The sequence below is a fragment of the Zea mays genome, chromosome 6 (assembly GCF_902167145.1).
Source record: "Zea mays cultivar B73 chromosome 6, Zm-B73-REFERENCE-NAM-5.0, whole genome shotgun sequence".
Taxonomy (NCBI): domain Eukaryota; kingdom Viridiplantae; phylum Streptophyta; class Magnoliopsida; order Poales; family Poaceae; genus Zea; species Zea mays.
Window position 1 is genome coordinate 59,523,725 of NC_050101.1, and position 288,358 is coordinate 59,812,082.

At 48.0% G+C, this 288,358-nt stretch overlaps 1 long non-coding RNA gene and 1 pseudogene across 1 annotated transcript in view; one reads left to right on the top strand and one right to left on the bottom strand.

The window, feature by feature from the left end:
• Positions 1-3,974, bottom strand: part of LOC103629334 (uncharacterized) — a 5,469-nt gene extending 1,495 nt beyond the window's left edge. The window contains exons 1-8 of the long non-coding RNA XR_554303.4: positions 3,744-3,974; positions 2,158-2,319; positions 1,582-2,003; positions 1,417-1,496; positions 860-1,116; positions 293-689; positions 119-220; positions 1-18 (exon numbers count right to left, since the gene is read on the bottom strand). The exon at positions 1-18 is cut by the window's left edge and continues 389 nt beyond it. This is a non-coding gene — a long non-coding RNA (uncharacterized lncRNA). The remainder of the gene's footprint in view (positions 19-118; positions 221-292; positions 690-859; positions 1,117-1,416; positions 1,497-1,581; positions 2,004-2,157; positions 2,320-3,743) is intronic.
• Positions 3,975-28,489: 24,515 nt separating this feature from the next.
• On the top strand, positions 28,490-30,280 carry LOC109940328 (uncharacterized; annotated as a pseudogene).
• The last annotated feature ends 258,078 nt before the right edge of the window (positions 30,281-288,358 follow it).

Genomic DNA, 288,358 nt, shown 5'->3' on the forward strand with positions numbered 1-288,358 from the left:
TTTCTTAGTTGTCTTCTCCTGAAATGAACAATGTAGTTCAAGTTTACTCAATTCAAATAATAATTTCTACACAATATTTTTAAGTATGTTTAAGTACTAAACTTTGTGATTCACTTACATAAATACCACGTGAAGCCTCTTCCGACCATTCACCATTTTTACAATGAGTACTCATCCAAAGGGTTAGATCAGTTGGTTCTATACCAGTTTCTGGGTCTCTCTATGATGTGAAGAATGCATTATACAAGTTTGTCATTAATCATGGAAAATAATGTAGTGGTCATATCATTACCTGATCAAAGCTTATGGGAAAAAGTTCTAGAACCCATTATATGCTTTGTTCTTCGTTTCTGACGGTTTTCTGAGTTCCGACTACTTATTTTCTACAAAATAATAACAGTTGTAAATGAATTAATAAATAAAATGCTAGAATCATCGATATTATGCAAGTGTGAATCATTGTAAAGGAAATGCTATCGAACGTGGAATTTCTCAGATCCAAAATACAGCATAAGGTAATGCCACTCGACGATGTCTACATCTTTAGGCTTGTTTTTCATCCTTTCAGCATAATTGTTGTATGCCTTGTATGTTGAGCTTAATGCTGATCGCCATCCTTTGTACCTCTCCTTGGCAATAGACCATATCTTTTCACGCGCGTCCTCATTTCTTGGAAACTCCCACCTTCTCTGTTTCAGTTTTGATACAAAGAGATGGTTAATTGTCTAGTAATTTGTGAACAGTTGACCATATCTCAGTAGATCATACCAAACAAAATTTGAGATGGCTTAATCTCGGATGAAGTAGCGGTGCCATAGCATGCTAGGCAACTAATAGTTACTAAATAAATTGCACATACCAATACGTGAGATGCTATAGAAGATCTAACATTGAGCTCTATATCTTTCCACTTTTTCACTCCAATGAGTGGTGCCTTTTTCTTTGTAAACAATACGATTTCATCCACAAACGTGCGAGTGTTTGGTCCTACAGGACCTCCAAGCTTAGATGAAAATTCAATCTTAAGTTTGTGATCGCCGTTCTTGATTCGCTTGGTAGCTGCTACTATACCCTTAAGGGTACCACGCCCCTCCTTTTTGAAGACTCCATCGTTATCTACATATATACCAATAACATATGAATGGGTAGAAATATCCAAAGTAGAAGATTGCACCATTTGAATAAAAAACACTCTAAGTAAAATATATCAGGATCTCTTTTTCTATGACGTCTAGCATGAGATGGCCAATCAGCCGTAGGTTTGTTGCTGCCATGAATTTCTTCATCATTTAATCTTTGGTCATCATTGCTTCGTCATTCATACAATACTAAGGATAGCATAGGCATCAGTTATGTCTCTAACAATTTGTGAAAATATACACTATATGTCAGTACGCTGTGAATAAAAGAAATTACAGATATCTGGAAGATCGCCTTGATGCCTTAACCATTCTTATATGTTTTGATCGTATCCTCCCTAAAGTCATCCATTAAATCTGCACTTTAACAATATGTAAGTTTAACAGTGGATACTATAACATATCATGTATTTAATGTAATGAGTTTGACATCTTAACTTACCCGTTTCTGGATTATCATGTTGTAGTATTGCAAGCCACTCCTTATATGCATCAATTAACACTTCTATATTTTCTTCATCAACATTTGTCTGCTGCCTTGGACGCTTGATGGGAGTTATGCTTACCTCTAGATCACTGGGTGGATCTTTTGTGAGCACAAAACTTATTTTTCTCTCGTCCACATTATCAGATATCATGGCCTCTTCTTGGTGGATGTAATCAAGTGCCACTAGCCTAGATCGATCAATGCCACATCGTTTCTTGTAAAACAAGAAATCCCTTTCAGAATATCCAAGTTTTGATTTTATGTACACCACGTTGTAAAAGGCAACATAAGCTTTATCAATATTTAATGTGACAATCTCTTTTCTAGGTTGTGCTCCCATGCAATGGAATTTCAAGGTCCATATCTCACCAGTCAACCTGCCACACAAATATATTTTAAGCAAACAATGACTAAAATAGTGCTGTAAAATATTTCTTGCAAAAATTAAGAGGTATGAAAACAATATACACTAATTATGATCTGCGCCAAGGACAAAGCAGTAGAAAACAATATGTGTAGATAGATTTTTACTTGTCAGGAAGATCAAAGAAGACGTTCTTCCCAGCCATAATCTCGTCCACAATCCGAGTACCAAGTTGGCTACCATTGTCATTGGTGCACAGATTAGCTTCATTGCTTGTCGGTGGCAATCCTCCTTGAGTCGTCATCATAGGTCAGGAAAATAGATGTTGACTGGATAGGGAATGAAAAAAATCATGTAAGAGGACATGCCCTGCTTATATCACAGGTTACACAAAAAAGGTTAACGAGATGCTTCTAGCAAAAAGGTTAATGATGAGTACATCCTCCACTATTACTCGTTAGCAAAGACGTAATTGGCCTAGTTGGCCCAATTGTAGTCGGATGGTGACCGTGTGAGCCTCAGAATTATCCCACCTCGCTTAACTTGGGAAGAGGAAGCCACTTTAAAAGGGAGAGTCACCCTTCCCCCAAAAGACTAGTCCAATGGGGGAAGGGTGACTCTCCCTTTTAAAGTGGCTTCCTCTTCCCAAGTTAAGCGAGGTGGGATAATTATGAGGCTCACACGGTCACCGTCCGACTACAATTGAGCCAACTAGGCCAATTGTGTCTTTGCCAATGGGGATGTTTCATTTTAAATATAAATTAGGATTTCGATTTGCGCATTTATAAATCAACATCAGCGTGGTTATCCTTAACTGAATTTGATGAGTACATCCTCCACTATTACCCGTTGGCAAAGACGCAATTGGCCTAGTTGGCCTAATTGTAGTCGGACGGTGACCGTGTGAGCCTCAGAATTATCCCACCTCGCTTAACTTGGGAAGAGGAAGCCACTTTAAAAGGGAGTCACCCTTCCCTCATTGGACTAGTCTTTTGGGGTGATTGGGCCTTTCCCTGAGTTAAGTGTGCTTAATGAACTGTTGGGCTCCGGACAACCCTAATTTGTTGGGCCTCTGCCAACCCCACCTGGGCTGGGTGTATCAGTTAATGAGATGCTTATATCACTGATTGAAATTGAAAGAAGATGATTAATTGCTGACTACATGCTAACCCTCGGATGAAATTGAAAGAAAATGAGCGTCATTGCTATTTTGCACTAAAAGAGAGCGTCACTTCTATTATAGAAAAAATGAGCGTCATTAATAATTTAATGGCAATATAAGTAAACAACAATAGAATCGGTAAACAATCAAAGAACCCATAATAAATAATCAAAACAACTTCCAAGCAAATATTCAGGGTGAGAATATACCATGTTGGATTTAAAAAGAGAGGAAGGTGAGAATCTATGTACACTGCGACTGCTGCAGAAATTTCAAAGAATTAAAAGTAAAAGTACTCAGTTGTACAACCTCACAACTTTTCAAAAAACAGATGCAACTTTATTTTTCTAAGACTCCAAAAGTTTTTTTTCATCAAGGAGAGAATAATAAAGTAAGCATTGTCTTTCATTTTGCTTGTCAGGCAATAGTTTCTCAAGCCACTCATGTGCACCATCATGCACTTTTTGATGAAAATCAATTGACTTTGCAGTACTAAGTTCATTAGCATTACCAGTACTGATCCATAAGATTCAGTATGTTGGCTCCTGAGTTTCTACACTAAATTCCATTGCAGTACAAGAGAACAACTACCTGTAGGCCATCGTCCAGCCAAAGCAGACACCAAATGCCTGCTATTCCTTAAAGCTGACAAACTTGGAGAAGGAGAATATGAGATCGTGATCACTTGATAGCCACCTCACATACTCCTGTAGTACCGTGCGGGGCGAGGATGGAGGACGCGAGGGGCACCTGGTGGAGTGGTGGCGGCTAGGGCAAGATTACTCCGTCGAATACTGAAGAGTAGTGACGTCTGGTGGCAGCTAGTGGAGTGGTGTCGCATGGCCTTTTCATCACGGCTGGGCTGGGCTGGCATGTAGCAGGTGGGCCTCGGTAGGAGTAGGATTAGGTGCCGTAATAGGCTCTTTTTTTTCCTAAATTCAGCACATTATTACCATTGCTAATTACATAAGTATTTGTTTAAATTAGGACAAATAGTTAGAGATATATATTAAGTACGACTATATATATTCAAAATGTTGAGTTTATTTACATTTAAAAGGATAAAGAGAGACATTTTGGTCTTCATTGCAAGATATCAATTTAAAAATATGAAAAAGAAATATTGAATGCCGCTATGCTGAAAGCTGGGAACACGCAACTTCAATAGATCTCTAGAAAAAAAACTATCTAAACTTTTGTTTGGTAAGTTGCGAAATAGCTATTGGGAGTAAAAAATAGTTTTGTCTCCAATAGCTCCTCATATTTAGACAATAGTTTAATTTTGAGTTCCTCATTTAGACGATAGGGTCGAGGGTAGTGAACATCGAGGGCAGAGGTTAAGATCGATCGATGCGACCTGTTAGGAAGCGACAGTCCGGCGATGTGACCTGTGGGTAAGCGGTGGTCGACTGATGGTGGACCCTGACTACCTTTGTGCGAAAAAGGAATCGACGACAGATGTGTTTAGGGAGTTGCTATCGAGTTGGCGAATCTAGAGAGTAAATGGGATGGATAGCAAATAACTAAATATTGGGGCGAAGGCGCAACGCCCCCTCGCTCGATCGACTACATGGCAAAAAGCAGAACATGTTGGAAGGGATTCAAGCGAAGACTAAAGAGTGCGATACTGAAGAGTGAGCTCCACTAACGGAGGGAGCGCACAGAGCGGGCGAAGGCCTGGGTGCTCCCTCCGTCTCGACGGGTTAGCGAGATCCAACACTAAATTTAGCAAGTGCATTTGAAAAACTATTGAAAAACTTCTTAAATCTAAGATTTTAGGCAGTTGTTTAGTGAACTATTGAAGTTTCTCTTAGAACTTTAATTGAATTCGATATCTCTACAAACCACAGTTCATGAGTCTATAAGAAGAAAAAGGACAAAATGGGCACCCAAATGATCTTTGCAAACCACTAACAAACGATGATCGGGTATAGGTGGAGGGTACGTGTTGCGAACAGCCTTAGGCCAGCTCCAACAAGACCCTCTAAAGGGTCCTCTACCCTAAATATAGGGGATCAAACGATCCTCTATGCTCTCCAGCAGCGTCCTCTAAACGGTCCTCTAAATTTAGAGAACGTTGCTGGATTCTCTATATATAGAGTTTCTCTAAACGGTCATCTATCTATTTGAATACTTTAAATAACCGGTTTAGCAAAACTAAAATATGTAATATATTCGAGAGTATGACAAATACGTAGTACAAAAAATAAAAATAAAAAATGTCTCTAATATAGGCATTTAAGTATAGAAGACGTGATTTAGAGGATGTTGTTGGAGAGAAAGTAGATATAGATGATAGAATCTTTTAAAGGAGACTGTAAAGGACGGATATAGAGGATTGATATAAATGACGTTGCTGGAGACAGCCTTAGAAGCCTCACGTGAATAATTGTTCATAGTACAGGAGGTTTGCCATAACGTGAATAATTGTTCATAGTACAAAAGAAGGTTTGCCATAATGTGAATAATTGTTCATAGTACAAAAGGAGGTTTGCCATAACGTCCATGCCTTAGAAGCCTTAATTAGAAGCCTCACGTGAATAATTGTTCATGGTACATGTTCAAGTGAATAATTGTTCATGGTACATGTTCAAATACTATATGGCATTTGTTCAGAAAAATTAAACGATGGGAACGAGAGAGTATGTGTATACGTGCAACAATACTGATGTTTCTATGTCTCGATGTGTGAGTATGAGGCTATCTGTCTGTGAGTCATCTCTGAGCCGTTCAACACATCTGTGGGCATCTACCAGAGATTCCTTACTAGGGATACAGAGCCGCCCCCATTCTTCCCTCCTCATCTGCTCGCTCCGTCTCCCGATTCATGCCATCCCCATACGACCACTAGCTCCTATATTCCACATATGCGTTTCCGTAGCAATTCCTTGCCTGGTGGGAAACTTAGGGCAGATTTGAAGACTGCCGTCAAAGATCCAGCGAGGAGGTAGCGTATCCATCCCAAAATCGCAACATCTGGACTAAGGGAAGGAGCTGAATAAGCGCACATCACCCTCGTCGTCCTCGCCGCCAATGCCTCCGCGGCCGAGGCGCCACTCGTCATCGCGCACAAGAATGCTTCGCTCTACTGCCAGATCCGCGTGCGTGAGTATCGCTGGTCCCCCATAGCCGAGATGTGGTTTGTTACTTGTGTAGTCTGCTGATCCGGCTCTTCTTTTTTTTGGAGATTTGAAGGCGCCTTCAGTTGATAGTTTTGCCGAGATAGTGGACAAAGAAAAATACCAGTCCGCGAACCCTATCCATCCGTCGTCCTCGACGAGCAGGTCCACCAGATGCTTCACAACTCGCGTGCCGAGCTCGACGTCCCATCAACAGCTTCCTCTCTCCAGGGTCTAGGCAAGTCCCCGAACCCTATCCCTCTGCCCGTCCCACTGTTCCTGTAACACCCCAGGTGTTACCATGGCCATGGCACATTTATGCACTAATGACTGTGATCACATGTGGAAGAGAATTGAGAAGAAGAGCATAAAACCTTGGAAACATGGGTTAACTAATAAAAGTGAATGGCAAGGGTTTCAACCACACAAGTGGAACAATGGTCATTTGGAGCCAAGAAGATTAAACCCTAAAAAGGGCACCTAAGAGCACTAGACTTCCAAGCCAGGGATTAGTGGTTAAGTCAATGTTGGGGCGAAGGCGAAGAAGCCACCCTTCGCTCGAGGCCTTCGCCGTACTCGTTGCACCAACGGTGACAAGACAACGGGCAGACTTACCCTTCGTCTCATACGTCGCCGGACGAAGACCTGTGACGAGGTCGTCTCATCATGCGACCTCGTCCAAAATGGAGGCCCGCGTGGGATCCGGCCCATTGTAACAGGCCCTGCGTGGCCGTTGCGCGTTACGGGCCTAATTTGTAAAGGCCTCCCTGTAATTACGGTCTGTAACCCCTCTTTATGGGAATATTCCGGGGATAACCTAGGTGTCTGAGGGCACATGCGTCCTTAACACGGGACGCTAGGCACCCGGATACCTATAAATACCCCCGCACAGTGCCCTTGAGAGGCTAGATTAACAGAGCTATTGCCATCTCGTGCGAAAACCCTGTTTACGTTGCTACACCCCCCCGTTGGATCAACTTGCACCAGTGAGCAAGTTCCAACATTTGGCGCCCACCGTTCGTGCTACGAAAAAACCACCCGCGATGGCACCCAAGAAAGCTAGCTCGAAGGCGGACGAGGCTGCGAAGGCAGCACTGTTGGCCGCAAAAAAGGGCAAGGCCCTCGCCCTCACCCACTCCACCCACCAAGAGGCTATTGAAGACGACGTTCTCCGCACCTGCGAAGACGACGCTCTCCGCACCTGCGGCCCTGAAGGACAACCGCAACCTCCCCAAGGCTTCGCCCCACCGGAGGGCGCGGACCTCACCGAAGACGGCGAAGTCCTCGGTGTCTCAGCGGAAGAACAGCTACAGCTGCGCGCCTTGCGCATCAAGAACCGCAATCTCCAGAGGCAAAAAGAGATACTGGAGGCCAAGCGCCAACGTGTGTCCGCACTAGCCAAGGTGCGGCAAATGATACGCGACGAAGAGCAGAAGGCCCAGGACCTCGAGCAGGAGATCGCACTGATGCAGCGCGAAGGCCACCTCGGCCTGCAGCATGGGTCACCCCTGCAACAGCGCGCGCAAATGGAAGACCCACAACTATGACTTGAGTGTTAGAAACTTGCGGTAATACTCCCGCAGAGTCTCTTTTTTCAGCCACTGCATCAGAGATCCGCCCAAGAACCTCCAGGAATTATATCAGCTATTTGAAAAATACGCCAAATCCGAAGAACTCCACCAGCGCAAGGTTGAGTCTCAGAGGAAACCCAAAGATGCTCCACAGTCCAGCCGCACGTGGACGAGAACTCCGCAACCAGACTCCGGTCGAGACGGCCGCAGTCAGCAGCAGGTGCACAACATCGCCAACCAGCACCCCGCTGGTGACGCCCCTCGCCGCTAGGAATATCCCCTAGGGCCGCGGAAATGGAACTCGCGGTAGGGGTCGGGGACGTGCGCAGCCGCCGCGCCGATTCTACTGTCTTTTTCATGGCGAAGACTGCGCCCACCAAACCAGAGACTGCCCAGAGACGAAGGCCACCAAAGACAGGATGGCACGGGCGCAGCCAGCCGACAACCCTAGAGTTGTCGCGCACACTTATCAGCAACCCCCTCCACTCCACCATACATCCACGCCCCCACCCCGCACCCACCGCACCACGCATACCAACACCACCAGGAAGTACAAATCGTACCTCCCCCACCCCCACCTCCACACCAGCAACAACAAAACATCCCCCACCCCCACGCCCCAAAGCAAGAAGACTTCGCCGATCAGCCGTATCGCGGAGTCATTCATATGATCACTGGGGGTCCAGCACCGACTTCGACACAAAGCGGCAGAAGCGGGACCACTACCGCAGTATCAACCACGTCGCCATCACCGGTCCAGTCATGCAGACGAAGTGGTCCCATATACCGCTAACCTTCGACGCCCGAGACGTCGACCTGCGCAGTGCCCCCCACGTCGACGCCATGGTTATCAACTGCAGCGTGGCAGGCTGGGACCTGCACAAAGTCCTAGTCGACAATGGCAGTCAAGCAGACATCATTTTCCTCCATGCCTTCGACCGCATGGGCATAAGCCACAACCTGCTCTAGCCTTCAGACAACCCGTTGTATGGCTTCGGCGACAAGGGCACTTTTCCTGTCGGCAAAATAGAGTTGCCTCTCTCCTTCGGTGTAGCACCCAATGCCCGAAGTGAGCAAATAACCTTTGATATCGTCGATATGGTGTATCCGTACAACGCCATCATGGGCTGGGGCTCCATCAACAAGTTTGAGGCGGCCATTCACGGACTGTACCTGTGCATGAAGATACCAGGTCCGTTGGGCGCCATCATGGTCTACGGCAATCAGCAGACTGCGCGCAACATAGAGCGGGACTTCGTCCTCAGGCAAAGAAATGTGCACTGCCTCACGGCCCAGCGCGAGGTCCCTGCGTCCGCCAGCCCAACCGACAAAGAACACGACAAGGCACAACTGCAGAGCAACGACGGGACCAAGACTGTTCCCCTCGACCAGGCCATGCCCAAGCAGACAGTCACCATCAGCGAAGACCTCACTTCGCATGACGTGGAGAAACTCCTATGATGCTTGTCCAAGAACAAAGACGTCTTCGCCTGGTCCGCCCTCGACCTGGTCGGGGTCAGCCGATCCATAATTGAGCACAACTTGGGAATCGACCCTTCGGTAAGACCGAAAAAACAACGGCTCCGCAAAATGTCCGACGAGAAGACAGAAGCCGCTAAAGCCGAGGTACATCGCCTCCTGGAAGCCAAATTTATCGAGCCAGTGGCGTACCCCACGTGGCTCTCCAACGTTGTGATGGTGCAGAAAAAGAGCGGCAAGTGGCGAATGTGCATCGACTTCACCAGTCTCAACAAGGCCTGCCCAAAGGACAACTTCCCGCTGCCTCGGATCGACTAAATAGTCGATAGCGCCGCCGGGTGCGAAGTCATGTCACTCCTCGACTGCTTCTCCGGTTACCATCAAATATATATGAAGGAGGAAGACAAGGCCAACACCAGCTTCATAACACCCTTCGGCACATATTGCTTCGTCAGAATGCCGGAGGGACTCAAGAACGCCGGGTCCACCTTCTCCCGGCTTACCAAAACAGTGCTCGAGGGGCAAGTCGGCAGGAATATATTCACATATGTGGACGACATCGTCGTCGCCAGCAGGAGCAAGGAGGACCATCTTGCTGACCTCGCCGAGACATTCGCGAACATGCGGGACGCACGACTTCGCCTGAACCCCGAAAAGTGCGTCTTCGGCGTTCGCCAGGGGAAAATATTGGGCTACCTGGTATCACACCGCGGCATCGAGGCCAACCCAACCAAAATTCAGGCCATCATCAACATGACGCCCCCGTAGTCAGCCAGAGACGTCCAGCGCCTGACGGGCAGATTGGCCGCCCTCAACAGATTCATCTCCAAGTCCGCTGAGCGAAGTCTCCCCTTTCTCAAAACTCTCCGTGGCGCAAAAGACTTCGCTTGGGGACCAGAGCAGGCAGCGACCTTCGCCTCATTAAAACAGTACCTGTCGGAGTTGGCAGTCCTTACAAGCCCCGACTCTTCGCTACCCCTGTTGCTCTATGTTGCGGCTTCGCCGCATGCGGTCAGCGCGGCACTGATGCAGGAGCAGACAGTTGAGGGCATGATCAGGCAGTGCGCAGTTTATTACGTCTCCGAAGTGCTAACACCATCCAAATGTAACATGACGGAACTGGAGAAGATTGCCTATGCTGTTGTTATGTCTTCGCGCAAATTGCGCCATTATTTTGAAGCATTCAAGGTCCGAGTCACCTCAGATAGGGGACTAGGTGAATTGTTCAGAAACCCGGAGGCATCGATCAGGATTGCCAAGTGGGCTGCCGAACTCTCCGGCTACCACATCAATTTCGAGCCCAGGACAGCCATCAAGTCACAAGTTCTGGCAGACTTCGTCGTCGACTGGACTGGGCCAATAACACAGCTGGACCCGTCCGCAGAGAAGGTTTGGACGATCCACTGCGACGGCGCATGGTGCCATGCGGGGGCAGGCGCCGTTGCAGTCATCACCTCACCCGCCGGGGTCAAGCACAGATACGCGGCACGCCTCAGCTTCACTCTGGAATCTGATAGATGCACAAACAACATAGCAGAATACGAAGCCGTCATCCTCGGCCTCCGCAAGCTGAGGGCCCAAGGTGTCACCACCTGCATTGTTAGAACAGACTCCATGGTAGTCGCCGGCCAAGTCGAGAAAGACTATGCAGCAAAGGACCCCGCACTTATGCAATACCTCGCGGCCATCCGAAGTCTCGAGAGACAATTCAAGGGATTCACCTTACAGCATGTGGACCGGGCCAAGAATGAAGAAGCCGACGCATTGGCCAAGGCTGCTGCCAGAGGCGAGTCCCTACCCTCCGACGTGTTCTACCATGTCATCGGCACACCAGCCGTCCGGAGCCCCGAAGGGCTCCAAATAACCAATGACAGCGAGGGCCACCGCATAGTCAACCTTATTATGACCGAAGACTGGCGGGCACCAATAACCCTGTTCCTACAGGGGTACTACCACCCAACCGACATCAACGAGGCCAAGCGCCTCAAACATCGAAGCCGGGTGTTGGGGACTTGTTCTCAAATGCTATGAATTAAGAACAAGACAACACAGAAAATATTAATTGATAAAGTCCTTCGTCCTTCGAAGCATTATTTCCCTTAGGATATAATGGTTTTTGGACGAAGGTTATGAAGGACGTACCTTCATAAACATAGCATATGATGACGAAGAACGAATCATAAAGAATACGAAGGATTACATAGGTAATTATATCTTATTATCAATTTATTATTACTGCAGAGAAATAGAAATAATATCGAATTACAAATGTACCTTCAACTTGGAAGGGAATGAAAATACAAGTGTGACGCAAAAGTAAATGCCAAATCAGCGTGAACAGTACGGGGGGTACTGTTCACCTATTTATAGGCACGGGACACAGCCCATACAAAATTACATTCATGCCCTTTACATTTGATAATAATTCTATAGTAATCCACCGAGGTCTAAATAGCCTTTTCATCTTTAAGTCGGTTTCATTTTCTGCTACCACGCCGAAGCTTTCCCGCTCACATCTTCGGTGCTGTATCAACCTTCGTATTGTTTTGGGCTTCTCCTACTGTGATACCGACTCGAGTCCGAAGATACCTGTTCACACATTATACTCTAGAAATACTGTTAAATCCTGTTTTTGAGGACCTTCGTAAGCCGAAGGTCCCCAACACCGGGACTTCGCACTGATTGAGGGCCAACTCTACAAGAAGGGGGTCAGTCAGCCAATGCTTAAATGTGTCACAGACCGAAGGCGTCCAAATCCTGCGCGAAGTCCACAGTGGTACTTGCGGCTCTCACGCAGGGCCAAGGGCCCTAGCCGCAAAGGTGATCCGCCAAGGTTTCTACTAGCCCGCAATGATCTGCGCCGCAAATCGGGTCACAAGGTCCTGCGAAGCCTGCCATAAGTTTTCTCCTCGATCAGGCAGCCCCTCGGAATTCACAAAACTGATCGCCCACACGCCTCTCCAGCGCTGGGGCCTGGACATCGTCGGGCCCCTGCCCACGGCTCAGGGGAACCTCAAGTTCACCTTCGTCGCTGTCGAGTACTTTACCAAATGGATCGAGGCGAGGGTTGTTTCCACAATAACATCAAAGACTGCATAGAAATTCTTTTGGCAAAACAATGTTTGCCGCTTCGGAGTACCGTCCGAACTCACAGTTGACAACGACAAGCTGTTTGACAGCCAAGACTTCAAGGATTTCTGCTTCTCCATTGGCACCAAGCTTGCCTTCGCCTCAGTATATCACCCGCAGTCCAACGAAGTTGTGGAACGTGCCAATGGAAAAAATTTCACAGCTGTCAAGAAGATGCTCCTCGACGAAGAAAAGGGCAGGTGGGCCGACTTGTTACCTGAAGCGGTCTGGGCGCTAAACACGACCGAGTGCAGGGCGACTGGGTTCACCCCTTTTCGCCTTCTATATGGATCGAAGGCCATGACCCCACAAGAAATAAAGCATGGATCCCCGCAAACAGTTGCGTCAGCTGTCCCCGACGTGGACGAACCCACTTCGAAGGATCTTATCGATGGAGACCGCGTCTTCGCTCTACAGGCTCTAAATAAATACCAAGCCCAGACAAAAGCATGGCGCGATCTCGCATTCATCCCGTGGGAATTTAGTGAAGGGGACCTCGTACTCGTCCGAACAGCTCGGACAGAGTCCAGGGGCAAGCTGGAGCCCAAGTGGGAGGGCCCTTTCATTGTCAAGACGAAGGCCTCCCCCAGCGCATACAGGCTCGCAACGCCAAACGACGAAGACTTGGAGCATTCCTGGAACATCGATAATTTCCGCAAATTTTTTGTTTGACTCATCAGGGCCAGCTCGCCCTTGTAATTCGCAAAAACAATTTTATTCTGGCCCGCACTCTTTTCCTCCCGGGGGTTGAGGTTTTTAACGAGGCGGAGTCATGTAATATACAAGTGAAAAATCCCCCGCAAAAATCTACGTCGAAAAAGACCGCGCCGACGGTCTCCGACATTCGACCAATACAAAGTCACCGCGAGGCCAAGCGCTAGCTACCCTCGCGTGCGACACTCCGCGCAAAAGTCGCCTAAGGGTGCAGCCGGACTAGCACAACAAGTGCGAAAAATCGAAGTCTTCCGCGAAGACTATCCGTGCAAAAGTCGCCTAAGGGTGCAGCCGGACTAGCACAACAAGTGCGAAAAATCGAAGTCTTCCGCGAAGACTATCCATGCAAAAGTCGCCTAAGGGTGCAGCCGGACTAGCACAACAAGTGCAAAAAATCGAAGTCTTCCGCGAAGACTATCCGTGCAAAAGTCGCCTAAGGGTGCAGCCGGACTAGCACAACAAGTGCGAAAAATCAAAGTCTTCCGCGAAGACTATCCGTGCGAAAGTCACCTAAGGGTGCAGCCGGACTAGCACAACAAGTGCGAAAAATCGAAGTCTTCCGCGAAGACTATCCGTGCAAAAGTCGCCTAAGGGTGCAGCCGGACCAAGCACAACAAGTGCGAAAAAGACTACACCAAACTGTCAGCGCAAAGACCGACTACATACGCGCCAGACCGACATAACAAATACACCAGACCAAGTGCGCAACACCTTCGTGAGCATAGCCGAAGGTGCGAAGGCACACAACCTCATCATACAAGCCATTATATATGTACAAGCGAGGGCATCACACTTTACATCGGCTCAACCTTCGGAATAATTCCCATCTCCCTATAGCTAAATAGCATTATCCTCAGCTCCTCACCCGCAAAAAGACTCCGCAGCTCCCCCTCACCTGCACTCGCAACGGCCGGCAAGGACAACAGCTCCTGCCTGCCAACCCTGCCCACACGAAGCCGTCCGTCGTCCGCCTCACTCACTCTACGCTTCGCAACCGCCCTTCGCCGCCTGCGCCCAGCACTTGGACCAGGCACAACTTCAGCATCCACAGCACGCGGCGAAGCCTCCGCCGCTGCCACATCCAAGGCCGCAAAGTAATCCAAGTCCTCATCCGACGACTCTTCAGTCCATTCAACCGAAGTCCCAGAATCACCAAAATCAGAAAACTTAGATGCAGACTCATCCGATTCATTCTCATCCACGGTCGAAGCAGCCAAAAAATTAGCAGTAGCGGTTGCGTGCGCAGGCCCAAAATCTTGAACCTGCGCAGCAACCAAGGTTCAGCAACATATGCAAAATTCCCTAACTACCCACACCCACTAAGCCACCTGCGAAGACCCAGCCGTCGCGGGATCCTCCGCTGCCGGCTCCGCCGCCATCTTCACAGGATCCTCAGCCCTCGACGCAGCAGTTGGCGACGAGCCACCGCCGGCCGCAGTGGCTGCGGGGGCATCAGGAGCGCCTTCGACGGTTTCTGGGGGCGGCGCCGGGGCGACCTCGGATGCAGCCGCCACCGAGTTCGACTCCGAGTCAGGCTGCGCGCTGTTCAAAGTGGCGGAACTGCCTGAATTATTCCAACTTAAGTGCCTAAGCCCCGCCTTAGAGGCTAGACCACACTTAAATGGGAATAACCCGTCAATCCCTCGGATCTAGTCCGACACGACCACTGACAGGATCAAGTACCACAATCTCACTCGATGGTGAGTCACAGAGCAAATACAATAAAGCATAAAACCATACATGTCAGAGTATTAAATTATTACATCATCATCATCATCGGAGTTTTTTTTTTGCAAAAGTAACCATCATTGTTCGAAGTGCAGCGGAAATAAACTAACGGTAAATAAATAGAGAGATGGGGAAGCCTGTCCCATCACTCCTCATGCTCCTCCTCAGCCGAGGCAGGGTCCCACTCGACAGTCCAACCCGGTGGCAAGATGGACGGCCAAGTCACTCCAGCAACCATTTCCTCCAGAGAACCTGTAAAAATTATGCCACAAGCAAGGCTGAGTATACTAATACTCAGCTAGACTTACCCGGTGTGAGGAGTCTACTCCTCTACCTCTAGACATGCAGCTGTTTGGCTGTGGGGTTTGGTTGCCAAAAGCACTAGCTAAGTTTCTAAGTCAAGATTTTAATTTGGTCAAAATTAAGTGTGACTCTCTTAAGGCTAAAAGTGTACTATCTACTCATACATAGTAGCAAGCATTATTAGCAATCAACATCTTATATCAATTCATCATATTTCCACTTGTTACTCAATGCAGTACAATGGATCAAGCAGTCTCATTAGCTGCGAGAAGCAGACGATTCGAATCGAGTTTTTATCCTTGCAAGGTAAACCTAAACACACGACATGTAGGGGCACTCCGTCCCCACACACATCAACCATCCCCATCGATTCCCTGGCAACAGATCAGGGCTCACCGCCTTGGCGTACAATGCCCCACTGACCCCGACTGGCCGTCGTGCAGTGACCGCACTTGTACCCACCATAACCGGAATGGGAGACCTCGTCTCAGGTTGCGTGAGGGGATATGTCTGCGGGCAGGTTCACTCAGGTACTAGGCTTACCGATTTACCATATTTCTCGGTATGTGTTTAGTACGTTCAAACGCTTGACACAGGTATCCGCACGTTAATCCTTATTCCATTTTCCATCTCGTAAACAACCAATCCCCATGGATTGTTGTCCACCAACTAGTATCATGATAGTGTGAAAGTGGGTACAATCAATTTCCTGATCTCGCGCGAGTGCTAGAAAAATCACTCGTCTTCTACCGAGATCCTAATTAAATAAAGCAACTACTCGTCCTATCATACTAGTATTCATCTCAAAAGGATTCCTGAGATCATGCAACTAGGGTTTCAATCAACTCCTACACTTAAGTGCACAGTACAATCCTACAAACATTAAGTGCAGTAAAATAGCATATAGAACAGGTTATGCATAGAACCGGGGCTTGCCTTCCAAAGCAGTGGTAGACAGGTCCTCTGGTGCAGGCTCGGGTGCTGGATCCGGGGCTACCTCCTGAGCAGCTCCTTGCTCCGGCACGAGGATGTACTCTCCGTCAGCAAGGTTACAGTCTATCGAAATGCAATGAACATGTATGTCATGATTATGCAGGATTTAATAATATTATGCTAAAGAGAACTAAGTTAAGAAGTAACTTAGGGTTTCTTAGTCATGCGGGGCTTCCAGTGGGTTAGGCTTATTACTCTTTAGGCTTGGGTTTTCAGTGAAGATAACATAGTGGATTGGTATTGCCTTGATACATTTTAGTGGACAGATTACAAAGGTTTTAGGATGACATTGATTTGCATTATTCATTTTCCTTGCTTTAATTTCCATTTAGGGTTTCTAGTGTAGGTTTGAACTACGACAGTGTTTTAATAATTCCCAAAAATTCTGTAAAAATTACAGTGGGTTGTCATTTGCTATTCTAGCTTGGTTTAAGAAATTGAGGCTCAAAGTACAAAGGCTAGGCTTTAAACAAAAATAACAAGAGTTATGCAAAATGGCCACTTTACACTACATCTCTTAGTTAGGGGTGGGTTTTGTCCTAAAGGTTATTTTTGCTGGCATCCAATAGTAACAATAGGATTCTGTGCTAAAAATCACAGAAAACTAAGGGGTGGTTATTTAGTTATGATTTTCTTAAGCTTAATGTCAAAAGGCACTTTCTACTACAGTATTATTTGAAAAATGTCAAACAGCAGATTTCATATTTCTACTAAGTTCTCATTAATAAAACATTAGTTATCCCAAGGGTGGGGGTGTTTTTACCTTGGGGTTATTTTTGTAGAGTTTTTCTAAGTTTCACTTGTTTTATTAAATAAAAAATATCCTACCTATTTTATACTAAACCAGGGTATGATATATTTTTCCAGTGAATTACATTAAATAAGTATCCTAACAAAAATAGAGGTACTCTCTGGTTCATTATTTAAATTACATTTTCTATTTTTCTTATCCTTAAGCATATTATACAATAAGGGGTAAAAACTAACTTAATGGAGTGGACAGAAAGGTTTAACATTTTTATCTGGGTTAGTAGGTAGATACAAACTTCTCAAAATTTTTCTAACCCCAGTCAAATAGTGCAACTAATTTTGGCCCCATTATTAAGCTTTTGGTCAAAACTATAATTAAATCAGAGCTTTAAAGTTTTCTATAGTACATAGGGGGTTTTATATTTTTCTTAAGTAGGTTACATTATTTAGAGCCTGACAAAATTGGTTTGACCAAATTTGGATGAATTAAACAGAAGTTATGAATTTTCAAAGTTTCTGTTCAATTTAAAAACAGATTTAATAAAGGTTTTCTGGAAAAACAGTTTACGCCGAGGTCCCTGGGTTTAAACTAAATCAACCTTCGCAAATCTACCCTCGCGCCACTATTCCCCTGTGTCTCTGACATTTCACAAAACCCCCTGACCTTCTCTCCCTCTCACCCGCAGTCCTTCCCCTTATGCAAACAGTAACCGCGGGAAAGAAAAGGGTGGCGCGGCTTACCGGCGGCGAGGGAGGTCCGGCGAAGGGTGGGGTTGGCTCGGGGAGACTCTGGCGGTCACGTCGAGGTACGGCTTGACGTCGCAGATGGCCGAAATCGCCCGGTCCACGCGCGCAGGCGGGTGTCCTCATCGGCGGCGAGTGTACCGGCCAAACCACGGCGAACTGGTTCAATCCGAGGGAACGGTGAGCTTCACGGGGTAACGTAGCGACCGTGTGCACAAGGAATCGAAGGATGGTTGAGCGGATTACCCGGTCCACGTACTCCGGCGGGGTTGAGAGCTCCGGCGAGCGTGGACTGGCCTCTCCGGCGAAGCAAACTCCGATTCCTTGCTCGGGGAGCTTCACGGAGGTGTGCACAGTCTTCTCCGAGGGCTCGATGGGGTTGGGAATGGCTCTACGGGCCGGTCTACGGTGGCAGAGGGATTGGGCGGCCGCGGACACGCTGCGCACGGGCAAACGGCGGCGAGCTAGACTCCGGTGAGGTTTGAGGGTGCGCGGAAGGGTACAATCAAAGTTTGGGAGGGTTTTATAGGCGCGGGCGCAGGCCATGGCGCTGGCTTGGCTCGGGCGCGGCGCTGGGCATGCGGGGGCGCTCACGAGCGTGCTCTGGCGCGGGCAGGAAGCGTCGAACACGTGGAGGTGTGTTTCTTCCATTGTTCAAACGTCTCCAGAGATCGCAAACGTGCGAATCTTGCCATGAATCCGGCGCAGGCCTCTTCCTGGCACCTAGGGCTATATCACATGTGTGAGTTCCAATGGAGGATACGCCCTAGATCAGGAGATAGACGGGCGCCAAATCTGGCTTGTCTCACTGCCCACACCGCGACAAAACTGATGCCAAATCCTGTCAAACGTCCAAGTCTCGGTCTCCACTTTTTCCAGGGGGTGCCTTAGGTGGTATACCACATTTTTGGTATAGAACCTAAGTGGTTTTGGCGCCATCTTTAAGGTGAACACGGCTGGTCTTTGGATTAGGGTTAGAATTTGACTTAGAGGGAAATGGAGAGCTCTAGCTCTCTCTCCACTTGGAGATTTGAATTGGGGTTTCTCCAGGGGTCTTTTTGCAATATTTCCCTCCCCTAATTGATGGTTACAAGGTTAGTTAAGGTTTGGGTAAAAATTACTCATGCTTTGCACACTTGTTCACTCTCTTTCCCCTCTTACCTAGGGTTTTGGGAGATAGGGTTTAAGAGAGGTCTAGGGTTCTTCTCCCCTCTCATCCAAGGTAGTAAGTGTGCAAGGATTAGAGTAATGCTTTTGGTTACTCAAAATCCTTGGTTAACATCTAGCTTTCCAAGGCCCTCATGCTTTTGTCCCTTAAGTTCTTCCACATGTGATTATAGCCTTTAGTATTAAGGTGGGTTCTAGCCAAGGTAACACCTGGGGTGTTACAGCCCTCCCCCCTTAAAGGAATCTCGTCCCGAGATTTAGGTAGAGTCCCTTGGAGGGTGCTTGAAGGTGTGCCGGTGTTGTTTTCCCTTTATACTTAAGTTTCTCTTATTAACTGCTCTTCGAATGTCATCCTCTTTGCAACTTCAGAAGGAAGCCCTTCTTAAGTTAAATCCACAACTTAGACTATCCTTGTTATCTAAGTTTTTCTTATAATTGAATTCAAAGGGCAGGTGGGGGTGGGGTTTTGGGGTTACGTACCGACTCCTTTGGGCAAAAAGTCGGGGAAGCGAGAGCGTAAAAAAATCCTCAGTCTCCCATGTAGCTTCTTCTGCTGAATGGTGACTCCACTGAACTTTATACATTCTGACCGACCTTGCCCGAGTTGATCTTTCCTTTTGATCTAATACCTTGACGGGGTACTCTTGGTAGGACAAGTCTGGTTCTATCTCAATGTCTGGTTCCGGTAGCACTTCAGTGGGTAGGCGAACACATTTCCGCAGCTGAGATACATGGAACACATTGTGAACTGCTGACATGTGGGGTGGCAATTCCAATTGGTAAGCTACGGGTCCACAACTTGCCTTGATCTCATAGGGTCCAATGTAGCGAGGAGCTAACTTGCCCTTGATCCCGAATCTCTGGACACCCTTGGTGGGTGATATCTTAAGATAGACATGATCTCCCACCTCAAACTGTAGAGGCTTCCGCCTCTTATCATGATAGCTCCTTTGCCTGGCCTGAGCAGCTTCCAAGTTCTTGGTAATAACCCTGACCTTTGCCTCTGCCTCGAGTACCAAGTCTGGCCCAAAAATTTCCCTTTCTCCTGCTTGAGACCAATTTAGTGGGGTCCTACACCTTCTCCCATATAATGCCTCAAAAGGTGCCATCTTCAGACTAGACTGATAGCTGTTATTGTAAGAAAACTCTGCCAAAGACAGACACTTATCCCAATCCTTCCCATAGTGTAGTGCACATGCTCGCAACATGTCTTCCAAAATCTGATTCACCCTTTCTGTCTGGCCATCTGTTTGAGGGTGATATGCTGAGCTTCGGATTACTTGGGTCCCAAGTGATTCTTGCAGTTTCTCCCAAAAGCGTGCCACAAACAGTGCTCCTCTGTCAGATACAATGGTCTTTGGAATACCATGCAATCTTACTATCTGATCAACATAAATTTCTGCGTACTTCTCTGTCTTGTGGGTGGTGTGTACCGGCAAGAAATGAGCAGTCTTGGTCAACCTGTCCACAATAACCCAAATAGAATCATGGTGCCTGGAGGTATTGGGTAATCCCACTATGAAGTCCATGCAAATGTCCTCCCATTTCCAAGATGGTATGGGAAGGGGTTGCAGAGGGCCTGCTGCTTTCAAATGACTAGCTTTGATCCTCTGGCAGGTGTCACACTCGGATATGTACTTGGCAATTTCCCTTTTCATTCTAGTCCACCAATATAGAGATATGAGATCATGGTACATCTTGTTGCTACCAGGGTGCATGGAGAATTTGGAGAGGTGAGCTTCATCCAGTATCTTCTTTTTGAGCTCAGGGTCCTTGGGAACAACCAATCGATCTCCAAACCATAGAATTCCCTTGCTGTCCTGTCGGAAACACTTGTATTTTTCTGCCTTTTGCTTGATCATATCTTTGATAACCTAAACACCCTTATCCTCAACCTGTGCCCTGACTATCTGTTCTTGCAATGTGGGCTCCACCGAGATATAGCTTAGGTCACCCGAAGAAACAACTTCCAGGTTCAGCTTGCACAACTCGTCACACAGGGTGGTAACTCCCACATCCATGCTCATACAATTGCACTGGGCCTTTCTGCTCAAGGCATCTGCCACAACATTGGCCTTACCAGGGTGGTAATGCACCTCCAAATCATAGTCCTTGATTAACTCCAACCATCTCCTCTGCCTCATGTTCAGATCTGCCTGAGTGAAAATGTACTTGAGACTCTTGTGATCAGTGTAGATGTTACAGTGGGCTCCCATCAAGTAGTGTCTCCATATCTTTAGAGCATGAACCACAGCTGCCAATTCTAGATCATGCGTAGGGTAGTTCTGCTCATGGGGCCTGAGTGCTCTGGAAGCATAAGCAATGACTCTGTTTTCTTGCATCAAGACACATCCCAATCCAGTACCAGAAGCATCACAATAAACTTCAAATGGCTTGGTGTTGTCAGGTTGGGCCAGCACTGGGGCTGTTGTCAAATGCTGCCTCAAGGTATGAAAGGCATCTTCACACTTTTGGCTCCACTCAAATTTGACTCCCTTCTTCAACAGTTCAGTCATTGGTTTGGCAATTCTGGAGAAATCCGGAATAAATCGTCGATAATACCCTGCCAATCCCAGAAAACTCCGAATTTGCTTCACTGTAGTCGGGGGTTTCCAATCCATTACCTCTTGTACCTTCTCAGGATCAACTGATATCCCATCCTGAGAAATTGTGTGACCCAAGAATTTAATTTCCTTCAGCCAGAATTTACACTTAGACAACTTAGCATACAACTGATGGTCACGCAGTCTCTGAAGTACAATATGCAAATGTTTGGTGTGCTCGGCTTCATTCTTGGAATAAACTAGAATATCATCAATGAAAACGACCACGAACTTATCCAACTCTGGCATGAACACTGAGTTCATCAGGTACATAAAATAGGCCGGGGCATTGGTCAGCCCAAAAGACATCACCAGAAACTCATACAGTCCATATCTGGTAGAGAAAGCCGTCTTGGGAATATCGCTGGTACGGATCTTGATTTGATGGTATCCTGAGCGAAGATCTATCTTGGAGAATGGAGAACACTTTGGCTCCTACCAACTGATCGAACAGAACATCAATGCAGGGCAGTGGGTATTTGTTCTTGATAGTCACCGCATTGAGAGGGCGGTAGTCAACACACATCCTCAAACTTTCATCCTTTTTCTTCACAAATAAAGCTGGACATCCCCATGGTGAAGTACTTGGACGAATAAACCCCTTGTCCAACAACTCTTGCAATTGCTTTTTCAATTCCGCCAATTTCGTGGGAGGCATCCTATAGGGTCTCTTGGAGATAGGAGCGGTCCCGGGTTGCAATTCGATGGCGAACTCAATATTTCGGTCAGGTGGCATCCCTGGCAATTCCTCCGGAAAAACATCCGGATAGTCACGGACCACTGGGATCTTTTCCACTGGGGAATTTTATCATGACGAAAGCACAAGAACGGGTACAACCCTGGTCAGGCAGATATAGTGTAGTTTCACCACAAATTGGTGAGTGCACCTCAATGGCCCTAGCTGCAATATCAATCACAGCCTGATGTTTGGTTAACCAGTCAGTTCCCAATATGATATCCACTCTATCCAACCCCAAAATGAGGAGGTTGGTTTTAATTATCAGACTACCAAACTTTATAGGCACATTCTTGTTAATTTGGTAGGTGGCAACCCTGCCTCCGGGGGTGGAAATTGTGATACCTCCATTGGTGTGGTGAAAAGGTAACTGGCACTTGGCACTAAACTTGGCACTGATAAAACTATGCGATGCACCAGAATCAAAAAGAATAATAGCAGGATAATTCAAAATTGTAAAGATACCAGTCATGACGGGTGCTCCCTCTGGAATATCAGCCATGGTGGTGAAGTTTAGCCTGCCCTGCCTCACTTGCACCTTCTGCCTCTTGACTTGGTTCTGATTAGCATTCTGCCCCTGCCTCTGCTGATTCCTGGGGCAATTTTTGGCATAGTGCCCGGTGTTGCCACATGTGAAGCACCTATTGTCATTTGCCTGGCGGTACTGCTGCTTCTGCTGACTGTTCCTCTGAGCTGGAAACTGGGTGCGGTTGGGTGCCTGCTGCTGCTGCTGTGGTCGGATCACCCATCTTCCTTGCTGCTGCTGGGGTCCCCTGTTCAGAGTGTCGGACACAATCCTGAAGCGTTGTGGCTGAGCTGAGGGTCCTGCCACAGGGGTCTTCCTCTTCTTCTCTGCCTGCCTAGCTGTAATGCAGTCCTCTTGGGAGATAGCCATGTTGACCAACTCATTGTAACTGTTGGCCCTGACGGTGTTGAGACGGTCACGGAGCTTAGTGCCGAGCCCCCTCCTGAACCTGTCTCTCTTCTTCTCATCTGTATCTGCATGATACCCAGCATACTGGCACAAGTCATTAAAGGCCTGGGCATACTGCAACACTGTCCTGTTGCCCTGAGTGAGTGCCAAAAACTCATTGAGCTTCCGGTCCATGATCCCGGCTGGTATATGGTGTCCTCTGAAAGCTGCCTTGAACTCCCTCCACTCCACCTCTCGGTCCTCTGGCTGCATAGCAAGAAAATGATCCCACCAAGTCCTTGCGGGTCCGCGAAGCTGCTGGGTGGCAAACCTGACTTTGGTGACCTCTGAGCAAGCTCCATGGAGCAGTGGGAATTTGGATTCCACCACTCGCAGCCACACATCTGCATCAAGCGGGTCCTCTGCCCTTGTGAACAATGGAGGCTGGGTGCTGAGGAACTCCTGATAGGTAGCCGTCGCGGGGTGACGCTGATGGTCTCCACCACCATAGTGCTGAGGTGGTGGCTGACGCTGAGCCAGTTGTCTCAAGATCTCATTCTGCTGAGCCATGAGCTCCTGCAGAGTGGGAGGCGGTGGCGGTGGAGGAACGTGCTCATTCTGGCCACGACGCTGCCTCCCGGCCATCTGAAAAACCACATACTTAACACCTTATTTCCAAGTTCAAGATTTTATCGCGGAGAAAAAGTTAAAAACAACATGATAGACTCCGACTTCAACAAAAGGATTTTAAAAGGCACAAATTCTTCCTTCCAAATTTAAACTGATGACAGCATCCATCAAACAAGCTCCCAAGAGAGTTTAGCACGATTACATCAATTTGTCCCAAAATGACTCAACTCTATCTAGCCTAGTACCCCAAGGGTGCAAAAGCTAAGCTATCTGCGAGGAGTCTGACCATTCCACTTCTAACCCTATCCCGAACACCTAGTGAGCGAACGAAGCAACACTCGACTCGAGGGAAGGTGGTCTTCCCTAGCCAGCAGTGTCCACACTGGAGGCAGGCTCATCTCCTCCCTCGATGTCGACGTCCTCGTTGGCCTCCTGGTCCTGGATCTCCTGGTGATGCATGTCCAGGTGCTCGTTAGCCTCAGCGAGCTGCTGCTGAGTGTTAATGAGCTGATCCTCTAGAACCTCGATGGTGTTCTCCCTGGTGCCCACTAGCTCCTCCAATTCTTGGATATCCGTGGATAGCTGCTCCACCTGCAAGTCCTTCTCCACCATTTCTTGGGACAAATCAACCACGAGCTCCTCTCTGTTGTCCAACATAATCTTTGTTGCCTCCAGCAGTGCCATCAGATGGGACATCGCCTCACCTACAGACGGTACAGAGCATTCATGCACCGTACGGTCAAGTGCGCAGTCTGCCCTGGGTAGATGGCCCATATATCCTTGGCATGCTCCACCCGATCCTTCCACATTGGGTCGTCCTCCCTCTCGGCGGGGAACAAGCCAATGGGGTGGGTAGCCAGCTCTAAAGGATGGAATCCGCAGAAAGTAGTCAATCCATGCAGAGCGATCGCCTCGATCGTGTCCTCTGCTCGGTATCCGAAAGACTCGGAGTCCAAAGAGCGCCAGCCTGGCTGCAGGGGATGAGGCTCCAAAGTCATCCTCACTCTACAGCGAGGCACTCGGTGCTTCTCGAACTGCTGCACCGCGTACTGAGGGGGTGTCGTGTATCCGGCCCCCTGAAGTACCTCCCACAAAATGCGGGGAAAGCCCTCTCGTGCAAGTCCGTCAGTGTGGGTCAGTGCATTTCCGTCATCGGAGGATCCGTGGGAAGTCATCTGTGTACGGTTAAGCGTAAGTAGAAGAAAAAGAATTATAAAAAAGAACAAGGAAAAATAAACTCAGCCTTTCTCTAGTTAAGTAAAAAGGCACGGGGACCTGGTTGGTTGTTATCTTATTTTTAAGTCCTTTACTCAGTTATCCATTTGCTTAATTAAGAATGCATGCATGCTCGTCCTGAACGACCTCACAAGATAAAAGGAATCAGGAAGGACTCCCATCCTGTAAAAGCGGCCTGTAGGGCCTAGTTACTTAGCCACCTAGCTACCCTTCTATTACCCTAAGGCTTCACGTCCTAGGTCTATCCTGCTCGTCCTACTATCTATCCAACATTGTTTCTATCAAGTTTTACCTTGGAAAAGGATGGTATTCATGTTTTATTGATTCCTCTGTGGTGGTACAAGCTCCGATACCAGCTGTGGCGGAACTGCCCAAATTATTCCAACTTAAGTGCCTAAGCCCCGCCTTAGAGGCTAGACCACACTTAAATGGGAATAACCCGTCAATCCCTCGGATCTAGTCCGACACGGCCACTGACAGGATCAAGTACCACAATCTCACTCGATGGTGAGTCACAGAGCAAATACAATAAAGCATAAAACCATACATGTCAGAGTATTAAATTATTACATCATCATCATCATCGGAGTTTTTTTTTGCAAAAGTAACCATCATTGTTCGAAGTGCAGCGGAAATAAACTAACGATAAATAAATAGAGAGATGGGGAAGCCTGTCCCATCACTCCTCATGCTCCTCCTCAGTCGAGGCAGGGTCCCACTCGACAGTCCAACCCGATGGCAAGATGGACGGCCAAGTCACTCCAGCAACCATTTCCTCCAGAGAACCTGTAAAAATTATGCCACAAGCAAGGCTGAGTATACTAATACTCAGCTAGACTTACCCGGTGTGAGGAGTCTACTCCTCTACCTCTAGACATGCAGCTGTTTGGCTGTGGGGTTTGGTTGCCAAAAGCACTAGCTGAGTTTCTAAGTCAAGATTTTAATTTGGTCAAAATTAAGTGTGACTCTCTTAAGGCTAAAAGTGTACTATCTACTCATACATAGTAGCAAGCATTATTAGCAATCAACATCTTATATCAATTCATCATATTTCCACTTGTTACTCAATGCAGTACAATGGATCAAGCAGTCTCATTAGCTGCGAGAAGCAGACGATTCGAATCGAGTTTTTATCCTTGCAAGGTAAACCTAAACACACGACATGTAGGGGCACTCCGTCCCCACACACATCAACCGTCCCCATCGATTCCCTGGCAACAGATCAGGGCTCACCGCCTTGGCGTACAATGCCCCACTGACCCCGACTGGCCGTCGTGCAGTGACCGCACTTGTACCCACCATAACCGGAATGGGAGACCTCGTCTCAGGTCGCGTGAGGGGATATGTCTGCGGGCAGGTTCACTCAGGTACTAGGCTTACCGATTTACCATATTTCTCGGTATGTGTTTAGTACGTTCAAACGCTTGACACAGGTATCCGCACGTTAATCCTTATTTCATTTTCCATCTCGTAAACAACCAATCCCCATGGATTGTTGTCCACCAACTAGTATCATGATAGTGTGAAAGTGGGTACAATCAATTTCCTGATCTCGCGCGAGTGCTAGAAAAATCACTCGTCTTCTACCGAGATCCTAATTAAATAAAGCAACTACTCGTCCTATCATACTAGTATTCATCTCAAAAGGATTCCTGAGATCATGCAACTAGGGTTTCAATCAACTCCTACACTTAAGTGCACAGTACAATCCTACAAACATTAAGTGCAGTAAAATAGCATATAGAACAGGTTATGCATAGAACCGGGGCTTGCCTTCCAAAGCAGTGGCAGACAGGTCCTCTGGTGCAGGCTCGGGTGCTGGATCCGGGGCTACCTCCTGAGCAGCTCCTTGCTCCGGCACGAGGATGTACTCTCCGTCAGCAAGGTTACAGTCTATCGAAATGCAATGAACATGTATGTCATGATTATGCAGGATTTAATAATATTATGCTAAAGAGAACTAAGTTAAGAAGTAACTTAGGGTTTCTTAGTCATGCGGGGCTTCCAGTGGGTTAGGCTTATTACTCTTTAGGCTTGGGTTTTCAGTGAAGATAACATAGTGGATTGGTATTGCCTTGATACATTTTAGTGGACAGATTACAAAGGTTTTAGGATGACATTGATTTGCATTATTCATTTTCCTTGCTTTAATTTCCATTTAGGGTTTCTAGTGTAGGTTTGAACTACGACAGTGTTTTAATAATTCCCAAAAATTCTGTAAAAATTACAGTGGGTTGTCATTTGCTATTCTAGCTTGTTTTAAGAAATTGAGGCTCAAAGTACAAAGGCTAGGCTTTAACCAAAAATAACAAGAGTTATGCAAAATGGGCCACTTTACACTACATCTCTTAGTTAGGGGTGGGTTTTGTCCTAAAGGTTATTTTTGCTGGCATCCAATAGTAGCAATAGGCTTCTGTGCTAAAAATCACAGAAAACTAAGGGGTGGTTATTTAGTTATGATTTTCTTAAGCTTAATGTCAAAAAGGCACTTTCTACTACAGTATTATTTGAAAAATGTCAAACAGCAGATTTCATATTTCTCCTAAGTTCTCATTAATAAAACATTAGTTATCTCAAGGGTGGGGGTGTTTTTACCTTGGGGTTATTTTTGTAGAGTTTTTCTAAGTTTCACTTGTTTTATTAAATAAAAGGTATCCTACCTATTTTATACTAAACCAGGGTATGATATATTTTTCCAGTGAACTACATTAAATAAGTATCCTAACAAAAATAGAGGTACTCTCTGGTTCATTATTTAAATTACATTTTCTATTTTTCTTATCCTTAAGCATATTATACAATAAGGGGTAAAAACTAACTTAATGGAGTGGACAGAGAGGTTTAACATTTTTATCTGGGTTAGTAGGTAGATACAAACTTCTCAAAATTTTTCTAACCCCAGTCAAATAGTGCAACTAATTTTGGCCCTATTATTAAGCTTTTGGTCAAAACTATAATTAAATCAGAGCTTTAAAGTTTTCTATAGTACATAGGGGGTTTTATATTTTTCTTAAGTAGGATACATTATTTAGAGCATGACAAAATTGGTTTGACCAAATTTGGATGAATTAAACAGAAGTTATGAATTTTCAAAGTTTCTGTTCAATTTAAAAACAGATTTAATAAAGGTTTTCTGGAAAAATAGTTTACGCCGAGGTCCCTGGGTTTAAACTAAATCAACCTTCGCAAATCTACCCTCGCGCCACTATTCCCCTGTGTCTCTGACATTTCACAAAACCCCCTGACCTTCTCTCCCTCTCACCCGCAGTCCTTCCCCTTATGCAAACAGTAACCGCGGGAAAGAAAAAGGTGGCGCGGCTTACCGGCGGTGAGGGAGGTCCGGCGAAGGGTGGGGTTGGCTCGGGGAGACTCTGGCGGTCACGTCGAGGTACGGCTTGACGTCTGGGATGGCCGAAATCGCCCGGTCCACGCGCGCAGGCGGGTGTCCTCGTCGGCGGCCCTCCTGCTTAGATTTTCTTCTCAGCGGCATTATCCTTTCATGCGCGCTCCTTATCCTCTTCTCCCACAGGCGCGCTCAGATTTTCTTCATCCCGTGCCCAACCTTCATCTTCCAGCCGCCGCCCGACGAGCACTTCTCCATCTCCCTCCGCGCCCTGGCTCCTCTGCTGGCCGCTGGACGCGCGTGTGCCAGGGAGCGCTCCCTCCTCCCTTGTTTCCCTGGCGCATGGACTTCTCTTTACCCCAGTTCCTTGCCATGGCACACCCGAAGCTCCCTTCTGCTTCCTGCTCGGCGTCCTGCTCCAGCGATGCAGCTCGCCTAGCCGAGCTCCCTCAGCTCGCCCTATCCATGGCCGCGGTGCCCCTCTGCCTGCTGGAACTTCCTTGTCCGCGAGCCCTCCCTCGTCCAAGCGCCCGACCGCCCCAGCTCGCGCCCAAACTCCCTGCTTGGATTTCGTCCAGATCGAGCTGCTCCCATGGCGATTTCCCCTCGGATTCCTCCCTGTTCGCGCCCCTCTCTCTCTCTCTCTCTCGAGTCTCTGTGCCGCGCCCTGGCTCGGATTCTGCTCGACGCCCCTGCTTCCCTCAACTCCGGTATGCGTTGCGTTCTGTCGTGCTCCTCCCTCGTCGGAGCTCGCCGTCTGGCCATGGTGGTGGCACTGTTGTGCCTTTGCTCCCAGGTTGACGCACGCCCCGGCACTACTCTTCACTGGATTCGCCTTGCTCCATCCCCTGGCCGTGGATGTCGTCGTCCTCCAGCCCCGTGGATGCGCGCTCCTCTACCCCAACATCGGTAGCATCCCTGTGCTTGTGTTCGTCGACCTTCACTCCTCTCACCATGGTTGGCCAACCTCGCCGATGCTACTCTTTGGGGTCGCCTCTAGGCCTGATCGATGATTTCCCTCAGCCCAAGCCTTGCCTGCGCGGCTAGACCTCCTTGACGCCCTCACCTTGTTTGGGTGCTCGTCGCTGGAAATGCGGGAGATGAGCCACGTCTCCCTCCAATTGTTGTCGTGGCGGGCGACCTTGTTGTATCAAGCCGGTCATCGTCCTTGCCTACGGCTACTTCCGCTGGCCCCTCACGTCGCTGCCGCTCAATACATGTGCTACGCCATTGGATGCTGGTCAAACCAGGGACATGCTTCCTTCCTTGTCATCGCAATAGCAGCCCCCTTGCTCCTCACCGTCGTGCTCCCTTTGCCGCCGGGCCGTGCATTGTCACGTTCACTTCATTGTGTCGTCGTGGATTTGTCGACGTACTGATGTGGTACCTGGATCACGCTCGCCTCAACCCGAACGAGTCGTACTTCCATCCTCTTCATCAGATAGAAATCGTCACGCTGGCACATTGAGATCGTTGATCGCTATCCTCGTCTACGCCAAGCCCCAAGCTATGAAGACGCTCTTGTGCTGGCCCGCGTCATCATCATTCTTATCGTGGATTACCGACGTCAGTCGCCTCGACAACAACCACATCCACGACTCTGCCGTTCCAATAATTTTGCCGTACCGCCCTTCAAATCTAAGTCCTCGTCCGTTGGATCGTCGTCGTTGACCTTGCAACTTCAGCTCGAGTTAAATATGGTGAGTTGATTCGCTATTTCTATTATTAGTTTGATGATTGGATTAGCTAGATTTAATAGTCGTGATGATTCTTGTGTTTAGTAGGCATGCTGTGGGATGAGCTCCATATTCTTACTATTTTAGGTATGCTGCTCTGTGACGTCGTTCCTAAATAAATTGGAAGTGAGTAGCGCTAGCGAACCAATTTCAGTCGAAATACGAGAAACCCCAAGATAAAGCCAATGATTTTATCTAGTAGTTATCGTATTCTATATTTAGTAATAGACTGAGTGTCATGGATGAATGTTGATTGCTACTAGAATAATTTAAATGAATAGTAGCGACAAGTCTGTTTCAGTTAAAATATGAGAATTTCATGATAAAGGGTCTACAATAATGTTTTAAGTCATTAAGCCTTAAAATTATGGTCTTATAAAGATCTACAGTCTTTGATAATACTCTACTTACGAGACTATGGAATAGTAATTTTAAAGCTAATTGTAAAGCTACTAATTGTTATTCTAAGTCCAAGGTATACTAGATTAATTAACCTAAGTATTGTTAGTCTTTGATATTAGGTGTTAGCTAAGAAAAATATAAAATTCATGCTTATTGTGTCGTTCGTGATGTTTGAGTTCGATTTGGTTAAGCTAGGAAGGCACGACTATTGCACTTATTTATATGTCAATAACTAGTGTTTCCGTATGAAATAGTACAACGCCTCGCTGCTAGGTGTTTAATTTGCGGACATGTAGTAATATTTAGTCTCGCACTATTCTTGTTTATCTGCATTCATGTGCATTATGCAAATCATTTAGGTACGTTCGTTGATCATGTGATGCGGAAGACGACCCCAGGATAATGCAGTGAGTGAACATCTCCGCAAGACGTCGTCGTCAATCAGACGAACCTGAAGATGGATAATCTGACAAATGTCAAGACAAAAGATGGTCATCAAGCGGACGTCGTCTAACAAACACTAACATAGTGTTTATTCCAGGCAATCCCCGGTGCATGCAACCCCTTCCTTGTGTTTTTAAATTATTTTTACACACTTTAAGTCTAGCGAAATGTGCATTAGGTTTATAGGAGTTGCTTGGAAATCCCTTGATGCATTGCCTACCTTGATATCCATACCTTGATCCAAACCACGGCGAACTGGTTCAATCCGAGGGCACAGTGAGCTTCACGGGGTAACGTAGCGACCGTGTGCACAAGGAATCGAAGGATGGTTGAGCGGATTACCCGGTCCACGTACTCCGGCGGGGTTGAGAGCTCCGGCGAGCGTGGACTGGCCTCTCCGGCGAAGCAAACTCTGATTCCTTGCTCGGGGAGCTTCACGGAGGTGTGCACAGTCTTCTCCGAGAGCTGGATGGGGTTGGGAATGGCTCTACGGGCCGGTCTACGGTGGCAGAGGGATTGGGCGGCCGCGGACACGCTGTGCACGGGCAAACGGCGGCGAGCTAGACTCCGGTGAGGTTTGAGGGTGCGCGGAAGGGTACAATCGAAGTCTGGGAGGGTTTTATAGGCGCGGGCGCGGGCCATGGCGCTGGCTTGGCTCGGGCGCGGCGCTGGCCATGCGGGGGCGCGCGCGAGCGTGCTCTGGCGCGGGCAGGAAGCGTCGAACACGTGGAGGTGTGTTTCTTCCATTGTTCAAACGTCTCCAGAGATCGCAAACGTGCGAATCTTGCCATGAATCCGGCGCAGGCCTCTTCCTGGCACCTAGGGCTATCTCACATGTGTGAGTTCCAATGGAGGATACGCCCTAGATCAGGAGATAGACGGGCGCCAAATCTTGCTTGTCTCACTGCCCACACCGCGACAAAACTGATGCCAAATCCTGTCAAACGTCCAAGTCTCGGTCTCCACTTTTTCCAGGGGGTGCCTTAGGTGGTATACCACATTTTTGGTATAGAACCTAAGTGGTTTTGGCGCCATCTTTAAGGTGAACACGGCTGGTCTTTGGATTAGGGTTAGAATTTGACTTAGAGGGAAATGGAGAGCTCTAGCTCTCTCTCCACTTGGAGATTTGAATTGGGGTTTCTCCAGGGGTCTTTTTGCAATATTTCCCTCCCCTAATTGATGGTTACAAGGTTAGTTAAGGTTTGGGTAAAAATTACTCATGCTTTGCACACTTGTTCACTCTCTTTCCCCTCTTACCTAGGGTTTTGGGAGATAGGGTTTAAGAGAGGTCTAGGGTTCTTCTCCCCTCTCATCCAAGGTAGTAAGTGTGCAAGGATTAGAGTAATGCTTTTGGTTACTCAAAATCCTTGGTTAACATCTAGCTTTCCAAGGCCCTCATGCTTTTGTCCCTTAAGTTCTTCCACATGTGATTATAGCCTTTAGTATCAAGGTGGGTTCTAGCCAAGGTAACACCTGGGGTGTTACAGTTCAAAGCCCCGAGGTCCTCCACCTTCTCGTTACACGCCGCCTGAAACACAGCACACAGATTCAGCAAACCCACATATAACCCACATTCAACAACACCGAATAAAAGTCAAACATTACCTGACCCCTCGCCGTCTCGGACCGCTCCCTGACCACCTCCCGACCGTGAGGGCCCCACATCCGGTCGAAGAGGGCTCCCGTGGATTCCTTCACCTCAGGGTCCTCAACCTTGTAAATATCGCGCTCAAAATCCTCATCAGCTTGGTCGAAGACCTCATAGTGCTGGCACCCTTCGCGGGACAACGCGTTCATCGCCCCTTCGCAGGTGACCAGGGAGGTATAGGACATAAACCCCTCCACGATGGCGGGGAGCGCCAGCAACTCCTCCTGCAGCCACTCGAGGCAGCGAAGTCCAGGCTCTCGGTCTGGCACTTCGAAGTCAGCGGTCTGCGCGCCCAGCTCGTGGTATGAGTCCATAAGCTGTTTGCGTGTTCGCTCGGCCTCCGAGCGCGTCGAAGCCTCGGCCCTCTCCACACGGGTCTACTGAGCGTTGAATCGCTCCTCTAATTCCTCGGCGCGCTGTCTGGCAAGACTGCCCTCCGCCCGTGCCAAATTGGCCTCTGCCTGCGTAGACTGCGCCTTGGCGAGGGCCTCATTAGCCTCCTTCCTCTCCTCCACCAGTTGGCGTCGGAGGTCAGTCCTCTCAACCTCCAGCGCGGCCACCTTATCCGCCAACTTGCGGCACTTGCTGTCGGTGGCCGACTTTTCCTGGACGGCGTCAGCATGTTGCGCCCGAAGTCTCTCGACTTCGGTAGACACAACTGCCGTAAGGGCCCCCGACGCCGCGCGGTCCGCGAAGTCAGCCGCCTACAAGACACACATAAGACCACAGCCCCAACGAAGCTGGTAAAAACAGAAGTCTAGCTCAACTTACCTGACTTAATGCCTCCTTCAGCCGGCGGGACACAGCGCCCGCCTCGTCCCTGACGGCAGTGAGTGCCGGAATCTCACCACCGGCACTAAGAGCACTACCCTTCGCCCTAGGCACCACGGCAGCCGCCGCGGTCGCCACGGCGGGCTGAACAACAACAAGTTGGCCTTCGCCCGACCCTGCAACGTATAAACAGATAAAAAAACACATAAACGAGCTAACGACTTACCAACAAAATAATCATCCACGCTAATATCGGTGGCGAAGTCGGCGACGCGCTTGCCCGGTGGAGGCAACTCTCGGGCCTTCACGGCTCCCGCCGGGACAGACTTGGTACCGCCGGTGGCGGCCGCCTTCGCAGCCTCCGGCACCCTGCTGGACCCAGGGGCGGCCGACTTCGCCGCCAGCGTCGGCTGGCTTCCGCCGGGGGCAGCAGCCTTCGCAATCCCACGCGACCTCTTCGGCCTGGCCTCAGGCAGCCTGACGACCGCCTGGCGCTTCTGCGTAGCTCCCTGACGGTCCTTGTCCATCACTACCGACACAACAGCAACAATATTCCGCCCATAAGGAAACACTCTCCAATCACGAACCATACGAGATGTAAAAAAGTCTTCGCCGGCCACACGGGGGATAGGAACATTCTTAGGCCACCAACCCTCGGTAACCCTCAGCATCCGTGCCGAAGACTCTCGGAGCTCGGGCGAAGACATTCTTCCCCCGGGGGCCGCGCATGTCCTCATCAATTCCCTAGCAAAACCATCGGAAACCCCCAGTCCCCCCCGTAGCAGTACCTAGCTTCCTCTTCTTAGAGAATGGGGCGGCCGCCGGCGCGGGGTCGTCTCCAGTCTCTACCGCCGGCTTCTTCCTGCGACGATCCACATCGTCTTGCCCGGGATAACCGCCATACGGCAGACGGTTCAACTCGAAGACCCTGTTCAAGCAATCGTTGGACCCGCGTATATCCCAGCTATGCTGGCCCTCCGTCTTCGGCACATACCGACCAACAATCCGCACCGCCCCATCCCCCGCTTCACGCACGAACGCGGCGGGATCGCGGCTATGCAAATCTAGTGCGAAGGCGGGACTTCGCACCAGCATCCCACTACGGGAAGACATCTGGCGAGGGCATACTTCGCCCAACACCCAGCCATGCGCCAAGGGCCACACCCCATACGCCACAAACTCCTCAACCAAATCGTGCCTGCTGCTCAGGCCGGCCGCGCACCGAAGGGCCCCTTCGTTTGTGTCCTCCTCCGCCACTTCAAACTGCGGGTATGCTGAGTAATAATGCAAGCACATCTCGGCCACGGGGAGCCCCGGATGGTCTTCGACCGTGCCCTCCGCAACATAGAACCAGAACTCATGCCAGTTGCCCCATTTATTGCGGGCGCAAGGAACCAACTCAACTACCTCCATCGAGGTCTTGCCGGTCTTCGGCGTAAATGTACAGGACCCAAACTGAGCAACCTTATTTCCGATCATCCTTTTCTGCCAGTGCAGGCAATAGTACTTCGCGAAGACTTCGACCGATGGCTATCCGCCGTACGAAGTCGTCGCCCAGACATATTTCGACAAAGCCACCACGACATTCGGAGTCAGCTAGTGGATCTGGACGTTAAATCTGCGCAGGACTACTCCCACGAATCGGTGCGCAGGCAGGCGAAGACCAGCGGCAAAGAACGCCTCGAAGACAACCAACTCGCCTTCTAGCTCGGGGACCTCCTCCGTCCCCGGGACACGAGCGACTCCGCCGCCAAAGTAACCAAGCTGCTGCATATCTTGCACGCGGACCGAGGACATCCGTGACACACCGAAATCCACCGTGTCGCCGACACGCAACTCCTCCGCCGCCACAGTGCTCAGCGTCTCCTCAGACGACACGTCGGCCGGCGGCGCAGCGGCAGCAGAAGAAGAAGAGGTCGGCATCGCTACGTACCGCCGGCGGCGGCGGGCGGTCTGCTTCACACGGGCCAGATCTCCGGCGAACAAGAGCAAGGAGGACAGACGAGCAGCAAGAGGTTTGAGAAGGCGGTTAGGGTTTTCGCGGAGCGCGGAAAGATAAAGTTCAAAACACGCCGCCCCCCGTCCCCTTTTATACACAGGGCGGGGCGCTTCGGGAAACCCGCAATCCAATAGTACGACGTCAATCAACGGTCATGTCAAAAACCCCCGCGGAACCATTTCGAGCGAGGGCAGCGTCCCCGCCATCTAGCGACGTCTTCGGCACCAGGTGACTTAGTCGAACTGGTCCCTCGGAGGGCAAATGTTGGGGCGAAGGCGAAGACGCCACCCTTCGCTCGAGGCCTTCGCCGTACTCGTTCACCAACGGTGACAAGACAACGGGCAGACTTACCCTTCGTCTCATACGCCGCCGGACAAAGACCTGTGACGAGGTCGTCTCATCCTGCGACCTCGTCCAGAATGGAGGCCCGCGTGGGATCCGGCCATTTGTAACAGGCCCTGCGTGGCCGTTGCGCGTTACGAGCTTAATTTGTAAAGGCCTCCCTGTAATTACGGTATGTAACCCCACTTTATGGGAATATTCCGGGGATAACCTAGGTGTCTGAGGGCACATGCGTCCTTAACACGGGACGCTGGGCACCCGGATACCTATAAATACCCCCGCACAGTGCCCTTGAGAGGCTAGATTAAAAGAGCTATTGCCATCTCGTGCGAAAACCTTGTTTACGTTGCTACCCCCCCCCCCCCCCCCCCCCCGTTGGATCAACTTGCACCAGTGAGCAAGTTCCAACAGTCAACCAAATTGCCAAAGCATGATCTTAGTTCTTAAACAACTTTTAGTAACCTTGTAACCTAGCAAATGCAGGGTGGGAACATTGCAAAAAGGCCCCTTGAAGACCCCAAATTTCCCCCTTAAGGAGAGAGCACACTAGAGCTCTCTAATTCTTTCTAAGTTAAATTTTGAACCTAATCTAAAGATCCATCGTGTTCACTTAGTAAATGGCACCAAAACCACTTGAGTTGTATACCAAAAATGTGTCATACCACCTAAGGCACCCACTGGAAAAGTTTGAAACCGAGCCCAAGAAGTTTGACAAGATTTGGCATGGTTTTTGTCGTGAGGTGGACAGAGGGACAAGCCAGATTTGGCGTCCGCAAATCTCCCTACCTAGGGCATATCTGCCATGGGAACTCACATACAAGAGACAACCCTAGGTGCTAGGAGGAGGCCTGCGCCGGATTTTTGCCAAGATTCGCACGCTTGCGATCTCGGCGAGCTGTTGAACGAGGGCAGAAAAACACTTCCACGTGTTCGACGTGCTCTGAGCGTGCCAGAGCACGCCCAGCGCCCGACCCCGCGCGCCCCGCGTCGCGCCGAGCCACGCCCGTGTCTCCTGCTCGCGCCCGCTGTCGGTGTTTTGGGTCCGACCGCACACCCGGGGTTGCCCCTCAAGGTGTTTTTAGGAGTAGGACGGTGTCGACAACTGTAGCAAAATGGTTCGTGCCGATTGCACGAGGGACAGTGGACAAGGTTTACAGGTTCGGGCCGCTTAGAGATGCATAACACCCTACGTCCTGGTGAGTATGCTCGGTGGACAAGGTTACAAGAGAGCTCTCTGAGTGCAGAGAGTTGACGCGGGTGGCTAAGTAATAGGGTCGATCGTTCTGAAGGGGTGCCCCCTAGGCCTTATATACTCGACCGTGGGGCAATACATGTGGATATGATAACAACGAGTAGCTAAAAGATAGTGAACTTCTTGAGTTTATCTCCATGTAACCCTGCCGACTTATCCTCGCATGGCTCCGTTGCATGGGGGCTCCAGCGTGGGAAAGTCGGATCTCTGTTGTGGTCACTCGCTCGACGTTGTGGGTCGTCCGGGTTTACATCAATCCGGCCTCATGTCGATCTGCTCTGCTGGTTGTCTCTCCCCAGGCCCACGAAAGAATGGCCTTATGATTTATTAGGCCCTTGGGCCTTTCGTGAGGTCTTTTACTCTTTAGTGGACCCGGGGGATATCTATCCCCCACAAGCCCCCGATCTTTGGGTTAATTTAGAGGTAATCAGCCCAAGGATCCCAGGTCCAGCTTGCAGGTGATTTGAAGAAAATGACTTCCTGTTGTCTTCTCCTGCTTCGATCACTCGTTGACCGAAGCTTAGTTTCGTGCTTGTGCCTTAGAGATCGGCATTTCAATTTGTAGGATTCTGAACTTCATTGGGTGCACCGAAGGTGCACCCAATGGGTGTAGCCCCCGAGCTTCGAGTAGATTTTTAGAAAATAATCAGCTCGAAGGTCTTCCCCAGAAATTATTTCCATTTGTGCTCCTGCGTTTTGGTTGAGGGTTGGCCTTTTAATCTTGTCCCACGCCTTAGAAGTCGGCACTATCTTGGCTTGGAATGATAATCCATGGGGTGCACCGGAGGTGCACCCAATGGGTGTAGCCCCCGACCTTCAAATGGATTTTTGAGGATAATCCATTCGAAGGTCTTCCTTTCGTGTCTCTTTGCTGAAAATTATCCTTTCTGTTTGTAGAAATTGGCATGAAGCTATTCGCATTATGCTTTGGAGGTCAGCATTATGTCATCAATATTTTGCTTCAGAGGTCAGCATATATTTTGTCTTTAGTAGCCGAGTTCGCAATCCATCCATATCTTGCTAGGTAGTGCAATTTATTTGCTCTGCGACTGATTGGACGTTTGATGGACGTTCTCTGTCTAGTCTTCACGTCGCTTCTGTCGGCCATATTTTGTACTTCGTTGGCTATATTTGGCTTTCCTCCGATCCTTACTGATATCTCACTTTTGTCTTGAGGTATTCACTGCGTGCCCTGCACAGATGTGACCGTTTTGAAAAATATACTGATAATTCCTGGGCGCCCCCCCAATGGGTGTGGGCAAGGGACGGCTTGGTACGCTGAGTGTTTTAGCTGGCTGCTTCTGAGTAGTAATGTGATGTGACGGCGAGTGTAATCATATCCTCCACGCTGTTGACTAGAGTCCCAATGGGTGTAGTGTTGCGTGAAACGGCGTCAGTCGCCTGACGTGTCTTCAGACGGGTTGAAGTGCTTATTAAATGCTTTGCGACTGTTCAGTGACCGCGGTTGGAGGTGAGCGGTTGCCTTCTTCTATAAATAACGCCGTTGTCTCTCTGGCTTTTTCACATCTCTCGCTGTTCTCTGTTGCTTCCCTTTCTTCTCTCCCGTCTGCTTCCACCATGGGCAAGAACAACAAGCGCAAGCGTGAGCCAACTCCTCCATCGGAGGAGTTTGGTGACTCGGAGTACTCAGAGGAGGAGTTCTCCTCTGAGTCTGAGGGGTCTCCGGCTCCCATCCCCCTGCATGAGTCGTCTGACGACTCAGACGACTCCCAGGGGCTTGCGGCGGAGGTCTGGACGTACATCCGGGCCGTCGAGCGTTCCGGGCTCGAGGGCTCGGATGAGTCGGAGTACTCCTCGGATGAGGAGGACTCGGACGGTTGCGGCGAGGACGAGGACGATGACGACGACGACGACGACGACGACGGTGGCGATGGTGACGGCGACGGCAGCGGCAGGGATGGCGGCGGCGGCAGCAAGGACGATGACGGCGGCGGCAGCAGGGGCAGCAACCGGGGCGGCAGCAGCAGGGGCAGCACCAGAGGCGGCAGCGGCGGCGGCAGCAACAGGGCCAGTGGCTAGATGCCACTGGTCTTTTAGATATTAGTATAGTATAGTTAGAATAATGTAGTAGTAATTTAGAGTAGTATAGCGTAGTGTAGTAGTAGTAGCAGTAATGTAATGTAGTAGTAGTAGTAGGGAAGTATCGACTCATAAAGAGTTGATTTGTAAGTTTGTTATCTTCCCTTTTAATGAAAGAATGACGTTGGCTTCTCCTTGATAACTTGTCTTGCTTGTTTGTGAAGCTGATTCCTTTGAGACAGTAGATGAATAACTTGGGGATCAAACTGATGCTTTCAGAAATAGCTGCCGAGTAACTTGTAGACGGTGTCGGCGCTTTAGAGGTAACACCGAGCAACTGAAGACTGTATCAGTGTTTAGAAGCAACGCCGAGTGATTGGGAAGCGACGTCGGCATTTTAGAGGTAATGCCGAGCGACTTGAGACAATGTCAGAGGGCGACGTCAGCGTTTTAGAGGTAACACCGAGCGACTGAAAGGCGACGTCGGCGTTTTAGAGGCAACGCCGAGCGACTGAACGCTATATCAGCGTTTTAGAGGCAACGCCGAGTGATTGGAAAGCGATGTCAGCATTTTTTAGAGGTAATGCCGAGTGACTTGAGACGATGCCAGAGGGCGACTTCAGCGTTTTAGAGGTAACACCGAGCGACTGAAAGGCGACGTCGGCGTTTTAGAGGCAACGCCGAGCGATTGAACGCTATATCAGCGTTTTAGAGGCAACGCCGAGTGATTGGAAAGCGACGTCAGCATTTTTTAGAGGTAATGCCGAGCGACTTGAGACGATGCCAGAGGGCGACTTCAGCGTTTTAGAGGTAACACCGAGCGACTGAAAGGCGACGTCGGCGTTTTAGAGGCAACGCCGAGCGACTGAACACTGTATTAGCGTTTTAGAGGCAACGCCGAGTGATTGGAAAGCGACGTCAGCATTTTAGAGGTAATGCCGAGCGACTGAACGCGATATCAGCGTTGTAGAGGCAACGCCGAGTGATAGCAGGCCGCGCGAGCCACTTTGAGGATGATAGCCGAGCGATGAGGTGGCGCATCGGTTTTTTTGGAAATAACTGCGGGATGACCACGTGGTACGCTGGGTGCTGACTGGGCACTTTTTGAAATAGTATCTGGCTCGAGAATATCCCATAAGAGCTGCGCTTTTAGCCGCCTTTGCTTTCCGTGCCCTAGTTCTTGCTTTCCCGCTTCCGAATCCTCTCTGCCATTCGCCTCCCACTCTGCTCGCTGGTAGAATCGTGATGGCACCCAAGAGGAAGACCTCGAGCTCGTCTGCTGTGGTGATTCCTCCAATCGACCCCAACAGCCAGTTGCCTTTCGCAGGTAACCACATGTCCATCATTTCTGAAACTGAACTTCTCCACCTCGTATCTATCGGGGTTCTTCCTCCGCGAGAACTCTGTTCTTGGCGGATTTGCCATGGGTTTACTGTTCCGACAGAGGATACCCATGAGTCCGTTGTTTACGCCCCTTTCCTTCTCCGCGGCCTTGGCCTTCCCATCTCTCCCTTTTTCCGCGGCATCCTTGATTTCTACCATATTAACTTGACCCATTTGATCCCCAATTCAATTCTGCAAATCTCCATTTTCGTTCATTTATGCGAGGCCTTTCTTGGCGTGCTGCCACATTTCGGTTTGTGGAAATACTTGTATCATTGTCGCCCTGGGATGGCCGGGGGACAACATCAGTTGGTCGGGGGTGCCAGCTTGGAGATGCACCGCGGGAGGAAAACTGAATATCTCGAGATCCCCCTCAAGGACAGTATTAAGGGATGGCGCCTAGAGTGGTTCATAGTTGAGAATTATGGGAATTCTCTCCCCTCCCGGTCGGGAAGACAGCCGGACGTTCGCACCCCAAGCTGGACCGAGTCTCCCACAGATCAGGAGGTAGTTGAGGCGGGTGTGTTGCTAGCTGAAGTTGGACTGCTGAAAGAGAGGGGTCTGACTGCTGAAGCTGTGGTTACTGATTTTGTTTTCAAGAATATTCAGCCACTGAAAGACAGGGCCTATCCAGCTTATCTGTATCGAGGGATAGCCGACTCAACTCGGGTTACCAACAGGAGAATTCCTTCTGCAGACTTGGTGAGCCGACTTGAAATGATCCTCAGGGGCAAAGTGTCAAATGCTGGTGCTCCAGTGGCGTACTCGGCCTGGAACTTGCCTCCTCCCAAAGCCTTCACCCTTTTCGTGTCGAATCCACCCATTACTGATGGCAATTTGGGCCTTAGAGTGCGACCCTCTGCTGAAGAAGTTAGTGCTTTGGTTGCCTCGCTTGGGGAGATTCCTGATGACGAACGGCAGGTTCATTTTGAGGTTCCCCTGAACCCTAGTGACGCAGAGATAAGTGCTATGCTTGATTTGCTAGCTGAGGATTCATCCGACGCTGCTCCTGCTGGGACGTTGGTAGTGGCGCCCCTCCCAGAGGCTGATACGACTTTGGATGTTCAGAAGCCTGTCAGTACTCGCCCGAGGCGCCCTTGCCGAACCAATCAGCCTGATCCTTCTGCTGATGAGCAGAAGAAAAAAAGAAGACGCCTTCGGCGAGTATCCAGTTTTGATCAGGACGCTGGTACCTCAGTTCCTACTACTGAAGAAGTGCCTGCGACTGGATTTACCGACGCTGACCCCAATGGGTGTACCCAATCCGTTGTTGATCCCAATGTGGGTGCCCCATCTGTTGCCGATCCCAATGTGGGTGCTGCTTGTGTTGCCAATGTGGATGATGAGGAGGAAGAAAATGAGATTCCTTTGACTCGGAAAAACAGTCAGCAGTTCATCGCCAGTGGTGAAAGTAGTGGAGTTCCCTCTCCTGCTTTGTCTGCCCTCATTGGTCTGCAAGAACTGTCTCTGGTCAACTTTGATCAGACTCTGGAGGATATGGTCCCAGAGGACTTGTTATCGAAGCCAGTGGATGATGGTGCAATGGAGGCTTGCGCTGACGTGCCCGATGCTGGGTTGAGGTCATCCCGTGCCTCGTCGACCTTAGAGCACGATCTCGAGGGTCGGGAGACTGACTTGGATCGTCCTGGGCCTATGGAAGTAGCTGAGGGCCCGTCAACCTTAGAGGTGGTTACTGCAGAGAGCTTGGACCTCAAGAATGGTGCTGACACATGCCCAGACCCCGAGGGTGTCGCCGGGGATGACTTAGCTTGGGTGAAGAGTGTAAGCCACTGCCCAGCCCCCGAGGGTGCTCCCGGGGATGATCCGGCTCAAGTGGGCAGTGCAAACTATGACCCAGCCCCCGAGGGTGCCCAAGCAGGGTCTCCTTCCTGTACTTCCATGGACGTTCATGCGGGATCTCCTCCACACTCTGGCTGTATGGTGGTAGCTCAAACCTTGGACCAGGGAGTCGCTTTAGAGGGCAGCGTCCCCGCTGATCGAGTGTTTGGCTCTGTTGAAGGCACCGAGCTGATTCCTACTGGTTCCTTGCAAGCTGCTTCGGGTGATGGCCTTACGCCTGGTTATCAACTGATCTCTCCTGATTTGGGGATCCCTTCGTTCTTTTCCAACCTCCAGGTACAGTGATGTATTTTAGCTTGATTTTCACATTGTATGAACTGCTGTCATTACACTCGTCTGTTTTCCTCATCAGGCTTTGGTGGATGGGATGGCTAGCTAGCTGAGGCTACAGGGTGCTTCTGTCCCAGAAGTAGCTTCGTCTCTTGCATGTTGGAATCCAGTGTCACTTCAACATCGCGTCTCTGAATTGGAGGCAACCAACGCTGGTTAGTGCCTTTTTGCTTCTCTTTGCCTTCGCTGTGGACTGCTTTACCTTCTGACCCCGTTTTGTTTGATTATCTCTTGCTAGGAATGACTCGGCAGATTTCAATTCTTGAGGAAAAACATTCCCGAGATCAGGCTGAATTGGTCCAGCGGTGTGCTGACTTCGAGGAGAAGTACTCTCAGAGCCAAACTGAACTGGGTCAAGTCTCTGCTGCCTTGGATGACGCCAATGCACTGAGTTCTTCTCTTCATGCTCAGCTCGATTCTGAAAAGGTAATTTACAAAACTGTGCTTTGCCTTGCCGTGTTCCTATTACTTGCTTGGTTTTTGAAGGAGTTGATTTTTGCTCGCAGGAAGAAAAGCGTATCCTCGCTGCCTCTCGTGACAGTCTTGACAGATTGTATCGCGATTCTAGCAACTCGCTGACCATCTTGGAGAGGAGTCACCGCTTTACAATGGAGGAATTGGACAATCAACGCTGTAAGTTGCAAGAATCCGCGGACGAAGTGACCCGCCTCAAGCAGTTGATATCAACAAAGGATGCTACCATCAAAGAACTCCGATCTTCCAAAAAATCTATTGTCCAGGAGTTAGAAACTGCTCGACTGGCTGCTAAGGCTGCCGAAGAAACTTCTGTTACTCTCAGAGCCCAGCGCGACAGAGCCATGGACAAGGCTATTCGGGCGGGGCGAATCTTGATGAGGAGACCCGGTGTGGTTGTTCCTGAAGACATAAGGGCTGATGTGAATGCTGCCCCTGATTCCTCGAGTCGCCCTTCTTCGTCGGTCGCTCCTGAGAAAGACATTGTGAAATAGAGAAACATTTTGCGTGCTTTGAGCGCGCGGTTAGCATGATCGAGTATTTGTTAGAGGACATCAGTTCAGCATTCGAATGATATAATTACTCTCTTATTGTTTCAGAATTCATCAGTTCGTAAATTTGCAGTAGTGTAATGACGCACGATGATTATGGAATTTGTTTGCGGGATTTAGAAGTCATCTCTGTATGAGTAATCATAATTACGTCAGATCGCCTTAAGTCGCTTGCTGACTTAAGTGGATTATTTTTGTTAATAGGGCGTAGTGGTCACCCTAAATTGCATAGACATGAGCATGTCGCACCGGCTTAAGTTGCCACTGACTTTAGCCGATTGCTCCATTAGTAGGGCATAGTGGTCACCCTGAGTTAAGTAAGCGTGAGCATGTTGCACCGCCTTAAGTCGTTGCCGACTTAAGTCGATTGCTCTATTAGTAGGGCATAGTGGTCACCCCGAATTAAGTAAGCGTGAGCATGTTGCACCGCCTTAAGTCGTTGCCGACTTAAGTCGATTGCTCCGTTAGTAGGGCATAGTGGTCACCCCGAATTAAGTAAGCGTGAGCATGTTGCACCGCCTTAAGTCGTTGCCGACTTAAGTCGATTGCTCCGTTAGTAGGGCATTGTGGTCACCCTGAGTTAAGTAAGCGTGAGCATGTTGCACCGCCTTAAGTCGTTGCCGACTTAAGTCGATTGCTCCGTTAGTAGGGCATAGTGGTCACCCCGAGTTAAGTAAGCGTGAGTATGTCAATCGTAAACAAACTGAGTATCTTTGAAACCTCTGTTTTATTGATGACATATTTCCACTTTACAGAGTACATCGTCGTCCCAGCAGTTTTTGAAACACAGTTAGGGATAAAACTTTCTGAGGTGTTCTATGTTCCAGGAGTTCCCAACTTCTGTGCCATCCATCTGAGTGAGACGATACGATCCGGGCCGAGTGACTTCCGCTACCATGAAGGGTCCTTCCCATAAGGGCGATAACTTGTGCCGTCCCTCCCCCGTTAGAATTCGGCGGAGGACGAGATCTCCTACTGAGAAGGATCGTTGTTGCATAGCCTTGTCGTGATAGCGCCTTAGAGTCTGCTGGTACCGTGCTGATTGGATTACCGCGTTTAGCCGTTCTTCTTCAAGTACATCAATGTCCTCCAGCCTGGTGGCCTCAGCTTCTGCTATGCTTTCGAAGATCAACCTTGGCGCCCCAAACTTGAGATCGGCGGGTAGCACTGCCTCCGACCCATAGACCATGAAGAAAGGAGTGTTTCCATGCAGGGCTCGGCTAGGTTGGGTTCTTAGGCTCCAAACGACATAGGGCAATTCCCTTATCCACTTTCCTGCGAATTTTTCATTCTTATCGAAGACCTTTTTCCTGAGTGCCTCCAATATCATCCCGTTGGCTCGCTTAACCTACCCGTTGGCTCTTGGATGTGCTACAGATGCATACTTGATCTGAATGCTCTTTTGCTCGCAGAAGTCGAAGAATTCTGAACTTGTGAAGTTGGATCCTAAGTCAGTTATGATGCTGTTTGGTATCCCAAATCTGAATATTATGTCTTGTATGAATTCCACAGCCTTAGCAGAGGTTAAAGAAGCAATGGGCTTGAACTCTATCCATTTAGTGAATTTGTCGATCGCCACCAATACATGAGTGTATCCCCCTTGAGCTTTCTTGAAAGGTCCAATCATATCCAGTCCTCAGCATGTGAAAGGCCAAGTTACTGGTATGGTCTGCAGTTGCTGTGCTGGCATGTGTTGTTTCTTTGACAAGTATTGGCAAGCTTCGCACCTCTGAACTAACTCGGCTGCATCGTTCTTCGCTGTTGGCCAATAGAATCCTGACCTGAAGACCTTCCCGACTAGTGTTCTGGAGGCTGCATGTATTCCACATTGCCCAACATGGACCTCCTCCAGAAGTTGCTTCCCAGTGGACGGGAGAATGCACTTCATGAGGACGCCTGATGCACCCCTTCTGTATAATGTCTCCCCAATGAGTGTATAGTGAGCCGACTGTCTGGCAATGCGCTCTTCCGAATTCTTGTCGTCTGGTTCTTCTTCATTCTTTATATACTTAATGACCGGCCTTCTCCAGTCATCAGAGTCTGACTCGGGTTGATCTATGATGTTGCACTCTTCTGTTTGATCCATTGAGATACTCGGCTGTAGAATTTCTTGCACAAAGACTCCGGGTGGGACCTGAGTTCGACTGGATCCTAGCTTGGACAGTACATCGGCTGCTGTGTTCCGATCTCTTTCTACATGATGAAATTCCAGACCCTCGAATTTATCTTCCAGCTTTCGGACGGCAGCGTAGTATTTTCCCATTGAATCGCTTGAACAATCCCACTCCTTGTTTATCTGGCTGATGACTACCAGAGAGTCTCCGTATACCATCAATCTCTTGACGCCCAATGATATGGCGATGTTCAATCCATGGATCAGAGCTTCATACTCGGCTGCATTGTTGGAGGCCGGAAATAGCAACTAGAGGGCGTACTTGAGGTGTTCGCCTCCAGGTGCGGTGAAGAGAATCCCTGCTCCTGCTCCCTGCAGCTTCAGCGAGCCATCAAAATACATTCGCCATACTTCTGCAGTCTCTGGGTTATCTGGTACTTGCTGTTCAGTCCACTCTGATACGAAATCAACCAGTGCTTGAGTTTTGATGGCATTGCGAGGTCGGAACTCGATGTCATGAGATCCCAGCTCGCAAGCCCACTTGGCTATTCGGCCAATGGCTTCCTTGTTGTGAAGAATATCCCCTATTGGAAAACTAGTGACTACTATGACTTTGTGGTCATCAAAGTAGTGACGCAGCTTGCGGGCAGTTAGAAGTACTGCGTATAATAGCTTCTGAACTTGAGGATACTTTTTCTTTGAGGGGCCTAGAACTTTACTGATGAAGTAAACAGGATGTTGTACTGGATAGGCGTGTCCTTCTTCTACTCGCTCGACTATCAACGCGGTGCTTACCACGTGAGTCGTGCAAGAGATATACAGTAGCAAATCTTCAGCTGGTTGAGTTGACGTAGCTCGCCGGGGTGGCTTCAGTACTGGTGGTGTTGTCAAGAATTTTTTCAGTGCATCTAGAGCTTCTTGTGCTTCTGAAGTCCATTGAAACTTATCCACCTTCTTGAGTAGCTTGTAAAATGGCAAACCTTTTTCCCCCAGCCTGGATATAAATCTGCTCAGAGCTGCCATACATCCAGTAAGTCGCTGAACCTTCTTTTGTGATCGAGGAGCTTCCATCTTCATGATAGCTTCAATTTTATCTGGATTAGCCTCAATTCCTCGGTGGCTGACGATAAACCCGAGCAACTTTCCTGCTGGTACCCCGAAAACACATTTTTCGGGATTAAGCTTCCATCTATATCGTCTGAGGCTGTTGAAAACCAGCTGTAAGTCTTCGATGAAGTTTTCCGAATTCTCCATTTTGATTACCACATCATCTACGTAGGCCTCCACACGCTTGCCCCAGTGATCGGCTAAGCATGTTTGAATGGCTCTCTGATAAGTCGCTCCAGCGTTTTTGAGGCCGAACGACATGGAGGTATAACAGAAAGCACCAAACGGAGTGATGAACGCCGTTTTTTCCTCGTCTTCCTTCGCCAAACTAATCTGATGATACCCGGAATAGCAATCTAAGAAAGACAGCACAGAACATTCAGCGTTGGAGTCCACCACCTGATCTATCCTTGGGAGCCCGAAGGGATCCTTCGGACAGTGTTTGTTGAGATCAGTATAGTCGACGCACATGCGCCAATCCACTTTATTCTTTTTTAGTACAAGAACAGGGTTGGCTAACCACTCGGGGTGTAATACTTCTCTAATAAATCCAGCCGCGACCAAGCGAGCTAACTCGGCGCGAATGGCCTCTCTCTTGTCGGGCGTGAAACGATGTAGCTTTTGCCGAATCGGCCTCGCCTGGGGATAGACCTTCAGTTTGTGCTCGGCCAGTTCTCTTGGGACTCCCGGCATATCAGCAGGTTGCCATGCGAATACATCTCGGTTATCTTGCAGAAACTGGACGAGCGCGCTTTCCTATTTGTCGTCCAAGCTGGAGCTGATGATGGCAGTCTTGCGCTCATCAGCGAACCCCAGGTTGATTCTCTTGGTTTCTTCAATCGGCCGCATAGAGGTCACGGCCTGAGCTTCGTTTGCCGGTGCTGCAAGGTCCTCCTCAGGCTTAGAATTCGCCAGTGTCGAAGAAACCGCCGATGGCTTGGTGGTGAGGGCTGCTTGGATGGCCACTCGGAAACACTCTGCGGTGCCTTGGAAGTCGACGCGCACAGTTATGATTCCTTGCGGCCCTGGCATCTTCAGTATCATATATGTGTAATGAGGGATGGCCATGAATTTGGCCAGTCCCGGCCTCCCGATGATGGCGTTGTACCCGCAGTCGAAGTTCGCCACTTCGAACCTCAGGAACTCGGTTCTGTAGTTCTCTGGAGTTCCGAAGGTGACTGGCATGTAGATGTGGCCCAGCGGGTATTCCCCTTCCGTCGGCACGATGCCGAAGAAAGGAGTGTCCGACTCGTGGAGCTCTTTGAGGTGAACTCCCAAGCCTTGGAGTGTCCGGGGGAAGGTGACGTTGATGCTGCTCCCCCCGTCCACTAGCACCTTCTTTACCCGGCTCTCTCGGATCACCTGGTCGACGAGGAGCGGGTATTTGCCTGGATGGTCGAAGTTGAGCCATTGATCCTCCCGAGTGAAAGTGATCGGGTGTTCCGACCACCGGTATGGGGCGGGAGGACCGGTGGTCGCCACCAGTATCTGGCGGTCGTTGAGCTTTTGTTGTCTTTTGTTCTCCTCCGACCCATGTCCGCCAAAGATGACGTTGACCTCCCTATCGACGCGTGGGAAAGCTCCTCCTCCTCCCTCCTCCTGCTGATGGGGTTGTCGTGGTTCATCTAGTCCTCCCCTCGGCGGAGGAGGAGGTAAAGGTTGGAAGGGTCGGTCGTGTCCGACGGAATGCTTGAAGTCCCGGCAGTTACGAAGAGTGTGGCGCATGTCCTTGTGGTACGGGCACTGGGCGTCGAGGATGTCGTCCAGCGTGCGTTCGCCTCCACGAGGTCCTCCTCGGGCGCGAGAGGCAGGTGGTCCGGCGGCGTGTACTTCTTCACGAGGCCTCTTCTCCCATCGTTTGTCGGGTTGCTGGATCGCGTCGCGTCGTGGTGCTGCCGGTGCGGGCTTTGTTCCTCCGATGAGGTCCTGGGCCCGCTCGTCGGCGGTGATGTAGAGGTCGGCTTCCCGGAACAGCTCCTCGGAGGTAGTCGGTGCCTTCTGTAGTATGGCTCGGACGAAAGCCGAGTCATTGGATCCTCTGTAGAAGTCCTCGATCACGGCCGCCTCCGTGACCTCGGGGATACGATTTCTCATGGTCTGGATCCTTTTGAGGTACGACCGAAGAGTCTCGTCCCCCCGGCGCTTAATGGATTTGAGGTCCCACGGTTGCGCCGGCTTGTCGGAGAGGGACTGGAAGTTGGCGGTGAAACGTCGACTGAAGTCGCCCCAGTCGTCAATGCAGTGTCGGGGTAGATATCGCAGCCATTGCAGCGCGTCTTGCCCAAGGACAATGGGTAAGTACGCGGTCATCACATCTTCGGACGCCCCGGCAGCTCGAGCAGCGGTGGTGTAGACGGCTAGCCAACCCCCTGGATCCTGCTTAGGTTCATATTTGTCGACATTGGATACCCTGAAGTTGGGAGGCCACTGGATGGCCCTAAGGCGCGGAGTAAGAGCAGATACTCCGCACGTGTCCTCCTGTCGTCGGGGATGATGTCTGTCCCGGGGAGGGGAGTTGTGGTTGTGGTTCCTCGACCGTCCCCGGGTGGTACCGCCAGTTGAGGCCGTTGCCGACTCAGTTCTGGTGGCCTGGCTCTAAGCCGGGATGCCATGATCCCTGTCATTCTCCTCCCGGCGGCGAATCTCGTTCTCATGCCGTCGTTCGCGCGAAGCATTGATGGAGCTTCGCGTGTCTCGGCGACTGTTGATGGCGTGTCGTAGATCGTTCGGCGGGTGAGCAAGCGGTAGAAGATGGTTGGCCGCCTGGGTGAACAGTCGTCGGTAGCCCTCAGCGTCGGGAGTCCGAGGAAGTCCATCTGCTATCCGAGCTAGTACCCCCCCGACTTCGCTGGGCGTGTTCATAGCTCGGGCGAAGTCAGGATTCAGGTTGCGCCCGAAGAATGGATTCTCCCGGCGTTGCCTTGCATCTTGCTCGACTTGTTCCTGAGCCCGTCGGCGATCACGTCATCAGGAGTTCCTTCGTTCTCTGAAGACGCGTTCTTCCGGAGTCTCTCCTATCTCCGAGACCTCGTCTCGCGAGACAGGTTGCTCCGGATCCCGTTCTCCGGCCGCGTGATGTCGTCGAATGTTCCTGCGCCGGTTCCTCCGTCGGCTTGATTCTCGTTGAGGCGGTTCTTCTCCAGGTGCGGTCGGCTCGTCGTCGGAGACGGTAGGCGACTCCACTCTCCCGATGAAGAGGACGTCGGGGTAGAATGGTGCTGCTGTCGTGGCGACCTTCTTTCCGTTCTCCTTTGAGGGTGGAGGAACGGAAAGAACAACTTGCTTCTCCCTGGTCTCCTTCTTCCTCGCGATCTGTGTCCATTCTTTTGTCGGAGAAGTAGACAGTGGAGTTCTCCGGGTCAGCGAGCCCTCGGCCCCCGACTTTCCGGAGACGATCTTTTTCCGGAGAGCTGGAGGTTGCGCTTCTCCGACATTTTCGGAGTTTGTTGGAGGAGACTTCTTTTCCGGCGGATCCGCAATGCGGTGTAGAGTTCCCTCTTCATCTGCTACGGATGAGATTGTTCCGAAGCAGAATACGGATCCGGGACGCAGGGTGATCTTGCTGTAGAAGGTGACGGCCATTGAGCTAGCTTGGATCGTCGACACACCCCCTACCTGGCGCACCAGCTGTCGGTGTTTTGGGTCCGACCGCACACCCGGGGTTGCCCCTCAAGGTGTTTTTAGGAGTAGGACGGTGTCGACAACTGTAGCAAAATGGTTCGTGCCGATTGCACGAGGGACAGTGGACAAGGTTTACAGGTTCGGGCCGCTTAGAGATGCGTAACACCCTACGTCCTGGTGAGTATGCTCGGTGGACAAGGTTACAAGAGAGCTCTCTAAGTGCAGAGAGTTGACACGGGTGGCTAAGTAATAGGGTCGATCGTTCTGAAGGGGTGCCCCCTAGGCCTTATATACTCGACCGTGGGGCAATACATGTGGATATGATAACAACGAGTAGCTAAAAGATAGTGAACTTCTTGAGTTTATCTCCATGTAACCCTGCCAACTTATCCTCGCATGGCTCCGTTGCATGGGGGCTCCAGCGCGGGAAAGTCGGATCTCTGTTGTGGTCACTCGCTTGACGTTGTGGGTCATCCGGGTTTACATCAATCCGGCCTCATGTCGATCTGCTCTGCTGGTTGTCTCTCCCTAGGCCCACGAAAGAATGGCCTTATGATTTATTGGGCCCTTGGGCCTTTCATGAGGTCTTTTACTCTTTAGTGGACCCGGGGGATATCTATCCCCCACACCCGCGCCTATAAAGCCCACCGAAGCTTCAACCGTACTCCCCCGCGTGCTCTCCACCTCACCGGAGCCAGAGATCACCGGCGTTTGCCCTGCAGACAGCGTGCCCGCGGCCACCCGATCCCCCGCCACCGTAGACCGACCAACAGAGCCTTTCCCAGCCGCGCCCGACACTCGGAGTGGACCGTGCATGCCTCGGTGAAGCTCCCCGAGCAAGGAATCGGACTTTGCCTCGCCGGAGAAGCCAGTCCACGATCGCCGGACTTCACCCGATCGCTTGTGAACATAGACCGGGTAAGTCTCTGCACCATTTTTCGATTCCTTGTGAACATAGCCTCTATGTCATCCCGTGGAGCTCATCGTGCCGTTTAATTGAACTAGATCGTCGTGGTTAAGCCGGAGCACCCGTCGCCGACGAGTTCACCCGCCCGCGCACGTGGACCGGCCGATTCCGGCCACCACCGCCGTCGAGCCGTACCTCGCTGTGACCGCCAGGACCTCCCGAAGCCAACCCCGCCCCTCGCCGAACCTCTCTCGCCGCCGGTAAGCCGCGCCGCCCTTTTCCTTTCCGCGGCTACTGTTTACATAAGGGGAGGGACCTCGGGGAAGAAGAAGGAAAGGCCAGGGGGTTTTGTGCGCTGTTAGTGACTCAGGAGAAGAGTAGCACAGGGGTAGAAATGAATGGATTGATTTAGAAAGAACCCAGGGTCTTTGGTGCAAAGTAGTTTTCCAGGAAACCTTTTAAAATATTCTGATTTAAATCCAAACAGAGCTTGAAAAATTCATAACTTTAGTTTGGTTTACCAAAATTGAGTCAAACCAATTTTGCCAGATCCTAAATAATGTAAACTACTTAGGAATAATATAAAACCTCTAAGTGTTACAGAAAACTTTAAAGTTTTGATTGAAATGATTAACTGGTCAAAAGCTAAAAGAAATAAGGAAAAATAGCTACACTATTTGACTGGGGTCAAGAAAATTTAGAGAGGTACTTAATCATTTCCTTACCAGTTTAAAAATAATAAACCCCTCGTACACCCCATTAAGATAGAATTTGCCATTTAAAACACTTTTTGCTTAAAGTTAGAGAAAATATTAAAGGTAGTTTAAAATAAGAACCAGGGAACACCCACATTTTTGTTAGTTTACTTATTCAGTATAGTTCATGAGAAAAATTTATTATACCCTTGTTTAGTACAGAATAAATGAGATACCTTTTATTTTAGGAAAACAAGGAAAACTTAGAAAAACCCTAGAAAAATAACCCCAAGGATAAAACACCCCAAACCTTGGGATAACTAATGTTTTGTTATTATAAACATAGGAAAAATATGAAATCTGTTCTTTGATATTTTTCATATAACAAGTTAGCTATAAGCACCTTTTTGGCATAAAACTTTAGAAATTCACAACTAAATATCCAGTAGGCCTTTTTTCTGTGATTTTTAACACAGAGGCCTAATATCACCTATGTATCTGGACACAAATACAATTTGGTACAGAAACCTCAAATAAATCACAGCTATAGTGTAAAATGTCTTTTTAAAACTTATTTTTGTTAATTTTGCACAAGTAGTATCTGAATCAGTATCCACCTCAAATTTATAGGACAGCCTGCAGTGACAAGTAGTAACCCTCTGTAATTTTTATAGAATTTTTGGAAAAAGTTAAACCACTGTTGTAGTTCAAACCCACAATAGAATTCATAAATAGAAAATGAAAAAGGGGAATTAATAGTGGAGATTAATGTCACCCTAACCCAACCAGCAAAACCCCTTAAATGCCTACTAAAACATCTAAGGGAAATCCAAGTTTCAATCCACTATGCTTATCCCTAGGCAAAACCCAAACCTAAAGTTGATAAGCATAAACCACTAAGAGCCACGTATAACCAGGAAACCCTAAGTTACTAACTAACTTAGTTTTTCTTCACTTAGCATAATGATTATTAAATCCTGCATAATCATAGCATACATACTCTTATTCATTGCATTCGATATATTGCAACCTTGCTGACGGAGAGTACGTCCTCGTGCCGGAGCAAGGAGTTGCTCAGGAGGTAGCCCCGGATCCAGCACCAGAGCTTGCCCCAGAGGATCTGCCTACCCCAGCTTTGGAAGGCAACCCCTGGTTTTATGCATAACCTGTTCTATATGATATTTTACTACACTTAATGTTTGTAGGCTTGTATTGTGCACTTAAGTGTAGGAGTTGATTGAAACCCTAGTTGCATGAACTCAGGAAATCATTGTTGAAATGGATACTAGTACGCTAGGTCGAGTAGCTGCCTTGCTAATTAGGGATCTCGGTAGAAGTCGAGTGATTTTTCTAGCACTCGCGCGAGGTCAGGAATTGGTTGTACCCACTTTCATATCATATTTATGATTGGTCAGTGGACACGGATCCATGGGGATGCGTGGTCTACGAGATGAAATTGGAATAAGGATTAACGTGCGGATACCTGTGTCAAGCGTTTGAACGTACTAAGCACATGCCGAGAAATATGGTAAATCGGTAAGCCTAGTACCTGATTGAACCTGGCAGTAGACTTTTCCCCTCACGCGACCTGAGACGTGGTCTCCCATTCCGGTTATGGTGGGTACAAGTGCGGTCACTGCACGTCGACAGTCGGGGTCAGTGAGGCATTGTACGCCAAGGCGGTGAGCCCTGATCTGCTGACGGGGAATCGATGGGGATGGTTGATGTGTGTGGGGACGGAGTGCCTCACCACGTCGTGTGTTTAGGTTTACCTTGCAAGGATAAAAACTCGATTCGAATCGTCTGCTTCTCGCAGCTAATGAGACTGCTTGATCTATTGTACTACATTGAGTAACAAGTGGAAATGTGATGATGTGGCAAAAGATGTTGATTGCTAAATTTGCTTGATACCATGAATGAGTAGATAGTACACATCTAGTCTTAAGAGAGTCACACTAAAACTTGACAAAGCTAAAACTTGATTTATAAACTCATGTTGTGCTTTTGGCAACCAAACCCCACAGCCAAATAGCTGCATGTCTAGAGGTTGAGGAGTAGACTCCTCACACCGGGTAAGTCTAGCTGAGTATTAGTATACTCAGCCTTGCTTGTGGCATAATTCTACAGGTTCTCTGGAGGACATGGTTGCTGGAGTGACTTGGCCGTCCATCTTGCCACCGGGTTGGATAGTCGAGTGGGATCCTGCCTCGGCTGAGGAGGAGCATGAGGAGTGATGGGACATGCTTCCCCATCTCTCTGTTCATTTATCGTTAGTTTATTCCGCTGCACTTCGAACAATGATGCCTACTTTTGCTAAAACTCCGATGATGATGTAATAAATTTAATACTCCTTAATGTATGGTTTTATGCTTTATTGTATTTGCTCTGTGACTCACCATCCAATGAGAATGTGGTACTTGATCCTGTCAGTGGCCTAGTCGGACTAGATCCGAGGGATTGACGTGTTATTCCCATTTAAGTGTGGTCTAGCCTCTAAGGCGGAACTTAGGCTCTTAAGTTGGAATAATTCGGGCAGTTCCGCCACAGCTGGTATCGGAGCTCGTACCACCACAGAGGAATCAATAAACTATAAATACCATACTTTTTCAAAGTAAAACTGGTTAGAAACAAATGTTGGATAGATTGTCAGGGCGATAAGGATAGACCTAGGACATGAAGCCTTAGGATGATAGAGGGGTAGCTAGGTGGCTAATTAAGTAAGCCCTACAGGCTACTATAAAGGATGGGAGTTCCTTCCTATTCCCTCTAAGTTGATGTGAGGTCGTTTAGGATGAGCATGCATGCATTCTTGATTAAACTAGTTAATAATCAGGTAAGAACTTAAATATACAATGATGACAAATTAAGTACCCCGTACCATTGTCGTAGTTATGAAGAGGCTGAGTTGCGATCTCTTTTCATTTTATACTTCTTTTTCTTTTACTTACGCTTAACCGTACACAGATGACTTCTCACGGATCCTCGGACGAAGGGAATGCACAGTCCCGCACTGACGGACTTGCACGAGAGGGTTTCCCCGTATTTTGTGGGAGGTACTTCTGGGAGCTGGTTACACGACGCCTCCCTAGTACACGGCGCAGTTGTTCGAGAAGCACCGAGTGCCCCGCTGTAGGGTGAGGATGACCCTGGAGCCTCATCCCCTACAGCCGGGCTGGCGTTTGCTGGACTCTGAGTCTTTTGGATACAGAGCTGAGGATACTATCGAGGCGATTGCTCTTCACGGACTGACCACCTTCTGTGGATTCCACCCCTTGGAGCTGTCCACTCACCCCATTGGCTTGTTCCCCGCGGAGAAGGAGGATGACCCAATGTGGAAGGACTGAGGGGAGCATGCCAAGGATATCTGGGCTATCTACCCAGGTCAGACTGCTCACTTGATGGTGCGATGCATGAATGCCCTGTATCGTCTGCAAGTGATGCGTGGAGAGGCAATGTCCCATCTAATGGCATTGTTGGAGGCAACCAAGATCACTTTGGATAACAGAGAGGAACTTGTGGTTGACTTGTCCACTGAGATGGTGGAAAAAGACCTACAGGTGGAACAATTGTCAAATGAGATCCAAGAGCTTGAGGAGCTAGTGGGAACGAGGGAGAACACCATCTAGGTTCTCGAGGACCAGCTTATCAACACTCAGCAGCAACTTGCGGAGGCTAACCAGCATCTGGATATGCATCACCAGGAGATCCAGGACATGGAGGCCAACGAGGATGTCGATATCGAGGGAGGAGAGGAGCCTGCCTCCAGCTTGGACACTACTGGCTCAGGGAGACCACCTTCCCCCGAGTCGAGCGTTGCCTCGTTTGCTCACTAGGTCGCAGGGATAGAGTTAGAAGTCTGTGATGGTAGAACTCCTCGAAGCTAGCTTAGCTTTTGCACCCTTGGGGTACTAGGCTAGATAGAGTTGAGTCTTTTGGGTCATTGATGTAATCACGACAAACTCTTTTGGGAGCGTGGTTGATGAATGGTGTCAGTCTTAATTTAAGAAGAAAAGTTTATGCCATGTGAAATCTTTTATAGCATGCAAGAATATGTGGGTTTTACCCTTTTTGACTCTTTCACCACAATTGAACCTTGAACCTCAAAAATGTGATATTGAGAATATATATGATTTTTCAGATGGCAGGAAGAGCGCATCGTGGTCAGAATGAGCGCGTTCCTCCACCACCGCCACCGCCTCCTACTCTGCAAGAGTTGATGGCTCAACAGAACGAGATCTTGCGACAGCTAGCTCAGCGTCAGCCGCCACCTTAGCACTATGGTGGTGGTGACCATCAGCGTCACCCGGCCGCAGCCACTTACCAGGAGTTCCTCAGTACTCAGCCACCGTTGTTCACCAGGGCAGAGGACCCACTTGATGCTGATGTATGGCTGAGGGTAGTGGAATCCAAATTCCCGCTACTCCATGGAGTTTGTTCAGAGATGAATAAGGTCAGGTTCGCCACCCAGCAGCTTCGCGGACTCGCGCGAACATGGTGGGACCACTATCTTGCTATGCATCCAGCTGACCATGAGGTGGAATGGAGAGAGTTCAAGGCAACTTTCAGGGGGCACCATATATGAGCAGGCATTATGGACCACAATCTCAACGAGTTTCTGGCACTCACTCAGGGAAACCGGACAGTGTTACAGTATGCTCAGGCCTTTAATGACCTGTGCTAGTATGCCGGATATCATGCAGACACTAACGAGAAGAAGAGGGACAAGTTCAGGAGGGGGCTCAACACTAAGCTCCGTGACTGTCTCAACACAGTCAGGGCCAACAACTATAATGAGTTAGTCAACATGGCCATTTCTCAGAAGGACTGTATCACAGCTCGTCAGGCAGAGAAGAAGAGGAAGACCCCTGTGGCAGGACCATCAGCTCAGCCACAGCGCTTCAGGATCGTGTCTGACACTCAGAATAGAGGACCTCAACACCAGCAAGGACGTTGGGTGATCCGACCACAGCAGCAGCAGCAGGCACCCAACCGCACCCAGTTTCCAGTGCAGAGGAACAATCAACAGCAGCAGCAGTTCCGCCAGGCCAATGCCAACAAGTGTTTCACTTGTGGTAACACTGGCATTATGCCAAGAATTGCCACAGAAACTAGCAGAGGCAGGGACAGAATGCCAACCAGAATCAAGGCAAGAGACAGAAGGTGCAAGTGAGGCAGGGCAGGCTGAACTTCACCACCATGGCTGATATTCCAGAGGGAGCACCCGTCTTGACTGGTATCTTTTCAGTTTTGAATTACCCCGCAATTATTCTTTTTGATTCTAGTGCATCACACAGTTTTATCATTACCAAATTTAGTGCCAAGTGTCAGTTACCTTTTCTCCACACCAATGGGGGTATCACAATTTCTACACCCGGAGGCAGGGTTGCCACCTATAAGATCAATAGACACGTACTAATTAAGTTGGGTAGTTTCATATTTAAAACCACTATCTTGATAATGGGATTGGATAGTGTGGATATCATCCTGGGGCCTGATTGGTTATCGCGACACCACGCGGTGATTGATGTCACAGCCAGAGCCATAGAAATCCACTCCCCACTGGATGGCGTGATCACCTTGTACCCACCCGATCAGGGTTGTACCCGTTCTTGTGCATTCACCATGATGGAGTCCCCAGTTGAGAGAATCCCTGTGGTCTGTGACTACCCAGATGTTTTTCCAGATGAATTGTCAGGGATGCCACCTGATAGAGATATAGAGTTCGCGATTGAATTGCAGCCTGGGACTGCTCCCATATCCAAGAGGCCTTATAGGATGCCTCCAGCGGAATCAGCAGAATTGAAAAAGCAACTACAAGAGTTGTTGGACAAGGGGTTCATTCGCCCAAGTACTTCACCATGGGGATGTCCAGCCCTATTTGTGAAGAAAAAGGATGAGAGTTTGAGAATGTGTGTTGATTACCGCCCTCTCAATGCGGTAACCATCAAGAACAAATACCCACTGCCCCACATTGATGTTTTGTTTGATCAGTTGGTGGGAGCTAAAGTGTTCTCCAAGATAGACCTTCGCTCGGGCTACCATCAAATCAAGATCCGTGCCAGTGATATTCCGAAGACGGCTTTCTCTACCAGATATGGGCTCTATGAGTTTTTGGTGATGTCTTTTGGGCTAACCAATGCCCCGCCTTATTTCATGTACTTAATGAACTTAGTATTCATCCCAGAGCTGGACAAATTTGTGGTGGTTTTCATTGATGATATTATGGTCTATTCCAAGAGTGAAGACGAGCATACTGAGCATCTGCACATCGTGCTTCAGCGACTGCGGGATCATCGTCTATATGCTAAGTTGTCTAAATGTGATTTCTGGCTAAGAGAAATTAAATTTTTGGGTCACACCATTTCTCAGGATGGGATATCAGTTGATCTTGAGAAGGTACAAGAAGTGATGGATTGGAAACCTCCTACCACAGTGAGACAGATTCGGAGTTTTCTGGGATTGGCAGGGTATTATCGACGATTCATTCCGGATTTCTCCAGAATTGCCAAGCCAATGACTGAATTGTTGAAGAAAGGAGTCAAGTATGATTGGAGCCAGAAGTGTGAGGATGCCTTTCATACACTAAGGCAGCATTTGACAACAGCGCCAGTGCTAGCTCAATCGGACAACACCAAGCCCTTTGAAGTTTATTGCGATGCTTCCGGTACTGGATTGGGATGTGTCTTAATGCAAGACAACAGAGTCATTGCTTATGCCTCCCGAGCACTCAGACCCCATGAGCAGAACTACCCCACACATGATCTGGAGTTAGCAGCTGTGGTTCATGCTCTCAAGATATGGAGACATTACTTAATGGGAGCTCACTGTAACATTTACACTGATCATAAGAGTCTCAAATACATTTTCAGTCAGGCGGATCTTAATATGAGGCAGAGAAGATGGTTAGAGTTAATCAAGGACTATGATTTGGAGGTGCATTACCATCCTGGCAAAGCCAATGTTGTGGCAGATGCCTTAAGCAGGAAAGCCCAGTGCAATTGTATGAACATGGATGCAAGAGTCACCACCCTATGTGATGAGTTGTGCAAACTAAACCTAGAAGTTGTTTCCTCAGGTGCTTTAAATTATATTTCAGTGGAGCCCACATTACAAGAGCAAATCGTCATGGCACAGAGTGGAGACAAGGGTGTCCAGGTAATTAAGGAAATGATCAAGCAGAAGGCAGAGAAATACAAATGCTTCCATCAGGATAGCAAAGGAATCCTACGGTTTGGAGATCGATTGGTTGTTCCCAAGAACCCTGAGCTCAGGAAGAAGATATTGGATGAAGCTCACCTTTCAAAATTCAACATGCACCCGGGCAGCAATAAGATGTATCATGATCTCAGATCCTTATACTGGTGGACCAGAATGAAGAGGGAAATTGCTAAGTATATATCTGAATGTGACACCTGCCAGAGAATCAAGGCCAGTCATTTGAAGGTAGCAGGCCCTTTGCAACCCCTTCCCATACCATCTTGGAAATGGGAGGACATTTGCATGGATTTTATCGTGGGATTGCCAAATACCTCCCGGCACCATGATTCTATTTGGGTCATTGTGGATAGGTTGACCAAGACTGCTCATTTCTTGCCAGTGCATACCACCCACAAGACAGAGAAGTATGCAGAAATCTATATTGATCAAATAGTACGTTTGCATGGCATTCTGAAGACCATTGTATCTGACAGAGGAGCACTTTTTGTGGCACGCTTTTGGGAGCAGCTCCAAGAATCACTTGGGACCCATGCAATAAGAAGCTCAGCATACCATCCACAGACAGATGGCCAGACAGAAAGAGTGAATCAAATCCTCGAAGACATGTTGCGAGCCTGTGTGCTACATTATGGTAAAAATTGGGACAAGTGTCTTTCCTTGGCAGAGTTCTCTTATAATAACAGCTACCAGTCCAGTCTAAAGATGGCACCTTTTGAAGTCTTGTATGGGAGAAGATGTAGAACCCCGTTGAATTGGTCACAAGCTGGAGAGAGGGAAATTTTTGGACCAGACTTGGTACTTGAAGCAGAGGAAAAGGTTAGAGTTATTACGAAGAACCTAGAAGCTGCTCAGGCTAGGCAAAAGAGCTATCATGACAAGAGAAGGAAGCCTCTACAGTTTGATGTGGGAGATCATGTGTATCTTAAGGTGTCACCCACCAAAGGTGTCCAGAGATTTGGAATCAAGGGCAAGTTAGCTCCTCGCTATATTGGACCCTATGAGATCAAAGCCACTTGTGGACCCGTAGCCTATCAGTTGGACTTGCCACCCCACATGTCAGCAGTTCACAGTGTGTTCCATGTATCTCAGCTACGGAAATGTGTCCGCTTACCCACTGAAGTATTACCTGAACCAGAAACTGAGATAGAACAGACTTGTCTTATCAAGAGCACCCCATCAAGGTATTGGACCAAAAGGAGAGATAAACGCGGGCAAAGTCAATCAAAATGTATAAGGTTCAGTGGAGTCACCATTCAGTAGAAGAAGCTATGTGGGAGACTGAGGATTTTCTACACTCTCGCTTCCCCGACTTTCTGCCCAACGGAGTCGGTACGCAACCCAAAACCCCACCCCACCTGCCCTTTGAATTCAAATATGAGAAAAACTTAGATGTTAAGGGTAGTGTAAGTTTTGGAAATGACTCAAAAATGACTTCCTTCTGAAGTCGCAAAGAGAATGACATTCGAAGAGCAGTTAACTAGAGAACTTGGATAAAAGAAGGAGCAACACACCAACACACCTTCATGTCACCCCTCCAAAGGACTCTACCTAAAATCTTGGGATGAGATTCCTTTAAGGGGGGAGGGCTGTAACACCCCAGGTGTTACCATGGCCATGGCACATTTATGCACTAATAACTGTGATCACATGTGGAAGAGAATTGAGAAGAAGAGCATAAAACCTTGGAAACATGGGTTAACTAATAAAAGTGAATGGCAAGGGTTTCAACCACACAAGTGGAACATTGGTCATTTGGAGCCAAGAAGATTAAACCCTAGAAAGGGCACCTAAGAGCACTAGACTTCCAGGCCAGTGATTAGTGGTTAAGTCAACCAAATTGCCAAAGCATGATCTTAGTTCTTAAACAACTTTTAGTAACCTTGTAACCTAGCAAATGAAGGGTGGGAACATTGCAAAAAGGCCCCTTGAAGACCCCAAATTTCCCCCTTAAGGAGAGAGCACACTAGAGCTCTCTAATTCTTTCTAAGTTAAATTTTGAACCTAATCTAAAGATCCACCGTGTTCACTTAGTAAATGGCACCAAAACCACTTGAGTTGTATACCAAAAATGTGTCATACCACCTAAGGCACCCACTGGAAAAGTTTGAAACCGAGCCCAAGATGTTTGACAAGATTTGGCATGGTTTTTGTCGCGAGGTGGACAGAGGGACAAGCCAGATTTAGCGTCCGCAAATCTCCCTACCTAGGGCATATCTGCCATGGGGACTCACATACAAGAGACAACCCTAGGTGCTAGGAGGAGGCCTGTGCCGGATTTTTGCCAAAATTCGCACGCTTGCGATCTCGGCGAGCTGTTGAACGAGGGCAGAAGAACACTTCCACGTGTTCGACGCGCTCTGAGCGCGCCAGAGCACGCCCAGCGCCCGACCCCGCGCGCCCCGCGTCGCGCCCGTGTCTCCTGCTCGCGTCCGCGCCTATAAAGCCCACCATAGCTTTAACCGTACTCCCCCGCGTGCTCTCCACCTCACCGGAGCCAGAGATCACCGGCGTTTGCCCTGCAGACAGCGTGCCCGCGGCCACCCGATCCCCCGCCACCGTAGACCGACCAACAGAGCCTTTCCCAGCCGCGCCCGACCCTCGGAGTGGACCGTGCATGCCTCGGTGAAGCTCCCCGAGCAAGGAATCGGACTTTGCCTCGCCGGAGAAGCCAGTCCACGGTCGCCGGACTTCACCCGATCGCCGGTGAACGTAGACCGGGTAAGTCTCTGCACCATTTTTCGATTCCTTGCGCACATAGCCTCTACGTCATCCCGTGGAGCTCATCGTGCCGTTTAATTGAACTAAATCGCCGTGGTTAAGCCGGAGCACCCACCGCCGATGAGTTCACCCGCCTGCGCACGTGGACCGGTCGATTCCGGCCACCATCGCCGTCGAGCCGTACCTCGCTGTGACCGCCAGGACCTCCCGAAGCCAACCCCACCCCTCGCCGGACCTCTCTCGCCGCCGGTAAGCCGCACCGCCCTTTTCCTTTCCGCGGCTACTGTTTACATAAGGGGAGGGACCTCGGGGAAGAAGAAGGAAAGGCCAGGGGGTTTTGTGCGCTGTCAGTGACTCAGGGGAATAGTAGCGCAGGGGTAGAAATGAATGGATTGATTTAGAAAGAACCCAGGGTCCTCGGTGCAAAGTAGTTTTCCAGGAAACCTTTTAAAATATTTTGATTTAAAACCAAACAGAACTTGAAAAATTCATAACTTCAGTTTGATTTACCCAAATCGAGTCAAACCAATTTTGCCAGATCCTAAATAATGTAAACACTTTTTGCTTAAAAGTTAGAGAAAATATTAAAGGTAGTTTACAATAAGAACCAGGGAACACCCACATTTTTGTTAGTTTACTTATTCAGTATAGTTCACTAGAAAAATTTATTATACCCTTGTTTAGTACAGAATAAATGAGATACCTTTTATTTTAGGAAAACAAGGAAAACTTAGAAAAACCCTAGAAAAATAACCCCAAGGAGAAAACACCCCAAACCTTGGGATAACTAATGTTTTGTTATTATAAACATAGGAAAAAATATGAAATCTGTTGTTTGATATTTTTCAAATAACAAGTTAGTTATAAGCACCTTTTTGGCATAAAACTTTAGAAATTCACAACTAAATATCTAGTAGGCCTTTTTTCTGTGATTTTTAACACAGAGGCCTAATATCATCTATGTATCTGGACAAAAATACAATTTGGTACAGAAACCTCAATTAAATCACAGCTATAGTGTAAAATGCCCTTTTAAAACTTATTTTTGTTAATTTTGCACAAGTAGTATCTGAATCGGTATCCACCTCAAATTTATAGGACAGCCTGCAGTGACAAATAGTAACCCACTGTAATTTTTATAGAATTTTTGGAAAAAGTTAAACCACTGTTGTAGTTCAAACCCACACTAGAATTCATAAATAGTAAATGAAAAAGGGGAATTAATAGTGGAGATTAATGTCATCCTAACCCAACCAGCAAAACCCCTTAAATGCCTACTAAAACATCTAAGGGAAATCTAAGTTTCAATCCACTATGCTTATCCCTAGGCAAAACCCAAACCTAAAGTTGATAAGCATAAACCACTAAGAGCCACGTATAACCAAGAAACCCTAAGTTACTAACTAACTTAGTTTTTCTTCACTTAGCATAATGATTATTAAATGCTGCATAATCATAGCATACATATTCTTATTCATTGCATTCGATAGATTGCAACCTCGCTGATGGAGAGTACGTCCTCGTGCCGGAGCAAGGAGTTGCTCAGGAGGTAGCCCCGGATCCAGCACCAGAGCCTGCCCCAGAGGATCTGCCTGCCCCAGCTTTGGAAGGCAAGCCCCGGTTTTATGCATAACCTGTTCTATATGATATTTTACTACACTTAATGTTTGTAGGCTTGTATTGTGCACTTAAGTGTAGGAGTTGATTGAAACCCTAGTTGCATGAACTCAGGAAATCCTTGTTGAAATGGATACTAGTATGCTAGGTCGAGCAGCTGCCTTGCTAATTAGGGATCTCGGTAGAAGTCGAGTGATTTTTCTAGCACTCGCGCGAGGTCAGGAATTGGTTGTACCCACTTTCATATCATATTGATGATTGGTCTGTGGACACGGATCCATGGGGATGCGTGGTCTACGAGATGAAATTGGAATAAGGATTAACGTGCAGATACCTGTGTCAAGCGTTTGAACATACTAAGCACATGCCGAGAAATATGGTAAATCAGTAAGACTAGTACCTGATTGAACCTGGCAGTAGACTTTGCCCCTCACACGACCTGAGACGTGGTCTCCCATTCCGGTTATGGTGGGTACAAGTGCGGTCACTGCACGACGGCAGTCGGGGTCAGTGAGGCATTGTACGCTAAGGCGGTGAGCCCTGATCTACTGACGGGGAATCGATGGGGACAGTTGATGTGTGTGGGGACGGAGTGCCTCGCCCCGTCGTGTGTTTAGGTTTACCTTGCAAGGATAAAAACTCGATTCGAATCGTCTGCTTCTCGCAGCTAATGAGACTGCTTGATCCATTGTACTGCATTGAGTAACAAGTGGAAATGTGATGATGTGGCAAAAGATGTTGATTGCTAAATTTGCTTGATACCATGAATGAGTAGATAGTACACATCTAGTCTTAAGAGAGTCACACTAAAACTTGACAAAGCTAAAACTTGATTTATAAACTCAGCTAGTGCTTTTGGCAACCAAACCCCACAGCCAAACAGCTGCATGTCTAGAGGTAGAGGAGTAGACTCCTCACACCGGGTAAGTCTAGATGAGTATTAGTATACTCAGCCTTGCTTGTGGCATAATTTTACAGGTTCTCTCGAGGACATGGTTGCTGGAGTGACTTGGCCGTCCATCTTGCCACCGGGTTGGACAGTCGAGTGGGATCCTGCCTCGGCTGAGGAGGAGCATGAGGAGTGATGGGACAGGCTTCCCCATCTCTCTGTTTATTTATTGTTAGTTTTATTCCGCTGCACTTCGAACAATGATGCCTACTTTTGCTAAAACTCCGATGATGATGTAATAAATTTAATACTCCTTAATGTATGGTTTTATGCTTTATTGTATTTGCTCTGTGACTCACCATCCAGTGAGAATGTGGTACTTGATCCTGTCAGTGGCATTGTCGGACTAGATTCGAGGGATTGACGTGTTATTCCCATTTAAGTGTGGTCTAGCCTCTAAGGCGGGACTTAGGCACTTAAGTTGGAATAATTCGGGCAGTTCCGCCACAGTTCCCCATTTCTAGCCTAATTTATGTATGTGCATGAATAATCAGTTTATAGGTTATGCGCCATAGCTTTTATGTCTAAAAGAATTGTGACAATTGTGCTTGGTTTTACCTTTTTAGTTTCAGGTCTGAAAATACTTGTACATAAGGTGTAATTGTGACAGTTCTGAAAATGTATGTGTTCAGCAATGGCTTCTTATTCCCATTTCTTTTCTATGTGTTCTAGAAATCATCATCGTTTGGAAATGTATGTGTTGTTATTTTTTTCTATGTGTAATGGCTTCTTGTTCCCATTTCTTTTTCTAGCAGCTAATTGTTCCTCTTTCATTTCCAATGCTTTCAGCCATTTGCCTCTTAATGAGGTTTCAACTTCAGAATTGGTGGTGCCATTTTCTCATGGACACCCCAAAGCAGCCAGGCGCCTATGGTGGGCCTCAGGTAACTAAACTCTATGGTGATGTTGCTGTCGGTCTGGTAAACCATAGTTGTCTCAATTTTTCAAATCCTTAGTGTATTTGGGATGCTTAGCAGAATAAAAAGATTACATCCAAGTATGTGTCAGCTGGCGCATACATATAGATCAGTTGGTGCATACATTATTAAGAATATAAAAATAAGAGGTACGTGATTGTAAGATCATTACAAATGAAATATATAATAGTTACACGATTGTACGTGTTTGCCTCAATTCAGTGTGTGCCAATAGTCTGTGACTTTTCTTTTAAACAAAAAAATCATCATCATTTGAGTCTCGTGATGAGTCCACAGGTGCTACATATCCATCATCAATGTATGTGCTGTCTTCTTCATCCTCCTCATCTTCTAACCCAATATCATACATTTCTTCTATAAATTCATCAAGCGCTTTCTCAATGACACAAGCATCACCGGTTACACCTTCCATGTCAGACCTTCTCCACTTCACCAATACTTCATCACTACTTGAATCACTCATGCCTTCCAATCCCACATCTATTGAATCAAGATCAATTTCTGAATTTTCAGATTCTAGCATGGCGAACAGATTTCGGGGTTTCATTCTTACAACAGTGCACCAATCTTTTTTCTTTGTACCATTGACATAAAATACCTGCTCAGCTTGTGAACCAAGAATATAAGGCTCATCTAAATAGCACAACCGAGTTTTATCAATATCAATAATTCCATACTGATCCCTTTGGTAGCCTCTTCCTTTGTTCTTGGCGGTAGGAACATGGAACCAGTTGCACTGAAAGAGGACAACTTCCTTTCCTTGAGGAAAATCTAGTGCACTGAAAGAGGACAACACCACTATTTTGTGTGCATAGGTTCTACTCTATTTTTTCTATACGAAAAAGAAATCCATTGATGAAGCATCTGTTGAAAACACGAGCCCGATGGTCTGGTCCTTGTGAAAGTGTGTAGAGCAGGTCACTTGTCTTCCATTGTTGATTTAGTTTGCTGATCTGCAGCCAACGAAATATGTTTAAGTTATTTGCAAATATAATATGGAGCAGCAGTTAGTGGATGAGATTACAAATAAAACAAATTGCTCACAACCCACCTTTTGCTCGAACCAACCTACAAATTGTTCCTTGTGCCTTTGATCAACATCCTGTGTACTTAATTTTTTTAGTTTGTCCATATGCTCGCTACAATATTTTAAAAGAGGGCTTCAGGTAATTCAAATTTTATGAAACATGCCAATGCATAGTATCAAAATATAGATTTTGAAATAAGATCTTACTTTATCCATGGAGTAGCCTCATCACAATTTTGTAGTATGTAGTGCCTCATCCGCTGCAGCTCACTCCTAGAAAGTGACTTGACAGTGAATCCTTTCTTAGTGTAGTCAATGTTGGCAAATATGCTTAGGCCAGATGGTGGTTCATTCACAACAGCAGCTTCATGACGGTCTGCATGATTAAGCTTGGTTTCCACGTCTTGCAAGAAGCGACTGCAAAATGTCATGCACTCCTCTAATATATATCCCTCAGCTATTGAGCCTTCAGGGTGCGCTTTGTTCCGTACATAGGCTTTAAGAGTACGTAGATATCTCTCAATTGGATACATCCATCTATAGCACACTGGTCCACCAAGTTTAGCCTCTTCAGCTAGATGAATCAGCAAATGGATCATTATATCAAAAAAGGCTGGTGGGAAAATCATCTCAAGCCGACAAAGGGTTTCAGGAATCAAGGTGCTCAACTGCTCTAAATCTTCAGCACTCAGCTCCTTTGAACATATTGCATTAAAGTACCTACTAAGCTGAATCAATGGAAGAGCAACATTTTCTAGCAAAACATTGCGAACTGCAATGGGTAATAGTTTCTGAAAAATAACATGACAATCATGAGTTTTTAGACCAGATACCTTACACTTGTTCACATCCACACTCCTTTTAATGTTAGAGGCATAACCATCATGCATCTTCACACCTTCTAGGAATTGGCATAACCATGTCATCTCATCCTTACCCAATGTGTAAAGTGCTATTGGCAAGGTGTATTTTCCATTCCCGAGCACAATGTGTTGATCCTTCCTGATGTCTAAATGCTCCATGTCAAGTCAAGCCTTCTCGATATCCTTAGATTTCCCTTCCATACCTAGCAAAGTCCCCAATATGCTGTCACAAATGTTTTTCTCAATGTGCATCACATCCAAATTATGCCTTACGAGCAATTTTTTCTAGTATTGTAGTTCAAAAAAATACTCTTTTTCCTCCAGTTGTGCCATCTAGTTTCTTCCTCACGCTGCTTCCTTTTCCTTGGAGACTTCCCAAAAGTGATTTGCTCAAAACTTTCATAATGTTGCAGAACCCCTTCACCACTCAATGGCACTAGAGGCTCCCTTGTTTCCACATTATTGTTGAAACTGGCCTTGTTCTTGCGCCACTTATGATCCATAGGCAGAAACCGACGATGTCCCATGTAGCAATGCTTGGATCCACATTTCAACCATAAGAAGTCGGTATCCTTGTGGCAGTATGGACATGCAAACTTGCCTTTTGTTCTCCAGCCAGATAACATCCCATATGCGGGGAAGTCATTAATTGTCCAGAGAAGAATTGCTCTCAAATTAAAATTCTTCTTCTCCTTGGCATCCCATGTCTCAACACCTTTTCCCCAAAGGTCTTTGAGCTCATCAATCAGAGGCTGCAAATATACATCAATATTGTTTCCTAGAGAGTTTTTACCGGGTATCAACATTGACAACATCCAGAAAGGTTGTTTCAAACACAACCAAGGTGGCAAGTTGTAAGGGATTAAAATGACTAGCCATATAGTGTACGCAACATTGACCATCCCAAATGGATTGAAGCCATCAGATGCAAGACCCAACCGAATGTTACGAGGATCAGAAGTAAAATCTTTGTATATGTTATCTACATGCTTCCATGCCTTAGAGTCAGCAGGGTGCCTCATTTTGTTATCTTGGACTAAGCCCTCCTTGTGCCAACGCATATATTCAGATGTGGTTGAATTCATATACAACCTTTGCAATCGAGGAATAATAGGGAAATATCTTAGGATTTTCTGCGGGGCACGCTTGTTGGTTGCCTCCTCATGTTCCCAGAAACCGTTGGTTGCCATCTAGACTCACCACATGTTGGACATGTATCCATGGCTGCATATTCTTTCCGAAACAACAAACAATCATTGACACATGCATGTATCTTTTGGTAGTCAAGGCCAAGATCATGAATAACCTTTTGTACTTTATCCAATGTGTCCGGAACACAGTGGCTTTCTGGGAGAACAAGCCGGAACAACTGAAGTATAGCCGCTAATGCACTTTTACTAAGACCAAACATGTATTTAATCTGAAAGAGCCTTACTATAAAAGATACCTTAGTGACCTCCTTGCAACCTGGATACAATTCCTTCTTTGCCTCTGTTAATAGATTAAAGAATGCCTTTGCTTTTGCATTTGGCTCTTCATTAATATTTCCTATGATGTCTTCATATATAGCTCCACTGATTAGCATTGAAACTAGTTCGGCCACAGAACCACTGTCACCTGTTTCATCATCATTGACAACTGTTGCAGCATTGCCCTCATCTGAATCATTTGCTTGGTTTCCTTCTTCGATGAAGCTCTCATCAAACCCTCTAATAACCAAGTGACTCTGAACCTGAGATTGTGTTCTGTAGGACATGCATCGACATCTTGAACATGAACATGGTGCAGTTTCTCCTCTAGCAGTGCCACCAAATGTAGTTTGTATGAACTTTCTGAAATTTGTTTGCCATTCATTTGTTGTGAAGTGCATGCGCATCCAACTCCTATTATTCTAAGACATGACTTTCTAGTCAAATATTCAAATCACCAGTCGAGCCCTGTAACAAAACAAATCAAAGTTAAATAGATTTTCAATCATAATCAGTATTGATCTTTAAATTTTAATGATAAGTTACTAATTCATGCAATATGCTTGGCTCTTTTGTGCTGCTTTCTTAGCCATACTAATAAAACTGGAATGTGCACAACCATTTGTTTGAAGTAATGTGTGCTGAATTGCATTGAGAGAAAATAATTAAGTGTGTTGTGCATAGGCATTTGTTTGAAGCAATGTGCACATCTCAACAATTCTTGCTATCAGTCACACTTGAAAACATTTTGGTGCCGACATGCCTAGAATTATTTTGGTGCCGACGCTAATAGCAATTTCAGAATTTTCCCTTTGCAGAATCATAGTTTAAGAATCACAGTTTCACATCCATTTTAAAAAAAAGATCGTTAATACTAATATCTTTGTGCAGTGTAGTTCATCAGTTCAAAAGGCAGTTTGCACATCTTGAGGAGCATCATAGTGAGAAGGAGAAAGAGGTTCTACACTGCAAAGAGAGCATGCTTCTTTACCAAGGTACATGATTCATGAGTGCAATGTACCTTTGATGTGTGGTCACACACAATAATAAATACCTAGAAATAAATTGTAAAACATGTTCGACATAATTCTGGACAGATGAACTAACATAGATTACTAGTATTAGCAATAGTGTATGACTAATATTTAACAAAGTGTCCTAGAAGTTGTACGATTGAATAAGATCATTGTTTGAAGACAATTGTAGTGTGCTGGCCCTTGCGAACTTACTACACAATAGGTTAGGGTTCTTTTATAGGAGGAAGAAAAATGTGGCATTACTAGTTACTACCAACGCGTATCATTGAATTGATAGAAGAATAGTCATACACAACAATTTTTGGGTATTACTAGTTACTACCAGCGCCTATGCGATGCTTACTAGGCCCTGTTGGGGGCCTTCGGCTTACGAAGGTCCTCAAAAACAGGATTTAACAGTATTTCTGGAGTTTAATGTGTGAACAGGTATCTTCGGACTCGAATCGGTATCACAGCAGACCAGAATAATACGAAGGTTGATACAGCGCCGAAGGTGTGAGCAGGAAAGCTTCGGCATGATAGCAACAAAATGAAACCGACTTAAAGATGAAAAGGCTATTCAGACCTCGATAGATTACAATAGAATTATTATCAAATGTAAAGGGCATGAATGTAATTTTGCATAGGCTGTGACCTGTGCCTATAAATAGGTGAACAGTACCCCCGTACTGGGGGGGCTGATTGGGCATTCACTTTTGCGTCACGCTTGTACTTTCATCTCCTTCAAGTTGAAGGTACATTTGTAATCCAATGATTATTCCTGTTTATACATGATAATAAGACATAATTGTTTATGTTGTTCATTATATTTCTTATAATTCATCCTTCGTTATTATATAATATATTTATGAAGGTATGCCCTTCATAACCTTCGTCCGAAAACCATTATATCCTGAGAGGAATAATGCTTCGAAGGACGAAGGACTTTACCGATTAACATTTTCTATGTTGCCTTGTTCTTGACTCATAGCATTTGAGAACAAGTCCCCAACATTGGCACCCACCTCCGGTGAACTCACTTCCACTCTTTGAGTTTTTTGAACACCTTCGGCGATCATAAACCTTCGTTATGGCGCCGAAGAAAGCTTCAGCAACTGCGGCCGCAGCTCTGCAACCGCTGGACCACAATCAGGAGACAGTCTCCCTTCGGGAGGCCCGAAGCCAGAAAAGGAAGGTTGTTAGCCCGACACCACCAGAGGACGAGATAGATCAAGAAATCAGAAATATGGAGATGCTTCATCAACAAGTACAGAGGAAGAAAGAAAAGATGGCCAGGCTAGCTTTACTGCAGAGGCAGATAGACGAAGCCTCTGAAGAAGTTCGTCATCTTGCTCAGGATGAGCAACACCGAAGGCCTCAGCACCAAGACCTTCATCAGGAGGGTTTTCCCAACGAAGATGACTGGTATGACAATTTCCATCATGGGAATTTTGTTTTTGACGATGCTTCTCCTCTGTCCGCTGAGCTGCAGGCTACACCTTGGCCTCCGTCCTACAAGCCGCCTTAGCTTCCCGTATTCGATGGCCACTCAGACCCGAAGCAGTTTTTGATGAGCTACGAAGCAACAGTATCTTCGTATGGTGGCAATGCTGCAGTCATGGCCAAATCTTTTGTTATGGCTGTCAGGAGTGTCGCTCAAACCTGGTATTCCTCCCTTCGACCAGGAACGATCACTTCATGGCAGAAGCTGAAGGACTTGTTGTTAACTAGCTTCCAAGGGTTTCAGACGAAGCCGGTTACTGCTCAAGCTCTGTTCCAGTGCACCCAGGATCACGAAGAATACCTTCAGGCGTATGTCCGAAGGTTCTTGCGTTTAAGGGCACAGACACCAACAGTGCCTAATGAAATTGTCATTGAGGCCATGATCAAGGGGCTTCGGCCAGGTCCGTCAGCTCAGTACTTCGCTAGGAAGCCTCCTCAAACTTTGGAGAAGCTGCTCCAGAAGATGGACGAGTACATTCGGGCCGATAATGATTTTCGCCAAAGAAGGGAGGAGGCTTTCAGGTTTTCTGAAATGACCAGGGGCTTCGGAGGGAGGTTCTACCCGAGGCATGTTAGATCAATTCATAACTCTACACAAAATGATGATAGAGGGAGCCAACAGCAAAGGCCACAATGTTCCTCACAGGCTTCGGGGCAACAGCAAGGCTCCTTCCGACCACCAGCTCCAAGAGGCAGAGGCGCCAGGGGCTTCGGAGGAAGATTTGGCGATCAACCGAGAAGAATCTTTTGCTTATTCTGTGGTGAGAACAAAGGTCATACCACCAGGATGTGCCATGTTACCATCCAGAAGCAAAAAGAAATAGCCGAAGCGGCAGCACAACAGGCTCAGCCGAAGCAGGTCATGCACACTGCTTCGTATCATTCGCCCTACATCCCAGAGTATGTAGGCAATCACCCTACAGTTTCTGTTGCTTCGGCGAGTCAACCTCAGGCTTCCTGGCAACAACCTCCGCCTCCACCACCGCTGCAACAAGGTCAGCAGCCAGAAGGGAGCCAATATGCTCCACATCAAAGGGATTTCAGAGAACAGTCCGAAGCTCGCACAGTCAACAGCACTGTGCCAGAGTCAAAGCACATCTATTGACAAATATCCTACCTTAATAGCAATCTTTTTCATTCAGTTTTATTTTCTGTAAAAAAGAACATTGTTCAGGTTTCATGTAAATAGTTTCGTTGATTCCCACAAGGAAAATATATTTTCTTCACAGGATTAAATTGTTGAAAGACTTGTGATAACAAAGAGGACCTTCGAACTATCGAAAATTCTTCGAAGCAACAAAAAGTCGTTCTAAAGAACACAAAGTAAGTATGCCGAAGTCACAAAAAAGTCGTTCCAAAGGGAGCGCAGTGTAAGTTTTCTGCTCCAAAGTCGTTCCAAAGGGAATGCAGAGCATACAGCGAAAAGTCAACGCTGATACCGCCTAAGTAAAAGGCGAAGCGCGAAAAGTCAACGCGAATACCACTGAAAGTAAAAGGCGAAGAAGCTCCTAAGGGAGGCTTACAGCGAAAAATAAATGCTGATTCCGCCGAAGTAAAAGGCGAAGAAGCTCCTAAGGGAGGCTTATAGTAAAAAGACAATGCTGGTTCAAAAGATTGTGTTTTGTCGCAGGAATGTGTGTATCTTCGGAATAAACACCATCTTACACAGCATAACATCATCGCATCATTTCGCATAGCATAAGCATCATACATCATGTTGCATATGGCACAAGAGGTGGACATCATGTTAATCTATAGAAGAACGTTTTGAAAAAAGGGAAAAATCATAATGTCACAAGGAGATACATTATTGATCTTCGGACGTATAGCTTCGGAAAGTATCTTCACGAAGCCTGGATATTATTTATTAGAACATTGGATATTGTTGTGACAAAGAAAAATTCCTCTTCACGAAGCATGAAAAGAAGGGAAGGTGTTTTTTCGTCAAAGACTCAAAAGCGGTACGTCTAAAGTTTCATGCATCATAAAGAGTTGAGCAATAAAAACGGGTATATTACATTCAGGATTACAAAATGTTACAATATATTACATTTCAGAGGTTTAATTTACAATAGTATTTAATCTTCTCTCAGAACAACTTCTGCAGCCTCATTCAGGAGCCGATTGACGACTTCGTCCATAATGGCTTCAGCCATCTTTTTAATTTCGTCGTCTCCTTTCGGCTGGGGGCCCGGAGACGCTTCAGCAGGATCTGAAGAAGGACAGGATACGGCTACATTGCTATTAGAAATGGCAAACGAAGCTTAAAACCAAAAATTACAACACAATAAAAACTATTAGTTACTACCTAATTGACCTTCGGGCTCTGCGCTCTTTTCAGCAGCCTCAGCCACTTCTCTAGCATCGTGAATGCCCTTTTCACTTTTTTGAATAATTTCTCCGGCCATTTCTCGGCCACCATTATCCCAGATATCGGTGAAAAATTTTCCACCGATCATACTAGCTTCGGCCGAAGGATCTCTTGCATCTTCAAAGGACAAAGCAGCTTCGGATTGTGCTAAAATTTTTACATGTCCGCAGCCCTTCTTCTCTAAAATGGTGGCAATTCCTCTGGCACCAGAGAAAGCACATATATCTCCACGGCTATTTAAAATTTCTTCGAAGGCCTCAGCTTCGTGGTCGATCCATTCGATGGGACCTTCGGGATTACCTCTCGTAAAGTTTTCTTCGCTTGAGAAGGCGCCGACCCTGGCGAAGCTAGCTTTTAACTTCTTAACACACTCTATAGATTTGTTGTAGCATCTTTTCTTGGACGAACGAAGCTCTTCAACAGTTACTTCTAGGTGATCTGCCCATTGGTCGCTGAGTTCTCGCCTTGTTTCTTCAAGTATGCGTTCTTCCTTGGCTCTGGCCAGTTGTTTCCGAAGATCTTCAATTTCGCGCTTCTGAGCTTCAGCTTGACCCTTAAAAGAAGCTTCGTCTTCCTTTATTTTATTTATCAATGAGTGTAATATTTTATCTTTTTCGAGGCCTTCGTTCCTCAGTTCAATTACTTCGGAACGAAGGTTGCTCAGGGCTATAGCACACCCTTCGTCTTCAGCATCTTTCTGTGCCCTGAGGGCATTGCTAAGTATCAGACCCTGCAAAGCGAAATATGTGTCTGTCAATAAATTTAAACAAACGAAAAATTTTGGTCTCAACAAAAAATACAAGGATTCTATTTGTCGCACCTTTAAGCTATTATAGGCCAGGCTGTCGGCCAGATCGTTCTTCGACAGCACCGAGAGCCCGTCTTCTAAAGTTGGGAATCCGAAGCTCTTGCTCATCTCCCGGCAGACAGAAATCTCCTTGCTGTCAGGGAGACAATACAAAAAGTCTTCTTCTCCACTACCATTGAATATTAACGCCCCCTTTGGATACTTCAGTTTTTGGGCGTAGCGCTGGGCCTCTTGCTCTTCTTTTTCTGATGGTTTTTTCCCCGAAGCATGACGAACAATATAATCACGAATTTTGGAGGATGCTTCGGGGGCAACGACACCGACTTCTTCAACAAAATTTGGCTTTGTTATTTTTTCTTCCTCAGTTTCCAAGGATTTTATCTTTACAGGCTCTGAGGCCCCAGCTTCGGCTTTAGTTTCTTGCTCTGGAGCTTTTGTATCAGAAATTTCAGCTGTTGTTTCAGGAGTGGCAGCAGCCTTCTTCGGAGGTGTGCTTGAAGATTTGATTGTTTCCAGTACATCTAGCACATTAGCCATTCTCTTTCTTTTCGGAGTCACTGCTGGCACTTTTTGATTTTTTACTGTCTCAACATTTGCTGCAGGACTCACAACTTCTGATGCTTTTTCTTCAGATGGTTTTTTCACTTCTTCCATTTTTTCTGTGGATGGCGCTTCGGCCATTTTTTCGGTTTCTGGTAGCAAAATCTTCGGTTCTTCCAATTCTATCCTTTTTGGTGTTTCGGCCATTTCTGTAACTACTGGCAGCAAGGTTGGTTCGGTTGGCCTTTCAGCCTCGGCGGCCGAAGGAGTTTTCCCGGTAAACTCAGGCACCGAAGCTGGTTCAATATAGCGCGGCCGATGTGTGAGGACCTTTATCTTCTTTCTTTTCGGTTCTGGCCCGCTAGGAGCAGTTTCAGCTTCTTCTATTGCAGAGGTTGTGTTTTTTCTCTTCTGCCTTCGAATGGGATAGCAATAGTCAGGGTAGACAAACCCAATTGCATCGAATACCCGATTCAGCCTCTTCTTTTTTCGGCCTCCGAAGGCTGCTGACATCGCAGTATCTTCGGCCTTCGAATAAGCCCCAAGCAGCTCATCACTTAAATTTTCAATGCTTTTTAACCAGTCATCATCTGGCTCAACAAATTTATCTCCGAACTTGAAGGTGTACTTCAGTCTGACAAGTCCACCTTCGTCGGCCTTTTTTATGATTTCTTGCGGCATTTCCCATTTCTCCGCGAGCGGCCATACCCGGAAGGCAATATGCTCTTGTACTAAATCTCTCGTTCCAATAAAAGAACAGATAACGCCGAAGGCCCTCTGGCATTCTTCGGCAGCTTCATTCATTTCAACCTTTGGCCTCCGAAGGCCGAAGCTTTGCCAAATAGGGCGCATAATTATACCTTTGATATCTTCTCGTTCTGACAGGTCATTCTTCACATAAAACCATTCTGTCGTCCAGTCGCCGGGCCATCTCTTCCGAAAGGTTGGCACGGGACAGCTTGACCCGGAGCGAGAAACGAAACTGTAGCAGCCAAAATTATTATGATACTGTTCCTTACCCCAAGGTTTTGTTTCGTAGGATAATTCGTGTATATTGCAGAAGCTTTTTGCATCAGGCTTCAGACCTTGGCTTCTCACGGCCCACACGAAGATATTCAGCCTTATAATTGCCTCGGGGGTAAGTTGGTGAAGATAGACTTCGAAGATTTTCAACACCTCCACGACGAAGTTGCTCAAGGGAAATCGCAGCCCAGCTTTCAAAAAGCTTCGGTACACTACGACTTCATTCTCTTCAGGGTGTGGACAAGTCTTCTCCCCTTCGTCGGCCCTCACAATGGACAAATTCCGGAAATACCTCCCTCTCATGTTGACAAGATGATTCTCTTTGATAGTTGATTTACCATAAACTGAGTGGCTTGGTCGCCAGGGACGATCTTCGGAGTCTTCACCACCGCTGTCCACATCATAACTGTCGCTGTCACCAGTATCCTCAGACAAACCTTCTAGAATCTCCTTGGTGATTTTTTCCGTGTTGGTCTTCGACATCGCTATAAGAAACCCCAAGTTTTTCTCTTCGTCAAGACTCAGCTTCGTCTCAGCAGCAGCCTTCTTATCTCCAGACATCTTCGGAAACACTAAAAAACTATTTTCAAAGCCGAAGCTTCAAAACTAAAAGCTCAGAAATTCTTAGTGCACAAAAGCTAAAAATCGAGTGAGCGAGAGCAGATGACAAGAGAGCGTGCCAAATGAGTTTGTGGTATGACCGTATTTATACGCCCAGTGCGCTGAAAATTGAAAGACCCCGCTTGTCAGTGAATGTTGCTATTCTAGCAAAGGGAAGGTGTTTTTTCGGACCTTCGGCGTAAAGCCTTCGTCCATATCACAATTTAAATTTATTGTTTTAAACAAATTAATATTGCGAGGGGCTACTGTTGGGGGCCTTCGGCTTACGAAGGTCCTCAAAAACAGGATTTAACAGTATTTCTGGAGTTTAATGTGTGAACAGGTATCTTCGGACTCAAATCGGTATCACAGCAGACCAGAATAATACGAAGGTTGATACAGCGCCGAAGGTGTGAGCAGGAAAGCTTCGGCATGATAGCAACAAAATGAAACCGACTTAAAGATGAAAAGGCTATTCAGACCTCGATAGATTACAATAGAATTATTATCAAATGTAAAGGGCATGAATGTAATTTTGCATAGGCTGTGACCTGTGCCTATAAATAGGTGAACAGTACCCCCGTACTGGGGGGCTGATTGGGCATTCACTTTTGCGTCACGCTTGTACTTTCATCTCCTTCAAGTTGAAGGTACATTTGTAATCCAATGATTATTCCTGTTTATACATGATAATAAGACATAATTGTTTATGTTGTTCATTATATTTCTTATAATTCATCCTTCGTTATTATATAATATATTTATGAAGGTATGCCCTTCATAACCTTCGTCCGAAAACCATTATATCCTGAGAGGAATAATGCTTCGAAGGACGAAGGACTTTACCGATTAACATTTTCTATGTTGCCTTGTTCTTGACTCATAGCATTTGAGAACAAGTCCCCAACAGGCCCCAAATCTTTGGGTATTCTATATTATATACTTGACAAGATTCACATTTCTTCTTAGAAGACTAGGCTTTAATATTGTACCGCTTTAGATTTTACATCCTCAATTTTTGTGTCTCCTGTTGGTCTCATATGTAGGCTGTAGCCAACCCAACTAGCTTGGGAATGGAAGGCTTTCTTGTTGCTGATAAAAATTACAATGTTCATCTTATAGCCTACTTATATTTCTTTCGTATAATTCTTACTACACATTCAGCGATCAATGAACATTTAAGAAAGTTCCTTGTGATGTTTTGGGGAAATTTGGTGACCCCATATGATCTCTTCTTTACTTAGATTCTGCGAAAACAACACTAAGTCTTGTAATGCTCGATAGGAACTCCATCTGATTTTGTCAAGTGAGTTGAAATATAGACCCTTTTGTGTTTGAACCTACACACGATGTGTATTTTTTTTGTAGGTACAACAACCATAAAACTGAATATTATTTGGCCAGAACCTGAAATGGCGGAAACTCTCAGGAATCATGGTGCAACCGTGCATGGATCACTTGTCTAAACTAGTTACATCATTGTGATTAAGAATAAGGATCACCTGATGGTTGTCTCCTATTTTCTGTTGTAGTGCAAACCATCTAAAGCTGACTGTTGGATGGGGTTGGCGAAGGTGTGCTTGAATAAGGATCACCTGAAGGCGTGGAGTCCCTGGCCGCTGGTTGTTGTGTATCCTAGCGGGCGGCAGTTTCAGTCCCCTGCAGGCACTGGCGGCTGTAATATGCACTAGTATAGGCATGCAGACAACAATTGGAAATTGTATGATTCATGTGATCATTTTCCTTGTATTCTTTTCTATTGTTGGTTATATATCAGATTTTAGAAGATTCTTGTGATCCTTTTCCTTGTATTCTTTTCTATTGTTGGTTATATATCATATTTTAGAAGATTCTTGTGATCTTTTTCCTTGTATTTTATTCACCTGCGTGTTTTATTGATGTGTGTCTGAGAGAACAGAAACTTCTAGATTGTTCTTTGTATTTTTCTTGTAACGTATCAATAAATTGAATATATTATATGTGTGTATGTACATGCAATAGATTGTTCCTATTTTGGCATGTGCTATGATGTCTCCAGATGGGGATATTGTCTTATTACCCTCTTTGTGTGTTGTTGGGGGCCTTCGTCTTCCGAAGGTCCTCAAAAACATGACTTAACAATGTTTTCCAAGAGTAACATGTGAACAGGTACCTTCGGACTCGGGTTAAAACCATATACGACGTGAAAAGCATGGTCGAGACGAAGGCTGATGTTGCTCCGAAGCTACACGCAAGGGAGCTTCGGCGCAAGGGCAGAAAAAGGAACCGTCTTAAAGAGGAAAAGGCTATCTAGTCCCCATTGGGTTGTCCATAAGTCAATAGTAAAAATGAAGGGCATGAATGTAAATTTACACAGGCTACGCCCTGTGCCTATAAATAGATGAACAGTACCCCCATACTGTTCACGCTGACTTGTATTCATTTTGTGCATCACGCTTGGACTTTTACCTTCTGTCAAGCCAAAGGTACAAATGTAATTCAATATTGTTTCTGTTTATCCATGTTAATCGGAAGAAGATATATTAATAATGTCATGATTATTCAAGTTCTATTATATTTCATATGCTTGTTCTTTCATTAATATATTTTGCAATGATGAAGGTAAGTCCTTCATGACCTTCGTCTGAAGATCATTATATCCTAAAGGAAAATGCTTCGAAGGACGAAGTGCCTTTAACCATTAACATTTGTGTTGCCTTGTTCTTATCTCATAACATTTGAGCTCCCAACATTGGCGCCCACCTCCGGTGTACCTACTTCCACAACCTTCGGCAAAGCCCTGACCTTCGTCATGCCGCCGAAGAAGATAACAACGCCAGGGGCTGCTGCACTGCAGCCACTGGACACAAACCAGGAGAATCTCTCTCTCCGAGAGGCTCGAAGCCAGAAGAGAAAGGCCACCAGTCCAACATTCCAGGAGGAAGAGTTGGATCAAGAGATCAGGGACATGGAAATCATCCATTAGCAAGTACAAAGGAAAAAGGAGAAGATGGCTCGACTGGCCGATCTTCAAAGAAAAATCGATGAAGCTACTGAGGAAGTGCGTCAGCTTGCTCAAGATGACCAAGACCGAAGGCCCCAACACAGGGAGCTTCGTCAAGAGGGCCTATTCAACGAAGATGGATGGTATGATGATTTTAGTCATGATACCTTTACTTTTGATTATGCTTCTCCCTTGGCAGCAGAACTGCAAGCTACCCCATGGCCCCCATCATACAAGCCACCTCAGCTCCCCATGTATGATGGGCACTCAGATCCAAAGCAGTTTCTGATGAGCTACAAAGCAACTATATCTTCGTACGGGGGCAATACCACAGTCATGGCAAAGTCCTTCGTCATGGTAGTCCGGAACGTAGCCCAGACACGGTATTCTTCTCTTCGGCCAGGGACAATCATGTCGTGGCAGAAGCTCAAGGACAAGCTAGTTACCAGTTTCCAAGGCTTTCAAACGAAGCCAGTCACAGCTCAGGCCCTATTCCAGTGCACGCAAGATCATGAGGAATACCTTCAGGCGTATGTCCGAAGGTTCTTGCGACTGAGGGCAAAGCGCCCACAATGCCTAATGAAATTGTCATTGAGGCCATGATCAAGGGTCTTCGGCCATGACCTATGGCTCAATACTTCGCCAGAAAGCCCCCACAGACTCTAGAGAAGCTGCTTCAGAAGATGGATGAGTACATTTGGGCTGACAATGACTTCCACCAAAGAAGGGAGGAAGCTTATAGATTCTCTGAGATGACCAGGGGCTTCGGAGGAAGAATCCACCCGAGGCATGTCAAGTCGATCCACAGATCCAATCAGAACGACGACAAAGGAGGCCAGCCTCAAAGGTCAGAATTCACCTCACAATCTTTGGGGCAACAACAAAGCTCTTTCAGGCCGCCAGCTCCAAGAGGCAGAGGCGCCAGGGGCTTCGAGGAAGATATGGGGATCAGCCAAGGAAGATCTATTGTTTGTTCTGTGGTGAGGACAAGGGCCATACTACAAGAATGTGCCAAATCACCATTCAGAAGCAAAAGGAGATCGCAGAAGCCAAAGCCCGACAAAATCAGCCGAAGCAGGTCTTGCACACTGCTTCGTGCCATTCTCCCTACATACCAGAATATGTGGGCAATCATCCTGCAACTTATGTTGCTTCGGCTATTCATTCATAGGCTTCCTGGCCACAGCTCCCACCCCCACCACCACTACAACCGACCTATTCTCGAAGTCAGTAGCCAGAAGGGCGCAAGCACTCCCAACAGCAATATGAATTCAGGGAGGAATCCGAAGCTCGCACAGTCAACAGTACTGTGCCAGAATCAAAGCACATTTATTGAGTGATATCCTACCTCTGAAATACTTTTATGTTTTATATCATTTTGTTTTTCAATAAGAAACAAGCAATGCAAATCTAGTTTTAAATTCTTGCAATAATTTTGTTTCTATTGAGATGGAATATATCTTCTTCACAGACTTACGAAGCTCAAAAATCGCTGAAGCTCAAAAGTCGTTCCTAAGGGAGCGCATCGTAAGTTTTGCCGAAACTACAAAAAAGTCATTCCTAAGGGAGCGCAGTGTAAGTTTTCTGCTCAAAAGTCGTTCCAAAAGGAATGCAGAGCCAAATACCGCCAAAATATAAGGCGAAGAAGTTCAAAAGACGTTCCTAAGGGGATGCAGAACTTATACCGCCAAAATAGAAGGCGAAGAAGTTCAAAAGACGTTCCTAAGGGGATGCAGAACTTACACCAAAAAATAAACGGTGAAGCCAAAAAATAAACAGCAAAGAGATTCCAGGCGTTCCTAAGGGGACGCAGAGATTGTTTGCTTCAGTGTGGGCGTGTGGGTGTGTGTCTTCGACATATCATTAGCATCATTTTTTGCATCATATCATCACATCATCCCGCATAGCATCACATTATACATCATATCACACCAATGACACGAATTGAATACGAAGTCGATCTTCAGAGAATGCTTTGTAAAAATGAAAATTTGCTAAGGCACAAAGTGAGCTAAGAAGTACAGTTTCATTAGCCCTGTTATAAAAGAAGGGATCCCTTGTTTACGAAGCATGGACGTTTTTACGAAGCTTGGATATTTTCACGAAGCATGGATCTTTTTCTTTACGAAGCATGAAAAGAAGGGAAGGTGTTTTTTCGCCGAAGGCTCAAAAACGTTATGTATAGTTTCATGCATCGTAAAGAAGTGAATTACAAATAATTTACATATTAGATTCAAAAATATACATATCAAATATTACAGTCTTGTTACAATAGAGCTACATTGACCATTTAAAAATGTTTTTACAATAAGTTCTAGTCTTCTTTCAGGACTTTCTCCACAACTTCATTTAGCAGTTTATTGACGACCTCGTCAACAATAGATTCAGCCATATTAATGATCTCCAGTGCTTCCTTCGTTTCTGGATCGGCCAGGGGATCGAGCGGTTCCGACGTCGGAGATAACTCAGCTGAAATAGGAAAAAGTTAATCAGTCCGAAGCCATAAAAACCAATGCCAAAGCTAAAATCCAAGAAACAATACCTATACGTTTTTCTCGCTCTGCAGCTTCTTCAGCTTGTTTCGCTTCTATCCGGGCGTCATGGGTGTCTTTTTCACTTTTCTTTATAATTTCATGAGCCATTTCTTGGCCACCATTCACCCAGACATCATTATATAATTTTCCGCCCATCAAGGTTGCTTCAGCTGAAGGATCCTTTGTGTCGTCTGCAGAGAAGGCAGCTTCGGTCTGGGCCACGGTTTTGATGCGATCGCATCCCGCTTTCTCCAAAATAGCTGAAATTCCCCATGCACCGGAAAATGCACAGATATCCCCGCGATCACTTAAGATTTCTTCGAAGCTCTCGGCCACCCCACTTATCCATTCGATAACACCTTCAGGGTCGCCTCGTATGAAGTTCTCTTCGGTAGAATAAGCGCCCACGTTGGCGAAACTAGCTTTTATTTTCTCCACGCAGCCCAAGGATTTTTCAAAGCATCTTTCCTTGGATGCGCAAAGTTCTTCAACATTTTTCTCTAAATAATTTTCCAATATTCGCTGATCTCTCGGTTAGCTTCTGCAAGTGCACATTTTTCTTTTGCTTCTGCCAACTGTTTCCGTAGGTCTTCAATTTCATTCTTTTGGATTTCGGCCTAAGCCTTGAAACTAGCTTCGTCTTCTTTCACTTTGTTTACCAATGAAATCAAGATTTTGTCTTTTTCAAGACCTTCGTTTCTTAATTCGATTACCTCTGAACGAAGGTTGTTCAGAGCCATCGTATAGCCTTCATCTTCAATATTTTTCTGAGCCCTAAGCGCATTGCTAAGAATTAAGCCCTGCAAGAGGAGGGTAGAATTGAGTATAATAAATAAAATATTTCATTTTCAAATACAAAATTAACTTTTATACCTTTATGCTATTGTATGCTAGGCTATCAGCAAGTTCGTCCTTCGACAAAATCGAAAGACCGTCTTCCAGCTTCGGGAATCCGATGCTTCTACCTATCTCTCGACAAACGGATATTTCTTTGTTATCCGGGAGACAGTACAAAAAATCTTCTTCGCCACTGCCATTGAACACTAGCGCCCCCTTCGGATATTTCAATTTTTGGGCATAATGTTGCGCTTCCAACATCTCTTCTTGGGATAGTACCTTCCCCGAAGCATGACAAATGATGTAGTCTATTCTTTTGTTCGACGCTTCGGGACCAGGAGCTTCGATTTTTTCAGTTGCAATCCGCTATGTTGATTTTTCCTTAGGATCAACAAGCTCCATCTCGGTGGGCGCTGAAGGCCCAGCTTCGGTTTCAGCTTGAATTTTTGTAGCTTCGATTTCTGCCTGCTTAGAATCAGCTTCGGGTTGCGCCTTGGAAGCTTCGACAACTTTTCTTGTAGGAGCAGGACTTAAGGTTTTTGTTGTTTCTAATACAACATCCAACACATTCGCCATCCTTCTCCTCTTAGGAGTTGTGGCAGAAACCTTTTGTACCTTCGGCGTTGTTGCCTCCGTTGGAGGGCTCAAAATATCTGGCATTTTGGTTATTTCTCCAATTTTTGGCCTTTCAGCCTTACCAGCCTTCGTCTTAACTAGCTTGACTGAAAGTAACTTCGGCATTACAGCCGGCTCTTCAGTGCTCTGCATAGACGGAACAATTTCTTTTGTCTCGGCAGCTGAAGAAGCCCCTTCGCCAAATTCAGGTATCACGACCGGTTCAATGTAACGCGGCTGGTAAGTCAGAACCTTCATCTTCTTGCCCTTCGGCTCAGTTGTGATGGCCGAAGCAACAAGTTTTCCAGAAGAAGCAATCTTTCTTTTTACCCCTTGCCCGCGCAGAGGGTAGCAATAATTAGGATATACGAAGCCAATGGCATCAAATACCATGTTCAACCTTTTCTTATTCCGACCCCCGAAGGCTGCCGACAAGGCATTGTCTTCGATCTTGGAATAAGCCCCAAGTAGCTCGTCGCTAGTATCTTTGATACACTTCAGCCAACCATCATTTGGTTCATCAAACTTATCCCCAAACCTGAAGGTATACTTCAGCCGAACCAAGCCACCTTCGCTAGAGTCAATGATGGTCTCCTTCGGCATTTCCCAACTTTCCACAAGCAGCCATACCCTGAAGGCTATATGTTCTTGAATTAAATCTCTTGTCCCAATAAAGGAACAAACAGTGCTGAAGGCCCTCTGACACGCTTCGACTGTCTCATCAATCTCTACCTTCGATCTTTGGAGGCTGAAGCGGGACCAGATAGGGCGCATAATGACTTCTTTAATATCTTTCCTTGCTTTTAAATCATTCTTCACATAAAACCATTCTTCCATCCAAGCTTCGGGCCATCTCTTCCGAAACGTTAGCACCGGATGGCTCGCGTTGGGGCGAGCGATAAATCCATAACAACCAAGGTTGTTGTGGTACTGTTCTTTACCCATGACCTTTGTCTCATATAGAAGTTCGTGCATACTGCAGAAGCATTTCGTGCTTGGCTCTAGCCCTTGACTCCTTACTGCCCAAACAAAAATCTCCATCCTTATTATAGCTTCAGGGGTAAGCTGATGGAGGAAGATTTGGAAGATTTTCAACACTTCAACTACGAATTTGCTCAATGGGAACCGAAGTCCAGCCTTGAAAAAGCTTCGGAAAATTACAACTTCATTTTCCTCAGGGGCAGGTGCAGCGTTGTCTCCACCAACTCTCACAATAGATATATCTCGAAAGTACCTTCCTCTCATGTTGTCAAGATGACTCTATTTAATTTTTGATTTTCCAAAGATTGTATGGCTTGGCCGCCAGGGTCGATCTTCAGAATCTTCGCCTCCACTTTCCACATCATAGCTGTCGCTGTCACCAGTATCTTCAGATAAACCTTCCAGTATCTCTTTAGTAATCTTCTCTGTGTTGGTCTTTGCCATTGATTCAACAAATCCAGCAATATAAGGCTCTACAGCCTTCTTCTCCTTGAACAGCTTCGTCTCTTCAGTCTGTTTCGTCTCCACAACAACCTTCTTTTCCTGGGATATCTTTTCACTAGACATGGAGAAAAACGCGTTTTCTCTAAACCGAAGCTCAGAGAGCTTGAAAATTTAGCAAAGCGTTAGTGAGCAAGAGCTAAAAGATTGAGAAAAATAATGCAAATGGCAGAAACAACGTATCAAATGCAGCTGGTGTGAGTTCCTATTTATACGCCCAGTGCGCTGCAAATTGGAGGGCCCCGTCTATCATTGATTGTTGCTATTCTAGCAAAGGGAAGGTGTTTTTTCGGACCTTCGGCTTAAGGCCTTCGTCCATGTCGCAGTCTGAATTTGTTGTCTTAACAAATTAATACTGCGAGGGGCTACTGTTGGGGGCCTTCGTCTTCCGAAGGTCCTCAAAAACATGATTTAAAAATGTTTTCCAAGAGTAACATGTGAACAGGTACCTTCGGACTCGGGTTAAAACCATATACGACGTGAAAAGCATGGTCGAGACGAAGGCTGATGTTGCTCCGAAGCTACGCGCAAGGGTGCTTCAGCGCATGGGCGGAAAAAGGAACCGACTTAAAGAGGAAAAGGCTATCTAGTCCCCATTGGGTTGTCCATAAGTCAATAGTAAAAATGAAGGGTATGAATGTAAATTTACACAGGCTGCGCCCTATGCCTATAAATAGATGAACAGTACCCCCGTACTGTTCACGCTGACTTGTATTCATTTTGTGCATCACATTTGGACTTTTACCTTCTTTCAAGCTGAAGGTACAAATGTAATTCAATATTGTTTTTGTTTATCCATGTTAATCGGAAGAAGATATATTAATAATGTCATGATTATTCAAGTTCTCTTATATTTCATATGCTTCTTCTTTCATTAATATATTTTGCGATGATGAAGGTAAGTCCTTCATGACCTTCGTTTGAAGATCATTATATCCTAAAGGAAATAATGCTTCGAAGGACGAAGGGCCTTTAACCATTAACATTTGTGTTGCCTTGTTCTTATCTCATAGCATTTGAGAATGTCACACCCGGCTTTAAGGAACAAAGCCAGGTGCATCTCATACATGCGCCAAGAAGACAACATATATAATAACAGAGTGTATAGAGATAAATGTCACAATAATCAGAGTATTTATTACATAGCGGAAGACTTACAAAAATAAAAGATAAATATAACACGAACTAAGGATCGTTGGCGCCAATGTCAACTGAGAAACGCCACCTAGATCAGATCATACTCCTCGCCTTGTGGCTCCTCCTGAACCACCTGCTCTTCTCCTGTGGGGGGGGTGTGAGACAGCAAGGGTGAGCTCACACATGATCATCGCTCAACAAGTTGTGGGGAATAATGTGACATGAACTCACCAAAGGTGGGAGTTCATGGAGTGTAAGGCTGATCAATGAAATAAAGGCTGAAGCTAAGCATTGCTTTTATAAGTTGGTCAAAATTTTATTAGCAATTACTAAGTGTAAGTAAATACCAAACCATAATAAAAGTAATAGAACAAAATTAATAACAATCCCATGCAATGCAAATGACCAAATTGAATTCAAGTTCCATAATTTAAACATCAGAGAGTCCTGAGCTGCTCATGACCGTGAGCTCGGCTAGTATACCAGTTTTACACTCTGCAGAGGTTGTACCCTTTACCCACAAGTCATGCTACCCATCTGCCAAGGGGTCGCGAATCCCGTACACCTCTACCTAGGAAGCGCGGCAGGGCAACACTACGAGGCCTTTACAAAGTTCCACTAGCTTCCGAAAACCCGCTACAATTTATAGGAAGTTCCAATGCAGGGTTCCTGGCTGACCGCCATCGCAGCAAAATCAACCAGGGACCTCCCTACACTGACCACTCCCCTACTGCCCTTGCCCCTTTCGGGTAAGGTAGTCTTCCACTAGCTTTCCTAATTAGTCAGCCAAGGGCGTCCCATTAAACCCTTGTGGTGGCACGTGGTTCTCAAGTTAAGCTCTATGTTCCAATTAACATTAATGAACTTGACATGAACATAAACAGAATAACAAGAATAATTGGAACATAGATATAATAAATGATTATCCCAAAACCATATAAAGCAATAGCAAACTACCCAAGTGATTCAGGGGTAAACAAGGTAATAAGATAAACAATCTAGGGTGACCTATTGGGTCCCATCAAAATTAACCTATGCATGAATAAGTGATATTAAAGAACATTATTGGGTAAAAAGTGGTCAAGGGCACAACTTGCCTGGCACTTGAGATTCCAGTTACCAGGGTGATTCTTCAAATCCTCGTGATCTCACTGCTAGTCGTAGCAATACAAACAAGCACAATATATAGAGAAAATTAACATCACACCAAACATGTAAACAAAATACACAGTAATAAACTACACATTAAAATGAAATCCTAGGAACAGGAATCATAATTTTTGGAGTTATAGAATTTAAGTTATGCATTTTCAAAGGTTTTATGTGCTTTAAATAGGATTAAGTGATAAATAAATTTCTTACTGTTTTCATGACAAAACAGAGACTCTAGATGATAGATATTAATATTACAAAATTTTAGGAACTGGAATGGAGTGATTTGGAGTTCATATGCATTTTCTATGAATTTTATAAGTTCTAGACATTATTTATACATTAAAAATCAATTTGAAATTTAAATTCTCGGGTTAAAAACTATTCTGGACTGGGCCACAAAATCTGAGAACAGCAGGGGCCCAGGCGCAAAAGATCCTGAGACTCAGAACACTATGCAGTAGGACGGCGGGTTGATTTCTCAGAAGCCTAGGGTTTCTTTAGCATATAAGCCAAGGCAAAAGGGTATCTGATGATGTGGGCCGCACGATCTAAAGTCTATGGCCTAGATTAGATCGCTTAAAACCGAACCGTTATGCAGCCATAGTCCTCGGATCTGAATCCGACGGTCTCGGTTTAATGAACCCGCGATCGGATCTCTACCGTACATTGCGAGATCTACGGTCCGGGTTCTTCCTAACCGAAGGGGTAGCTACCTTCTATTCTTGGCCGCCCATCATCAGATCAACGGCCAGTGCCCATCTTCCATCTTCCGCACGCAGCCACGGCGGTGCTCAAGCATGGTCACAATTTCACATCGGCGAGCCCCCCTGACCGAGGATTCTATGGTCTACTACCCAAACCGACAAATCCTAGAGTAAGCGGCGGCCAACGCGAATCAAGGGGAAGTATCCATACCTCGAGTCATGCGCCCAATGTCCCTGGCCACGGGACACAGCAGCCCTACGGCGGCAAAATAGCGACGGCGAGAAATTCTTTGGTCCAGGGCGACGCTTACGCCAGATAGCAAGCTCGCGCACGATCCTCGGTCACTGGTTATCGCCTCCGACCACCACCCGGAAGCCCGACGCCATCACACGTGCTCCCATCGCGGCAGCACTCTCGCCTTCCCTGCTTTCTCACTCTCTCTGTTTCTGCTATGACGCGGGTACTTGCACTCGGCACAAGGGGAGGAGTTGGAGTCCATCAACGGCAAGGGCCGCCAGTTGCGGCCAAAGGCGGATGGGGAGGTGATGTAGGACCGAGCAGGTAAGAAGCACGGAACGACGAGCACGAGGCGGAAGAATCGAGCACGGAGGCGACGGCTCGAGATGGCGGATAAAAAAAAATAAAAAGGAAAGTCTAGTTCTGTATTTAAGCACCAGCACTGGGAGGTCCAGCCGGTTCCGATGCGGCCGGCCGAAGGGAATTGTTGAACTCCCGCAGAAGTTTGTTGCCAGGATCCGATTTAATGGCCAGAAGCTCTGCACGAGCCGCAGATCTAGGACGACCCGGGTATCGCGGTGCTTCAGCCAAGTCCCAGCCGGTCCTAGTGGATGACGATCGAGTCAGGCGCGGAAAACCTGGGCTAAGGGCGCGAGATGCGCGACGGTGAAGCTGCGCAGAAAGCGAAGGTCGCGGACTGCCATCCAGTGCCTGGCTTCAGGATGAGGGTGAACCCGACAGGTGGGGTCCACATGATCAGTGACCCACGCAAAAAGGAATGGAGAGGGGACTGATGGGCCGCGCGCCCGTGATTTAGGCCCACTCAGGTATGGTTCACCCTTTTTCTTTATTTATTTCTGTATTCATTTTCTTTTATATTTGTTTTGTTTTCAGTTTTTTTTTTCAAATCCACATAAAAATCCAAATTTCAAATTTATGTTCCAATCCAACAATCCAAAATATTTCCATAAGGCAAAATATATATATTTTTATATATTTATATTAATTATTTTATTCCTATGTTTACGCGATTTCTTAGTATTACTTCATATGAAATACATAGAAGAAATACCTGATCTCTTAACTCATTATTTTTAGGGTTTACAAATCCTACCCCCCTTACAAAGAATCTCGTCCTCGAGATTTAGGAAGGACTAGGGAAAAGATGGGGAGAATTTATGCGAAGCTCTTCTTCTTTCTCCCAAGTAGCTTCATCCTCTCTTTGATGGTTCCATTGCACCTTGCACCTCTTTATCACCATATTTCTTGTAACTCGAGTCAATGTATCAAGAATCTTGATCGGGTACTCTGTGTAAGTCAAATCACCTTGAACACTGAGCTCTTCCATTGGTAACTGTTTCTCGGGAACACGGAGACACTTCTTTAGTTGAGATACGTGAAACACGTTATGCACATCTGATAGGCTAGCAGGTAACTCGAGTTGGTATGCCATCTCCCCAACTCTTCTAAAGATCAGGAATGGTCCAATATAGTGAGGGGACAATTTGCCCTTAACTTTGAATCTCCTCATTCCACGAAGTGGTGACACCTTGAGGTACACATAATCTCCTTCTTCAAATTCCAGTGGCCTTCTTCTATTATCAGCGTAGCTCTTTTGCCTGGTTTGAGCCACCCTCAAATTCTCCCGAATTATACGGACTTGTTCTTCTGCTTCTTGAATCAATTCAGGCCCAAAGAACTGTCTCTCTCCAGTCTGATCCCAATATAAAGGAGTCCTGCACTTCCTCCCATATAAAGCTTCAAAAGGTGACATCTTCAGACTGGCCTGGTAACTATTATTATACGAGAACTCAGCATAAGGCAGACTCTTATCCCAACTTCCTCCATGCTGAAGGGCACATGCTCTCAACATATCTTCCAATACTTGATTAGTCCTTTCAGTCTGTCCATCAGTCTGAGGGTGATAAGCCGTACTAAAATTCAGCTTTGTACTCATGTTCTCATGAAAGCTTCTCCAAAATCTTGAGGTAAACTGCGAACCTCGATCAGACACGATCTTCTTTGGCACTCCATGCAAACACACAATCCGAGCCATATATAACTCTGCTAGCTGAGAACCTTTATAAGTAGTCTTCACAGGAATAAAGTGAGCCACTTTAGTTAATCTATCCACAATCACCCATATAGCATCATATCCTTTCTGGGTGCGAGGCAATCCAGTAATAAAATTCATACCAATCTCTTCCCACTTCCACTCGGGTACCTTAAGTGGGTGCAATAGTCCAGCTGGCCTCTGGTGTTCAGCCTTAACTCTTTGACATACATCGCACATGGCCACATGCGCAGCTACATCTCTTTTCAATCCATACCACCAATACTTCCGCTTCAAATCCTGATACATCTTAGTACTACCAGGATGAATAGAATAATCCGAGTCATGGGCCTCTTTCAATGTAGTCTCTCGAAGGCTTTTAATGTCAGGAACACACATCCTGTCCTTGAACCATATAGTGCCTTGCTCATCTTCCGTAAATTCTGGTACTCGACCTTCAGTAATCAGATCCTTAATCTCTTTTATTTTTGCATCACCAATTTGTCCTTTGCGGATCTCTTGCTCCAAAGTAGGTTCCACATCAATAGTAACTCCTTCAGTATGAGTAACTATCCCCAGGTTAAGTCTCCTGAAATCCTCAACAATCTCATCGGGTAGCTGGGCAACAATAGCTGAATGAACATGCTCCTTGCGACTCAAGGCATCTGCAACCAAATTTGCCTTGCCCGGGTGATAGTGAATCTCCAAATCATAATCCTTAATAAGCTCCAACCAACGGCGTTGCCTAAGGTTGAGATCCTTCTGAGTGAATATATACTTCAGACTCTTATGATCCGTATATACTTGGCACTTGGTCCCCATAATGTAGTGTCTCCAAATCTAAAGTGCATGCACAACTGCTGCTAGTTCCAAGTCATGAGTGGGGTAGTTCAGTTCATGCTTCCGCAACTGACGAGATGCATAGGCAATCACATGTCCTTCTTGCATGAGCACACATCCTAAGCCCTTGGCCACATGCATCACAATAAATGTCAAATCCCTTCTGTAGGTCTGGCATAACCAATACCGGTGGCGACATCAACCTCTTCTTCAATAGATCAAAGCTGTTTTGACACTTCTCGTCCCACTTAAATTCTTTTCCTTTCTCCAAAAGTGAAGTCATAGGCTTAGCAATCTTAGAAAATCCTTCAATAAATCTCCGATAATATCCTGTTAATCCCAAGAAACTCCGAATCTCAGTAACCGTAGTGGGTACTCTCCACTCCATTATCTCCTTGACTTTAGCAGGATCCACTGAAATTCCTCCATTAGAAATAATACGACCAAGAAATGGCACCTTGCCAATCCAAAACTCGCATTTACTGTACTTGGCGTAGAGTTGATTATCTTGTAGCTTCTATAGCACCAATCTCAGATGTTCCTCATGATCACTATCACTCTTGGAATAAATAAAAATATCGTCGATCAAAACCACGACGAATCTGACCAGATCATGAAAACCTTATCCTTCAGATCCATAAAATAGCTGGTGCATTAGTTAGTCCAAATGACATAACGATGAACTCATATAATCCATATCGGGTCGAGAAAGCCGTCTTGGGGATATCCGATGGTCTAATCCTCATCTGATGGTATCCCGATCGGAGATCAATCTTCGAAAATACTCTTGCACCTCTCATCTGATCAAATAAATCCTCAATACGGGGCAACGGATACTTGTTCTTCACCGTAACATCATTAAGAGATCTATAATCCACACACATTCTTTGTGATCCATCCTTCTTCTGTACAAACAGAACCGGTGCTCCCCAAGGTGAGGAACTCGGACGAATGTACCCAGCCTCTTGTAACTCAGTTAACTGCTTCTTAAGTTCCTTCAACTCCTCTACGGACATCCTATATGGCCGTTTAGAAATAGGGGAGGTTCCAGGTAAGAGATCAATAACAAACTCAACTTCTCTATCAGGTGGCATCCCTGGTAACTCCTCTGGAAAGACATCCGGAAAATCTCTAACCACCCGGATGTTGTCACCAACAAACTCCTCCGGTATAAAGAACATTGCACGCATGGGTGAGGAGGTTACTGCAATATTAACTTGAAACCTTTCTCCCTTAGTAGTAGTGAGTTCTACGGTACCTCTACCACATGCTATAACGGCCTTTGCCTTTCTTAACCATGACATACCAAGGATCACGTCTATAGTGCTCTCTTCTAACACTATAGGGGTAGCCCATCTGGGTTAGAAACACAGGGTAAGAAGCAAGGATGGTAGACAAGGCGAGTAATTACGAAGGATGTTACTACGGGGGATTTATTAGCTAAGTAGATTTGTGTGTCATCTACTAAAGCTAATACATTACCTTATGGTGGTACATGCTAAGATGCCCAACTATAATGTTTCAATCAATCAAAGAAGCAAATCAAGCATTTATCATCAGAACAATCAACCAACATTTTTTTTAAAATAGAGAAAATAGTTTTAGTTTTGTCTTAGGTCTCCTATCTCTTAAAAAGATCACAAATGTAGGATTCCCAGGTGTGAAATCCATCTTGTCTCAGAGTAGAAAAGGTAAGAATAATCAGAGTTAGACAGCAAAAGGTGAGACAGGATGAAGGTAAGATAAGTATAGAATGAATTAGAGTAAGGTAAGTATAGAATGAATCAGAATAAGAAAAGTAGGTAAGGGTTTATCCATTTCTATCTAGGTTTCGTCCTACAGTCAACATTTCCTCTGATACCACTTCTGTCACACCCGGCTTTAAGGAACAAAGCCAGGTGCATCTCATACATGCGCCAAGAAGACAACATATATAATAACAGAGTGTATAGAGATAAATGTCACAATAATCAGAGTATTTATTACATAGCGGAAGACTTACAAAAATAAAAGATAAATATAACACGAACTAAGGATCGTTGGCGCCAATGTCAACTGAGAAACGCCACCTAGATCAGATCATACTCCTCGCCTTGTGGCTCCTCCTGAACCACCTGCTCTTCTCCTGTGGGGGGGGGTGTGAGACAGCAAGGGTGAGCTCACACATGATCATCGCTCAACAAGTTGTGGGGAATAATGTGACATGAACTCACCAAAGGTGGGAGTTCATGGAGTGTAAGGCTGATCAATGAAATAAAGGCTGAAGCTAAGCATTGCTTTTATAAGTTGGTCAAAATTTTATTAGCAATTACTAAGTGTAAGTAAATACCAAACCATAATAAAAGTAATAGAACAAAATTAATAACAATCCCATGCAATGCAAATGACCAAATTGAATTCAAGTTCCATAATTTAAACATCAGAGAGTCCTGAGCTGCTCATGACCGTGAGCTCGGCTAGTATACCAGTTTTACACTCTGCAGAGGTTGTACCCTTTACCCACAAGTCATGCTACCCATCTGCCAAGGGGTCGCGAATCCCGTACACCTCTACCTAGGAAGCGCGGCAGGGCAACACTACGAGGCCTTTACAAAGTTCCACTAGCTTCCGAAAACCCGCTACACAGTTTATAGGAAGTTCCAATGCAGGGTTCCTGGCTGACCGCCATCGCAGCAAAATCAACCAGGGACCTCCCTACACTGACCACTCCCCTACTGCCCTTGCCCCTTTCGGGTAAGGTAGTCTTCCACTAGCTTTCCTAATTAGTCAGCCAAGGGCGTCCCATTAAACCCTTGTGGTGGCACGTGGTTCTCAAGTTAAGCTCTATGTTCCAATTAACATTAATGAACTTGACATGAACATAAACAGAATAACAAGAATAATTGGAACATAGATATAATAAATGATTATCCCAAAACCATATAAAGCAATAGCAAACTACCCAAGTGATTCAGGGGTAAACAAGGTAATAAGATAAACAATCTAGGGTGACCTATTGGGTCCCATCAAAATTAACCTATGCATGAATAAGTGATATTAAAGAACATTATTGGGTAAAAAGTGGTCAAGGGCACAACTTGCCTGGCACTTGAGATTCCAGTTACCAGGGTGATTCTTCAAATCCTCGTGATCTCACTGCTAGTCGTAGCAATACAAACAAGCACAATATATAGAGAAAATTAACATCACACCAAACATGTAAACAAAATACACAGTAATAAACTACACATTAAAATGAAATCCTAGGAACAGGAATCATAATTTTTGGAGTTATAGAATTTAAGTTATGCATTTTCAAAGGTTTTATGTGCTTTAAATAGGATTAAGTGATAAATAAATTTCTTACTGTTTTCATGACAAAACAGAGACTCTAGATGATAGATATTAATATTACAAAATTTTAGGAACTGGAATGGAGTGATTTGGAGTTCATATGCATTTTCTATGAATTTTATAAGTTCTAGACATTATTTATACATTAAAAATCAATTTGAAATTTAAATTCTCGGGTTAAAAACTATTCTGGACTGGGCCACAAAATCTGAGAACAGCAGGGGCCCAGGCGCAAAAGATCCTGAGACTCAGAACACTATGCAGTAGGACGGCGGGTTGATTTCTCAGAAGCCTAGGGTTTCTTTAGCATATAAGCCAAGGCAAAAGGGTATCTGATGATGTGGGCCGCACGATCTAAAGTCTATGGCCTAGATTAGATCGCTTAAAACCGAACCGTTATGCAGCCATAGTCCTCGGATCTGAATCCGACGGTCTCGGTTTAATGAACCCGCGATCGGATCTCTACCGTACATTGCGAGATCTACGGTCCGGGTTCTTCCTAACCGAAGGGGTAGCTACCTTCTATTCTTGGCCGCCCATCATCAGATCAACGGCCAGTGCCCATCTTCCATCTTCCGCACGCAGCCACGGCGGTGCTCAAGCATGGTCACAATTTCACATCGGCGAGCCCCCCTGACCGAGGATTCTATGGTCTACTACCCAAACCGACAAATCCTAGAGTAAGCGGCGGCCAACGCGAATCAAGGGGAAGTATCCATACCTCGAGTCATGCGCCCAATGTCCCTGGCCACGGGACACAGCAGCCCTACGGCGGCAAAATAGCGACGGCGAGAAATTCTTTGGTCCAGGGCGACGCTTACGCCAGATAGCAAGCTCGCGCACGATCCTCGGTCACTGGTTATCGCCTCCGACCACCACCCGGAAGCCCGACGCCATCACACGTGCTCCCATCGCGGCAGCACTCTCGCCTTCCCTGCTTTCTCACTCTCTCTGTTTCTGCTATGACGCGGGTACTTGCACTCGGCACAAGGGGAGGAGTTGGAGTCCATCAACGGCAAGGGCCGCCAGTTGCGGCCAAAGGCGGATGGGGAGGTGATGTAGGACCGAGCAGGTAAGAAGCACGGAACGACGAGCACGAGGCGGAAGAATCGAGCACGGAGGCGACGGCTCGAGATGGCGGATAAAAAAAAATAAAAAGGAAAGTCTAGTTCTGTATTTAAGCACCAGCACTGGGAGGTCCAGCCGGTTCCGATGCGGCCGGCCGAAGGGAATTGTTGAACTCCCGCAGAAGTTTGTTGCCAGGATCCGATTTAATGGCCAGAAGCTCTGCACGAGCCGCAGATCTAGGACGACCCGGGTATCGCGGTGCTTCAGCCAAGTCCCAGCCGGTCCTAGTGGATGACGATCGAGTCAGGCGCGGAAAACCTGGGCTAAGGGCGCGAGATGCGCGACGGTGAAGCTGCGCAGAAAGCGAAGGTCGCGGACTGCCATCCAGTGCCTGGCTTCAGGATGAGGGTGAACCCGACAGGTGGGGTCCACATGATCAGTGACCCACGCAAAAAGGAATGGAGAGGGGACTGATGGGCCGCGCGCCCGTGATTTAGGCCCACTCAGGTATGGTTCACCCTTTTTCTTTATTTATTTCTGTATTCATTTTCTTTTATATTTGTTTTGTTTTCAGTTTTTTTTTCAAATCCACATAAAATCCAAATTTCAAATTTATGTTCCAATCCAACAATCCAAAATATTTCCATAAGGCAAAATATATATATTTTTATATATTTATATTAATTATTTTATTCCTATGTTTACGCGATTTCTTAGTATTACTTCATATGAAATACATAGAAGAAATACCTGATCTCTTAACTCATTATTTTTAGGGTTTACAGAGAACAAGCTCCCAACATGTGTTATCCAACATCTCGACATATATATCTTGACATATATATCTCCCTCCAATAGTCCCAGGACGGACGACAGAACTTGGGCTACATGTTGCCGCCGTCCCCTGTAATTCTTTGGATGCTCCCCCCATCACGATCCAGACACAGAACGCACAGTTGGATCACGACTTAGACATGTCGCTCACGGTAGGTCCGTATATACTATGATTCCCTTGGCCTTGCGTAGACATGAGAGTATATGACACAGGGTGGCCTCACCCTCCCTGCACGCCCGGTCGGTTTGGAAGAAAAAAGGAATTCTGCGCACATGCCGCGTCTTGCTCTACACTGCTACTAATGCTACCACTTTACTGATGTTGTAATATCCAGTGAGCCACTAGGGACATTTTGCAACAACTGTTCTAGTGACAGCAATAACATCTTTCTATTACAACGAAAGTCATGATTATTGCAACGCACAAATAAAGTGGCAAAAAGGTGCATATATTGCAACCACTTTTAAAGGTTCTAGCAATAACTAACACGTAATGCTACAACTTTACTGATGTTGTATTATCTGGTGAGCCACTAGGGACATTTTACAACAACTATTCTAGTGGTAGCAATAACATCTTTCTCTTGCTACGAAGTCATGATTATTGCAACGCACAAGTAAAGTGGCAAAAAGGTGCATAAATTGCAACCACCGTTAAAGACTTTGGCAATAACTAACACCTAATGCTACAACTTTATTGTTGTTGCAATATCCAGTGTGACACTAGAGTAATTTTGCAACAACTGTTCTAGTGGTCGCAATAACACCTTTCTCTTGCAACGAAAGTCATGGTTATCGCAATGCACAAAAAAGTGGCAAAACGGTCCATATATTGCAACCACTTTTAAAGGTCGTGGCAATAAATAACATCTAATGCAACAAAAATATTGTTGTTGCAATATCTGTTGTGCCATTAGGGTGATTTTGCAACAAATGTTCTAGTGGTCGCAATAACACCTTTCTCTTGCAACAAAAGTCATGGTTATCGCAATGCACAAAAAAGTGGCAAAATTGTCCATATATTGCAACCACTTTTAAAGGTCGTGGCAATAAATAACATCTAATGCAACAAAAATATTCTTGTTGCAATATCTGTCGTGGCATTAGGGTGATTTTTTAGTAGTGGGCTACTGCCCTGTTTCCAATGCCCGTGGTGTAGCGACGGTGCTTGAGGAGCCGGAAACCGAGGGCGGTCGTCGTGCCCCGAACCAGGTAAGCTGTCGAACCATGAATATAGTTTTCCTATGCATGAGGCTTTTTTCCTGACATCTTGTCTTGCTTCAACACTAAGCGCCAAGCCCACGAATTGTCCTTTACTGCTACCAAGGTGGTGAAGCGTGGTGTTGGAACATCGGTCGGGGCCATGTCTTGTCCCCACACCGCACAGGAGACCACTTGGGAGGGCGTTGAGGCAGCCTAGCTCACCATTGGAGTGACGGCCAGGCCTGATGCTACTGTGGCCGAGGCAGTTGTCGTGGGCCCGGCACCATTGACTGAGGCCATCCCCGTCTCCTCCATGGAGGATACGGGGGCGAGAGACGCCGCACCTACCGTGGCGTCGTCCACTATCTCAGACCTTCTGCGAGCCATCCCCGACACCCTCGACGCCACGTGGGCCTGTGGGGCGGGGGTTGTCGAGGAGGTCGGTCCCTTGGAGCGACCTAGGAAACCGGTCGAGGAGTACATCATCCTGCCTCCTATCGTTGGGGTAGGCGGCGACCTCGTTCGCGCTAGGCCAGACTTCTCGACATGGGGAGGGCCGACTCTGACATGGATGGCCACCGACGGCGACCCCTACTTTGTCCTCGACAATACAAAGAGGGAGATGTGGGTGGAGTTTGTAACGGAACCTCCCAAGTAATTAGGCCCACCTACAGTTGTCCTTGTCTAACAGACATCAGACAACCCTGTAGGTGCCCCTGACTACTTGACAAGTTCGGTATCTTTCCTTACCTCACCAGGAACGTTTCACCCGTCTTGCAGACATTACAGAACATCGGAGATATAGAAGTGCGGAAGCAATTACATAAACTTACATTTATTTAGAAAGTAAGATCAAGTTACTTATTACAGACCAGAGCTATAAACGAGTGCTGAGTACACATATCAAGGGAGGCAAAAACTCCTCCCAATAATTATCAAACAAAAAGATCCTATGTGGAGGACCAAGTCCTCTCGTATCTTCATTCTTGTTTTTCTTCATTAGATACCACCTTGGAGCAAAAGCAACAAAACTTTGTCGCTTCCTCACCTAAAAACAACAAAGGGATAAACCCTGAGTATGGAATACTCAGCAAGTCTTACCCGACTAAGGGAAAGACTCTCAAGGGTATGCTGGATAAATAGGAGTCAAGGAGAGGCTTTAGCAAAAATCAACTTATACTTTTGCAGAAGTAGCTTACTAAAGTGAGTCCTTACTTTCAATCTTTTAACGCCATGTTAAGTATTAATAGACTCCATTTGCATTTAGTCTAATTTCACATCACATCAAGACAACATCATTCTTATCCATTGTGTTCACATCTTGACTCTAGGTTGCAGGGCAGTGACCAAGTCTTCATAACCGCGAAGGTACGGCGATCCGAATCGATTATACTCAGCTGAGGATCTCCAATCACACGACATATGTAGCACTTAACCCTTGCATATGTCAACCCGCCACCGGGGTTCTTAAGACCGGATCAGGTTCACGCAAACCGAGAGCACAGATACACCACCGTCCAGCCTCTTGCCACGGAGGGTACACGCTACTCTCGCCACCGCTCCACGCCCATTTCGTGTTATCTTATTCCGGCCTTAGTCTGCCCGAGGCAAGGCTTACCCATGACGAGGCATGTGACCAGTTAAAGGGTCCTCGATCATCAAGCCTACATACGCGTTAATCCTTAATCAACCTGGGTAGAACATCACCTGTTCCTAACCCAAGTCTCGATTTACATACTTCCATCCTTAGGATTGTTTCTGTTCCCAAGGATGAAAAGAGCATCACAGGGAGCTTTGCAGTAAGATCCCACCATTGCTCCAAATGAAAATATTCTTGCAGGTAGAAGCCATCCTTTCTCGAGTTAAATTAAGGACAACCTCTAACCACAAGATCTAAGCAAGGCTAAGCATTTTTGTAAATCATATTTTGATACTTCACAGAAGTATCTATAAAGGTATGGATATCAAGGAAAGCAATGCATCAAAGGGTTTCAAGCAATTCCTATGAACCTAATGCACATTTCACTAGACTTAAGTGTGCGAAAAGTATTTAAAAACACAAGGAAAGGGGTTGCATGCACCGGGGCTTGCCTTCGTTAGTAGGTGAGTCAGGCTCGGACTCGCAGATGTCGAAGTAGAGCCAAGTCCTTGCCCGAGATTCCAAAGGTGGTGGTGGTGGTGTCTTCTCTTCAATCACTTCACTCTCTTCTCCGTTTTCTAAATATAACCATATAGGTATATATATAAGAATGAATGCCATGTAATGCTCATGAGAATGCAAAGATAATATAAACTTATTATTTATGTCTTGAGTACAACTTTCCTTCACGGAGTTCCGGGAACTTAGGGTTTCCGGAGTCGGTAAAGGAGTTCATCGGGCAGGGGGGGTGTTTTGGGGTTTGGTGATCAAACAAGGTCCAAATCACACCAAACTCTACCCATAGCTTCTAAATAATATGAAAAGCTCACATAAAAAGTTTGGGCAATTTTGGGATTATTATCTATTTTCTAAAAATCCAGAACCAGTAGTTTAGGCTATTTTAAATACTCTAGAATTCCCTATTTGATCTAAAAATCATGAATTTATTTTTATTAAATACTACAGGAAATTAGGGTTCTAAGAAAATTGGTCTCATATTTTTAGGATTTTTCTGTAATTTTCTACATCTTTTCAAAGTTCTGCTGAAAAAGAAAAAGAAAAAGATTAAGAGGAACTGGGCCGGATTCAGCCCAGCGGCCCAAGACCAGGGAGGAAAGCGCCCGCGCGCACTGGCATTTTTGCAGAAGGGTCCTCTGGTTTTTAGCTAACCATAACTGGGTTCTATCACTATTTCACTGAGTCTCTGACATACTATAGAAAACCCCTCCAAGTTCTAATCCTTCACTGTGCTGAGTCCACGACGGCGTCGAGCGCGGCCGAAGTCCGGCGAGCTCCTAGACCGGCGGGATAGGGCAACGACTAGGGTTCCCGAGCGACGGACACGGAATTGGACTCATCCCAAACCTTTCCCCCAACTTAATTTCACTAATGATCAACAGGGTTGTGCTGGCCACGGTGACCGTGAAGGTTGCGGATGGATGGGGATGTTCCTGGCGATGGGTGGGCTTCTAGTGTAATTGGACGGTTTGGTGAGCATCAAGGGCACATGAGGACGCTAGAACAAGAAACAGAGGGACACGAGCTAACCGGAATTGAGCTGGCCGCAGCGAGCTGTTCTTCACGGCGGCGGGAACTAATTTGGGGCGAATTCAAAATTCGCGGATTCTAGCGAATGGATGCGGCTGATTCGTGGTGGCTGGATAGTTTACTGCCCTACGGAGATTGTGGCGCACTCAATTTATAGATCCCATCGACGGTGGTGTCCAATTTCGCAAGGTCGTGCTGGCGGCCGGAGATGAGGAAGGACTCTGGCGCCACGGTTTCGTGTCCACTGCCGTGGCGGGCTCACCGGCATCGGTGAGATAGCAGCGGGGAAACACGATGACACGACAGAGGTGCCCGGATACGTGGCGTAGGGTCGGACGATGGCTATGACCGGCGTTCTTATCGTCTCCCACCGCGGTGACGTAGTATGGTGGCCGGAATTTTTAATGGCTGGAGCTTATCCACGGCGGCGTAGCGTACACCGGGTGTTACCCACCCACCCAGAGCACAACGTGGACCGGCGACGGCACAATTCGTCGTGTAGTTGGTCGTCGGCGGTGGGTCAGTTGCGCTGGCGGTCTGATCCTATCAGTCGTGACACTGTACCATGGTGAATGGAGTTCAGTCATCCTGACAGACCGTTTTTGAGCTCAAATTTTTCCCAATTTGGTGCAGTGACGGAGCAAGCTTTCTGTACCAAAGTTATAGCCCCATGTTCCAGCTACAACTTTGTTATGGGAATCATACCCAAACTTGCACTGGATCTTGTTTAAATCCGGGTTCAAAGATTGACCCACCCCACTGTCAGACCAAGTTTCAGTCATCAGTCAGCCTGACAGTCTGATTTTAAGTGGGATTATCTCCAAATATTCCTTAACAACTATGCTCACAACCTTAAGCAAAGTTGTTCTCCATTAATTGGTCTACAAACTTGTTGTGGTCACTTTGGACAAAATCCCTATATTTTAAAAGATACAGGGCTCCAAAGTTGAAGAAAACACACTAATTTCAGACTTAGGCTCTATGGTGCTTAAGAGGTGATTCTTGCAAATAAGCCCAAAACTTAGGGTTTAACTTGCAAATTCACATATTTGTGAACCAAATGACTTTATATGTTTAAACATAATAGTTTTTACACTTTAGTCCGAAGGTTCACCACTTTTGCACATAAATCCCTAGGGTTTGGTTTTAGGGTTTTCCAGGGTTCCAATTAGGGTTTCTGGTATCCCAGGGGTATAAAAGTGATTCAAGTTTATTCTTGGGGTCATTTTATGACTTTTATCCTAAAGCTTTTAGGTTTTCTCAACTTGGGTTAAGTTTTACCCCTTTAATCCTTATTTAAGGTTAAATTCCCTATCCAGGGTCCTATTTGCAAAACACTTAAACAATACAACTTGTTTGAAATTTTTGCCTAGTGAATGCATCTAGGTGTATCAAACATATGCAATGCCAATGCTTATGATGCCATGCTCAAGTTTTAGTTACCGTAACACTAGGGGTGTTACATCCTTCCCCCCATAAAAGAATCTCGTCCCGAGATTAAAATCCTAGGGTAGGTAATGGTAAAGAAAACACATCACATTTTTATTTCCTTGTTTCTAGTACAAGACAGGGGTGATGTGGGGGTCACTTCTTTATAACACAGCTATACAGACTTTACAGTTTACAAGAGGCTAAAAAAAAGCCTGGGAAATTCTTATCTAAAAAGTCTTGGGTTTCCCATGTAGCCTCATCTTCAGAATGCTGGTTCCACTGTATCTTGTAGAACTTGAGAGTCTTTCTTCGGATAACCCTGTCCTTTTGATCCAGAACTCGAATGGGATGTTTCGAGTATGTTAAATCTGGTTCCAGGACAACATCAGTCACTTCAACGGTTCGATCAGGAACCCGAAGACACTTCTTCAATTGTGACACGTGGAACACATTATGCACAGCAGACAATGTTTCGGGTAGTTGAAGTCGATATGCCACTGGTCCACATTGCTCAATCACCAGGAATGGACCAATGTACCTGGGTGCAAGCTTTCCCTTTAACCCCGAAACGCGATACACCCTTCATTGGTGAAACTTTTAAGTAGACATAGTCGTCTACCAGAAAGCATAAGGGTTGTCGTCATCGGTCTGCATAACTCTTTTGTCGAGTCTGAGCTTTCTTCATATTATGAATAATTCTCTGAACCTTTTCTTTGACCTCTTTCACCATATCAGGCCTAAAGAATTATTTTTTTCCAGGTTCAGACCAATTTAGCGGAGTACGACATCGTCGTCCATATAAAGCTTCAAAAGGTGTCATCTTGATACTTTCTTGCTAGCTATTATTATATGAGAATTCCGCTAAGGGCAAACTTTCACCTCATTTCTGTGGGAATTCCAGAACACATGCCCGTAGCATATCTTCCAGTATTTGGTTTACCCTCTCAGTCTGTCCACAGGTTTGAAGATGATAGGCCGAACTGTGGAGTAGTTTAGTACCCAGGGATTTATGAAGTTCTTCCCAGAATTTGGATACGAATTGCGATCCACGATCCGGCACTATGGTTTTCGGAACACCGTGCAGACTAAGAATACGAGCAATGTACAATTGGGCATAGACAGTAACTGGGTAATCGGTCTTGACTGGCAGAAAATGAGAAATTTTCGTAAGCCGATCAACAATAACCCAGATAGAGTCATACCCTTTTGTAGTCCTGGGTAATCCCATTATAAAGTCCATACAATATCTTCCCCTTTCCATGTTGGGATAGGTAAGGATTGTAATGGACCATCAGTCTTCATGTATATGGCCTTGACACGTTTACAAGTGTCACGTCTAGTCACATAGTGTGCAATTTCAATTTGCATCTTTGCCCACCAAAAGAACACATAAGGTTCCAGGTGTGCAACTTGCTTCTTCGGATGACACTGTACTATCTGAGTCTGTTGGGTGGCAATTATGCAACTTTACCCAAATAGAATCAGATGCACCATCTTGGGTAAAACACACAAAAAGAGGTTTACCAACAAGTGGTTACAGTAAGTTCATAGCACACGAGACGGGTGTGATTGTCGAGTAACATCACGGTCAACTCGTGTTAGCCAGGGAATCCAAATTCACGAAAGGTGATATTGATTCAAGAAAAATCACCAGTGGAGGGATCTAAAAATGTGGACTTTGCAACCAGTCTATTTTATCCAGCACTAGTAATGGCTCGGCACGATCACACATGCAGGAAAAACACAAGTGAGATGGTCGAGGCACGACTAGAGCGATGATTAGGTGGCTACTGGCTGACTTAATCTCATTTTGGTAAGTACTTTCTTTAGGGTGGGTTGAACCAAAGTGAGTTTAGACAACTCGATAAAACGATCTCTAAACTCAGTATTCGTTCAACGGGCAGTTACAAGTTAGTCAAAACCAACTTGTTGAACTACTTTTGACATTGAGCAAATCCTCTCAGTACCATTGGTAAGCCAAGGGTTGAGAGTTCAATTTGCAAGCAAAAGGTCATGCATTTGGGTAAAAATCCATTTGGTCAGGTTGTTCATCTGTTTCTTCAAGCGAGATGAATTATCCACTTGGTTAGGGAATACACAGATTAATTAGGAAAGCGAATGAACAAACTCCTGCATTTCAGCAGCAGGGAAAACCAGTCTCCATTTTGGGAGCTAATCAGTTGTTATTCAACACTAAAAAGATCCAAGGCTTCACCTTTACACAAAGAATGCAAAGGAAACTTGTGTAAGTAGTTACTACCAAGATCAAAAGAAATAAGACCACACATGAAAGTGGTATGGCCTTTTGATCCAATGGAAATGACAGATGTTGCTTGATCTCTTAACAAACAACAAGAAACTGTTTTAAGGAAGGAGTCCACAGAAGATCACACATCAGTGTAGTTTCACAATGGATCATGACCAGAGACCTCGATACCAACATGCGCCAAGCAGCAGAATCCTGTGTGTACATTCACAGGAGGCTCTCAGTTTCGCCGTGGTACCATAAGTCCTTAACCATGACACCATTACAAAACTGGCACCAATAATGGATCTCACGTGATAAGAACAATTTGCGTAGAGATAACATATTGATATAATCTCATAATGGATTATGACTACTAACTGTGATACAAGCGTGCATCGAGCAGCACAACCTTGTGTGTATACCCACAAGAGGCCCTCGGTTTTGGCGCAGCATCATCAATTTTAGTCATAACACCAATACCAGACATAACCAATAAGAAATCTCATGCGGCATCAATAGATTGAGCAAGGGTGACTACACAACGAGATACTCCACTAGTAAAGATGGTTACAAGTAGAGCGCCAAATAGATCATGGCCCAAGGCATGGCCATAACCTAAACTTGATGGAAGAAGTATGATGGGAGACTGTTAATTCAGCCATAAGCATATTTCTATGCACATCGTGGAAAGCACAAGGTCAAGGATTAAGTTGGTATGCCTTCGATAGATATGAAGAAACCAAAGGCATCAAATTCAAGGAAAATGGTCGGACATGTCTTTTCTAGGTTGGGTTAATAGAGCAACACGACGATCCGCAAGGAGAGGCCAAATACACTAGAGACTTCAACCTGCATCAGCTGATCAAGAGAATGGCTCTAAAAGGAGGCACGACTTGAGATCCTTGTTTGAAGTCTAGGTATACTCAAGGTCCGACAAAGAAATTATCTAGACATTGATTTGTACGGGTTTGGTCATGAAGTGATAACGGAAAATTCGTCTTTGGGTCGGGTCATGGTTCACTAAAGCCTAATTCTTGGGTTTAGGCAACCAAGTCATCAACTCTCTATTGGTCATAACTCAACCTGATGATTCTCAGATCAGGGTTGAGAATTGTTTTTTACTGGACTAATCAGTTCATGCCCAAGATGACATCTATGTCTTGGCTTTTCAGAACAACCATATTAGCGGGAAAGTCCCGTCCGGCCAATGTTAAGGGCACTTGGTAAGCCACTTCTTTTTACTTTTGGTAGCTTTACTGTCGGGCGAGGAAGACCATTCGTCAACCAACTTCATAGAGGGAGGGGGCCTGAAAAGGTCCAGTTCACCATCAAGTGCTTCTCCTACTACATAAGAAGGTCTGGCTTCTGTCCCGACAAGATCCGCAGGGACGTTCGGGTGTAGTTGTGAATACAACACATGAACTTCTTCATGTAGTGTATTATAATAGACCTGCAAGTTATCCATGGCTAAGCTAAGCTCCTCCACATGGGCTTGAGCTTTGGCTTCCGTAGCCCAGGCGAGTAAACGAGAGTTAATTGCCCACTCGAGCGCTAGATCTCGTTTTGCGAGTTGGTCTTGCAAGTAGCGGATGGCTGCATCCGCGACCCATAGATCATTCCTGTGACGGAGTTCTGATTGAAGCAGTTCGACTTGTGCTTCCAGATCCCCGATAGGATCGTGGTTACTACTACTACTTTCTTCATGTCTTGGGGCAAATTAATGGCGGGATATGCCAATGGGTCTAGTAGATTTGCGCGCGGTCTTTCTGGTGCGCGACAACATTTCTCTAAGGGGGAAAATGTTATTAGTATGATTCTTAGCATGATGCATGTATAATTACAGAATCAACCTTAGTCGATTCAACCTTCTATACATTGCACTCTTCCTATCTGGTCTTTAAGATAGACTCTTCAGAATACTTAGGTAAGAAGAGAAAAGAATTTTTAGGTAAGACTTTTGAAAATCCTTTTGAAGATGCCTCATCATATCTGCAAAGAAGGGCTACGCTCCGATACCAGCTGTGACGGAACCTCCCAAGTAATTAGGCCCACCTATAGTTGTCCTTGTCTAACAGACATCAGACAACCCTGTAGGTGCCCCTGACTACTTGACAAGTTCGGTATCTTTCCTTACCTCACCAGGAACGTTTCACCCGTCTTGCAGACATTACAGAACATCGGAGATATAGAAGTGTGGAAGCAATTACATAAACTTACATTTATTTAGAAAGTAAGATCAAGTTACTTATTACAGACCAGAGCTATAAACGAGTGCTGAGTACACATATCAAGGGAGGCAAAAACTCCTCCCAATAATTATCAAACAAAAAGATCCTATGTGGAGGACCAAGTCCTCCCGTATCTTCATTCTTGTTTTTCTTCATTAGATACCACCTTGGAGCAAAAGCAACAAAACTTTGTCGCTTCCTCACCTAAAAACAACAAAGGGATAAACCCTGAGTATGGAATACTCAGCAAGTCTTACCCGACTAAGGGAAAGACTCTCAAGGGTATGCTGGATAAATAGGAGTCAAGGAGAGGCTTTAGCAAAAATCAACTTATACTTTTGCAGAAGTAGCTTACTAAAGTGAGTCCTTACTTTCAATCTTTTAACGCCATGTTAAGTATTAATAGACTCCATTTGCATTTAGTCTAATTTCACATCACATCAAGACAACATCATTCTTATCCATTGTGTTCACATCTTGACTCTAGGTTGCAGGGCAGTGACCAAGTCTTCATAACCGCGAAGGTACGGCGATCCGAATCGATTATACTCTGCTGAGGATCTCCAATCACACGACATATGTAGCACTTAACCCTTGCATATGTCAACCCGCCACCGGGGTTCTTAAGACCGGATCAGGTTCACGCAAACCGAGAGCACAGATACACCACCGTCCAGCCTCTTGCCACGGAGGGTACACGCTACTCTCGCCACCGCTCCACGCCCATTTCGTGTTATCTTATTCCGGCCTTAGTCTGCCCGAGGCAAGGCTTACCCATGACGAGGCATGTGACCAGTTAAAGGGTCCTCGATCATCAAGCCTACATACGCGTTAATCCTTAATCAACCTGGGTAGAACATCACCTGTTCCTAACCCAAGTCTCGATTTACATACTTCCATCCTTAGGATTGTTTCTGTTCCCAAGGATGAAAAGAGCATCACAGGGAGCTTTGCAGTAAGATCCCACCATTGCTCCAAATGAAAATATTCTTGCAGGTAGAAGCCATCCTTTCTCGAGTTAAATTAAGGACAACCTCTAACCACAAGATCTAAGCAAGGCTAAGCATTTTTGTAAATCATATTTTGATACTTCACAGAAGTATCTATAAAGGTATGGATATCAAGGAAACCAATGCATCAAAGGGTTTCAAGCAATTCCTATGAACCTAATGCACATTTCACTAGACTTAAGTGTGCGAAAAGTATTTAAAAACACAAGGAAAGGGGTTGCATGCACCGGGGCTTGCCTTCGTTAGTAGGTGAGTCAGGCTCGGACTCGCAGATGTCGAAGTAGAGCCAAGTCCTTGCCCGAGATTCCAAAGGTGGTGGTGGTGGTGTCTTCTCTTCAATCACTTCACTCTCTTCTCCGTTTTCTAAATATAACCATATAGGTATATATATAAGAATGAATGCCATGTAATGCTCATGAGAATGCAAAGATAATATAAACTTATTATTTATGTCTTGAGTACAACTTTCCTTCACGGAGTTCCGGGAACTTAGGGTTTCCGGAGTCGGTAAAGGAGTTCATCGGGCAGGGGGGGTGTTTTGGGGTTTGGTGATCAAACAAGGTCCAAATCACACCAAACTCTACCCATAGCTTCTAAATAATATGAAAAGCTCACATAAAAAGTTTGGGCAATTTTGGGATTATTATCTATTTTCTAAAAATCCAGAACCAGTAGTTTAGGCTATTTTAAATACTCTAGAATTCCCTATTTGATCTAAAAATCATGAATTTATTTTTATTAAATACTACAGGAAATTAGGGTTCTAAGAAAATTGGTCTCATATTTTTAGGATTTTTCTGTAATTTTCTACATCTTTTCAAAGTTCTGCTGAAAAAGAAAAAGAAAAAGATTAAGAGGAACTGGGCCGGATTCAGCCCAGCGGGCCAAGACCAGGGAGGAAAGCGCCCGCGCGCACTGGCATTTTTGCAGAAGGGTCCTCTGGTTTTTAGCTAACCATAACTGGGTTCTATCACTATTTCACTGAGTCTCTGACATACTACAGAAAACCCCTCCAAGTTCTAATCCTTCACTGTGCTGAGTCCACGACGGCGTCGAGCGCGGCCGAAGTCCGGCGAGCTCCTAGACCGGCGGGATAGGGCAACGACTAGGGTTCCCGAGCGACGGACACGGAATTGGACTCATCCCAAACCTTTCCCCCAACTTAATTTCACTAATGATCAACAGGGTTGTGCTGGCCACGGTGACCGTGAAGGTTGCGGATGGATGGGGATGTTCCTGGCGATGGGTGGGCTTCTAGTGTAATTGGACGGTTTGGTGAGCATCAAGGGCACATGAGGACGCTAGAACAAGAAACAGAGGGACGCGAGCTAACCGGAATTGAGCTGGCCGCAGCGAGCTGTTCTTCACGGCGGCGGGAACTAATTTGGGGCGAATTCAAAATTCGCGGATTCTAGCGAATGGATGCGGTTGATTCGTGGTGGCTGGATAGTTTACTGCCCTACGGAGATTGTGGCGCACTCAATTTATAGATCCCATCGACGGTGGTGTCCAATTTCGCAAGGTCGTGCTGGCGGCCGGAGATGAGGAAGGACTCTGGCGCCACGGTTTCGTGTCCACTGCCGTGGCGGGCTCACCGGCATCGGTGAGATAGCAGCGGGGAAACACGATGACACGACAGAGGTGCCCGGATACGTGGCGTAGGGTCGGACGACGGCTATGACCGGCGTTCTTATCGTCTCCCACCGCGGTGACGTAGTATGGTGGCCGGAATTTTTAATGGCTGGAGCTTATCCACGGCGGCGTAGCGTACACCGGGTGTTACCCACCCACCCAGAGCACAACGTGGACCGGCGACGGCACAATTCGCCGTGTAGTTGGTCGTCGGCGGTGGGTCAGTTGCGCTGGCGGTCTGATCCTATCAGTCGTGACACTGTACCATGGTGAATGGAGTTCAGTCATCCTGACAGACCGTTTTTGAGCTCAAATTTTTCCCAATTTGGTGCAGTGACGGAGCAAGCTTTCTGTACCAAAGTTATAGCCCCATGTTCCAGCTACAACTTTGTTATGGGAATCATACCCAAACTTGCACTGGATCTTGTTTAAATCTGGGTTCAAAGATTGACCCACCCCACTGTCAGACCAAGTTTCAGTCATCAGTCAGCCTGACAGTCTGATTTTAAGTGGGATTATCTCCAAATATTCCTTAACAACTATGCTCACAACCTTAAGCAAAGTTGTTCTCCATTAATTGGTCTACAAACTTGTTGTGGTCACTTTGGACAAAATCCCTATATTTTAAAAGATACAGGGCTCCAAAGTTGAAGAAAACACACTAATTTCAGACTTAGGCTCTATGGTGCTTAAGAGGTGATTCTTGCAAATAAGCCCAAAACTTAGGGTTTAACTTGCAAATTCACATATTTGTGAACCAAATGACTTTATATGTTTAAACATAATAGTTTTTACACTTTAGTCCGAAGGTTCACCACTTTTGCACATAAATCCCTAGGGTTTGGTTTTAGGGTTTTCCAGGGTTCCAATTAGGGTTTCTGGTATCCCAGGGGTATAAAAGTGATTCAAGTTTATTCTTGGGGTCATTTTATGACTTTTATCCTAAAGCTTTTAGGTTTTCTCAACTTGGGTTAAGTTTTACCCCCTTTAATCCTTATTTAAGGTTAAATTCCCTATCCAGGGTCCTATTTGCAAAACACTTAAACAATACAACTTGTTTGAAATTTTTGCCTAGTGAATGCATCTAGGTGTATCAAACATATGCAATGCCAATGCTTATGATGCCATGCTCAAGTTTTAGTTACAGTAACACTAGGGGTGTTACATCTCAAGCAATGACTCGAGTAAGGGAGCCGCTTCTTCGTGTTAGGGATCCCTTGTTCTCCGCATTGTGGTGATGTGACTTCTTTAGTTCTTAGGCGCTTATGGTGAACTCTGTGGCCAAGTTGCTCTTTGTTCGCCGTGAATGCGATGTTTGGGCCATCCTGCAACGCCATCAGGCCAAGCATCATGTTAACGAACAGTTGGCGCTGAAGAGTGCCGAGGTGGCAGACCTATTGTCGCTATGCACCGAGCTAAAAGATGATGTTGCGACTGAGCGAGGGAAGGTGCCCCCGCTGGAGGAGGAGGTGCGACGTTTGAGGGCAAGGGTGGCCCCGCTGCAGGAGGAGGTTTGGCTATTGAATGGAAACCTTCCGGCGGTGGCCGGAGAGCAAGACGAGTCTCGGCGTCAGGTCACCGAGGCCTCCCTCCGCGTCGACTCCCTTACGAGGGAATTGGAGGTCGAGCGGTCTGAGGGCCAAGCCCTAAGGGCCTGGATGGGGGGTAATTTTTGAAGTCTCCTTTTATCTGTTTTAACTTTTTCTGGTCATGGCTTAATGTTTCTATATTTTTCTAGAGCTCGAGAAGGATCTAGAGACTATCGCTCAGACCTCTCTGACGCTCTCCGTAACCCCTGGATGGCTTCCCCGAGAGGCGGTGAAGCTTTCCCAAGCATGAGCTGAGGCATTGCCTCACCGGAGAAGCGAGCGCGACCTCATCGGAATTTGGCCGACCGCCACCGCGCGTAGACCAGGTGACACGGTGAGCCACTCTCCAATTCCTTGCACCCACATCATCGCTGACCTCACCTGAAGCTCCCCGAGCACTTTAATTTGACTCTACCACCGTGAGCAGGCCGGAGCACGCCCCGCCGGTGAGCCCGATCGCCTGCGCACGCGGCCAGCCCATCTCCGACCACCACTGCTGTAACACCCTAAATTTAGGGGTATAAAATTTCTTTCTAATGACCACCCAAATTCATGTGTTACTCTTCTCTCTCTCACCCTAGGTTCTATCTCTCTCTAGATTCTCTCTCCCTTTTTCCTTTTAAGTAGAATTAGCTTAAGTTAGCAGAGATTAATTATTTATTTTTGCCAAAACACTATGGGTCATGACATGTTGCATCATGCTGAGCTTAAATATTCTTTGAATTGTTACACATGTTTGAATTAGTTTGAATTTGAAACTTGAATTGAATTTGGATTGAAAACCCTAGAGAAAAGAAATGGAAAAGCAATTAGGAAATTCAGGAAAAAGGAAAAAGTCATTCTGGCCCAAACCAGCCCACCAGGCCCATCCGCGCCCGCGCCCGCGCGCCTGTCGTTCCTGACAGGTAGACCCCGCCTGTCAGCACCAGACTGCCCCGCGCTCTCCTTTCTCTCCTGCTCACTACCCAGTGGGGCCGAGCCGTCGGCGCCGGTTCCCTTCGCCCCCGCACCCCTCTTCCCTCTCTGCCTCACGGGCCTAGTTCACCAGTCACCGAGCCGTTACCCCTCGCACGCCCGTTCTCTCTCTCTCTCTATGCCGTGGGCCTGCGCTAACAGCTCCGCCCTCCCCGCGCCTACCATGGACCAGCGCGCGCGCACTCGCGCACGTCACCGGGATCCTCGGCCACGACGCTCGCCCACGCGCCTCCCTAACCATCTAGCTCGCTGGAGACCGCGCTAAGCCACCTCGAGCTCCGCCCCGATGTGAGACACTTGTGCCCATGCTCAGTTTCCCCAATTTCGCTTAATTGTCGGCCAATTTCGGCTTCGTCGAAGTTCGGCCGTGGCGGTCCGACGCGCCCGCGCGGTGACTGGCCAATTTAGTCCGGCCTAGCGCCCCCGCGTCTGTCCTTGAGTTTCCCTTCGCCCTGCTGAAACTATCCTAGGCCTTAGCGTGTCTCAAGCCCTCTCCCCGTGGCCAGAATCCCTCACCGGAGTTCCTCCAGTCCGCCCGAGGCCTTTTCCCCGCCATTTCCCTCCTCTGACCTCGGACTCGTGGCCACAACCCCGCCATCGAGTTCGCGGAGTCGTTCTCCCCCTCTCTGCCCAACTCCGGTGACCACGGAACCACCCTAGCACACGCCCGCCCCAACTCCGGCGACTTCACCGTCGCGGGAAGGAGCGGCGCCGCCCACATCCATTCACCCCCGGTCTGATCTCCCCCGTCCGATCTTGATCGCACGGCCCAAATCGCGAGATACCGCTTCGCAAAATGTTCATAGGAATAATCTCTGTTTAAATAAATTAGTTCCATTTACAATCTATACATTCCAATTTTATGGTTAACTATGGATTAGTATACGTGTAGATTTGTTTATTTGATAAAATAAATAAAAGGAAAACCCTAGGGATTAAAGTATATTTAGTTTTGTGAGATTAATAACATGTATCACATGAATTTATCTCTGGTCTAACTTTTAGGTCAAAGGAAAATAAATAAAACTAGGTTGTGTAATTATGGACAACACTTAAAGAATAATCTATTTCTAAATGGGATTAGTTTATGCTATAGTGTCACACTCGTTTCCAAAGGCAGAGCCGGGTGCATCGCATATGTGTGCCAGGATCTATTTCCACACATATGTTGACTTCACAAGTGTAATATATCAAAAGAACAATGCATAAAAGCGTAAATAACGATTATATTAACATATTACACTTCGAACAAACATAATGTCTTAACCTTTATTCATCAAAGTACAGCGAAACAAGGACATGCATCCACAAGAAGATGACCGGGGGTATCACTAGACTAGCATCCATGGAGCTCAGCATCATAACTTCATCTGCAAACTTCTGATCAAAATTTAAGCAAGGGTAAGCTCACTTATGGTCGGGGCTCAACAAGTGCGGGGAAAATTAATGCAAGTTTAACAATGTGAGGCTAAGGTTGTGCAGTAAGTATTTTAGTTGGTCAACATTTTATTAGCAACACATGTCTTACTAATAAGTGTGAATCACAAGTATTCCCATTAAACAAAGGTATAAGAGTATATCAAAAACACTTAAGTGAAACCACTTAAGCAAACAATTGGCAGATCATCAGATCTCGATTTATTTCCATCTTCAAGTTCAATTATCATGTGACGAGTCAAGGCTGCTCATAACCGTGAGCATGGCTAATATATCAATTTTACACTCTGCAGAGGTGGCACATCTTTACCCATGAGTCGCGATTCCCTTCTAGCCCGGGTTAGCTAGACCCGTATTCACTTCCGAGGTGAATGGCTAGGGTCTCACTACGAGGCTTCTCCCTAGAGTCCTCATTACGCAAATGATGGAAATGGTCAACTGCATAAGGTACACCTACCGTAACCAACTTATAGTCCAGACTACAAGGTAAAGCTTTGGGAACTATGCCCGTATCCAATCTGCCTGAGCCGGAACTATAAGCGCTTGCCAGATGCCCCCATTCCGGTCGACCACGACTAGCACCCAACATAAGAATTCCCTAGTTATTTAGCCAAGACCAGAGCCATGATAGTTCTCATGGTATGTAACACCCGGTTTTAAAGGACAAAGCCGGGTGCATCTCATACATGCGCCAAGAAGACAACATATATAATAACAGAGTGTATAGAGATAATGTCATAATACATCAGAGTATTTATTACATAGCGGAAGTCTTATTACAAAATAAAGATAAATATAAAACGAACTAAGGATCGTCGGCGCCAATGTCAACTGAGAAACGCCACCTAGATCAAGTCGAATGCCTCAGTGTTAGGCAGCTCCTCTTCGACCACCTGTTCTTCTCCTGTGGGGGGGTGTGAGACAGCAAGAGTGAGCTCACATACGTTCATAGCTCAACAAGTCGTGGGGAATAATGTGGCATGAACTCACCAAAGGTGGGAGTTTATGAAGTGTAAGGCTGATCAATGAAATGAAGGCTGAGGCTGAGCATTGCTTTTATAAGTTGGTCAAATTTTTATTAGCAATTACTAGGTGTAAGTAAATACCAAACCTTAATAATAAATAAAAGTAATATTAAAATAATCCCAAATGCGATGCAAATGTCAAATTGAATTTAAGTTCCATAATTAATCATGTGAGGGTCCGAGCCGCTCATGACCGTGAGCACGGCTAGTATATTAGTTTTACACTCTGCAGAGGTTGCGCATCTTTACCCACAAGTCATGTTACCCATCTGCCAAGAGATGGCCAATCCCATACACCTCTACCGAGGAGGCGAGGCAGGGTAACACTACGAGGCCTTTACAAAGTTCCACTAGCTTCAGAAATCCCGCTACAGTTTATAGGAAGCTCCAGTGCAGGGTTCTTGTCTGACCGCCATCGCAGCAAAATCAACCAAGGACCTCCCTACACTGACCACTCCCCTACTGCCCTTGCCCCTTTCGGGTAAGGAAGACCTCCACTAGCTTTCCTAGTTAATCAGCCAAGGGCGTCCCATTATACCCTTGTGGTAGCACTGTTTTCTCGGGTGGTCGCTCCATGTTCCCATTAACATAATGATCTTAACATGAACAGTAATAATAAAAGAGAATAAAAGAGTAATTATGAATAAAGTATCTTCATACCCAAATCCACATAAAGCAATAGCAGGTACTACCCAAAGAAATATTTCAGTGGTAAACAAGGTATAAAGATAGCCAAAACTAGGGTAACCTGTTAGGTCCCATCAAAATTAACCTATGCAGATCATTATAATTAATAAGAACATGGCTGGGAAAAGTAAGTGATCAAGGGCACAACTTGCCTTCAATGAGCTCCTGCTCAGCTATCTCTACTTGCTGAACCTCAGTTTCCACAGTGGCTTGCTCGTCTATTCGCATCAACACAATACATACATAGTATAGCCAAAATCAACATCACACCAAACAGATGAATAAAATATACAGTAAAAATCTACACATTAAAATGAAATCATAGGAACTGGAATCACTAAATTTGGGGTTATAGATTTCAAGTTATGAATTTTCTAAGGTTTAATGTGATTAAAATAGGATTAGATGATAAATTAATTTTCTAACTGAGTTCATGTCAAAACAGTGATACTAAATGATAGAGAATATTATTACAAAATTTTAGAAATTGGAATGGTTCAATTTGGACTAAAAATGGATTTTCTATGATTTATGCAAGTTCTAGGGTTTATTTTCATATTAAAAATCCAATTTCTAATTCATTTAATCAATTTAAAACAGTTCTGGATCGGGCCTCATTTACTGGTAAGTTCAGGGGCTTCCTTATAAGTTTCCTGAGACTCAGTCAATAGTGTCTATGGACTGCGGGTTGGTTCCTAAATTCCAGGAGGGCTCATGTGCAAAACTAGCCCGCGAAGGGGTATGAAGGTCTCTGGGCCATCCGATCGTGGGTGGACGGACCAGATCAAAGCACACGCTTATGAACCGGTATCGAACCGTGGTCGCCCGATCGCGATCCAACGGTTCAAAGCCAATCCCGCGAAGGGGGGGCACACGATCTAATCTCGCGCGTACGTGACAGGATCAACGGCCAGAAACCCGTCCCCTTCCTCCAGCCCTGGACCACGGCGGCGCTGCTCGGAGCGCGGCGACCCACGGCCGGAGTTCTCTAACTCGCGCAGCAGAGCACCAATTTCCAATCGAATACGTTCTATGCGATGCTTAAAGAAGAGCGAACAACATAGGGTAGCTCACCAGGTCTTTGCTGCGCAGACGACCCACGGCCACGTGATGCGGCCCCGGTTGAAATCCGGTGAGGAATTGCCGGTGTACCGAGCTTCGATTGCGCCCACCAAGGCCGTGCGCACACACCGGAGGCCGAGTAGAAGCGTCCGAGTTAGCAGTTCCGACCACCACGGTGTCGAAGTCGCGTATCGACAGTAGCGGAGACTTCACTCGCGCGGAGAGCCGCTCTCTCTCCCTTTCTCTCTACTTCTCGGTTCGGGCCCTAACTCTATCGCGAAACAGAAACCCCAGGTGCGGCGCAAGCGCTTATATGCGGGGAAAGGGGCTGGGTCCGCGGTGCACGAGCGACGGATGCGGGGAGGCCGTTGCGGACGGAATCGGCTGAAGCGCCCGAGCATCGCGGTAACGACGAGTCCGACAACCCGGTCCCACACGACAGTCAGTATGCGGGCGCGGAGTGGAAAGACCTGGGTGGCTGGCGACCGGGACCCGCATGGAAGTCACCAGGCGCGCGCAGGGGGATGGAATACGGGCCGCGCAAATGGCATTCGGGAGTGGGCCGAATATGAGATACGAGGCCCATTAGCTGGGTTTTGTTTTATCTTTTTTCATTCCTTTTTCACCATTTTCTAATCCAAATTTTAATTCAAGTTTCAAATCAAACTTAGGCCGAATTTATTCCCAAATCATATGGTGAAGTTAAAATACCAGTTTTTAGAGATATAATTATATTATTTATATTTTTTTTATATATCATTTCTCTTCTTCTCATTTTCAAAAACCCTAGGTTTAATTTAGGGTTTGATTTAACTTCTAGTATTTATTCTCTTATTATCCTTATTATTATTATTATTATTATTTTATTTAATGCACAAACATAAAAACTCCATATGATGCATTTTTTTATCATTTGTTTGAATTAAACTCTAAATTTCAGGTATGCTCTTTTTATGATGCAAATGAGACACACAAAATTGAGGAGATCTCTCTAATATTCTTGGTATACAATTTTGAGTATTACATGGTAGCACTGTTTTCCTGGGTGGTCACTCCATGTTCTAATTAATATGCAATAATCTTGTTTAACCATCGGGTTAACAACAATAAAGTAAACTTACCATTTAGAACATTAATATCATAAACAGGAGTGACTGCATAAATTTAAAGTTGTAGCAATAGCATAGCTACTTGATTATATCATAATCCTAGGTTAAACAAGGAGTAAGGTTGGAAAGGTTAGGGGTATCTAAATAGGTAACCCATCAAATTATGCATATATATATATATATATCGAAGAATAAACTTTATTAAATGTATTGTTTTGGATCAAAAAGAGTATGCAGAGGGAGAAGTCCACTTGCCTTGCTTATTGAAAACTTGAGGTTCTTCCACGGATAGGAATAGATCTTGATTCTTAACTACTAGATCAACCACTGAATATCACACAAACAAATAAGAAGAACAAATACCACTCAATAACATACACCATTTACCATACTTAAAGCTAAAAGAAAGCCTAACGAAACGAGCGTTTGCTTTTCAAAAACGTTGCAAGTAATGGTTATAATAAGAGGGTATTCTTTTTAAAAATGTGTGATCTATACTTTATAAAACAAGACATGAGCTTATAAATATCTTGATTAAAATATACAAATATTAGGTTCACTAAATTAATCTTTTATAAAATGTCATATGCGATACGTCTAAGATAAAGGGTTTATAAGATGATAAAACATGTTATAACAATATTAAACCTTTTTAACCTTTTAGAGAAGATATATGTTATATATCTAAGGTTAATGCGTTATGAAATACATTATTAATTTTAGAAGCGTCATGGAACGTATTATAATTATTGTTAACCAATCACAATTAAGATATCAGTCTAAATAGGTTTTATGTGAAAAGATTATTAATATTAAACACCTATTTATGGAAATTTATGATATATACCTTAAATGAACTTTTATGTAAGAGACAATGAACAAACAACTATATTTTATTTTTATTAGAAAGTACATGTCCTATATTCTTTGTTAAGAAAGCTATATACAAAACAAATATGTAAACTAACATTTTAATTATAAAAAAGGACATGAACACTAATTTTCTTTATTTTATCCTTTAGGGACCACTAAATGATATATATAAATAATATGGATTCAATTTGATGAACGGATTAATCACGCATACATTACTAGTTATGGACAAATTGAAATGTAAGTCTAATTATTAAATTGTGAGAAAATATAAATAATCTATTGATTATATTTAGTTTCAATTTAGGAACATATGACCTAAATCATTTGAAAGGAAAAAGTAAAAACTATCATTTTAGTTTATAAAAGCAATGACTCTTATTATCTTTTAATTAAGAAAATATAAATAATCTATTAATTGGACATATATTTATCTTCTATTTTTATAAGAAACATATGGTCAACATATTCTTTTAAGTTTCTATTTAACACGGTTATACTTAAACATCTATAACAAACCTTGTTAAATATGATATCTATTAAAAATGTCATTTTAAATGAGAAACAAGTTATCTAATTCTTTAGTAAGAAACCTATGTTTATCAACATACTATTATTTTCTTTATTAGGAAAGTATAAGCGCTTAATTAAGTCATTTTAACATTATTATAAATTCTTTCCTTTCTTTTCTAAATATAATTTATACGTATACTAAAAATTGTTTATTTATAATTCTTCTGACATTAATATACTAAGAATTACTTGTAAATTACTAAATTGAACTTTAATAACATATTCATGGTTATTATGATATAAATAAATATCTTACTAATTCTAAGTAATTAGTACTATACTTATGAATACATTTATCATGAATAGTAAAATATATATTTTCATAACACTAATTATACTTATATCAATACTAACCAATTATCGCTCTACACACTAAAGCGAAATTAATTATAAACATTTCTAGTATGAAAATCACTGAAGTAGTGAATAGTGACCGTGATCATTTTTAAAATTATAAAATCATACGCATATTCAAAGTAGTGTCACGGGGTTCGATTTTGTCTACATCTATACATCGCAATCTAAAATCATACACGTTAATCGCCGAATCGCATCAATATTACAACAATAATTCACAAGATCCATTAATTCAAAACATGAATTAGAAAATAAATTAACACTTTGGGGGTTGTCTTCATGATAAACCCAACGGGTAGAAGGGTGCCCGATCTTTCGATGAGAGATGATGGAGGTGGAAAACTTGTTGGAGAACGACGTTGGCTGCCCGACTACCACAACCAAGATGGTGTGGCGCCTTGAGCGACAGGTACACCGTCTCCTGATAACTACGATTTGGGGTGGAGGTCGACGTTGTGCTATCCGACTACAACAACCACAAGGGTGCTGCGCCTTAGCGATAGTTACACCGGCTCCTGTTGTTGCCGCTCTTGCCGTGCCAAGAACAGCCTTGAACCTGCAAGCAATCGAGAACAAGCAAGAACAAGATAAAAAGCAGACGCTCACGGATCTGATAGAGTTGGGGTTCTGTTTCAAGTATCCGGGTGGTCTAGCCGACACACGCGTTTACAAGGAAGTAGCAAAGGCTAAACTTACATCAAACAAAAACCCAAGTTCTTTGGTGGCTGCTAGTTGCTTAAATAGAGAAATAGAAAGGAGTTCTAATGGAGAACGAAACTCTCTCGGCAGTTTCTGGACGCCTCGTTTGGTTTCTGTCATTGATTCTTGATGCACCTGAAAGTAGACGAAGAGAGCTTTCTAACAAGTAGTTATTTGCACTAAACAACCTTGGGAGTGGAAAGTTATGCTCTATTTAATTTGGTGCATGCTGCAGTTACGAAATTGACTTGGGTAGAGCAGGAGTTCACTCGGCAGTTTCTGGACGCTTAGTGTTGGATCTCTCATTGATTCTTGATCCACTAGAAAGTAGACGAAGAGACCTTTCCAACAAGTGCTTATTTGCTTTAAACAACCTTGGGAGTTGAAAGATATGCTCCATTTAATTTAGTTCTTGCAGTTACGAAATCACTCGGGCTGGTGGAGTCATGAAGTTGTCTCGGCCGTTCCTGGACGCCTTGGATGCGTTCTCTCCTTGACTCTTGATCTACTAGAAATTAGACAAAGATACCTTTCCAACAAGTTCTTATTTGCATTAAACAACCTTGGGAGCTGAAAGATATGCCCTCTTAGACTTGCACTTGTTGTAGTTTCGAAATCCCCTCAAGTGGAGCAGCTTTTATTGCCTTGTTGCCTTCTCAAATTCTAGATGGTTCACCTCCCAAACACCTTAGCATAATAAAGTAATCACAAGGTATTAGTACCTCATTTAAGGAATGATTAGCTTCAACAACAAGGAACGAGTTCACCTGATAATTAAATTTACTGCACGGACTCGTTTCACTCGTCCATGATTAAATGGTGAAGGGGGTCGCTGGTGTGGTGTATTGATGGCAGTGATGTCCTCATCATCCTCCCCTTCTTGTAATAGAGTCGTCCTCGACTCTAGTGTATGCTCCTCACCCAAGTATATCTTTAAATTTGATGATGTGCTTGCTTTGTTGGAAATGTTGGAAATATCATTACTTGGTCCCCAATCAACTTCTTTGTTCCTAAATGTCGTCTTTGTAGCAGGAGCCATTAACATGGTCATATCTGTGCGGGTTATGTTCTCATCATTCCCCCCTTCTTGACAACAAACCGTCCTCGGTTTTGCATCATGATTGATGTTGATGACTAAGCTTTTATTAATGTCTTTCAAATATAAACCTGAAACTTCTACTAAAGTACATGGAAACAAGAGATTATTTTCTTCTTGAGAACATACCAATATCTTATTTGCACAAAGTGAAGAAACAACATATCTTGATGAAATAGAAATTCTATGCACAAGAAATTGTCCTATGTTGTTGTACTTGCCAGCAATATAAAATATAACATGAGAAGGACAAGGTATAGTTGATCTAGCAAATAAAATATTTTCCAAATTACCGAGCTCAAAAAGATCATGAAACTCAATATAGCCCAAGTATTTAAAGAAGAGAGCAAATTTATTTCTTCAGTTTCGTTTGCAATACAAATTACATGTTCCTTCTTAGCCAAAATGTTTGGTTCAATAACAGATGTAACATCTTCATTTACTAGTTGTTGCCTTAGTACATGTGAATCATTATCCCACAAATCTTCACTATCACAAGTGTCAGCAATCAATTCTTCTTGTGATGATGGATAAACAACAGCTGGTTTCATTATTTTGTGTTCTTGATCAGCATGTAGAGCAGATGCAGAAGAGGAACTATGGCTCACATGTTCAGTGCTTATGTAATTGTATAATAGAATCTCATTTTCAGCTTTACATGCAAGCAAAAACAAGTGAGAAATGTGTTTGTATGCTTCATGCATGACTATAGTCTGAATTTTAGAATTGAGTCCTTTCATGAACCTAGTCATTACATCTTCCATGCATTCATCTAAACGAGCAAACATGGTACAAATTTTAAAATCATAATAATAATCTTTCATAGTCATAGCACCCTGCTTTAAGGTGTCTAATTTAGAAAGCAAATGATCAGCATAGTATGCAGGAATGAATGCATCTCTAAAATGAAGTTTGAAGTCTTCCCAAGATTGTGGAACTTTGTTGTGCCTACAAATGTATTTCCATTCCATCAATGCGTGCTTAGTTAACAAATTAGAGGCAATATAAATCTTTTGTTTTTGAGATAGATCATGCTTATCAAATTCCTTATCTACCTTTAGCTCCCAATCAATGTATGCATGAGGATCGAATTTACCGGTATATGAAGGCACGTGTCGAATGATGCCTTGAATATAATGTTCGGTTGGCTCAAAAATCTCCATATCACCTGCCATGTTTAGTAAAGACAAGAAAACAATAAAAATATCTTTGCTCTTGTAAATTACTAGGAATCATTGTTGTAATCTCTCATTCTCAAACTGGTTAAGCAAGTTCTTACAAATTCTCACCACGCAATACAGGAGGTGCCGGCAAACAGCAAGAACAACAACAACGATGGCAGCTAGCACAACCTGGTGGTGTTGTAGAAAATTTTGTGGATTTATAGGTAGCTGCAATTTCAATAGTTCCAAGGAATAGCTAGTACCACGTTAGCCACAACAAGTTGAATAAACATTCTACAATGGTGTTGTGCTGGTCCTAGTCCAAACCATAATAGAGACGCGAGCCGTTACACAAATAGTATCACCAAAAGCTCAGAACAGCAATCGGATTTCTGAAACTATAAAAAGAAGGCACACAAACTGCCTTTTGTTTTGTCGCACTTACAAATTTTTTCTACCAAAATTCATAACTGGGTTTTCTCTCTCTCTCTCTCTCTTTTTTTTGCACGTGTCTTTTTTTTGTTTTGCTGATTAGTACGGCTTTTTTTATGCACTCGCCTTTTGCTTTCTCTTCTTTTTTGGTTGAATTGCAGCAAGAGGTCTAAACAGGTGATTGAAAACAAGGTGGCACGAACTCAAAACTCTAGCAGTAAGAAAACTTTAGACCAGCAACTCGACCCAAATGCAGCAACCGTGAATTCAACAAGTCGAAAACTAAGTAGTAAAGCAAAGGCTCAAACTGTTTTAGGTGAATTTCTGCTCTAAATATATCTTTGGGCAAAAGTGGACTGTAGGTAAATAAAACAAGGAAGATTGAGATCTCTCACCGAGCAACCTGAAATTTGATACCACTTGATAAACCCAATGGGTAGAAGGGTGCCCGATCTTTCGATGAGAGATGATGGAGGTGGAAAACTTGTTGGAGAACGACGTTGGCTGCCCGACTACCACAACCAAGATGGTGTGGCGCCTTGAGCGATAGGTACACCGTCTCCTGATAACTACGATTTGGGGTGGAGGTCGACGTTGTGCTATCCGACTACAACAACCACAAGGGTGTTGCGCCTTAGCGATAGTTACATCGTCTCCTGTTGTTGCCGCTCTTGCCGTGCTAAGAACAGCCTTGAACCTGCAAGCAATCTAGAACAAGCAAGAACAAGATAAAAAGCAGACGCTCACGGATCTGATAGAGTTGGGGTTCTGTTTCAAGTATCCAGGTGGTCTAGCCGACACACGCGTTTACAAGGAAGTAGCAAAGGCTAAACTTACATCAAACAAAAACCCAAGTTCATTGGTGGCTGCTAGTTGCTTAAATAGAGGAATAGAAAGGAGTTCTAATTGAGAACGAAACTCTCTCGGCAGTTTCTGGACGCCTCGTTTGGTTTCTGTCATTGATTCTTGATGCACCTAAAGTAGACGAAGAGAGCTTTCCAACAAGTAGTTATTTGCACTAAACAACCTTGGGAGTGGAAAGTTATGCTCCATTTAATTTGGTGCATGCTGCAGTTACGAAATTGACTTGGGTAGAGCAGGGGTTCACTCGGCAGTTTCTGGACGCTTAGTGTCTGATCTCTCTTTGATTCTTGATCCACTAGAAAGTAGACGAAGAGACCTTTCCAACAAGTGCTTATTTGCTTTAAACAACCTTGGGAGTTGAAAGATATGCTCCATTTAATTTAGTGCTTGCAGTTACGAAATCACTCAGGCTGGTGGAGTCATGAAGTTGTCTCGGCCGTTCCTGGACGACTTGGATGCGTTCTCTCTTTGACTCTTGATCTACTAGAAAGTAGACAAAGAGACCTTTCCAACAAGTTCTTATTTGCATTAAACAACCTTGGGAGCTGAAAGATATGCCCTCTTAAACTTGCACTTGTTGTAGTTTCGAAATCCCCTCAAGTGGAGCAGCTTTTATTGCCTTGTTGCCTTCTCAAATTCTAGATGGTTCACCTCCCAAACACCTTAGCATAATAAAGTAATCACAAGGTATTAGTACCTCATTTAAGGAATGATTAGCTTCAACAATAAGGAACGAGTTCACCTGATAATTAAATTTACTGCACGTACTCATTTCACTGGTCCATGATTAAATGGTGTCACACCCGGATTTCGGGGCACCAAGACCCGGGCGCGAACATAATCACCAGGTGTGCTGGGAACAAGTCTCACACATATGATGAATCATGGCACAGGATCGAATGTCACATCTTTACTATATAACATGAGTTCTATACAAAATAAATAAATAATTATATTATAAGGAGACAACGGTCCTGTAACCCAAAGTTGACTGGGAGACGACGGCCTAGACCTCTCACGAACCCATCGCAGCATCCTCCATGCGCCTCATCCTGTGGTACCTGATCTTGACCTGTGGGGGGGTGTGAGACAGCAAGAGTGAGCTCACATACGTTCATCGCTCAACAAGTTGTGGGGAATAATGTGTATGAACTCGCCAAAGGTGGGAGCTCATGTGAAGTGTACGGCTTACCAAAGAGGATGGCTGAAGCTGAGCATTGCTTTTAAAGTTGGTCAAAATTTTATTAGCCATTACTAAGTATAAGTAAATACCAACCCAATTAAATAGTAGAACAGAAGTAACAACATCACATGCGATGCAATGCTTATGACAAATTGAATTTAAGTTCCATAGATTAATCATGTGAGGGTCCGAGCTGCTCATGACCGTGAGCACGGCTAGTATACCAGTTTTACACTCTGTAGAGGTTGCACATCTTTACCCACAAGTCATGTTACCCATCTGCCAAGGGATCGCGACTTCCCATACACCTCTACCGAGGAGGCGAGGCAGGGTAACACTACGAGGCCTTTACAAAGTTCCACTAGCTTCAGAAAACCCGCTACAGTTTATAGGAAGCTCCAATGCAGGGTTCTTGCCTGACCGCCATCGCAGCAAAATCAACCAAGGACCTCCCTACACTGACCACTCCCCTACTGCCCTTGCCCCTTTCGGGTAAGGTAGTCTTCCACTAGCTTTCCTAATTAGTTAGCCAAGGGCGTCCCATTATACCCTGTGGTAGCACTGTTTTCCCGGGTGGTCGCTCCATGTTCCAATTAACATAATGATCTTATCATGAACGATAAATAACAACGGATAACAAAAGTATAATCATGAGTAATGTATCTTCATACCCAAAACCACATAAAGCACTAGCAAGTACTACCCAAAAAGTTCAGTGGTAACAAGGTATAAAGATAATCAAACTAGGGTAACCTATTGGGTCCCATCAAAATTAACCTATGCAGATCATTATGATTAATTAGAACATGAGTGGGTAAAAAGAAGTGATCAAGGGCACAACTTGCCTGGCACTTGAGATTCCAGGTACCAACTTGCTCTTCAGATGACTCGTGACCTCACGCTAGTCGTAGCAATACAAACAAACAGTGTATAGGCAAAATTAACATTACACCATGCATAAGAACAAACTGTATAATAATAATCTACGCGTCACTACGAGATCGTGGGATCGAGAACCACTAAATTCGGGGTTACGGTTATGAAGTTATGGTTTTCCAAAGATCCACGTGGTTAAATATAGAATAGACTAAGTGCAATATTTTAACCTATATTTCATGATAAAACAAAGTTACCAGACGATCATAAATATTATTGTAAGACTAATGCAACTAGAATGGATCAAAACGGAGTTACGGTTATTGAGTTATGAATTTCTAGAGTTATTCAGTACATGGTATAGATTAATTCAGATGAATAATTTTAATTCATGTTTCATTACTAAACAGAGGTACTAAGTGGTAGACAATGTTAAGACAAAATTATTGCAACTGGAATGACTCAATTTGAAGTTAAAATGAATTTAATGTGAATTAAATAAGTTTCTGGATTTATTTTTGTATTAAAAACCAATTTCTGTAATTAATTTTCTATCTTCATTATCCTCAGGACTGCGCACCAAATACCAAAAAGATTAGGGGCTAATTTATAAAACGCGCCCAGACTCAGCCAACCACCAAGTGGACCGCGGGTTGATATCCTATAAATCCAGGGACTCTTATGCAAAATCACACAGCCGAAGGGGGGTACGCTCTAATCTGGACCGTCAGATTGATTCCAACGGTCGGGATTAGATCCTCCATAACCCGAACCGGTAATGGATGGTGGCCACTGGATCAATATCCGACGGCCCGGATTTTATGAAGTCTAAACTGTTCTCACCCCTCCGATCTATGTTCTACGGCAGAGAAGCACCCTGGCCGATCTGTTAGTTAGCCACCAGATCTAAGCCGCTCATTCCCTGATCAACGCTCCAGCTCTCATCCACTTCCCATGACTCTGCCCAGGCGGCGCCGCCAAGCCCTCACGGCGGCAACCTGAGCCCACGGCGGCGGCCATGGTCGGTGCTAGCCAGCCTGTTGCCCCAATGCCCCGTTTTCAAACGAATAAGCTAGAAACACATCGGGGAAGACAGAGGACCCAAGTGCGTACCTCACTTCCCACCACGGCGACGCAGAACCTGACCACGGTGGAGAGTCCATACGACGGAATCCCCACACTCCGGCAAGAAATTCCCCGCTCTGCAGCTGCCCCCACGCTGATACTTAGCCAAACGAAGAACCCACATATAATGGAGAGACCCAGAGCCATGCTAAGAAGACAAGACGGTGGCATAGCCAGGGGTTGGCATTAGCGGCGTCTCCATATCCTTCCTGGTCTGCTTGCTCCGCTCGTCGCTTCCTCCCTTCTTAGTTATGGTTAAAGCTTGGTTGCACAATGGAACGAGAGAAGGCAAGTACTTATACCCGGTTCTGGCACCCAGCAACCCGCTCCAAGCGCAACAACCCAGCTTGCCTGGCGCGGAAGTTACGGGGAAGAGATTCGTGTTCGTTATAGAGGGAGAAGACGGATTTGTGGACATGGCCCCATGTTTCAGGCGAACCCGCGGCAAAAGAGGCCCCACATGTGAACCAGAGTCCGCGCGCAGAGCTCAGGCGGAGACCGCGGTATTCGCTTGAGTTTGTTACGGAGTCCGTTTTGCTGTACAGGAGCCCGCCACGTTGATTGGAGATGACGATTCTGGACAGTGGGCCCCACACGTAAGCCACATACGTGAACGACAGTGAGCGCCATGGGCTGAGCGGGGAGAGAAGCTGAGTTGGGCCGACCGAAGAGGAAAACGGCCCAGCCGGGATTTCTCTATTTTCTCTTTTTCCTTTCTATATTCTTCTCCCATTTATAATCCCTCCTTTTAAATTCAATTCAACTCATGTTATGAACTCCCAAGTTTTCAAATATCCAACACACCCTTGAAGAAAATATAACATCTATTATTTCCAATATTTTATTTATTGTTTTCCTTGTCATTTATTTAGGGGGAAATAAATGATTTCCTTTAAATTCCCATCATTTTCTTTTCTGTTCCCTTTTTATTTTCAAATTCTAATTTTTTTAAACTCAAACTTGTTTCACAAATTTGAATACAAATACAAGAATTTCATTATGAGGTGCCCATTTTTTTGTATTTATTTATTTTGTTATTCGACTAATATAATCCTATTACTTGAACTTGTTAAACTAAAAGGGATCAATTAATCGCCTTAGGTTTCATAATCCCAAAGCATTATCATAGATATATTTATTCAGTATTTTTTTATTATAGTTTTTTTATATAAGTTTTGGGCCTTACAAATCCTACCCCTTAAAAGAAGTCTCGTCCTCGAGATTTGTAAGAAAAGGGATATAGAAAGTCAAATGTTTGGTTGCAGTTTAGCTTCGAGTTTTTTTTTCAAATGGTTTTAAGCACAAATGTTTTCTATATATATATATAAGTCATTTAAATAAGGAGATGATTAGGAACACATGGGTATACTATGTTTAGCTATTAGGCAGAAGTAGAGAAGGTTTCGGTAATAAGGATTAGGGCAAAGAAAGATTTCTTTGTGGATGGTGGATCTTGACTTATCTGGTGATTCCGTTTTGCCCTTTGAAGACTTGAGTTGGTGCTTATCCTTCTTTGACATGGTTGGTGTTCTTTGGCCTTTATTTCTTGGAGTTGTCATCCGAGTTAAGGACATATGGCTAGGACATATGTGAGTAGGATGGATTGTATGGTGTAGGTAGGTTAGAATCTCTTGCTAGGTTAAAATTGTGGGGTTATGCAACTATTGGATGGTTAAGGTAGTTGCATATGGCCAAGTCTTCTGTCATTCTTAATTTAGTGCAGGGTGAACTAAGTTAAGACCCGTTCTATAGGAGTAAAGTTTAATCTATTTCATCAATATTATCTAACATGTTTGATAAGTCACTTTAGATTAGATCAGATCTAGGTTAGATTGGTGTGACTAGTTTGACTAGATAAGATCTTATTTATTTTAGGCTAGATCATGGTTGTTACAATAGCGTGGGATAAATATGCTTATTGGGGTAAGATGAATCCATAAGGATAAGGTAGAATCTTTTGAGGTCAGATAGATCTATTAGGATAAGATAAATCTTTTCAAGATAAGATGAGAATCTATTTTTTTTAGGATAAGATGGATCTATGAGTGTAGGATAGACTTTTTCAAGATAAGATGGATTTTGCTAGGCTAGATTCTTTGATGAGGGATAACCTAGTTCATTTAGATATTTTTATAACTGTTTTTTTTCTATATGTATATGCAGATGTGGTTGTGGACATTACTCCACAACTAATCACACTCAATCAAAGATCCAAATCAAACAAGTATCATAAGAACAAACATTCAAGCATACAAATACCTATAAAAATAGTTTTGTTTTTGTTCCTAAGAGTAGGTCTCCTATTCCTAAAGTCACTTTAGGCACAGGATTTCAAAGTGTGAAATCCACATTTGTCTTTAGAATGAAAAGGTAAGGATAATCAGAGTAAAGCGGAAATAGATGAGAAAAGATTAAGAAAAGTTTAGAAAAGAATCAGAGTAGCAAGGGTAAGTAAGTATTGGTTGTCCAGTTCTATCTAGGTTTCGTCCTACAGTCAACATTCCTCTGATACCACTTCTGTCACACCCGGATTTCGGGGCACCAAGACCCGGGCGCGAACATAATCACCAGGTGTGCTGGGACCAAGTCTCACACATATGATGAATCATGGCACATGATCGAATGTCACATCTTTACTATATAACAGGAGTTCTATACAAAATAAATAAATAAATACATTATAAGGAGACAACGGTCCAGCAACCCAAAGTTAACTGGGAGACGACGGCCTAGACCTCTCACGAACCCATCGCAGCATCCTCCATGCGCCTCATCCTGTGGTACCTGATCTTGACCTGTGGGGGGGTGTGAGACAGCAAGAGTGAGCTCACATACGTTCATCGCTCAACAAGTTGTGGGGAATAATGTGTATGAACTCGCCAAAGGTGGGAGCTCATGTGAAGTGTAAGGCTTACCAAAGAGGATGGCTGAAGCTGAGCATTGCTTTTAAAGTTGGTCAAAATTTTATTAGCCATTACTAAGTATAAGTAAATACCAACCCAATTAAATAGTAGAACAGAATTAACAACATCACCTGCGATGCAATGCATATGACAAATTGAATTTAAGTTCCATAGATTAATCATGTGAGGGTCCGAGCTGCTCATGACCGTGAGCACGGCTAGTATACCAGTTTTACACTCTGCAGAGGTTGCGCATCTTTACCCACAAGTCATGTTACCCATCTGCCAAGGGATCGCGACTTCCCATACACCTCTACCGAGGAGGCGAGGCAGGGTAACACTACGAGGCCTTTACAAAGTTCCACTAGCTTCAGAAAACCCGCTACAGTTTATAGGAAGCTCCAATGCAGGGTTCTTGCCTGACCGCCATCGCAGCAAAATCAACCAAGGACCTCCCTACACTGACCACTCCCCTACTGCCCTTGCCCCTTTCGGGTAAGGTAGTCTTCCACTAGCTTTCCTAATTAGTTAGCCAAGGGCGTCCCATTATACCCTTGTGGTAGCACTGTTTTCCCCGGTGGTCGCTCCATGTTCCAATTAACATAATGATCTTATCATGAACGATAAATAACAACGGATAACAAAAGTATAATCATGAGTAATGTATCTTCATACCCAAAACCACATAAAGCACTAGCAAGTACTACCCAAAAAGTTCAGTGGTAACAAGGTATAAAGATAATCAAACTAGGGTAACCTATTGGGTCCCATCAAAATTAACCTATGCAGATCATTATGATTAATTAGAACATGAGTGGGTAAAAAGAAGTGATCAAGGGCACAACTTGCCTGGCACTTGAGATTCCAGGTACCAACTTGCTCTTCAGATGACTCGTGACCTCACGCTAGTCGTAGCAATACAAACAAACAGTGTATAGGTAAAATTAACATTACACCATGCATAAGAACAAACTGTATAATAATAATCTACGCGTCACTACGAGATCGTGGGATCGAGAACCACTAAATTCGGGGTTACGGTTATGAAGTTATGGTTTTCCAAAGATCCACGTGGTTAAATATAGAATAGACTAAGTGCAATATTTTAACCTATATTTCATGATAAAACAAAGTTACCAGACGATCATAAATATTATTGTAAGACTAATGCAACTAGAATGGATCAAAACGGAGTTACGGTTATTGAGTTACGAATTTCTAGAGTTATTCAGTACATGGTATAGATTAATTCAGATGAATAATTTTAATTCATGTTTCATTACTAAACAGAGGTACTAAGTGGTAGACAATGTTAAGACAAAATTATTGCAACTGGAATGACTCAATTTGAAGTTAAAATGAATTTAATGTGAATTAAATAAGTTTCTGGATTTATTTTTGTATTAAAAACCAATTTCTGTAATTAATTTTCTATCTTCATTATCCTCAGGACTGCGCACCAAATACCAAAAAGATTAGGGGCTAATTTATAAAACGCGCCCAGACTCAGCCAACCACCAAGTGGACCGCGGGTTGATATCCTATAAATCCAGGGACTCTTATGCAAAATCACACAGCCGAAGGGGGGTACGCTCTAATCTGGACCGTCAGATTGATTCCAACGGTCGGGATTAGATCCTCCATAACCCGAACCGGTAATGGATGGTGGCCACTGGATCAATATCCGACGGCCCGGATTTTATGAAGTCTAAACTGTTCTCACCCCTCCGATCTATGTTCTACGGCAGAGAAGCACCCTGGCCGATCTGTTAGTTAGCCACCAGATCTAAGCCGCTCATTCCCTGATCAACGCTCCAGCTCTCATCCACTTCCCATGACTCTGCCCAGGCGGCGCCGCCAAGCCCTCACGGTGGCAACCTGAGCCCACGGCGGCGGCCATGGTCGGTGCTAGCCAGCCTGTTGCCCCAATGCCCCGTTTTCAAACGAATAAGCTAGAAACACATCAGGGAAGACAGAGGACCCAAGTGCGTACCTCACTTCCCACCACGGCGACGCAGAACCTGACCACGGTGGAGAGTCCATACGACGGAATCCCCACACTCCGGCAAGAAATTCCCCGCTCTGCAGCTGCCCCCACGCTGATACTTAGCCAAACGAAGAACCCACATATAATGTGAAAGGGAAATGTGCCCTTGGGCCATTTCTAAGTATTTTGGTGATTGAGTGCCAACTCAAGTGCTTAAATGTGAATCAATGCCCATGGATGAACAAAGTGCAAATCTAGAGCAAAGGTATGTTTCTAAGTCTTAGTACATTGGTTTTGTGTACTAATATACTTGTCTAAGTATTGGAAACAGGAGGAAAAAGAAAAGAAAAAGTTGGCTGTGTACAGCCAGAAGGCTGCTTCAGTCTGGGGCACCGGACTGTCCGGTGGTGCACCGGACAGTGTCCGGTGCGCCAGGCTGCCTCGACCGAAGAGGCCGCTCTCGGGAATTTGCTGATGGCGTACGGCTAAAATTCACCGGACTGTCCGGTGTGCACCGGACTGTCCGGTGAGCCAACGGTCGGCCGGGCCAACGGTCGGCCGCGGATTCTGCGCGCGACACGTGGCCAAGCCAACGGTCGGAAGGGGGCACCGGACTGTTCGGTGTGCACCGGACATGTCCGGTGCGCCAACGGCTCCCAGATCTCCAACGGTCGACTGCGCTGTATAAGGAAGGAAATCGGGCACCGGACAGTGTCCGGTGTGCACCGGACTGTCCGGTGCGCCCGACGACAGAAGGCAAGGATGGCCTTCTGGATTTGTTCTCAACGGCTCCTAGCTGCCTTGGGGCTATAAAAGGGACCCCTAGGCGCATGGAGGAGAACACCAAGCATTCCTACAACATCCCTAAGCACCAAGACATCGATTCCACGCATTTGGTTCATTGTGATAGCATCTAGAGCTCTTGTTGAGTTGTGAACTCATTGAGTTGTGTTGCGAGCTCTTGTTGCGACTTGTGTGCTTGGTGTTGCTCTGATCTTTTGAAGTCTTGTGTGCGTTGCTCATTCTCCCTTACTCAGTGCTTCTTTGTGAACTCCAATTGTAAGGGCGAGAGGCTCCAAATTGTGGAGATTCCTCGCAAACGGGATTGAGAAAAAGCAAGCAAAACACCGTGGTATTCAAGTGAGTCTTTGGACCGCTTGAGAGGGGTTGATTGCAACCCTCGTCCGTTGGGACGCCACAACGTGGAGTAGGCAAGCGTTGGTCTTGGCCGAACCACGGGATAAACCACTGTGTCATCTCTGTGATTGATCTCTTGTGGTATTGTGTTTTGTTGAGACTCCTCTCTAGCCACTTGGCAATTATTGTGCTAACACTTAACAAGTTTTTGTGGCTATAACTTTAAGTTTTCACAGGATCACCTATTCACCCCCCCCTCTAGGTGCTCTCAATTGGTATCAGAGCCGTTCTCTTCAAGAAGGGACTAATCGCCCGAAGAGATGGATCCTAAGGGGAAGGGAATCGTGATCAACGACAAGGAGAAGGAGTCCTTCGTCAACGAGCCGAAGGATGACAAGCCTACTGACTCGGGCTCGGGCCACAAGCGTAAAGATGGGAAGAAGAAGAAGACAAGGCGCATCAAGGAGATCGTCTACTACGACGATAGCGATGAGTCGACTTCTTCCCAAAAGGACGACGACAACGACTACAGGAAGACGGTCAATTCGAACTTTTCATTTGATTATTCTCGTATTCCACATAGTTCGAATTCGCATTTGCTTTCCATTCCTCTTGGCAAACCTCCACACTTCGATGGGGAAGACTACGGATTTTGGAGTCACAAAATGCGTAGTCACTTATTCTCTCTCCATCCAAGCATATGGGAGATTGTAGAGAATGGAATGAAATTTGATAGCTCGGATAGCCCTATGCTTATAAATGAACAAATCCATAGAAATGCACAAGCTACTACTGTTCTATTAGCATCTTTGTGCAGGGAAGAGTACAATAAGGTGAGCGGCCTGGACAACGCCAAGCAGATATGGGACACCCTCAAGATCTCTCACGAAGGGAACGACATCACCATGCTCACTAAAATGGAGTTGGTGGAGGGCGAGCTTGGACGATTCGCAATGATAAGGGGAGAAGAGCCAACCCAAACTTACAACAGGCTCAAGACCCTTATCAACAAAATAAGGAGCTACGGAAGCACGCGATGGACGGACCACGACGTCGTCCGCCTAATGCTAAGGTCCTTTACTGTTCTTGATCCTCATTTGGTGAACAATATTCATGAAAATCCTAGGTACACCAAGATGTCGCCCGAAGAAGTACTTGGGAAATTCGTTAGCGGGCGAATGATGATCAAGGAGGCAAGATACGTGGACGACGCCTTGAATGGTCCGATCAACGAGCCGCAACCCCTTGCTCTCAAGGCAACAAGGAGCAAGGAGGCGCTACCGAGCAAGGTGGAGCAAGTTGAGGCGGCCGGGCTCAATAATGAGGAGATGGCCCTCATCATCAAGCGCTTCAAGACGGCGCTTAAAGGTCGCAAGGGACAGCCAAGCAAGACCAAGACAAAGGAGAAGCGCTCGTGCTTCAAATGTGGTAAGATTGGTCATTTTATTGCTAACTGTCCCGATAATGAAAGTGACCAGGAAAAGGGGAACAAAAGGGAGAAGAAGAAGCAGTACAAGAAGGCCAAGGGCGAGGCACATATAGGAAAGGAGTGGGATTCGGATTGCTCCTCCTCTGACTCCGACAATGAAGGACTCGCTGCCACCGCCTTCAACAAGTCATCTCTCTTCCCCAACGAGCGTCACACTTGCCTCATGGCAAGGGAGAAGAAAGTAAGCACTCATGATACTAGTACTTATGCTTCTTCAAGTGAGGATGAGTCTAGTGATGATGATGAGATAGATTACTCATGCTTATTCAAGGGATTAGATAGATCTAAAATTAATAAGATTAATGAGTTGATTGATGCTTTGAATGATAAGAATAAATTACTAGAAAAACAAGAGGATCTTTTATATGAGGAGCATGATAAATTTGTTAGTGCACAAAATTCTCTTGTTCTAGAAATTAAAAGAAATGAGATGCTTTCTAGTGAATTATCTTCTTGTCATGAAACCATTGCTACTTTAAAAGGTGTTAATAATGATTTAAATGCTAAACTAGAAGTGGCTAGTAAATCTAACTCTTGTGTAGAACATGTTATGGTTTGCACTAGGTGTAAAGACTTTAATGTTGATGCTTGTAGTGAACACCTAGTTTCAATTTCTAAATTGAATGATGAAGTGGCTAGTCTTAATGCCCAACTTAAGACTAGCAAAAGCGAATTTGATAAATTAAAATTTGCAAGGGATGCCTATACGATTGGTAGACATCCCTCAATTAAGGATGGACTTGGCTACAAAAGGGAAGCCAAGAACTTGACGAGCCATAAGGCTTCCATCTCCGCCAAGGAGAAAGGGAAGGCCCCTATGGCTACTAGTGCTAAAAAGAATCATGCCTTTTTGTATCATGATAGGAGACAAACTAGAAATGCTTATAGGAGTTATAATGCTTACGATGATTTTTCTCATGCTATGTTTGCTTCTAGCTCTTCTTATGTGCATGATAGAAATGTTGGTAGGAGAAATATTGTTCATAACATGCCTAGGAGAAATGTTGTTAATGTTCCTAGGAAAGTAAATGAACCTTCTACAATATATCATGCTTTGAATGCTTCTTTTGCAATTTGTAGAAAGGATAGAAAGGTGATTGCTAGGAAGTTAGGGGCAAAATGCAAGGGTGATAAAACTTGCATTTGGGTCCCTAAGGATATTTGCACTAACCTTGTAGGACCCAACAAGAGTTGGGTACCTAAGTCCCAAGCCTAAATTTACCTTGCAGGTTTATGCATCCGGGGGTTCAAGCTGGATTATTGATAGCGGATGCACAAACCATATGACGGGGGAGAAGAAGATGTTCACCTCCTACGTCAAGAATAAAGATTCCCAAGATTCAATTATATTCGGTGATGGGAATCAAGGCAAGGTAAAAGGGTTAGGTAAAATTGCAATTTCTAATGAGCACTCTATCTCTAACGTGTTTTTAGTAGAGTCTCTTGGATATAATTTGCTATCTGTTAGTCAATTATGCAACATGGGGTATAACTGTCTATTTACAAATGTAGATGTGTCTGTCTTTAGAAGAAGTGATGGTTCACTAGCATTTAAGGGTGTATTAGACGGCAAACTTTATTTAGTTGATTTTGCAAAAGAGGAGGCCGGTCTAGATGCATGCTTAATAGCTAAGACTAGCATGGGCTGGCTGTGGCATCGCCGCTTAGCACATGTGGGGATGAAGAACCTTCACAAGCTTCTAAAGGGAGAACACGTGATAGGTTTGACTAACGTACAATTCGAAAAAGATAGACCTTGTGCAGCTTGTCAAGCAGGTAAACAAGTGGGAGGAGCACATCACAGCAAGAATGTGATGACCACATCAAGACCCCTGGAGCTGCTACATATGGACCTCTTCGGACCCGTCGCCTATCTGAGCATAGGAGGAAGTAAGTATGGTCTAGTTATTGTTGATGACTTATCCCGCTTCACTTGGGTGTTCTTTTTGCAGGATAAGTCTGAAAACCAAGGGACCCTCAAGCGCTTCCTAAGGAGAGCTCAAAATGAGTTTGAGCTCAAGGTGAAGAAGATAAGGAGCGACAACGGGTCCGAGTTCAAGAATCTTCAAGTGGAGGAGTTTCTTGAGGAGGAAGGGATCAAGCACGAGTTCTCCGCTCCCTACACACCACAGCAAAATGGTGTGGTAGAGAGGAAGAACAGGACGCTAATCGATATGGCGAGGACAATGCTTGGAGAATTCAAGACCCCCGAGTATTTCTGGTCGGAAGCCGTGAACACGGCTTGCCACGCCATCAATAGGGTCTACCTTCATCGCCTCCTCAAGAAGACGTCATATGAGCTTCTAACCGGTAACAAACCCAATGTATCTTACTTTCGTGTATTTGGGAGCAAGTGCTACATTCTAGTGAAGAAGGGTAGAAACTCTAAATTTGCTCCCAAAGCTGTAGAAGGGTTTTTGTTAGGTTATGACTCAAATACAAAGGCGTATAGAGTCTTCAACAAATCATCGGGTTTGGTTGAAGTCTCTAGCGACGTTGTATTTGATGAGACTAATGGCTCTCCAAGAGAGCAAGTTGTTGATTGTGATGATGTAGATGAAGAAGATGTTCCGACGGCCGCTATACGAACCATGGCGATTGGAGAAGTGCGGCCACAGGAACAAAATGAACGAGATCAACCTTCTTCCTCAACTATGGTGCATCCCCCAACCAAAGATGACGTACAGGTACCTCAAGTGGAGGCGCTTGAACAAGGGAGAGCACAAGATGATCAAGTGATGGAGGAAGAAGCGCAACCGGCACCTCCAACCCAAGTTCGAGCGGTGATTCAAAGGGATCATCCCGTCGACCAAATTTTGGGTGATATTAGCAAGGGAGTAACTACTCGATCTAGATTAGTTAATTTCTGTGAGCATTACTCCTTTGTCTATTCTATTGAGCCTTTCAGGGTAGAGGAGGCCTTGCTAGATCCGGACTGGGTGTTGGCCATGCAGGAGGAGCTCAACAACTTCAAGCGCAATGAAGTTTGGACACTGGTGCCTCGTCCCAAGCAAAATGTTGTGGGAACCAAGTGGGTGTTCCGCAACAAACAGGATGAGCACGGGGTGGTGACGAGAAACAAGGCTCGACTTGTGGCAAAAGGTTATGCCCAAGTCGTAGGTTTGGACTTTGAGGAGACTTTTGCTCCTGTGGCTAGGCTAGAATCAATTCGTATCTTGCTAGCATATGCCGCTCACCATTCTTTCAGGTTGTTCCAAATGGATGTGAAGAGCGCCTTCCTCAACGGGCCAATCAAGGAGGAGGTGTACGTGGAGCAACCCCCTGGCTTCGAGGATGAACGGTATCCCGACCACGTGTGTAAGCTCTCTAAGGCGCTCTATGGACTTAAGCAAGCCCCAAGAGCATGGTATGAATGCCTTAGAGACTTTTTACTTGCTAATGCTTTCAAGGTTGGGAAAGCCGATCCAACTCTGTTCACTAAGACATGTGATGGTGATTTGTTTGTGTGCCAAATTTATGTCGATGACATAATATTTGGTTCTACTAACCAAAAGTCTTGTGAAGAGTTTAGCAGGGTGATGACGCAGAAATTCGAGATGTCGATGATGGGCGAGTTGAACTACTTCCTTGGGTTCCAAGTGAAGCAACTCAAGGACGGCACCTTCATCTCCCAAACGAAGTACACGCAAGATCTGCTAAAGCGGTTTGGGATGAAGGATGCCAAGCCCGCAAAGACTCCGATGGGGACTGACGGACACACCGACCTCAACAAAGGAGGTAAGTCCGTTGATCAAAAAGCATACCGGTCAATGATAGGTTCTTTGCTTTACTTATGTGCTAGTAGACCGGATATTATGCTTAGCGTATGCATGTGTGCTAGATTTCAATCCGATCCTAAGGAGTGTCACTTAGTGGCGGTAAAGCGAATTCTTAGATATTTGGTTGCTACGCCTTGCTTCGGGCTCTGGTATCCAAAGGGGTCTACCTTTGACTTGGTTGGATACTCAGATTCCGACTATGCTGGATGTAAGGTCGATAGGAAGAGTACATCGGGGACGTGCCAATTCTTAGGAAGGTCCCTGGTGTCATGGAACTCTAAGAAACAAACCTCCGTTGCCCTATCCACCGCTGAGGCCGAGTACGTTGCCGCAGGTCAGTGTTGCGCGCAACTGCTTTGGATGAGGCAAACCCTCCGGGACTTTGGCTACAATCTGAGCAAAGTCCCACTCCTATGTGATAATGAGAGTGCTATCCGCATGGCGGAGAATCCTGTTGAGCACAGCCGCACAAAGCACATAGACATCCGGCATCACTTTTTGAGATACCACCAGCAAAAGGGAGATATCGAAGTGTTTCATGTTAGCATCGAGAACCAGCTAGCCGATATCTTCACTAAGCCTCTAGATGAGAAGACCTTTTGCAGGTTGCGTAGTGAGCTAAATGTCTTAGATTCGCGGAACCTGGATTGAATTGTAGCATACATGTATTTATGCTTTTGATCATGTTCCTTTTTGCATTTTGTTGCTTATTATGGTGCTCAAGTTGTACAAACACTCCCTGGACCTCACAAGTCCGTTGCAAAGTGATGCACATATTTAGGGGGAGATGGGTTACAACTTGACCCTTTGAGACTAACCATGTGCTTGAGTTTGATGATTTAGTCTCGAAGGAGGATTGAAAGGGAAAAGGTGGACTTGGACCATGAAAGACTTCCACTGCACTCCGATGAGAGGGTAACTTATTCCAAGTTCATCTTTAGACTCTTATTGCCTTTGTATTCTTATTGAAGATTTTGGTGAGGCAATGGGGTTAACGGGCCAAGATTGATCCCGTTTTGGTGCTTGATGCCAAAGGGGGAGAAAATAAAGGCCAAAGCGATAAATGGATCAGCTGCCACTTGAGAGATTTTGAAAATAGTAGAATAGAGCTTTTTTTTGACAAAACTCTTTTATTGTCTCTCTTGTCAAAAGTTGGCTTTTTGTAGGGAGAAGTGTTGATTATGGGAAAAAGGGGGAGTTTTTGGATTCTTGAATCAAAATTCTTTGGAAAACCTCTCTTTATATCTCTACAAGTGGATTTGACTTAGAGATAGGATTTTGAGTTTGATTTGCAAAAACAAACCAAGTGGTGGCAAAGGATGATCCATATATGCCAAATTGAATCAAAATAAATTTGAGTTTTTATTTGAAGTGATATTGCACTTGTTCTAGTTCCTTTATGTTGTGTTGGCATAAATCACCAAAAAGGGGGAGATTGAAAGGGAAATGTGCCCTTGGGCCATTTCTAAGTATTTTGGTGATTGAGTGCCAACTCAAGTGCTTAAATGTGAATCAATGCCCATGGATGAACAAAGTGCAAATCTAGAGCAAAGGTATGTTTCTAAGTCTTAGTACATTGGTTTTGTGTACTAATATACTTGTCTAAGTATTGGAAACAGGAGGAAAAAGAAAAGAAAAAGTTGGCTGTGTACAGCCAGAAGGCTGCTTCGGTCTGGGGCACCGGACTGTCCGGTGGTGCACCGGACAGTGTCCGATGCGCCAGGCTGCCTCGACCGAAGAGGCCGCTCTCGGGAATTTGCTGACGGCGTACGGCTAAAATTCACCGGACTGTCCGGTGTGCACCGGACTGTCCGGTGAGCCAACGGTCGGCCGGGCCAACGGTCGGCCGCGGATTCTGCGCGCGACACGTGGCCAAGCCAACGGTCGGAAGGGGGCACCGGACTGTCCGGTGTGCACCTGACATGTCCGGTGCGCCAACGGCTCCCAGATCTCCAACGGTCGACTGCGCTGTATAAGGAAGGAAATTGGGCACCGGACAGTGTCCGGTGTGCACCGGACTGTCCGGTGTAGAGATGGCAACGGGTACAAACCCGCTGGGTTTTGCCGTCCCAAACCCGTACCCGTGAAAAATATCTGTGCCCATTAAAAAACCCGTACCCATGACGGGTTTGAGATTTTGCCCAAACCCGTACCCATCGGGTTAGCGGGTACCCATGGGTTACCCGCGGGTTTCATCTCTAATATACTTGTTCTTCTCATAATCAATAGGTATCGTAATGACTGATGATATCATGATCCAAAATCTATGTAATGAACAACGAGTTCATGATTTGATATAAAAATTATTAGTAGAGAGAATGAAATACAAATAATAAGTTGTATAATTAAGTGACCTTGCACTAAGTTATCCATCCACCACATATATAACAATAGTAAAAACTATAATAGCAAGCAAGCAACACTCTCACTGACTACCAATACATTCACCAATTGATAAAAATTATGAAGTATAAAAATTATGAAGTAAATAAGGAATAACAAGTTTGTTGTTCGTTTATAAAATAAAATGACAATATGCACTAGGTTTGGTCGGGTTTAAAAAACCCACGGGTTCACGGGTTTGGGTACTATAGGAACAAACCCGTACCCATAAACCCGCTGGGTATAGATTTATGCCCATTAACAAACCCATGGGTATGAAAATTGACCCAAACCCGTACCCTAATAGGGTAAAAACCCATCGGGTTTCGGGTTTCGGGTACCCATTGCCATCTCTAGTCCGGTGCGCCCGACGACAGAAGGCAAGGATGGCCTTCTGGATTTGTTCTCAACGGCTCCTAGCTGCCTTGGGGCTATAAAAGGGACCCCTAGGCGCATGGAGGAGAACACCAAGCATTCCTACAACATCCCTAAGCACCAAGACATCGATTCCACGCATTTGGTTCATTGTGATAGCATCTAGAGCTCTTGTTGAGTTGTGAACTCATTGAGTTGTGTTGCGAGCTCTTGTTGCGACTTGTGTGCGTGGTGTTGCTCTGATCTTTTGAAGTCTTGTGTGTGTTGCTCATTCTCCCTTACTCTGTGCTTCTTTGTGAACTCCAATTGTAAGGGCGAGAGGCTCCAAATTGTGGAGATTCCTCGCAAACGGGATTGAGAAAAAGCAAGCAAAACACCGTGGTATTCAAGTGAGTCTTTGGACCGCTTGAGAGGGGTTGATTGCAACCCTCGTCCGTTGGGACGCCACAACGTGGAGTAGGCAAGCGTTGGTCTTGGCCGAACCACGGGATAAACCACTGTGTCATCTCTGTGATTGATCTCTTGTGGTATTGTGTTTTGTTGAGACTCCTCTCTAGCCACTTGGCAATTATTGTGCTAACACTTAACAAGTTTTTGTGGCTATAACTTTAAGTTTTCACAGGATCACCTATTCACCCCCCCTCTAGGTGCTAGTTAGCCACCAGATCTAAGCCGCTCATTCCCTGATCAACGCTCCAGCTCTCATCCACTTCCCATGACTCTGCCCAGGCGGCGCCGCCAAGCCCTCACGGCGGCAACCTGAGCCCACGGCGGCGGCCATGGTCGGTGCTAGCCAGCCTGTTGCCCCAATGCCCCGTTTTCAAACGAATAAGCTAGAAACACATCGAAGAAGATAGAGGACCCAAGTGCGTACCTCACTTCCCACCACGGCGACGCAGAACCTGACCACGGTGGAGAGTCCATACGACGGAATCCCCACACTCCGGCAAGAAATTCCCCGCTCTGCAGCTGCCCCCACGCTGATACTTAGCCAAACGAAGAACCCACATATAATGGAGAGATCCCAGAGCCATGCTACGAAGACAAGACGGTGGCATAGCCAGGGGTTGGCATTAGCGGCGTCTCCATATCCTTCTTGGTCTGCTTGCTCCGCTCGTCGCTTCCTCCCGGCTTAGTTATGGTTAAAGCTTGGTTGCACAATGGAACGAGAGAAGGCAAGTACTTATACCCGGTTCTGGCACCCAGCAACCCGCTCCGAGCGCAACAACCCAGCTTGCCTGGCGCGGAAGTTACGGGGAAGAGATTCGTGTTCGTTACAGAGGGAGAAGACGGATTTGTGGACATGGCCCCATGTTTCAGGCGAACCCGCGGCAAAAGAGGCCCCACATGTGAACCAGAGTCCGCGCGCAGAGCTCAGGCGGAGACCGCGGTATTCGCTTGAGTTTGTTATGGAGTCCGTTTTGCTGTACAGGAGCCCGCCGCGTTGATTGGAGATGACGATTCTGGACAGTGGGCCCCACACGTAAGCCACATACGTGAACGACAGTGAGCGCCATGGGCTGAGCGGGGAGAGAAGCTGAGTTGGGCCGGCCGAAGAGGAAAACGGCCCAGCCGGGATTTCTCTATTTTCTCTTTTTCCTTTCTATATTTTTCTCCCATTTGTAATCCCTCCTTTTAAATTCAATTCAACTCATGTTATGAACTCCCAAGTTTTCAAATATCCAACACACCCTTGAAGAAAATATAACATCTATTATTTCCAATATTTTATTTATTGTTTTCCTTGTCATTTATTTAGGGGGAAATAAATGATTTCCTTTAAATTCCCATCATTTTCTTTTCTGTTCCCTTTTTATTTTCAAATTCTAATTTTTTTTAAACTCAAACTTGTTTCACAAATTTGAATACAAATACAAGAATTTCATTATGAGGTGCCCATTTTTTTGTATTTATTTATTTTGTTATTCGACTAATATAATCCTATTACTTGAACTTGTTAAACTAAAAGGGATCAATTAATCGCCTTAGGTTTCATAATCCCAAAGCATTATCATAGATATATTTATTCAGTATTTTTTTATTATAGTTTTTTTATATAAGTTTTGGGCCTTACAAATGGTGAAGGGGGTCGCTGGTGTGGTGTATTGATGGCAGTGATGTCCTCCTCATCACTTCTACCTTGGGTTAATCACGTGCAGGGATGAACGTCGACGAGTAGGGAGGGTTCGACGGTCAAGGGAACGAGTGCGATCGTCGTGCTGCGTGGACGGTGGGCACAAACTCCGACGAGGCACCACGGCGAGCTCCAGCTTCGGTCCACAACGACGACGGCAGTGAGCTCCGGCGGCGAGGGAGAGAACGAGGAGGGAGTGAGAGGGGGAGCTCGGGCTGGGAGAGGGAGAGGACTAGGCGTCTAATTTATAGAGGAGAGAGGAGATGAGAGAGGGCGCCAAGAGGGAAAAGGGGAAAACGGCCATGGCTTCAAGGCGCCATCAATGGTGTTCATGGAGGAGAGGGAGTAATGGGGGAGGGAGAGGAACGGACACATTGAAGCTTCCAATAACATAGAGAAGAACAGTCGGCTCGAGTGTCGGTCGGTCGGGTGCGTGCAGGGGCGAGGTCCTGGCGCGTCGGTTTGCTCGGGGCGCGGCCGGCCTGGTCGGCATCGGGCGTGCAGCGGCGCGGGGCTTGGGTGCGCGTCTCGGCTTGGGCTCGGCGTCAGGGTTGACGCGCGGTCAGCCGGGTGGCTCTAGGCGCTCGGCTCCGCGGGCGGGGTTGCGTGTCGGGTGCGTAGGGCATCGAGGCGGCTCGGGGTCAGCTTCTGGTCGTCGGGTGCGTGGCGAGGTTGGCGGCCGTCGAGGTCCTAGGCCGGCTTGGGGCGCTGCTGGCGTCTCCAGGCGGTGCTCCAGTAAGAGAAGGGAGAGAGGAAAGAGAGTGGGACCGGGTGGGTGGCGGCGGCTGCCAGGGAGAGTGGCGGCATAGGAGCGGCTAGGGTTAGGGTGAATGGGGCGGCGCGGCTGACATGGGCCAAATTCGGCAGTGTAGATTAGGGTTTTTCTATTTTTTTCTAATTTCAAAAACATATTTTAAATAACCCTAAAATTCAGAATAATTAAACCAAAAATTATTTATAAATAATATATTTTTTTTGGACTAATAATTATTATATTATATATTTACTATGATTTTGTTTTAAGAAGGAATGTTTATTAAATATCCAAAAATCGATCGTGCGCAATCAAAAATTATTCCCAATGAAATAAATAACAAACACTTCAATGAAAATTAATTACCATAAATATCATTAATAACTAAATGTATTATTTTTATTTGATGATTTTTATAGTGTTACATATAGTTCATGTTATACTTTGATCTCATTATTCCTTATTTAGTATTGTGCCTTTTTAAGATGTATTCCAATGTTTGTACATGTTTGGTGTGCTGTTCATCTGTACTTTCTAAATGTTTTGAATGCATGCTCGCTTTATTTAGACAACGAGAAGTCCGAGGTTCCCGAGTGTGTTGCTGGAGACCTCCCTGAGCAACAACCTTGTGAAGGCAAGTGTCCTCTGACCTATTATGTCCTGCATACTCTATAATTCACTGTCCCGCATTACTTTATGAAACCTAAGGATTGACCAGTTTGTAATTACCTTATCCTTATTTACCTTTTGGGTTATCATGGTTAGCATTTTGCTATTGCCTTAACTTAAGCAATGAACATGATGTGATTATTTATGATATGATGATGTTATCCCAATGATGATATTGTGATACTCTAGGGGGCTCAGGCCTTTTTCCTGAGTACCTCTCCATAAGGACCTGTTCGTGGAGTGACCACCCGGGATAACAGTGCAACCATGAGGGTGGAATAGGACGCTCTTAGTTGAATAATTAGATGAACATGGGGGTGTAGTTGGCTTTGTCTGAGGGCCGTCAATGGGGGCCGAGGCGTAGTGCTCGCTCTGCCAAAGGGGGTGCAGAGGTTCATTCATTTTGGTTTTGTTAGTCACCCATCTTGGGGAGGTGTACTGCGTTTGTACGACTGGTGAAACCTAACGAGCAGCTATGCACCAAGGGAGTCTTTGTAAAGGCTACGTAGTGTATCCCTGGCCATTCACCTCGGTAGTGAAGATCGGGTCTGTACAACCTAGGCTGGAAAGGGATCACGACTCATGGGTAAAGTGTGCAACCTCTCCATATTGTTAGAAACTGGTATATCAACCGAGCTCATGGTTAAGAGCAGCCTTGGGATCCTCTTTGATTAGAAGAACTTTGGTTACTTTTATGATGATGGTTAATAATGATGTTATAAATCTGATCTATGATATTTCCTCTTTGAGGGAGTACTTTTGGATAATAACTGGGTTTATTACTAAAACTTTGCTCTACTAATAATAATAAATACTTGACCAACTAAAAGCAACTGCTTAACCTCAACCCCACATACAGCTAGTCCACTTTAGCCAAACGGGACATTTGCTGAGTACGTTGATGTGTACTCACCCTTGCTTTACACACCACCCCCACCCCAGGTTGTCCCCACTATACTCAGTGCTCAGGAGGTGATGCTGGCAACATGGAGGACTTCGAGGAGTTCCAGGATTACGAAGAGTTTTAGTTTATCTTAGTGGCAAACCCCCAGTCAGCTGCCTGTGTAGGCTTATCATCTACGTTTCGTTTCTCCGCACTTTGATATTTATGTTGAACATTATGGCTATGTATTAGACTCTATGGATGTCTTGGACATCTTGATATAATTAAAGTACATTTCCGCTATTTATTTCGAGCATTGTGTGATGATGTCCAATTATGTAATTGCTGTGTACGTGAGTTTCTGATGCTGGCACGTACATGGTTCGCATTCAGTTTACCTCCGAAACCGGGTGTGACATAAGTGGTATCAAAGCCCTTGCTGACTGTAGGACTGCTAACCTAGACTAGAATGGTCACCCTAAGGAACTAAAGACCCCTACTCTTACCTTGGTCCTCAGTGTCCTTTCAAAAGTTGGTCATCTTAACCAACTCTATGTTATTTACTTATCTCAAAAGTTTTGTCTCAGTTTTCTTTCTGTTTACTGTCTGGTCTCATAGTTCTACTCTTACTCTTGTGCTTACGACGTCTTTTGTAGATGGCTCGTCTTAGGTGCACTGCATGTAACTCTGTGATCCCCTTTTTGCCTTCTAGCCTGGCGGAGCGTCCACTTCGTCGCATGGTGCCAGGTCAGTCCAATCACCTGGAGAGACTACATCGTCGTCTGCACGACGAGCAGGAGTGCCGATGCCAGGAGCAGGAGCAGCAGCAGCAAGACTCTTCCCCCTCGCCTCAGTAGGAGGTGGAGTCTAAGAAGCCGCCTTCCCCTACACCTTAGCCAGAGATGTCCCCTGCACCACCATAGGGCATCCCGGCTGCTGGAGGAGACCCTGACGGAGACGGAGACGACGATGATGCCGATGGCAGTTCGAGCCACGACACGGAGCTCTCGGAGGAGCCGGAGCCAGAGGGATGGATCGCTAGACCCATCACTCGTGACGCCGCTCGCGGGTGTCACTTCCACAACACTCTCGACACCCTGCTGCGTCGGGCCTCTGACCGACACACTTGGTTCATCGAGTACTGTTGTGTAGTCTACCAGCAACGTTGCGGGTTATACCCGGACCAGTGGGAGCCTACTTGCTTGGTGCGCCATCCGGACGATGATCTTTGGGGTGCAGAGGCCTTCTCAGAGCACTATTCTATTACTGAGAGGGATACTGCTGAGGCAGCCATGCAAGATGCACCACGACAGGCACTTTCTCAGTATTGCTCGTTGTTCAGCGGGGTAGCTGATGGCCTTGACCTGAAGTACTACCCTCGCCATTCGACCGACAGTGCTAGAGGTGTGATTGTCTCGCCAGTTGGTGAGGGCAATCCCAGGCTAAACAATATGGTCAACCTGGCTGCCGTGCTCAACATAGAGCTAGACCACACCCATGACGAGTTGGGCAAGGTTCGGGCGGAGGTTGCGGAATTGTGTGCTGAGTGTGCAGCACGCCACTATCTGGATTGTGGTTCTACCGCCCCTGTATGGATTCAGCACCCTTACCGTTCACTGCCCTGTGGTCGCTTCGACTATGGTACCCCAGACTGCAGGACCCGGATAGATTTGGATCCCTAGATCGATAGGGTCAGAGTCTGTAATAATGCTTAGTTCAGTGTCTTAGTCTAGTCAGTCTTAGTTAGAGTTAGATTGCTTATCTTATGTTGGATGCTTGTTATGATGGACATGTAATGAAGTTGGATCTTTGTAATGATTGTCACCGAGGTGTGGGTATCCCCTGCAACTTGGTGTAGTTATTAATAAAGTCAGTTATTTAGTTGGGTAATCCATTTATTTCCACTTTCTTCTTTATCTGAGAAGCTATCAGTGAAGATGGTCATTTGTTCAGTGCTATGAAGATTTTCTATACATCTTTTCTTATGTTGAAAGTGAAAGTCGCCTAGAGGGGGGGTGAATAGGGCGAAACTGAAATTTACAAAGTTAATCACAACTACAAGCCGGGTTAGCATTAGAAATATAAACGAGTCCGAGAGAGAGGGTGCAAAACAAATCGCAAGCGAATAAAGAGTGTGACACGCGGATTTCTTTTACCGAGGTTCGGTTCTCGCAAACCTACTCCCCGTTGAGGAGGCCACAAAGGCCGGGTCTTTTTCAACCCTTTCCCTCTCTCAAACGGTCCCTCGGACCGAGTGAGTTTTCTCTTCTCAAATCAACCGGGAACAAAACTTCCCCGCAAGGACCACCACACAATTGGTGTCTCTTGCCTCGGTTACAAGTGAGTATTGATCTCAAGAAAGAATGAGAAAGAAGAAAGCAATCCAAGCGCAAGCGCTCAAAAGAACACAACAAATCACTCTCACTAGTCACTAAAGCTTTTGTGGAATTGGGAGAGGATTTGATCACTTGGGTGTGTCTTGTATTGAATGCCTAGCTCTTGTAAGTAGTTGGAAGGTGGAAAACTTGGATGACTTGAATGTGGGGTGGTTGGGGGTATTTATAACCCCAACCACCAAACTAGCTGTTTGGTGGAGGCTGTCTGTCGCATGGTGCACCGGACAGTCCGGTGCACACCGGACAGTGTCCGGTGCGCCAGCCACGTCACCAGGCTGTTGGGTTCCGACCGTTGGAGCTCTGACTGCTGGGCCCGCTTGGATGTCCGGTGGCACACCGGACATGTACTGTAGAGTGTCCGGTGTGCCACTTCGCGCGTGCCTGACTTCTGCGCGCTCTGGCGCGCATTAATTGCTGCTGCAGGTGACCATTGGCGCGAAGTAGCCGTTGCTCCGCTGGCTCACCGGACAGTCCGGTGAATTATAGCGGAGCGAATTCCCGAAGCTGGCGAGTTCAGAGTCGCTCTCCTTTGGAGCATCGGACACTGTCCGGTGGTGCACCGGACAGTCTGGTGAATTATAGCGGAGCGCCTCTGGATTTTCCCGAAGGTGAGGAGTTCAGCATAAAGTCCCCTGGTGCACCAGACACTGTCCGGTGGCACACCGGACAGTCCGGTGCGCCAGACTAGGGCACACTTCGGTTATCCCTTGCTCACTTTGTTGAACCCAATTCTTGGTCTTTTTATTGGCTAAGTGTGAACCTTTGGCACCTGTATAACTTACACACTAGAGCAAACTAGTTAGTCCAATTATTTGTGTTGGGCAACTCAACCACCAAAATCAATTAGGAAAATAGGTGTAAGCCTAATTCCCTTTCAATCTCCCCCTTTTTGGTGATTGATGCCAACACAAACCAAAGCAAATATGGAAGTGCATAATAGAACTAGTTTACATAATGTAAGTGCAAAGGTTGCTTAGAATTGAGCCAATATAAATACTTATAATATATGCATGGATTGTTTCTTTAATTTTTGACATTTTGGACCACTCTTGCACCACAAGTTTTGTTTTTGCAAATTCTTTTGTAAATCTTTTTCAAGGTTCTTTTGCAAATAGTCAAAGGTAAATGAATAAGATTTTGCGAAGCATTTTCAAGATTTGAAATTTTCTCCCCCTGTTTCAAATGCTTTTCCTTTGACTAAACAAAATTCCCCCTAAATGAAATCCTCCTCTTAGTGTTCAAGAGGGTTTTGAGATATCAGTTTTGAAAATATTACTTCCTCCCCTTTTGAACACATTTAAGGTACCAATTTGAAATTCACCAATTGAAAATCCTTAGTTTTAAAATTAGGTGGTGGTGCGGTCCTTTTGCTTTGGGCTAATACTTTCTCCCCCTTTGGCATGAATCGCCAAAAACGGAGTCATTAGAGCCCTTTTAAATTACTTTCTCCCCTTTGGCAAATAAAATATGAGTGAAGATTATACCAAAGACGGAGTCCTTTTTCTTTGGACTCAGGTTCTCTCCCCCAAAGATGGAGAGTTGCTTGGAGCGACGGCGAAGGATGAGTTACGGAGTGGAAGCCTTTGTCTTCGCCGAAGACTCCAATTCCCTTTCAATACACCTGTGACTTGATTTGAAATAGACTTGAAAAGACATTAGTCATAGCATATGAAAGAGACATGATCAAAGGTATATGAATGAGCTAGGTGTGCAAGTCAGCAAAAGAAGTTCCTAGAATCAAGAATATTTAGCTCATGCCTAAGTTTGTTAAAAGTTTGTTCATCTAGTGGCTTGGTAAAGAAATCAGCTAATTGATCTTTAGTATTAATGTATGAAATCTCGATATCTCCCTTTTGTTGGTGATCCCTTAGAAAATGATACCGAATGGCTATGTGTTTAGTGCGACTATGCTCAACGGGATTATCCGCCATGCGGATTGCACTCTCATTATCACATAGAAGAGGAACTTTGGTTAGTTTGTAACCGTAGTCCCTAAGGGTTTGTGATGTAGCTGAGGTGCCCGATCTTTCGGCGAGTAGAGATAATTCCGATTTGGCGGAAGATGACCCTTGCGATCCGACTACGACGAGCAAGCCCGAGGCGCCAATGCAATCGCTGAACCAACTCCCTGTGGTTACCGACCTTGCTGATGCGAGATCGGCCTGATCACGAAGACCGTTTCCTGTGCGCAATCGAAGAACGAACAAGAAAAAGATGCGAGCAATCTAATCTATTACTCGAGGGTGGAGTTCTGAATACACGAAGACAGCGCAGATTTGCGCGTGTTCGAGAGTAGCTAAGGCTAACGTAAAACAAAACTCGGAAAATAAAGGAGGCGCAGCTCCTGTATAAATAGAGAGGGGCGCAGCCCCTAGGGGCGGCCAACCCTAGGTCGTCCATTATGGGCCGCAATTGGGCTGGTCGTCTATTCTTCCGGGCCTTCGTTCTTTAACAACATGATGTAGTTCAATTCTCTTGCACGGGCCCGAGTCACTGGCCCAGGTGGAAGGGGTGGCACCTGGACTGGGGAAGATGGTGCCTGGGCTGGAGAAGGTGCTGCTGGTGTAGATGTGCTCGTGTTGGTGTTGATGTCCTCATCATCCTCCCCTTCTTGAACTGAAGTCGTCCTCGACGGCAACTCCTCATCTTCTCCCACATACGGTTTCAAATCTGCAACATTAAAACTAGTGGAAACACCAAACTCCGCAGGCAGGTCAAGGATATAAGCATTATCATTAATCTTGGTGAGTACCTTAAAAGGACCAGCAGCACGAGGCATCAATTTAGAACGACGCAAAGTAGGAAAACGATCCTTTCTCAAATGCAACCAAACCATATCACCAGGTTCAAAAGTAACTAGTTTACGGCCTTTACTACCAGTAATCTGATATTTAGCATTAGCAGCAGCAATGTTTTGTTGAGTTTGTTCATGGAGATTAATCATTTGTTCAACATGTGCAAGAGCATCTATGTGTGGGGCGTCCGCAGCATCAAGCGAAAACAAAGCAATAGGCGCCCTAGGAATGTAACCATAAACAATTTGAAAAGGGCACATCTTTGTAGAAGAATGTGTTGCATGATTATAAGCAAACTCAACATGAGGTAAGCAATCCTCCCAACGTTTCAAATTTTTGTCTAAAACAGCCCTAAGCATGGTAGACAAAGTTCGATTAACTACCTCAGTTTGACCATCAGTCTGAGGGTGACAAGTGGTGCTAAACAACAATTTAGTTCCCAATTTATTCCATAGAGATCTCCAAAAATGACTCAGAAACTTGGCATCACGATCCGAGACTATTGTATTGGGAATACCGTGCAAACGAATAATCTCTCTAAAAAACAATTCAGCAACATTGCTAGCATCATCAGTCTTATGACAAGGTATGAAATGAGCCATTTTGGAGAATCGATCAACAACCACAAAAATGCTATCCCTCCCCTTCTTAGTTCTAGGCAATCCCAAAACAAAATCCATCGAAATATCAATCCAAGGGGAAGTAGGAACAGGCAAAGGCATATACAAACCATGGTTGTTCAACCGTGACTTAGCTTTCTGACAAGTAGTGCAGCGTGCAACAAGGCGCTCAACATCAGCGCGCATCCGAGGGCAAAAGAAGTGGGCAGCCAACACCTCATGTGTCTTGTAGACGCCAAAGTGCCCCATGAGACCGCCTCCATGTGCTTCCTGTAACAACAAAAGACGAACCGAGCTAGCTGGAACACACAGCTTGTTAACGCGAAACAGGAACCCATCCTGTATGTGAAATTTGCCCCATGGTTTCCCATTAATACAATGGCCGAAAGCATCTTTAAAATCAGCATCGTCAACATATTGATCTTTTACAGTGTGCAAACCAAAGATTTTAAAATCTAACTGTGACAGCATGGTATAGCGACGAGACATAGCATCAGCAATAACATTGTCCTTCCCGTTCTTGTGTTTAATAATGTAAGGAAAAGACTCAATGAATTCTACCCATTTAGCATGACGACGGTTCAGATTTGTTTGGGTACGAATATGTTTTAAAGCCTCATGATCAGAATGAATTATGAACTCACGATGCCAAAGATAGTGCTGCCATGTATGTAAAGTGCGCACTAACGCGTAAAGCTCCTTATCATAAGTAGAATATTTCAGACTAGCACCGCTTAATTTTTCACTAAAATAAGCAACTGGTTTTCCTTCTTGTAACAAAACAGCACCTAGCCCAATACCGCTAGCATCGCATTCAAGCTCAAATACTTTATTAAAATCAGGCAATTGCAATAGGGGAGCTTGGGTTAACTTATCTTTCAAAGTGCTGAACGCTTCCTCCTGCGAATCACTCCAAGCAAACGGAACATCTTTCTTTGTAAGCTCATGTAGAGGCGCTGCAATGGAGCTAAAATCACGAACAAATCAGCGGTAGAAACCGGCAAGTCCAAGAAAGCTCCGAATTTGTGTGACCGTCGTCGGTGTAGGCCACTCCCGAATGGCAGCAATCTTGCTGCTATCCACCTCAATGCCCTGTGGAGTAACAACATAACCAAGAAACGAGACACGTCGTGTGCAAAAGATGCATTTTTCCATGTTAGCGAATAACTGGGCGGCACGCAATGCATCAAAAGCAGCACTTAAATGTTCCAAATGCTCTTTCTTAGATTTGCTGTAAATAAGGATATCATCGAAATAAACAACCACAAACAATCCTATGAAGGGCCTCAGAACTTCATTCATCACTCGCATAAAAGTGCTGGGAGCATTAGTCAATCCAAACGGCATAACCAACCATTCATATAAACCAAATTTCGTTTTGAAGGCTGTTTTCCATTCATCACCCAGTTTCATTCTAATCTGGTGGTAACCACTACGCAAATCAATCTTAGTGAAAATAATGGCACCACTAAGCTCATCTAGCATATCATCAAGGCGTGGTATAGGATAGCGATAACTAATAGTGATGTTATTAATAGCACGACAGTCTACACACATACGCCATGACCCATCTTTCTTGGGAACAAGTAACATAGGAACAGAGCAAGGGCTAAGAGACTCACGAATGTATCCTTTGTCAAGCAACGCCTGTACCTGGCGCTGAATCTCCTTCGTCTCATCTGGATTTGTACGGTATGGTGCGCGGTTCGGAAGCTGTGCGCCGGGAATGAGGTCGATCTGGTGCTCAATGCCACGAAGCGGTGGGAGACCCGGTGGTAAGTCTTTGGGAAAGACATCAGCGTACTCCTGCAAAAGGTTAGCAACCATAGGGGGAATAGCCAAAGATGGTGCATCATCAAGTGAAATGAGGACACTAGAGCATACAAGTGCATAGCATGGCAAATGAGCACCGTGTAGATCGTCAAAATCAGCACGTGTAGCAAGTAAAACAGGAGCCTTCAACTTAATTTCAGAAGGAACAGAGGGCGATGGATCAAGTTGTTTAGCAGTTATAGCAGCTCGGGCAAGATCAACTTTAACAATTTGTTCAGGTGTCATTGGGTGTATAATTATTTTCTGACCCTTAAAAATGAAAGAATAATGATTCGAACGACCATGATGCAAGCTATCAGTATCATATTGCCAAGGTCGACCAAGTAACAAAGAGCATGCTTCCATGGGAATAACATCACAATCAACAAAATCAAAATAAGCACCCATGGAGAAAGGAACACGCACGGAACGCGTGATTTTTATTTTACCACCATCATTAAGCCATTGAATGTGATATGGGTTTGGATGCTTACGAGTGGGTAACGACAACTTTTCGACCAGCATGGTACTCGCCAAATTGTTGCAACTGCCGCTGTCGATAATGATGCGAATTGACCGCTCCTGCACAACACCCTTTGTATGGAACAGAGTGTGTCGCTGATTCTTCTCGGGCAAAGCAACCTGTGTACTAAGAACACGCTGCACAACAAGACTTTCATACCTATCAGCGTCGCCCGGGTTGACATGTACCCCCGCCTGAGCTGCATGGTTAGTGGCAAGTAGTGCATGTTCAATTTCTTCAGAATCACTAGCGGAAGAGTACTCACCATCGTCACGAATGAGCAAAGTGCGCTTGTTTGGGCAGTCTCGAATCACATGGCCAAATCCTCTACAGCGATGACACTGAATATCCCGTGTACGACCTATGGGTGGGGCAGTGCTGGCTGGTTTGGTCGTCTTCTCGCGTGGAGTAGTGGTGGACGTGGATGGCGCAGGGGGAACTGGTGCTGAGGTGGATGTCGAGCTTCGTCCTGAAAAGGGTTAGAATATGTCTTCGAGCGGCGTCCCTGCACTTCACGTTCAGCTTTGCAAGCATATTCAAATAAAGTAGTCATATCATAATATTCCTTATAATCAAGTATATCCTGGATTTCGCGGTTTAAACCACCACGAAAACGTGCCATAGCAACATCGTTGTCCTCCAATATCCCACAACGAATCATACCTTTTTGTAATTCCTGGAAATAGTCCTCAACAGATTGAGAACCTTGCTGAAAACGCTGCATTTTATTAAGCAAATCACGAGCATAATACGAAGGCACAAATCGATGTCGCATCGCAGCTTTCAACTGATCCCAAGTGGTTGGAATGGCAGTGGGATGCTTCATTTTATACTCACGCCACCAAATTAAAGCAAAATCAGTAAATTCACTAATAGCAGCTTTAACCTGAGAATGTGCAGCAATATCATGGCATGAAAATTTTTGTTCAACCTCTAACTCCCAATCAAGATATGCAGCAGGATCATATTTGCCATTAAAAGGTGGAATTTTAAATTTAATCTTAGAAAATAAGTCATTAGGGGGATGACGAACCACACGGCGTGCACGACCACGTCGATCTCCATCGTCCTGCTCAGTGTCACCGTCGTATTCCTGCTCCATCTTTGTGGTCAATGCATCAAGGCGTGCAAGGATGGTGTCGAGTGTGGTGCGAGTCGCCGTTTGAGCAAGGTCAAGTTGGTTGAAATGCTCGGTCGTCGAAGTGATCGTTGAATCAAGCCGTTCATGCATCGTCCTAATGTCAGCAGCAAGTCCATCAACTTGTCCCCTTACTTCCTGCAACTGGGCATCCACCATGTCGTGTGCTCCTGCCATAGTTAGCGCAAACACCAAAACACCAAAAGGAGAAAAACCAACGACAAAAACAGGGGTGTACTGCTCACAAGGCGCTCACACTAGTGCTGTTATCAAGTTCTTATCCGTTCTTACCAAGCCACAGTGGTGAACTGCAATCAACAAGTGGAACCGGTGAAAGATTGGATGAGCGATTGCGTGGAGAAACAGAAACCTGCTCGTCGTAGAAATATGTGGAGTTGTGGGTAGGCTGCACTCAAGTCAAGGATTAGCACGATCAAACAATAATGCAAAGTTGAATTATAGTGCAAAACACGAAACTATATTGCTGGCCACAGGTGCAAAGGATGGATGGAACTAGCAGAATGGCAGTACCGTAAATATTGTACTAGTGATGCAAAAAAAGGCACTAGTAGAAATCACAGGTGATTTTGTTTTTCTTTTTTGTATGATTTTTTTGATATTTTTCTCAGCACAAGAAGCAACAAGATAGGAGCTACACGAAGTTTCACCTAAAACAGATATCAGATGTGGTCTATAGAAAATCAGGAAGTTCTCTGAAAAGCGTGCGAGAACTTTGATGAATTTTTTTCTTTATTTTCCTGAATTTTTTTGACAATTTTGTCGAACCCCAAACAGACCGTAGGTGAGTTTGGCCGGCCTCAGAATGGTGTCAACAAGCTCCTGTAAAAATTTCAGATTTTTTGGACACCCGAGCGAAAAGTTATGCCCGGTTTACGGAAGGTTCCTCAAGTTATGTTTTAAAAACGACCGGGATGAAACAACCGTATCCTTTCTCCTTCGTTTCTTTTTTTTTTGTTTCTGTTTTTTTTATGTAACCGAAGGAGAAAAACAAGGAAGCGGTTGTTGACTCGGTTTGTTTTTTTTCTGTTTTTTTCGTAACCGAAGGAGAAAATCAAGGAAACGGCCGTTGACTCGGTTTGTTTTTTCTGTTTTTTTTACGTAACCGAAGGAGAAAAACAAGGAAACAATGTTGACTCGGTTTGTGGCGTGATCAAACGGGAGATGGTGGCGGCGCTAGGGTTTGAATGGTGGAAGAACACAATGCAACCAGCAACAAATGACGCGAAAGCACACAAATTCAACAATGCAAATTATTGAAAGAAAGTGCGAGGCTCAAAAGGGTGCTGGGATAAGATCTAACCTGAATTTTTATATGGTTTTGTGGACTGTAGGAAAAAAACGCTCGATAAACTCACCGATCAACCTGGAAATCTGATACCAATTGATGTAGCTGAGGTGCCCGATCTTTCGGCGAGTAGAGATAATTCCGATTTGGCGGAAGATGACCCTTGCGATCCGACTACGACGAGCAAGCCCGAGGCGCCAATGCAATCGCTAAACCAACTCCCTGTGGTTACCGACCTTGCTGATGCGAGATCGGCCTGATCACGAAGATCGTTTCCTGTGCGCAATCGAAGAACGAACAAGAAAAAGATGCGAGCAATCTAATCTATTACTCGAGGGTGGAGTTCTGAATACACGAAGACAGCGTAGATTTGCGCGTGTTCGAGAGTAGCTAAGGCTAACGTAAAACAAAACTCGGAAAATAAAGGAGGCGCAGCTCCTGTATAAATAGAGAGGGGGCGCAGCCCCTAGGGGCGGCCAACCCTAGGTCGTCCATTATGGGCCGCAATTGGGCTGGTCGTCTATTCTTCCGGGCCTTCGTTCTTTAACAACATGATGTAGTTCAATTCTCTTGCACGGGCCCGAGTCACTGGCCCAGGTGGAAGGGGTGGCGCCTGGACTGGGGAAGATGGTGCCTGGGCTGGAGAAGGTGCTGCTGGTGTAGATGTGCTCGTGTTGGTGTTGATGTCCTCATCAGTTTGCCTCATCCAAAGTAGTTGCGCGCAACAATGGCCTGCGGCAATGTACTCGGCTTCGGCGGTAGAAAGAGCTACGGAATTTTGCTTCTTTGAAGCCCAAGACACCAAGGATCTTCCCAAGAACTGGCAAGTCCCTAATGTGCTCTTTCTATTGATTTTACACCCCGCCCAATCGGCATCCGAATAACCAATTAAATCAAAAGTGGATCCCCTAGGATACCAAAGCCTAAACTTAGGAGTATAAACTAAATATCTCAAGATTCGTTTCACGGCCGTAAGGTGAGCTTCCTTAGGGTCGGCTTGGAATCTTGCACACATGCATACGGAAAGCATTATATCCGGTCGAGATGCACATAAGTAGAGTAAAGAGCCTATCATCGACCGGTATACCTTTTGATCCACGGACTTACCTTCCGTGTCGAGGTCGAGATGCCCATTGGTTCCCATGGGTGTCTTGATGGGTTTGGCATCCTTCATCCCAAACTTGCTTAGAATATCTTGAGTATACTTCGTTTGGCTTATGAAGGTGCCTTCTTGGAGTTGCTTCACTTGAAATCCTAAGAAATACTTCAACTCCCCCATCATAGACATCTCGAATTTTTGTGTCATGATCCTGCAAAATTCCCCTTATGAATGTCGCCAAGGATGGTGTCGACGGGGTGATCTCGTTGGATTGCTTGGTGGATGTTGGGGCGAAGGCGAAGACGCCACCCTTCGCTCGAGGCCTTCGCCGTACTCGTTGCACCAACGGTGACAAGACAACGGGCAGACTTACCCTTCGTCTCATACGCCGCCGGACGAAGACCTGTGACGAGGTCGTCTCATCCTGCGACCTCGTCCAGAATGGAGGCCCGCGTGGGATCCGGCCCATTGTAACAGGCCCTGCGTGGCCGTTGCACGTTACGAGCCTAATTTGTAAAGGCCTCCCTGTTATTACGGTCTGTAACCCTGCTTTATGGGAATATTCCCGGGATAACCTAGGTGTCTGAGGGCACATGCGTCCTTAACACGGGACGCTGGGCACCCGGATACCTATAAATACCCCCGCACAGTGCCCTTGAGAGGCTAGATTAACAGAGCTATTGCCATCTCGTGCGAAAACCCTGTTTACGTTGCTACCCCCCCCCCCCGTTGGATCAACTTGCACCAGTGAGCAAGTTCCAACATTTGGCACCCACCGTTCGTGCTACGAAAAAACCACCCGCGATGGCACCCAAGAAAGCTAGCTCGAAGGCTGACGAGGCTGCGAAGGCAGCACTACTGGCCGCAAAAAAGGGCAAGGCCCTCGCCCTCACCCACTCCACCCACCAAGAGGCTACTGAAGACGACGTTCTCCGCACCTGCGAAGACGACGCTCTCCGCACCTGCGGCCCTGAAGGACAACCGCAACCTCCCCCAGGCTTCGCCCCACCAGAGGGCGCGGACCTCACCGAAGACGGCGAAGTCCTCGACATCTCAGCGGAAGAACAGCTACAGCTGCGCGCCTTGCGCATCAAGAACCGCAATCTCCATATGCAAAAAGAGATACTGGAGGCCAAGCGCCAACGTGTGTCCGCACTAGCCAAGGTGCGGCAAATGATACGCGACGAAGAGCAGAAGGCCCAGGACCTTGAGCAGGAGATCGCGCTGATGCAGCGCGAAGGCCACCTCGGCCTGCAGCACGGGTGTTGGAACTTGCTATCAGTAGCAAGAAGGCCAACAAGGGTGAACCGTGTAGACGGTAGGGTTACGCGTGAGATGGCAAATAGCTCTGTTAACCGGGCCTCTCACGGGCACTGTGCGGGGGTATTTATAGGTACCTGAACGCCCAGCGCCTTGTGCTAAGGACGCATGTGCCCTCAGCTACCTAGGTTATCCCCAGAATATTCCCATAAAGCAGGGTTACAGACTGTAATTACAGGGATGCCTTTACAAATTAGGCCCGTAACACGCGGTGGCTACGCGGGGCCCGTTACAATGGGCCGGATCGCACGTGGGCCTCTGAACTGGACGAGGCCGCACTGTGGGATGCCTTCGTCGCCGGTCTTCGTCTGGTGCCGATCAAGCGAAGGGCGTCCCTGCCTGCTTTGTCTCTGTCAGAGCAGCGGCTAAGCAGCAGAGACTTCGAGCGAGGGGTGGCGTTTCTGCCTTCGCTCCAACATTTGCCCTCCGAGGGACCAGTTCGACAAAGTCACCTGGTGCCGAAGACGTCGCTAGATGGCGGAGACGCTGCCCTCGCTCGAAGTGGTTCCGCGGGGGTTTTTGATGTGACCGTTGATTGACGGCGTACTGTTGGATTGCGGGTTTCCCGAAGCGTCGCGCCCTGCCTATAAAAGGGGGCGGGGGCCGGCGCTTTTTGAACTTTACTTTCCGCGCTCCACGAAAACCCTAGCCGCCCGCCGTCTTGCTGCTCGTCTGCCCGCCGTGCTCTTGTTCGCCGGAGATCTGGCGCGAGTGAAGCAGACTGCCCGCCGCCGTCGACGGTACGTAGCGATGTCGTCCTCCTCTTCTTCCGCTGCCGCTACGCCGCCGGCCGGTTCCTCGCCGCCGGCCGCCGCCTCGTCGGAGGAGACGCTGAGTAGTTTGATGGCGGAGGAGTTGCGCGCCGGCGATTCTGTTGATTTCGGCGTGTCACGAATGTCGTCGGCCCGCGTGGAGGATATGCAGCGGTTGGGCTACTTCGGCGGCGGAGTTGCGCGTGCCCCGGGGACGGAGAAAGTCCCCGAGCCGGAGGGCAAGTTGGTTGTTTTTGAGGCGTTTTTCGCCGCTGGTCTCCGCTTGCCTGCACACCGGTTTGTTGGCGAAGTCCTGCGCAGGTTCAACGTGCAAATACATCAGCTGACGCCGAATGCCGTGGTGGCCCTGTCGAAGTATGTCTGGGCGATGACTTCGTACGGCGGACAGCCATCGGTCGAAGTTTTTGCGAAGCATTATTGTTTACACTGGCAGAAGAGGATGATCGGGGACGAAGTTGCTCAGTTTGGGTCCTGCACATTCACGCCGAAGACCGGCAAGACCACGATGCAGGTAGTCGAGTTGGTTCCTTGCGCCCGCAACAAGTGGGGCAACTGGAATGAATTTTGGTTTTACATTGCTGAGGGCACCGTCGAAGGCCATGAGGGACTTCCCGTGTCTGAGATGTGCTCTCATTTTTACTCGGCGTACCCGCCCTATGAAGTGGCGGAGGATGATGTGGACGAAGGGGCCCTTCGGTGTGCCGCCGGCCAGAGCAGTGGGTGCGACTTGGTTGAAGAGTTTGTGGCGTACAGGGTATGGCCCTTGGCGCATGGTTGGGCGTTGGGCGAAGTATGCCCTCGCCAGATGCCTTTCCGTGGTGGAAAGGTGGTGCGGAGTCCCGCCTTCGCGCTAAATCTGCGAAACCGTGATCCGGCCGCCTTTGTGCGTGAGGCGGAGGATGAGGCGGTGCGGCTTGTTGGGCGTTATGTGCCGAGGACAGAGGGCCAGCGCAGCTGGGAGATCCGCGGGTCGAATGACCGTCTGAATAGGGTCTTCGAATTGAACCAACTGCCATATGACGGCTATCCTAGTCAAGACGATGCGGACCGCCGAGGGAAGAAACCGGTGGTGGAGACTAAAGACGACCCTGCACCGGCGGCCGCCCCATCCTCTAAGAAGAGGAAACTAGGTACTGCCATGGGAGGACTTGGGGTTTCCGATGGGTTTGCTAGAGAGTTGATGAGGACGTGCGCGGCCCCGGGGGAAAGGATGTCTTCGCCCGAGCTCCGGGAGTCTTCGGCTCGGATGCTGAAGGTTACCGGGGGTTGCTGGCCTAGGAATGTTCCTATCCCCCGCGCGGCCAGCGGGGACGTTTTTACATCTCGCATGGTTCGCAAATGGAGAGTTTTTCCTTATGGGCGGAATATTGCTGTTGTTGTGTCGGCAGTGATGGACAAGGATCGCCAGGGGGCTGCGCAAAAGCGCCAGGCGGCTGTCAGGCTTGTTGAAGCCAGGCCAAAGAGGCAGCGGGGGTCTGCGAAGGCTGCGGCCCCCGGCGGAGGCCGGCCGCCGCCGGCGGCGAAGTCGGGCGTCCCTGCAGCTAGCAAGGCGCCGGAGGCAACGGCGAAGGCGGTGCCGCCGTCCGGCGAAGTGGCGGAGGTCGCGAAGGCGGCGCGAGCGTTGCCGTTGTCGGTCAAACGTGTCGCCGACTTCGCCACTGATATTAGTGTGGAGGACTATCTTGGTGGTAAGTCACTGGCTCTATTTATTTATTATATATTTTATTTTTATTTTTTTTTATTTTTTTTAATTTATTCGTTGGTACGTCGCAGGGTCGGGCGAGGGCCAACTTGCTATGGTTGCGCCTGCCGCGGCGACCACGACGGCTGCCGCAGTGCCGAAGGCGAAGGGCGGGGCTCTTAGCGCCGGGGGCGAGGTGTCAGCCCTCGCGGTTGTCATGGATGAGGCGGGCGCTGCGACCCGCCGGCTGAAGGAGGCGACAGAGGCGCTGAGTCAGGTCCGCTGAGCTGGACTTCATCCCCCCCTTTTTTTTATCGGCTTGCTGAGGCCGCGGTCTTACGATTGCTCTGCAGGTGGCTGACTTCGCCAGCCGCACTGCGTCGGGGGCCCTCACAGCAGCTATGGCTGCCGAAGTCGAGAGACTTCGGACACAACAAGCTGACGCCGTTCGTGAGAAGTCGGCCGCCGACAGCAAGTGTCGCAAGCTGGCGGACAAGGTGGCCACGCTGGAGGGAGAGAAGGCTGACCTCCGGCACCAGTTGGCGGGGGAGAGGAGGGAGACCAACGAGGCTCTTGTTAAGGCGCAGGCTGCGCAGGCGGAGGCTAACCTGGCACGGGCGGAGGGCAATCTTGCCAGGGAGCGCGCCGAGCAGCTGCAGGAGCGGCTCACCGCCCTGGAGAGCCGCGTGGAGAGGACCGAGGCCATGTCGCGCGCAGAGGCGGAGCGGATGCGCCAGCTGCTCGTGGGTACATACCATGGGCTGGGCGCGGGGACTGGTGATTTCGAAGTGCCGGACCGGGAGCCCGGACTTCGCTGTCTGGAGTGGGTGCAGGAGGAGTTGCAAGCACTCCCCACCGTCGTGGAGGGCTTTATGGCATACGCCTCCCTAGTCACCTGTGAGGGGGCGATGAACGCGCTCTCCCGCGAAGGGTGCCGGCACTTCGAGGTCTTCGACCAAGCCGATGAAGATTTCGAGCGAGATATCTTTAAGGTTGAGGACCCCGTAGTGAAGGAGTCTGCCGGAGCCCTCTACGACCGGATGTGGGGTCTGCATGGACGCGAGGTGGTTAGGGAGCGGGCCGAGACGGCGAGGGCGCAGGTAACGTTTTCGTTTGTTTGGTGTTTGTTGGATGTGGGCTGTGTGTGTGTTTGCTGAAGTTTGTGTGTTTTGTCTTAGGCGTTGCGTGGCGAGAGGGTGGACGACTTCGGGGCGTTGAACAACATGCTGTCTGACCCGGAGCCGACCCCGGGGACCGTGGAAGACGCGCCGGGTGCCCCCGCATCCGCTGCGGCCGGCGAAGGCCTGCCCCCGGAGGTCACCGAAGGCGCGCCTGGTGCCCTCGCAGTCGCTGCGCCGAGTGCTGAAGATCCCGCAGCGGTGGCGGCGGAAGCAGCAGCGGAAACAACGGCGGAGCCAACGACGGAGGCTCCCGCAACGTCAGAGCCGTCGCAGGTGGCGTAGTGGGTGTAGAGGGTTAGGGAAATTTGTATGTTTTGCTGAATTTTGGTTGCTGCGCAGGTTCAAGATTTTGGGCCTGCGCACGCAACCGCTACTACTAAATTTTTGGCGGCTTCGACCGCGGAAGGTGGTAATGAATATGGTGGATCTGCATCTGAGTTTTTTGATTTTACTGACTCTGGGAGCTCGGTTGAGTGGACTGAGGAGTCGTCGGAGGAGGACTTGGACTATTTTGCGGCCTTGGACGTGGCTGCGGCGGAGGCCTCGCCACATGCCGCGGACGCGCAAGATGTGCCAGGTCCTAGCACCGGGCGCCGACGGCGAAGGGCGGTTGCAAAGCGTAGAGTTAGTGGGGCGGAGGGGGCTCGGCTTCATGTGAGTGGGGCTGGCCGGCAGGAACTGTTGTCTTTGCCGGCCGCCGTGAATACAGGTGAAGGGGAACTGCGAAGTCTTTTTGCGGGTGAGGAGCTTAGGATAATGTTATTTAATTATAGGGAGATGGGAATTATTCCTAAGGTTGAGCCGATGTAGAGTGTGGTGCCCTCGCTTGTATATGTAGAGGCTTGTGTGATGAAGTTGTGTGCCCTCGCATGTATATGTAGAGGCTTGTGTGATAAAGTTGTGTGCCCTCGCTTGTATACGTGTGCGAAGGTGTTGTGTACTTTGTATGGTTTGTTCTGTTGTGCTGATGTGATTATAGTTGGTCTTGGCGCGGACGGTTTGATGTTGTCGTTTCTGCCTTTGTTAGGCGACTTCCGAGCGGTTAGTCTTCGCGATAGACTCTGGTTTTTTCGCACTTGTTGTGCTAGTCCGGCTGCACCCTTAGGCGACTTCTGCGGGATAGTCTTCGCGGTAGGCTTCGAGTTTTTTCGCACTTGTTGTGCTAGTCCGGTTGCACCCTTAGGCGACTTCTGCGCGGATAGTCTTCGCGATAGACTTCGAGTTTTTTCGCACTTGTTGTGCTAGTCCGGCTGCACCCTTAGGCGACTTCTGCGCGGATAGTCTTCGCGATAGACTTCGGGTTTTGTCGCACTTGTTGTGCTAGTCCGGCTGCACCCTTAGGCGACTTCTGCGCGGATAGTCTTCGCGATAGACTTTGGGTTTTTTCGCACTTGTTGTGCTAGTCCGGCTGCACCCTTAGGCGACTTCTGCGCGGATTTGTCGCACGCGAGGGCGGCTAGCGCTTATCCTCGCGGTGACCTCGAATTGGTCGAATGTCGAAGACCGTCGTCGCGGTCTTTTTTCGACACATGTTTTTGCGGGGGATTTTTCACACATATATTACATGGCTCCGCCTCGTTAAAAACCTCACCCCCCGGGAGGAAAAGAGTGCGGGCCGGTACAAGATTGTTTTTGGCGAATTACAAGGGCAGAATCAGCCCCGATGAGTCAAACAAAAAATTTGCGGAGGTTGTCGATGTTCTAGGAGTGCTCCAGGTCCTCGCCGTTTGGCGTTGTGAGCCTGTAGGCGCTGGGGGAAGCTTTTGTCTTGACTATAAAGGGGCCCTCCCACTTGGGCTCCAGCTTGCCCCTGGACTCCGTCCGAGCTGTTCGGACGAGTACGAGGTCCCCTTCGCTGAACTCCCTCGGGATGACTGCGTGGTCGCGCCATGCTTTGGTCTGGGCTTGGTATTTGTTTAGGACCTGTAGGGCGAAGACCCGGTCTCCGTCAATGAGATCTTTTGAAGTTGGCTCGTCCACGTCGGGGACGGCTGACGGAACTGTACGCGGGGACCCATGCTTTATTTCTTGCGGGGTCATGGCCTCCGATCCGTATAGAAGGCGGAAAGGAGTGAACCCAGTCACCCTGCACTCGGTTGTGTTTAGCGCCCAGACTACCTCCGGCAATAAATCGGTCCATCTGCCTTTTTTTCATCGAGGAGCATCTTCTTGACAGCTGTGAAGATTTTCCCATTGGCGCGCTCCACGACCCCGTTGGACTGCGGATGATAGACTGAAGCGAAGGCAAGCTTGGTGCCGATGGAGAAACAAAAATCTTTGAAATCTTGGTTGTCAAACTGCTTGCCGTTGTCAACTGTTATCTCGGACGGTACTCCGAAGCGGCAAACAATGTTTTGCCAGAAGAATTTTTGGGCAGTCTTTGATGTTATTGTAGAAACAGCCCTCGCTTCAATCCATTTGGTGAAGTATTCGACTGCTACGAAGGCGAACTTGAGGTTCCCTTGAGCGGTGGGCAGGGGCCCGACGATGTCCAGGCCCCAGCGCTGGAGAGGCCATGTATGGGCGATCAGCTTTGTATACTGCGAGGGGCTGCCCGACCGAGGAGAAAACTTCTGGCAGGCTTCGCAGGACCGGGTGACCCGATTTGCGGCGCAGATCATTGCGGGCCAGTAAAAACCTTGGCGGATGTAACACCCTGAATTTGGGGGTATAAAATTTCTTTGCTCATATTCACAAATTCAGGTGTTACTTCCCTTTTTTCATCCTTTCCCAATCTTCTCTTTCTCATTTCTATAGGAGAAAAGTGGTTATTTTATTTGTAATTATAGTCTATTAGCTCAAACCCTAAGGGAATATGAATTGTTGCATCATGTTGAACCCTAGATTTCACTTTTGTTTGGTGCATAATTCTCAAAAAGTCTAATTTGATTTTGGGGCTCATTTGAATTTGAATCAAATAGAATAAATAAAAGAAAAGGAGAAAACAATTCCAAAATAAAAGAAAAAGGCAAAGCAGCCCACTTCCCCGCCCCCCTCGGCCTTTCGCCCCAGTCGGCCCACCTCGCGCGCGCGCCTCTCCCCCCTCCTCTCTCTGCGCAGCGGGCCCGGCCTGTCGGCGCTGCCGCTTCCCCGCGCGCGCCCGCTCCCTCGCTCTCTCTCTGCCCGTGGGCCCGGCCCGTCAGCCCCGCTTCCCTCGCGCCCGCACCCGCTTTCTTCTCTCTCTCTGCGCCGCGGGCCCGGCTTGTCAGCTTCTCCGTCTTCGCGTAACCGCCGCCGTGCGTGCCGCGGTCTCCGCGCCCACGTCGCGCGTGGGGCTCGCCCCACCTCGCCCTCGGCCACTTGAGCCCCGAGCCTTGCTCGCCATCTCCCCCTCCCTCATTTGCGCACCAACCGGCCCCCCTCTTCCACCTCTCCCTCGCTGTGCGCACGCCAGAGCGCCGCCGCCGTAAACCCCGTCGTTCCGAGCTCGGTTCCCGGCCGCCGTTGGAGCTCCGCCGTGTCCATTGCCACGGTGAGCTTCGCCCCGACGTCCGCAACCCGGAACGCGCACCAATTTCCCCTTCCCCTCCCTATTTCTCTCTGCCCGCGCTCACCCGCCGTCCGCCGTGCAGCCGCCACCGTCGACCCGGGCCACCGTCGCGTCTCCGTCGCCGCCGAGGAGTCCCCGGAGCCCGCCTTGAGGTAAAGAACCTCTCCCGCCCCTATTGGCCTTTATTTTGCTCTCTGCTGCGTTTGATTGCTCGTCGGAGTTGCTTACCACCGCCGCCGAGCCACTCCGCCGTGAGCCACCCCCCCCGGTGCCCCTGCCCCGACCCAGACCCCACCAATGGATTCTCCGTGCCCTCCCTAACCTCCCCGGCCACTCGGATCGCCCCAAGGACCCGCAGGGCCCCCGCGCCCCTCGTCTCCGGCGAGCTCCTCCGCCGCGGGGACGAGCGCCGCCGCCCCAGCTAGCCGAAGGAGACGGGAGCCAGCTGATGTGCACCCGTTGGGTGATTGCCCGATCTTTCGATGAGAGGGTGTGGAATAACTCGATTGGGGGAGGAGACGACGTTCACGGCCCGACTACAGCCTTCCAAAGACGCTGCGCCTTAGCAACCGATACACCACCTCCTATGGCTGTCACGATCTTGTGGAGCGGGACACCCTGGCCACTAGGGCACTCGTCCTGCAAGCAATCGAAGAACTAGCAAGAACAAGTAGAACAAGTACTGAATTACCAGATCTAAATGTAGGTTTAAAGATCAAACTACAATATGGTGGGGTTCCGAAGACAAGAAGACGGGCGGCTGAACTAGCACGCGCGCTTGCAAGCAAGTAGCGAGAGCTAAACTTGATCTAAACAAAACCCGCTGTTCTTGGTGGCGGCTAGGGGGTTTATAAACATGGGAGGACGACCACAAGGGTATTGGGGTCGTGCTGCAACCCTAGGATGCGTCCCTAATGGACCTAACTTGATACACGACCCATTGGGCCAAAATAGGGTGACGCAGCACCATGGGCAGAAAAGGCAGGAAATGTCTCGGTAAGAAAACAATGATTACGGCGGCCTCAGAACAGATATGACTATAATTCCGGATCCATATGAAAGTAGACTTGATAAGCTTTCCATGTTGTGCTTGAACATTCCAATCCGAGCCCGCATCTGACCGTGGTGACCGTCACAAGTTGGTGTTCTTCTGCAGTCCGAATCCAGCATGTTCAAATCCTTTTCCCTTTCGGTCTTCTCCCTGATTCCTAAGCAAAACAAGAGTGCACGGGTCTCCATGGTCTAAATATGATGGACATGAACTCAAGAGTGTAATCACCTGATGGTTGAGTTGACGAGCACGAGCGCGAGTAATGGGACCAGAAATTGGTACTTGTATTGGTATAGATGCATCAGTAGTGTGGATGTCTTCATTATTCTCCCCTTCTTGCATTTGAGTCGTCCTCGACTCAAGCTCAACTTCCTCTCCCAAGTAGGGCTTTAAATCTGCAATGTTAAATGTGGGGCTAACCCCAAAGTCTGCAGGCAGATCTAGCCTATATGCATTGTCGTTAATTTTCTCTAGCACTTTAAACGGTCCATCGGCTCGAGGCAACAATTTAGATTTTCGTAATTCAGGAAACCTTTCCTTTCTCAAATGCAACCAAACTAAATCTCCAGGTTCAAAATTTATTTCCTTTCTACCTTTATCACTAGCAAACTTATATCTAGCATTCATACGCTCTATGTTTTCTTTAGTAGTTTCGTGCAGTTTTAACATCAATTCAGCACGCCTAGTAGCATCAAAATTTAGTTTTTCAGAAGATGGCAAAGGTATTAAATCAATAGGAGCACGAGGTAACAAACCATATACAATCTGAAATGGGCACATCTTTGTAGTAGAATGCAATGATCGATTATAAGCAAATTCAATATGAGGCAAACAGTCCTCCCACATCTTAATATTCTTCTTTAGAACTGCCCTTAACATAGTAGACAAAGTTCTATTCACAACTTCAGTTTGACCATCAGTTTGAGGATGACATGTAGTAGAAAATAAAAGCTTAGTCCCCAATTTTGCCCACAAAGTCCTCCAAAAATGACTAAGAAATTTAGCATCACGATCAGAAACGATTGTGTTGGGCACACCATGCAAGCGAACAATTTCACGAAAGAACAAATCAGCAATATGAGTAGCATCGTCAGTTTTATGACATGGTATGAAATGTGCCATCTTAGAAAATCTATCAACAACCACAAACACACTATCACGTCCCTTCCTAGTCCTAGGCAATCCCAGCACAAAATCCATAGAAATATCTTCCCAAGGAGCACTAGGAACGGGTAGAGGCAAATACAAACCGTGTGGATTTAACCGTGACTTCGCCTTTTGGCATGTCGTGCAACGAGCAACCAATCTCACCACATCTCTTCTCATCTTGGGCCAAAAGAAATGACCAGCAAGTATGTCCTCCGTTTTCTTTGCTCCAAAATGTCCCATTAAGCCACCTCCATGTGCTTCCTGTAACAACAACAAACGAACGGAGCTAGCTGGAATGCATAGCTTGTTAGCTCTAAACACAAACCCATCACTAACGATATATTTGTTCCATCCTTTCCCATCTTTACAATGCAGCAACACATCTTTAAAATCAGCATCATGAACATATTGGTCTTTAATCGTCTCTAATCCAAAGATTTTGTAGTCAAGTTGATTCAGCAAAGTATATCTCCTAGACAAAGCGTCAGCAATGATATTCTCTTTTCCTTTCTTGTGCTTAATAACATAAGGAAACGATTCGATAAATTCAACCCACTTAGCATGTCTACGGTTCAGTTTTCCTTGACTACGAATATGTTTCAAAGATTCATGATCAGAATGAATAACAAACTCTTTGGGCCACAAATAATGCTGCCATGTTTCTAATGTTCGCACAAGAGCATATAATTCCTTATCATAAGTAGAATAATTTAGAACAGACCCACTCAATTTTTCACTAAAATATGCAACAGGTTTGCCTTCTTGTAACAAAACACCACCCAATCCAATTCCACTAGCATCACATTCAAGCTCAAAAGTCTTATTAAAATCAGGAAGTTGGAGGAGAGGTGCATGTGTCAACTTATCTTTCAGCACGTTGAAAGCGTGCTCTTGTACTTTGCCCCAACTAAAATGCACTCCCTTCTTCGTAAGCTCATTCAAAGGTGCAGCAATGGTGCTAAAGTCCTTCACAAAACGGCGATAGAAGCCAGCAAGTCCTAGGAAACTCCGCACCTGTGTGATAGTCTTTGGCATAGGCCATCCATGTATCGCTTCTACCTTGGCTTGATCAACCTCAATTCCCTGTGGAGTCACAACATAACCAAGAAACGAAACTCGATCGGTGCAAAATGTGCACTTCTCAAGGTTACCAAATAAACGTGCATCTCGTAAAGCATTAAAAACAGCACGCATGTGATCAACATGTTCATCCATAGATTTGCTGTAGATCAATATGTCATCAAAGTATACTACCACAAATTTTCCAATGAAGGCACGCAAAACCTCGTTCATTAATCTCATGAAAGTGCTAGGTGCATTAGTTAACCCAAAAGGCATGACTAACCACTCATACAATCCGAACTTAGTTTTGAAAGCAGTTTTCCATTCATCTCCCAATTTCATACGAATCTGGTGGTACCCACTACGCAAATCAACTTTAGAAAAGACAATGGCACCACTCAATTCATCAAGCATATCATCTAAACGTGGAATAGGGTGTCGATAACGTATCGTGATATTATTAATAGCCCTACAATCAACACACATACGCCATGTTCCATCTTTTTTAGGCACTAAAATAACCGGAACAGCACACGGACTAAGAGACTCACGCACGTAACCTTTCTCGAGTAGTTCTTGCACTTGTCGCTGAATTTCTTTTGTTTCCTCTGGATTTTTCCTATATGGCGCACGATTCGGCAAAGATGCACCAGGAATAAGATCAATTTGGTGCTCAATCCCTCGTATAGGTGGCAGCCCCTCTGGTATCTCACTTGGAAATACATCAGAATACTCCTGCAAAATGTTAGTAATAACAGGAGGCAAAGAATGCTGCATATCTTGAATTGAAATCAAAGCATCCTTGCATACCAAGGCGTAGGCAACAGTAGTGGAAGCAAATAATTCATTAACATCAGTTGGTAATCAGAGCAAGGTTTATCGGTGAGAGATTTACTTTTCTTCACTGTTTTCTTATCTCCTATAGTCCAGAAAAAGCCAAAAAATAGTAGATTAGTTTTACCGCAATCCTATAAACCATTGAGCATTTACTAGTACTACTTAGTTAGGGCTTGTTGAGTTTTTGGTTGCATCGGTTGTGTCGAGTTGCTGGTCTTAGTTTATTCCTTTAGAGTTTTGAGTTCTACCACGTTTTGGTCACCACGAAATCCACCATCACCAAAAACATCTCTGGTTCGTTTTTGCCACCACAGATACATATCATATCCGATTTGGAAGTTTAAATACAATCTGGAAAGCTTATCTTATCTTCTTTCCAACGGATCTGACCTTATCTCAAAATTCGTTCTGAGCGCTCCGCAATCATCGTAGAGATTTCTGGACTTCCTATATTAACAAGATTTGTTAAATCTGATTTAAAGGGGTTGTTAGCAATATCTTTATTGTTTGGGTTGTCATAGTGAAAAAAAGGGTTTAGGCCCCTGCAAAAAAAACAGAAGAAGAAGAAAAAAAAAAGAATAGAAAAGAAAAAAAAAAGGAAAAGAAGAAGAAGGGGGCGGAATCTCTAAATCTGTTGTTTCTCTTTGTGCTGTGCTAGTTGTTCTTTTTCAGTGACTACCTTTGTGCCTAGGCTCACGTCTCTAGCCTGGTTTAGCCTAGGACCAGCACAGTACCACCGTTGAACGATTATTCAGCTTGCTTTTGTAACTAACGTGGTACTAGTGTATTCCTTGCTTCAGCCCACCTACAACTCTACATATTTCGACTACAGTTTGACAGGTCGTGTTGCTGCACCAGATGATACACCCAGCCCAGGTGGGGTTGGCCGAGGCCCAACAAATTAGGGTTGCCCGGAGCCCAACAGTTCATTAAGCACACCCAACTCAGGGAAAGGCCCAATCGCCCCAAAAGACTAGTCCAATGGGGGAAGGGTGGCTCTCCCTTTTAAAGTGGCTCCCTCCTCCCAAGTTAAGCAAGGTGGGATAATTCTGAGGCTCACACGGTCGCCGTCCGACTACAATTGGGCCAACTGGGCCAATTGCGTCTTTGCCAACGGGTAATAGTGGATGATATCCTCATCATTCCCACCTTCTTAAAATGGGCCCTAGCTCTGATACCAGATGATATGCACCCGTTGGGTGATTGCCCGATCTTTCGATGAGAGGGTGTGGAATAACTCGATTGGGGGAGGAGACGACGTTCACGGCCCGACTACAGCCTTCCAAAGACGCTGCGCCTTAGCAACCGATACACCACCTCCTATGGCTGTCACGATCTTGTGGAGCGGGACACCCTGGCCACTAGGGCACTCGTCCTGCAAGCAATCGAAGAACTAGCAAGAACAAGTAGAACAAGTACTGAATTACCAGATCTAAATGTAGGTTTAAAGATCAAACTACAATATGGTGGGGTTCCGAAGACAAGAAGACGGGCGGCTGAACTAGCACGCGCGCTTGCAAGCAAGTAGCGAGAGCTAAACTTGATCTAAACAAAACCCGCTGTTCTTGGTGGCGGCTAGGGGGTTTATAAACATGGGAGGACGACCACAAGGGTATTGGGGTCGTGCTGCAACCCTAGGATGCGTCCCTAATGGACCTAACTTGATACACGACCCATTGGGCCAAAATAGGGTGACGCAGCACCATGGGCAGAAAAGGCAGGAAATGTCTCGGTAAGAAAACAATGATTACGGCGGCCTCAGAACAGATATGACTATAATTCCGGATCCATATGAAAGTAGACTTGATAAGCTTTCCATGTTGTGCTTGAACATTCCAATCCGAGCCCGCATCTGACCGTGGTGACCGTCACAAGTTGGTGTTCTTCTGCAGTCCGAATCCAGCATGTTCAAATCCTTTTCCCTTTCGGTCTTCTCCCTGATTCCTAAGCAAAACAAGAGTGCACGGGTCTCCATGGTCTAAATATGATGGACATGAACTCAAGAGTGTAATCACCTGATGGTTGAGTTGACGAGCACGAGCGCGAGTAATGGGACCAGAAATTGGTACTTGTATTGGTATAGATGCATCAGTAGTGTGGATGTCTTCATTACCAGCCACCCCATCCCCGCCGTCTATATTAGATCGGACGGCACGGATTCAAATAACCCGAACCCAACCTCAACCGTCCGCCCAAGATCCAACGGCCCAGAGCCGTTTCCCCCACGCCCCGCCTCCCTGCCGACTGGGCCCCGCCTGCCAGTCGCCCGCGCCCGCGCGCCCGCCCGGCCCCGCCTGTCAGCCTCGCGCCCGCGCTGCCCGCCCGGCCCCGCCTGTCAGCCCCGCGCCCGCGCTGCCCGCCCGGCCCCGCCTGTCAGCCGCTCACGCCGCCGCGCGCCCGCCGCGGGATCTAATCCTGGCCGTCGATCTGAGATCCAACGGCTGTAGGCGCCCGATACCCCTTCGCCCGCGCATTTTCTTAAAGAACCCCCCTGTTTTCTGGAAATTGCGCCCGCCGTCCCTGGTCTCTCGCAGTTAGGTCCTCGGACCTTTTATTTAATTCAAAATAGGTCCTTAGGGTATAATTTTAACCCCTAAACTTGTAAAATTCATAACTTTGTCATATGAACTCTAAATTAGGTGCTTCAAATTGCAAAATGTTCATAATATTATTATCTATCTGTTTATGCAATGTTTCCCTGCTGTTTCCATGTCCCAATTAATGGTTAATCATTAGGATAAAGTTAATGTTATGGGAACCCTATTTGAGATAAATAAAAGATAGTAGACTTTAATAAAAGTTGGAGCACTTAAGTTTATGGACTTAAACACCTAGGTTTAGGAACTTAAAACCATGTAATGATTTAATCCCACCCCTGACTTAAACCTGATTAGTGGATAATGAATCACTTTGTATAGTCCTCTACCCCAGACCTAGGGAACACCAGAGTGCCCATCCTTTTCTGCTATGAACTTGTGATCTCTCTCTGCTGCATATGTTTGGTATGTTGCTTTCTGTTTGTTATTTTCCCAAGTGCATAGTGTGAATGATTACTTTACGTAGACAATGAGCAGTCTGTGTTTCCCGAGGAAGTTGCAGAGGAAGTCCCTGATCAGCAGTTTGGTGAAGGCAAGTGTCCTCTGTCCCATTATGTCCTATTCATTAATAACTTACTACCCTGCATTACTTACTTGAAACCTAAGGATTGACTAGCTTTACACTTTACTTTATCCTTGATGACCTTGTGGGCTATTATGGTTAGCACTTTGCTATTGCTTTAACATAATCAATGAACATGATGTGACTATTTATGATACTGTTATCCTGATGATGTTGATGATCTGGTGATACTCTAGGGGGCTCAGGCTGTTTCCTGAGTACCTCTCCGTAAGGACCTATTCGTTGAGAGACCACCCGGGATAACAGTGCAACCATGAGGGTGAAATGGGATGCCCTTAGCTGATTAATTAGATGAACTAGAGGTGTAGTTGCTTAGCCGTCGTGCCGTCAATGGGGTCCAGGCACAGTGCTTGCTCTGCCGAGGCTGAGTGCCGAGGTTCTTTTGTTTTGCTCTTTGTTAGTCACTCTCCTGCGGGGAGGGGTACTGTGTTTATCAAACTGGAGAAACCTAACGGGCAGCTATGATCTCTAGGGAATCTTTGTAAAAGCTACGTAGTGATGCCCTGCCGGACCACCTAGGTAGTGGTCAATGGGGATTAGCTCTCCCCGGGTAGAAAGGGAATCATGACTCATGGGTAAAGTGTGCAACCTCTGCAGAGGGTAGTGAAACTGATATATCAGCCGTGCTCACGGTTAAGAGCAGCCTTGGGATCCTCTTTGATTAGAGATACAGATGGTTCGAGAGACAAGGATTATGTTATGGTTTTGGTTCGACTATGATGATGTTGTTCCTCGATGAGGAAATGGTTTACGGGTTGGTTAATGCTAAAATCTGGCTTCTACTAATGATAAATACTTGACCAACTAAAAGCAACTTCTTGAGCCTAACCCCCACATAAAGCTAGTCCACTTCAGCCAAACGGGACATTTGCTGAGTACGTTGATGTGTACTCATCCTTGCTTTACCACAAAACACCAGGTTGTCCGCATTGCAACTACTGCTCAGGAGGAGATGAAGTCGTGGAAGGAGACTTCCAGGAGTTCCAAGACTACGATGAATTCTAGGTGTGGGTTGGCGGCAACCCCCAGTCAGCTGCCTGTGGAGGCCTTATCTTTACTGCGTTTCGCTAGTACTTTGATTTACTTGTTAAGACAATGAATATATGGATGTCTATGACTCTATGATGTAATAAGTACCCCTTTTATGTTATTATTCGAGCATTGTGTGATGATGTTCATTTATGTAATCGCTGTGTACGTGAGTTCTGATCCTGGCACGTACATAGTTCGCATTCGGTTTGCCTTCCAAAACCGGGTGTGACAGCGGATCACCTTAGCAGCTAGGGCCCTTGGCCCTGCGTGAGAGCCGCACGTGCCACTGTGGACTTCACGTAGGATCTGCATGCCTTCGGCTTCGGTGACGCACTTAAGCATTGGCTGACTGACCCCTTTTTTGTAGAGTTGGCCTTCAATCAGTACGAAGTCTCGGCTTCGATGTTTGAGGCGCTTGGCCTCACTGATGTCGGCTGGATGATAATACCCCTGTAGGAACAGGGTTATTGGTGCCCGCCAGTCCTCGGTCATGATAAGGTTGACTATGCGGTGGCCCTCACTGTCGTTGGTTATTTGGAGCCCTTCGGGGCTCCGGACGGCTGGCGTGCCGATGATGTGAAAGAACACGTCGAAGGGCAGAGTTTCGCCCCTGGCGGCAGCCTTGGCCAATGCGTCGGCCTCTTCATTCTTGGCCCGATCCACATGCTGCAAGGTGAACCCCTTGAATTGCCTCTCGAGACTTCGGATGGCCGCGAGGTACTGCATGAGCGCGGGGTCCTTTGCCGCATAGTCTTTCTCGATTTGGCCGGCAACTACCTTGGAGTCTGTTTTGATGATGCAGGTGGTGACTCCGAGGGCCCTCAGCTTGCGGAGGCCGAGGATGACTGCTTCGTATTCTGCTATATTGTTTGTGCATCTGTCGGATTCCAGATTGAAGCTGAGTCGTGCTGCATATCTGTGCTTGACCCCGACTGGTGAGGTGATGACTGCAGCGACGCCTGCCCCCGCATGGCACCATGCGCCGTCGCAATGGATCGTCCAAACCTTCTCTGCGGATGGGTCTGGCTATGTTGTTGGCCCAGTCCAGCCGACGACGAAGTCTGCCAGGACTTGAGACTTGATAGCTGTCCTGGACTCGAAGCAGATGTGGTAGCCGGAGAGTTCGGCCGCCCACTTGGCAATCCTCACCGACGCCTCCGGGTTTCTGAATAATTCGCCGAGTCCCCTGTTTGAGGTGACTCGGACCTTGAATGCTTCGAAGTAATGGCGCAGTTTGCGCGACGACATGACGACTGCGTAGGCAATCTTCTCTAGCTCTGTCATGTTGCACTTGGACGGTGTCAGCACTTCGGAGACATAGTATACGGGGCACTGCCGGACCACGCCCTCGACAGTCTGCTCCTGCACTAGTGCCGCGCTGACCGCATGTGGCGAAGCCGCGACGTAGAGCAGCAGGGGGAGCGAGGGGTCGGGGCTGGTGAGGACGGCCAACTCTGTCAGGTACTGCTTCAATGAGGCGAAGGCCGCCGCCTGCTCTGGTCCCCAGGCGAAGTCCTTTGCACCGCGGAGTGTCTTGAGGAAGGGGAGACTTCGCTCGGCGGACCTGGAGATGAATCTGTTGAGAGCGGCCAATCTGCCTGTCAGTCGCTGGACGTCCCTGACGGACTGCGGAGGCAACATGTCTACGATGGCCTAGATCTTGGTTGGGTTGGCCTCGATGCCGCGATGTGATACCAGGTAGCCCAATATCTTGCCCTGGCGAACACAGAAGACGCACTTTTCCGGGTTTAGGCGGAGTCGTGCATCTCGCATGTTCGCGAATGTTTCGGCGAGGTCGGCGAGGTGGTCCTCCTTATTCTTGCTGGCGACGACGATGTCGTCCACATATGTAAATATATTTCTGCCAACCTGCCCTTCGAGTACTGTTTTGGTGAGTCTAGAGAAGGTGGACCCGGCATTCTTGAGTCCCTCCGGCATTCTGATGAAGCAATATGTGCCGAAGGGTGTTATAAAGCTGGTGCTAGCCTTGTCTTCCTCCTTCATGTATATCTGGTGATAGCCGGAGAAGCAGTCGAGGAGAGACATGACCTCGCATCCGGCCGCGCTATCGACTATTTTGTCGATCCGTGGCAACGGGAAATTGTCCTTTGGGTAGGCCTTATTGAGACTGGTGAAGTCTATGCACATTCGCCATTTCCCGCTTTTTTTCTGCACCATTACAACATTGGAGAGCCATGTGGGGTAAGCCACCGGCTCGATGAATTTGGCTTCCAGGAGGCGGTGCACTTCTGCCTTGGCGGCCTCCGTCTTCTCGTCGGACATCTTGCGAAGCCGCTGCTTTTTCGGCCGTACCGAAGGGTCGACTCCCAAATTGTGCTCAATTATTGAACGGCTAACCCCGACCAGATCGAGGGCCGACCAGGCGAAGACATCTTTGTTTTTGGCCAGGCAGCAGAGGAGCTTCTCTTCTTCGTGCGAAGTAAGGTCTTCGCTGATAATGACTGTCTGCCTAGGCGAGGCCTGGTCGAGGGGGACAATCTTGGTCCCGTCGTTGCTCTGCAGCTGGGCCTTGTCGTGCTGCTTATTGGTTGGGCTGGCAGGCGCGGGGACCTCGCGTTGGGTCGTGAGGCAGTGCACGTTTCTTTGACCGGGCACAAAGTCCCGCTCTATGTTGCGCGCAGTCTGTTGATTGCCGAAGACTGTGATGACGCCTAACGGACCTGGTATCTTCATGCATAGGTACAGTCCGTGAATGGCTGCTTCGAACTTATTAATGGAGCCCCGGCCCATGATGGCATTGTAAGGATATACCATGTCCACAATGTCGAAGGTTATTTGCTCGCTTCGGGCATTGGGTGCTACACTGAAGGAGAGAGGCAGCTCTATTTTGCCGACGGGGAAGGTGCCCTTGCCACCGAAGCCATACAGCGGGTTGTCCGAAGGCTTAAGCAGGCTGTGGCTTATGCCCATGCGATCGAAGGCGTGGAGGAAGATGATGTCCGCCTGACTGCCGTTGTCAACTAGGACTTTGTGCAGGTCCCAGCCTGCCACGCTCCAATTGATCACCATGGCGTCGCAGTGGGGGGCACTGCGCAGGTCGACGTCCTGTGCGTCGAAGGTTAGCGGTATGTGGGACCACTTTGTCTGCACGACTGGACCCGTGATGGCGACATGGTTGATGCTGCGGTAATGGTCCCGCTTCTGCCGCTTGGTGTCGAAGTCAGTGCTGGACCCCCCAGTTATCATGTGGATGACTCCGCGATATGGTTGATCGGCGAAGTCTTCCTGCTTTGGGGCATTGGGGATGTTTTGATGTTGCTGGTGTGGTGGTGGGGGTGGAGGAGGTACGATTTGTACTTCCTGATGGTGTTGGTAAGCGTGGTGCGGTGGATGTGGGGCGGGAGCGTGGATATATGGTGGAGGTTGCTGGTAATTGTGCGCGACAATTCTGGGGTTGTCGGCTGGCTGCGCCCGTGCCATTCTCTCTCTGGTAGCCTTCGTTTCGGGGCAGTCTTTGGTTTGGTGGGCGCAGTCTTCGCCATGGAAGAGGCAGTAGAATCGGCGCGGCGGCTGCGCACGCCCTCGGCCCCTACCACGAGTGCCATTTCCGTGGCCCTGGGGGGATATTCCTGGCGGCGAGGGGGGTCAGCAGCGGGATGCTGGTTGGCGATGTTGTGCACTTGCTGCTGGTTGCGGCCGTCTCGACCAGAGTCTGGCTGCGGAGTCCTTGTCCACGTGCGGCTGGACTGTGGGGCATCTTTCGGCTTCCTCTGCGACTCAATCTTGCGCTGGTGGAGCTCTTCGGATTTGGCATATTTTTCAAAGAGCTGATATAGCTCCTGGAGGTTCTTGGGTGGATCTCTGATACAGTGCCTGTAGAGGACGCCGGCACGAAGGCCACTGATGACGTAGTGGATAGCGATCTGATCATCGACGGAGGGCAGCTGTGACTTGAGTGTTAAGAATTTGCGGTAATACTCCTGCAGAGTCTCCTTTTCCAGCTGCTTGCAAAGCGAGAGCTCGGCCAAGGCGTCGGTGTCTGGGCGGTACCCTTGGAAGTTGAGCAGGAACTTGTCCCGGAGACTTCTCCAGGAATCAATGGACACCGGAGGCAACCTGGTGAACCAGGTGAGTGCCGGGCCCTCGAGGGCGATGATGAAAGACTTCGCCATGGTGGCGTCATCCCCTCCGGAAGATGCAACGGCGACCTGATAACTCATTATGTATTGAGCTGGGTCGGTGCTGCCGTTGTACTTGGGATAGGTCCCTGCCCGGAAGTTAGCTGGCCAAGGCGTCACTTGCAGGTGTGGCGCCAGGGGACTTCGCTCATCGAGATAGTTGACCCCTTGGAACGGCGCGGCGTGCGGGAAGGTGAAGTCGCGCTGGGGGAAGCGCGGGTCCTCTGGTTGCACGCGGTGTTGCAGGGGGGGCCCATGCTGCAGGCCGAAGTGGCCTTCGCGCGTGTCTTCGAGTTATGTGTGTTGCTGGAGGGGTGCCTCGTGCTGCAGGCCGGGATGGCGTTCGCGCTGCATCAGCGCAATCTCCCGCTCGAGTTCTTGGGCCTTCTGCTCTTCGTCACGTATCATTTGTCGCACTTTGGCTAGTGCGGACACACGCTGGCGCTTGGCCTCCAGTATCTCCTTCTGCCTCTGGAGATTGCGGTTCTTGAGGCGCAGGGCGCGCAGCTGTAGCTGTTCTTCTGCTGAGACGCCGAGGACTTCACCGTCCTCGGTGAGGTCTGCGCCCTCCGGTGGAGCGAAGCCTGAGGGCGGCTGCGGTTGTCCTTCAGGGTCGCAGGTGCGGAGGGTGTCGTCTTCGCAGGCGCGAGGAACATTGTCTTCAGTGGCCTCTTGGTGGGTGGAGTGGGTGAGGGCGAGGGCCTTGCCCTTTCTTGCGGCGAGCAGTGCTGCCTTCGCAGCCTCGTCAGCCTTCGGGTTAGCTCTCTTGGGTGCCATCGCGGGTGGTTTTCTCGTAGCACGAACGGTGGGCGCCAAATGTTGGAACTTGCTATCAGTAGCAAGAAGGCCAACAAGGGTGAACAGTGTAGACGGTAGGGTTACGCGTGAGATGGCAAATAGCTCTGTTAACCAGGCCTCTCACGGGCACTGTGCGGGGGTATTTATAGGTACCTGAACGCCCAGCGCCTTGTGCTAAGGACGCATGTGCCCTCAGCTACCTAGGTTATCCCCAGAATATTCCCATAAAGCAGGGTTACAGACTGTAATTACAGGGATGCCTTTACAAATTAGGCCCGTAACACGCGGCGGCTACGCGGGGCCCGTTACAATGGGCCAGATCGCACGTGGGCCTCTGAGCTGGACGAGGCCGCACTGTGGGATGCCTTCGTCGCCGGTCTTCGTCTGGTGCCGATCAAGCGAAGGGCGTCCCTGCCTGCTTTGTCTCTGTCAGAGCAGCGGCTAAGCAGCGGAGACTTCGAGCGAGGGGTGGTGTTTCTGCCTTCGCTCCAACAACGGGCCACCCCTGCAACAGCGCGCGCAAATGGAAGACCCACATTTCCCCCAGTGCGACCACACCTTCCCACACGCCACGCCATTCCAAGGGGTCAACTACCTCGACGAGCGAAGTCCCCTGGCGCCACACCTGCAAGTGACACCCTGGCCTGCCAACTTCCGGGCAGGAACCTATCCCAAGTACAACGGCAGCACTGACCCATCACAGTACATCATGAGTTATCAGGTCGCCGTTGCATCTTCTGGAGGGGACGACGCCACGATGGCCAAGTCTTTTATCATCGCCCTCGAGGGCCCAGCTCTCACCTGGTTCACCAGGTTGCCCCCGCTGTCCATTGACTCCTGGAGAAGCCTCCGGGACAAATTCCTGCTCAACTTCCAAGGGTACCGCCCAGACACCGACGCCTTGGCCGAACTCTCACTCTGCAAGCAGCTAGAAAAAAGAGACTCTGCGGGAGTATTACCGCAAGTTTCTAACACTCAAGTCACAGCTGCCCTCAGTCGATGACCAGATCGCCATCCACTACGCCATCAGTGGCCTTCGCGCCGGCGTCCTTTACAGCCACTGCATCAGAGATCCGCCCAAGAACCTCCAGGAATTATATCAGCTATTTGAAAAATACGCCAAATCCGAAGAACTCCACCAGCGCAAGGTTGAGTCTCAGAGGAAACCCAAAGATGCTCCACAGTCCAACCGCACGTGGACGAGAACTCCGCAACCAGACTCCGGTCGAGACGGCCGCAGTCAGCAGCAGGTGCACAACATCGCCAACCAGCACCCCGCTGGTGATGCCCCTCGCCGCCAGGAATATCCCCCCCAGGGCCGCAGAAATGGAACTCGCGGTAGGGGTCAGGGATGTGCGCAGCCGCCGCGCCGATTCTACTGTCTTTTTCATGGCGAAGACTGCGCCCACCAAACCAGAGACTGCCTAGAGACGAAGGCCACCAAAGACAGGATGGCACGGGTGCAGCCAGCCGACAACCCTAGAGTTGTCGCGCACACTTATCAGCAACCCCCCTCCACCATACATCCATGCCCCCGCCCCGCACCCACCGCACCATGCATACCAACACCACCAGGAAGTACAAATCGTACCTCCCCCACCCCCACCTCCACACCAGCAACAACAAAACATCCCCCACCCCCACTCCCCAAAGCAAGAAGACTTCGCCGATCAGCCGTATCGCGGAGTCATTCATATGATCACTGGGGGGTCCAGCACCGACTTCGACACAAAGCGGCAGAAGCGGGACCACTACCGCAGTATCAACCACGTCGCCATCACCGGTCCAGTCGTGCAGACGAAGTGATCCCATGTACCGCTAACCTTCGACGCCCGAGACGTCGACCTGCGCAGCGCCCCCCACGTCGACGCCATGGTTATCAACTACAGCGTGGCAGGCTGGGACCTGCACAAAGTCCTAGTCAACAATGGCAGTCAAGCAGACATCATTTTCCTCCATGCCTTCGACCGCATGGGCATAAGCCACAGCCTGCTCAAGCCTTCGGACAACCCGTTGTATGGCTTCGGCAGCAAGGACACTTTTCCTGTCGGCAAAATAGAGTTGCCTCTCTCCTTCGGTGTAGCACCCAATGCCCGAAGTGAGAAAATAACCTTTGATATCGTCGATATGGTGTATCCGTACAACGCCATCATGGGCCGGGGCTCCATCAACAAGTTTGAGGCGGCCATTCACGGACTGTACCTGTGCATGAAGATACCAGGTCCGTTGGGCGCCATCACGGTCTACGGCAATCAGCAGACTGCGCGCAACATAGAGTGGGACTTCGTCCCTGGGCAAAGAAATGTGCACTGCCTCACGGCCCAGCGCGAGGTCCCTGCGTCCGCCAGCCCAACCGACAAAGAACACGACAAGGCACAGCTGCAAAGCAACGACGGGACCAAGACTGTTCCCCTCGACCAGGCCACGCCCAAGCAGACAGTCACCATCAGCGAAGACCTCACTTCGCATGACAAGGAGAAACTCCTATGCTGCTTGTCCAAGAACAAAGACATCTTCGCCTGGTCGGGGTCAGCCGATCCATAATTGAGCACAGCTTGGGAATCGACCCTTCGGTAAGACCGAAAAACAGCAGCTCCGCAAAATGTCCGACGAGAAGACAGAAGCCGCCAAAGCCGAGGTACATCGCCTCCTGGAAGCCAAATTTATCGAGCCAGTGGCGTACCCCACGTGGCTCTCCAACGTTGTGATGGTGCAGAAAAAGAGCGGCAAGTGGCGAATGTGCATCGACTTCACTAGTCTGAACAAGGCCTGCCCAAAGGACAACTTCCCGCTGCCTCGGATCGACCAAATAGTCGATAGCGCCGCCGGGTGCGAAGTCATGTCACTCCTCGACTGCTTCTCCGGTTACCATCAAATATATATGAAGGAGGAAGACAAGGCCAGCACCAGCTTCATAACACCCTTCGGCACATATTGCTTCGTCAGAATGTCGGAGGGACTCAAGAACGTCGGGTCCACCTTCTCCCGGCTTACCAAAACAGTGCTCGAGGGGCAAGTTGGCAGGAATATATTCACATATGTGGACAACATCGTCGTCGCCAGCAGGAGCAAGGAGGACCATCTTGCTGACCTCGCCGAGACATTCACTAACATGCGGGACGCACGACTTCGTCTGAACCCCGAAAAGTGCGTCTTCGGCGTTCGCCAGGGGAAAATATTGGGCTACCTGGTATCACACCGCGGCATCGAGGCCAACCCAACCAAAATTCAGGCTATCATCAACATGACGCCCCCGCAGTCAGCTAGAGATGTCCAGCGCTTGACGGGCAGATTGGCCGCCCTCAACAGATTCATCTCCAAGTCCGCTGAGCGAAGTCTCCCCTTCCTCAAAACTCTCCGTGGCGCAAAAGACTTCGCTTGGGGACCAGAGCATGCAGCGGCCTTCGCCTCATTAAAACAGTACCCGTCGGAGTTGGCAGTCCTTACAAGCCCCGACTCTTCGCTACCCCTGTTGCTCTATGTTGTGGCTTCGCCGCATGCGGTCAGCGCGGCACTAGTGCAGGAGCAGACAGTTGAGGGCATGATCAAGCAGTGCCCAGTTTATTACGTCTCCGAAGTGCTAACACCATCCAAATGTAACATGACGGAACTGGAGAAGATTGCCTATGCTGTTGTTATGTCTTCGCGCAAATTGCGCCATTATTTTGAAGCATTCAAGGTCCGGGTCACCTCAGATAGGGGACTAGGTGAATTGTTCAGAAACCCGGAGGCATCGGTCAGGATTGCCAAGTGGGCGACCGAACTCTACGGCTACCACATCAATTTCGAGCCCAGGACAGCCATCAAGTCACAAGTTCTGGCAGACTTCGTCGTCGACTGGACTGGGCCAATAACACAGCTGGACCCGTTCGTAGAGAAGGTTTGGACGATCCACTGCGACGGCGCATGGTGCCATGCGGGGGCAGGCGCCGCTGCAGTCATCACCTCACCCGCCGGGGTCAAGCACAGATACGCGGCACGCCTCAGCTTCGCTCTGGAATCTGATAGATGCACAAACAACATAGCAGAATATGAAGCCGTCATCCTCGGCCTCTGCAAGCTGAGGGCCCTTGGTGTCACCACCTGCATTGTTAGAACAGACTCCAAGGTAGTCGCCGGCCAAGTCGAGAAAGACTATGCAGCAAAGGACCCCGCACTTATGCAATACCTCGCGGCCATCCGAAGTCTCGAGAGACAATTCAAGGGATTCACCTTGCAGCATGTGGACCGGGCCAAGAATGAAGAAGCCGACGCATTGGCCAAGGCTGCTGCCAGAGGCGAGTCCCTACCCTCCGACGTGTTCTACCATGTCATCGGCACGCCAGCCGTCCGGAGCCCCGAAGGGCTCCAAATAACCAATGACAGCAAGGGCCACCGCATAGTCAACCTTATTATGACCGAAGACTGGCAGGCACCAATAACCCTGTTCCTACAGAGGTACTACCACCCAACCGACATCAACGAGGCCAAGCGCCTCAAACATCGAAGCCGGGACTTCGCACTGATTAAGGGCCAACTCTACAAGAAGGGGGTCAGTCAGCCAATGCTTAAATGTGTCACAGAGACAGAAGGCGTCCAAATCCTGCGCGAAGTCCACAGTGGTACTTGCGGCTCTCACGCAGGGCCAAGGGCTCTAGCCGCAAAGGTGATCCGCCAAGGTTTCTACTGGCCCGCAATGATCTGCGCCGCAAATCGGGTCACAAGGTCCTGTGAAGCCTGCTAGAAGTTTTCTCCTCGATCAGGCAGCCCCTCGCAATTCACAAAACTGATCGCCCACACATGGCCTCTCCAGCGCCGGGGCCTGGACATCGTCGGGCCCCTGCCCATGGCTCAGGGAAACCTCAAGTTCACCTTCGTCGCTGTCGAGTACTTTACCAAATGGATCGAGGCGATGGCTGTTTCCACAATAACATCAAAGACTGCACAGAAATTCTTTTGGCAAAACATTGTTTGCCGCTTCGGAGTACCGTCCGAACTCACAGTTGACAACGACAAGCAGTTTGACAGCCAAGACTTCAAGGTTTTCTGCTTCTCCATTAGCACCAAGCTTGCCTTCGCCTCAGTATATCACCCGCAGTCCAACAGAGTTGTGGAACGCGCCAATGGAAAAATTTTCACAGCTGTCAAGAAGATGCTCCTCGACGAAAAAAGGGCAGGTGGGCCGACTTGTTACCTGAAGCGGTCTGGGCGCTAAACACGACCGAGTGCAGGGCGACTGGGTTCACCCCTTTCCGCCTTCTATATGGATCGGAGGCCATGACCCCACAAGAAATAAAGCATGGATCCCCGCGAACAGTTGCGTCAGCTGTCCCCGACGTGGACGAACCCACTTCGAAGGATCTTATCGATGGAGACCGCGTCTTCGCTCTACAGGCTCTAAATAAATACCAAGCCCAAACAAAAGCATGGCGCGACCTCGCAGTCATCCCGTGGGAATTCAGCGAAGGGGACCTCGTACTCGTCCGAACAGCTCGGACAGAGTCCAGGGGCAAGCTGGAGCCCAAGTGGGAGGGCCCTTTCATTGTCAAGACGAAGGCCTCCCCCAGCGCATACAGGCTCGCAACGCCAAACGACGAAGACTTGGAGCATTCCTGGAACATCGATAATCTCCGCAAATTTTTTGTTTGACTCATCAGGGCCAGCTCGCCCTTGTAATCGCAAAAACAATTTTATTCTGGCCCGCACTCTTTTTCCCTTGGGGGATGAGGTTTTTAACGAGGCGGAGTCATGTAATATACAAGTGAAAAATCCCCCGCAAAAATCTACGTTGAAAAAGACCGCGCCGACGGTCTCCGACATTCGACCAATACAAAGTCACCGCGAGGCCAAGCGCTAGCTACCCTCGCGTGCGACACTCCACGCAAAAGTCGCCTAAGGGTGCAGCCGGACTAGCACAACAAGTGCGAAAAATCGAAGTCTTCCGCGAAGACTATCCGTGCAAAAGTCGCCTAAGGGTGCAGCCGGACTAGCACAACAAGTGCGAAAAATCGAAGTCTTCTGCGAAGACTATCCGTGCAAAAGTTGCCTAAGGGTGCAGCCGGACTAGCACAACAAGTGCGAAAAATCGAAGTCTTCCGCGAAGACTATCCGTGCAAAAGTCGCCTAAGGGTGCAGCCGGACTAGCACAACAAGTGCGAAAAATCGAAGTCTTCCACGAAGACTATCCGTGCGAAAGTCGCCTAAGGGTGCAGCCGGACTAGCACAACAAGTGCGAAAAATCAAAGTCTTCCGCGAAGACTATCTGTGCAAAAGTCGCCTAAGGGTGTAGCCGGACCAAGCACAACAAGTGCGAAAAAGACTACACCAAACTGTCCGCGCAAAGACCGACTACATAAGCGCCAGACCGACATAACAAATACACCAGACCAAGTGCGCAACGCCTTCGTGAGCATAGTCGAAGGTGCGAAGGCACACAACCTCATCATACAAGGCATTATATATGTACAAGTGAGGGCATCACACTTTACATCGGCTCAACCTTCGGAATAATTCCCATTTCCCTATAGTTAAATAGCATTATCCTCAGCTCCTCACCCGCAAAAAGACTCCGCAGCTCCCCCTCACCTGCACTCGCAACGGCCGGGAAGGACAACAACTCCTGCCTGCCAACCCTACCCACACGAAGCCGACCGCTGTCCGCCTCACTCACTCTACGCTTCGCAACCGCCCTTCGCCGCCTGCGCCCAGCACTTGGACCAGGCACAACTTCAGCATCCACAGCATGCGGCGAAGCCTCCGCCGCTGCCACATCCAAGGCCGCAAAGTAATCCAAGTCCTCATCCGACGACTCTTCAGTCCATTCAACCGAAGTCCCAGAATCACCAAAATCAGAAAACTTAGATGCAGACTCATCCGATTCATTCCCATCATCCATGGTCGAAGCAGCCAAAAAACTAGCAGTAGCGGTTGCGTGCGCAGGCCCAAAATCTTGAACCTGCGCAGCAACCAAGGTTCAGCAACATATGCAAAATTCCCTAACTACCCACACCCACTAAGCCACCTGCGAAGACCCAGCCGTCGCGGGATCCTCCGCTGCCGGCTCTGCCGCCATCTTCACAGGATCCTCAGCCCTCGGCGCAGCAGTTGGCGACGAGCCACCGCCGGCCGCAGTGGCTGCGGGGGCATCAGGAGCGCCTTCGACGGTTTCTGGGGGCGGCGCCGGGGCGACCTCGGACGCAGCCGCCACCGGGTTCGACTCCGAGTCAGGCTGTGCGCTGTTCAAAGCCCCGAAGTCCTCCACCTTCTCGTTACGCGCCGCCTGAAACACAGCACACAGATTCAGCAAACCCACATATAACCCACATTCAACAACACCGAACAAAAGTCAAACATTACCTGACCCCTCGCCGTCTCGGACCGCTCCCTGACCACCTCCCGACCGTGAGGGCCCCACATCCGGTCGAAGAGGGCTCCCGCAGATTCCTTCACCACAGGGTCCTCAACCTCGTAAATATCACGCTCAAAATCCTCATCAGCTTGGTCGAAGACCTCATAGTGCCGGCACCCTTCGTGGGACAGCGCGTTCATCGCCCCTTCGCAGGTGACCAGGGAGGCATAGGACATAAACCCCTCCACGATGGCGGGGAGCGCCAGCAACTCCTCCTGCAGCCACTCGAGGCAGCGAAGTCCGGGCTCTCGGTCTGGCACTTCGAAGTCAGCGGTCCGCGCGCCCAGCTCGTGGTATGAGTCCATAAGCTGTTTGCGTGTCTGCTCGGCCTCCGAGTGCGTCGAAGCCTCGGCCCTCTCCACACGGGTCTGCAGAGCGTTGAACCGCTCCTCCAATTCCTCGGCGCGCTGTCTGGCAAGACTGCCCTCCTCCCGCGCCAAATTGGCCTCCGCATGCGCAGACTGCGCCTTGGCGAGGGCCTCATTAGCCTCCTTCCTCTCCTCCGCCAGTTGGCGCCGGAGGTCAGTCCTCTCACCCTCTAGCGCGGCCACCTTATCCGCCAACTTGCGGCACTTGCTGTCGGCGGCCGACTTTTCCCGGACGGCGTCAGCATGTTGCGCCCGAAGTCTCTCGACTTCGGCAGACACAACTGCCGTAAGGGCCCCCGACGCCACGCGGTCCGCAAAGTCAGCCGCCTACAAGACACACATAAGACCACAGCCCCAACGAAGCTGGTAAAAACCGAAGTCTAGCTCAACTTACCTGACTTAATGCCTCCTTGAGCCGGCGGGACACAGCGCCCGCCTCGTCCATGACGGCAGTGAGTGCCGGAATCTCACCACCGGCACTAAGAGCACTACCCTTCGCCCTAGGCACCACGGCAGCCGCCGCGGTCGCCACGGCGGGCGGAACAACAACAAGTTGGCCTTCGCCCGACCCTGCAACATATCAACAAATCAAAAAAAACACAAAATCGAGCTAACGACTTACCAACAAAATAATCATCCACGCTAATATCGGTGGCGAAGTCGGCGATGCGCTTGCCCGGCGGAGGCAACTCTTGGGCCTTCACGGCTCCCGCCGGGACAGACTTGGTACCGCCGGCGGCGGCCGCCTTCGCAGCCTCCGGCACCCTGCTGGACCCAGGGGCGGCCGACTTTGCCGCCAGCGTCGGCTGGCTTCTGCCGGGGGCAGCAGCCTTCGCAATCCCCCGCGACCTCTTCGACCTGGCCTCAGGCAGCCTCTGCGCAATCCCCCGCGACCTCTGCGCAGCTCCCTGACGGTCCTTGTCCATCACTGCCGACACAACAGCAGCAATATTCCGCCCATAAGGAAACACTCTCCAATCACGAACCATACGAGATGTAAAAAAGTCTTCGCCGGCCGTGCGGGGGATAGGAACATTCTTAGGCCACCAACCCCCGGTAACCCTCAGCATCCGCGCCGAAGACTCCCGGAGCTCGGGCGAAGACATCCTTCCCCCGGGGGCCGCGCATGTCCTCATCAATTCCCTAGCAAAACCATCGGAAACCCCCAGTCCCCCTGTAGCAGTACCTAGCTTCCTCTTCTTAGAGGATGGGGCGGCCGCCAGCGCGGGGTCGTCTCCAGTCCCTACACCCTGTTCAAGCGATCGTTGGACCCGCGTATATCCCAGCTACGCTGGCCCTCCGTCTTCGGCACATACCGACCAACAATCCGCACCGCCCCATCCTCCGCTTCACGCACGAAAGCGGCGGGATCGCGGCTATGCAAATCCAGTGCGAAGGCGGGACTTCGCACCAGCATCCCACCACGGGAAGGCATCTGGCGAGGGCATACTTCGCCCAACGCCCAGCCATGCGCCAAGGGCCACACCCCATACGCCACAAACTCCTCAACCAAATCGCGCCCGCTGCTCAGGCCGGCCGCGCACCGAAGGGCCCCTCCGTCTGCGTCCTCCTCCGCCACTTCAAACTGCGGGTATGCTGAGTAATAATGCGAGCACATCTCGGCCACGGGGAGCCCCGGATGGTCTTCGACCGTGCCCTCCGCAACATAGAACCAGAACTCATGCCAGTTGCCCCATTTATTGCGGGCGCAAGGAACCAACTCAACTACCTCCATCGAGGTCTTGCCGGTCTTCGGCGTAAATGTACAGGACCCAAACTGAGCAACCTTATTTCCGATCATCCTGTCGGCGTTTCGAGACGGGGGGGGTCCCTAAGCCAACGAGTGAATGTCGCCGCATGCCCCAGCCCAGATGGGTCGAGCGCGAGGCCGAGCGCGAAGGGGGGAAAGCGAGGTGGCCGGAGATGGGCGTGAGAGAGGTGGAAATCCTGCGACCTTCGTGTTCGTCCCGCGCCCTGGTCGGGTGCGCTTGCAGTAGGGGTTACAAGCGTCCACGCGGGAGAGGGAGCGAGCGGCTTCAAGCGAGCGCCTGTCTCGTCCTCGTCCCCGCGCGGCCAACCCTCTCTAAGAGGGCCCTGGTCCTTCCTTTTATAGGCGTAAGGAGAGGATCCAGGTGTACAATGGGGGGTATAGAAGAGTGCTACGTGTCTAGCGGAGGAGAGCTAGCGCCCTAAGTACATGCCGTTGTGGCAGCTGGAGAGATTTTGGCACCCATCTGGTGTGATGTCGTGGCCGTCGGAGGAGCGCTGGAGCCTGGCGGAAGGACAGCTGTCGGAGCTGTTGAGTCCTTGCTGACGTCCTCTTGCTTCCGTAAGGGGGTTGAGAGCCGCCGTCGTCACAGGGTATGCGGGGCGCCATCATTGCCTATCTGGCGGAGCGAGCCAGATGGGACGCCGGTCTTGTTCCCCGTGGCCCGAGTCAGCTTGGGGTAGGGTGATGATGGCGCCTCCTGTTGACGTGGCTGGTCTGCGCCCTAGGTTGGGCGATGTGGAAGCTCCTCCGAAGCCGAGGTCGAGTCTGTCTTCCATGGCCGAGGTCGAGTCCGAGCCCCTGGGTCGGGCGAGGCGGAGACCGTCGGCTGAGGCCAGGGTGGAGTCCGAGCCCTGGGGTCGGGCGGAGCAGAGTTCGTCGTCTTCTGGGGCTGAGCCCAAGTCCGAGCCCTGGGTCGTGCGGAGCGGAGTTCGTCGTCTTCCGGGACTTAGCCCGAGTCCGAGCCCTGGGTCGGGCGGAGCGGAGTTCGCCGTCTTCCAGGACTTAGCCCGAGTTCGAGCCCTGGGTCGGGCGGAGCGGAGTTCGCCGTCTTCCGGGACTTCGCCCGAGTCCAAGCCCTGGGTCGGGCAGAGCGGAGTTCGTCGTCTTCTGGGACTTAGCCCGAGTCCGAGCCCTAGGTCGGGCAGAGCGGAGTTTCCTACGGTGCCTTCGGCCGGGCCTGACTGCCTGTCAGCCTCACTCTGTCAAGTGGCACCGCAGTCGGAGTGGCGCAGGCGGCACTGTCCTTTTGTCAGGTCGGTCAGTGGAGCGGCGAAGTGACGGCGGTCACTTCGGCTCTGCCGGCTGAGGGGCGCGCGTCAGGATAAAGGTGTCAGTCCACCTTTGCATTAAATGCTCCTGCGATTTGGTCGGTCGGTGCGGCGATTTGGTCAGGGTTGCTTCTTGGCGAAGACAGGGCCTCGGGCGAGCCGGAAATATATTCGCCGCTGGAGGGGTGCCTCGGGCGAGACGGAAATCCTCCGGGGCCGGTTGCCCTTGTCCGAGGCTAGGCTCGGGCGAGGCGTGATTGAGTCCCTCGAATGGACTGATCCCTGACTTAATCGCACCCATCAGGCCTTTGCAGCTTTATGCTGATGGGGGTTACCAGCTGAGAATTAGGAGCCTTGAGGGTACCCCTAATTATGGTCCCCGACAGTAGCCCCCGAGCCTCGAAGGGAGTGTTAGCACTCGCTTGGAGGCTTTCATCGCACTTTTTTGCAAGGGGACCAGCCTTCCTCGGTTGCGTTTTGTTCCGGTGGGTGCGCGCGAGCGCACCCGCCGGGTGTAGCCCCCGAGGCCTCGGAGGAGTGGTTTCACTCCTTCGAGGTCTTAATGCCTCGCGTAATGCTTCGGCGGGTCTGGTCGTTCCCTCATGCGAGCTGGCCGTAGCCCGGGTGTACGGTCGGGTCCCAAGTTCTCGGGCTGGTATGTTGACGCTGTCAACGGTTCGGGCGGAGCCGGGTTTGCGAGAGCAGCCCCCGAGCCTCTGCACAGGGCGAGAGGGCGATCAGGGATAGACTCGGCTTTTTTACATACGCCCCTGCGTCGCCTTTCCGCAAGGAGGAGGGGGGGAAAGCGCCATGTTGCCCTCGATGGGCGCCGAACATGGTGTCTCCGGTGAGCTGCAGGCGGGTAATCCGAGTGGACGTCCGTGCCCCGTTCGTTAGGGGTCGGCTAGGGGCCCGGAGGCACGCCCAAAAGTACCTGCGGGTGATCTGCCGGACCCGGTCCCATGGCGACGGGGTCCAAGGGCTCGATGCCTCCCTCCGATGGGATTCCGTTACAAGATCATTCCCGCTGGTCTCGGAAATGTCCTAGGGTACCTCGGGAGCGCAGCCCGAGCCTTGGTTATGTATCGAACGTACCCATGGTCATCCCTCGCTCTGTGTCTGAGGCGGCTGTGAACCCTTCGGGGGCCAGCCTTCGAACCCCTGATCAGTAGTGGGCACGGAGCCCGAGTAGCCTGAGGCGGTCGTTGAACCCTTCCGAGGAGCCGGCCTTCGAACCTCTGACCAGTAGTGGGTGTAGAGCCCACGTGATCTGAGGCGGCTGTCGAACCCTTCCGAGGGGCCAGCCTTCGAACCTCTGATCAGTAGGGAGGCTCGGAGCCTGGTTCCTTCACGGGGAAGGATCCTTTTCGGGGTATCCCCCTTTCCCGATCCCTGTTGCAAGAGAGAGAAAGAGGAAAAAAGGAAAAGGATATGAAATCGAACGACGCGGCGTACCTTTACTGACGCGGTCATTATGGCGAAGGCGAAGCGTCGCCCGCTTCTCCTTCCGGAGGTGCCGCCTGTCCCGCCGCGGAGTTAATGCGACAGGGCGAGTGGTTGGCGGGGCAGCCGTTGCGCGTGCGCGAGCCGTTCGAGGAACGGAACACGGGCGCGTTGTCTTCACGTCGTGAGAGAGGGTTCTCTCGCTGCCCCCGGATGGGACGTGAGCTTGGCTGACGACGTGACCGCTGCTCCTGCCCGCCTGCCACCGTCATTACTGCCGGCCCATTTTCAGGCGCATTGACCGTCGCGCCAGGCTGGCGCTGCTGGGTCGTGCGCTGGGTCGCCTCGGGTCGCGGCATTGGTTCCGCAGTCGAGGAGGCGCGGTGGTGGCGCAAGTGGCGGTGCAGTTGCATGCACGAAGCATCCGGCGCGCCGGTTGCATGACGCGTGGGCCTGGGCCCCCATGCCGGGCGTGTTGGGAGTCGGAGAAATGCGCCCACTTGGCGCGGTTGCATGCCGCCTGCATGGCTGCCCGCCCTTTCGCCCGCTGGTCTGGGAAAAAGTGGAGGGTCGCTTGTAACCGCTGGGCGGTTGTACGCACCGCGCACGGCGGTTTGGCTTCTTCTGCTCTGAGCCGGCTTGCATGACGTGTGGGACCCAGCCCCTACGCCGTAGGAGGAGGACCTTGGAGCGTGTTGGAGAAGACTCAGCCCGCGACGGCTGGGAACGCAAGTAAGGGGAGTCGCCTTTAAAAGGAGGGTGACCCCCTTAGAAGGCGACCATGTCTTCGTGCTCCCTTATGCGTCGTGTCTTTCCACCTTCCAAGCCCCCGGATGGGGATACCCGCCGTCTTTCCACCTCGTCGTTGGAGGAACGCAACTCCGTGGGAGTTGGTACCTTCCGGCCATCATTCGGCTTCAAGGATTTTCATCATGCAGCCCGGCTGCACCCCTCCGCCGGCGGTCACCCAAGACGGTGACCTCCAGTTTGATGGTGGGGGAAAGCAAGCCGGGCTGCGGCCTCTGCCCCTCCCTCAGCCTCAAGGATTTTCATCACCAGGGCTGGGGAGGGGAGTGTGCCGAGTTGGGGCCGGCCCCTGCGTGGGCGGCGGCCCGCTCCTTCCCTCAGTGATCGGGGGGGGGGAAGGGCGGTTGTTGTCCGTGGCACCGGCAGCTGCCGCGTGCCTGGCTCTCGGACGCGAGTGGCTTCGGAGCCGCTCCCGGCGCCGGCGTCTGCCACGGCAGCTGGAAGAGGTTCTTCCGCCGACGAGATAGCCAGGACCGCCCACGGACCGACCTCCAACTCTACGGCCTTCTGCCCGTCCTTGCCTCACGAGTTTGGGCATGGGCGGGGGCCTCCTGGCAGCAGCATCCGCCCTGAGGTCATCGCTGCCGCTGTTCGGCCCCCCAGAGCAGAAGTCGTCGTCGTCGCCGCTGCTGGAGCGGGCGACGGCGCGCCGTTCGTCGGTCTTCTGTTGCTCCGCAGGCCCCCCCATCGAGTGGGGTTGTTCGTACTTGCGGAGGTGGAACCGGAGTTCCGTTTGTAATGGCACTTTGAATGCCAGTGTTTTTGTTCATTGTGGCTGTCGAGGCCTGAACATGTATGTAATTTTGGCACGGAGCCATGTTTTTTCCTCATTTTCGAGCACTAAGTCTCGCATGTTGGTTGTCTGAACCGCTTCACCAAGCGTGAGTCGCCCCGTGTAAAGGTGACGAGTGAGGTATCCGTATCCCGGAGGCGTAGGAGTCCCTCGGCTCGGTTGGCCTTGTTGTCCGAGGCTTCTCTAGCTTAGTTAAAGGAACCCCTCGGCCGCTCTCCGATGAGCCGAGGCCAGGGGCAGCGGTGTCAGCATGAACAGAGGTAGAGTTGGCTCAAAAAGAAAACCTGGTTGGCCGGAGCCTGGCCGGGTCGTCCGTTTGCGGGACCGACGCCGGAATTGACCAGCCGAGGCCTCGGGTCGGGCTGACGTCCTTGGAGGACAGCTGGCCGAGGCCCCGGGGTGACCGACCGAGCCGCCTGCTCGGGCTGGATTCCCGGAGAAGACCCTGGCAGCGATGGCCCGGGCGTGGCGATGACGTCGTCCTTCGGAGTGGAGATCTTCGTACCGCGTCGCCGTCCGAGGCTAGGTCGGACCTCGCCGAAAGTGTTGTCGATGCCGAGGGTGCTGCTGCTCCCTTCCAGCGTCAAGACCCGAGCCTGCAGGATCGGATTGTCTTGTAGCGCGTGTTTCCTGCGGCCGCCGAGGCCAAAACACACCCTCGCCGTGTTGTAAAGCTGCGTCTCTTTTCCTCTTGTTTTGAGTATCTAGACTTTTTTGTCGGTAACAGAAATGTTTGTGCGAGCGAGAGTTGCTTCTCGCGGAAGGTGATGAGTGAGGTATCCGTATCCCGGAGGCGTAGGAGTCCCTCAGCTCGGTCGGCCTTGCCACTTACGCGCACTCTTACCCGTCCATGGGGCTCTGTCACCGACGTAGTCGAGAAGGCTCGAAGGATCGCTTCGGCATAAGAGCTTCCGAACGTGAAGACTTGTTCGGTCCACGGAATCACTTATCCGAACGTGAGTTACTTATCGCAGAAGGTGATGAGTGAGGTATCCGTATCCCGGAGGCGTAGGAGTCCCTCGACTTGGTCAGCCTTGGCTGCTTACGTGTACTCCATCGTTTTCAGGATCCACTTTTGAAGTAGTCAAAAAGCACGAAAGACATTCTGGCAGAAAAGATCTTTTTTCGAGGAAAATTTCGACGCAGAGGGGGTTCCCCCCTTTTAGCCCCGGAGGGAGGGTCAGGCTTTGCCGAGGCGAGGCCGACCCTTCCTTGATGACTAAACTTTGCGTGGGTGTGAGGTATATGATCAACTTGAAAACATCTTAAGGGTAGAAGCGATGTAGCTGTTGGATGTTCCAAGCGTTGCCGTAGACCTCGCCTTGACTGTTGGCCAGCTTGTACGTTCCGGGCTTCAGAACTTTGGCGATCACGAACAGCCCCTCCCAAGGGGGTGTGAGCTTGTGCCGCCCTCGGGCGTCTTGTCGCAGCCGAAGCACCAGGTCGCCCACCTCGAAGTTTCGGGACCGGGCCCCTCGGGCGTGGTAGCGTCGCAGGGACTGCTGGTACCGTGTCGAGTGTAGTAAGGCCTTGTCCCGAGCCTCCTCCAGCTGGTCCAGCGAGTCTTCTCGGCTAGCTTGGTTGCTTTGGTCAGTGTAGGCCCTCGTCCTCGGGGAGCCATATTCCAGGTCTGTGGGCAAGATGGCCTCGGCCCCGTAGACTAGGAAGAACGGCGTGAAGCCCGTGGCTCGGCTCAGCGTTGTCCTCAGACTCCAGACCACCGAGGAGAGTTCCTTCATCCATCGCTTGCCGAACTTGTTGAGGTCGTTGTAGATTCGAGGCTTGAGCCCTTGTAGAATCATGTCGTTGGCACGCTCTACTTGCCCATTTGACATGGGGTGAGCTACGGCGGCCCAGTCCACCCGGATGTGGTGATCCTCGCAGAAGTCCAGGAACTTTCTGCCGGTGAATTGGGTGCCGTTGTCGGTGATGATGGAGTTCGGGACCCCAAAACGGTGGATGATGTTGGTGAAGAACGCCACCGCCTGCTCGGACCTGATGCTGTTCAGGGGTCGAACCTCGATCCACTTGGAGAATTTGTCGATGGCGACTAGCAGGTGCGTATAGTCCCCGGGTGCCTTCTGCAAGGGGCCGACGAGATCCAGACCCCACACAGCAAAAGGCCAGGTGATGGGTATCGTCTGCAGAGCCTGAGCGGGCAGGTGGGTCTGCCTTGCGTAGAATTGACACCCTTCGCAGGTGCGGACAATTCTGGTAGCGTCGGCCACCGCCGTGGGCCAGTAGAAGCCTTGTCGGAAAGCATTCCCGACAAGGTCTCGAGGCGCTGCGTGATGGCCGCAAGCCCCCGAGTGTATCTCTCGCAGGAGTTCCTGACCTTCGGCGATGGAGATGCATCGCTGGAGGATGCTAGAGGGGCTGCGGTGGTAGAGCTCCTTCTCATCACCCAGCAAGACGAACGACTTGGCGCGCCGCGCCACCAGCCGAGCCTCGGCTCGGTCGAGGGGTAGCTCTCCTCGGTGGAGATATTGCAGGTACGGGGTCTGCTAGTTTTGATCAGGTGTGACCCCGCTTTGCTCCCCCTCGACGTGCAGCGTCTCGCCCTCCGGGGCCGAGGGTACCTCGGGCTGAACCGAGGGCGCCTCGGGCCGAGCCAAGGGTGCCTCGGGCTGTGCCGAGGGTGCCTCGGGCTGTGCCGAGGGTGCCTCAGGCCTTGGCGTGTCGTCGATCTTGACGGAGGGTTGATGCAGATCCCAGGAGAAGACGTCTGGGGGAACCGTTGTTCGCCCCGAGGCTATTTTAGCCAGCTCGTCCGCAGTCTCGTTGTAGCGCCGAGCGATGTGGTTGAGCTCGAGCCCGTAGAACTTGTCTTCCAGGCGCCGAACCTCATCGCAGTAAGCCTCCATCTTCGGGTCGCGGCAGTGGGAGTTCTTCATGACTTGGTCGATGACGAGCTGCGAGTCACCGCGAGTGTCGAGGCGTCGGACCCCTAGCTCGATGGCGATCCGCAATCCGTTGACCAGAGCTTCGTACTCAGCCACATTGTTGGATGCCGGGAAATGGAGGCGTAGCACATAGCGTATGTGCTTCCCGAGGGGCGAGATGAAGAGTAGGCCTGCGCCGACTCTCGTCTTCATCAACGACCCGTCGAAAAACATGGTCCAGAGCTCCGGTTGGATCGGAGCCGTCGGTAGCTGGGTGTCGACCCATTCGGCCACGAAGTCCGCCAAGACCTGGGACTTGATGGCCTTCCGAGGGGCGAACGAGATTGTCTCGCCCATGATTTCCACCGCCCACTTTGCAATCCTACCCGAGGCCTCTCGGCACTGGATGATCTCCCCTAGGGGGAAGGATGACACCACAGTTACCGGATGAGACTCGAAGTAGTGTCGCAACTTCCGCCGTGTCAGGATCACAGCATACAGCAGCTTCTGAACTTGTGGGTAGCGGATCTTGGTTTTGGACAGTACCTCGCTGACGAAGTAAACTGGCCTCTGAACGGGCAATGCATGCCCCTCTTCTTGCCTCTCGACCGCAATCGCGGCGCTAACCACCTGAGTGGTCGCGGCGACGTAGACCAAGAGGGCTTCTCCGGCAGCTGGGGGCACCAAGATAGGCGCCTTTGTGAGGAGCGCCTTCAGGTTCCCGAGGGCTTCCTCGGCCTCAGGGGTCCAAGTGAAGCACTCGGCCTTCCTCAAGAGGCGGTACAGAGGTAGACCTCTTTCGCCGAGGCGTGAGATGAAGCGGCTCAGAGCCACGAGACATCCCATGACCCTCTGTACGCCTTTCAAGTCCTTGATGGGCCCCATGCTGGTGATGGCTGCGATCTTCTCCGGGTTGGCTTCGATGCCCCGCTCGGAGACGATGAACCCCAAGAGCATGCCTCGGGGCACCCCGAAGACACACTTCTCGGGATTGAGCTTGACGCCTTTCGCCTTGAGACATCGGAATGTCACTTCAAGGTCGGAAAGGAGGTCGGAGGCTTTCCCCGTCTTGACTACGATGTCATCGACGTAGGCCTCGACCGTGCGGCCAATGTGTTCGCCGAACACATGGTTCATGCACCGCTGGTACGTCGCGCCCGCATTCCTCAAGCCGAACGGCATGGTGACATAGCAGTACATGCCGAAGGGTGTGATGAAAGAAGTCGAGAGTTGGTCGGACTCTTTCATCCTGATTTGATGATACCCTGAGTAGGCATCGAGGAAAGACAGGGTTTCGCACCCAGCAGTGGAATCCGCGATTTGATCGATGCGAGGCAGAGGTTAGGGAACCTTCGGACATGCTTTGTTTAGACCAGTGTAGTCTACACACATCCGCCATTTCCCCCCTTTCTTTCTCACAAGCACAGGGTTGGCAAGCCATTCGGGATGGAATACCTCTTTGATGAACCCTGCCACCATTAGCTTGTGGATCTCCTCGCCTATGGCTCTGCGCTTCTCCTCGTCGAATCGGCGCAGAGGCTGCTTGATGGGTCGGGCTCCGGCTCGGATGTCCAGCGAGTGCTCGGCGACATCCCTCAGTATGCCGGGCATGTCCGAGGGACTCCACGCGAAGACGTCAGCGTTCGCGCGGAGAAAGTCGACGAGCACTGCTTCCTATTTGGGATCGAGCCCGGAGCCGATCCGGATCTGCTTGGAGGCGTCGCCGCTGGGGTCGAGGGGGACGGACTTAACCGTCTCCGCTGGCTCAAAGTTGCCGGCATGACGCTTCACGTCTGGCACCTCCTTCGAGAGGCTCTCCAGGTCGGCGATGAGGGCCTCGGACTCGGCGAGGGCCTCGGCGTACTCCACGCACTCCACGTCGCATTCGAACGCGTGTTTGTACATGGGGCCTACGGTGATGACCCCGTTGGGGCCCGGCATCTTGAGCTTCAGGTAGGTGTAGTTGGGGACAGCCATGAACTTCGCGTAGCATGGTCTTCCTAGTACCGCGTGGTAGGTTCCTCGGAACCCGACCACCTCGAACGTCAGGGTCTCCCTTCGGAAGTTGGAGGGTGTTCCGAAGCAGACGAGAAGGTCGAGTTGTCCGAGGGGCTGGACGCGCTTCCCAGGAATGATCCCATGGAAGGGCGCAGCGCCTGCCCGGATGGAGGACAGATCGACACGCAGGAGCCCGAGGTTATCAGCGTAGATGATGTTGAGGCTGCTGCCTCCGTCCATGAGGACCTTGGTGAGCCTGACGTCGCCGATGACGGGGTCGATGACGAGCGGGTATTTCCCCGGGCTCGGCACATGGTCGGGGTGATCGGCTCGGTCGAAGGTGATGGGCTTGTCGGACCAGTCTAGATAGACTAGCACCGCCACCTTCACCGAGCAGACCTCCCGACGCTCTTGCTTGCGGTGCCGAGCCGAGGCATTTGCCGCTTGCCCACCGTAGATCATGAAGCAGTCGCGGACCTCGGGGAACTCTCCTGCTTGGTGATCTTCCTTCTTATCGTCGTCGCAGGCCCTGCCACCCTCCGCGGGTGGCCCGGCTCTGTGGAAGTGGCGCCAAAGCATGACGCACTCCTCAAGGGTGTGCTTGACGGGCCCCTGGTGATAGGGGCACGGCTCCTTGAGCATCTTGTCGAAGAGGTTGGCACCTCCGGGGGGTTTCCGAGGGTTCTTGTACTCGGCGGCGGCGACAAGGTCCGCGTCGGCGGCGTCGCGTTTCGCTTGCGACTTCTTCTTGCCCTTCTTCTTGGCGCCGCGCTGAGTTGACGCCTCAGGAGCATCTTCTGATGGGCGGCCCTGGGGCTGCTTGTCCTTTCGGAAGATAGCCTCGACCGCCTCCTGGCCGGAGGCGAACATGGTGGCGATGTCCATCAGCTCGCTCGCCCTGGTGGGGGTCTTGCGACCCAGCTTGCTCACCAGGTCGCGGCAGGTGGTGCCAGCGAGGAACGCGCCGATGACATCCGAGTTTGTGATGTTGGGCAGCTCGGTGCGCTGCTTCGAGAATCGTCGGATGTAGTCCCGGAGAGACTCTCCCGGCTGCTGTCGGCAGCTTCGGAGGTCCCAGGAATTCCCGGGGCGCACGTACGTGCCCTGGAAATTGCCGGCGAAAGCTTGGACTAGGTCGTCCCAGTTGGAGATCTGCCCCGGAGGCAGGTGCTCCAACCAGGCGCGAGCGGTGTCGGAGAGGAACAGGGGGAGGTTGCGGTTGATGAGGTTGTCATCGTCCGTTCCACCCAGTTGGTAGGCCAGACGGTAGTCCGCGAGCCACAGTTCCGGTCTCGTCTCCCCCGAGTACTTTGTGATAGTAGTCGGGGGTCGGAACCGGGTTGGGAACGGCGCCCGTCGGATGGCCCGGCTGAAGGCCTGCGGACCGGGTGGTTCGGGCGAGGGACTCCGATCCTCTCCGCTGTCGTAGCGTCCCCCACGCCTGGGGTGGTAGCCTCGGCGCACCCTCTCGTCGAGGTGGGCCCGACGGTCGCGGTGATGGTGCTCGTTGCCGAGGCGACCCGGGGCCGCAGGCGCGGTGTTGCGCGTGCGCCCGGTGTAGACCGAGGCTTCCCGCATGAATCGGTAAGTCGCGGCATGAGGTTCCGAGGGGTACCCCTGCCTTCGGGAGGCAGAGCTCTCGGCCCGTCGGACCGCGGCGCTTTCCAGGAGATTCTTGAGCTCTCCCTGGATTCGCCGCCCCTCGGTGGTTGATGGCTCCGGCATCGCGCGGAGAAGCATCACTGCTGCAGCCAGGTTCTGGCCGACCCCACTAGATGCGGGTGGTGTCCTGACCCTGACGTCGTCGGCGATGCGGTGCTGGAAGCCCTGGGGTAGATGACGTATTTCTCCAGCTGGGGGTTGGCCCGCCCATGCCTGCCCGACGTCCCGGCGGATCGGCTCAAGCGCTCCTGCTCCCTCGTCGAGCCTGGCCTGCACCCCGCGGATTTGCTCGAGCTGTGGGTCACGGCCCCCCGCCTGAACGGGGACCACAGCTAGCTCCCGTGGGATGTCAACGCGAGGCACCGGCCTAGGGAGATCACCGTCCTCTGGCATGCCGAGATGGTTGCCTTCGGAGGGACCCCCTAGATTGACGTGGAAGCATTCGTGACTTGGGCCGCAGTCCTCGTCGCCGAGGCTACGGCTACTGTCGGAACCGTCGGAGAGGCAGTAGACACATGCGGTCATGAAGTCCCGCATGGCACTGGGGTTGCCAAGTCCAGAGAAATCCCAACAGAAGCTGGGCTCGTCGTCTTCCTCGGACCCGGAGGGCCAGTAGGTCGAGACGTCCGTCAGCCGGTCCCAAGGTGACCGCATACAAAACCCCAGTGGGTTTGGACTCGCCTCTACGAGAGCGCCCGCCAAAGCAGGGTCGCTAGGCGGGTTGAGGCTGAATCCAAATGACGTGGGATGGGAATCGGTTGGTACCTCTTGGTCAACGAGCAGCGATAAAGTCACGTCGGGGACTGACTGCACCGTCGTCTCAGGTACGAGGGTGACGTCCAGCAAGCTTTTCGCGAGCGTGCTGGCGTCGTCCGCTTGCTCGGGATTGGCGTGTCGCGGGGAGACAGCGCTCGTCTTCATCTCAAGCGTGAAGTCGATACCCGGTGCGCCCCCCGTTGGGGTGCCGGCGCTGTCGACTCGCTCGACAGCCGACGAGGCGCTGCCTCCTGCTTGGCCTTGGTTGCCCCGCCTTCCCCTCCGTCGGCGGGGAAGAGGGCGGGATGAGCTCGAAGGTTGTTCTTCCACCACGCGGGGAAGACGTCGTCGATTCCGCCGCCGACGGGCGGACTGTCGGCCGCCATTGCCGCTGTCGCCCGGCGGTGGAAGGAGTATCATGTCGTAGCTGCCGTCGAGGAACATGAACTCAAGACTCCCGAAACGGAGCACCGTCCCGGGTTGGAGAGGTTGCTGGAGACTGCCCATCTGGAGCTTGACGGGAAGCTGTTCGTCAACACGCAGCAGGCCCCTACCTGGCGCGCCAATTGTCGGCGTTTCGAGACGGGGGGTCCCTAAGCCGACGAGTGAATGTCGCCGCGTGCCCTAGCCCAGATGGGTCAAGCGCGAGGCCAAGCGCGAAGGGGGGAAAGCGAGGTGGCCGAAGATGGGCGTGAGAGAGGTGGAAATCCCGCGACCTTCGTGTTCGTCTCGCGCCCTGGTCGGGTGCGCTTGAAGTAGGGGGTTACAAGCGTCCACGCGGGAGAGGGAGCGAGCGGCTCCAAGCGAGCGCCTGTCTCGTGCTCGTCCCCGCGCGGCCAACCCTCTCTAAGAGGGCCTTGGTCCTTCCTTTTATAGGCGTAAGGAGAGGATCCAGGTGTACAATGGGGGGTATAGCAGAGTGCTACGTGTCTAGCGGAGGAGAGCTAGCGCCCTAAGTACATGCCGTTGTGGCAGCCGGAGAGATTTTGGCACCCATCTGGTGTGATGTCGTTGTCGTCGGAGGAGCGCTGGAGCCTGGCGGAAGGACAGCTGTCGGAGATGTTGAGTCCTTGCTGACGTCCTCTTGCTTCCGTAAGGGGGTTGAGAGCCGTCGTCGTCACAAGGTATGCGGGGCGCCATCATTGCCTATCTGGCGGAGCGAGCCAGATGGGACGCCGATCTTGTTCCCCGTGGCCCGAGTCAGCTTGGGGTAGGGTGATGATGACGCCTCCTGTTTGACGTGGCTGGTCTGCGCCCTAGGTTGGGCGATGTGGAAGCTCCTCCGAAGCCGAGGTCGAGTCTGTCTTCCGTGGCCGAGGTCGAGTCCGAGCCCCTGGGTCGGGCGAGGCGGAGACCGTCGGCTGAGGCCAGGGCAGAGTCCGAGCCCTGGGGTCGGGCGGAGCAGAGTTCGTCGTCTTCTGGCGCTGAGCCCAAGTCCGAGCCCTAGGTCGGGCAGAGCGGAGTTCGTCGTCTTCTGGGACTTAGACCAAGTCCGAGCCCTGGGTCGGGCGGAGCGAAGTTCGCCGTCTTCCGGGACTTAGCCCGAGTCCGAGCCCTGGGTCGGGCGGAGCGGAGTTCGCCGTTTTCCGGGACTTAGCCCGAGTCCGAGCCCTGGGTCGGGCGGAGCGGAGTTCGTCGTCTTCTGGGACTTAGCCCGAGTCCGAGCCCTGGGTCGGGCGGAGCGGAGTTTCCTACGGTGCCTTCGGCCGGGCCTGACTGCCTGTCAGCCTCACTCTATCAAGTGGCACCGCAGTCGGAGTGGCGCAGGCGGCACTGTCCTTTTGTCAGGCCGGTCAGTGGAGCGGCGAAGTGACAGCGGTCACTTCGGCTCTGCCGGCTGAGGGGCGCGCGTCAGGATAAAGGTGTCAGGCCACCTTTGCATTAAATGCTCCTACGATTTGGTCGGTCGGTGCGGCGATTTGGTCAGGGTTGCTTCTTGGCGAAGATAGGGCCTCGGGCGAGCCGGAAATATATTCGCCGCTGGAGGGGGGCCTCGGGCGAGACGGAAATCCTCCGGGGCCGGCTGCCCTTGTCCTAGGCTAGGCTCGGGCGAGGCGTGATCGATTCCCTCGAATGGACTGATCCCTAACTTAATCGCACCCATCAGGCCTTTGCAGCTTTATGCTGATGGGGGTTACCAGCTGAGAATTAGGATCCTTGAGGGTACCCCTAATTATGGTCCCGGACACATCCTTTTCTGCCAGTGCAGGCAATAGTACTTCGCGAAGACTTCGACCGATGGCTGTCCGCCGTACGAAGTCGTCGCCCAGACATATTTCGACAAAGCCACCACGACATTCGGAGTCAGCTGGTGGATCTGGACGTTAAATCTGCACAGGACTTCTCCCACGAATCGGTGCGCAGGCAGGCGAAGACCAGCGGCAAAGAACGCCTCGAAGACAACCAACTCGCCTTCTGGCTCAGGGACCTCCTGATGTGCACCCGTTGGGTGATTGCCCGATCTTTCGATGAGAGGGTGTGGAATAACTCGATTGGGGGAGGAGACGACGTTCACGGCCCGACTACAGCCTTCCAAAGACGCTGCGCCTTAGCAACCGATACACCACCTCCTATGGCTGTCACGATCTTGTGGAGCGTGACACCCTGGCCACTAGGGCACTCGTCCTGCAAGCAATCGAAGAACTAGCAAGAACAAGTAGAACAAGTACTGAATTACCAGATCTAAATGTAGGTTTAAAAATCAAACTCCAATATGGTGGGGTTCCGAAGACAAGAAGACGGGCGGCTGAACTAGCACGCGCGCTTGCAAGCAAGTAGCGAGAGCTAAACTTGATCTAAACAAAAACCCCCTGTTCTTGGTGGCGGCTAGGGGGTTTATAAACATGGGAGGACGACCACAAGGGTATTGGGGTCGTGCTGCAACCCTAGGATGCGTCCCTAATGGACCTAACTTGATACACGACCCATTGGGCCAAAATAGGGTGACGCAGCACCATGGGCAGAAAAGGCAGGAAATGTCTCGGTAATAAAACAATGATTACGGCGGCCTCAGAACAGATATGACTATAATTCCGGATCCATATGAAAGTAGACTTGATAAGCTTTCCATGTTGTGCTTGAACATTCCAATCCGAGCCCGCATCTGACCGTGGTGACCGTCACAAGTTGGTGTTCTTCTGCAGTCCGAATCCAGCATGTTCAAATCCTTTTCCCTTTCGGTCTTCTCCCTGATTCCTAAGCAAAACAAGAGTGCACGGGTCTCCATGGTCTAAATATGATGGACATGAACTCAAGAGTGTAATCACCTGATGGTTGAGTTGACGAGCACGAGCGCGAGTAATGGGACCAGAAATTGGTACTTGTATTGGTATAGATGCATCAGTAGTGTGGATGTCTTCATCATTCTCCCCTTCTTGCATTTGAGTCGTCCTCGACTCAAGCTCAACTTCCTCTCCCAAGTAGGGCTTTAAATCTGCAATGTTAAATGTGGGGCTAACCCCAAAGTCTACAGGCAGATCTAGCCTATATGCATTGTCGTTAATTTTCTCTAGCACTTTAAACGGTCCATCGGCTCGAGGCAACAACTTAGATTTTCGCAATTCAGGAAACCTTTCCTTTCTCAAATGCAACCAAACTAAATCTCCAGGTTCAAAATTTATTTCCTTTCTACCTTTATCACTAGCAAACTTATATCTAGCATTCGTACGCTCTATGTTTTCTTTAGTAGTTTCATGCAGTTTTAACATCAATTCAGCACGCCTAGTAGCATCAAAATTTAGTTTTTCAGAAGATGGCAAAGGCATTAAATCAATAGGAGCACGAGGCAACAAACCATATACAATCTGAAATGGGCACATCTTTGTAGTAGAATGCAATGATCGATTATAAGCAAATTCAACATGAGGCAAACAGTCCTCCCACATCTTAATATTCTTCTTTAGAACTGCCCTTAACATAGTAGACAAAGTTCTATTCACAACTTCAGTTTGACCATCAGTTTGAGGATGACATGTAGTAGAAAATAAAAGCTTAGTCCCCAAATTTGCCCACAAAGTCCTCCAAAAATGACTAAGAAATTTAGCATCACGATCAGAAACGATTGTGTTGGGCACACCATGCAAGCGAACAATTTCACGAAAGAACAAATCAGCAATATGAGTAGCATCGTCAGTTTTATGACATGGTATGAAATGTGCCATCTTAGAAAATCTATCAACAACCACAAACACACTATCATGTCCCTTCCTAGTCCTAGGCAATCCCAGCACAAAATCCATAGAAATATCTTCCCAAGGAGCACTAGGAACGGGTAGAGGCAAATACAAACCGTGTGGATTTAACCGTGACTTCGCCTTTTGACATGTCGTGCAACGAGCAACAAATCTCACCACATCTCTTCTCATCTTGGGCCAAAAGAAATGACCAGCAAGTATGTCCTCCGTTTTCTTTGCTCCAAAATGTCCCATTAAGCCACCTCCATGTGCTTCCTGTAACAACAACAAACGAACGGAGCTAGCTGGAATGCATAGCTTGTTAGCTCTAAACACAAACCCATCACTAACGATATATTTGTTCCATCCTTTCCCATCTTTACAATGCAGCAACACATCTTTAAAATCAGCATCATGAACATATTGGTCTTTAATCGTCTCTAATCCAAAGATTTTGTAGTCAAGTTGATTCAGCAAAGTATATCTCCTAGACAAAGCGTCAGCAATGATATTCTCTTTTCCTTTCTTGTGCTTAATAACATAAGGAAACGATTCGATAAATTCAACCCACTTAGCATGTCTACGGTTCAGTTTTCCTTGACTACGAATATGTTTCAAAGATTCATGATCAGAATGAATAACAAACTCTTTGGGCCACAAATAATGCTGCCATGTTTCTAATGTTCGCACAAGAGCATATAATTCCTTATCATAAGTAGAATAATTTAGAACAGACCCACTCAATTTTTCACTAAAATATGCAACAGGTTTGCCTTCTTGTAACAAAACACCACCCAATCCAATTCCACTAGCATCACATTCAAGCTCAAAAGTCTTATTAAAATCAGGAAGTTGGAGGAGAGGTGCATGTGTCAACTTATCTTTCAGCACGTTGAAAGCGTGCTCTTGTACTTTGCCCCAACTAAAATGCACTCCTTTCTTCGTAAGCTCATTCAAAGGTGCAGCAATGGTGCTAAAGTCCTTCACAAAACGGCGATAGAAGCCAGCAAGTCCTAGGAAACTCCGCACCTGTGTGATAGTCTTTGGCATAGGCCATCCATGTATCGCTTCTACCTTGGCTTGATCAACCTCAATTCCCTGTGGAGTCACAACATAACCAAGAAACGAAACTCGATCGGTGCAAAATGTGCACTTCTCAAGGTTACCAAATAAACGTGCATCTCGTAAAGCATTAAAAACAGCACGCATGTGATCAACATGTTCATCCATAGATTTGCTGTAGATCAATATGTCATCAAAGTATACTACCACAAATTTTCCAATGAAGGCACGCAAAACCTCGTTCATTAATCTCATGAAAGTGCTAGGTGCATTAGTTAACCCAAAAGGCATGACTAACCACTCATACAATCCGAACTTAGTTTTGAAAGCAGTTTTCCATTCATCTCCCAATTTCATACGAATCTGGTGGTACCCACTACGCAAATCAACTTTAGAAAAGACAATGGCACCACTCAATTCATCAAGCATATCATCTAAACGTGGAATAGGGTGTCGATAACGTATCGTGATATTATTAATAGCCCTACAATCAACACACATACGCCATGTTCCATCTTTTTTAGGCACTAAAATAACCGGAACAGCACACGGACTAAGAGACTCACGCACGTAACCTTTGTCGAGTAGTTCTTGCACTTGTCGCTGAATTTCTTTTGTTTCCTCTGGATTTGTCCTATATGGCGCACGATTCGGCAAAGATGCACCAGGAATAAGATCAATTTGGTGCTCAATCCCTCGTATAGGTGGCAGCCCCTCTGGTATCTCACTTGGAAATACATCAGAATACTCCTGCAAAATGTTAGTAATAACAGGAGGCAAAGAATGCTGCATATCTTGAATTGAAATCAAAGCATCCTTGCATACCAAGGCGTAGGCAACAGTAGTGGAAGCAAATAATTCATTAACATCAGTTTTTGTTGCAAGCAAGCAATGTCCTTTCAATTTTATCCCATCTTTGTTATTACCAACAGCTTTAATATTCTTGTTGTTCTCAGTTTTAGCTTTGGTAGCTTTAGCAACATCATCACGCACAATAGCCTCAGGGGACATGGGAAGCAAAATAATTTTCTTATCATGGTGTATGAGAGAATATTGATTTGATCTACCATGATGCATACAATCTGAATCAAATTGCCATGGTCTACCTAGCAGAATATTACAAGCATCCATAGGCACAACATCACAGTCAACAACATCACGATATGAACCAATAGCAAAATTAATTCGTACCAACTTGGTTACCTTGACCTTACCACTATTGTTGAGCCATTGAATGTGATATGGATGTGGGTGCGGTTTGGTCGTAAGTGCAAGCTTCTCCACCATGTCGCTGCTAGCCAAGTTGTTGCAGCTACCTCCATCAATGATCAAACGACATGAACGCTCCTTAATGACACACTTTGTTTGAAACAATGTATGTCGCTGATTCTGCTCTGCCTTCTCCATTTGTGCACTAAGCACACGCTGTACAATGAGGCTCTCATAATGCTCTGCATCATCTGCACCAATCTGTTCTTCGGGTGGTTCCTTAGTGCCTGCATCATCAGCCGCAAGCAAAGCAAGTGTAGCTTCATCCAAATCACTAGCAGAAGAATACCCACCATCGTCTTTTACCACCAAAACACGCTGATTAGGACAATCACGCTGCACGTGTCCATAGCCCTTGCATCGATAACACAGAACATCTCTTGTTCTACCCGTGGAGGCTACTGAAGAGGCACTACCTGCTGGTTTCTGGGCAGATTTGGTTGCTGAATTTGTGGAAGATGCACGTGGTTTGTCGCCGGAGGAAGGCGGGGGTGCTGGTCGACTTGGCGAGGGAGTTGGTGCTAGTGTACGACCGGTCATGGACGTAGTCGTGCGCTGTTGCCATGGTGTAGATGTTCCTGCAGAAACATTAGACCTTGCACTAGCACGTCGTCCCTGCACTTCCCTTTCAGCTTTGCAAGCAAGATGAAACAATCGGGTTACATTAGCATAATCTTTATAAGCAAGGATGTCCTGAATTTCCCTATTTAACCCGCCCAAAAATCTAGCCATAGCAGATTCCTCACCCTCCTCTATGTTACAACGCAGCATACCCATTTGTAATTCCTGATAATATTCTTCTACACTTTTAGTACCCTGTCTCAATTGTTGCAACTTGTTTAACATATCACGTGCATAATAAGAAGGAACAAATCTAGCCCGCATGACCCGTTTCAACGCATCCCAAGTTTGTGGCATGTTATTAGGATTCTTCTTACCATGTTCTATCCACCAAACAGAAGCAAATTCAGTAAACTCACTAGTAGCAGCTCTAACCCGCGCATTCTCAGGAAATTCATGGCATGCAAACTTTTGATCAACCGCAATCTCCCAAGTAATGTAAGCATCAGGGTCATATTTACCATCAAAAGGAGGTATTTTAAATTTAACCTTACTAAAAGCATCATCATTACCATGTACCTCACGTCGGCGAAAACCACCCATACCTCTACGGTTAGTACGTAGTCGCCGGCGATTAGGTGCTTCTTGGTCATCTTGTTCAGTATCAGCAACATAGTCATCCCAGTTACCTTCGGCGCCCTCATCACGCCCACCATTGGTATTAGCATGCATCTCATCAAATCGCCTCAAGAGTGCGACAAGGCTCTTGTCAATATGAGCAACTGTCATTTCCACATTTGCAAGTTTGGTGTTTGTGTCGATCTGTGTGGCCTCCAATTGCCCCATCTTTTCATTCGTCACCTGCATGTCATTATCAAGACCTTCCGTGTGCGTTTTCACCAGCCTTACAAAGTGTTGTATGATACCCTTGGTGCGAGGAGAGTGTGGCATATTACGAGAAGCATCATCAACCTCCAATCCTGCCATGGTTAGATGAACAGAGGCAACAAGAAAAAAAATGTGAAGGAATAAAAACTCTACAACTATTAGGATGTAGCTACTGCAAGGCGCTCACTCTCAACCTGCCTCACAAGCTCTTACCAATTCTTACCTTGCACAACAGGAGGGGTCAGCAACCAACAAGTCTGCAACCGTGGAATAAGTGTATCGGTGCCGCAGCAACACGACCTGTCAAACTGTAGTCGAAATATGTAGAGTTGTAGGTGGGCTGAAGCAAGGAATACACTAGTACCACGTTAGTTACAAAAGCAAGCTGAATAATCGTTCAACGGTGGTACTGTGCTGGTCCTAGGCTAAACCAGGCTAGAGACGTGAGCCTAGGCACAAAGGTAGTCACTGAAAAAGAACAACTAGCACAGCACAAAGAGAAACAACAGATTTAGAGATTCAGCCCCCTTCTTCTTCTTTTCCTTTTTTTTTCTTTTCTATTCTTTTTTTCTTCTTCTTCTTCTGTTTTTTTTTGCAGGGGCCTAAACCCTTTTTTTTCACTATGACAACCCAAACAATAAAGATATTGCTAACAGCCCCTTTAAATCAGACTTAACAAATCTTGTTAATATAGAAAGTCCTGAAATCTCTACGATGATTGCGGAGCGCTCAGAACGAATTTTGAGATAAGGTCAGATCCGTTGGAAAGAAGATAAGATAAGCTTTCCAGATTGTATTTAAACTTCAAAATCGGATATGATATGTATCCGTGGTGGCAAAAACGAACCAGAGATGTTTTTGGTGATGGTGGATCTCGTGGTGACCAAAACGTGGTAGAACTCAAAACTCTAAAGGAATAAACTAAGACCAGCAACTCGACACAACCGATGCAACCAAAAACTCAACAAGCCCTAACTAAGTAGTACTAGTAAATGCTCAATGGTTTATAGGATTGCGGTAAAACTAATCTACTATTTTTTTGGCTTTTTCTGGACTATAGGAGATAAGAAAACAGCGAAGAAAAGTAAATCTCTCACCGATAAACCTTGCTCTGATACCAACTGATGTGCACCCGTTGGGTGATTGCCCGATCTTTCGATGAGAGGGTGTGGAATAACTCGATTGGGGGAGGAGACGACGTTCACGGCCCGACTACAGCCTTCCAAAGACGCTGCGCCTTAGCAACCGATACACCACCTCCTATGGCTGTCACGATCTTGTGGAGCGTGACACCCTGGCCACTAGGGCACTCGTCCTGCAAGCAATCGAAGAACTAGCAAGAACAAGTAGAACAAGTACTGAATTACCAGATCTAAATGTAGGTTTAAAAATCAAACTCCAATATGGTGGGGTTCCGAAGACAAGAAGACGGGCGGCTGAACTAGCACGCGCGCTTGCAAGCAAGTAGCGAGAGCTAAACTTGATCTAAACAAAAACCCCCTGTTCTTGGTGGCGGCTAGGGGGTTTATAAACATGGGAGGACGACCACAAGGGTATTGGGGTCGTGCTGCAACCCTAGGATGCGTCCCTAATGGACCTAACTTGATACACGACCCATTGGGCCAAAATAGGGTGACGCAGCACCATGGGCAGAAAAGGCAGGAAATGTCTCGGTAATAAAACAATGATTACGGCGGCCTCAGAACAGATATGACTATAATTCCGGATCCATATGAAAGTAGACTTGATAAGCTTTCCATGTTGTGCTTGAACATTCCAATCCGAGCCCGCATCTGACCGTGGTGACCGTCACAAGTTGGTGTTCTTCTGCAGTCCGAATCCAGCATGTTCAAATCCTTTTCCCTTTCGGTCTTCTCCCTGATTCCTAAGCAAAACAAGAGTGCACGGGTCTCCATGGTCTAAATATGATGGACATGAACTCAAGAGTGTAATCACCTGATGGTTGAGTTGACGAGCACGAGCGCGAGTAATGGGACCAGAAATTGGTACTTGTATTGGTATAGATGCATCAGTAGTGTGGATGTCTTCATCACCTCCTCCGTCCCCGGGACACGAGCGACTCCGCCGCCAAAGTAACCAAGCTGCTGCATATCTTGCACGCGGACCGAGGACATCCGCGACACACCGAAATCCACCGTGTCGCCGGCGCGCAACTCCTCCGCCGCCACAGTGCTCAGCGTCTCCTCAGACGACGCGTCAGCTGGCGGCGTAGCGGCAGCAGAAGAAGAAGAGGTCGGCATCGCTACGTACCGTCGGCGGTGGCGGGCGGTCTGCTTCACATGGGCCAGATCTCTGGCGAACAAGAGCAAGGAGGGCAGACGAGCAGCAAGAGGTTTGAGAAGGCGGTTAGGGTTTTCACGGAGCGCGGAAAGATAAAGTTCAAAACGCGTCGCCCCCCGTCCCGTTTTATACACAGGGCGCGGCGCTTCTGGAAACCCGCAATCCAACAGTACGGCGTCAATCAACGGTCATGTCAAAAACCCCCGCTGAACCATTTCGAGCGAGGGCAGCGTCCCCGCCATCTAGCGACGTCTTCGGCACCAGGTGACTTAGTCGAACTAGTCCCTCGGAGGGCTAATGTTGGGGCGAAGGCGAAGACGCCACCCTTCGCTCGAGGCCTTTGCCGTACTCGTTGCACCAACGGTGACAAGACAACGGGCAGACTTACCCTTCGTCTCATACGCCGCCGGACGAAGACCTGTGACGAGGTCGTCTCATCCTGCGACCTCGTCCAGAATGGAGGCCCGCGTGGGATCCGGCCCATTGTAACAGGCCCTGCGTGGCCGTTGCGCGTTACGAGCCTAATTTGTAAAGGCCTCCCTGTAATTACGGTCTGTAACCCCGCTTTATGGGAATATTCCGGGGATAACCTAGGTGTCTGAGGGCACATGCGTCCTTAACACGGGACGCTGGGCACCCGGATACCTATAAATACCCCCGCACAGTGCCCTTGAGAGGCTAGATTAACAGAGCTATTGCCATCTCGTGCGAAAACCCTGTTTACGTTGCTACACCCCCCCCGTTGGATCAACTTGCAACAGTGAGCAAGTTCCAACGGTGGACTCTTGGGTGTGGCGGCCTAGGTTCCTCATCCTCCTTGTCTTGATCATTTGCATCTCCCCCTTGATCATTGCCGTCATCTTGAGGTGGCTCATTTGCTTGATCTTCTTCTTCATCAACTTGAGCCTCATCCTCATTTTGAGTTGGTGGAGATGCTTGCGTGGAGGAGGATGGTTGATCTTGTGCACTTGGAGGCTCTTCGGATTCCTTAGGACACACATCCCCAATGGACATGTTCCTAAGCGCGATGCACGGAGCCTCTTCATCACCTATCTCATCAAGATCAACTTGCTCTACTTGAGAGCCGTTAGTCTCATCACACACAACGTCACAAGAAACCTCAACTTGTCCAGAGGACTTGTTAAAGACTCTATATGCCCTTGTGTTTGAATCATATCCTAGTAAAAAGCCTTCTACAGTCTTAGGAGCAAATTTAGATTTTCTACCTCTTTTAACAAGAATAAAGCATTTGCTACCAAAGACTCTAAAATATGAAATGTTGGGCTTTTTACCGGTTAGGAGTTCGTATGATGTCTTCTTGAGGATTCGGTGTAGATACAACCGGTTGATGGCATAGCAGGCGGTGTTGACTGCCTCGGCCCAAAACCGATCCGAAGTCTTGTACTCATCAAGCATGGTTCTTGCCATGTCCAATAGAGTTCTATTCTTCCTCTCCACTACACCATTTTGTTGTGGCGTGTAGGGAGAAGAGAACTCATGCTTGATGCCCTCCTCCTCAAGGAAGCCTTCAATTTGAGAGTTCTTGAACTCCGTCTCGTTGTCGCTTCTGATTTTCTTGATCCTTAAGTCGAACTCGTTTTGAGCCCGTCTCAAGAATCCTTTTAATGTCTCTTGGGTATGAGATTTTTCCTGCAAAAAGAACACCCAAGTGAAGCAAGAATAATCATCCACAATAACTAGACAGTATTTACTCCCGCCGATGCTTATGTAAGCGATCGGGCCGAATAGATCCATGTGTAGGAGCTCCAGTGGCCTGTCAGTCGTCATGATGTTCTTGTGTGGATGGTGAGCACCAACTTGCTTCCCTGCTTGGCATGCGCTACAAATCCTGTCTTTCTCAAAATGAACATTGGTTAATCCTAAAATGTGCTCTCCCTTTAGAAGCTTATGAAGATTCTTCATCCCAACATGTGCTAGTCGGCGATGCCAGAGCCAGCCCATGTTAGTCTTAGCAATTAGGCAAGTGTCGAGTTCAGCTCTATCAAAATTCACTAAGTATAGCTGACCCTCTAACACTCCCTTAAATGCCATTGAATCATCACTTCTTCTAAAGACAGTGACACCTACATCAGTAAATAGACAGTTGTAGCCCATTTTGCATAATTGAGAAACGGAAAGCAAATTGTAATCTAATGAATCTACAAGAAAAACATTGGAAATAGAATGATCAGGAGATATAGCAATTTTACCCAATCCTTTGACCAAACCTTGATTTCCATCCCCGAATGTGATAGCTCGTTGGGGATCTTGGTTTTTCTCGTAGGAGGAGAACATCTTCTTCTCCCCTGTCATGTGGTTTGTGCACCCGCTATCGATTACCCAGCTTGAGCCCCCGGATGCATAAACCTACAAAACAAGTTTAGTTCTTCACTTTAGGTACCCAAATGGTTTTGGGTCCTTTGGCATTAGATACAAGAACTTTGGGTACCCAAACATAAGTCTTTGATCCCTTGTGTTTGCCCCCAACATACTTGGCAACTACCTTGCCGGATTTGTTAGTTAAAACATAAGATGCATCAAAAGTTTTAAATGAGATGTCATGATCATTTGATGCACTAGGAGTTTTCTTCTTAGGCAACTTAGCACGGGTTGGTTGCCTAGAGCTAGATGTCTCACCCCTATACATAAATGCATGATTAGGGCCAGAGTGAGACTTCCTAGAATGAATTCTCCTAATCTTGCTCTTAGGATAACCGACTAGGTACACAATGTAACCCTCGTTATCTTGAGGCATGGGAGCCTTGCCCTTAACAAAGTTGGACAATTTCTTAGGAGGGGCATTAAGTTTGACATTGCCTCCCTGTTGGAAGCCAATGCCATCCTTAATGTCAGGGCGTCTCCCACTATAAAGCATACTACGAGCAAATTTAAATTTTTCATTTTCAAGTTCATGCTCGGCAATTTTAGCATCTAGTTTAGCTATATGATCATTTTATTGTTTAATTAAAGCCATGTGATCATGTATAGCATTAATATCAATATCTCTACATCTAGTGCAAATAGAAGTATGTTCAACGGTAGATGTAGAGGGTTTGCAAGATTTTAATTCTACAACCTTAGCATGCAATATATCATTTTTACTTCTAAGGTCGGAAATGGTAGCATTGCAAACATCAAAATCTTTAGTCTTAGCAAGCAATTTTTTATTTTCATCTCTAAGGCTAGCAAGAGAAATGTTCAATTCTTCAATCTTAGCAAGCAAATCATCATTATCATTTCTAAGATTGGCAATTGAAACATTACAAGCAATGGAATCAACCTTAGCTAATAAATTAGCATTCTCATTTCTAAGGTTGTCTATAGTCTCATGGCAAGTGCTTAGCTCACTAGATAATTATTCACATTTTTCAACTTCTAGAGCATAAGCATTTTTAACTTTAACATGCTTTTTGTTTTCCTTGATTAGGAAGTCCTCTTGGGAGTCCAAGAGATCATCCTTCTCATGGATGGCACTAATTAATTCATTTAATTTGTCCTTTTGTTGCATGTTTAAGTTGGCAAAAAGTGTACGCAAATTATCTTCCTCATCACTAGCATTATCATCGCTAGAGGATTCATATCTAGTGGAGGATTTAGATTTAACCTTTTTCTTTTTGCCGTCCTTTGCCATGAGGCACTTGTGGCCGACGTTGGGGAAGAGAAGTCCCTTGGTGACGGCGATGTTGGCGGCGTCCTCGTCGGAGGAGGAGTCGCTAGAGCTTTCGTCGGAGTCCCACTTGCGACAAACATGGGCATCGCCTCCCTTCTTCTTGTAGTACCTTTTCTTCTCCTTTCTTCTCCCCTTCTTGTCGTCGCCCCTGTCACTGTCACTGGAAATAGGACATTTTGCTATAAAGTGACCGGGCTTACCACACTTGTAGCAAACCTTCTTGGAGCGGGGCTTGTAATCTTTCCCCCTCCTTTGCTTGAGGATTTGGCGGAAGCTTTTGATGACAAGCGCCATTTCCTCGTCGTCGAGCTTGGAGGCGTCGATGGGTGTTCTACTTGGCGTAGACTCCTTCTCCTCCGTCGCTTTGAATGCGACCGGTTGTGCTTCGGACGTGGAGGGACCGTCAAGCTCGTTGATCTTCCGTGAGCCCTTGATCATAAACTCAAAGCTCACAAAATTCCCGATTACTTCCTCGGGAGTCATTAGTGTATATCTAGGATTACCACGAATTAATTGTACTTGAGTAGGGCTAAGGAAAACAAGTGATCTTAGAATAACCTTAACCACCTCGTGGTCATCCCATTTCTTGCTCCCGAGGTTGCGCACTTGATTCACCAAGGTTTTGAGCCGGTTGTACATGTCTTGAGGCTCTTCCCCTTGGCGAAGACGAAAGCGACCGAGCTCCCCCTCGATCGTTTCCCGCTTGGTGATCTTGGTTAGTTCATCACCCTCGTGCGCGGTCTTGAGCACGTCCCAAACTTCCTTAGCGCTCTTTAATCCTTGCACCTTGTTGTATTCCTCCCTACTTAGAGAGGCGAGGAGTTTGGTTGTGGCTTGGGAGTTGAAGTGCTCTACCTCGTCCTCATCATAATCCTCATCTTCTACGGATGGTACCTGTGCTCCAAACTCAACAACATTCCATATACTTTTGTGGAGTGAGGTTAGGTGATATTTCATTAAATCACTCCACCTAGCATAATCTTCACCGTCAAAGGTTGGCGGTTTGCCTAATGGAACGGAAAGTAATGGAGTATGTCTAGAAGCGCGAGGATAGTGTAAGGGAATCTTACTAAACTTCTTGCGCTCATGGCGCTTAGAAGTTACGGAGGGCGCGTCGGAGCCGGAGGTAGATGGCGATGAGGTGTCGGTCTCGTAGTAGACCACCTTCCTCATCTTCTTTTTCTTGTCCCACTCCGATGCGACTTGTGGGAAGAGGGTGTCACACCCGGTTTTTAGAAGGCAAACCGAATGCGAACCATGTACGTGCCAGGATCAGTTATTCACGTACACAGCAGTTACATAATATGGACATCATCACACAGTGCTCAAAATAGTATTAAAAGGGGAAATAATAGTCGATTACATCATACGTCTGAGACGTCCATATAGTTCTTACAATAAATCAAAGTGCGGAAAAGAAACGTAGATAACGCGGCCTTCACAGGCAGCCGACTGGGGGTTGCCGCTAACCCACACCTAGAACTCGTCGTAATCTTGGAACTCCTGGAAGTCTCCTTCCACAGCTTCATCTTCGCCTGAGCAGTGGTTGCAATGCTGACAACCTGGGGGGGGGGGGTTTGGTGTGTAGAGCAAGGGTGAGTACACATCAACATACTCAGCAAGTATCCTGTTTGGCTGTAGTGGACTAGCTTTATGTGGGGATAAGTCAAGCAGTTGCTTTTAGTTGGTCAGGTTATTACTTACTAGTAGAAAGCCAGGTTTTAACATTAACCCAAGTTATTAGCCCAATGTATCCTTTCCAAACGGAAAGAATACCACTTACCAGCACCATAATCATAACCAAAACCATCAATCTCATAACCACCTGTACCACAATATCTCTGATCAAGTACCACTAATCATTGGAGCTCCCTTGGCCGCTCATAACCGCGAGCACGGCTGATATATCAGTTTCATAACACTCTGCAGAGGTTGTGCACTTTACCCACAAGCCGTGATTCCCATTCTGCCCGGAGATCATGACTCTCCATTGATCACTACCAAGGTGATCCAGCAGGGCATCACTACGAAGCCTTTACAAAGATTCCCCGGGGCTGTAGCCACCCGTTAGGTTTCCTAAATGCACCGCACTCCTCCCCAAGGGGCGAACCCAAACTTGGCAGAGCGAGCCGCATACACCGAGCCCCATTGACGGCACGACGGCTAAGTGAACTACACCCCGGATCCTCTAATTATTCAGCTAAGGGCACCCCATTCCACCCTCATGGTTGCACTGTTTTCCCGGGCGGTCATCCATAGAACAGGTCCTTACGGAGAGGCACTCGAGAAACCGCTCGAGTCCCCTTGAAAACCACAAGTATAATCATAAAGAAGAGCGGGAAAACAGCGTATCATAGATAATCACATCATGTTCATTGATTAGAGTTGAGCAATAGCATCAGACTAAGTAGTAATAATCCGACCCAAATAGGTAAACAAGGACATGGATAACAAAAGCTAGTCAATCCTTAGGTATAAATGTGTAAAGCGGGAGGTGAATTAAAGAATGAATAGGACATAGATAGGTCAAAGGACACTTGCCTCCACCAAACGACTGCTGCTCAGGGGCTTCTCCTGCGAATTCCTCGGGCTCTTCGACCGGATCGTTCTCTATGCGAGCGCAAACATACATACATACATCCACATATTTAATACAAAAGAACAGTACACCATACAAGATAACAAATAAAGCGAATATGCATCAAGTATGACATTCGATAACGCATTTGTTATGGTTAGAAAGAAACGGGAAAGGTCTCGCAGGGGGTTAAATCTTATGCACTAATGACACAATTGGTTTTTAACAAAAGAATTCTGTTACATATACACTAATGGAAACCTAATCACTTTTAGTTGATCAACATTGCACAGGGTAAACAATTAACTACGTGCATCAATAGCATAACGGAATTTTAAATTAAACTTCCTATTTTCCCATAGCATGAACAGTGATTAGCCTACTTAAAATACAGTAATTATGATTACAGAAAGTAAATAAAATAAAATAAAATAAAAAAAAATAAAAAAAAACAGAAGGGGGGGGCGGTTGAACCGGCCCTAGGGCGGTTGAACCGGCCCTAGGCGGGGCGCGGGCGCGGGCGGCTGAACCGGCGGGGCAGGGGGCGGCGCAGGGGGCGGCCGAGCCGGGGGGGGGGGGGCGGCCGAACCGGCGGGGCAGGGGGCGGCGCAGGGGGCGGCCGAGCCGGGGGGCGGGGCGGCCGAACCGGCGGGCAGGGAGGCGGCGCAGGGGGCGGCCGAGCCGGGGGGCGGGGCGGCCGAACCGGCGGGCAGGGAGGCGGCGCAGGGGGCGGCCGAGCCGGGGGGCGGGGCGGCCGAACCGGCGGGCAGGGAGGCGGCCGAACCGGCCATGGGGAAAGGGGAGAGGGGATGGGGGAGGGAGGAGAGGGGGGAGGGGGAGCTCACCGGGGAGGGGCGCGACGGCGAGGGGCGGCCGGCGGCAGGGGCGGCCGAGGGCGGCGGTTGGGCAGGGGGCGGCGGCGGCTTAGGGCAGGGGTAGGGGCGGCGGCTTAGGGAGAGGGAGAGAAAATGAGAGAAAATGAGAGGGAGAGGGAGAGGGTTTGGGGAAAAAGGGGAGGTGGGGGGGGGCGGTTGGGCCTATTGGGCCCAGGGGGGGGCGCGCAGGGGCGGCTGGGCCGGCCGGGGTCGGCCCACGGCGCGGGAGAGAGAAAAAAAAGGAAGAGAGAGAGAAAAGAGAAAGAAAAGAGAAAGAAAACATTTTCGAAATCCGATTCTTCTACATGAATGCATTTGCACTTTCAAAGCAATCAAAGGAAATGCAAGGTTCGGCATGGTGCATCGAGCAACATAAAGCATTTAGGGTTTTTCTTACACGGGAAATCCAAACCGAATCCCGCTAGAACTTTGGAAAAGGTCAAGGTTTAGCGAGGGAAAAAGAAAAGGAAAGGTAACGCCCGAATTTTGGCGAGTAAAGAAAAGAAAAAAAATTCAACTGCAAAATTCGGGGCGTTACAAACCTATCCCCCTTAAAAGAATCTCGCCCTCGAGATTCAGGGCTGGCTAGCAAAGAGCTCCGGGTACTTGGCCATCAGATCATCTTCACGCTCCCAGGTTGCTTCTTCCTCAGAGTGGTGACTCCATCTGACTTTGCACATCCTGACGGTCTTCCTTCGGGTGACTCTATCTGCAACCTCAAGGATCTGAGCTGGCTTCTCAACGTAGGTCAAGTCCTCCTGGACTTCAAGACCTTCCACTGGCAACTGCTCTTCTGGCATACGCAAGCACTTCTTCAACTGAGACACATGAAAGACATCATGCACAGCAGACAAATTCTCTGGCAAACTGAGCTGATAAGCCACTTCTCCACGTCTTGCAAGAATCTGATACGGACCAATGTAGCGGGGTGCTAGCTTGCCTTTCACTCCGAATCTTCTGACTCCTCTGATCGGTGACACTTTCAGATAGACAAAGTCTCCGACTTCGAAACTCAGCTCTCTTCTTCTTGTGTCTGCATAGCTTCGCTGCCTTGATTGCGCTATCTTCAGATTCTCTCGGACCATCTTGATGTTCTCTTCGGCTTCAAGCAAAATGTCTGGCCCAAACACTTGCTTCTCTCCAGGCTGATCCCATTGCAACGGAGTTCTACAACTCCTTCCATAGAGCGCCTGAAATGGTGACATCTTCAAACTGGCCTGATAACTGTTGTTATAGGAAAACTCTGCATAAGGCAATCGCTTGTCCCATCCGGACTGATCTTGCAACGCACAGGCTCTCAACATATCTTCAAGAATTTGATTGGTTCTTTCAGTCTGACCATCTGTCTGCGGGTGATAAGCTGAACTGAAATTCAGATGCGTGCCCAAGGCTTCATGCAACTGCTGCCAGAAATGAGAGGTGAACTGCGTTCCTCTGTCTGACACTATCTTCTTTGGCACACCATGAAGACAAACGATCCGAGACATATACAATTCTGCCAATACTGCACTGTTGTAGTTGGTCTTGACAGGTATGAAGTGGGCTGACTTGGTCAAGCGGTCCACTACTACCCAAATGGAATCGTAGCCGGCTCGAGTGCGAGGCAATCCGACTATGAAATCCATGCCAATTTCATCCCATTTCCACTGAGGGATCTGCAACGGTTGCAACAATCCAGCTGGTCTCTGGTGTTCTGCCTTAATTCTTCGACAACTATCGCACATAGCCACATGCTCTGCGATTTCCCTTTTCATTCCGTACCACCAGAATTTCCTCTTCAGATCCTGATACATCTTCTCACTGCCAGGGTGAATCGAATAGGCTGTCTCATGAGCTTCCTTAAGAATCAACTCCCGAATAGACTGGACATTGGGAACACACAAGCGGTCTTTGAACCATATCACGCCTTCTGCATCTTCTCGAAAGTCTTTGCCTTTGCCATCTAGAATCAATCGCCGAATCTCACTGATCTTCTCATCATTTTTCTGCGCTTCTTTGATTTCGCGCTCCAAGGTAGGTTCCAATTCAACTGTGACTCCTCGCGAATTGTTCAGAAATCCGAGACTCAACCTGTCAAACTCCTTGGCCAACTCATAAGGCATCGGGCGAGCAACCATCAGATTGACTTGACTCTTTCTGCTCAAAGCATCTGCCACTACGTTCGCTTTTCCTGGATGGTAATGAATTTCCAACTCATAGTCTTTGATCAATTCTAACCATCTTCGTTGCCTCATGTTCAATTCTGACTGAGTGAATATGTACTTCAGACTCTTGTGATCTGTGTAAACATCGCATTTCTGTCCATACAAATAGTGCCTCCATGTCTTCAGTGCGTGAACCACTGCTGCCAACTCTAGATCATGGATTGGGTAATTCTTCTCATGAACCTTCAGCTGTCGGGACGAGTAAGCCACAACTCTTCCCTCTTGCATCAACACACATCCCAAACCTGTGTAACAAGCATCACAATACACCGAGAAGGGCTTGTGCACATCAGGCAAGACTAGGACAGGCGCTGTTGTCAACTTCTCTTTCAGCGCTTCAAAGGCCTCTTGGCATTTCTGGGTCCACTTGAACTCAACCTTGTTGCCTAGCAACGCTGTCATTGGTTTCGCAATCTTCGAAAACCCTTCAATGAATCGCCGATAATATCCGGCCATTCCAATGAAGCTCTTGATTCCTCTAGCATCTGTTGGTGCTTTCCAGTTCAGAATGTCTGCCACTTTCTTCGGATCCACAGCCAATCCTTCTTTGTTGATTATGTGACCCAAGAACAGGACTTCACTGATCCAGAACTCACACTTGCTCAACTTTGCATACAACTGGTGCTCTCGCAATCTCTGCAATACCATCCTCAAATGGTCTGCATGCTCTTCTTCACTTTGAGAATAAACCAGAATGTCATCAATGAATACCACCACGAACTTATCAAGATAATCCATGAATACACTGTTCATCAAGTTCATAAAGAATGCTGGCGCATTGGTCAAACCAAAAGACATCACTGTGAACTCATATAAACCATACTTGGTAATGAATGCCGTCTTCGGAATGTCCGAAGGTCGGATCCTGAGCTGATGATAACCTGACCTCAGATCGATCTTGGAGAACACACTGGCTCCTCTCAACTGGTCGAACAGATCTTCTATTCTGGGCAAGGGATACTTGTTCTTGATCGTGACCTCATTCAAAGCTCGATAATCAATACACATCCTCTTAGTACCATCTTTCTTCTCCACAAACAAGACAGGGGCGGCCCAAGGCGAGGTGCTTGGCCGGATGTAACCTTTCTCTGACAGCTCATCAATTTGCTTCTTAAGTTCATCCAACTCTGGTCCAGATATTCTGTAAGCTCTCTTAGAGATGGGGGCGGTTCCAGGAAGAAGCTCTATAGCAAATTCAACTTTCCGCTCTGGTGGCATACCCGGTAAATCCTTTGGAAACACATCTGGGAATTCAGACACAACCTTGATACTCTCAATTGGGTCTGCTTCACTGCTATCAACAGCCATCTGATAACAACTTCCTTTCTTTGGCTCAGGCGGGACTAACTCGGTCACCACTTCCTCTCCTAGTGGGGACACTAACTTGATGGTCCTTTTATCACAACTGATAACTGCCTGATACTTATCTAACCAATTCATCCCTAGGATGACATCTATTCCCTGAGTACCCATTACTATAAGGTTGGCGGGAAACGCTATCCCCCTTATTTCCACACTTACATTTAAACAAATGCTATCAGCTCGAATTCTACCACCGGCTGAGTCAATTTGAATGGGGGTTAACATGGTAGTAGTTGGAAGATTATGTGCTTCTACCCATGATGCAGTAATGAAAGAATGTGTTGCTCCAGTATCAAATAACACTTCTGCAATATGGGAATCGACTGGGAACATACCTACTGTCATGCCGGGGGTCTCCTGAACTGCTTCAGCTTCCAAGTGATTCAATCTTCCATGATTATAGCGCTGCTGAGAGCGATTGCCTGCTCCAGGCTGAGGCACATTCTGCTTTGCTGGGGCATTGGGGCCTGACTGCTGCTGGGCTGCCTTCTTCGGACATTGCATCACCCAGTGGCCTTGCTCTCCACAGTGGAAACATGCCCTGTTTCCAACTTGAGCTGGTGCTGCCTGACTGTTCTGCTGATTTGCTGGGGCAGGAAGACGAGGTGCTTGCTGATTCTGCTTCTGAAACTGACCTCCTGACTGATTGCTCTGACGGTTCTGGTACTGATTCTGAGGGTACTGCCTTTGAAACTGCTGATACTGCTGACGCTGCTGATGCTGCTGAGGTGGACGCTGGTTCTGCCTGAACTGCTGAGGTTGATTGCCTGAGAAACGGGGACGGCTGCTGCTTCCAGGCTGGGGTCCACTGATCTTGCGCTTACGATCTTCCATCTCCTTGCGCTTCCTTTCTGTCATGATTGCTCTGTCAATCAGGTGCTGGAATGTCGGGAAGGTGTGATTCATCAGCTGATACTGCAGAGGGTCAACCAAGCCTCTCAGGAAACGGTACTGTCGCTTGGCGTCGGTATTGACATCTTCGGGAGCGTAGCGAGACAATTGCAGAAACCTGTCCCGATACTCACTGACAGACGATGACCCTTGCTTAAGGGCCAGGAACTCCTCCTTCTTCACTGTCATCAGACCTGCAGGAACATGGTACTGACGAAAGCTACCCCTGAATTCTTCCCAGGTGATGGTGTCGGGGTTGGCATGGGTGGCGAGGTAAGACTCCCACCATGACTGGGCTGCTCCTCTCAACAGACGGGGACCATACAGAACTTTCTCCCTGTCATCGCACTGAGCGGTATGCAACTCCCGCTCCACAGTGCGCAGCCAATCTTCAGCATCCATGGGGTCAGAAGAGTGAGCGAACGTTGGTGGATGACCTCTCATGAATTCAGCACGCTTATCTCTAGGCATCTGAGGCATCTGAGGCTGGGGTGGTGCTTGCTGCTGCTGCTGCTGCTGCTGCTGAATGGCGGCCAGAGTCTGACCGATGGCTTGAACTGCCTGAGTCTGCATCAGAAACATCTGCTCAATCGACATCGGGGGCGGGGGCGGCAGGTGCTGCTGCTGGGGCACCTCATCCTGCGGAGCGGCTCGCTCCTGCTGAGCACGCCTTCCTCCTCTACGCCTGTTCTCTGACATCTGCAGAACGCAACCACACATCAGAACTGATCTGGCAAAGCTTGCAGCATAAGAAAAGAGTATAGAATTCTCCAACAGCACTGAACAGATGAGCATCTTCACTGATCTCCAACACAGACCACACAGCTTCTCAGATAAAGAGGAAAGGAGAATAATGGGTTTCCCAACTATATAACTAACTTTATTGACATAGTATGTAAACCAAAATGCAGGGGATACCCACACTCTGGTGACAATCATTACAAAGATCCAAACCAAACATAGTTCATCATGACAAACATAAATGCACAGGATATAGCAAACTACCCTGTCTAACTAAAACTAACTAAGACCGAGGCTAATGCTAAGACTGAAGCTTCCATGTATATATTTCGTATTAATTACAAGATCCAACTCTAACGATCTATGGTTCTAGGTTGATCTTGGTCTTGCAGGCGGGATTGCCATAAGACTGGTGTCCACGCTGAGGTGAGCGGTACGGGTGCTGAGTCCCAACGGGAGCGGGGGATCCACCGTCCAGAAAACGACGTTCCGCGCGCTCAGCCCGCAGCAGGGCGATCTCAGCACGAGCCCTACTCAGCTCGTCTAGTGCATGGTCCAGCTCCGTGTTTAGCACGGCGGCTAGGTTGACTGTGCTGCTCAACCTAGGATTGCCCTCACCGACGGGTGAGACAATCACGCCTCCTGTGCTGCCAGATGAACGGCGGGGGTAATACTTCAGGTCAAGACCGTCAGCTGCCCCACCGAAAACCGAGCAGTAGTGCGAAAGCGCACGCCGTGCAGCATCTTGCATGGCTGCCTCAGCTGAGTCCCGCTCAGAGATAGAATAGTGCTCTGAACAGGCCTCTGCACCCTGGAGACTGTCCTCCGGGCAGCGCACCAAGCAAGTCGCCTCCCAGCGGTCCGGGTAGACCCCGCGACTATGCTGGTAGACCACACAGCGATACTCGACGGACCAAGTATGCCGGTCAAATGCCCGACGTAGCAGGGTGTCGAGCGCATCATGGAAGTGACACCCGCGAGCAGCGTCGCGAGTGATGGGTCGAGCAACCCATCCTTCCGGCTCAGGGTTAGCGGAGAAGTCGGTGTCGTGGCTCGAGCTGTCATCGCCATCTCCGTCGTCTGGGTCTCCTCCAGCAGCTACTCCAGAAGCTGGGACGCCCAGTGGTGGTGCAGGGGGCGGCTCCAGAGGAAGCACAGGGGAGCAGCTCCTCACAGACTCTATCTCCTGGTGGAGCGAGAAGGAAGAGCTCTGCTGCTCCTGTCGTCGACGTTCCTGCTCCTCACGCAGGCGGTGGTGCAGTCTCTCCAAGTGGCTGGACTGTCCGGCCACGGGACGGCGAAGCGGACGCTCAGCAAGACGGGAGGGTAAGAAGGGGATGACTGACTTTCGTGCAGTGTGTCTAAGTCGAGCCATCTACAAAAGACATCGCAAGCAAAAGGGTGAGAACAGAGTTAATATGACCAGCAAGTAATGAATCATAAGTAAATGAAGGATTGGAATAAAACATGATTTTTAGCAAGGTATAGTATATAGTAGAACATAGGTTTGGTCAGTAGGACCAACTTTTGAAGGGATATCAAAGTCAAGGAAGAGACAGAGGTCTATAATCCTTAGAACGACCATTCTACTCTAGGTTAGCGGTCCTACAGTCAGCACGGCTCTGATACCACTTATGTCACACCCGGTTTTTAGAAGGCAAACCGAATGCGAACCATGTACGTGCCAGGATCAGTTATTCACGTACACAGCAGTTACATAATATGGACATCATCACACAGTGCTCAAAATAGTATTAAAAGGGGAAATAATAGTCGATTACATCATACGTCTGAGACGTCCATATAGTTCTTACAATAAATCAAAGTGCGGAAAAGAAACGTAGATAACGCGGCCTTCACAGGCAGCCGACTGGGGGTTGCCGCTAACCCACACCTAGAACTCGTCGTAATCTTGGAACTCCTGGAAGTCTCCTTCCACAGCTTCATCTTCGCCTGAGCAGTGGTTGCAATGCTGACAACCTGGGGGGGGGGGGTTTGGTGTGTAGAGCAAGGGTGAGTACACATCAACATACTCAGCAAGTATCCTGTTTGGCTGTAGTGGACTAGCTTTATGTGGGGATAAGTCAAGCAGTTGCTTTTAGTTGGTCAGGTTATTACTTACTAGTAGAAAGCCAGGTTTTAACATTAACCCAAGTTATTAGCCCAATGTATCCTTTCCAAACGGAAAGAATACCACTTACCAGCACCATAATCATAACCAAAACCATCAATCTCATAACCACCTGTACCACAATATCTCTGATCAAGTACCACTAATCATTGGAGCTCCCTTGGCCGCTCATAACCGCGAGCACGGCTGATATATCAGTTTCATAACACTCTGCAGAGGTTGTGCACTTTACCCACAAGCCGTGATTCCCATTCTGCCCGGAGATCATGACTCTCCATTGATCACTACCAAGGTGATCCAGCAGGGCATCACTACGAAGCCTTTACAAAGATTCCCCGGGGCTGTAGCCACCCGTTAGGTTTCCTAAATGCACCGCACTCCTCCCCAAGGGGCGAACCCAAACTTGGCAGAGCGAGCCGCATACACCGAGCCCCATTGACGGCACGACGGCTAAGTGAACTACACCCCGGATCCTCTAATTATTCAGCTAAGGGCACCCCATTCCACCCTCATGGTTGCACTGTTTTCCCGGGCGGTCATCCATAGAACAGGTCCTTACGGAGAGGCACTCGAGAAACCGCTCGAGTCCCCTTGAAAACCACAAGTATAATCATAAAGAAGAGCGGGAAAACAGCGTATCATAGATAATCACATCATGTTCATTGATTAGAGTTGAGCAATAGCATCAGACTAAGTAGTAATAATCCGACCCAAATAGGTAAACAAGGACATGGATAACAAAAGCTAGTCAATCCTTAGGTATAAATGTGTAAAGCGGGAGGTGAATTAAAGAATGAATAGGACATAGATAGGTCAAAGGACACTTGCCTCCACCAAACGACTGCTGCTCAGGGGCTTCTCCTGCGAATTCCTCGGGCTCTTCGACCGGATCGTTCTCTATGCGAGCGCAAACATACATACATACATCCACATATTTAATACAAAAGAACAGTACACCATACAAGATAACAAATAAAGCGAATATGCATCAAGTATGACATTCGATAACGCATTTGTTATGGTTAGAAAGAAACGGGAAAGGTCTCGCAGGGGGTTAAATCTTATGCACTAATGACACAATTGGTTTTTAACAAAAGAATTCTGTTACATATACACTAATGGAAACCTAATCACTTTTAGTTGATCAACATTGCACAGGGTAAACAATTAACTACGTGCATCAATAGCATAACGGAATTTTAAATTAAACTTCCTATTTTCCCATAGCATGAACAGTGATTAGCCTACTTAAAATACAGTAATTATGATTACAGAAAGTAAATAAAATAAAATAAAATAAAAAAAAATAAAAAAAAACAGAAGGGGGGGGGCGGTTGAACCGGCCCTAGGGCGGTTGAACCGGCCCTAGGCGGGGCGCGGGCGCGGGCGGCTGAACCGGCGGGGCAGGGGGCGGCGCAGGGGGCGGCCGAGCCGGGGGGGGGGGGCGGCCGAACCGGCGGGGCAGGGGGCGGCGCAGGGGGCGGCCGAGCCGGGGGGCGGGGCGGCCGAACCGGCGGGCAGGGAGGCGGCGCAGGGGGCGGCCGAGCCGGGGGGCGGGGCGGCCGAACCGGCGGGCAGGGAGGCGGCGCAGGGGGCGGCCGAGCCGGGGGGCGGGGCGGCCGAACCGGCGGGCAGGGAGGCGGCCGAACCGGCCATGGGGAAAGGGGAGAGGGGATGGGGGAGGGAGGAGAGGGGGGAGGGGGAGCTCACCGGGGAGGGGCGCGACGGCGAGGGGCGGCCGGCGGCAGGGGCGGCCGAGGGCGGCGGTTGGGCAGGGGGCGGCGGCGGCTTAGGGCAGGGGTAGGGGCGGCGGCTTAGGGAGAGGGAGAGAAAATGAGAGAAAATGAGAGGGAGAGGGAGAGGGTTTGGGGAAAAAGGGGAGGTGGGGGGGGGGCGGTTGGGCCTATTGGGCCCAGGGGGGGGCGCGCAGGGGCGGCTGGGCCGGCCGGGGTCGGCCCACGGCGCGGGAGAGAGAAAAAAAAGGAAGAGAGAGAGAAAAGAGAAAGAAAAGAGAAAGAAAACATTTTCGAAATCCGATTCTTCTACATGAATGCATTTGCACTTTCAAAGCAATCAAAGGAAATGCAAGGTTCGGCATGGTGCATCGAGCAACATAAAGCATTTAGGGTTTTTCTTACACGGGAAATCCAAACCGAATCCCGCTAGAACTTTGGAAAAGGTCAAGGTTTAGCGAGGGAAAAAGAAAAGGAAAGGTAACGCCCGAATTTTGGCGAGTAAAGAAAAGAAAAAAAATTCAACTGCAAAATTCGGGGCGTTACAGAGGGTTTCTTCTCCTTCCCCTTCCCTTTGTTGCGGGACTCTCCCGATGAAGCTTTCCCGTGGCTTGTAGCGGGCTTGTCGCCGATCTCCATCTCCTTCTTGGCGTGATCTCCTGACATCACTTCGAGCGGTTAGGCTCTAATGAAGCACCGGGCTTTGATACCAATTGAAAGTCGCCTAGAGGGGGGTGAATAGGGCGAAACTGAAATTTACAAAGTTAATCACAACTACAAGCCGGGTTAGCGTTAGAAATATAAACGAGTCCGAGAGAGAGGGTGCAAAACAAATCGCAAGCGAATAAAGAGTGTGACACGCGGATTTGTTTTACCGAGGTTCGGTTCTCGCAAACCTACTCCCCGTTGAGGAGGCCACAAAGGCCGGGTCTTTTTCAACCCTTTCCCTCTCTCAAACGGTACCTCGGACCGAGTGAGCTTTCTCTTCTCAAATCAACCGGGAACAAAACTTCCCCGCAAGGACCACCACACAATTGGTGTCTCTTGTCTGTCGCATGGTGCACCGGATAGTCCGGTGCACACCGGACAGTGTCCGGTGCGCCAGCCACGTCACCAGGCCGTTGGGTTCCGACCGTTGGAGCTCTGACTACTGGGCCCGCCTGGATGTCCGGTGGCACACCGGACATGTACTATAGAGTGTCCGGTGTGCCACTTCGCGCGTGCTTGACTTCTGCGCGCTTTGGCGCGCATTAATTGCTGCTGCAGGTGACCGTTGGCGCGAAGTAGCCGTTGCTCCGCTGGCTCACCGGACATGTCCGGTGAATTATAGCGTAGCGAATTCCCAAAGCTGGCGAGTTCAGAGTCGCTCTCCTTTGGAGCACCGGACACTGTCCGGTGGTGCACCAGACAGTCCGGTGAATTATAGCGGAGCGCCTCTGGATTTTCCCGAAAGTGAGGAGTTCATCGTAAAGTCCCATGGTGCACCGGACACTGTCCGGTGGCACACCGGACAGTCCGGTGCGCCAGACCAGGGCACACTTCGGTTATCCCTTGCTCACTTTGTTGAACCCAATTCTTGGTCTTTTTATTGGCTAAGTGTGAACCTTTGGCACCTGTATAACTTACACACTAGAGCAAACTAGTTAGTCCAATTATTTCTGTTGGGCAACTCAACCACCAAAATCAATTAGGAAAATAGGTGTAAGCCTAATTCCCTTTCAGAAAGACTGCAGAGTCAGATTTGATATATGTGTGTGATTTCTACAGATGTCTGAGAACAGACGCAGAGGTGCGAGGCGTGCTCAGCCAGAACAGCAGGCACCCCAAGAGGAGGCAGCTCTGCAACAACATTTGCCACCACCACCTCCGATGACCATTGAGCAAATGTTCCTGATGCAGACTCAAGCAGTCCAAGCAATTGGTCAGACCCTAGCAGCTATGCAGCAGGTGCAGCAGCAGCCACCCCCGCCTTAGCCTCAGGTGCAAGTCCAGATGCACCAAGTGCCTAGAGACAAGCTTGCAGAATTCATGAGGGGTCATCCCCCAGTTTTTTCTCATTCTTCTAATCCCATGGACACCGAAGATTGGCTGTGTACCATGGAATTGAATTGCACACTGCCCAGTGCATTGATCGTGAGAAGGTGTTGTATGGTCCCCGACAGTTGAGGGGTGCAGCACGGTCTTGGTGGGAGTCTTACCTCGCCACCCATGCCAACCCTGAAGCCATCACTTGGGAAGAATTCAGGGACAACTTCCATCGCTACCATATGCCTGAGGGACTGATGATAGTGAGGAAGTATGAGTTTCTCACCTTGAAGCAAGGTCCCCTGTCCGTCAGTGAGTACAGGGATAAGTTTCTGTAGCTGTCGTGATATGCCCCAGAAGATATCTGATATAGCTGAGGTGCCCGATCTTTCAGTGAGTAGAGATAATTCCGATTTGGCGGAAGATGACCCTTGCGATCCGACTACGACGAGCAAGCCCGTGGTGCCAATGCAATCGCTGAACCAACTCCCTGTGGTTACCGACCTTGCTGATGCGAGATCGGCCTGATCACGAAGATCGTTTCCTGTGCGAAATCGAAGAACAAACAAGAAAAAGATGCGAGCAATCTAATCTATTACTCGAGGGTGGAGTTCTGAATACACGAAGACAACGCAGATTTGCGCGTGTTCGAGAGTAGCTAAAGTTAACGTAAAACAAAACTCCAAGAACAAAGGAGGCGCAGCTCCTGGATAAATAGAGAGGGGGCGCAGCCCCTAGGGGCGGCCAACCCTAGGTCGTCCACTATGGGGCCGCAGTTGGGCTGGTCGTCTATTCTTCTGGGCCCTCATTCTTCAGTAGCATGACGAAGTTAAGATCTCTGGCACGGGCCCGAGTGATTGGCCCAGCTAATGAAGGAAGTGGCGCTTGATGTGGAGGTGCTGCTGGTGTAGTCGTACTCATAGTGATGTCCTCATCATCCTCCCTTCTTGAAGTGAAGTCGTCCTCAACGGCAACTCCTCATCCTCGGCCATATATGGTTTCAAATCTGCAACATTAAAACTAGTGGAAACACGAAATTCCGCAGGCAGGTCAAGGATATAAGCATTATCATTAATCTTTGTTAGCACCTTAAAAGGACCAGCAGCACGAGGCATTAATTTAGAACGGCGCAAAGTAGGAAACTGATCCTTTCTCAAGTGCAACCAAACCATATCACCTGGCTCAAAAGTAACAAGTCTTCTTCCTTTACTACCAGCAACCTGATTTTTTGCATTAGTAGCAGCAATGTTCTGTTTCGTTTGTTCATGTATGATAATCATTTGTTCAACATGTGCAACAGCATCTACATGTGGGGCGTTCGCAGCATTAAGTGAAATCAAATCAATAGGTGCCCTAGGGATGTAACCATAAACAATCTGAAAAGGGCACATCTTTGTAGAAGAATGTGTGGCATGATTGTAAGCAAATTCAACATGAGGCAAGCAATCCTCCCAACGTCTCAAATTCTTGTCTAAAACAGCCCTAAGCATGGTAGATAAAGTTCTATTTACTACCTCAGTTTGTCCATCGGTCTGAGGGTGACAAGTAGTGCTAAACAACAATTTAGTTCCCAATTTATTCCAAAGAGATCTCCAAAAATGGCTTAGAAACTTAGCATCGCGATCAGAGACTATTGTTTTTGGAATACCATGTAAACGAATAATTTCTCTAAAGAACAATTCAGCAACAATGCTAGCATCATCAGTTTTATGACAAGGTATAAAGTGAGCCATTTTAGAGAATCTATCAACAACCACAAAAATACTATCCCTCCCCTTCTTAGTTCTAGGCAAGCCCAAAACAAAGTCCATAGAAATATCAAGCCAAGGAGAAGAAGGGACAGGCAAAGGCACATACAAACCATGGTTGTTCAACCGTGACTTAGCTTTCTGACAAGTAGTGCAGCGTGCAACAAGGCGCTCAACATTAGCGCGAATCCGAGGCCAAAAGAAGTGGGCAGCCAACACCTCATGCGTTTTGTAGACGCCAAAATGCCCCATGAGACCGCCTCCATGCACTTCCTATAACAATAAAAGACGAACCGAGCTAGCTGGAACACACAGCTTGTTAGCGCGAAACAGGAACCCATCCTGTATGTGAAATCTGCCCCATGGTATCCCATTAATACAATGGCCGAAAGCATCTTTAAAATCAGCATCGTCAACATATTGATCCTTCACAGTGTCCAAACCAAAGATTTTAAAATCTAACTGTGACAGCATGGTATAGCGACGAGACAAAGCATCAGCAATAACATTGTCCTTCCTGTTCTTGTGTTTAATAATGTAAGGAAAGGAGTCAACGAATTTGACCCATTTAGCATGACGACGGTTCAGATTTGTTTGGGTACGAATATGTTTTAAAGCCTCATGATCAGAATGAATTATGAACTCACGATGCCAAAGATAGTGCTCCCATGTATGCAAAGTGCGCACTAAAGCGTAAAGCTCCTTATCATAAGTAGAATATTTCAGACTAGCACCGCTTAATTTTTCACTAAAATAAGCAACTGGTTTTCCTTCTTGTAACAAACAACACCTAGCCCAATACCGCTAGCATCGCATTCAAGCTCAAAAACTTTATTAAAATCAGGCAATTGCAAGAGGGGAGCTTGGGTTAACTTATCTTTCAAAGTGCTGAATGCTACCTCCTGTGAATCACTCCAAGCAAACGACACATCTTTCTTTTTAAGCTCATGTAGAGGCGCTGCAATGGAGCTAAAATCACGAACAAATCTGCGGTAGAAACCGGCAAGTCCAAGAAAGCTCCGAATTTGTGTGACCGTCGTCAGTGTAGGCCACTCCCGAATGGCAGCAATCTTGCAGCTATCCGCCTCAATGCCCTGCGGAGTAACCACATAACCAAGAAACGAGACATGTTGCGTGCAAAATGTGCACTTTTCCATGTTACCAAACAAGCAAGCAGCACGCAAAGCATCAAAAACAGCACACAAATGTTCTAAATGCTCCTCTATAGACTTGATGTAAATAAGGATATCATCGAAATAAACAACAACAAACAAACCTATGAAGGCCCGTAGAACTTCGTTCATTAAACGCATAAAGGTGCTAGGAGCATTAGTCAATCCAAATGGCATAACCAACCATTCATATAAACCAAATTTCGTTTTAAAAGTCGTTTTCCATTCATCACCGAGTTTCATTCTAATCTGATGGTAACCGCTACGCAAATCAACCTTAGAGACAATAACGGCACCACTAAGCTCATCTAACATATCATCAAGGCGTGGAATAGGATATCGATAACGAACTGTGATGTTATTAATAGCACGACAATCTACGCACATACGCCATGACCCATCTTTCTTTGGAACGAGTAAAACAGGAACCGAGCAAGGGCTAAGAGACTCACGAATGTAACCTTTATCAAGCAGCGTCTGCACCTGGCGCTGGATCTCCTTCGTCTCATCTGGATTTGTACGGTACGGGGCGCGGATCGGAAGAGAAGCGCCGGGGATGAGATCGATCTGATGCTCAATGCCACGGAGGGGAGGAAGACCCGGTGGTAAGTCCGTAGGATAAACATCAGCATACTCCTGCAAAAGGTTAACAACAGCAGGGGGTATATCCAAAGACGGTGCATCATCAAGCGAAACAAGCATGCGCGAGCATACAAGTGCATAACAGGGCATATGAGCTTCATGGAGATCATCAAAATCAGCATGTGTAGCAAGTAAAACAGGAGAGTGCAACTTGATTTCAGATTTAATAGGTGCGGCTGATGTCGATTTGACTTGTTGTGCAGTTTTACAGCCCTAGTAAGATCATCTTTCAAAATTTGGTCAGGGGTCATTGGATGTATAATTATTTTCTGGCCTTTAAACATGAAAGAATAATGATTTGAACGACCATGATGTAAACTATCAGTATCATATTGCCAAGGTCGACCCAATAACAAAGAGCATGTTTCCATAGGAATAACATCGCAATCAGCATAATCAGAATAAGAACCCAGCGAAAAGGGGACACGTACCGAACGTGTTACCTTTATTTTACCACCATCATTAAGCCATTGAATGTGATACGGATGTGGGTGTGTGCGAGTGGGCATGGATAATTTCTCTACCAACGCTGTACTTGCCAAATTGTTGCAGCTTCCACTATCGATGATGATGCAAATCAACCGTTCGTGCACAACGCCCTTGGTATGGATTAGAGTGTGTCGCTGATTTTTTTCAGCCTGGGCAACCTGTGTGCTGAGAACACGCTGCACAACAAGACTCTCATACCTATCGGCGTCGATGGGATCAACGTGGACTTCCTCATTTTCTGCATTGGTTAGTGTGGCGGAACTGGCCGAATTATTCCAACTTAAGTGCCTAAGTCCCGCCTCAAAGGCTAGACCACACTTAAATGGGAATAACCCGTCAATCTCTCGGGTCTAGTCCGACGAGGCCACTGACAGGATCAAGTACCACAATCTCACTCGATGGTGAGTCACAGAGCAAATACAATAAAGCATAAAACCATACATTAAGGAGTATTAACTTATTACATCATCATCGGAGTTTTAGCAAAAGTAGTCATCATTGTTCGAAGTGCAGCGGAATAAAACTAACGGTAAGTAAACAGAGAAATGGGGAAGCCTGTCCCATCACTCCTCATGCTCCTCCTCAGCCGAGGCAGGATCCCACTCAACTGTCCAACCCGGTGGCAAGATGGACGGCCAAGTCACTCCAGCAACCATGTCCTCCAGAGAACCTGTAAAAAATTATGCCACAAGCAAGGCTGAGTATACTAATACTCAGCTAGACTTACCCGGTGTGAGGAGTCTACTCCTCTACCTCTAGACATGCAGTTGTTTGGCTGTGGGGTTTGGTTGCCAAAAGCACTAGCTCAGTTTATAAATCAAGTTTTAGCTTTGTCAAGTTTAAGTGTGACTCTCTTAAGACTAAATGTGTACTATCTACTCATTCATGGTATCAAACATATTTAGCAATCAACATCTTGTGTCAACTCATCACATTTCCACTTGTTACTCAATGCAGTACAATGGATCAAGCAGTCTCATTAGCTGCGAGAAGTAGATGATTCGAATTGAGTTTTTATCCTTGCAAGGTAAACCTAAACACACGACGTGGCGAGGCACTCCGTCCCCACACACATCAACCGTCTCCATCGATTCCCTAGCAACAGAAAGGGGCTCACCGCCTTGGCGTACAATGCCTCACTGACCCCGACTGTCGTCGTGCAGTGACCGCACTTGTACCCACCATAACCGGAATGGGAGACCACGTCTCAGGTCGCGTGAGGAGGGCAATCTACGGGCAGGTTCACTCAGGTACCAGGCTTACCGATTTATCATATTTCTCGGTATGTGTTTAGTACGTTCAAACGCTTGACACAGGTATCCGCACGTTAATCCTTATTCCAATTTCCCATCTCGTAGACAACCATGTTGGGGCGAAGGCAAAGACGCCACCCTTCGCTCGAGGCCTTCGCTGCAGTCGTTGGTCCAACAAAGACAATACAACGGGCAAGGACACCCTTCGCCCCATACGACATCAGACGAAGACCTGCGACGAGGTCGTCCCACCGTGCGGCCTCGTCCAGCACGGAGGCCCACGTGTGATCCGGCCCATTGTAACGGGCCCTGCGTGGCCGCTGCGTGTTACAGGCCTAATTTGTAAAGGCATCCCTGTAATTACAGTCTGTAACCCTGCTTTATGGGAATATTCTGGGGATAACCTAGGTGTCTGAGGGCCCATGTGTCCTTAACACAGGACGCTGGGCACTCAGATACCTATAAATACCCCCGCACAGTGCCCGTGAGAGGCTAGATTAACAGAGCTATTGCCATCTTGCGCGAGAACCCTGTTTACTTCACTACTCCTCCCGTTGGATCCCCTTGCAACAGAGAGCAAGTTCCAACATTTGGCGCCCACCGTTCGTGCGACGAAAAAACCACCCGCGATGGCACCCAAGAAAGTTAACTCGAAGGCTGACGAGGCTGCGAAGGCAGCACTGCTGGCCGCAAAAAAAGGCAAGGCCCTTGCCCTCACCCACTCCACTCACCACGAGGCTACCGAAGACGATGTTCTCCGCACCTGCGAAAACGATGCTCTCCGCACCTGCGGCCCTGAAGGATAATCGCAACCCCCCAAAGGCTTCGCCCCACCGGAGGGCGTGGACCTCACCGAGGACGGCGAGGTCCTCGGCGTCTCGGCGGAAGAACAGCTACAGCTGCGCGCCCTACGCCTCAAGAACCGCAATCTCCAGAGGCAGAAAGAGATACTGGAGGCCAAGCGCCAGCGCGTGTCCGCACTAGCCAAGGTGCGGCAAATGATACGCGACGAAGAGCAGAAGGCCCAGGACCTCGAGCGGGAGATCGCGCTGATGCAGCGCGAAGGCCACCTCGGCCTGCAGCACGGGCCACCCCTGCAACAGCGCGCACAACTGGAAGACACGCGCGAAGGCCACCTCGGCCTGCAGCATGGACCACCCCTGCAACAGCGCGCACAACCGGAAGACCCGCGTTTCCCCCAGCGCGACCACACCTTCCCGCACGCCGCGCCATTCCAAGGGGTCAACTACCTCGACGAGCGAAGTCCCCTGGCGCCACATCTGCAAGTGATGCCTTGGCCCGCCAACTTCTAGGCAGGGACCTATCCCAAGTACAACGGCAGCACTAACCCGGCACAATAAATAATGAGTTATCAGGTCGCCGTTGCATCTTCCGGAGGGGACGACGCCACGATGGCCAAGTCTTTCATCATCGCCCTCGAAGGCCCAGCTCTCACCTGGTTCACCAGGTTGCCTCTGCTGTCCATTGATTCCTGGAGAAGCCTCCGGGACAAGTTCCTGCTCAACTTCCAAGGGTACCGCCCAGACACCGACGCCTTGGCCGAACTCTCGCTCTGCAAGCAGCTAGAAAAGGAGACTCTGCGGGAGTATTACCGCAAATTTCTAACACTCAAGTCACAGCTGCCCTCAGTCGACGACCAGATCGCCATCCACTACGCCATCAGTGGCCTTCGCGCCGGCGTCCTCTATAGCCACTGCATCAGAGATCCGCCCAAGAACCTCCACGAATTATATCAGCTGTTTGAAAAATACGCCAAATCCGAAGAGCTCCACCAGCGCAAGGTTGAGTCTCAAAGGAAGCCCAAAGATGCTCCACAGACCAGCCGCACGTGGACGAGGACTCTGCAGCAAGACTCCGGTCGAGACGGCCGCAATCAACAGCAAGTGCACAACATCGCCAACCAGCACCCCGCTGCTGAAGCCCCTCGCCGCCAGGAATATCCCCCCAGGGCCACGGAAATGGAACTCGCGGTAGGGGTCGGGGGCGTGCGCAGCCGCCGCGCCGATTCTACTGCCTCTTCCATGGCAAAGACTGCGCCCACCAAACCAAAGACTGCCCAGAAATGAAGGCCACCAAAGACAGGATGGCACGGGCGCAGCCAACCGACAACCCCAGAGTTGTCGCGCACACTTACCAGCAACCCCCTCTACCATATATCCACGCCCCCACCCCGCATCCACCGCACCACGCTTACCAACACCATTAGGAAGTACAAATCGTACCTCCCCCACCCCCACCACCACACCAGCAACATCAAAACATCCCCCACGCCCCAAAGCAGGAAGACTTCGCCGATCAGCCGTATCGCGGAGTCATTCACATGATCACTGGGGGGTCCAGCACCGACTTCAACACAAAGCGGCAGAAGCGGGACCACTACCGCAGCATCAACCACGTCGCCATCACTGGCCCAGTCGTGCAGACAAAGTGGTCCCACATACCGCTAACCTTCGACGCACGAGACGTCGACCTGCGCAGCGCCCCCCACAGCGACGCCATGGTTATCAATTGCAGCGTGGCAGGCTGGGACCTGCACAAGTCCTAGTCGACAATGGCAGTCAGGCGGACATCATCTTCCTCCATGCCTTTGACCGCATGGGCATAAGCCACAGCCTGCTCAAGCCTTTGGACAACCCGTTGTATGGCTTCGGCGGCAAGGGCACCTTTCCTATCGGCAAAATAGAGCTGCCTCTCTCCTTCGGTGTAGCACCCAATGCCCGAAGTGAGCAAGTGACCTTCGATATTGTGGATATGGTATATCCGTACAACGCCATCATGGGCCGGGGCTCCATCAATAAGTTTGAAGCAGCCATTCACGGACTGTACCTATGCATGAAGATACCAGGTCCGTTAGGCGTTATTACGGTCTACGGCAATCAACAGACTGCACGCAACATAGAGCGGGACTTCGTCCCCGGACAAAGAAACGTGCACTGCCTCACGGCCCAGCGCGAGGTCCCTGCAGCCGCCAGCCCAACCGACAAAGAGCACGACAAGGCATAGCTGCAGAGCAACGACACGACCAAGACTGTCCCCCTCGACCAGGCCACGCCCAAGCAGACAGTCACTATCAGCGAAGACCTCACTTCGCATGAAGAGGAGAAGCTCCTCTGCTGCTTGTCCAAGAACAAAGATGTCTTCGCCTGGTCAGCCCTCGACCTGGTCGGGGTCAGCCGATCCATAATTGAGCACAGCTTGGGAATCGACCCTACGGTGAGGCCGAAAAAACAGCGGCTTCGCAAAATGTCCGACGAGAAGACAGAGGCCGCCAAGGTAGAGGTGCACCGCCTCCTGGAAGCCAAATTCATCGAGCCGGTGGCTTACCCCACGTGGCTCTCCAACGTTGTGATGGTGCAGAAAAAGAGCGGGAAGTGGCGAATGTGCATCGACTTCACCAGTCTCAATAAGGCCTGCCCAAAGGACAACTTCCCGCTGCCGCGGATCGACAAAATAGTCGATAGCGCGGCCGGATGCAAAGTCATGTCACTCATCGACTGCTTCTCCGGTTACCACCAGATATGCATGAAGGAGGAAGACAAGGCTAGCACCAGCTTTATAACACCCTTCGGCACATATTGCTTCATCAGAATGCCGGAGGGACTCAAGAACGCCGGGTCCACCTTCTCCAGGCTTACCAAAACAGTGCTCGAAGGGCAAGTTGGTAGAAATATATTCACATATGTGGACGACATCGTCGTCGCCAGCAAGAGCAAGGAGGACCATCTCGCTGACCTCGCTGAGACATTCGCGAACATGCGAGACGCACGACTCCGCCTAAACCCGGAAAAGTGTGTCTTCGGCGTTCGCCAAGGCAAAATATTGGGCTACCTGGTATCACACCGCGGCATCGAGGCCAACCCAACCAAAATTCAAGCCATCATAAACATGACGCCTCCGCAGTCCGCCAGAGACGTCTAGCGCTTGACGGGCAGATTGGCCACCCTCAACAGATTCATCTCCAGATCCGCTGAGCGAAGTCTCCCTTTCCTCAAAACTCTCCGTGGCGCAAAAGACTTCGCTTGGGGACCAGAGCAGGCAGCGGCCTTCGCCTCATTAAAACAGTACCTGTCGGAGTTGGCAGTCCTTACAAGCCCCGACTCTTCGCTACCTCTGTTGCTCTATGTTGCGGCTTCGCCGCATGCGGTCAGCGCGGCACTGGTGCAGGAGCAGACAGTTGAGGGCGTGATCAGGCAGTGCCCAATTTATTACGTCTCTGAAGTGCTGACACCGTCCAAATGTAACATGACAGAACTGGAGAAGATTGCCTACGCAGTCGTTATGTCTTCGCGCAAATTGCGCCATTATTTTGAAGCATTTAAGGTCCGGGTCACCTCAGACAGGGGACTCGGCGAATTATTCAGAAACCCGGAAGCATCGGTGAGGATTGCCAAGTGGGCGGCCGAACTCTCCGGCTACCACATCAATTTCGAGCCCAGGACAACCATCAAGTCACAAGTCCTGGCAGACTTCGTCGTCGACTGGACTGGGCCAATAACACAGCCGGACCCATCCGTAGAGAAGGTTTGGACGATCCACTGCGATGGCGCATGGTGCCATGCGGGGCAGGCGCCGCTGCAGTCATCACCTCACCAACCGGAGTCAAGCATAGATATGCGGCTCGCCTCAGCTTCGCTCTGGAATCTGACAGATGCACAAATAACATAGCAGAATACGAAGCAGTCATCCTCGGCCTCCACAAGCTGAGGGCCCTTGGGGTCACCACCTGCATCATCAAAACAGTCTCCAAGGTAGTTGCCGGCCAATTCGAGAAAGACTATGCAGCAAAGGACCCCGCACTTATGCAATACCTCGCGGCCATCCGAAGTCTCGAGAGACAATTCAAGGGGTTCACCTTGCAGCATGTGGACCGGGCCAAGAATGAAGAGGCCGACGCATTGGCCAAGGCTACCGCCAGAGGCGAGTCCCTGCCCTCCGACGTGTTCTTCCATGTCATCGGCACGCCAGCCGTCCGGAGCCCCGAAGGGCTCCAAATAACCAATGACAGCGAGGGCCACCGCATAGTCAACCTTATCATGACCGAAGACTGGCGGGCACCAATAACCCTGTTCCTACAGGGGTACTATCAACCAACCGACATCAACGAGGCCAAGCGCCTCAAACATCGAAGCCGGGACTTCGCGCTGATTGAGGGCCAACTCTACAAGAAAGGGGTCAGTCAGCCAATGCTTAAAGGTGTCACCGAGACCGAAGGCGTCCAAATCATGCGCGAGGTCCACAGTGGTACTTGCGGCTCTCATGCAGGGCCAAGGGCCCTAGCCGCAAAAGTGATCCGCCAAGGATTCTATTGGCCCGCAATGATCTGTGCTGCAAATCGGGTTGCAAGGTCCTGCGAAGCCTGCCAGAAATTTTCTCCTCGATCAGGCAGCCCCTCGCAATTCACAAAACTGATCGCCCACACATGGCCTCTCCAGCGCTGGGGCCTGGACATCGTCGGGCCCTTGCCCACGGCTCAGGGGAACCTTAAGTTCGCCTTCGTCGCTGTCGAATACTTTACCAAATGGATCGAAGCGAGGGCCGTTTCCACAATAACATCAAAGACTGCACAAAAATTCTTTTGGCAAAACATCGTTTGCCGCTTCGGAGTACCGTCCGAACTAATAGTCGACAACGGCAAGCAGTTTAACAGCCAAGACTTCAAGGACTTCTGCTTCTCCATTGGCACCAAGCTTGCCTTCACCTCAGTATATCACCCGCAGTCCAACGGAGTTGTGGAACGAGCCAATGGAAAAATTTTCACAGCCGTCAAAAAGATGCTCCTCGACGAAAAAAAGGGCAAGTGGGCCGATTTGCTACCTGAGGCGGTCTGGGCGCTAAACACGACTGAGTGCAGGGTGACCGGCTTCACCCCTTTCCGCCTTCTATATGGATCGGAGGCCATGACCCCACAAGAAATAAAACATGGCTCCCCGCGAACAGTTCCGTCAGCCGTCCCCGACGTGGACGAGCCCACTTTGAAGGATCTCATCGATGGAGACCGAGTCTTCGCTCTACAGGCCCTGAACAAATACCAAGCCCAGACAAAAGCATGGCGCGACCACGCAGTCATCCCGAGAGAATTCAGCGAAGGGGACCTCGTACTCGTCCGAACAGCTCAGACAGAGTCCAGGGGCAAGCTGGAGCCCAAGTGGGAGGGCCCTTTCATTGTCAAGACGAAGGCTTCCCCCAGCGCTTACAGGCTCACAACGCCAAACGGCGAAGACCTGGAGCACTCCTGGAACATCGACAATCTCCGCAAATTTTTTGTTTGACTCATCAGGGCTGATTCGCCCTTGTAATTCGCAAAAACAATTTTATTCTGGCCCGCACTCTTTTCCTCCCGGGGGGTGAGGTTTTTAACGAGGCGGAGCCATGTAATATACAAGTGAAAAATCCGCGGCGGCAGCGGCTGCGGGGCCCTTCGCCGGCCGCAGCGGCTGCGGGGGCATCAGGAACGCCTTCGGCGGTCTCAGGGGGCGGGCCTCCGCCGGCCGCAGCGGCTGCGGGGGCATCAGGGGCGCCTTCGGCGGTCTTCGGGAGCGGCTCCAGGGCGGCCTCCGCCGGGTTCGACTCCGGGTCAGGCAGCACGCTGTTCAAAGCCCCAAAGTCATCCACCCTCTCACCACGTGTCGCCTGAGACACAACACATAAATTCAGCAAACCCATACATAGCCCACATCCAACCAACGCCAAACAAAAGCCAAACATTACCTGACCCCTCGCCGTCTCGGCCCGTTCCCTGACCACCTCTCGACCGTGGGGGCCCCACATCCGGTCGTAGAGGGCTCCGGCGGATTCCTTCACTATAGGGTCCTCAACCTTGTAGATATCACGCTCGAAATCCTCATCAGCTTGGTCGAAGACTTCATAGTGCCGGCACCCTTCGCGAGAGAGCGCGTTCATCGCCCCCTCGCAGGTGACCAGGGAAGCATAAGACATAAACCCCTCCATGATAGTGGGGAGCGCCTGCAACTCCTCCTGCACCCACTCCAGGCAGCGAAGTCCGGGCTCTCGGTCCGGCACTTCGAAGTCAACGGTCCGCGCGCCCAGCTCATGGTATGAATTCATAAGCTGTTTGCGAGTCCGCTCAGCCTCCATGCGCGTCGCGGCCTCGGCCCTCTCCACACGGCTCTGCAGAGCGTGGAGCCGCTCCTCCAACTGCTCGGCGCGCTCCCTGGCAAGACCGCCCTCCACCCGCGCCAAATTGGCCTCCGCCTGTGCAGCCTGCACCTTGGCGAGGGCCTCATTGGCCTCGTTCCTCTCCTCCGCCAGTTGGCGCCGGAGGTCAGTCTTCTCCCCCTCTAGCGCGGCCACCTTGTCCGCCAGCTTGCGGCACTTACTGTCGGCGACCGACTTCTCCCGGACGGCGTCAGCATGTTGCGTCCGAAGTCTCTCGACTTCGGCAGACACAACTACCGTCAGGGCCCCCGACGCCGCGCGGTCTGCGAAGTTAGCCGCCTACAAGACACACATAAGACCACAGCCCCGGCGCAGCCGGTTAAAAAAAACCGAAGTCTAGCTCAACGTACCTAACTTAGCACCTCCTTCATCTCCTTCAGCCGGCGGGACACAGCACCCGCCTCGTCCCTCACAGCAGTGAGTGTCGGCATCTCGCCGCCAGCACTAAGGGCACCGCCCTTCGCCTTTGGCACTACGGCAGCCGCCGTGGTCGCCGCGGCAGGCGGAACGACGACAAGTTGGCCTTCGTCCGCCCCTGCGACGTATCAACAAATTACAAAAAAAAAAGAAAAGAAAATCGAGCCAACGGCTTACCAACAAGATAGTCATCCACACTAATGTCGGTGGCGAAGTCGGCGACGCGCTTGCTCAGCGGCGGCAAATCTCGGCCCGCCTTCGCAGCCTCTGGCACCCTGATGGACGCCGGTGCAGCCTTCCCAGACTTGGAACCACCGGCGGCAGCCGCAGCATCCGGCGCCCTGCTGGATGCAGGGACAGCCGATTTCGTCGCTAGCGGCGGCTGGCCTCCGCCGGGGGCAGCAGCCTTCGCAGCCCCCCGCTGCCTCTTCGGCCTGGCTTCATGAAGCCTGACGACCGGCTGGCGCTTCTGTGCAGCTCCCTGGCGATCCTTGTCCATCACTGCCGACACAACAGCAGCAATATTCCGCCCATAAGGAAACACTTTCCATTCACGAACCATGCGAGATGTAAAAAAGTCTTCGCCGGCCGTGCGGGGGATAGGAACATTCCTAGGCCACCAACCCCCGGTAACCCTCAGCATCCGCGCCGAAGACTCCCGGAGCTCGGGCGAAGTCATCCTTCCCCCCGGGGCCGCGCATGTCCTCATCAATTCTCTAGCAAAACCATCGGAAACACCAAGTCCTCCCATAGCAGTACCTAGTTTCCTCTTCTTAGAGGACGGGGCGGCCGCCGGCGCGGGGTCGTCTCCAGACTCTACCACCGGTTTCTTCCCGCGACGATCCACATCGTCTTGGCCGGGATAACCGCCATACGGCAGTCGATTCAATTCAAAAACCCTGTTCAAATGGTCATTCGACCCTCGGATATCCCAGCTACGCTGGCCCTCTGTCCTCGGCACGTACCGACCAACGATCCGCACCGACCCATCCTCCGCCTCACACACAAAGGCGGCCGGATCGCGGCTTTGCAGATCCAGCGTGAAGACAGGACTTCGCACCAGCTTCCCACCATGGGAAGGCATCTGGCGAGGGCACACTTCGCCCAACGCCCAGCCATGCGCCAAAGGCCATACCCCGTACGCCACAAATTCCTCAACCAAATCGCGCCCACTGCTCAGGCCGGCGGCGCACCGAAGGGCCCCTTCGTCTGCATCCTCCTCCGCCACTTCAAAAGGCGGGTATGCTGAGTAAAAATGCGAGCACATCTCGGACACAGGGAGCCCCGGATGGTCTTCGACGGTACCCTCCGCGACGTAGAACCAAAACTCATGCCAATTGCCCCACTTGTTGCGGGCGCAAGGAACCAACTCAACTACCTCCATCGTGGTCTTGCCGGTCTTCGGCGTAAATGTACAGGACCCAAACTGGGAAACTTCATCTCCAATCATCCTCTTCTGCTAGTGCAGGCAATAGTACTTCGCGAAGTCTTCGACTGATGGCTGTCCGCCGTACGAAGTCGTCGCCTAGACATACTTCGACAGAGCCACCACGGCATTCGGAGTCAACTGATGGATCTGAACGTTAAATCTGCGCAGGACTTCTCCAACAAATCGGTGTAAAGGCAGGCGGAGACCGGCGGTGAAGAACGCCTCGAACACAACCAACTCGCCTTCTGGCTCGGGGACTTCCTCCGTCCCCGGGACACGAGCGACTCCGCCGCCAAAGTGTAACGCCCCGAATTTTGCAGTTGAATTTTTTCTTTTCTTTACTCGCCAAAATTCGGGCGTTACCTTTTCTTTTTCTTTTTCCCTCGCTAAACCTTGACCTTTTCCAAAGTTCTAGCGGGATTCGGTTTGGAATTCCCGTACGTATAAAAACCCTAAATACTTTATGTTGTTTGATGCACCATGCCGAACCTTGCATTTCTTTTGATTGCTTTGAAAGTGCAAATGCATTCATGTAGAAAGATCGGATTTCGAAAATGTTTTCTTTCTCTTTTCTTTCTCTTTTCTCTCTCTCTTTCTCTCTCCTTTTTTTTCTCTCTCTCCCGCGCCGTGGGCCGACCCCGGCCGGCCCAGCCGCCCCCTGGCGCCCCCCTCTTGGGCCTAGTAGGCCCAGCCGCCCCCCCCCCCCTCTTTCCCTTATCCCCTAACCCTCTCCCTCTCCCCCCTCATTTTCTCCCTCCCCACCCAAGCCGCCGCCCCCTACCCGCCCCCTGCCCTAGCCGCCGCCCCTGCCTAGGCCGCCGCCCCTCCCCGTCGCCGATCGGCCGCCCCGCTCGGCCGCCCCGTCCCCGTCACCGGTGAGCCCCCCCCCCTCCTCCCTCTCCTCCCTCCCCCTCTCCTCCCTCCCCTTCCCCTCGCCGCTCGGCCCCATGGCCGGTTCGGCCGCCCGCCCCACCCCTCGCCGCTCGGCCCCATGGCCGGTTCGGCCGCCCGCCCCACCCCCCCCCCCCGCGCGCGCGCCCCCGGCTTGGCCGGCTCGGCCGCTCGGCCGCCCCCGCGCCCTGCCCCGCGCCCCTGCGCGCCCAGCGGCTCGGCCGCCCCGCCCCTGCGCCGCCCCCTGCCCGGCCGGTTCAACCGCCTAGGGCCGGTTCAACCGCCCTAGGGCCGGTTCAACTGCCCCCCCCCCTCTGTTTTTTATTTTTTATTTTTTTATTTTATTTACTTTCTGTGATCATAATTACTGTATTTTAAATAGGCTAATCACTGTTCATGCTATGGGAAAATAGGAAGTTTAATTTAAAATTCCGTTATGTTATTGATTCACGTAGTTAATTGTTTACCCTGTGCAATGTTGATCAACTAAAAGTGATTAGGTTTCCATTAGTAGATATAAATATGTATAACAGAATTATTTTGTTAAGAACCAATTGTGTCATTAGTGCATAAGATTTAACCCCCCCTGCGAGACCTTTCCCGTTTCTTTCTAGCCATAACAAATGCGTTATCGAATGTCATACTTGATGCATATTCGCTTTATTTGTTATCTTGTATGGTGTACTGTTCTTTTGTATTAAATATGTGGATGTATGTATGTATGTTTGCGCTCGCATAGAGAACGATCCGGTCGAAGAGCCCGAGGAATTCGCAGAAGAAGCCCCTGAGCAGCAGTCGTTTGGTGGAGGCAAGTGTCCTTTGACCTATCTATGTCCTATTCATTCTTTAATTCACCTCCCGCTTTACACATTTATACCTAAGGATTGACTAGCTTTTGTTATCCATGTCCTTGTTTACCTATTTGGGTCGGATTATTACTACTTAGTCTGATGCTATTGCTCAACTCTAATCAATGAACATGATGTGATTATCTATGATACGCTGTTTTCCCGCTCTTCTTTATGATTATACTTGTGGTTTTCAAGGGGACTCGAGCGGTTTCTCGAGTGCCTCTCCGTAAGGACCTGTTCTATGGATGACCGCCCGGGAAAACAGTGCAACCATGAGGGTGGAATGGGGTGCCCTTAGCTGAATAATTAGAGGATCCGGGGTGTAGTTCACTTAGCCGTCGTGCCGTCAATGGGGCTCGGTGTATGCGGCTCGCTCTGCCAAGTTTGGGTTCGCCCCTTGGGGAGGAGTGCGGTGCATTTAGGAAACCTAACGGGTGGCTACAGCCCCGGGGAATCTTTGTAAAGGCTTCGTAGTGATGCCCTGCTGGATCACCTTGGTAGTGATCAATGGAGAGTCATGATCTCCGGGCAGAATGGGAATCACGGCTTGTGGGTAAAGTGCACAACCTCTGCAGAGTGTTATGAAACTGATATATCAGCCGTGCTCGCGGTTATGAGCGGCCAAGGGAGCTCCAATGATTAGTGGTACTTGATCAGAGACATTGTGGTACAGGTGGTTATGAGATTGATGGTTCTGGTTATGATTATGGTGCTGGTAAGTGGTATTCTTTCCGTTTGGAAAGGGTACATCGGGTTAATAACTTGGGTTAATGTTAAAACCTGGCTTTCTACTAGTAAGTAATAACCTGACCAACTAAAAGCAACTGCTTGACTTATCCCCACATAAAGCTAGTCCACTACAGCCAAACAGGATACTTGCTGAGTATGTTGATGTGTACTCACCCTTGCTCTACACACCAAACCCCCCCCCCAGGTTGTCAGCATTGCAACCACTGCTCAGGCGAAGATGAAGCTGTGGAAGGAGACTTCCAGGAGTTCCAAGATTACGACGAGTTCTAGGTGTGGGTTAGCGGCAACCCCCAGTCGGCTGCCTGTGAAGGCCGCGTTATCTACGTTTCTTTTCCGCACTTTGATTTATTGTAAGAACTATATGGACGTCTCAGACGTATGATGTAATCGATTATTTCCCCTTATTAATACTATTTTGAGCACTGTGTGATGATGTCCATATTATGTAACTGCTGTGTACGTGAATAACTGATCCTGGCACGTACATGGTTCGCATTCGGTTTGCCTTTTTAAAACCGGGTGTGACATAAGTGGTATCAGAGCCGTGCTGACTGTAGGACCGCTAACCTAGAGTAGAATGGTCGTTCTAAGGACTATAGACCTCCGTCTCTTCCTTGACTTTGATATCCCTTCAAAAGTTGGTCCTACTGACCAAACCTATGTTCTACTACATATTATACCTTGCTGAAAATTATGTTTCATTCTGATCCTTCATTTACTTATTACTTGCTGGTCATATTAATTCTGTTCTCACCCTTTTGCTTGCGATGTCTTTTGTAGATGGCTCGACTTAGACACACTGCACGAAAGTCAGTCATCCCCTTCTTACCCTCCCGCCTTGCTGAGCGTCCGCTTCGCCGTCCCGTGGCCGGACAGTCCAGCCACTTGGAGAGACTACACCACCGCCTGCGTGAGGAGCAGGAGCGTCGACGACAGGAGCAGCGGAGCTCTTCCCTCTCGCTCCACCAGGAGATAGAGTCTGTGAGGAGCTGCTCCCCTGTGCTTTCTCTGGAGCCGCCCCCTGCACCACCACTGGGCGCCCCAGCTTCTGGAGTAGCTGCTGGAGGAGACCCAGACGACGGAGGAGGCGACGACAGCTCGAGCCACGACACCGACTTCTCTGCCAACCCTGAGCCGGAAGGATGGGTTGCTCGACCCATCACTCGCGACGCTGCTCGCGGGTGTCACTTCCATGATGCGCTCGACACCCTGCTACGTCGGGCATTTGACCGGCATACTTGGTCCGTCGAGTATCGCTGTGTGGTCTACCAGCATAGTCGCGGGGTCTACCCGGACCGCTGGGAGGCGACTTGCTTGGTGCGCTGCCCGGAGGACAGTCTCCAGGGTGCAGAGGCCTGTTCAGAGCACTATTCTATCTCTGAGCGGGACTCAGCTGAGGCAGCCATGCAAGATGCTGCACGGCGTGCGCTTTCGCACTACTGCTCGGTTTTCGGTGGGGCAGCTGACGGTCTTGACCTGAAGTATTACCCCCGCCGTTCATCTGGCAGCACAGGAGGCGTGATTGTCTCACCTGTCGGTGAGGGCAATCCTAGGTTGAGCAGCACAGTCAACCTAGCCGCCGTACTAAACACGGAGCTGGACCATGCATTAGACGAGCTGAGTAGGGCTCGTGCTGAGATCGCCCTGCTGCGGGCTGAGCGCGCGGAACGTCGTTTTCTGGATGGTGGTTCCCCCGCTCCCGTTGGGACTCAGCACCCGTACCGCTCACCTCAGCGTGGACACCAGTCTTATGGCAATCCCGCCTGCAAGACCAAGATAACTCTAGAACCATAGATCGTTAGAGTTGGATCTTGTAATTAATACGAAATAAATATATACATGGAAGCTTCAGTCTTAGCGTTAGTCTCGATCTTAGTTAGTTTTAGTTAGACAGGGTAGTTTGCTATATCCTGTGCATCTATGTTTGTCATGATGAACTATGTTTGGTTTGGATCTTTGTAATGATTGTCACCAGAGTGTGGGTATCCCCTGCATTTTGGTTTACGTACTATGTCAATAAAGTTAGTTATATAGTTGGGAAACCCATTATTCTCCTTTCCTCTTTATCTGAGAAGCTGTGTGGTCTGTGTTGGAGATCAGTGAAGATGCTCATCTGTTCAGTGCTGTTGGAGAATTCTATACTCTTTTCTTATGCTGCAAGCTTTGCCAGATCAGTTCTGATGTGTGGTTGCGTTCTGTAGATGTCAGAGAACAGGCGTAGAGGAGGAAGGCGTGCTCAGCAGGAGCGAGCCGCTCCGCAGGATGAGGTGCCCCAGCAGCAGCACCTGCCGCCCCCGCCCCCGATGTCGATCGAGCAGATGTTTCTGATGCAGACTCAGGCAGTTCAAGCTATCGGTCAGACTTTGGCCGCCATTCAGCAGCAGCAGCAGCAGCAACAGCAGCAAGCACCACCCCAGCCTCAGATGCCTCAGATGCCTAGAGATAAGCGTGCTGAATTCATGAGAGGTCATCCACCAACGTTCGCTCATTCTTCTGACCCCATGGATGCTGAAGATTGGCTGCGCACTGTGGAGCGGGAGTTGCATACCGCTCAGTGCGATGACAGGGAGAAAGTTCTGTATGGTCCCCGTCTGTTGAGAGGAGCAGCCCAGTCATGGTGGGAGTCTTACCTCGCCACCCATGCCAACCCCGACACCATCACCTGGGAAGAATTCAGGGGTAGCTTTCGTCAGTACCATGTGCCTGCAGGTCTGATGACAGTGAAGAAGGAGGAGTTCCTGGCCCTTAAGCAAGAGTCATCGTCTGTCAGTGAGTATCGGGACAGGTTTCTGCAATTGTCTCGCTACGCTCCCGAAGATGTCAATACCGACGCCAAGCGACAGTACCGTTTCCTGAGAGGCTTGGTTGACCCTCTGCAGTATCAGCTGATGAATCACACCTTCCCGACATTCCAGCACCTGATTGACAGAGCAATCATGACAGAAAGGAAGCGTAAGGAGATGGAAGATCGTAAGCGCAAGATCAGTGGACCCCAGCCTGGAAGCAGCAGCCGTCCCCGTTTCTCAGGCAATCAACCTCAGCAGTTCAGGCAGAACCAGCGTCCACCTCAGCAGCATCAGCAGCGTCAGCAGTATCAGCAGTTCCAAAGGCAGTACCCTCAGAATCAGTACCAGAACCGTCAGAGCAATCAGTCAGGAGGTCAGTTTCAGAAGCAGAATCAGCAAGCACCTCGTCTTCCTGCCCCAGCAAATCAGCAGAACAGTCAGGCAGCACCAGCTCAAGTTGGAAACAGGGCATGTTTCCACTGTGGAGAGCAAGGCCACTGGGTGATGCAATGTCCGAAGAAGGCAGCCCAGCAGCAGTCAGGCCCCAATGCCCCAGCAAAGCAGAATGTGCCTCAGCCTGGAGCAGGCAATCGCTCTCAGCAGCGCTATAATCATGGAAGATTGAATCACTTGGAAGCTGAAGCAGTTCAGGAGACCCCCGGCATGACAGTAGGTATGTTCCCAGTCGATTCCCATATTGCAGAAGTGTTATTTGATACTGGAGCAACACATTCTTTCATTACTGCATCATGGGTAGAAGCACATAATCTTCCAACTACTACCATGTTAACCCCCATTCAAATTGACTCAGCCGGTGGTAGAATTCGAGCCGATAGCATTTGTTTGAATATAAGTGTGAAAATAAGGGGGATAGCGTTTCCCGCCAACCTTATAGTAATGGGTACTCAGGGAATAGATGTCATCCTAGGGATGAATTGGCTAGATAAGTATCAGGCAGTTATCAGTTGTGATAAAAGGACAATCAAGTTAGTGTCCCCACTAGGAGAGGAAGTGGTGACCAAGTTAGTCCCGCCTGAGCCAAAGAAAGGAAGTTGTTATCAGATGACCGTTGATAGCAGTGAAGCAGACCCAATTGAGAGTATCAAGGTTGTGTCCGAGTTCCCAGATGTGTTTCCAAAGGATTTACCGGGTATGCCACCAGAGCGGAAAGTTGAATTTGCTATAGAGCTTCTTCCTGGAACCGCCCCTATCTTCAAGAGAGCTTACAGAATATCTGGACCAGAATTGGATGAACTTAAGAAGCAGATTGATGAGCTGTCAGAAAAAGGTTACATCCGGCCAAGCACCTCGCCTTGGGCCGCCCCTGTCTTGTTTGTGGAGAAGAAAGATGGTACTAAGAGGATGTGTATCGACTATCGAGCTTTGAATGAAGTCACGATCAAGAACAAGTATCCTTTGCCCAGAATAGAAGATCTGTTCGACCAGTTGAGAGGAGCCAGTGTGTTCTCCAAGATCGATCTGAGGTCAGGTTATCATCAGCTCAGGATCCGACCTTCGGACATTCCGAAGACGGCATTCATTACCAAGTATGGTTTATATGAGTTCACAGTGATGTCTTTTGGTTTGACCAATGCGCCAGCATTCTTCATGAACTTGATGAACAGTGTATTCATGGACTATCTTGATAAGTTCGTGGTGGTATTCATTGATGACATTCTGGTTTATTCTCAAAGCGAAGAAGAGCATGCAGATCATTTGAGGATGGTATTGCAGAGATTGCGAGAGCACCAGTTGTATGCAAAGTTGAGCAAGTGTGAGTTCTGGATCAGTGAAGTCCTGTTCTTGGGTCACATAATCAACAAAGAAGGATTGGCTGTGGATCCGAAGAAAGTGGCAGACATTCTAAACTGGAAAGCGCCAACGGATGCTCGAGGAATCAAGAGCTTCATTGGAATGGCCGGATATTATCGGCGATTCATTGAAGGGTTTTCGAAGATTGCGAAGCCAATGACAGCGTTGCTAGGCAACAAGGTTGAGTTCAAGTGGACCCAGAAATGCCAAGAGGCCTTTGAAGCGCTGAAAGAGAAGTTGACTACAGCGCCTGTCCTAGTCTTGCCTGATGTGCACAAGCCCTTCTCGGTGTATTGTGATGCTTGTTACACAGGTTTGGGATGTGTGTTGATGCAAGAGGGAAGAGTTGTGGCTTACTCGTCCCGACAGCTGAAGGTTCATGAGAAGAACTACCCAATCCATGATCTAGAGTTGGCAGCAGTGGTTCACGCACTGAAGACATGGAGGCACTATCTGTATGGGCAGAAATGCGATGTTTACACAGACCACAAGAGTCTGAAGTACATATTCACTCAGTCAGAATTGAACATGAGGCAACGAAGATGGTTAGAATTGATCAAAGACTATGAGTTGGAGATTCATTACCATCCAGGCAAAGCAAACGTAGTGGCAGATGCTTTGAGCAGAAAGAGTCAAGTCAATCTGATGGTCGCTCGTCCGATGCCTTATGAGTTGGCCAAGGAGTTTGACAGGTTGAGTCTCGGATTTCTGAACAATTCTCGAGGAGTCACAGTTGAATTGGAACCTACTTTGGAGCGCGAAATCAAAGACGCGCAGAAGAATGATGAGAAGATCAGTGAGATTCGGCGATTGATTCTAGATGGCAAAGGCAAAGACTTTCGAGAAGATGCAGAAGGAGTGGTATGGTTCAAAGACCGCTTGTGTGTTCCCAATGTCCAGTCTATTCGGGAGTTGATTCTTAAGGAAGCTCATGAGACAGCTTATTCGATCCACCCTGGCAGTGAGAAGATGTATCAGGATCTGAAGAAGAAATTCTGGTGGTACGGAATGAAAAGAGAAATCGCAGAGCATGTGGCTATGTGCGATAGTTGTCGAAGAATTAAGGCAGAACACCAGAGACCTGCTGGATTGTTGCAACCGTTGCAGATCCCTCAGTGGAAATGGGATGAAATTGGCATGGATTTCATAGTCGGATTGCCTCGCACTCGAGCCGGCTACGATTCCATTTGGGTAGTAGTGGACCGCTTGACCAAGTCAGCCCACTTCATACCTGTCAAGACCAACTACAACAGTGCAGTATTGGCAGAATTGTATATGTCTCGGATCGTTTGTCTTCATGGTGTGCCAAAGAAGATAGTGTCAGACAGAGGAACGCAGTTCACCTCTCATTTCTGGCAGCAGTTGCATGAAGCCTTGGGCACGCATCTGAATTTCAGTTCAGCTTATCACCCGCAGACAGATGGTCAGACTGAAAGAACCAATCAAATTCTTGAAGATATGTTGAGAGCCTGTGCGTTGCAAGATCAGTCCGGATGGGACAAGCGATTGCCTTATGCAGAGTTTTCCTATAACAACAGTTACCAGGCCAGTTTGAAGATGTCACCATTTCAAGCGCTGTATGGAAGGAGTTGCAGAACTCCGTTGCAATGGGATCAGCCTGGGGAAAAGCAAGTGTTTGGGCCAGACATTTTGCTCGAAGCCGAAGAGAACATCAAGATGGTTCGAGAGAATCTGAAGATAGCGCAATCAAGGCAGCGAAGCTATGCAGACACAAGAAGAAGAGAGCTGAGTTTCGAAGTCGGAGACTTTGTTTATCTGAAAGTGTCACCGATCAGAGGAGTCAGAAGATTCGGAGTGAAAGGCAAGCTGGCACCCCGCTACATTGGTCCGTATCAGGTTCTTGCAAGACGAGGAGAAGTGGCTTATCAGCTCAGTTTGCCAGAGAATTTGTCTGCTGTGCATGATGTCTTTCATGTGTCTCAGTTGAAGAAGTGCTTGCGTGTGCCGGAAGAGCAGTTGCCAGTGGAAGGTCTTGAAGTCCAGGAGGACTTGACCTACGTTGAGAAGCCAGCTCAGATCCTTGAGATTGCAGACAGAGTCACCCGAAGGAAGACCGTCAGAATGTGCAAAGTCAGATGGAGTCACCACTCTGAGGAAGAAGCAACCTGGGAGCGTGAAGATGATCTGATGGCCAAGTACCCGGAGCTCTTTGCTAGCCAGCCCTGAATCTCGAGGGCGAGATTCTTTTAAGGGGGATAGGTTTGTAACGCCCCGAATTTTGCAGTTGAATTTTTTCTTTTCTTTACTCGCCAAAATTCGGGCGTTACCTTTTCTTTTTCTTTTTCCCTCGCTAAACCTTGACCTTTTCCAAAGTTCTAGCGGGATTCGGTTTGGAATTCCCGTACGTATAAAAACCCTAAATACTTTATGTTGTTTGATGCACCATGCCGAACCTTGCATTTCTTTTGATTGCTTTGAAAGTGCAAATGCATTCATGTAGAAAGATCGGATTTCGAAAATGTTTTCTTTCTCTTTTCTTTCTCTTTTCTCTCTCTCTTTCTCTCTCCTTTTTTTTCTCTCTCTCCCGCGCCGTGGGCCGACCCCGGCCGGCCCAGCCGCCCCCTGGCGCCCCCCTCTTGGGCCTAGTAGGCCCAGCCGCCCCCCCCCCCCTCTTTCCCTTATCCCCTAACCCTCTCCCTCTCCCCCCTCATTTTCTCCCTCCCCACCCAAGCCGCCGCCCCCTACCCGCCCCCTGCCCTAGCCGCCGCCCCTGCCTAGGCCGCCGCCCCTCCCCGTCGCCGATCGGCCGCCCCGCTCGGCCGCCCCGTCCCCGTCACCGGTGAGCCCCCCCCCCCTCCTCCCTCTCCTCCCTCCCCCTCTCCTCCCTCCCCTTCCCCTCGCCGCTCGGCCCCATGGCCGGTTCGGCCGCCCGCCCCACCCCTCGCCGCTCGGCCCCATGGCCGGTTCGGCCGCCCGCCCCACCCCCCCCCCGCGCGCGCCCCCGGCTTGGCCGGCTCGGCCGCTCGGCCGCCCCCGCGCCCTGCCCCGCGCCCCTGCGCGCCCAGCGGCTCGGCCGCCCCGCCCCTGCGCCGCCCCCTGCCCGGCCGGTTCAACCGCCTAGGGCCGGTTCAACCGCCCTAGGGCCGGTTCAACCGCCCCCCCCCCCCCTCTGTTTTTTATTTTTTTTTTTTATTTTATTTACTTTCTGTGATCATAATTACTGTATTTTAAATAGGCTAATCACTGTTCATGCTATGGGAAAATAGGAAGTTTAATTTAAAATTCCGTTATGTTATTGATTCACGTAGTTAATTGTTTACCCTGTGCAATGTTGATCAACTAAAAGTGATTAGGTTTCCATTAGTAGATATAAATATGTATAACAGAATTATTTTGTTAAGAACCAATTGTGTCATTAGTGCATAAGATTTAACCCCCCCTGCGAGACCTTTCCCGTTTCTTTCTAGCCATAACAAATGCGTTATCGAATGTCATACTTGATGCATATTCGCTTTATTTGTTATCTTGTATGGTGTACTGTTCTTTTGTATTAAATATGTGGATGTATGTATGTATGTTTGCGCTCGCATAGAGAACGATCCGGTCGAAGAGCCCGAGGAATTCGCAGAAGAAGCCCCTGAGCAGCAGTCGTTTGGTGGAGGCAAGTGTCCTTTGACCTATCTATGTCCTATTCATTCTTTAATTCACCTCCCGCTTTACACATTTATACCTAAGGATTGACTAGCTTTTGTTATCCATGTCCTTGTTTACCTATTTGGGTCGGATTATTACTACTTAGTCTGATGCTATTGCTCAACTCTAATCAATGAACATGATGTGATTATCTATGATACGCTGTTTTCCCGCTCTTCTTTATGATTATACTTGTGGTTTTCAAGGGGACTCGAGCGGTTTCTCGAGTGCCTCTCCGTAAGGACCTGTTCTATGGATGACCGCCCGGGAAAACAGTGCAACCATGAGGGTGGAATGGGGTGCCCTTAGCTGAATAATTAGAGGATCCGGGGTGTAGTTCACTTAGCCGTCGTGCCGTCAATGGGGCTCGGTGTATGCGGCTCGCTCTGCCAAGTTTGGGTTCGCCCCTTGGGGAGGAGTGCGGTGCATTTAGGAAACCTAACGGGTGGCTACAGCCCCGGGGAATCTTTGTAAAGGCTTCGTAGTGATGCCCTGCTGGATCACCTTGGTAGTGATCAATGGAGAGTCATGATCTCCGGGCAGAATGGGAATCACGGCTTGTGGGTAAAGTGCACAACCTCTGCAGAGTGTTATGAAACTGATATATCAGCCGTGCTCGCGGTTATGAGCGGCCAAGGGAGCTCCAATGATTAGTGGTACTTGATCAGAGACATTGTGGTACAGGTGGTTATGAGATTGATGGTTCTGGTTATGATTATGGTGCTGGTAAGTGGTATTCTTTCCGTTTGGAAAGGGTACATCGGGTTAATAACTTGGGTTAATGTTAAAACCTGGCTTTCTACTAGTAAGTAATAACCTGACCAACTAAAAGCAACTGCTTGACTTATCCCCACATAAAGCTAGTCCACTACAGCCAAACAGGATACTTGCTGAGTATGTTGATGTGTACTCACCCTTGCTCTACACACCAAACCCCCCCCCCCCAGGTTGTCAGCATTGCAACCACTGCTCAGGCGAAGATGAAGCTGTGGAAGGAGACTTCCAGGAGTTCCAAGATTACGACGAGTTCTAGGTGTGGGTTAGCGGCAACCCCCAGTCGGCTGCCTGTGAAGGCCGCGTTATCTACGTTTCTTTTCCGCACTTTGATTTATTGTAAGAACTATATGGACGTCTCAGACGTATGATGTAATCGATTATTTCCCCTTATTAATACTATTTTGAGCACTGTGTGATGATGTCCATATTATGTAACTGCTGTGTACGTGAATAACTGATCCTGGCACGTACATGGTTCGCATTCGGTTTGCCTTTTTAAAACCGGGTGTGACACAAAGTAACCCAGCCGCTGCATATCTTGCACGCGGATCGACGACATCCGCGACACACCAAAATCCACCGTATCCCCGGCGCGCAACTCCTCCGCCGCCAAAGTACTCAGCGTTTCCTCAGACGACGCGTCGGCCGGCGGCGTAGCGGTAGCGGAAGAAGAAGAGGTCGGCATCGCTATATACCGTCGGCGGCGGCGGGCGGTCTGCTTCACTCGAGTCAGATCTCCGGCGAACAAGAGCAAGGAGGGCAGACGAGCAGCCAGACGGTGGAAAAGGCGACTAGGGTTTTCACAGAGCACGAAAAGTGAAGTTCAAAATGCGCCGCCCCCGCCCCCGCCCCCTTTTATACACAGGGCGCGGCGCTTCGGGAAACCCGCAGTCCAACAGTACGGTGTCAATCAACGGTCATGTCAAAAACCCCTGCGGAACCACTTCGAGCGAGGGCAGCGTCTCCGCCATCTAGCGACGTCTTCGGCACCAGATGACTTAGTCGAACTGGTCCCTCGGAGGGCAAATGTTGGGGCGAAGGCAAAGATGCCACCCTTCGCTCGAGGCCTTCACTGTAGTCGTTGGTCCAACAGAGACAATACAACGGGCAGGGACACCCTTCGCCCCATACGACATCAGACGAAGACCTGCGACGAGGTCGTCCCACCGTGCGGCCTCGTCCAGCACGGAGGCCCACGTGTGATCCGGCCCATTGTAACGGGCCATGCGTGGCCGCTGCGTGTTACGAGCCTAATTTGTAAAGGCATCCCTGTAATTACAGTCTGTAACCCTGCTTTATGGGAATATTCTGGGGATAACCTAGGTGTCTGAGGGCACATGCGTCCTTAACACAGGACGCTGGGCACTCAGATACCTATAAATACCCCCCGCACAGTGCCCGTGAGAGGCTAGATTAACAGAGCTATTGCCATCTTTGCGCGAGAACCCTGTTTACGTCACTACTCCTCCCGTTGGATCCCCTTGCAATAGAGAGCAAGTTCCAACAAACCAATCCCCATGGATTGTTGTCCACAGACCAGCATCATTATGATATGAAAGTGGGTACAACCAATTCCTGACCTCGCGCGAGTGCTAGAAAATCACTCGACTTCTACCGAGATCCTAATTAATAAAGCAGCTAATCGACCTAGCATACTAGTATTCATCTCAATAGGATTCCTGAGATCATGCAACTAGGGTTTCAAACAACTCCTACACCTAAGTGCACATTCAATCCTACAATCATTAAGTATAGTAAAATAGCATAAATAACAGGTTATGCATAAAACCAGGGCTTGCCTTCCAAAGCAGTGGCAGGCAGATCCTCTAGTGCAGGCTCTGGTGTTGGATCCGGGGCTACCTCCTGAACAGCTCCTTGCTCCGGCACGAGGACGTACTCTCCATCGGCGAGGTTGCAGTCTATCGAATGCAATGAATATGTATGTCATGATTATGTAGGATCTAACAACATTATGCTAAAGGAAGAAAAACTAAGTAAGTTAGTAACTTAGGGTTTCTTGGTCATACATGGCTTTTAGTGGTTTATGCTTATCACTCTAGGTTTAGGTTTCGTTAAGGATAAGCATAGTGGATTTGTATTTCTCTTATATATTTCAGTGGACAATTTACAAATGGTTTTAGGGTGACACTAATTTCGATCATTCATTTTCCCCTTCTTTATTTTCTATTTATGAATTCTAGTGTGGGTTTGAACTACAACAGTGATTTCAAAATTTTCAAAAATCTTGTAAAAATTACAGTGGGTGAATATTAGGCTCTGAAGTCTGTCCTAAAATTTTGAGGTCAAAAACAAACAGAACATGCCCTGGACAAAAATAACAAAAGTTGGGGCAGAGGGGTTACTTTGCACTACAACCCTTATCTAGGTGTGGGTTCTGTCCTAAGGGTTATTTTTATTGGTATCTAACATTAATAACATGCTTCTGTGCCAAAATCACAGAAAGTTAATTGGTGGTTATTTAGTTGTGATTTTCTAAAGTTTAATGTCAAAAAGGCACTTTCTACTACCTTGTTATTTGAAAAATGTCAAACAGCAGATTTCATATTTTTTCTATGTTCTTAATAACAAAACATTAATTATCCCAAGGTTTGGGGTGTTTTTATCTTAGGATTATTTTCTTAGGACTTTTTAAAGTTTTCTCTATTTTTCATGAATAATTAAGAGTGTAATTTCTTTCCACTGGACTATGGGTTAATAGATTTTTCTTGTAAACCACATGCCTTAGGCATGCTAGGAAAAATATGGTTGCCCTCGGGTTTCTATTTTTAATCCCTTTTCTTAATTTTCCTAAGTTTGAGCATAAACAAGCTTTAGTGAACAAACCCTCCTTAACCTTGTACACTGGAGTGTTTACTAATTTTAAATAGTGTTACTACTAAGTTAGTGTCTCCACTATTTTTCTTAACCCTGGTCTAACAATATTTCTATTTTTCCTTCTAATGCTAAGTTTTTAGCAGTTTTCTTATTTAATTCAAAACTCTAGAAAAGAATACAGGAACTATGGGTTTTACAATTTTTATCTGATAGTTCATATTTCCCAAAGTCTAGCAAAATTGGTTTGACAATTTTTGGATGATTATTCTTCAAGTTATGCATTTATTAAATTCTCTACCATATTAAAAGAAAAATAAATTCGAAAATGGAAAAGAAAACAGGTTTGTGCTAAGGCCCCTGGGTTTTCTCTCCCTCTTCTCTCACAAAACAGTCCTCGGTCTACTATTGGCATGGGTCACTGACATTGCACAAAACCCCCTTGACCTAGCCGAAATCTAACCCGCGCTCCCTGGCTGACTTAAACAGTACCCGCGGCATAGATTACGGCGACGAGGCTTACCGGCGGCAGTAGAGCTCCGGCGGGGTGGTTAGTGACGTCAGGGAGGTCACGACGGTCACGTCGGTGTGCGGGTCGGCTTCGGAGGTGGCCGGAGCTACCCTGGCCACGAGCACAGGCGGCGAGGGTCGTCGGTGGCTCCTGTTCCGGCCAAACCACGACAGTATAGTTCAATTAAGGTGCACGAGGAGCTTCACGGGGTGATGTAGAGGCCATGCGCTCAACGAATTGGGAAATGGTGCAGAGGCTTACCCGGTCCACGTGCTCTAGCGGGGTTCCGAACTCCCGCGAGCATGATTTCGCTATTTCGTTGGCGCGGGTCCTCGGTTCAAGCTCGTGCAAGCTTCACGGCCTCCCAGGGGAGCTATCTGAGGGCTTGGATCGAGCGGAGGAGGGCGGGAAAAAGGTTGGCCACGGTGGTTGCCCTCGGGCGGCTCTGGCGGGTCGCGGGGAGGTCGCCGGAGCTATGGGCGAGCTCGGGGGAGTTAGGCGTGGTACGGAGGAGGCAACGAGGAAGACAGCCGGGCTCTGAGATGTGCTTTATAGCTGTGGCGCGGGCGTGGTCACGGGCGGCCACGGGCGCGCGGGGGTTCGCGCACGGGCGTGCTCTGAGCGCGCCCCCCGAGTGTCAGCCCGCGTCGAACACGTGGGAGCTTGCTTCTGCCATGGTTCAACGGCCGATTTGAGCATCATAGTGTGCGTATCTTGGCAAAACCACTATGTACGGTCTCTTCCCTGCTCCATATCCTACCTTTTTGATGTGAGTTCCAAGCCAAGATATGGTCGGGATAGGGAGATAGAGGGGTGAGAAGTTGCCTATGTCATAGCTGTCCAAACCGGGACAAAAGCTATGCCAAGTCGTGTCAAACGACTTAGGGTAGGGGTCAACTTTCTCCAGGGCATTTTAGAGGTAATTTGGCGCCACTTTGTCAATTGGGTCAAATTGTTTTGAAGTTTGAATGAGGGTGAACATGTGTGATCTTTGGCCAAGGGTTGGTTTTGGACTTAGAAAAATCCTGATTTTTCTTTTGTGCTCAACCCTTTGGTGAACCTTTTGGGGCTTTTCTGAATTCTTTTTGGGGTCACTTTCTTACTATTATTTGTAGGTTATTAAGTGTACTACAACTTTTATAATTGGCCCAAGTCATGATCATGTGGTTTTCATAATCTTTTGATCACACTCACTTATAGTGCTTCACTTGTCCAAAGGGTTTGAATTAGGGTTTGGGCAATTCTCCCCATTAGATGTGCATGATAAATTAGGGTATGCTATCTAAGATGGGTTGCACTTGCTTAGGACCTTGAGTTCCAAGTTTGAGGTGCTTTGTTCTATTTCAACCACATGTGATGATGGGCTTGGCTTGTGTAGTCTTGTAGAGCCCAAAATTTGTATCAAAGAAAAATAAGGTTATAAATAAATAAATATGTTTATAAGTGGGTATCTTGGGATTATGGAACCCTTGGGAGTTAATTGGTTTTCTCTTCTTTGTGCATATTTGATTAATGGAATTATATTGGTTAACATAACAAATAAATAAATAAATAAAATGCATCTCATGATAAAGTTATTGTATTGTTGCACTTTGTATTCAAATTTGTGAAACAAGCTTAAGCTAGAAAACTAGAATTTGAAAATGGAAATATAAAATAAAAGAGAAGAAAAAGGAAAAGAATATGTGCTATAGGGAAAAATAGTAATAATGATATATAAATAAATATATATTCTTATACTGGTATTTTTGTGAACTTGAACTATGTGTAAAACTCACTAACAAATTCATATTCAAATGGTAAAATTTGAAATGGAGAAAGAAATGCAAAATATAAAAGAAAATAAAAAGAGAAACTCACCCACTAACCTGGGCCGAAACCCCTCCTACAGCCCGCTACCGCTGTCCCTTTCCCCCCTGCTCGACCCAATCCACTCTCTCTCCCTATTCTTTTACCCCGTCACACTTACGTGTGGGGCCTCCTCGACAGACATTTCTTCTCCCCGGAGACTTCGCGCGCGCCACTGGATCCTACGGGGATCTCGCGGAGTCGTTCCTCCTCCTGCTCGGACTTTGGGGTTGGCGCATATAAAACCCGTGGCGCTGCAACCCCCTTCTTCATCCTCTCGGATCGTCGCGCCGTGTGCCATTTCGTCGCCGTGAGCAGAGGAAAAACGTGCGACCGCCATGGATCCGCCGTGAATGAATCGCGTGTACACCATCGATGGGGTCTCGACTACGGGTCTGGGAGCTTCACCGCGTTCTTAGGAAAGTGCCCATGGCCGAGACAGGGTGGCGCGGTCATCATGGCGGCCCCAATGGCTCACCGGAGCTTGGCGGACAACATGGTACCGCACCGTGTGGTGGCCAGATCTCCACGCTGCCCAAATCTTCAGTAGGTTGTCCCTGTCGCTCTCTTCTTGACCTCTGCTACGTTTTTCTTAGTTCGGTGGACGAATTGGTCACGGATCGGGGCATTTGCTGGGGCGCTGGTCGTTGCGCTGCCGCGGGGAATCGGTGGCGCCGCCCTGGATTAGCAGGCTGGGGGAAGGAGAGGACTCGTGGACTGTCCGATCCTTCTCGGATGGCTGAGATTAGATGTTGGCTTGCGAACCGTTGGATCCGTAATGGATGCCTATGATTAGATCGACGATAACCTTTTGACTCTTTAAATCTATTCCGTAGAAATGTGATCGGAGGGCTACGGTTGGTTCTCATCTTAGTTGAATCTAGGCTGTAGATCTTAGAACGAGCGATCAAAATTGCATACCGGTTCAGGGTGACCGGGATCTAATCTGGACCGCCCGGATAGGATCGTGTGGCTCACGCGGGCCGATACCCCTTCACCGCGGTCACTTTCTTAAAGAGCCCCTTGAGTCTCGATGAATTAACCCGCCGTCCTCGCGAGAGTAGGCTGAGTCTGGTATATTTTATAGAATAAACCCCGACCTTCTCTGTATTTTAATGTGTAGATTATTATTATATATTTTGTTTATATGTTTGGTGTGATGTTAATTTTGCCTATACACTGCTTGTTTGTATTGCTACGACTAGCAGTGAGGTCACGAGTCATCTGAAGATCATCCTGGTACCTGGAATCTCAAGTCCCAGGCAAGTTGTGCCCTTGATCACTTCTTTTTACCCACTCATGTTCTGATTAATCATAATGATCTGCATAGGTTAATTTTGATGGGACCCAATAGGTTACCCTAGTTTGATTATCTTTATACCTTGTTACCACTGAACTTTTTGGGTAGTACTTGCTAGTGCTTTATGTGGTTTTGGGTATGAAGATACATTACTCATGATTATACTTTTGTTATCCGTTGTTATTTATCGTTCATGATAAGATCATTATGTTAATTGGAACATGGAGCGACCACCTGGGAAAACAGTGCTACCACAAGGGTATAATGGGACACCCTTGGCTGATTAATTAGGAAAGCTAGTGGAGGACTACCTTACCCGAAAGGGGCAAGGGCAGTAGGGGAGTGGTCAATGTAGGGAGGCCCTCGGGAGGATTTTGCTGCGATGGCGGTCCTGCAAGGGATTCCTGCATTGGAGCTTCCTATAAACTGTAGCGGGTTTTCTGAAGCTAGTGGAACTTTGTAAAGGCCTCGTAGTGTTACCCTGCCTCGCCTCCTCGGTAGAGGTGTATGGGAAGTCGCGATCCCTTGGCAGATGGGTAACATAACTTGTGGGTAAAGATGCGCAACCTCTGCAGAGTGTAAAACTGGTATACTAGCCGTGCTCACGGTCATGAGCAGCTCGGACCCTCACATGATTAATTTATGGAACTTAAATTCAATTTGTCATATGCATTGCATCACAGGTGATGTTGTTACTTCTGTTCTACTATTTAATTGGGTTGGTATTTACTTATACTTAGTAATTGCTAATAAAATTTTGACCAACTTTAAAAGCAATGCTCAGCTCTAACCATCCTCTTTGGTAAGCCTTACACTTCACATGAACTCCCACCTTTGGCGAGTTCATGCACATTATTCCCCACAACTTGTTGAGCGATGAAATGAACGTATGTGAGCTCACTCTTGCTGTCTCACACCCCCCCACAGGTCAAGAGCAGGTACCACAGGATGAGGCGCGTGGAGGATGTTGTGATGAGTTCGTGAGTGGTCTAGGCCGTCGTCTCCTAGTCAACTTTGGGTTGCTGGATCGTTTCCTCATATGATGTAATTATTTAATTATTTTGTATAGAACTCCTGTTATATAGTAAATATGTGACATTCGATCCTGTGCCACTATGCATCATATGTGTGAGACTTGGTCCCAGCACACCTGGTGTTTATGTTCGCGCCCGGGCTTTGGACCCCTAAAACCCGGGTGTGACAGAAGTGGTATCAGAGGAATGTTGACTGTAGGACGAAACCTAGATAGAAATGGACAACCGTTGTCTACTTACCTTTGCTACTCTGATTCTTTTCTAAACTTATCTTAATCTTTTCTCGTCTATTTCCGCTTACTCTGATTATTCTTACCTTTTCCTTCTAAAGAAAAATGTGGATTTCACACTTTTGAAATCCTGTGCCTAAAGTGACTTTTAGGAATAGGAGACCTAATCTTAGGAACAAAAACAAAAATATTTTTTTTATTATTGAACTTGAATGCTTGTTCTTATGATACTTGTTTGATTTGGATCTTTGATTGAGTGTGGTGAGTTGTGGAGTAATGTCCATAATTACATCTACATATACCTATAGAGATAAATAAATAAAATTTATAAGATAACTACACAACCCAGATTATCCTCCATTAAAATGTATCTAATTTAAATAAGATCCATCTTATCTTAAAAGACTCCCTCTTATCTTGATATATTCATCTTATCTTAATATATTCTCTCTTATCTTAATAGATTAATCTTATCTTGTAGGATTCATCATATCCTAACCACTCTACTTATCTCCTCCTAAAGCAACCACAAGGATCTAATCCAAAATAATAAGATCTTATCTAGTCTAATCTAGTCACACGAAAATAACTTAGATGTGATAGATTGATCTAACCTAACGAAGGCTAACCTCAAGTTGAGCTAATCTCATGTAAGTTGCTTAAGCAAGTTGGGTAATGCTGGTGGCATAAATTAGACCCTACCCCTATAAACATGATTAACCTAAACCGGTTCCCTATATTAGCTCAGCCATATACAAGTACTTGACTGATGCGTTGGGTTGCAAAATCTGTATAGATCAACATATAAAATTATAAGCACCCAAGATTTTCAACTATCATAACTTATCCTACTCACATCTACCTACTTGTCCCTAATTTGGAAAACAACTCCAGGGATGAAGACCTCATCAAATCAAGGAAAGATAGGATTCAAGCCGGATCTTAAAGGAACCAAGATCCACAATCTTGGATGGAGTCTTTTTTTTACCCTACACTTTCTTAACCAAACCTATCTATGCTCTAAAGACATCTACTATCCTACATAATAAAGTGGACATACATATATATACCCATGCTATCCTAATCACTTACTAATGAAAAAAGAGAGACTCTTGATTTGGAACTAATTAAAACTAAAAGCTAAATTTCAAATCACTCTTCCTATATCCTCTTCCTTACAAATCTCGAGGACGAGATTTCTGTTAAGGGGGGTAGGATTTGTAGAGCCCAAAATTTGTATCAAAGAAAAATAAGGTTATAAATAAATAAATATGTTTATAAGTGGGTATCTTGGGATTATGGAACCCTTGGGAGTTAATTGGTTTTCTCTTCTTTGTGCATATTTGATTAATGGAGTTATATTGGTTAACATAACAAATAAATAAATAAAAAAAATGCATCTCATGATAAAGTTATTGTATTGTTGCACTTTGTATTCAAATTTGTGAAACAAGCTTAAGCTAGAAAACTAGAATTTGAAAATGGAAATATAAAATAAAAGAGAAGAAAAAGGAAAAGAATATGTGCTATAGGGAAAAATAGTAATAATGATATATAAATAAATATATATTCTTATACTGGTATTTTTGTGAACTTGAACTATGTGTAAAACTCACTAACAAATTCATATTCAAATGGTAAAATTTGAAATGGAGAAAGAAATGCAAAAAAAATAAAAATAAAAAGAGAAACTCACCCACTAACCTGGGCCGAAACCCCTCCTACAGCCCACTACCGCTGTCCCTTTCCCCCCTGCTCGGCCCAATCCACTCTCTCTCCCTATTCTTTTACCCTGTCACACTTACGTGTGGGGCCTCCTCGACAGACATTTCTTCTCCCCGGAGACTTCGCGCGCGCCGCTGGATCCTACGGGGATCTCGCGGAGTCGTTCCTCCTCCTGCTCGGACTTCGGGGTTGGCGCATATAAAACCCGTGGCGCTGCAACCCCCTTCTTCATCCTCTCGGATCGTCGCGCCGTGTGCCATTTCGTCGCCGTGAGCAGAGGAAAAACGTGCGACCGCCATGGATCCGCCGTGAATGAATCGCGTGTACACCGTCGATGGGGTCTCGACTGCGGGTCTGGGAGCTTCACCGCGTTCTTAGGAAAGTGCCCATGGCCGAGACAGGGTGGCGCGGTCATCATGGCGGCCCCAATGGCTCACCGGAGCTTGGCGGACAACATGGTACCGCACCGTGTGGTGGCCAGATCTCCACGCTGCCCAAATCTTCAGTAAGTTGTCCCTGTCGCTCTCTTCTTGACCTCTGCTACGTTTTTCTTAGTTCGGTGGACGAATTGGTCACGGATCGGGGCATTTGCTGGGGCGCTGGTCGTTGCGCCGCCGCGGGGAATCGGTGGCGCCGCCCTGGATTAGCAGGCTGGGGGAAGGAGAGGACTCGTGGGCCGTCCGATCCTTCTCGGATGGCTGAGATTAGATGGGGGCTTGCGAACTGTTGGATCCGTAATGGACGCCTATGATTAGATCGACGATAACCTTTTGACTCTTTAAATCTATTCCGTAGAAATGTGATCGGAGGGCTACGATTGGTTCTCATCTTAGTTGAATCTAGGCCGTAGATCTTAGAACGAGCGATCAAAATTGCATACCGGTTCAGGGTGACCGGGATCTAATCTGGACCGCCCGGATAGGATCGTGTGGCTCACGCGGGCCGATACCCCTTCACCGCGGTCACTTTCTTAAAGAGCCCCTTGAGTCTCGATGAATTAACCCATCGTCCTCGCGAGAGTAGGCTGAGTCTGGTATATTTTATAGAATAAACCCCGACCTTCTCTGTATTAGTGCACCCAGTCCAGGAATTAAAGAAAATAGGAAAATGAGATTTAGAAATTGATTTTGAGAATAAAAATAATTGTAAAACTTGTATAATCCATAGAAAATTCATATCAAGTCCAAATTAATCCATTCCAGTTCCTATAATTTTGTAATAATATTTTTTATCATTTTGTGTCACTGTTTTAACATAAAAGCCATATTAAAATTGATATCCTAATTAATCTTGTAAAAAGCACATAGAATCTTCAGAAATTCATAACTTAAAATCTATAACTTCAAAATTAATGATTCCTGTTCCTAGAATCTTATTTTAATGTGTAGATTATTATTATATATTTTGTTTATATGTTTGGTGTGATGTTAATTTTGCCTATACACTGCTTGTTTGTATTGCTACGACTAGCAGTGAGGTCACGAGTCATCTGAAGATCATCCTGGTACCTGGAATCTCAAGTCCCAGGCAAGTTGTGCCCTTGATCACTTCTTTTTACCCACTCATGTTCTGATTAATCATAATGATCTGCATAGGTTAATTTTGATGGGACCCAATAGGTTACCCTAGTTTGATTATCTTTATACCTTGTTACCACTGAACTTTTTGGGTAGTACTTGCTAGTGCTTTATGTGGTTTTGGGTATGAAGATACATTACTCATGATTATACTTTTGTTATCCGTTGTTATTTATTGTTCATGATAAGATCATTATGTTAATTGGAACATGGAGCGACCACCCGGGAAAACAGTGCTACCACAAGGGTATAATGGGACGCCCTTGGCTGATTAATTAGGAAAGCTAGTGGAGGACTACCTTACCCGAAAGGGGCAAGGGCAGTAGGGGAGTGGTCGGTGTAGGGAGGCCCTCGGGAGGATTTTGCTGCGATGGCGGTCCTGCAAGGGATTCCTGCATTGGAGCTTCCTATAAACTGTAGCGGGTTTTCTGAAGCTAGTGGAACTTTGTAAAGGCCTCGTAGTGTTACCCTGCCTCGCCTCCTCGGTAGAGGTGTATGGGAAGTCGCGATCCCTTGGCAGATGGGTAACATGACTTGTGGGTAAAGATGCGCAACCTCTGCAGAGTGTAAAACTGGTATACTAGCCGTGCTCACGGTCATGAGCAGCTCGGACCCTCACATGATTAATTTATGGAACTTAAATTCAATTTGTCATATGCATTGCATCACAGGTGATGTTGTTACTTCTGTTCTACTATTTAATTGGGTTGGTATTTACTTATACTTAGTAATTGCTAATAAAATTTTGACCAACTTTAAAAGCAATGCTCAGCTCTAACCATCCTCTTTGGTAAGCCTTACACTTCACATGAACTCCCACCTTTGGCGAGTTCATTCACATTATTCCCCACAACTTGTTGAGCGATGAACGTATGTGAGCTCACTCTTGCTGTCTAACACCCTCCCCCCCACAGGTCAAGAGCAGGTACCACAGGATGAGGCGCGTGGAGGATGCTGTGATGAGTTCGTGAGTGGTCTAGGCCGTCGTCTCCCAGTCAACTTTGGGTTGCTGGATCGTTTCCTCATATGATGTAATTATTTAATTATTTTGTATAGAACTCCTGTTATATAGTAAATATGTGACATTCGATCTTGTGCCACTATGCATCATATGTGTGAGACTTGGTCCCAGCACACCTGGTGTTTATGTTCGCGCCCGGGCTTTGGACCCCTAAAACCCGGGTGTGACAAGTCTTAAGTGGAAACCCTAAGTAACACCTGAGGTGTTACAGCCCTCCCCCCTTAAAGGAATTTCGTCCCGAGATTCTAGGGAGAGCCCTTTGGAGGGGTGCCAAGAAGGTGTGCTGGTGTGTTGCTCCTTTCTCTGCTCAGATCTCTCTAGTTAACTGCTCTTCGAATGTCATTCTCTTTGCGACTTCAGAAGGAAGTCCTTTTTAAGTCAAAACCACAACTTAGACTACCCTTAACATCTAAGTTTTTCTTATATTTGTATTCAAAGGGCAGGTGGGGGTGGGGTTTTGGGTTACGTACCGACTCCTTTGGGCAGAAAGTCGGGGAAGTGAGAGCGTAGAAAATCCTCAGTCTCCCATGTAGCTTCTTCTACTGAATGGTGACTCCACTGAACCTTATACATTCGGATCGATCTTGCCCGCATTGACCTCTCTTTCTGATCCAATACCTTGATGGGGTACTCTTGATAGGACAAGTCTGGTTCTATCTCAATGTCTGGTTCAGGTAGCACTTCAGTGGGTAGGCGGACACATTTCCGCAGCTGAGATACATGAAACACATTGTGAACTGCTGACATGTGGGGTGGCAATTCCAATTGATAGGCTACGGGTCCACAACTTGCTTTGATCTCATAGGGTCCAATGTAGCGAGGAGCTAACTTGCCCTTGATCCCAAATCTCTGGACACCCTTGGTGGGCGATACCTTAAGATAAACATGATCTCCCACTTCAAATTGTAAAAGCTTCCTTCTCTTGTCATGATAGCTCTTTTGTCTGGCCTGAGCAGCTTCTAAGTTCTTCGTAATAACTCTGACCTTTTCCTCTGCTTCAAGTACCAAGTCTGGTCCAAATATTTCCCTCTCTCCTGCTTGAGACCAATTCAGCAGGGTTCTGCATCTTCTCCCATATAAGGCTTCAAAAGGTGCCATCTTCAAACTGGACTGATAGCTGTTATTATAGGAGAATTCCGCCAAGGAAAGACACTTGTCCCAATTTTTACCATAGTGTAGCACACAGGCTCGCAACATGTCTTCGAGGATTTGATTTACTCTTTCTGTCTGGCCATCTGTTTGATGATGGTATGCTGAGCTTCGTATTACCTGGGTCCCAAGTGATTCTTGTAGTTGCTCCCAAAAGCGTGCCACAAACAGTGCTCCTCTGTTAGATACAATGGTCTTTGGAATACCATGCAAACGCACTATTTGATCAACATAGATTTCTGCATATTTCTCGGTCTTGTGGGTGGTATGCACTGGTAAGAAATGAGCAGTCTTGGTCAATCTGTCCACAATAACCCAAATGGAATCATGGTGCCGGGAGGTATTGGGCAATCCCACGATAAAATCCATGCAGATGTCCTCCCATTTCCAAGATGGTATGGGAAGGGGTTGCAAAGGGCCCGCTGCCTTCAAATGACTGGCCTTGATTCTCTGGTAGGTGTCACACTCAGATATGTACTTGGCAATTTCCCTTTTCATTCTGGTCCACCAGTATAAGGATCTGAGATCATGATACATCTTGTTGCTGCCGGGGTGCATGGAGAATTTTGAAAGGTGAGCTTCATCCAATATCTTCTTTCTGAGCTCAGGGTCCTTGGGAACAACCAGTCGATCTCCAAACCATAAGATTCCTTTGTTGTCCTGACGGAAGCATTTGTATTTTTCTGCTTTCTGCTTGATCATTTCCTTGATAACCTGAACACCCTTGTCTTCAATCTGTGCCCTGACTATTTGCTCTTGTAATGTGGGCTCTACCGAGATATTATTTAAATCACCTGAAGAAACCACTTCTAGGTTCAACTTGCACAACTCATCACACAGGGTGGTAATTCTTGCATCCATGCTCATACAATTGCACTGGGCCTTTCTGCTCAAGGCATCTGCCACAACATTGGCTTTGCCAGGATGGTAATGCACCTCCAAATCATAGTCCTTGATTAGCTCTAACCATCTCCTCTGCCTCATGTTAAGATCTGCCTGAGTGAAAATGTATTTGAGACTCTTGTGATCAGTGTAAATGTTACAGTGAGCTCCCATCAAGTAGTGTCTCCATATCTTAAGAGCATGAACCACAGCTGCTAACTCCAGATCATGTGTGGGGTAGTTCTGCTCATGGGGTCTGAGTGCTCGGGAGGCATAAGCAATTACTCGGTTATCTTGCATTAAGACACATCCCAAACCAGTACCAGAAGCATCGCAATAAACTTCAAAGGGCTTGGTGTTATCCGGTTGAGCCTGCACTGGGGCTGTTGTCAAATGCTGCCTTAGTGTATGAAAGGCTTCTTCACACTTCTGGCTCCAATTATACTTGACTCCTTTCTTCAACAGTTCAGTCATTGGCTTGGCAATTCTGGAGAAATCCGGAATAAATCGTCGATAATACCCTGCCAATCCCAGAAAACTCCGAATCTGCCTCACTGTAGTTGGGGGTTTCCAATCCATCACCTCTTGTACCTTCTCAGGATCAACAGATATCCCATCCTGAGAAATTGTGTGACCCAAGAATTTAATTTCCTTTAGCCAGAATTCACATTTAGACAATTTGGCATACAACTGATGGTCACGCAGCCTCTGAAGTATAGTATGCAAATGTTTAGTGTGCTCGACTTCATTCTTGGAATAAACCAGAATATCATCAATGAAAACGACCACGAATTTGTCCAGCTCTAGCATGAATACTGAGTTCATCAGGTACATAAAATAAGCCGGGGCATTGGTCAGCCCAAAGGACATCACCAAAAACTCATAAAGCCCATATCTGGTAGAGAAGGCTGTCTTGGGAATATCACTGGCACGGATCTTGATATGATGGTAGCCCGAGCGAAGGTCTATCTTGGAAAATACCTTGGCTCCTACCAACTGATCAAACAAAACATCAATGTGGGGCAGTGGGTATTTGTTCTTGATGGTCACCGCATTGAGAGGGCGGTAATCGACACACATTCTCAGACTTTCATCCTTCTTCTTTACAAACAAGGCTGGGCATCCCCAAGGTGAAGTACTTGGGCGAATGAACCCCTTGTCCAACAACTCCTGCAGTTGCTTTTTCAGTTCTGCCAATTCCGCGGGAGGCATCCTATAAGGTCTCTTGGAGATAGGAGCGGTTCTGGGTTGCAATTCGATTGCGAACTCGATATCTCTATCAGGTGGCACCCCGGGCAATTCATCCGCGAAAACATCTGGGTAGTCACAGACCAATGGGATCCTTTCCACTGGTGACTCTATCATAGTGAAGGCACAAGAACGGGTACAACCCTGATCAGGCAAATATAAAGTAGTCTCGCCGTAAGCAGGGGAGTGAATCTCAACGGCCCTTGCTGCAATATCCAATACTGCCTGATGCCTGGATAACCAATCAGTTCCCAATATAATATCCATGCTATCCAATCCTAAGATGAGAAGGGTGGTTCTAATCACAAGACTACCCAATTTTATAGGCACTTGCCTGTTGATTTGGTAGGTGGCAACCCTGCCTCCTGGTGTCGAAATTGTAATACCCCCATCGGTGTGGTGAAAAGGTAATTGGCACTTGGCACTAAATTTAGCACTGATAAAACTGTGTGATGCACCAGAATAAAAAAGAACGATAGCAGGATAATTCAAAACTGAAAAGATACCAGTCATGACGGGTGCTCCCTCTGGAATATCAGCCATGGTGGTGAAGTTTAGCCTGCCTTGCCTCACTTGCACCTTCTGTCTCTTGCCTTAATTCTGATTAACATTATGCCCCTGCCTCTGCTGGTTTCTGGGGCAATTCTTGGCATAATGTCTGGTGTTGCCACATGTGAACACCTGTTGTCATTTGCCTGGCGATATTGCTGCTGCTGTTGACTATTCCTCTGAGCTGGAAACTGGGTGCGGTTGGGTGCCTGCTGCTGCTGCTGCTGTGGTCGGATCACCCATTGCCCTTGCTGCTGCTGAGGTCCCCTGTTCTGAGTGTCCGACACAATCCTGAAGCGCTGTGGCTGAGCTGAAGGTCCTGCCACAGTGGTCTTCCTCTTCTTCTCCGCCTGACGAGCTGTGATACAGTCCTCCTGAGAAATGGCCATGTTGACTAACTCATTATAGCTGTTGGCCCTGACGGTGTTGAGACGGTCACAGAGCTTAGTGTTGAGCCCCCTTCTGAACCTTTCCCTCTTCTCGTCTGTGTCTGCATGATACCCGGCATACTGGCACAGGTCATTAAAGGCCTGAGCATACTGTAGCACTGTCCGGTTCCCTTGAGTGAGTGCCAGAAACTCGTTGAGCTTTCGGTCCATAATACCTGCTGGTATATGGTGCCCCCTGAAAGCTGCCTTGAACTCTCTCCATTCCACCTCTTGGTCATCTGGCTGCATAGCAAGAAAATGGTCCCACCAAGTCCTTGAGGGTCCGCGAAGCTGCTGGGTGGCGAACCTGACCTTAGTGACCTCTGAGCAACCTCCATGGAGTAGCGGGAATTTGGATTCCACTACTCTCAACCATACATCCGCATCAAGTGGGTCCTCTGCCCTAGTGAACAATGGTGGCTGGGTACTAAGGAACTCCTGGTAGGTGGCTGCCGCGGGGTGACGCTGATGATCTCCACCACCATAGTGCTGAGGTGGCGGCTGGCGCTGAGCTAGCTGCCTCAAGATCTCATTCTGCTGAGCCATTAGCTCCTACAGAGTGGGAGGCGGTGGCGGCAGTGGAGGAACACGCTCATTTTGACCACGACGCGCTCTCCCGGCCATCTGAAAAATCACATATGTTTTCAATAGCACATCTTTGAGGTTCAAGGTTCAAGCGCGATGAAAGAGTAAAAAGGTGAAACTGATAGATTCTTGCATAATCATAAAAGATTTCACATGGCATAAATTTCCTTCTTAAATTAAGACTGACATCATTCATCAGCCATGCTTCCAAAAGAGTTTATCACGATTACATCAATAGCCCAAAAGACTCAACTCTATCTAGCCTAGTACCCCAAGGGTGCAAAAGCTAAGCTAGCTTCGAGGAGTCCTACCATCACCGACTTCTAGCTCTATCCCTGCGACCTAGTGAGCGAACGAGGCAACACTCGACTCGGGGGAAGGTGGTCTCCCTGAGCCCGCAGTGTCCAAGCTGGAGGCAGGCTCCTCTCCTCCCTCGACGTCGACATCCTCATTGGCCTCCATGTCCTGGATCTCCTGGTGATGCATATCCAGGCGCTCGTTAGCCTCGGCAAGCTGCTGTTGGGTGTTAATTAACTGATCCTCGAGAACCTCGATGGTGTTCTCCCTTGTTCCCACCAGTTCCTCAAGCTCTTGGATCCCATTTGACAGCTGCTCCACCTGTAAGTCTTTTTCCACCATCTCAGTGGACAAATCAACCACAAGCTCTTCTCTGTTATCCAAGGTGATCTTAGTTGCCTCCAACAATGCCATCAGATGGGACATTGCCTCACCACGCATCACTTGCAGATGGTACAGGGCATTCATGCACCACACTGTCAAGTGAGCAGTCTGACCTAGGTAGATAGCCCAAATGTCCTTGGCATGCTCCACTCGGTCCTTCCACATTGGGTCGTCCTCCTTTTCAGTGGGGAACAAGCCAATGGGGTGGGTGGACAGCTCCAAGGGGTGGAATCCGCAGAAAGTGGTCAATCCGTGAAGAGCAATTGCCTCGATCGTATCCTCAGCCCGGTATCCAAAGGACTCAGAGTCCAGCGAACGCCAGCCTGGCTGTAGGGGATGAGGCTCCAGGGTCATCCTCACCCTACAGCGGGTACTCGGTGCTTCTCGAACTGCTGCACCACGTAATGAGGAGGCGTCGTGTAACCGCCCCCCTGAAGTACCTCCCACAAAATACGAGGAAAGCCCTATCGTGCAAGCCCGTTAGTGTGGGACAGTGCATTCCCTTCGTCCGAGGATCCGTGGGAGGTCATCTGTGTACGGTTAAGCGTAAGTAAAAGAAAAAGAATTATAAAAAGAAAAAGGAATCACAACTCAGCCTCTCTCTAGCTACAATAATGGTACTGGGGTACTTAGTTGGTCATCATTTTGTATTAAAGTCCTTACCCAATTATCTATTAGTTTAATTAAGAATGCATGCATGCTCGTCCTGAGCGACCTCACATCAATGTAAAGGGAACAGGGAAGAACTCCCATCCCTCATAGTAGCCTGTAGGGCTTAATCACTAAGCCACCTAACTACCCTTCTATCATCCTAAGGCTTTCGTCCTAGGTCTATCCTGATCGTCATACGATCTATCCAACATTTGTTTCTATCAAGTTTTACTTTGCAAAAGGATGATATTTAAAATTTATTGATTCCTCTGTGGTGGTACAAGCTCCGATACCAGTTGTGGTGGAACTGCCCGAATTATTCCAACTTAAGTGCCTAAGTCCCGCCTCAAAGGCTAGACCACACTTAAATGGGAATAACCCGTCAATCCCTCGGATCTAGTCCGACGAGGCCACTGACAGGATCAAGTACCACAATCTCACTCGATGGTGAGTCACAGAGCAAATACAATAAAGCATAAAACCATACATTAAGGAGTATTAACTTATTACATCATCATCGGAGTTTTAGCAAAAGTAGTCATCATTGTTCGAAGTGCAGCAGAATAAAACTAATGGTAAGTAAACAGAGAAATGGGGAAGCCTGTCCCATCACTCCTCATGCTCCTCCTCAGCCGAGGCAGGATCCCACTCGACTGTCCAACCCAGTGGCAAGATGGACGGCCAAGTCACTCCAGCAACCATGTCCTCTAGAGAACCTGTAAAAAATTATGCCACAAGCAAGGCTGAGTATACTAATACTCAGCTAGACTTACCCGGTGTGAGGAGTCTACTCCTCTACCTCTAGACATGCAGCTGTTGGGCTGTGGGGTTTGGTTGCCAAAAGCACTAGCTCAGTTTATAAATCAAGTTTTAGCTTTGTCAAGTTTAAGTGTGACTCTCTTAAGACTAAATGTGTACTATCTACTCATTCATGGTATCAAACATATTTAGCAATCAACATCTTGTGTCAACTCATCACATTTCCACTTGTTACTCAATGCAGTACAATGGATCAAGCAGTCTCATTAGCTGCGAGAAGCAGATGATTCGAATCGAGTTTTTATCCTTGCAAGGTAAACCTAAACACACGACGTGGCGAGGCACTCCGTCCCCACACACATCAACCGTCCCCATCGATTCCCTGGCAACAGAAAGGGGCTCACCGCCTTGGCGTACAATGCCTCACTGACCCCGACTGCCATTACGCAGTGACCGCACTTGTACCCACCATAACCAGAATGGGAGACCATGTCTCAGGTCGCGTGAGGAGGGCAATCTGCGGGCAGGTTCACTCAGGTACTAGGCTTACCGATTTACCATATTTCTCGGTATGTGTTTAGTACGTTCAAACTCTTGACACAGGTATCCGCACGTTAATCCTTATTCCAATTTCCCATCCCGTAAACAACCAATCCCCATGGATTGTTGTCCACAGACCAGCATCATTATGATATGAAAGTGGGTACAACCAATTCCTGACCTCGCTCAAGTGCTAAAAAATCACTCGACTTCTACCGAGATCCTAATTAATAAAGCAGCTACTCGACCTAGCATACTAGTATTCATCTCAATAGGATTCCTGAGATCATGCAACTAGGGTTTCAAACAACTCGTACACCTAACTGCACATTCAATCCTACAATCATTAAGTATAGTAAAATAGCATAAATAACAGGTTATGAATAAAACCAGGGCTTGCCTTCCAAAGCAGTGGCAGGCAGATCCTCTGGTGCAGGCTCTGGTGCTAGATCCGGGGCTATCTCCTGAGCAGCTCCTTGATCCGGCACGAGGACGTACTCTCCGTCAGCGAGGTTGCAGTCTATCGAATGCAATGAATATGTATGTCATGATTATGTAGGATCTAACAACATTATGCTAAAGGAAGAAAAACTAAGTTAGTTAGTAACTTAGGGTTTCTTGGTCATACGTGGCTTTTAGTGGTTTATGCTTATCACTCTAGGTTTAGGTTTCGTTAAGGATAAGCATAGTGGATTTGTATTTCCGTTATATATTTCATTGGACAATTTACAAAGGGTTTTAGGGTGACACTAATTTCGATCATTCATTTTTCCCCTTCTTTATTTTCTATTTATGAATTCTAGTGTGGGTTTGAACTACAACAGTGATTTCAAAATTTTCAAAAATCTTGTAAAAATTACAGTGGGTGAATATTAGGCTCTGAAGTCTATCCTAAAATTTTGAGGTCAAAAACAAACAGAACATGCCCTGGACAAAAATAACAAAAGTTGGGGCAGAGGGGTTACTTTGCACTACAACCCTTATCTAGGTGTGGGTTCTGTCCTAAGGGTTATTTTTGTTGGTATCTAACAGTAATAACATGCTTCTGTGCCAAAATCACAGAAAGTTAATTGGTGGTTATTTAGTTGTGATTTTCTAAAGTTTAATGTCAAAAAGGCACTTTATACTACCTTGTTATTTGAAAAATGTCAAACAGCAGATTTCATATTTTTCCTATGTTTTTAATAACAAAACATTAATTATCTTAAGGTTTGGGGTGTTTTCACCTTAGGATTATTTTCTTAGGACTTTTTAAATTTTTCTCTATTTTTCATGAATAATTGAGAGTGTAATTTCTTTCCACTGGACTATGGGTTAATAGATTTTTCTTGTAAACCACATGACTTAGGCATGCTAGGAAAAATATGGTTGCCCTCTGGTTTCTATTTTTAATCCCTTTTCTTATTTTTCCTAAGTTTGAGCATAAACAAGCTTTAGTGAAAAAACCCTCCTTAACCTTGTACACTGGAGTGTTTACTAATTTTAAACAGTGTTACTACTAAGTTAGTGTCTCCACTATTTTTCTTAACCCTGGTCTAACAATATTTCTATTTTTCTTTCTAATATTAAGTTTTTAGCAGTTTTCTTATTTAATTCAAAACTCTAGAAAAGAATACAGAAACTATGTGTTTTACAATTTTTATCTGATAGTTCATATTTCCCAAAGTCTAGCAAAATAGGTTTGACAATTTTTGGATGATTATTGTTCAAGTTATGCATTTATTAAGTTCTCTGCCATATTAAAAGAAAAATAAATTCGAAAATGGAAAAGAAAACAGGTTTGCGCTGAGGCCCCTGGGTTTTCTCTCCCTCTTGTCTCACAAAACAGTCCTCGGTCTACTATTGGCATGGGTCACTGACATTGCACAAAACCCCCTGGACCTAGCCGAAATCTAACACGCGCTCCCTGGCTGACTTAAACAGTACCCGCGGCATTGATTACGGCGGCGAGGCTTACCGGCGACAGTAGAGCTCCGGTGGGGTGGTCAGTGAAGTCGGGGAGGTCACGACGGTCACGTCGGTGTGCGGGTCGGCTTCGGAGGTGGTCGGAGCTACCCTGGCCACGAGCACAGGCGGCGGGGGTCGTTGGCGGCTCCTGTTCCGGCCAAACCACGACGGTATAGTTCAATTAAGGTGCACGAGGAGCTTCACGGGGTGATGTAGAGGCCATGCGCGCAACGAATTGGGAAATGGTGCAGAGGCTTACCCGGTCCACGTGCTCCGACGGGGTTCCAACTCCAGCGAGCACGATTTCGCTATTCCGGTGGCGCGGCTCCTCGGTTCAAGCTCGTGCAAGCTTCACGGCCTCCCAGGGGAGCTATCCGAGGGCTTGGATCGAGCGGAGGAGGGCGGGAAAAGGGTTGGCCACGGTGGTTGCCCTCGGGCGGCTCTGGCGGGTCGCGGGGAGGTCGCCGGAGCTATGGGCGAGCTCGGGGGAGTTAGGCGTGGTACGGAGGAGGCAACGGGGAAGATAGTCGAGCTCTGGGACGGGCTTTATAGCCGTGATCACGGGCGGCCGCGGGCGCGCGGGGGTTCGCGCACGGGCGTGCTCTGAGCGCGCCCCCGAGTGTCAGCCCGCGTCGAACACGTGGGAGCTTGCTTCTGCCATGGTTCAACGGCGGATTTGAGCACCATAGCATGCGTATCTTGGCAAAACCACTGTGTACGGTCTCTTCCTTGCTCTATATCCTACCTTTTTGATGTGAGTTCCAAGCCAAGATATGGTCGGGATAGGGAGATAGAGGGGTGAGAAGTTGCCTATGTCATAGATGTCCAAACCGGGACAAAAGCTATGCCAAGTCGTGTTAAACGACTTAGGGTAGGGGTCAACTTTCTCCAGGGCATTTTAGAGGTAATTTGGCGCCACTTTGTCAATTGGGTCGAATTGTTTTGAAGTTTGAATGAGGGTGAACATGTGTGATCTTTGGCCAAGGGTTGGTTTTGGACTTAGAAAAATCCTGATTTTTCTTTTGTGCTCAACCCTTTGGTGAACCTTTTGGGGCTTTTCTGAATTCTTTTTGGGGTCACTTTCTTACTATTATTTGTAGGTTATTAAGTGTACTACAACTTTTATAATTGGCCCAAGTCATGATCATGTGGTTTTCATAATCTTTTGATCACACTCAATTATAGTGCTTCACTTGTCCAAAGGGGTTTGAATTAGGGTTTGGGCAATTCTCCCCATTAGATGTGCATGATAAGTTAGGGTATGCTATCTAAGGTGGGTTGCACTTGCTTAGGACCTTGAGTTCCAAGTTTGAGGTGCTTTGTTCTATTTCAACCACATGTGATGATGGGCTTGGCTTATGTAGTCTTAAGTGGAAACCCTAAGTAACACCTGAGGTGTTACAGTTAGTGGCAATCATAGCATGACTAGTTTCCTTAGAATCACTGGCTGAAGAGTACTCACCATTGTCACGTATAAGCAAGGTACGCTTGTTTGGGCAGTCCCGAATCATGTGCCCAAACCCTCTGCAACGATGGCACTGAATATCCCGTGTACGTCCTGTGGAAGAAGCGGCGCCTTTGGCAAGGGGCGCCGCTGGCTTGGTCGTCCTTGTGCGCGGTGTAGTGCTAGGCATAGAAGGTGCAGGGCAGGAAGGATTTGAGCTGTGTGTTGGACCCCGGCCTGCAAAAGAGTTAGTATATGTCTTTGATCGTCGTCCCTGCACTTCACGTTCAGCTTTGCAAGCATATTCAAACAATGTGGTTATATCAAAATAATCCTTATAATCAATTATATCCTGAATTTCCCTGTTCAAACCACCAAGAAAACGTGCCATAGCAGCGTCATCCGACTCAACCAAACCACAACGAAGCATACCCTTTTGTAACTCCTGGTAATATTCCTCAACAGATTGTGAACCTTGTTGAAAACGCTACATTTTGTTAAGCAAATCACAAGCATAATAGGAAGGAACAAATCTATGGCGCATGGCAGTTTTTAATTGGGTCCAAGTAGTGACACTGTTAATGGGAAGTTTTTGTTTATACTCACGCCACCAAATTAAAGCAAAATCAGTAAATTCACTAATGGCAGCCTTCACTTGGCTATTAGCAGGAATATCATGGCATGAAAATTTATGTTCTACCTCCAATTCCCAATCAAGATATGCAGCAGGATCATATTTACCATTAAAAGATGGAATTTTAAATTTAATCTTAGAAAATAAGTCATTAGGGAGATGACGAACCACACGGCGTGCACGACCACGGCGATCTCCATCGTCCTGCTCAGTGTCACCGCCGTATTCCTGCTCCATCTTTGTGGTCAACGCATCAAGGCGTGCCAAGATGGTGTCGAGTGTGGTGCGAGTCGCCGTTTGAGCAAGGTCAAGTTGGTTGAAACGCTCGGTCGTCGAAGTGACCGTTGAATCAAGCCGTTCATGCATCGTCCTAATGTCAGTAGCAAGTCCATCAACTTGTCCCCTTACTTCCTGCAACTGGGCATCCACCATGTCGTGTGCTCCTGCCATAGTTAGCGCAAACACCAAAACACCAAAAGGAGAAAAACCGACTACAACAGGGGAATGGTGGTGACAACTTGCTCGCTCAATGGAATGTTGTTATCAAGTTCTTATACATTCTTACCAAGCCACAGTGGTGAACTGCAATCAACAGGTGGAACCGGTGAAAGATTGGATGAGCGATTGCGTGGAGAAACAGAAACCTGCTCGTCGTAGAAATATGTGGAGTTCTGGGTAGGCTGCACTCAAGTCAAGGATTAGCACGATCAAACAATAATGCAAAGTTGAATTATAGTGCAAAACACGAAACTATATTGCTGGCCACAGGTGCAAAGGACAGATGGAACTAGCAGAATGGCAGTATCGTAAATATTGTACTAGCGATGCCAAAAAGGCACTAGTAGGAATCACAAGTGATTTTGTTTTTCTTTTTTGTATGATTTTTGTTTGATATTTTTCTCAGCACAAGAAGCAACAAAATAGGAGCTACACGAAGTTTCACCTAAAACAGAGTTTAGATGTGGTCTACAGAAAATCAGGAAATTCTCTGAAAAGCGTGCGAGAACTTTGACGATTTTTTTTCTTTATTTTCCTGAATTTTTTTGACAATTTTGTCGAAACCAAACAGACCGAAGGTGAGTTTGGCCGGCCTCAGAATGCTATCAACAAGCTCCTGTAAAAATTTCAGATTTTTTGGACAACCGAGCGAAAAGTTATGACCGGTTTAAGGAAGGTACCTCAAGTTATGTTTAGAACGACCGAGATGAGTCAACAAGTTCCTTACTTTTTTTTGTTTGTTCTCTGGTTCTATCCTTTCTCTTTCGTTTTCTTTTTTTTTCTTTTGTTTCTGTTTTTTTACGTAACCGAAGGAGAAAAACAAGGAAGCGGCGTTGACTCGGTTTGATGTAACCGAAGGAGAGAAACAAGGAAGATGGTTGCGGCGCGCTAGGGTTTGATGTAACTGAAGGAGAAAAACAAGGAAGATGGTTGCGGCGCGCTAGGGTTTGATGTAACCGAAGGAGAAAACAAGGAAGATGGTTGCGGCGCGCTAGGGTTTGATGTAACTGAAGGAGAAAAACAAGGAAGAAAGAAGGATGGTGAGAAAAAACACAATGCGACCAGCAACAAATGACGCGAAAGCACACAAATTCAACAATGCAGATTATTGAAAGAAGGTGCAAGGCTCAAAAGGGTGCTGGTATACGGTCTATCCTGAAATTTTATGTGGTTTTGTGGACTGTAGGAGAAAAAAACACTCGATAAACTCACCGATCAACCTGGAAATCCGATACCACTTGGTATAGCTGAGGTGCCCGATCTTTCGGCGAGTAGAGATAATTCCGATTTGGCGGAAGATGACCCTTGCGATCCGACTACGACGAGCAAGCCCGAGGCGCCAATGCAATCGCTGAACCAACTCCCTGTGGTTACCGACCTTGCTGATGCGAGATCGGCCTGATCACGAAGATCGTTTCCTGTGTGCAATCGAAGAACGAACAAGAAAAAGATGCGAGCAATCTAATCTATTACTCGAGGGTGGAGTTCTGAATACACGAAGACAGCGCAGATTTGCGCGTGTTCGAGAGTAGCTAAAGCTAACGTAAAACAAAACTCCAAGAACAAAGGAGGCGCAGCTCCTGGATAAATAGAGAGGGGGCGCAACCCCTAGGGCGGCCAACCCTAGGTCGTCCACTATGGGCCGCAGTTGGGCTGGTCGTCTATTCTTCTAGGCCCTCATTCTTCAGTAGCATGACGAAGTTAAGATCTCTGGCATGGGCCCGAGTGATTGGCCCAGCTAATGAAGGAAGTGGCGCTTGATGTGGAGGTGCTGCAGGTGTAGTCGTACTCATAGTGATGTCCTCATCAATATCAACACGGATGCCAAGAGGCAGTACCACTTCTTGAGAGGATTGGTTGATCCACTCCATTACCAGCTAATGAACCACACCTTCCCTACCTTTCAGCATCTGATCGACAGGGCTATTATGACTGAAAGGAAGCGTCGGGAGATGGAGGACAGGAAACGCAAGATTGGTGGATCTCAGGTCGGAAGTAGAAGCCATCCTCGCTACTCAGGCAACCCACCTCAGCCATTCAAGCAAGGTCACCAGCACCAGCATCAGCATTAGAACCCGCATCAGCAGTACCAGAGGCAGTTTCCTCAGCAGCAGCAGTACCGTTAGAATAACCAGCAGGGAGGAAATCAATATCAGCGTCAGAGCAACTAGGCACCCCGTCTTCCTGCCCTAGCAACCAACCAAAATAGCCAAGCAGTGTTAGCGCAAGGAGGAAGTCTTGCATGTTTCCACTATGGGGAACAAGGCCATAGGGCGAATCATTGCCCAAAGAAAGCAGCTCAGCAGTAGCCAGCTCCCAATGCCCCAGTCAGGCAGAATGCAATGCAACAAGGAGGCAACAACCGTGGGCAACCTCATGCCTAGTATGGAAAGGTGAATCACTTGGAGGCCGACACAGTCCAAGAGACTCCAGGAGTGGCACTAGGTACGTTTTCAGTTGAGTACCATTCTGCAAATGTGTTATTTGATACTGGAGCAACGCATTCTTTTGTGACTGCATCATGGGTAGAATCACATAATATACCAGTAGCACCCATTTATCCACCTATGAGGGTTAGTTCAGTTGGTGGAAGAACCCAAATGGATAGATTTTGCCCTAGTGCAAAAGTTCAAATAAGGGGGGTAGAGTTCCCCGCTGATTTAATAGTTATGGGTAACCAGGATACAACTATAGATGTCATCCTAGGGATGAATTGGCTAACCATGTACCAAGCCAGTCTTAGCTGTGACAAGAGAACGGTGAAGTTAGTGTCCCTATCAGGAGAAGAAGTGTTAGTAGAGTTGGTCTTGTCTGGACCAAGGGAAGGAAGTTGTCACCAAGTCACCGCCCATATTGAAGAGATTAAACCATCAGAGGCTATCAAGGTAGTATCAGAATTCCCAGATGTGTTTCTCGAGGAATTACCAGGTATGTCACCCGAAAGGAAGGTTGAATTCGCCATAGAGCTTATACCAGGCACCGCCCCTATTTCCAAGAGAGCCTATCGAGTGTCCGAACCAGAATTGGTGGAACTCAAGAAGCAGATTGATGAGTTGTTAGAGAAAGGCTACATCAGACCAAGTACCTAGCCTTGGGCAGCCCCAGTGTTGTTTGTGGAAAAGAAGGATGGCATAAAGGGATGTGCATTGACTATAGATCCTTGAATGAAGTCACGGTCAAGAACAAGTACCCCCTGCCCAGAATTGAAGATTTATTCGATCATTTGAGAGGAGCCAGTGTGTTCTCAAAGATAGATCTGAGGTTAGGTTACCATCAGCTCAGAATCCGACCTTCGGATATACCGAAGACAACATTCATCACTAAGTATGGGTTGTATGAGTTCACGGTCATGTCATTCGGTTTAACGAATGCGCCAGCTTATTTCATGTACTTGATGAACAGTGTGTTCATGAACTACCTCGACAAGTTTGTAGTAGTGTTCATTGATGATATTCTTATATATTCCTAGAATGAGCAAGAGCATGAGGAGCATTTGAGGAAAGTACTTCAGAGGCTACGAGATTGTCAGCTGTATGCCAAGCTCAGCATGTGCGAGTTCTGGATTAGTGAAGTCCTGTTCTTGGGTCACATTATAAACTGAGAGGGATTGGATGTAGATTCGAAGAAGGTAACAACTATCTTGGACTGGAAAGCACCAAAAGATGTCCGAGGAATCAAGAGCTTCATCGGAATGGTCGGTTATTATCGGCGTTTCATTGAAGGTTTCTCCAAGATTGCTAGGCCAATGATAGCCTTGCTAGCAAAGAAGGTTGAGTTCAAGTGGACCCCAGCATGCCAAAAGTCCTTTGAGACATTGAAGGAGAAGTTGACGACGACACCAGTACTAATTCTGCCAGATGTTCACAAGCCATTCTCAGTATATTGTGATGCTTCGTGCACCGGACTGGGATGTGTGTTGATGCAGGAAGGGAGAATAGTGGCATACTCATCCCGCCAATTGAAGATTCATGAGAAGAATTATCCTACTCATGATCTGGAATTAGCAGCCGTGGTTCATGCACTGAAGACTTGGAGGCATTATCTTTATGGGCAGAAGTGTGATATCTACATGGACCACAAGAGTCTCAAATTCATATTCACTCAGTCAGAGTTAAACATGAGGCAACGAAGATGGCTAGAAGTGATCAAAGATTATGAGCTGGAGATTCATTATCACCTAGGCAAAGCAAATGTGGTTGCAGATGCTCTGAGTAGAAAGAGTCAAGTTAATATGTTGGCCGCTCACCCAATGCCGTATGAGCTAGCGAAGGAGTTCGACAGATTGAGTCTCGGATTTCTGAATAACACTCAAGGAGTGACAATTGAGTTGGAACCCACTCTAGAGCAAGACATCAGGTAGGGTCAGAAAGATGATGAGAAGATCAACGAGATCCAGCAGCTGATCATAGATGGGAAAGGCAAGGATTTCCGTGAAGATGCAGAAGGAGTGGTATGGTTCAAGGACAGACTATGTGTTCCTGACATCAAATCGATCCGGGAACTGATTCTCAAGGAAGCCCATGAGACAGCATACTCTATACATCCTGGTAGTGAGAAGATGTACCAAGAACTAAAGAAAAGATTCTGGTGGTACGGTATGAAAAGTAAGATAGCAGAGTATGTGGCTGTATGTGACAGTTGTCAGAGGATTAAAGTAGAACATCAGAGGCCTGCATGTTTGTTGCAGCCGTTACAGATTCCTCAGTGGAAATGGGATGAGATCAGAATGGACTTCATAGTCGGTTTGCCTCGCACTCGTACTGGTTATGACTCCATATGGGTAGTAGTGGACCGTTTGACAAAGGCGGCCCATTTCATACCAGTCAAGACCACCTACAACAGTGCAGTATTGACCGAATTATACATGTCTCAGATTGTGTGCTTGCATGGCATTCCAAAGAAGATAGTATCAGATAAAGGCACTCAGTTCACCTCTCATTTTTGGCAGCAGTTACATGAAGCTTTGGGCACACACTTGAAGTTCAGCTCAGCTTATCACCCGCAGACAGATGGTCAAACAGAGAGGACCAATCAGATTCTTGAAGATATGTTGAGGGCTTGTGCTTTGCAAGACAAGATAGGTTGGGACAAGAGGTTAGCATATGCAGAATTCTCTTACAACAATAGCTATCAAGCCAGTCTGAAGATGTCACCATTCGAAGCGCTTTATGGGAGGAATTGCAGAACTTCATTGCATTGGGACCAACCTGGTGAAAGGCAGGTGGTCGGTCCAGATATTTTCCTTGAAGCCGAAGAGAACATCAGAATGGTCCAAGAGAATTCAAAGGCAGCGCAGTCCAGACAGCGAAGCTATGCTAATACCCGAAGAAGAGAACTGAGTTTTGAAGTAGGAGACTATGTCTACTTGAAGGTGTCACCAATCAGAGGAACCAAAAGGTTCAGAGTCAAAGGCAAACTAGCACCTCGATATATTGGGCCGTATCAGATACAAGCAAGACGTGGAGAAGTGGCTTACCAACTCAGCTTACTAGAGAATCTATCCGCTATGCACGATGTGTTCCATGTGTCTCAATTGAAGAAATGCTTGAGTGTGCCAAAAGAGCAGTTGTCAAGAGAGGACCTTGACGTTCAAGAAGATCTGACATATATTGAAAAGCCAACTCAAATTCTGGAAATAGCAGATCGGGAAACTCGGAGAAGTACCATCAGGATGTGTAAAGTCAAATGGGGTCACCACTCAGAGGAAGAAGCAACCTGGGAAAGAGAAGATGATTTGAAAGCCAAGTACCCTGAGATCTTTTCTAGCCAGCCCTGAATCTCGAGGGCGATATTCTTTTAAGGCGGATAGGTCTGTAACACCCTGAATTTGGGGGTATAAAATTTCTTACTAATGATCACCCAAATTCATGTGTTACTCTTCTCTCTCTCACCCTAGGTTCTATCTCTCTCTAGATTCTCTCTCCATTTTTCCATTTTAAGTAGAATTAGCTTAAGTTAGGGGAGATTAATTATTTATTTTTGCCAAAACACTATGGGTCATGACATGTTGCATCATGCTGAGCTTAAATATTCTTTGAATTGTTGCACATGTTTGAATTAGTTTGAATTTGAAACTTGAATTGAATTTGGATTGAAAACCCTACAGAAAAGAAATGGAAAAGCAATTAGGAAATTCAGGAAAAAGGAAATAGTCATTATGGCCCAAACCAGCTGTTGGGGGCCTTCGTCTTTCGAAGGTCCTCAAAAGCACGACTAACATGTCTTCTAGTATAGTATACTGTCACAGGAGGCTTCAGCTTTGAGATGAAGGTGTACGTAGTATGAAAGGCGCGACCTGGAAGAAGGATGGACCAGTTCCGAAGCTATGGATGGAGAAGCTTCGGCTTAGCACAAAGACGATGATGGAGAATGAAACCGACTTAAAAGGGAAAAGACTGCTTAGTCCTCGATAGCTTACTTTTTAGCTAATAGTAAATGTCAGGGACATGAATGTAATTTTACCTAGGCTGCATCCTGTGCCTATAAATAGATGAACAGTAACACCATACTGTTCACGCTGACTGGTAATCGCTCGCACGTCACTCTTGGACTTTTTCCTTCTGTCAAGTCGAAGGTATAAATGTAATTTGATATTATTAATGTTTGTTCATGATCATATAATGATAATATGAATAATATGATGACTTGATATAATTATTCATGTTTTCTTCTATGTCCCTGTTTATATTCTTACATATTGAAATGATGAAAGTATGTCCTTCATGACCTTTGTCCCAAGACCATTATACCCTAAGGGAAATAATGCTTCGAAGGACGAAGGTCTTTAACCATTAACATTTGTGTTGCCTTGTTCTTGACTCATAGTATTTAAGAACAAGTGACCAACATTGGCGCCCACCTCTGGTGAACTCATTTGACCACCTTCGGCAAGTTGTGACCTTCGACATGCCACCGAAGAAGACATCAGGGCCAGGGGCTGCACTGCAACCACTAGATGTCAATCAAGAAACATTACGCGTAGCTAGGAGCCAAAAAAGGAAGGCTACCAGTCCGACACCTCAGGAGGAGGAGTTGGACCAAGAAATCAGGGACCTTGAAGCCATTCATCAACAGGTCCAGAAGAAGAAAGAAAAGATGTTTCGTCTCGTCGATCTTCAGAGGAAGATTGAGGAGGCCGCTGAAGAAATGCGTCATCTCACCCAAGATGACCAAGACCAAAGGCCTCAACATAGAATCTTCACTGACAGCTTCTCAGATACAGAGGAAAGTGGATATAAATGGATTACCCAACTAAATAACTGACTTTTTTAATAACTACACCAAGTTGCAGGAGATACCCACCCCTTGGTGACAATCATTACAAAGATCCAACTTCATTACATGTTCATCATGACAAGCATCCAACATACGATAAGCAAACTAACTCTAACTAAGATTGACTAGACTAAGACACTGAAGTAAGCATTATTATAGATTCTGACTCCATCGATCTATGGATCTAAATCTATGCGGGTCCTGCAGTCTGGGGTACCATAGTCGAAGCGACCACGGGGCGGTGAACGGTAAGGGTGCTGAATCCCGATAGGGGCGGGAGAACCACCATCAAGATAGTGGCGTGCCGAGCATTCAGCATGCAATTCCGCAACCTCCGCCTGAACCTTGCCCAACTTGTCAAGGGCGTGGTCCAACTCTGTGTTGAGGATGACGACCATGTTGACCATGCTGCTCAGCCTGGGATTGCCCTCACCAACTGGCGAGACAATCCGATGGACAAACTGAAGTCATAAATCGTAGTTTATCTACCATGCTTAGGGCTATTCTGAAACATAACATCAAATTATGGGAAGAATGTTTGCCTCACATTGAGTTTGCTTATAATCGTTCGCTGCATTCTACAACTAAACTATGCCCTTTTGAAATTGTGTATGGTTTTATCCCTCGTGCTCCTATTAATCTTGTCGCCATCCCACATTCTGAAAAAATGAATTTTGATGCTTCTCGCTGTGCTAAACTGATTATAAACCTGCATGGACAAACTAAAGCAAATATTAAAGCCATGAATGCTAAGTATGAACAAGCAGGTAGCAAGGGTAGAAAGCATATTACCTTTGAACTTGGTGATTTAGTATGGGTGCATTTAAGGAAAGATAGATTCCCTGATTTGCGTAAATCTAAATTACAACCTAGAGCTGCTGGACCCTTCAAAGTGCTTCACAAAATTAATGATAATGCATATAAAGTTGAATTGCCTGCAGATTTTGGGTCAGTTCCTCTTTTAACATTGTAGATTTGACACCATACTTGGGAGAGAACGACACGTTTGAGTCGAGGATGACTTTGTTGCAAGAAGGAGAGGATGATGAGGGCATCACTATTATTGATACAACCACACCAGTGACCCCTACACCATTCGTAGCTAATCAAGGACCAATGACACGAGCCCATGCACGTAAAATTAATTATCAGGTGAACTCGTTCCTTGCTGTTGAAGCTAATTCTTCTTTAAATGAGGTACTAAAGCCTTGCTACGACTTCATTATGCTCAGGTGTTTGGGAGGTGAACCATCTTGGAGTGGAGAAAACAACAAAGCAATAAAAGTTGTTGCACCCGAGATAATTTCGTAACTGCAGCAAGTGCATGTTAAAGAGGGCATATCTTTCAACTCCCAAGGTTGTTTAAAGCAAATAAGCACTTGTTGCAAAGCTCTCTTCGTCTACTTTCTAGTGGATCAAGAATCAACGAGAGATCAGACACTAAGCGTCCAGAAACTGCCGAGTTAACTCCTGTTCTACCAAGTCAATTTCGTAACTGCAGCATGCACCATATTAAATGGAGCATAACTTTCCACTCCCAAGGTTGTTTAGTGCAAATAACTACTTGTTGGAAAGCTCTCTTCGTCTACTTTCAGGTGCATCAAGAATCAATGACAGAAACCATACGAGGCATCCAGAAACTGCTGAGAGAGTTTCGTTCTCCATTAGAACTCCTTTCTATTCCTCTATTTAAGCAACTAGCAGCCACCAAAGAACTTGGGTTTTTGTTTGATGTAAGTTTAGCCTTTGCTACTTCCTTGTAAACGCGTGTGTCAGCTAGACCACCTGGATACTTGAAACAGAACCCCAACTCTATTAGATCCATGAGCGTCTGCTTTTTATCTTGTTCTTGCTTGTTCTCGATTGCTTGCAGGTTCAAGGCTGTTCTTGGCACGGCAAGAGCAGCAACAACAGGAGCCGGTGTAACTATTGCTAAGGCGCAGCACCCTTGTGGTTGTTGTAGTCGGATAGCACAACGTCGACCTCCACCCCAAATCGTAGTTATCTGGAGACGGTGTACCTGTCGCTCAAGGCGCCACACCATCTTGGTTGTGGTAGTCGGGCAGCCAACGTCGTTCTCCAACAAGTTTTTCCACCTCCATCATCTCTCAACGAAAGATCGGGCACCCTTCTACCCGTTGGGTTTATCACGTTCCGAATCGATTAATACTCAGCTGAGGATCTCCAATCACATGACATATGTAGCTCTTAACCCTTGCATATGTCAACTCGCCACCGGGGTTCTTAAGACCAGATCAGGTTCACGCCAACCGAGAGCACAGATACACCACCGTCCAGCCTCTTGCCATGGAGGGTACACGCTACTCTCGCCATCTCTCCACTCCCATTGTGTGTTATCTTATTCTGGTATTAGTCTGCCCGAGGCAAAGCGCATGATGAGGCATGTGACAACTTAAAGGGTCCTCGGTCAGCAGGCCTACATCGACAAGGTCCTTAATCGACTCAGACGGAGACACAACACCAAGACTCCATTCCCGTGCAAGTCAATCGCCCGGTCTCAGTTTTATTATTTTCAACCCAAAGTTTGGTACCTGGCAGAGGTACATCTTCTCCGATGTGGAACCCATCACGGCCATGATGGATCCACCATCAAGTTTTGTTTTGAAAACATCCCACCCACTTGAAGCATCATCTTATGTCAAAAACAAAACATTTTGTTTTTCTAGAGCAAAGCTAAGCATAAGAAAAACCTTTTTATAAAACAGGGGATCAAGGTAAGGTAATCAATACTCAAGGAAGGAAATGCAGCAATTTGTTTAGCACACAACTCCTATCACCTAATGCATCAAGCAAGTGAGAAAGAATTTAAAATAGCAAGGAGGTGGCAAATGCAACGGGGCTTGCCTTGTGTTATAGGTGAGTCGGGCTCTGCTCCACAGATGTCAAAATAAAAGCAGTTCCCGGCCTGAGGTTCTTCAGGTGACGGTGGTGTAGCTCTTGCTTCTTCAACTTCTACTTCTTCTTCGTTTTCTATATATGACCATATATAATCATGAATGCTCATGTAATTATTTATGCAAATGCAAAGATAAAAGTATATTATCTTAGGTCTTGAATACAATTTTCCTTCACGGGACTCCAGGAAACTATGGTTTTTGGAGTCAGAACTGAAGTTCCTAGGGCAGAC